At 38.9% G+C, this 288,358-nt stretch overlaps 4 protein-coding genes across 16 annotated transcripts in view; 2 read left to right on the forward strand and 2 right to left on the reverse strand.

The window, feature by feature from the left end:
• Positions 1–6,753: 6,753 nt before the first annotated feature.
• LOC100563705 (fibrinogen-like protein 1-like protein) lies at positions 6,754–16,663 on the reverse strand. Its single transcript, XM_016994048.2, has 4 exons — positions 12,519–16,663; positions 11,560–11,646; positions 9,367–9,541; positions 6,754–7,851 (listed from the first exon to the last, which is right to left on the reverse strand). Exons 2-4 carry the CDS (start codon positions 11,569–11,571, stop codon positions 7,184–7,186), a joined length of 855 nt encoding a protein of 284 aa, XP_016849537.1. The 5' UTR covers positions 11,572–11,646; positions 12,519–16,663; the 3' UTR covers positions 6,754–7,183.
• Positions 16,664–45,279: 28,616 nt separating this feature from the next.
• ptpn4 (protein tyrosine phosphatase non-receptor type 4) lies at positions 45,280–181,925 on the forward strand. 2 transcript variants are annotated; one of them, XM_062967361.1, is made up of 27 exons: positions 45,280–45,794; positions 83,594–83,748; positions 104,449–104,556; positions 114,293–114,335; positions 114,432–114,510; positions 118,745–118,789; positions 120,600–120,652; positions 122,589–122,709; positions 123,185–123,272; positions 124,683–124,771; positions 133,883–133,946; positions 139,843–140,015; positions 140,504–140,572; positions 145,199–145,333; positions 148,949–149,107; positions 152,412–152,577; positions 153,400–153,483; positions 153,569–153,625; positions 154,754–154,910; positions 159,760–159,926; positions 160,486–160,576; positions 160,668–160,729; positions 161,244–161,390; positions 163,880–164,008; positions 166,317–166,465; positions 170,720–170,855; positions 173,230–181,925. In XM_062967361.1, the coding sequence occupies exons 2-27, from the start codon at positions 83,611–83,613 to the stop codon at positions 173,311–173,313; spliced, it is 2,793 nt and encodes a 930-aa protein (XP_062823431.1). In that variant the 5' UTR covers positions 45,280–45,794; positions 83,594–83,610; the 3' UTR covers positions 173,314–181,925. The 2 variants fall into 2 exon arrangements, with proteins under 2 accessions (XP_062823431.1, XP_016849536.2); XM_016994047.2 differs by lacking the exon at positions 45,280–45,794 and having other exon boundaries at positions 83,608–83,748; positions 114,295–114,335.
• Positions 181,926–188,632: 6,707 nt separating this feature from the next.
• Positions 188,633–265,649, forward strand: epb41l5 (erythrocyte membrane protein band 4.1 like 5). Of its 3 annotated transcripts, XM_016994036.2 has the most exons (26): positions 188,633–188,767; positions 197,307–197,491; positions 203,659–203,763; positions 223,959–224,001; positions 225,387–225,465; positions 226,325–226,369; positions 226,981–227,033; positions 228,776–228,896; positions 229,286–229,373; positions 230,590–230,678; positions 231,348–231,417; positions 232,327–232,496; positions 233,269–233,375; positions 234,008–234,035; positions 235,516–235,558; positions 236,021–236,136; positions 245,093–245,265; positions 245,962–246,062; positions 252,160–252,288; positions 253,434–253,495; positions 254,603–254,716; positions 256,216–256,309; positions 258,547–258,624; positions 259,634–259,675; positions 260,743–260,876; positions 262,403–265,649. In XM_016994036.2, the coding sequence occupies exons 2-26, from the start codon at positions 197,312–197,314 to the stop codon at positions 262,458–262,460; spliced, it is 2,322 nt and encodes a 773-aa protein (XP_016849525.2). In that variant the 5' UTR covers positions 188,633–188,767; positions 197,307–197,311; the 3' UTR covers positions 262,461–265,649. The 3 variants fall into 3 exon arrangements, 2 of the variants coding, with proteins under 2 accessions (XP_016849525.2, XP_008108133.1); XR_010001852.1 differs by lacking the exons at positions 188,633–188,767; positions 245,093–245,265; positions 245,962–246,062; ... (6 more) ...; positions 260,743–260,876; positions 262,403–265,649 and adding exons at positions 237,065–237,147; positions 242,065–242,202; XM_008109926.3 differs by lacking the exons at positions 188,633–188,767; positions 245,093–245,265; positions 245,962–246,062; ... (6 more) ...; positions 260,743–260,876; positions 262,403–265,649 and adding an exon at positions 242,065–242,711.
• Positions 265,650–266,257: 608 nt separating this feature from the next.
• LOC100563510 (rho GTPase-activating protein gacHH) overlaps positions 266,258–288,358 on the reverse strand; it is a 29,116-nt gene continuing 7,015 nt past the window's right edge. Inside the window, exons 1-12 of one of the 10 annotated variants that reach the window (XM_062967369.1) lie at positions 288,192–288,328; positions 287,771–287,839; positions 284,105–284,168; positions 283,876–283,968; positions 276,218–276,438; positions 274,265–274,344; positions 273,522–273,600; positions 272,727–272,773; positions 270,468–270,588; positions 270,077–270,160; positions 269,886–269,944; positions 268,930–269,148 (exon numbers count right to left, since the gene is read on the reverse strand). In XM_062967369.1, the coding sequence (XP_062823439.1) occupies positions 269,068–269,148; positions 269,886–269,944; positions 270,077–270,160; positions 270,468–270,588; positions 272,727–272,773; positions 273,522–273,600; positions 274,265–274,344; positions 276,218–276,380 (714 nt within the window). In that variant the 5' untranslated portion in view covers positions 276,381–276,438; positions 283,876–283,968; positions 284,105–284,168; positions 287,771–287,839; positions 288,192–288,328 and the 3' untranslated portion in view covers positions 268,930–269,067. Of the gene's footprint in view, positions 269,149–269,885; positions 269,945–269,973; positions 270,161–270,467; positions 270,589–272,726; positions 272,774–273,521; positions 273,601–274,264; positions 274,345–276,217; positions 276,609–283,875; positions 283,969–284,104; positions 284,169–284,491; positions 284,880–287,770; positions 287,840–288,024; positions 288,166–288,191; positions 288,329–288,358 lie in introns of those variants that run through there. The other 9 variants (XM_062967362.1, XM_062967364.1, XM_062967363.1 and 6 more) reach the window with 9 other exon arrangements.

The raw sequence follows: 288,358 nt of genomic DNA on the forward strand, positions 1-288,358 counted from the left end.
GTGCTGTGACCCGCCTCGAGTCACCAGGAAATAAATAAATAAATAAATATTATTATAGAAATAGTAGAGGGATGAGAGTGTGGGAGGTTATGGTAATGGAAGACATGTAGTGATAAGTATCAATTTAATGATTATTGTAAATAGTACCTTAAAGGACAAAGCTCTGAGGTTCTGCATACAAGCTCTCAAGTAATCAGGCAAATATATGTATAGTAAATGAAACTCTTTCTCTAATGCATTGTTATGGAAACAATATTAGTAAATTATTGTTGTAAAACAAGAATAAGAAGAGATGGGTAAGACTGCCATGAAAATTACTGTTGTAATATATGCAATGTGGCAAGAAGTCATTGTCTTTGTTCAGACAATTACTAATACCATAGATATAATCTGTGCATCCTCATTCAACAAATTTTCTTTCTAATATTCCATCAAAAGTTTGTTCAGAAATTACTTGGAAGCCCAAAATATAATATCTGGAATTGAAGTGATTAGCAACAGTTTTTGCACATTTCCATTTCTAATGTCAGATGTTTATCCATTTTGTTGTCCAATGTAGAATACAGTGTGACATTTTTGACATGGGGTGGTATATATCATTTCAGAGAATGAACAAGTGAACACACTTCTGATGACACAGGTAATGTTATGAGTGCTTGTAACGTTGCTGTTAAAAGTATATGTAGGGACAGCTGGCATCTGGGTTCATAGCAAGCTCATGTTAACGTATTTCACGTCATTTCAGCATCCTGTTGTTGGTAACTGTCTATTGACTGTGTGAGAACCAGTGTGATGTAGTTGTTTGAACATTGGATTTTGACTCGGGGAACCAGGGTTCATTTCCCCATTCAGTTATGGACACTCACTGGGTTACCATTAGTTGGAAATTGCTTGAAGGCACATAATAACAATTGTCTGTATGTAAAAGCTTGCCACTCAGAGCCCTGGGAAAGGCAATATTATTATCTGCTATTATAGTTGTTAAAGGTAAAGGTAAAGGTTTTCCCTTGACATTAAGTCGAGTCGAGTCCGACTCTGGGGGTTGGTGCTCATCTCCATTTCTAAGCCGAAGAGCCATCATTGTCCATAGACACCTCCAAGGTCATGTGGCTGGCATGACTGCATGGAGCACCGTTACCTTCCCGCCGGAGTGGTACCTATTGATCTACTCACATTTGCATGTTTTCGAACTGCTAGGTTAGCAGAAGCGGGGGCTAACAGCAAGAGCTCACCCCACTCCCTGGATTAGAACTGCCGACCTTTCGGTCAGCAAGCTCAGCAGCTCAGCGGTTTAACCCACTGTACCATCAGGGGATCTCATAGTTGTTACTATTATTATATTTATTTTTATCTTGCCTTTTTTCCTATTTGAGGACTCAAAGCAACAAATAAAAAGACATCATTAAAATGTACAAGATACAAAATTTAAAACAAGACTGAACAATCAAAAATCAATACCAGACTAAAACATGCATCATTAAACACAGACATGTATAGCAGCACCAGAACAATTCACAATATTATTTGGGTGAGCTTGGCCTTATATAGTTACTCATCAATGGCCTATTAGGGTAGAAATGTCCCCTTGTCTGTGGAAAGGAAGTAGGGACAATGCCCCTTGGTAGTTTCTCTGGAAAGGGAGTTACAGAGCATGGGGCAACCACAGAAAAAGCTCTCTCCCATGTTCCCCAAATTTGTTGACTGGACCTCATCACATTGGAGGTCCATGGGAAACAGCAGGGGAATGTGCTGGGCAGCGTGGCAAATTCGTGGGGCAGTGGAGGAAACTGTCATCTCATGCCCTGCATCACCTGCATCGCCACATTCCCTATCACATGGGGGAAAGCGTTGCCGCCTGACTTCCCCCCACACTGGCTCCATTGTAGACTATGAGAACATGAGTAGCTCCATGTGCTCTCAGGGCTCCATCCTAGGACTGAGCCAGGATGGAGCCCAAAAGGCAATGTGATGAGTTCATATGTTTTCCAGTGGTCTCAGCTGAGACAGTATGTGACAACGAGAGATGTTTTATCATTTTCTCTTTCTATTTCTGCTTTATCGTTTAACATAAAGGCAGTACCAGGCACTGCAGGGCGTATGCATGTTAGAGATCTGTTTGTTCTTAAGTTATTAAAGTCACAATAAGCCTCAAATTGCAGAAGCCCAGCACACCCAGGTAGACATATATTCTGTTTGATAGGACACGTCATGGTGGCAAACACTATAAATGAAGCTTATGAACTCCAGGTTGGAGAAATAAACAAACCCAGAAGAGGCATCAAGTGAATGATTTTGTTGCTGTATCACACTGCCATTTTAAAAAGGCACAGATGGCCATTGGATTTTACCCATTTATTCATTTCGTTTTGTGGATCACTTGTCTCTTCCATATTCCACAGACAGATAATATGTTATATCCATTAGATTTATCTATATGTTCATCCATCATTCAACAACTAATTGAGTGGGTCTACTCAAACTGACATTAACTAACGTTGCCAGCATTTTTTTTCCTGTAACTTGATGTCCAATACAAGCTAGGCTGTCACCCTCTCTGCTGACCTTCCAATTGATCAGACAAAATATCTTGTTTATTCAGGCATTCCTGTAGCAATTGACTGGCTTCTGAGGAAAGGGTTTTTAATGGCTTGCAACTACAGTAGAGTCTCACTTATCCAACATAAACGGGCCAGTAGAATGTTGGATAAGCGAATATGTTGGATAATAAGGAGAGATTAAGAAAAAGCCTATTAAAGATCAAATTTGGTTATGATTTTACAAATTAATCACCAAAACATCATGTTATACAACAAATTTGACAGAAAAAGTAGTTCAATAGGCAGTAATGCTATGTAGTAATTACTGTATTTATGAATTTAGCACCAAAATATCACGATGTATTGAAAACATTGACTACAAAAATGCGTTGGATAATCCAGAATGTTGGATAAGCGAATGTTGGATAAGTGAGACTCTACTGTATATGATTTTACTGATCTACTTTAAGATTGCTTTTAATTCAATTGTGTATTACTGTTATGATTTCTTTCACTGTATTTTCTTGTTATAGATTTTGTACCTTTTATTCACTAGGCCCTCAATATCCACTGGGATTTGATTCTGGGATACCCTGCACAGTCCTCCTCCACCCCCTGGTTACCAAGATTTTTGGATTCCGAAGTCCCATTATGTACAATGTTATAGTAAAATGGTTTTCCTCATATAGAAACCAAGGTTAAGACATATTTTAATAGTTTTCACATCACTGGAGAAATTATACTGTTTAGCCGTCATTGCACCACCTGACATCCGCCAGGAAGTAGCAGCCAACAATGAAAGGACCAAGGCAGTGACATCTCCGGCCCATCCCCTGTTCGGATATCAGCCAGCATGCCAATGCCTTAAATCAAGAAATAGTTTTCTAAGATCTACAGAGATTCTCAAAGGAACACCTCGGCAACCTAGAGTCCAAAAATGGCAGGCTAAAACCCAGAACCTCAATCAGTGGCTGACGCCGGATGAGAGACTCCCTCCTGAGCACACAGAAGACTGGTTGACTTGAAAGGCACTGAACAGACTGGCACCATGAGATGCAGAGCCAACCTTAAGAAATGGGGCTACAAAGTGGAATTCATGACATGTGAGTGTGGAGAACAGCAAACCACAGATCACCTACTACAATGCAGTCCAAGCCCTGCCACATGCACAGTGGAGGACCTTCTTGTAGCAACACCAGATGCACTCCAAGTGGCCAGCTACTGGTCAAAGGACATTTAGTATCATGTCAAGTTTAAAAAAAAACAACTTCATTTGTGTTTTCAAATACATTACAACTTGTACCCTCGGTTCGCTTCTGACACGATAAATAAATAGTAGTTTTCAAAGAGATACCTGCATAAAATTGAAAGGGCATATATATATATATGTAATGTATGAAGGAATCTAGCAGCATCTTGGAAACTAGCCATTTTATTTTCATATCAGCATGTATGTCTGAAAAAGTAAATTAATTTCCACAAAAGCTAATGCCAAAAGAAACCAATTAGTCTCAAAGGTGCTGCTTGCTTCCTATTTTTCCGTGTTATGCAAAATTTAGGTAAATTATTTTTAAGTAATGAACAACATTCTTGCTCCTTCCTATTTATTCCCTTTATGCCTACCATTATACACAAGCAGTGCAAATCAGGTTAAACAAGCAGTCCTCAAACTTCTCACAAAAGTGTGTGGACTCCTTTGTATTTTTCTTCATGAACCAAAACTGACACATTTCTTCAGAAACAGAATGGAAAGAGTATCAACAGGATATTTAACAAACCAATATAGAAGAAAGTTAAACTGGAAGATTAGCTCATCTTGGCAAAAGGCCTTAAAACTCTGGATTAGCATCTCTGTATTCAGCCATGTCTGGCATACTGAATCAAGTATATATTTGTCTAAAATATAGTCTATATTTTGACTAAATCCTTGTCTTTTATGATTTCCATATAGACATTACAGTCTTTCCTGTGCTTGGAAAAGCTGTAATTAATCTCATTTGACTCGGGGTTTTTTTTTTAAAAGCAATGATTAATGTTTTCAGCTCTCTTTAGAGATAAGGTAGACTTTAAACTTTAAACCTTTTTAAGATGAGGAACCATACTAAATCCACCATCCATCCTTAGTAAAACTCACACAAATATTATAACCAACCATTGCATCTCGAGTGGCCTCTTTTCAGAAGAAATGAAAAGTAATAAGGGCTATGCATCTGAAACTCCTCACTGTTCAGAATGAGGTGGTTATCATATTATTAAGTCATTTATTCAAGTTTGTTACCAAAAGAGTATGGAATTTTGGTGTTCCTTTTTAATTACCGAGAGCCACAGCCTAACAGCTTAATAATACCATTTGGGACTTATTTCCCAGTACCAGAACTTAAATTTACAAGTACTTTTAATCTGGTTTTCCTCACAGATCCTTCAGTTTATATGAATGTATATGATTTACAAATTATCTGATGTATAGTTGCAGGATACATTGTGTAAACAAGAAGCAGCTGCTACTTATGGGGTATGCCAAAGCCCAGACTAAGAAGATTGGGGCCCTGGGGTAGTTTTAAATACAAGTGTCCCTTTGCACACATGTGCAAATTGAATGAATGGGCCAGGTTAAGGATAGAAGTTTGGCTGTAGTATCAAGCAAAAAGAAGTCCTCCTTGGGACAAGAGGCAACACCTTTTAGCCTCAAAAGAGGAGCATTCCCCTGCCTTCATCCAAGGTGGCATGCCCAAAACCAGAGTTTCCGGAGTAGAGAAACACAACACACTCTTCATGCACCCTGCATTTCCTAATGGGAAATGGGACTAAGGTGAGGAGAGCAGGAGTAAAAAGTTCTGCCCCCACCCCCATCCCATGTCGCTTCAGGTTATACAGCCTTCAACAATCCTGTTTTGGGAGGGACATTCCTATTAGCCCACTGTGATCCTAAATTTTCATCTGTTTTTGAAATGTTGAAGGCTGTCAACACTGACCTCATATCCCAAGTTTGATCAGAAATAATTCCTGGATATTTGGAATATGTCCTGAACTTTGGGTTTAGTATAAACTGGATCAGCTCTAATCCAAATCCATCCACCATTCACCATCACCATCCCCTTTTTCCATTGTGCTACAGCTCAGGGAAAAGGGGACAAATCAGGCCGTATCACCCTCCATTCACCATGGTGGAGGACTAGGAGCTCCAGAAAGTTTCTGTACTTTGCCAGATGCCTTTACTGATATCATCAGAGACATCTCTCCTTTTCCCTAGACACACAGGCACCTTTGCTGATGTCAGAAAATCTCATAGAATCATAAAATCATAGAATCACAGAGTTGGAAGAGACCTCGTGGGCCATCCAGTCTAACTCCCTGCCAAGAAGCAGGAAAATCACATTCAAAGCACCCCAGGGATCTTCCCGGAGCTCTGTGGTGGTCTGGCAGTGGTAACAGGAGACCACCTAGGCGCCAATCCAACAAGCCCAAACCAGTTTGAGTGCTACTAGACAGTCTGGACTCCACCCTGCCACCAATGTGGATGGAGATGAGCCCTGTAACTGCCCCAGTTCCAGTCCATAGTGTCACTACTGGCCTCGAATTGTGACACATGAAGACACATTCAACAGCTGGTAAACTGCTTGGGATTTCTGGAAGTTATACGCCAAAACACCTAGGGACCCACAGGTTGAGAACCACTGTCCTAGCTCATGTGTCGTTGCTCATTAATTTTCCCCATCTTGACTACACTCTGATGCTCCTTAGCCATGTGTGTCTGTTTTTGTGAAATGTTGGGAAGTATGAGGTGGGGCAAAATTATCCAAACATTCTTCCATTCCCCTTCCCCCATGAAATTTTCCTTGAGTCTACAAATTTCTAAAAGTGTAGAGAAGGAAACACCGAGAATCAATTAATACATAGAATACTTATTTTTGCTATGTTCACATTTCCTTCGAAATTTTTGGCTGTCCATTTTCTTTGGCTGCCAAAGCTGTATTCCGGTTACTTGTGACGTTGTAACCTAGTGGACTTTCTCCCCACCAATGTAAAAGGGGCTGCATATCTATTTTTTCCCATAGATCCAAAAGCAACAACTCAGGACCTTAAGAACATTATTTACATCCCTGCTTCTGCAGTTGTAAAAACCTAATCCAGCCTGTGCGAAACACCTTCAAATTAACCAGTATATTGTTTTCCTTTATGTCTGTGATGTTTATATTTGGCAATGAAACAAAAGCCATTTATTTTAATTTTTTATTGCAGGTATTTGTAAATCATTTTTGGAAACTACAAGCACAGAGACAAAAACATTTCAATTTTGCATTAGCGTTCTGTTTTAAATAAACCACTGGTTTTTCACATCTTAAAAAGGGTGACTCTTCTCTTGAATAAAGCCCTGGAATACACAACAGCTTTGGTATGCAAGTTAAAATATTTTTAAATTGTTCAAAACTGTTTGGAAAATGAAAACAGATTAGTTCTCTTGACAACCCCCCCCCCCCCCCGCCAGTGAAATGTATTCATTTCAATGGGATTTGCTCAGGAGAAGTTTCTGTGAGAATGGGTACTTTAGCTTCAAACCTTGAGATTTGCAAGCAATATTATGGTGATTGGTGTTCAGAACAGAATTTAGGTGAGAGGAAGCTTTTAAAGCAGGGAGCAACAATTCATTAATATCTTGAAGGAATGTTGCAGTTTTTCCCATTTGGTTTAATCATGATGGATGCTAATTTGCAGTTGCTAGTCTCTGTGCACAGCCCTTCCCAGTAAATCTGGTTGCCATTGGTTAGCTGAGCTGAATAGCAGTTATCAAACCACCAGCCGCCACCATTGTCTAATGCACAGTTTGAAGTGGTCCTCCGGTCATTATCCCGATCTTGGGCAGAAAACTTCATGTTGTCATGGATTCCTGCTTCGCCCATAGAGGTCAGGGCATCTCCTGCATTCCCTGAATAGTTCCCTAGCCTCAAGGAATAATCAGTATCTTCCCCGTCCACTCTAAAACTATGGTAATCGGCATACTTGGTATTTCCATCACCGTCAATTATGACAAATCGCACGGTGAATGCATCACCTCTAGTTAAGAGGTAGATATATTCATTTCCAAGCCAGTGGTTTCCTAAAGGATCCCCAAAACCAATCCTATAATCATTCCAGTTGTGTGACCAAGTGGTCTTTTCTTTGAGAGCATTTTTGTGCAGAACTGTCCAGCCACCACCATCATACTCCATGTCGCAGTAGACCACCAGTAAAGGAGAGAATCGGGGACGGATAACATAGAGACCATTCTGCCTCCTACCATGGAGGAAAGCAGCCCTGCAGTCTCTTGCCAGGTACTCTGGGAAAAAAGAAGAAGAAAGAAATGAAACTCCTATATGCCTCAGATAAACTTCCCCAGCATTTAAATGTACAAGCAATTCAAGAAAGTCTGGACTTTGGTCATGTCTACACAATCCCTTTTCCTCCATTTGATTTCTCTCAACTCACTCTCAAACTACACAATTAGAGCATTATAATAAGTAACATGGTCTGTCCCATGGAATCAAAGGATTGAAGTTTGGGCATTCAGAATGTTTAGCAAGAGATCTCTAGACCTTTGACCAAACTACAAACTCCAGGATCCCATAGGATGCAATTATGGCCATTGAAGTGGCCTCATAGCACAATACTTGTGTCATGAGAAAAGACGTATCTTTTCATTTCTTCAGTCTGTATAGTCCTGCAGTTTTTGTTTCTGTTCTCTCAGTATTTGTACAAAGGCACCATAGTGTTTTGATGTTCTGCTGGTGTAGAAAGTGTGATTTTACCCTTTGATTCTTTATCAAGACAACTACAGATTTAGTCAATTTCCTAATCACAGAAAGCCAAACAACTGGATACCCAGCACACTTTTGAATTAATCTGTTTTCTTATTGGCAAAAGGTTGCCACTGAGGAAAAATGGGTTACAGAAAGTTCTCTGTAGAGTCTTCACCAAATGTACTTTGTTTGTGAGACATTAAAAAAAGGCAGGATTTCTCCCAAATATCTCAAATGAAAATTCATAGGGAAGAAACAATTTTTTTGATAACCTGGTCTCAATGGATTATTTTGAAGTATGGATGTTAACCTTTAAAACTCTGAATGGCATTAAGAGAACAGCATATCTCTCCCTACCGGTGATTGGTGGATCTCCAGAAGTTGTTTATATCACTTCCAAAAGTGTCTGAAAGGACACAAGTTTCCCACCACTGCCCTATATGATCTCTTCCATCCACTGAGTTGAACCAGAGTGACTCTGCTCATGATGCCATCGTCACAAGAGAAGACACCTACTTGAGCCAAGAGCAAGATCTTTTCATTTGTGATCCTATTGTTGTGGAAGTCATTCTAAAGTGATACTTGCAAAACACTTTAAAAAAAAACCCTCCTTACTTTAGAAACCTTTGATCACAGTTACCTTCCTTGTTTTTATAAATAATAAAAATTAAAAAAATGATTAGTCTTTATACCATATCACAATATCAAACCAAACAACAAGGCTTGCTAGGACTTGATTACACTGAATGTAGTAAGTTAAAATAAGTCACATAACAATACAGGAAATAAATATGATAAAACTGAATGTATACATCATATTTCCTTATTTTATAATTATTGTTCAGTGGCTTAAAGTTCTATAACAAAAATGGTATGTGGGTGAAGTTGTTCATTAAATCAACTAACTGACAAGTTCACTACACATTCCATGGTGACTAGAACATCATTATCAGCGTCATCACAGAGTGGGGTTACCCTAACTATGTTTCCCCCTCCCCGATCACATTTTTTGCGTAGCTTTTATATCTTAGTTTAATTTTTTTTGTCTTGATTACCTTCATAAATCACAGGCTTTTGGACATTGAGCAGGGTGGCGCCATCCCTGTTTGCAATCATATGCTTGTTGGCAATTTTTGCGTACACCTCATCCTTTGTTGAAATTGTTACGGCAATATCTCCATGAACAAAGAAACACAGGCAAAGAGCTAGGTGGCATAGCAATCCTGGAACCTAGCAGACAAGGAGGGAAATATCACTATAGCATGTCAAATCAAGATGATTTTATGTTCCCAGGAAAACTTGGATGGATGATTGCTTTTATATATCATGACTCTACCAGTGCAGAAATACAAATGACTTACAATCATCATCATAATCAACAACAACAATTTGTTTCTCTAATCCATCAATATTCCCACATACATAAAGCAAATAATTGTAACAGAGAAGTAAATTCTGAAAGATAATTTAGGCCCCATCTACACTGCCATATACAGTGTTCCCTCACTTATCGCGGGGGTTAGGTTCCAGGACCACCCGCAATAAGTGAAAATCCACGAAGTAGGGAAGCTATATTTATTTTAATATTTATACATTATTTTAGTAGTTATACACTATTTAAGTCTTTATCAACCAATCATGTGTTGATAAATCGCCTCCTTCTCCTCCCGTTGCCGCTTGGGCTCCTTTTCTCTCCTTTCAGCTTCTCCTTTCTCCCTTCCTTAGGCTGTAAATTGTAATTTTTTATGATTTATAATAGTCTTTTAGAGTTTATTGAAAATCCGCAAAACAGTGAATTTGCAAAAAATGAGCTGCGAAATAGTGAGGGAACACTGTAATCTGATTACTGAACCCACATTAGCTGTTTTGAACTGGATTATATGAGTCTCCACTGCCAAATAATCCAATTCAAAGCAGATAATCTGGATTCAGAAACTGGGTTATACAGCAATATAGATGCGGCCTTAGAGCCACACTTTATTCCTAAAGGAAGGAGGCTTTGTATTTTTTTAAAGGTTTTATACACCCTATATGTAGAAACACATGTTCCTTCTGTGTTTTAAAAATAGCATTCTTGGGTATTTTTTAAAATATAAAACACCCTTTAATTTAATGATGGTTGCAATAGATGAATGAAGTTGGAGTGCGGCTACGTGATTTGCCTTTAGTTTCTGTTGAAATCTAACTCAGATCAGTGTGACTCTCATCATAATTATTCATTCCATTTCACTAGGATTCAAATTTATCTAAGGGCTCTTTCACACAGCAAAATAAAATTGTAGTATGGTGATCCCATTTACCCTGTCCTGGCTGCATCCTGAATCTCTCTGCCTGAGAATTCTAAGCGGCTGCCCCTAGCATGTAAATCCCAGGATGCCATAGGATGGAAACATGGTAGTTACAGGAAAATCTAACTGTTATAAATATCTCATGTGAAAAGTCCCTAAATTACGAAACAAACTCATAAATCTTACATATGTCTATTCAGAATTAAATCTCATTGCACTACATTCTAAAAGGCTTACTCCTTCATAATTGGGTATACGATGGCAAACAAAATTTGGACCTGATTGAGTTATTTCAGCAGAACTGATCACCCCTGCAGTAGAGAGCAGAAGTGAATCCACTGTAATGTTATAATATTACATATTATTAGCAATAATTCCATTGGAAAGCATTCTGTTTTAATCATTTATGCCTCCCAATCCTCTCAGGTCCCTTCTACACAGTCATATAACCCAGAATATCAAGGCAGATAATCTATGCCCCTGGTGGCACACTGCGTTAAAGCGCTGAGCTGCTGAACTTGTGGACCAAAAGGTCCCAGGTTCAAATCCCGGGAGAGGAATGAGCGCCTGCTGTTAGCCCCAGCTCCTGCCAACCTAGCAGTTCAAGAACATGCAAATGTGAGTAGATCAATAGGTACTGCTCCGGCGGGAAGGTAACGGCGCTCCATGCAGTCATGCCGACCACATGACCTTGGAGGTGTCTTCGGACAACGCCGGCTCTTCGGCCTAGAAATGGAGATGAGCACCAACCCCCAGAATCGGTCACGACTGGACTTAACGTCAGGGGAAAACCTTTACCTTTACTATCTGTTTTGAACGGGATTATCTGAGTCCACACTGCCATATATTTCAGTTCACTGTGGATTTTATACAGCTGTGTGGAAGAGGACTAAGTCAGTCCAATAGACAGAGGACGAGCTCCCTACCTCAAATATCAAAGCTAAAGTCATTGCCACTTACCTTGTTTGCCATTGTTGCAGATGAAGTAAATCAGACCTAGGCTGCAGGCAGCCTAATGCTGAGAAGATATCAGCAACTGCAGCCTACCTAATGGAAAAATTAATAAGTGGAGTCAATCAAAATGCCACACTGTTTATATGGATACAATCAATATCTTCAGTGTCTTACAGTGAGAAGTTTCCCTTGTCTTTCTCTCCCTTTTGCTTAAATTTGGGCGATGAAACTTTGATTTTAGGTATTCAGTTTTAGAATTCAGCTACATAATTCGCTACTCCAACGATACATATTTCCTACCGAGCATGAAGCTTTTCTGATGGGTGCCAAGGGCCTAATATTATACTCAGAAAAGAAAACAACCAATCAGATATTCTTTTAGGGCTCTTCCACACAGCCCTATATCCCAGAATATCAAGGCAGAAAATCCCACAATATTTGCTTTGAATTGGGTTATCTGAGTCCACACTCAGATAATGTGAGTTGTGTTTTGTTTTTGTTTTTTGCCTTGATATTCTGGAATATAAGGCTGTGTGGAAGGGCCCTTAGAGAATGATTTGGAGACTGGATTTGTCAGATGTCTCTGTGTTAATAAAATGCTCTTTAGAACTTTTGAAGAAAATCATAGTAATAGTAATAAAGAAATAAATCAATGGAGGAGGGGTGCAGTTAGAACTTACCTTGCTTGGTAGTGCTACTGGACAGAAGATTGAATGATCTGAGGAAGGCTCTTTCAGGAAAAAGCCAATGGAATTTATTTTGCTTATATGCTAATATTTTAAACTGGGATGGGCTCACAAAGCAAATAATTTAATTATGGATGTTTGCCTAAAGTGGTATCAGATGCTTGCTTATGCAGGAACAGCTTGCAAATGGACAACTGTAGGGAATATAATTTGAAATAGTTCCTGGTGCTTTGGGGTGTGCCCTATAATCTCTAAGTATCATAAAGTGTAATGAATTACCTGTGTTTGCTTGGTGATGTTATTCTTCTGTCAACATAGCCAATGAGGCCTAGGACACATTCTTCAGGAAAACTGTTCACCTATGACTTTCATTTGGTTAAACTCCTAAAATCCTGTAGAGAGGGCATACCACATCAGCAGCATTAGTGATCCCACGTGGCCAAATATGATTGCCTTCCAAGTGTAGGGTCTTGGCGATGGGTCTGTATGTAACTGTAGATGCATATTCTGGATCTTCATGATCTTTCATAGATAGGACATTGATTTCCTGATGGAAGGCAGTCCCAACAAAGATTGGCCTGTCACACCTTCCTCTTGACACATTTCTCCCTTTTGCCCTCCATTCGTGCCTTTTTGAATTCCACAGCACTGTTGGTAACAGCTGATCTCCAGTTAGAGTGCTGGAGGGTCAAGGCTTCCCAGTTCTCGGTGTTTCTGCCACAGTTTTTAAGATTAGCTTTAAGTCCATCTTTAAATCTCTTTTCCTGTCCACCAACATTCCATTTTCAATTCTTGCGTTGAGAGTAAAGTAACTATTTTGGGAGACAGTGTTTGGGCATTTGGACAACATGGTCAGTTGAGCAAAGTTGGTGGCAAAAGATCATCCCTTCAATGCTGGAGGTCTTGGCTTCTTCCAGAATGCTGACATTTGGTCCACCTCTCTTCCCAAGAGATTTGAAGGATTTTTCAGAGGCAACGCTGATGGAATCATTCCAGAAGTTGAGTGTAACTTCTGTAGACAGTCCATGGCACATAACAGAGTTAGGAGGACAATATCTTTATAAACAAACATCTTGGTATCCCTACGAATGTCCTGATGCTCAAACACTCTCTGCTTCATTCAAAAAATGCTGCACTTGCAGAGCTCTGACGGAGTTGTATTTCAGTGTCCATGTTGACTTTTATGGAAAGGTGGCTGCCAAGGTGGTGGAAAGGGTCATTTTCTAACGCAATACCATTAAGCTGAATTTCTGGCATTGTGGAGGGATTAGGTGGTGCCTGCTGGCAGAGCAGTTTAGTTTTCTCAACTTTCAATGAGAGGCCAAGCTTTTTGTATGCTTCTGCAAATGTATTTAAAGTTGCTTGTAGGTCTTATTCTGAGTGAGCACAGACTACATTATCATCAGCATATTGGAGTCCTATAACAGATGTTGTTGTAACCTTGGTTTTTGCTTTCAGCCTACTGAAGGTGAATAGTTTGCCATCTGTCCAATAGGTGATTTCCACACCAGTGGGAAGCTTCCCATCAACAAGATGGAGATCATAGTGATGAAAATGGAAAATAAGGTTGGGGCAATAACACATCCCTATTTGACACCTGATTCCACCTTCAATGGGTTACTTTGGGAGCCATTGCTGTCCCAGACTGTTGTCATCAAGTCATTAGTGCTTGCCATGGATTGTGAGAAGCACATGGCGGTGGTCTCTGGCACGTGTAATTACATAGTCTAAGAGGTGTCAATGCTTTGACCTGGGGTGCTTCCATGATGTTTTAAACTTGTTTTTTTCTGGTGGAAGAGTATGTTAGTGATGACAAGGTTGTGTTTTTCATATTTGGTAAGAAGTAAAATGCCATTTGAGTTGCTGTTTCCAACCCCATCTTTTCCTATAATTCCTAGCCACAGGTCTAAATCTCATCCAATTCTTGCATTAACATCATTCAGGAGGAAATATGCACTAACAGGATCTAAGAATGCATTCTCGCTGGTTTTATTGGAAAAGGGGCAAATCAGTTCCACAGCAGTTGCACAACTCATGGAGCTGATTCAGGTTCGCACAGGCCAAGGCTGCTTCATAGAGCCTTGAACCACATTAACACAAGTTGTGGAATCCACCAGAGCTTTCCCAAAAATCTAGACTAAAGTGAAACATTGGGCCCATGTAAGCAACTGTGGCTGTCTACACCGCCTTTCTGCTTTCCTCGCTTTCAGGCAGCCCAGGGATAGGGGATAGCACTAACCTGTTGATCTGGCATTTGTAGCTTTCCCCGGGCATAAAAAATGACTTCGGACACCACTTGGTGACTAGAGTGATATCTGGACCAACAAAGCAATAACAAGAGCAATAACAATGTGATTTCTCCTTTCCCCGCTCCCTTCTCTCATGACACTTGCTGCTCTGAGTAGCATCACTCCAGACACTGAGCAGTATCCAATGCCATTTTTATGACCAGTGGTCACCGCAAATGCAGATCAACAGAGCAACTCAAGGTTTGCTGTCAATCAGTGCCAAAACAGTTCTGGCATCACTTGGCCATGCAGCTGCCATTCAACTGCTGGGTCGATTCAGGGCTGCAAAGTGTGGCCACCATCCAGCTTCCAAGCTACCTTGGATGTTTGCAGTGTAGCCTCTAGTGAAACCGATCCGAGTACCCCATTCTGGATCAGCATTGTTGTTTCTGGCCAATGACGATGCACCCTGCACCTTAAATATTACCTACAAAAATTACTGATAATGCAAGGAAGTTTTGGTAATATTCATAAGCCTGGGATTATTTCCCTGACCCCTGTCCACAACTCCCCAATATTGTAGCTGTTTTTAAAGTGTTTTGGGGTGTTTATTTTTTTAAAAAAATACAATAATATAATTGGCTGTCACATAGTTCTTTTACAAATTCAGTATTTCTATCAATTGAGTTATTAACTCAGAATTCTAGTAAGGATTCTAATGTTCCAGTGCTTTTGAACAGATTTTTTGTGTTGCTTGTCACCAAATTAAAGTGTTTTGAAAGTTTTTTAGAAGTCTTTAACCCCTTTCTTGCTATTTACTCTTTACTCCCCCCCCCAAAAAAAAACCCAAAAAAAACACGAAAGCAAATTGTGTGGAAAAAATGTCCATGGTGGAGCAAACCTGAGGTCATTTTTGGATTTAGAATACCAAATTCCTATAAAACCAGCACAATTCTTTTAAAGTGTCTGTCTATGACCCTCAATTTTGCAGGCTTGTGTTATCTTGACCACACTGCCTACTAGAGGCAGATTCATAATAATTCATCCTTACTGGTATCAATTATATCTACTTTGAATTAAGGCAATGGTTCTCAACATGTGGGTCCACAGATGTTTTAGCCTTCAACTCCTAGAAATACTAACAGCTGGTAAACTGGCTGGGATTTCTGGGAGTTGTAGGCCAAAACACCTTGGGAACCACAGGTTAAGAACCCTTGAATTAAGGCATAAGAAATACAGTGATAGTCTGGCTTTGCCTTAAATTACAGAATCGTTTTTTCTAGAATGATGTACAATCAGTGCTTATAAATCTATTAGTTTTGGGGATAGGTTCAATTTTTCCCCCAGAAACACACAGACCATCTGCATAAAAGCAGAGTGCCAGATCTCACTCAGTGGCTTTGGCCAAGTTATAAATTCTTGTCCACTAACTAAATACAACTGTTTTCCCAGTTAAATAAAAAATGTTCATGGTTTCCATGTGAGAGCAGCAGAAATAGTAATCTTACAGTATAATCTCAGAGATTCTGCAGGTGTTTCAGAATGCATTGCAAAAAGATGGAGAATGAGTGTGTAGGAAAGAGGAACAGTAAGTGGGCAAAATTAGTCTTAAAGTGGAAAAGATGTATATTCATTTATTTAATGTGTGATTTTTCTATTAGCATCTAGCCAGAGGTATCACATATGCAAGCAAAGAATGATCCTGCATCTTAGATATTTGGCATTTCATGGTGTTTAGGCAGTCAGTATCCTTTTGCTTCTGCTGGTTTTTGTGACAGAACCACATTTCACCTTGATTATATTTGAAGCTATCAGAGGGTAGTTTGCCTAGTCTTCTGTACTAACGCTGATTCCTGTTGACCTACATTCAATGTGTTCCTTCTGATATCATCTGTTCCCCTATTGTCTCATACCCTTGATTCTGAATTGGAATCGGCTACACTGTTTACACAGCCATCCCACTTTCCCTGGGGATGTGCCTATCTAGATTGGCTTGTTGTCATTGTTGCAGCAGCCATGGAGCTGAAAAGCCATGACAGGATGCCATTGCTGACGGGAGGGATAAATGGGGGAGAAGGAGTAATCCCTCTTCCCTCCCAATAACAACAACATGATAAGGGTGGCCATTTACTGGGTTTGTTCCTGCCAGACAGTCAGGACACTATCCTGCTACCACAGCAGGAGAGAGGCAGGCAGTGAAGCTTTTCCTGTGTACATCTACAGTGGCAGGAAGCCCAAGGGCCAGAATACTATACCCTGCCCCTTGGGCTTCCTGACCATGTAGATGGACCCTTGGATTCATTACAGTGAGCAGGTGCTCCTAAATTGCAATTTTATTGACAGTTGAACCGACCTCACCTTCACTATATGACTTTCCCTCATACATATCACCAGAGTTTCTCTTGCAGAAAATACTGAGGCTAAGTAGAGGCTCTGCAGTTTCAAATGTTCTGTCATGTGGTGAGATCTTGCCATCTTTTTCATGTAGATGACCTACCAAATCCTTGCTCTTCTTTCTTCAAACTCAGCTCCATCTTCAATTGCTGGTCTCAACTAAGATTGAACTAGAGCAGGGGTCCCCAAACTAAGGCCCGGGGGCCGGATGCGGCCCTCCAAGGTCATTTACCTGGCCTCCGCCCTCAGTTTTATAATATAATATTTTTGTATTAGTTTTAATGTTATAATATATTATATATACATATAATATTGATAATAATATTATACAATATAATACAAATAATAATACCATATAATAATATTAATTATAGGCTATATATTACATAACATATAATAGTATGATGGTATAGTTCAATATAGAATTATATAATGCTAATATTGTGCTATGCTAATAATATAATATATTATATGTACATATACCTGCTCTGAGTCCCCTTCGGGGTGAGAAGGGTGGGATATAAATGTAGTAAATAAATGCAGTAAATAAATAATTAATTTTAGACTTAGGCTCGCCCAAAGTCTGAAATGACTTGAAGTCACACAACAACAACAATCCTAATTAACTTGACTATTTCGTTGGCCAGTAGCAGGCCCACACTTTCCATTGAAATCCTGATAGGTTTATGTTGGTTAAAATTGTTTTCATTTTAAAATATTGTATTGTTCTTTTGTCGTTGTTGTTGTTTCACTACAAATAAGACATGTGCAGTATGCATAGGAATTTGTATTTTTTTTTTCAAATGATAATTCGGCCCCTCAACAGTCTGAAGGATTGTGGACCGGCCCTCTACTTCAAAAGTTTGAGGACCCCTGAACTAGAGGATCAGTTTTTGAAATAGTGATATCTTATATAGATTCCCATTGATTCAGTGGGTATACTAGAGTTGGAACTAGCCATTGAATTTGGTATGGTATTGTTGTTTGACAACTCTCACAAGCTTTATAGCCAGACAACCTTTCTGCATGCATTGGGTACTCAGATCATCTGGTGGTTTCCTTTCCTTTCATGTTCTCTACATGTCATCAAAAAGTTCTCATTCAGCCATCCAGTTCTAGTTGAATAAAAATATCCATTATCCTTCACAAATAACTATGTAGTTAGGAATGACTGGGACAGTGGTTCTCAAACTGGGGTCCCCAGGTGTTTTTGACCTTCAACTTCCAGAAACCCTAACAACTGGTAAACTGGCTGGGATTTCAGGGAGTTGTAGGCCAAAACACCTGGGGACCACTGGACTCAGATCATTATACAAAGTGTTACAAAATGTTAATTTGGCAATTCCCTGTTACTATGCACTGCTGGATTATAACCAGTTTTACAGCATGTGGATATCTCAATTATTCTCTGCAAGTTTATATAACTATATACTTAATTTTGCTATTTTTCAGTATGAGGATATACAGTTGAAAATAAATAATTTCTTGCCAAAGCATTACATTCTTATCAGGACAGATGTGGGGCTGTGGAAGGAGAACACACACACACACACACACAGGAGCAACCTATGCCAGTTGGACTTAAGCTCCTTCAGCACTGCAGTGGTGGCAGGGCTGGTTTAACCTATGAGGCTGGTTAAGCTGCTGCCTCGGGCGCACGCCACTAGGGGGCGCTGTCAGGCCCGGTCCAACATGGAGGCCAGTACCATGGACGCTTGGAGCGCAGGGTCCCCTGGGGACCATCAGCTCAGTTCAAACCTTCCGGCAGGCATAGTTCTCTCTCTTCCCTTCTCTCTCTCCCCTCCCTGCTTCTCTCTCTATGAGAGGTGGCAGAGAGAGAGAGGGGGGGGAGGAAGAGAAGAGAAGAGACATGCCTGCCTGCGCTTGGCCTTCTCCTCGCCCTGCCTTGGAGCCGCCCGTTTGGTTTTGCTTCTTCAGCCAGGCTTAAAGGGGAACACCAGAACCAGGCAAGCCTTCCTAAACGGAATCCTTAGAGCCAGAGGATATCCCTTTAAGAGATATCTCCAGGAGGAGAGCTCCAGGAAAGGATTATGGCACCAGCTCAATTGCAACAGATTCAGTGCCATGTTGTAGTTTTACAAAGTCCCTAGCCTTCCCTGCAGAAGAGAGCCAGTACCATGCCAAACTACAACTCCCAATTTTCTATCAGATTGTTTTGGATTTCAACTCCCACAATTCCTAACACCAGACATGGGCAAAGTTTGCCCTTGCCTGGTATAGAAGCATTCTATTCTTCTCCACACATGCCAACAGTTTGTGTAAAGTGAGAAAATCCTGGGCATTTTTTCCTTTAATGCCAAAAGTCCATAGGTTGTTCAGCAACAGCCTACTGGCTGGGTTGCTATGAGTTTTCCAGGCTCTATGGCCATGTTCCAGAAGCATTCTCTCCTGACGTTTCACCCATATCTGTGGCAGACATCCTCAGAGGTTTGGACGTCTGTGGGAAACTAGGCAAGTGGGGTTTATATATCTGTGGAAGGTCCAGGGTGGGAGAAAGAACTCTTGTCTGTGGGAGACAAGTGTGAATGTTGCAATTGGTCACCTTGATTAGCATTGAATAGCCTTGCAGCTTCAAAGCCTGGCTGCTTCCTGCCTGGGTGAATCCTTTGTTGGGAGGTGTTAGCTGGTCTTGATTGTTTCCTATCTGGAATTCCCATTTTCTGGGTGTTGTTCTTTATTTACTGTCCTGATTTTAGCTTTTTTAAAATACTGGTAGCCAGATTTTGTTTATTTTCATGGTTTCCTCTTCTCTGTTGAAATTGTCCATGTGCTTCTTGTGGATTTCAATGGCTTCTCTGTGGAATCTGACATGGTGGCTTTTACAGTGGTCCAGCATTTCTGTTTTCTCAAACACTGGCTGTTAGGAATTGTGGGAGTTGAAGTCCAAAACATCTGGAGGGCCAAAGTTTGCCCATGCCTGAATTAGATCCATCTCAAAAAAGGGTATATTTGCCAAGCCCTTTGGGTACGACCTTGGAATTATCTGGCTATAGTGCAAAATGTTCTCAAGTGTTGGGTGTTTGAAGCTGCACAAGATGGCTTTAAGGCAATTTCTGCCCCCTCAGCCAAAACATATACAGCCAACTTCAGTAAGCTGGAAATAATGTCTTAATCATGTATCCAGCTCAATAGCAGATTGTGATGGGGAAGTTCTGTAAAGTGCAGTATAAAGCAGGCATGGGCAAAATTTAGTCCTCCAGATATTTAATAATAATAATAATTGTTATTCTTCTGTTTTATTTCTAACCTGCCCTCTCTCCCCAAAAGGACTCAGCGCAGCTTCCAAATGCAAAGGCAAATATTCAATGCCATATACAATAATAAAAACACAACACAATAAACTAGCAAATAAATTATAGCTAAAAGTGCATATATAATTGATTCTATAGGGAGGATAAATTATTGGATTTCAACTCCAACAGCTTAGCTTTCTCTGCCAATAATGGTACCATACCAAAATACAGCTCCCAAGATTCTGTAGCAGTGAGCCATCTTGGATATTGCAAGGGATGATTTATTATTATTATTATTATTATTATTATTATTATTATTATTATTATTAGGCCTTGCTCCCGGGAAGGTTCCTCCACTGTGGCTCCCTACTTATAATAATAATAATAATAATAACTTTATTTTTATACCCCGCCTCTATCTCCCCGAAGGGGACTCAGGGCGGCTTACATGGGGCCAAGCCCGAATAAAAACAGTAGCAGTATAAAACACAGCAATAGACAACAACTTGCACAATAAAAAAAAATAAAAATAAAAATAAAACATTAGCCAATAAAAAACAAGAACTAATAAAAACATGGATTAAAACTGAGAGATTGTAAAAGTAGACTGGGTAAAGTGCACCATATAAATATTGTAAACACAAGGTGACTGATAAAGTGCTGCAAATTCTGGAAGTGCAAATTGGGATGGGAATAGACCCTGTGTCTATATCGAGTTGACAAAGGTAAAAGGTGCAATCTACCTTTCCACATATTCTCCACATTGTGTGTATGTATATTATGTGTATACACACACACACACACACACACACACACACACACACACACACATATATATATATATATATATATATATATATATATATATATATTCTATTCACCTCTACCTTCTACCTTTTATTTTTCAGTGATTGGTTTCGGGAGGGGGGGCACCAAAATACTGCTTGCTTACACTTGAAAATTGCCTAGGGCCGGCTCTGAGTGGTGGCTAAGTTCGGTGGGAGTAGCAGTCTAACAGCAGCTAGAGAGCCAAATGTTGTCTCCCCTTCCATACAACAAAAATGCATCAACATCTTTCTAGAAGTTGCAATACAGTTCTCCAGTTTAACAAGACTGTATTCATAACTGAAAGAGCTACTTATGAGCCACTATGAGCAGAATTTACTATGGAAAAACAGCATGTAAATGAACTAGCCTAAGGTTAACCTTGCTTTGCTGCACCCCTTCTATTTTATCATCTGCAAGCTTGACCAGCACACCTGGTTAAGAAATACACAGATAACAAAAAACACAAGGACTAGGCAAAGACCTCTTCTTGGCAGGACCATATGTGATAACATTCTGCCTTTGAGTACATATAAAACTCCTTAAGACATCACAATGCCGTTGTTGTTTACACCTGCACCACTCGCCTTAGATGACTTCTTCTCATTTATCACATCCACGAGCACATTCCAGCTCACATTTGTCTTGGTCTGTGTTGTTGCAGCGAGGTGAAATCTTGTTGGCATAACCACAGACTCTGGACGACTGGGCCATTGTGTTTTCATAGGCACGAGTGTACTTTCCCAGGGAACTTCTGCCAGTTGGCACCCTCCACGATGACACGAAAGAAGAAAGCAGACAAAGGACAACAGCTGCAGCTAAACCAACATCAGCAACAGTTTGGTTGGGCTGCGGAGGAATATCCGCTCTGGAAACAATTCTTCGTGACCCTGACACAAAACCAGGCTGTGTCAGAAGCATTTCTCCATAACCAATAATACGTTTTCAAAGATGACACGAGTTGAGAGATAGATACCATATACAAAGAGTACCAGTTTTCTTTAAAATTCAAAGTTAACTCCTAATAAAACTTAAACATGATTTTAAATTGATGGGATTTAGATGCAAGTACAGACAGTCACCAAGTTACAAACAAGATGGGTTCTGTAGATTTGTTCTCAAGTTGAATTCATTTGTAAGTCAGAACAGGTACGTTTTTAAGTCTAACTCCAGCCTATATATACACACACCCTTTGGATAGCATAGGGAAGGGTTAACACCCATGTGGAGTTTGTTTTGCTCTCAGAAGATTTCACCTCACTTTCTGTTGCTGTGATCATTGGATTTTGAAAAAACAAGGATTGGTGATAAAGCTTAATTGGATAACACCCTTTCCCCATGATAACTCTTCCAGGAGTAAATTTCCCTTTGGGGGGTAGATTTCTCTCACTTCCCGTTGTCTCATCCTCATTCTTAATTATGAGTTCTTTGTAAGTCAGATATTTGTAACTCAGGGACTGCCTTTAATGGCACCAAGGAGCAGCACATCATGAGAATCTCATATCTTTAACATATCTAACTAGTCACGAGGGTTCTGTCATATTCCAGTAGTCTATGACATTTTAAAAGCTGGGCATCCTGAAATTTATTTTTTCTCAGATAATTGCATCCCATCTGTGTTAAACAAAGTGCATCTAAGGACGTGAAAGCTCCAATTTTTATAAAAAAAGAAAAAAACTTTGTGTGAGGAAAATATATTATTTTCTCATTGTTCTCCAAAGCCTTATTTTTTTTCTAATAAATTAGAAAAATAATAACACTACGCACAGTCTAACATTCTAGTTTGGCATATTCTTAGTTCATGGGGAATTAGCCAACAACTGCTTGACACTACAGACAACTAATGGAAACCAAATGAATGCTTTGGTTTTACTAATACAGTATTTGTTGTTTCTTCTATTTTTATTGTCTCTTCCCTGTTCCTAGTAAACTAACAAAATCAGAGGTCCCATATAATAAAAAATATTACATTTCAAGACAAATGAACTACATTTGTAATAAAAAATATAAACATTTAAAAGTAAAATCAATTTGTAATTACAGGCTACTGTTAGTCTACATTGGAACTTGATTCCATGGATACTCAAGTCCCATTACTTATACAATGGTGCCCCTTATATAACATGACAAAATATTTATTTTTGGGATTTTTTAAAAAGTATTTCCAATCTATGGATGATTGCATTCATGGATATAGAATCCATAGATATGAAGGGTCAATTTGGCCAAAAAGATTTCACAAATAACTAAAATTTGAATAATACATTTTATTATTCTAAAGTAGCAACGTGACTTCCAATATCACTTTTTACATTTTTCCAAAGTATTCCTGAGTTTTTTCAGAAAAAGAAAAAAGTATTAAGATTAACACATTTTCAGAAATTTTACATTTCTGGGCTTACTCGACATATGCAGCCTGTGCAGAGTTATATGTTTCACTACCACTGTATGTGTCTGCAAAGTCTACCTATTGCTTCTATGTATATACCAGGCAGGGGAAAACTTGGGCCCTCCAGGTGTTTTGGACTTCAATTCCCACAATTCCTAACAGCTTACTGGCTTTTAGGAATTGTGAGAATTGAAATCCAAAACACCTGGAGGGCCCAAGTTTGCCCATGCCTGGTATATACATTAAATATAAATGCTTCTAGTGCTGATCAAAAGGCTTCTTAACTCACATGCATCCTTGTACCTTGTATCAGTGATTTTTATAACTCAATTATGTATGTTATTATTTCAATCGAAATTTTACATTAACATCATTCACAAGTTTCTACTATACTTCCTTTGAATCTTGTATTGGCCACCAGGAGATGCTGCAGAGCCTTCTGTATTAAACTGACAGCTTCATTGCTAAACTTAACTTGTTTGGAGAGTTGTTGCTATGATGGCTCATCAATGGAGAGAAAGAACAACACACGTAACCATGTGTCATCTGAACTGCCAATGCAATTAATCTTTTTAAAAGATGGACCAAAGACAGGAAATGATTTGTTATGAGCTTCAGCAACTCTGGCTAAAGATGCAATAATTCTGCAATTGCAAGCTCCCAATTGTAATACATAAATTAGTAATCTATTGTAATGGTCCTCACCATGCATTGGATGCAATAAAGAACAAGTTGAGTATCCCTTATCTGGAATTCTGACATTCAAAATCCAAAACTCTGCACATGAGTGGCTTGCTAACAAAAGCCTTGCTTTCTGAATGGTTCAGAGTGTGCAGACTTTATTTCATCCACAAAAAATGATCAGGCCATGTTTATAAGGTGTATAGGAAACATGTAAATTTTGTGTTTAGACTCGAATCTCATCTCCAGGATATTTCATTATGTACATATATGCAAACACAGTAGAGTCTCACTTATCCAACATAAACAGGCTGGCAAAACGTTGGATAAGCAAAAATGTTGGATAATAAGGAGGGTTTAAGGAAAAGCCTATTAAAGGTCAAATTACAAATTGCAGTTCAATACATGATAACGTTTTTCAGTAATTACCGTATTTACGAAATTAGCACCAAAACATTGCAATTTATTGAAAACATTGCCTACAAAAACATTGACTACTAAAAGGCAGATTGCATTGGATAATACAGAACATTGGATAAGCAAATGTTGGATAAGTGAGACTCTACTGTACAGGTATTCTAAAATCTGAAATCCCAAAAACACTTCTGGTCTCAACCATTTCTGATAAGGGATATTCAAACCGTACAAAAAGTAAGAAACAGTTGTGGATGACAGAGAGCACTGCCACATCTGTGAATAATGCTTCACTGCCTCATACAGCGAACATTGTGCCTGTCAGTTTCCCCTAAAGGGAAAGAGTCAAGCGACTGTATATTTCCTGCCAAAGAGCCCTAAATTTGATTGGTCAGCAGGTACATGATTTGCTCGTAATGATTTGTTCAATGCCATTTGCCATTCCCATCCCGCAAGTGGCATTCTATAGCTCTTTAAACACACCAGGGGATTTACAGTCAGTATTGACTGTGGTTGGTTCTAAGAGATCAGTCTGCTATTCCACTGCAAACCCCTGAGGCCCTTGATTCCCTTTTACCCAGAATAGGAACGGTTCACTGATTTCCAACCATCAGAATGAAACAGATTTCCCTTTGACTCATGATGACCTCTTGAAACTAAATGGTGTGTAATCAAGGTGTTGAGTCAGGAACATGTCTTTGCTAGTAGAAAGGTGGTATTTTTGTCTTCCTAGCAATCTAAGTGTGAGTCTGTCCGTTTAGCAGAGGGGCTGAAAAAGATACAGGGGAAAAACTTATTTTGGGGCACATTTACACTGATCATTTTATACAGTTTCAAACTGGTATTAAAGGAAGTGTGTTCTCTGTGCAGATTATTATAGGAAATCCTGGAACCAGCTTGAGGCCCAGATGGTGATTACACAAAGGGTTTATTTCATGAATTTTTGTGGGTGTTTGTTATCTGGCCACCGCAGTTTGAAGCTAGCTTCTTTTTTTCTTTTCTTTTTAAAATTTATTTTTTATTGTAATTATTATTATTTGAGAAAAAGTTACAGTTATATAAACATATTCTATACATTTCTCCCTCTTTTATTTACATTCACCCCTGTGCTCCCCTTCTCCAGAGCCATCTCTTCTTCTGTAGTCCCACCAAAAGTTCAATTCTTCATTTGGAGGTAAATTCCCATCTACTTTTTCCAATAATTTTTCTAGAAATTTTCTCCAAATACTGTACCTTTGAAGTCATCCCCCCCCCCCATAATCCCTTCTTTACTTTTAAATTTCATGTTAGCTTGTCATTCAGTGCCATTCTCCAAACTTCTTTATACCATTCATTAATTTGTATTTTCATTTCTCCTTTCCAATATTTTGCAATTAGTAATCTAGCTGATGTGAATAGCATGTCTATTAAATGTTTTCCCCTCTTATCTTTCGTGTTCAAAGCTAGCTTCAACCTGCATTAAATGGTCAGTGTATATGGGGCCTTCTGTCATGGTTTGCAAAGGCACTATGCTGTGTGTGTTAACTAGAAAATGAAGTGCATGAAGCTGATTAGCTGAGCCTGCAAAGACCTGGGGATTGATTTGATACTGTTTCTGTTCTGCTGCTGCAGAACCAGTTTGGACAAGTTGTCAGTGCTGACTAAGTACTGCTGGTGAATAGAGCTGTGTACTCAGAGAGGCCTTGCTATTTTGAGGCCTGTTTGCTGCTGAGAAAAGAGGGAGAAGAACCAGGACTGTGTTCTTCTCTGAAGGGATCAGAGGGACCATTGTAAATACTACTGTTTTTGATCTCTTGGAATCAGTAAAGTTTCTGTATTTTTGTTCTGCAAATCTGAGTGGCATGTTATTGTTCTGCGGGTGGCTCTGGATCGCAGACACAAGTAAGAGCTTCCATTTATCATCATCAATCCGTAACATCTTCCACTATGTTATGTTTATAATCTGCAATGATATCAAAGTCAAACTAGTCTCCTAGTAGCATGTGGCAACTTCCTACCCTGATGTGCAGCCTTCAACAATGAGTAAGACGGAAACCCAGGACTCGGGAATATTATCTTCTCAGCACCAAAAAATATTTGGTCACCATGTAATTTTTGGAAAATATGTGTTCCTTTGGTTCCATTTTTGTCACAAGTTGAGCAAAAGAAGTCAAAACATGTTTTAAACTTGGGAAATGTCACTGTAATTTTGGTTTTTTTTATTGGAGTTGTTGTCGACCGCGTTTTAGGGGATCGGGGCCCTTGAGGAGAGACCCGATCCGGTCCTGAGAGAACGGACCTTGGCGGAGCCAATAGGAAAATATGAGCCGCAATACAACCTGAAGCCGAAATGAAGAAGGTCCGCCAAAGTTGAAGGAAAATCCGCCAAGGAGTCTTTATTGAGCAATTCAGCTGAAGAGGACTCTAGTAGCGATCATTCGGTCTACTAGTAGTACCATACAATCAAAATAAAGCCATATTTATACAAAATTTCAGTCTGACAGCCCTTTGAATTTCCCGCCCTGCTTCCCCGCCTATCTGATCGTTGATAGGCTAGAAGGTTGAACGAGGCGGGCTTTCGTTTCCCGCCTCGCTTCGTTGGCCCAATAGGAAGCTGCCTTACGTCTCTACTAGGTCCAATCAGGAGAGAGAAGGCGGGAATTAGTGAAACAATGAGGTGACGGGGACAGGAACCAGAGGATTAAGTCCTGCTAGATTGATTTCTAAAGGGTGCTTATTTTATTAATGGCAGCAATCAAGGATGTCCGGGTTCCTGTCACGTATACAGATTTTAGATATGCCTTGGGGTGTCAGAGATGGAAGCAAAGATGGGTGGTGATGAGCCATATTGACAGGCTCTGCAGGGCGCCTTCCTGAGGTGTCCTGGATTTTCCTTTGGGTGAGCTATGACAATGTTTCATAAAAGTGGAGTTTTAGCAGCATGATTTTACAATTCATGAAGTTGTTATCTCTTGCCTCAGAGTGCAGAGTTTTAGTAAACCACAGTAAACTCCAGTAAAAAGTCTCAATCACCTTCTACTATAAATATATGGAATATAGAACATAAAGTCTTGATTTTTGAACTATCTTTTACAAAGTCCTGGGGGGGGGGGGTCACCTCGATCACAGAGTCCCTTTCAACCAAAGCCACAGATATTAGGTTCCAGGGGCAGGGAACATGTGGCACTTCATCCCACATGATGAAGTTGTAGTTCAACATTTAACAGTTACACTTGAGTCATAGGCGACTCTATAATGTTGCTGTATATGTTTCCTCCCCATGAAAGTACTATGTGTTTGCTGCATATGAACAGAGATGTTATAAAGTATATCACTAAGTTATGCTTTGTTTACTTAAAGGAAATTCATACAAATTATTCAGGTGGGATTCACAGCTAAATGCCTTCTGTTAGGCTGCAATCCTATCAGCTGTTTCCAATGGTATTGAACTCGGAGAAACATTGCTGAGTAGATCCAAATAGGATTGTGCTATTAAACCAATATCTACGTTTTTCAGTTAATTTTTGTTAAAATAGAGTATTCAAGGTAAAGAAATTAATCTAGGGATAGCAGTCAATAGTTCAAACAGGCATTAGAAGGGATTTCAAAACTACTTAGGAAAGGAGAGAACATTCACATGATTATTCTCTGAAGTTTGTGGGCTATGGGTTAAAGGGCATAGTGTCATGGAAAATTGTAATGCCACATACAGTCTGTTTTATTGTCCTTTAAAATTATGTATCTTTTGTTTTAAGTTGTCTTGATTTTTCCTTTTAAAAAGATAATGAATTTGTAAAGAAATAATTTTTCAAGATTCCTTAAAATTGGCCTGAAGCTACCATGCTATGACTTTGAATTTATGACAATGATTTCTAAGGTGTTACAGGAATTTCTTATGCAAGGGCATTAAAACATAGCAAACACAACAATGGCTTATTTTTATGCATGTATGTATGTGCCTTCTGTTGTCTTCTGGCAACCCTCTGCACTCATGATGGTCTTGCCCGTTCCTTCCTATGAAACATACAATAGCCAACAACACATGGTATGCTTTGGTGGTCTCTCATCCAATTTATAACCAGGGCTGGCCTTGCTTAGCTTAGGATCTGCTGCCTTTAGGGCATAACTATACAAAAATATTTATGTTATCTTAATTAGGCATATGAAATTTGCTCCTCTGAACAGTCTTTGAAGTGTCAAAACATGGCTCTTCAAGGACATTCTCTGCAAATGTTTTTTTTTAACTTTACACTGATTTCAAGGTGTAGTTGTAAATAAACAAATGCCAGCACATAGAAATCTTACTTTTTTGGAACTATTTTACCAAAATAGGAATGCAGTTTTACAATATGCTTGCAAACACCATACTAGAGAAATTTTCTGTAGAAAATTGGAGATCTTTCAAATCCTCCTTTCCTTTTTCAAAGCACAAAACACCTCTTGAAAACCTCCAGAAAGATTGTGCAACAGTAAAATATAATTCTTCATGTTGGTATGCATTGACCATGAATGTCATATGAGAGTTCACTGAATGTTCAACTCCCTCCAACTTAATTGTACATTGCTTGCTCATTGGTACAAGAAATGCAGGAGGGGCTGAATGAGTAAGTCTTCTAACTGAGAAATGTTACATTCCATTGTAGTTACAGATATGGGGAAATGGTCTTCTGGGTGAATTGATTCCACAGACATGGAACTAGGCGTTCATCTGAGCTATTCCCAATATTATAAAACGTTAGGGCCTATTTGCTCAAAGAATCTGGACTTTGCACAGAATAAGCACTTAACTTATATTCAGTGCATCTTATAAAGGGCAGTCTAATTGAAAAGCAGTGACTCTCTAAAGCAGGCATGGGCAAACTTCGGCCCTCCAGGTGCTTTGGACTTCAGTTCCCACAATTACTAACAGTCGGTAAGATGGCTGGGATATCTTGGAATTGTAGTCCAAAACACCTGGAGGGCTGAAGTTTGCCCATGCCTGTGCTAAAGTTTCAAAAGGCACCTGAGATGTTAATCATTGGAACTGAAGCTTGAATTCATATGCTTCATAATGCATATATCGTAAACCACATGTTAGGCCGCTGAGCTGTAATTCTCCTATAGCCCTTGACTAACAGGCATGTCTAGTTTTCTGCACTGCTGAGTTGCACAGGATTGCATTAAAGACTCAGGGGTTGCAGTAGACGATTTGACTGAGAGACTTCCTGGAACCGGATATACCAGAACACCTTCTTCCGAGATTTTCACTTATTGCTGGTGGTCTTGGAACCTAACCCCTGCGATAAGTGAGGGAACACTGTATATACTGTATAATGTATCCTGTCTACAGTATGCTCTTGAGATAGACACTTTTGAGTTTTAAGGGAATTAATGCAATTTGATACCACTTTAACTGACATGGCTCAATACTATGAAATCCTGAGAGTTGTAGTTTGATAAGAAACCAGTATTTATTTATTTTTTTGGCAGAGAACGTTAAGACCTTGTATTTTCCTTTAGCTGTGCTCTTTTAAGCAAATCTAATTCTTAAAATGTTTAATGCGCATTGGATATTAGCTTCAGCAGCTGAATTCAGACAGTTCAATCTACACTTTAGGATAGGGTAAAGGTAAAGGTTTCCCCTGACGTTAAGTCCAGTCATGTCTGACTCTGGGGGTTGGTGCTCATCTCCATTTCTAAGCTGAAGAGCCGACGTTGTCCGTAGACACCTCCAAGGTCATGTGGCCGGCATGACTGCATGGAGCGCCGTTATCTTCCTGCCGAAGCGGAACCTATTCATCTACTCACATTGGCATGTTTTCAAACTGCTAAGTTAGCAGAAGCTGGAGCAACAGCGGGCGCTCTCCGCTCCCGGGATTTGAACCTGGGACCTTTTGGTCTGCAAGTTCAGCAGCTCAGTGCTTTAACACACTTCACCACCGGGGCTCCTTAGGATAGTGGTTCCCAACTTTTTTTGACCAGGGCCCACTTTGACCAGGGACCATTCTCCAACATTAGTACCAAAAGGATTATAAATGAGTTTTTGATCAACCTTAGATTACGTTTGGTTATTTAGGGTGCTCATTCAGAAAATCGCAGTGGATATACCACATCAGGTCTAGTTTCTGATACAGAACACAAGCCACCCAGTAGTTGCCATCTGCTCACCCACTAACAAACCGTATTTAATAATCTAGAGCTGATGTGGTCTATCCAATGCAATGGTCAGCTCTGTGGAAAGGAGCGGAAATAAATCAAATAAAATAAAGAGGCAGGAGGTTTGCAGACCAGTTTTCCATTCTCGAGGCCCACTGCTGGGCCGCAGCCCACAGGTTGAGAACCACTGCTTTAGGACAAGAGGACCAGCAGCATATTATCACCTGGATAAATAAATATCTAGCACTCTATGCTTAAAGCATCGAAATATGCTACCATCCTTTTGTTCTAAATGGATGCACACCACTTATTTTTCTGTATGTTTCTACATCCCATAATAAAACAATTATAGTCATATGCCATAATTATGCCAGCACCATTTTTTCTTAGAGGTACGGGTCATATTTTGTGACTCTTTCACTGTGTTTTTTTTTGTTTTTGTTTTTCAAGCATAAAGACAATGTCTCAAGTATTATCATATTACTGTTGTTGCTGTGGGTGTTTGAGTCATTTCAAACTTATGGCAATCCTATGTTGAATGTATCACCAGATTACCTTGGACAGATTTGTTCAGAGTTTTGCCTTTGCCTTCCTCTGTAGCCGAGGGAGTGTGATTTGCACAAGGTCATCCAGTCAGTTTCCATTTGAAACCATGATCTCCAGAGTCATAGAACCTCATCCAATGGAGGGGGGAAAGGAAAAGCAGAGGGAACCGTTTTAACCTATTTCCTCCCATTTTTCCCTGTCTTCAGGGATGGCCAGCCATCCCATGTGCTTACCCATTTGCTTTTCCCAATTGAGCCCATCTTTATCAGGAGTTGATTGATATCCAACTCGTGATAGAAGTCTTTGGGATCTGTTTCCATAAGCTTGGGAAACGGAGTGCCATGGAGTCCCACCGATAGTGCCCTTACGTCGTTTGATGGCCTCCGGAGGACTCCTGTGTGGCTCTGTTTCCCAAGTACATGAAAACAGAGCCCAAAGACCATCTGATAAGGTCCACAGTCCAATACTCAAATCACTACACCACATTAGGTAAAGGTTTCCGCTGATGTTAAGTCCAGTCGTGACTGACTCTGGGGGTTGGTGCTCATGTCCATTTCTAAGCCGAAGAGCCGGTGTTGTCCATAGACACCTCCAAGGTCATGTGGCCGGCATGACTGCATGGAGCGCCGTTACCTTCCCGCCGGAGCGTTACCTATTGATCTACTCACATTTGCATGTTTTCGAACTGCTAGGTTGGCAGGAGCTGGGGCTAACAGCGGGCGCTCATTCCTCTCCCGGGATTTGAACCTGGGACCTTTTGGTCCGCAAGTTCAGCAGCTCAGCGCTTTAACACACGGTGCCATCAGGGGCTCACATTGGCTGTTGCTTATTGTCATAAGGGGTTATAAACTAGTCACCAATGCTTTCTCCACGACTACATCATGATAAGCGTTTGGATTACTGTTAACATATTCCGCATGGGAATCTCTTTGAAAAGTGCTTGGAAATTTCACCTCGTCCAAAGGGGAGCAACCAGATTGTTAATTTGGGCGCAGTGCAGAGAACATGCAACATCCTTGTTGCATCTGCTCCACTGGTTGACACTACTTGCATGCTCTGAAATTCCTTCTCTGGATGAACTAGATTGTCAGGCTCCTTGCTAACTTTCCAAAGGTAGGTGAAGAAAAAGGTTTTGTTTCAACAGGCTTTTATGGACGGATTGCTCATGGGAAAGAACCTTTCAACAATGCACAGTATTGTCTACATTTGTCCAGGTTTTTTTCACTTTCAATGGGTAGAAATTTAAATTGTGTTTAATAATATAATTATATTTTAACTTGCATGATGTGAGCCTATAACAGTATCTGTTCTAACTTTTTAAAAATCCCATCGGATCCCGGAAGTTAAAAGGCTCGGGCCTGATTATACATGAATGGGAGACCACCAAGGAATACCGGGGAAAACAATGGAAAACCACCTCTGCCTTAGAAAGCCTTGTGAAATTCATGGGGTTACCATAACTCATCAGTTCAGAAACACAAGTTGTTTTACATCTCAGGGCTGGGGAAAAGGTGGGAAATACATAAATAAATATTCTATATAAAATAGACATTAAGCCATGCAAGCATACTCTGAAACACTCCAGTCTTTATTTTCATGGTGAACATGCCAATATGAACTAACATAACTGCATGCAATCGTGCAAATTAAGACACATTCTTGATAATGAACATTTCAAAGCCTTGATATTAAAAATTCAAAGATTTTTATACATAAGACTGTAAAACAATATATGACAGTTTTATGAACAGTTGGGAACCTGCCCTGTTAATATAGGGAGACATACTTCTAAAAATGCTGTGCAATAATTGGCTCACATTCAGCGCTTTCCTGCTGCTCTCTTCTCTCTGGTTTTTCACATATAACTTGCTAGTGTTTCATGGTCTGTGAATAACATCTAGTGGAGACTGTGTAAATCACAGAAATGAACTGCTAGCACTGATAGCATATCTAGGACACTTGCACAACCCAGAAAGAACTATACAAAATGCTGCCTTAAACCAAACATTCACATGTTGAGTTTTGTTAGCAAAAATTCCCCAAACATGATGATGATTTTGAGGTAACTGGAAATATAAGGCATCTGTAGATTTCGAGCAGAGGTCTAGCTCAAATACAGATCTGTATACGACAAATGTCTGTAGGTAAATAATTCCTTAAAGGATATACCTTCAGCATCTTGTTATTTTCTCTTTTCTTGGGCTAATCAACAAGCATTCCCATCGTGGCTTGGAACCAGTTTCCCCCTATTTCTCCATCTCCAGTAGCAGGGCAACTAACATCCAAAAAGGACACATTTTCTTTCATGCTCTCTGCAGTTTCCTATTGATGCCAATGATGCCTCAGTGAGCCCTGCATGAAAAATACAATGAACGACAGATCACAGGATTTGGCTTGACTTGCATCTGGCAGCAGACCAGTACTGCATCCATTTCCAACAAAACTACTAATAGGACTTAAGCTGTGAGACTGTGCAACTGAATTTTTAAAAATTGTATGTCTTAATTGTAATAGAGGAAAGTAATTGTTTGCATTGGATCATACCTGAGGAGCATTGCCCTGCAATATTTCTCTCAGATATTACTGAAATAAATGATATTGAGGAAACAAAATTATCTCTTACAAGGATGACTTAATTTTGTTTTATGCCATTCTGAAATAGGATTTAACTTTTTATATGTGATGACCGTCACCCCGGCTTTCAAATTGATTTGAAAGCGCAGCGGAGAGTTCCGCAGATCGCTCACAAAAGGAACGGGACGGGACCGCAGCAGACTATTATTAAAAGATCTTTTTTTCTTCACTTTCCCCTTCCCTGAACTATGTAACAAATCCCCCAATAAAAGTAGCATTCATTTTAACAGTAACACTCTCTATCTGGTTATTTTGTATCTTTCTCTGACTCCTTCCTTTGCATGCAATTTCTCTCTCTCTCCCGTCCCTTTAACTCCGGCTGAGGTTTCTCCGCCATAGATTAATATGGCGGACGATACAAATCGGCTCATATCTCTATCAAAATTACCCCTAGAACGCTCCTCTTTTAGTCCTAACCCTTTCTAAGGCTCCTGACTCGAAGACAACCAGCGGAACCGGAATCGGTCCAGTTTTCGGCACCTCAACAGCTGACTGTCAAACGGGACCGACTGCTCTCCTTTCAAGCCGGGCTGCCCTCCTCCAGCCTTATCCCGGACTTTCCTCTCCCCGCGGCTCGCGGAATGGTTTTAAGAGATCCCTAGCCCCTTTCTGTGAACTGGGGATGGGGGGATCGCTCTCCCGCTGGGGAGACATAAATCTCCAAGTACCCTCACCCTCTCTGCCGCTGCCAGGGGGTGCCCGGACGGATGCCCTCCACGTTTCATTCATACCTTCATAATTTTATGAAGGAGAAGAACACTCCTCCCCAGACCTATCCCTGGACTTATGAAATCTTATACTTCCAAAGACTACAACCCACATGTGCCCCTTCCCCATGCCATCTCTATGAATTCCTTATGAACTCTTTTTTCCTCATGTATCCGTGAATTTTCATATTCTATGTACCTGGACACCCTCATGACTCACTGTTGTATGAATTTCTAATCGTTGGGCTAACTTCATGAATTGTGAAATCATGCTGCTAGAACTCCACTCCTATGACTTTCCATATTGGGTTCCCCAGATGTTGTAAACCTCGTTCTTATCAAATGTTTTCAATTGTTTATATCATCCATGATTCCCCTTTATGCAATGTAACCCCCCTCTATGGATTTCCCCCTTACTTCCTTGAAATCTGTCTATCTGCCTATATGTATTTGTACTCTTTGGGATCCCCGGAAATTATGTGTTTTTCCTAGCTGGGTTTACGCTCCAACTTTATTTTATTTTTCATTTTATCTCATATAATTGTCAAATCCTGAAATCAAATGGGAAATATTTTGACCCCAACATGAACCCTAGCCCCTATGACCCAGACCTCCCTTCCCAAAAACAAAAGGATAATCTGCTACAGCTTAACCCAATCTAATACAGATTGCATGGACAATATAAGGCTGAGTCACCAAATTCGGAGTATAGTCCTAAAGGTGATTCAGCCCCCAGGGCAAACATTGTCATATCTCAGGAAATTCCAGGACGCCCCACGTTGAGCGCCCTGTGGAGCCTGTCCATTTTGGCTCATCAACACCCTTCTTTACTTCCCCCTGACACCCCAAGGCATATCTAAAATCTGTGAACGTGACAGGACCCCGGACATCCTTGATGGGTGCCATTAATTCCTTTAGAAATCGGCCGGGCCAGGATTAATCTGATATTTCCTGTCCGGTCACTTCATTGTTTCAATAGCTCCCGCCTCCTCCTCTCTGATTGGCCCGAGTGGGAACAAAAAGCGGCTCCCCATTGGGCCAGCAAAGCAAGGCGGGAAACGAAAGCCCGCCTCGTTCAACCTCCCAGCCTATCCGCGATCAGATGGGCGGGGGAGCGGGGCGGGAAATTCAAAGGGCTGTCAGACCGAAACATTGTATAAATATGGCTTTATTTGAAACATATGTTACGCTAGTAGACTGAATGATCGGTACTAGTGTCCTTTTCAGCTGAATCGCTCAATAAAGACTCCTTGGCGGATTTTCCTTCATCTTTTGCGGACCTTCTTCATTTCGGCTTCAGGTCGTATCTCGGCTTATATTCTCCTTTTGACTTCGCCAAGGTCCGTTCCCTCAGGACCGGGTCGGGTCCCTCTTTAAGGGCCCGATCCCCTAAAACGCGGTCGACAACATATGTATACTAACAAAAGCCAAAATGTTAATAGTTTAGTAAAAGTAAAGGTTTTCCCCTGACATTAAGTCTAGTTGTGTCCAACTCTGGGGGTTGGTGCTCATCTCCATTTCTAAGCCGAAGAGCTGGCATTTTCCGTAGACACCTCCAAGGTCATGTAGTCGGCATGACTGCATGGAGCACTGTTATCTTCCCGCTGGAGCGATACCTATTGATCTACTCACAATTGCATGCTTTCGAACTGCTAGGCTGGCAGAAGCTGGGGCTAACAGCAGGAGCTCATTTTGCTTTCCAGATTCAAACCGCCGACCATTCGGTCAGCAAGTTCAGCAGCTCAGCGGTTTAATCCGCTGCACCATCGGGAGCACCAACATTTCAGTCTTGAGGGGGGATTCATGACGTTTACCTAAGAATAGGAGAATGAAAAGTTCTGCAAAAACCAAAACATCAGCATAGATTGGTTTCTTCATAATGTCATTGTTTTGTGCTTTCGAATGGATTCTGACACACAGCAACCTTTTCATAAGGTTTTCTTGGCCACATCTAATCATAAGAGGGTTGCCATTGTTTTCCTCTGAAACCATTATATCGCACCAGCTGTTTTCTTCCAAACAGCTATGTTGTATATTGTTATCATTGTTAGGAAAGATGCAGATCTGATTGAGGTAGCTAAAATAAAATGAAAAGATGTCAACACCTTCAAAAGGTACACAAACTAGCATATTAGTGTTTAATACGAGGTGCTAAAACATCAGGTGTGAGGCAGAAAGGATGACTCATGCAAGAGGCTATAAACTGTGATCATCAACAGAGCATAGTCAGAGATGATTTCCTGCCAGAAGACTGCATTGTTTGCCATTAGAATTTGGCCTTCCGTGACATAATAATGTTATTTTTAAACATGCGCTACATACTACATGCTAACCATAAAAGAGGGAAAGCAAAAATTGATATTGTTGTAATGTACGTTGAGTCTCTCTTATCTAGAAATCCAAATATTCCCAAAACAGAAAAAAATGCTGCCAGCTACACATTTTAACCTTTGTGAAAAGCCTCTGAAATAGAAGACATCCTAGAAACTTGTATGCTCTCCTTCCTTCTGGCTAATGATTCCACATGGGGATCAGTTATTTATGAGGGTGAGCATGGGGGGACCACATTTGCCACCACCTGTGCTTCACAAAAAAGACTCGTGGGGGAATGGAATGGATTTCACCCTCCCTTCCTGGCTGCCTGGAGCATCTCAGACACCTGCCTTTTGCAGGGCTTTAGATAAGAGGAGTCCTCCTGGGCTTCCCCTTGGTCTCTTTCCCCCACTGGGTTTCTGGCAGTGGTGGAGTAAGAGTTTCTTAAGGTTCAGTGGGCACTGAACTTGCCACCAATACCCTTTCCCCTAAATTCCTCATTCACTATATATATGCAAATACAGATAGTCCAAAATCGAATACAATCCAAAATTCAAAACACCTCTGATCCCAAGCATTTTAGAAAAGGGGGGAGGCTGTATTAGACCAAATAACCAGGAAGAAACAGGCACAGGTTTCTAAGATCCCCAGCCCTCCGCATGAGGCAAGAAATTATGTCATATAACAAGACGGATCATGCATACACCATAACTTCATCACTGTCACCTTTTGTCTCTTCCCAAGTCTGCTTTTTGCAACACCTTGCTTCATGATGAAATCTTGAAGGCTGACAGATAGCTAGCTGGTTCAATGCAGTTATGCTCATCCAGATAATAATGGTGGTAGTGATGCCCTGCTCTGCCTTACAACCATCCATTAAAGCTACCAGTTTTCATAAAAACATCACATTTAAAAGTACACATTGCAAAAATCTAATAAAAATATAATACAATAGAGCCAGTAGCCATAAATAAAATAAAGCTTCTGATAAAATATTTGCATACATAAAATAGAAACAATTTTTAATTGGGGTCTGAATGACAAGACTGGAGTTTTCATTTAAGAACAATTTTATTAGCTTTTGTTTTGTGTTTATGAACACTGAGACTCTCTGACACATGTGATAGTTCCACAGATAATGCTCCTTTTCTTTACCACATGCAGAGCTACATTAGCTGTTCTTAAATCCTCCAAATGGCAGTACTATTGAAAGCAGTCATGAGACATTTAGGACCCTGTACATTTTGTACACCCTCGATGGCACAGTGGGTTAAACCGCTGAGCTGCTGAACTTGTTGATCGAAAGGTCGGAAGTTCGAATCCGTGGAGTGGGTGACCTCCTGCTGTTAGCCCCAGCTTCTGACAACCTAGCAGTTCGGTAACATGCAAATGTGAGTAGATCAATAGCTACAGCGGGAAGGTAACGGTGCTCCATGCAATCATGCCAGCCACATGACCTTGGAGCTGTCTACGGACAACGCTGGCTCTTCAGCTTACAAATGGAGATAAGCACCAATTCTCAGAGTTGGACATGGCTAGACTTAATGTCAGGGGGAAACCTTTATCTTCTGAATGATGGATGTTGACTCTGGAAACCAGGTTCGATTCATGGAAACCCACTGGGTAACCTTGAGCAAGTCATACTCTCAGCCTCAGAAAACACTGTGGTAGCTTCAGCTTAGGGTAGGTTGGAAATGACTTGAAGGTACACAACAACAACAACAACAACAATTAGTACTAGTACCTTCTGTTGGGTCTAGTGGTTCATTGGCAACTACTGCAGATTTCAAAACAATCCCACTCTCTTGAATATGATCCATCAACACTTGAGCAGTAGCATTTGCAGTGGCCAAAATACCTTATGTGAAAGCCCCACTTACAGCTTATTTCATCAGATCACCTGGAAAATCATCAGAGCATGGATGCTGTGGTCAGATTATTTTGGTTCAGAAATAATCACAGCTTAGTTGACTGTAAAGATTTCTCAGCACTGAAGCCAACTGGCTAGCCACAGATAGCTTTAAATTGAGGAGTACTGTGTACTCCCACATTGCATACCTGCTCTATCAAAAGGAAAGCCGTCTCTCCCAAACAGACTGTGTTCCTAATTCCCAGAAATCAACACAGACTGTCTTCTCCCTATTTAACTTGAATTTATTGGCTTTCATCTAGTCCTACACTCTCTCAAAACAGTAGCCCAGCCCTTGAACACCGTCAACTCTGATGGGATGGAGGCACAGAGATGGAGGTACTGGCAAATCACTCCTGATAATTCCTTGCCTAAGGTAAACAACCTATGGAATTAATAGAGTTGCCATATACTGTTTAAAGGTACGTATCATTGGAGACAAAAAATAGCATTGCATAACATCACAGCATGACTCCAAAGTCTTCCAATGCTACTCTCTTGTATATATTTGGGGAGGAAAGTAAAGAATTACTGTTCTCGATACCAAATCATAAGTCATTCCAGAAAATACCAATATCAGCAGTGCTATATTAGTGTGAGAGTTATAGAAATAAATATGGAATATATACAGTAGACTCTCAGACTGGAGCTACACTGCCATATAATGAAGTTTCAGAATACAATTTACCTGCATTAAACTGCATTATATGGCACTATAAACTTATATAAATCAAGTTCAGTGCAGGTAAACTGAATTCTGAAACTGCATTATTTGGCAGTGTAGATCCAGCCTCAGTTAATAGGCCTAACAAATATTATATCCCATATTATACAATACCATGAAATCTGTATTGAAATAATATTAATATTGAAATACAGTAATTAAAAGCACATAAAACAAACTTAACTTAATGTAACACAGTTTTACTGTATTATAAAAACAGCTTTGTGAATGCAAGTTTAATTAAATGTTTTTGGTTGCTTGAGAGTCCCAGTTACTTGAATTCTGGTTAACTGAGAGTCTACTGTAGTTGAACATTATTATTAACATTAAATAAAATTCATTTTCCACATATTTGTCCTCTAAGAACCCTTTCTTCTTCTGTGATAAATAACGGAGTCAAAAATATAGTTGACCAAATATGTTCATACAAGTTCAGTTGGTGCTTGTGGCAATTTCCATCAGGAAGAGCACAGCCGGGCAGAAATAAGTTCTCAATTTTAAGCCAGCTTGGAAAGTTGAGCTACAGTCTTTTTTAAAGACATCATACTGTCAAGTCCCATTATACTGCAGTAAAATGCAGTGCGATGTTTTAGAGTTTAGTGCTGTGTTTAAAACCTATAATTAAATTTGCTACATTTGCACCACATTGTTGCTATAGTGCTTAAACCATTCTGGCATAGTATTTTACAACAGTCCTGCAAGATAGATTACTGTCAGAAGAAAACAGGGGACTGAACCTGGTTTTGCATATCCAGATCCATCAACAGTCAAGCGGCTACAACCACAGGGGTCTCATAGATTTTTATTATTAACTACTGCCAGATGGTTTATAGAATTTGCCTTGTATGAACACATGAAGTTGAATATGTTGAATTATAAAAAGGAAACACACACAACTCAGATACAATATCGCAGCAGTGGTGAGAGCTAATTTATAATTTCCCCAATTTCATTCAACTTCATGTTTCTCTTTTTGACTTAAAGGATGTTCTAAAGAAAATGTCAATAATGTTTCAGCTTCAGAAGAACAAGACATCTATGAAAAGAGGCTCCAAGAGTCTTCTTGGGGGGAAAGCTCCACATTCTATACCTTGGTGTTTTATTTATCTTCCAAATTTATAAAACACTAACTTGGGTACCCGGAATTGCCCGGATTATTTGAAAAAGTGAGTTTTTTAAATTGTACAAAATGCATAAGGTTGTGGATTAACTACAACTGATACCACGCCAGGTTAACCCCGAGAAACTCCATCAGTACTTAAAGTTTGTTATGTTGGGTAAGTTTGCTCTGGATGCCGCATGGGTGGGGTTCAGTGTGCTCCTACTATGGTGAGTCAGTCCTCTCAAACCCCTCCAGTAGGTTGAGTTAGTCATAGTGGTTCTGTGTGCTAAGTTTGGACCAGGTCCATCATCGGTGGAGGTCACAGTTTTTCTGGTTGTGGGTGAACTACAACTCCCAGAAAGGAAGGTCAGTTTCCACTAAACCCCTCCAGTAATCAAATTTTGGCATATCAGGTATATGTGCCAAGTTTGGTCCAGATCCATCAGTGTTTGGGCTGACAGTGCTCTCTGGATGTAGGTGAACTACAACTCCCCCAAATCAAGGTGAATTTCTCCCGAAGACCTCCAGTATTTTTTGCTGGCTATGAGGGCTAAGATTAAGGTACATTTGGTTATAAATTGGCCGTCCCCAATTTATCTGTACTGAATATTTATAATTGGCTGATCAATAAAATCATTTACAATTTATGATTGGTCATGGGGGCTCTGTGTGCCAAGTTTGGTCCAATTCCATCTTTGGTGGAGTTCAGTGCTCTTAGATTACAGGTGAACTATACAGGTGTACTGATAACCCCTATAAATTATGGTGAATTCTCCCCAAATCTCTCTAGTATGTTTAGTTGATGATCAATTCCTCTGTTTGCTGTGTGCCATAGGAAAAATAGGAAAGTGTTAAGGGAGAGGCAGTGGGCAGGGTCATGCAAATTCCACAGCAATTGAAAGAGAAAGAAACACTAGGATGTCTGTGGTGGAGGAAACACATTAAATCTTGGAGGAAATTGTCTCAGAATGAAAGCCTTAACTTGGGTGGTGGGCAGTCTGGTGTTTGTGAAGGACATTGGCAGGGCTCTTGGACATGTTCACGGCGCTCGCTATAACCTGTAATATCATTGGAGGGAGGGCCATTGGTGTCTCCTGAGTAGTGGGAGCTATAGCTATTTGTGGAAGTGGGAGCTTATCTGTGTAAGTGGGCACCCCAGCCACACAGTTACATACATATTTTTACTTTTAATACAGTAGAGTCTCACTTATCCAACATCCGCTTATCCAACATTCTGGATTATCCAACACAGTTTGCCTTCTGCCCCGATCCACAGCTGTTTCTCTAGGCAGCAAGGACTGAACTTTTATGGATTTAATTTCTGACAATGTTGCTACTCTAAGTTCATTTTATGCAATTATATCTTTATTTGTAGTCGATTTGTTAGTAGTCAATGTTTTTGTAGTCAATGTTTTCAATATATTGCAATGTTTTGGTGCTAAATTCATAAATACAGTAATTATTACATAATGTTACCATGTTTTGGACTGCTTTTTCTGTCGATTTGTTGTAAAACATGATGTCTTTGGTGATTAATTTGTAAAATCATAACATAATTTGATATTTAATAGGCTTTTCCTTAATCCCTCCTTATTATCCAACATTTTCGCTTATCCAACGTTCTGCTGGCCCGTTTATGTTGGATAAGTGAGAGTCTACTGCAGGGGTCCCCAAACTTTTAAAGCAGAGGGCCAGTCCACAGTCCCTCAGAGTGTTGAGGGGCCAGACTATAGTTTGAAAAAAGATACGAACAAATTCCTACACACACTGCACGTTTAATTTGTAGTGCAAAAAAACCCCCCACAAAAGAACAATACAATATTTAAAAATAAGAACAATTTTAACCAACATAAACCTACCAGGATTTTAATGGGAAGTGTGGGCCTGCTTCTGGCCATTGAGATAGTCAAGTTAATTTGGATTTTTGTTGTTGTGTGACTTCAAGTCATTTCAGACTTTGGGCGAGACTAAGTCTAAAACTAAGGGCGGGGGCAAGATAAATGACCTTGGAGGGCCACATCCGGCCCATGGGCCTTAGTTTAGGGACTCTTGGTCTACTGTATGTGTATAGATAACCACTGCCCATGAAGTACAGTCCTATCAAAAATAATGAAAACATTAAGCTCAAAACAAACCTTGCTCTGTTTCCAACAACAGAAAATACTACTAGATGGAGGAAACGTGATTGTGATTCATCTATTGAGAAGTTCACAGCTGCTACCGCTTGGTGGTTTACAATATTTCATGGTCATATTGCTCATGAATTCCAGCTTGAGTACAAAAGCAGGAAAAACGTAAAATGTAAAAGCAGGGTATAGTATACCCTTAGTCAACATTTTTTTGAGTCAGCGTTAGCTATGCAATTAATTTATTACTGAAATTAGGGAACTAAGCATTCATAATAGCAGAGCGGTGTAGTGCTCTTGGCCAGAAGGTGGTTTCACTGATTTCAGTGGGCATTATTTCAAAGCAAGCTTTCAAAACCGTATCCTAGACACAATATGGTAGTTTCTGATGTGGGGGAGTCTCAGTTATGTCCAATACAAGGCCAGTTTGCCCTGCCACCCAGCATCTGCCTTGGAGATGACACTATAATTGTGTGGGTGCTCAATGTTGTCTGAATTGTAAAGGTAGGAGTCCTTTGGAAGGATGGCACTCTTGTAAGAATGAGGCAACTAGTTGCTGTGGGATGATGAATAATTAACTAATGACTCTCAAATGTAAGAGCATGAGAAGAAAACTTGTCAGAGAAATTGCCACCTCTCGTTCATTATGCTTATATTGGAGGTGAGGAATCTTTATCCTCATGATCTATGGTCTGGTCTATGGACTCCACTGCTCTTCAAAGCTTACATTGCTCTTCAAAACTCATTATGCCTCAGTCAGGTGAGTCAGTTGCCTCCCCAAGACACCTGACTGAACATTTGAAAACAGACTCCCCCCCAAAGAAAAAATTGCCCATACACCTTTCATTTTGTGCAATATAAAGGGCAAGCAAATTCTGTTGAGTCTGGAACCACTGTAATACAACTGGAGCATCCGGAAGGACCTTTTCTTTCTTCCCTACTCTTGCATGTATATGCATATACAAAATACTTATTTTTATGTGTACATAAAAAGTACAGTCACTTTACACATGGATTTGATATCCATAGTTTCACTTATGTCCACACATCAAAAAACATCCCCCTCCAAATGTCTTCCAGTACTATTCTATGGTATGCTTCCACCCCAAATATAGCCAAAATATAGTGTTTTCTATCATCCATGATTTTAGGTATCAACATAGGGCCTGATAACATATTCCCCGTCGTCACAGGGATATGTAGGATGTGTGTATGCAGAGACACCACACCCAAAATTGATAAATAATACAGTGCAATTATGTGTGTGCATTATGTTTACTTAGCAATACATCCCACATTATTAGACAGGCTGCACAATGCAACCTTATACATATCTTGTTAAGATATACCTCAATTTACACTCAGGCAATTGTTTAGAGGAGTACAACCTTAAATGTGCATGAAGTAAGAAAGCTAAACAACCTAATTTTATACCTATGTGTTCAAAGGTAAAGCTCCTGTATAGATCTAATTACCAGAACAAAAATAACTGGCTGGTAAATCAACATTTGTGTAGTTAAGAATGGGGATGAGACAACAAGTAAGAGAAATCTCCCCTTCAGTGGATAATCTGTGGATAAATAAAGAACAACACACAGAAGACAGAGGAATTCCAGACAAGAAACAATCAGGGCCAGCTAAAAGCTCCCAGCAAAGGATCCTCCCCAAGCAGGAATCAGCCAGGCCTTGGAGCTGCAAGGTTTTTCAATGCTAATCAAGGTGGCAAATTGGAATATTCACACCTGCCTCCATGTAGGAGCCTCCAGGGGCCTAGGGGATAAAAGCCTTGTGACTTGAAGGTTGGGTTGCTGACCTGAAGGCTGCCAGGTTTGAATCCCACCCGGGGAGAGCGCGAATGAGCTCCCTCTATCAGCTCCAGCTTCATGCGGGGACATGAGAGAAGCCTCCCACAAGGATGGTAAAACATAAAAAAACTATCCGGGCGTCCCCTGGGCAACGTCCTTGCAGACGGCCAATTCTCACTCCAGAAGCAACTCAGGTTGCTCCTGACACGAAAAAAAAAAACCTGCCTCCATCAGATAAGAGTTCTTTCTCCCACCCTGGACATTCCACAGATAAATAAACTCCCACTTGCCTAGTTTCCAACAGACTTCACAACCTCTGAGGATGCCTGCCATAGATATGGGCGAAACGTCAGGAGAGAATGCTTCTGGAGCATGGCCATATAGCCCGGAAAACTCACAGCAACCTAGGAACAGGATCCTCCCAAAAAGCTCCAAATCTTAAACGAGACAAAATTACGTTGCCAGCAGGTGGCACTCCCATGTAAACAACCTCCTTGCATTCTCTATCACTGCAACATGTTATGCAGGGCTGCTCCTGCCACTCCCCTTGTCATAATCGACACCTTGGGCAGCCAATTGCCACCCCTAAATGAAAAGTGGGCGGTCCCTTGGCCTCCTTACCCAATCCCCGGAGGCGATGAGCTAGAAACCAGGCAGCGAAAGAGAGGGGGGAGCGAGGGAGAGGGATGCGCGTTGCCTACGGAGTATGTAGGCCTCGTTAGTTCTCGCGAGAATTTCCGCCTCCCGTCAGCCGCTTTCTCAGTGGGTGACTGCGCGGCGGCCATGTTGGTTGCTATGCTGCGGCGGCTGCCTGTCTGAGGGGAGGCGGGCGGGAGGGAGGGAGGGGAGGGAGACGGAGGAGGGGCTTCATCCCCTTCCTGAAGCGCAGGCAAGCAGAGCCTGGCTGTAGAGCTGCCGCCTCAACCTGCCCCCCTCCTTTCCCCGGCTGCAGGGGAAAGGGGCCCAGAGAGCGTCGGGAGGCCGAGGAGACCCCGCTGTGGCACCGAGGAGGAGCCAGGAGGCGTGCGAGGGGTCCTTGGCTCTTCCCCCGGAGACCGGCCCGTTTCCCCTCCCCTCCCTTCAACCCCCTTTGGGCGGGGAGGGGGCAGAAGCCGTGGCTTCTGCAGGAAGACATGTGGGGGGCTTTGAGGCGAGAGTGGGGCGCCCAGGGGTCGCTCCCTGCTTCCTGATTTCTTCCTCCTCCTCCTGGTGCTGGAACTGCGGATTTGAATTTTGAACCTATCCTGGTTTTTATTTTTGGAGAGGTAGGGGAGCAGAAGATCCCCAAGCCACCTCCAATCTTTTACCTTTCGGTTCTTCCTTCCCTCCGTTTGGACGTCTGTTGCTCCATTTTTCTGGTTCTGTGGAAGGACGTGGCTGTTATATGAAGGTATCTAGAGATTCCTCTTCGTTTTCCTCTTTTAAGTTGCCAGGTTGAAATGGGATTCTCTCTCTCTCTCCCCCCCCCCCCCCCCCATATCTGCTTTGAACTGGGATATATGGCAGTGTGGACTCAGCTAACCCAGTTCAAAGCAGATATTGTGGGATTTTCTGCCGTGATATTCTGGGTTATATGGCTGTGTGGAAGGGCCCTAAATTGCCAGGTTGAAATGGGAATTTCTCTCCCCCCCCCCCCGTTCAATTCCACCTTTCCCCTAATTTTTGTATGCATTTATTTAAAACATTTATATTCCACCCTGTAGCGTGTTTGATGTCTCTTAAGGTAAGGAAGAATCCCAATGGTTAATGTGTCCCCTGCGTTGTTAGGAGCTAAGATGCAGGAGCCATGGGCCCGTCCACACATATAATCCAGAATATCCAGGCAGAAAATCCCACAAATCAGATCCTGGGATATAGGGCCTGTCTAAAAGGGCCCCTAGGCCCCTTCCACACAGCTGTATAAAATCCCACATTATCTGCTTTGAACTGGGTTATATGGCAGTGTGGACTCAGATAATCCAGTTGAAAGCAGATATTGTGGGATTTTCTACCGTCATATTCTGGGTTATATGGCTGTGTGGAAGGGCCCTAAATTGCTATGTTTAAATGGGATTCTCTTCCCCTCCCTTCAGTTCCACCTTTCTCCTGATGTAGCATGTATGATGTCTCTTAAGGCGAGGAAGAATCCCAATGGTTTATGTGCCTCCTGCATTGTTACGAGATAGGCTGCAGGGGCATGGAAGCCTTAGAGAGGATGGGTGGAAGATTTGGAAGGAGGCCAAATCGTAATTACCCATAATATTGATTTTTGAGGAGCAAATGTGATGAAGAACAGAAACAGGGTGCTGTTTAAGAATAGCAGTGAGATTATATGAGAGACCAAAAAGAGATGGTGGAGTTAATGTTATTTTGGATCAAATGTGTTGAAATATAGAAATGAGATGCAATTGAACAAGAATAGTGTGGAATTCATGAGAATGTCTAAGGGGCCTTCCACACAGTCATATAACCCTGAATTTCAAGACAGATGATCCACAATATCTGCTTTGAATTGGGTTATCTGAGTCCACACTGCCATATAACTCAATTCAAAGTAGATAATGTGGGATTTTATATAGCTGTGTGGAATGGGCCTAGGGTCCCTTCCAGAGAGGCTCAATATCCTAGGATGTGATCCCAGTTTTCTGCTTTATGAGTCCGCACTGCCAGATAATCTGGGATAAACAGAAAACCTGGGATCAGATCCTGGGATATAGGGGCTGGCTGGAGCCCCTTCAACAGCTGAATAAAATCCCACATTATCTACTTTGAACTGGGTCATATGGCAGTGTGGACTCAGATAACCCAGTTAAAGCAGATATTGTGGGATTTTCTGACTTGACATTCTGGATTATATGGCTTTGAGGAAGGGCCCTGGAAAGGCCCATAGATGTAGGGATTGCTATAATCTTTTAGTGTGGGATTCATGCAAATGTCTAGGTTTCCTCTAGAAAGAAATGGTCAAGTTAATGTTATTTTGGATCAAATTCAATATTGGTTTGCTGAATACTGGATTCACAAAGTCTAGAAGAGGTCCTGGAGGGGAAAGATAGAAAATTGATTTCCTTATTTATTTCAAATGTTGGATTTCTAGATGCTGCAGATTAATAATGATTCAATATTTCAATGGCTGAGAGTGGTTTGTTCTTGCAAGTGTACTGTGTGGGGTTTGCACCCTATTATGTTATCCGGAGAAGCAACAGGATTACGTTATTCTTAGTGGGAGTGGAAAAATGACAAAATTAGATTTCTTGAAGGCATGTCAGGGTCCGGAGCTGGGTTTTGAGGGTTACAGCTACATTCATTTAAAAGCAGGCTCTGAGATTAAAGTGCCTTTCTTCTTCATGTAAACAGGTACATGATACAAATATATTTCATATAATATTTGAAAAGATTAAAAGACAAAGCAAAAGTTATTTCAAGGTGTGTTCTGTGTAATGTGGTCTGATAGGTAAAAGGGAAGGTAAAGTTATGCCGCATCATATTTCTATGCATCTTTTTTTGCATTATATATGCATCTTCTCAATGTGGCAATGCAATTCTAGGATTAGTGTCTGTCACCTTCTGAATCAGCCACTATCATTACCTCACTAGATGGTATTCATTAGATATATTAGATATGGCAGGTTGCTACAAAAAACTACTGCATTTTTTTCACTTTTGTGGTTCTAAACAATTTTAAGAGTAGAACGCAAACTTGTTTTGTTGAGAGTGGAGATATGGTGCCACACCTCACAAGCTGCATGTAAAAGTCTGCTTCCACAAGTAGAATAAAAACCCCAATTTCACACCAGAAGCAAGAGATCACAATAGCACTAAAGAACGTATTTATTTACTTATTTACTATATTTATATCCCACTTTTTCTCATCCCGAAGGGGACTCAAAGCATCTAGAAATGATATCATATGTTATAGTGTCTTGATTTGTCTTTAATATCCCCAGTTAGAATGTCTGAAATGACACAGAATTTTGTTTTACTTTTGAAGTCTAGAGCAGTAGGCTGGTTACTGCTAGATGTATACAGTAGAGTCTCACTTATCGAACATAAACGGGCCGACAGAATGTTGGATAAGCGAATATGTTGGATAATAAGGAGGCATTAAGGAAAAGCCTATTAAAAATCAAATTAGGTTATGATTTTACAAATGAAGCACCAAAACATCATGTTATACAACAAATTTGACAGAAAAAGTAGTTCAATACGCAGTAATGCTATGTAGTAATTACTGTATTTATGAATTTAGCACCAAAATATCACGATATATTGAAAACATTGACTACAAAAATGCGTTGGATAATCCAGAACATTGGATAAGCAAGTGTTGGATAAGTGAGACTCTACTGTACTTGTGTTTCCCTTCAAGTTGCCTGCTGGCTTAAAGTGACTCATCTACTTACAGACCGGGATGAGCTTAATTGTAGGCTAAAAAAGCAGTATAGAAATCAATTTCTATGATCAAGTGTATAATAAGTGATCTAGGCTCGTTATCAATCAAATAGGTATTTCTGATGTGTTTTGCTTTCATCTACAGAGGGAAGAACGCATATCCAGAGATAAACATTTAAATGTTTCATGTGTTGGTAGATACAGTGAAATAATATTCACAAGGAAGTAAATTGTAGAATTTTATAAAATGTGTAAAGTTAGAATAATCAAGGTTTTAAGAATCTTGGAGCAGCAAAACATTCAACTCAAGCTTTTTCTAGACTGTGAATGCTATTTTTCAGAACAGTTTTTGTATTCACTTTCTGTTCATATGATTTTCTCTTGTCTAAGATGCTATAGTGTTTTCTCTGTGTGTTTTGTCATTGGTTTCAAAATGCTTTGTAGCAAGACTGTGTGTTTGTATATTTTGAGACATTTGTAAACACATAAGTGTTTTGGATAGTGCTTGTTATAACATTAATTTCTGTTTGTGAGACAAGATACAGTGTACTAGCTGGCCTGGTGCACAAAGATAAAATAACATTTACATAATATTTTTGTTTTGCTGTTAAGTCTTGTGGGCCAGGCCAGCAAAGGAGCATTTAAAGTGTATTGTGTTAATTCTCAAATATGCACAATAGTGTACGACACCAAAAGCACAATACAACTTTAAATATACGTATTTTGATGTTTATTCCATATTTAAGATAAGGAATATGCTACGTGTTTACAAGGAATAATCACTTGAACTCAAAAGAGACTACTGAATTCTCAGGTAGTGTAATAGTTCAGCATCTCCCTAATCCCATCAGTCTGCTTTGCACAATCTGTTTTGAGGTTTCTCCAGAAAATGTGTGGCAGCAGATTGTGCTCCTGCTCTTGGAACTCTATTTCTCTTGTTGGAAGGAGTGGAACTCAGTGCCAACATGCTCTTCCTGCTGTTCATCTGTTTAGGGTAAAGTGGGGAGAAGAGAGCAGCAAGCACTAATAGCCATAGCCTCCATGGACAACAGAGGAAGTAATTCCATTGATGTAACCTTTGGAATTCATTGCACCTATTACACAGTGCACGAAGGGAAAAAAAATCAATTTGAGGAATGCTAATGACTTAAAGTTAAATGGTCTCATTTAGGAAATAGTGAGTTGGTATTGTTCACGAACCCCTGGTATCTATTTGAAATCAGTTGATTCTCTTCCACTGCTATGGGGGGGGGGGGGATTAAGTTGGTGTTGACCCATTTATAATATCCTGAAAAATAAAAAACTACGAGATTCCTTTTGCTCTCTATCGCCATGATTTTTAAGGCTTTTATACAGTCTTTTCTAAAATCTTTTAAAAATACTTTAGCATTAACAAATATGCTATTTTATTTCTGTAGATTGTTTCCCATTCTAGCTCTCATATCTTGTCATTCCTGAAGGAGTATCATTTTGTTAGAATACATAAGTATCCATTTATTTATTTATGTATTTATTTAATAAGATGCTGGTTTGAGGGGTGATGTCATTTTAAAATACAACTGTTACTGTCATTAGCATACCAACTTCATATAGATATATTACTTCATATAGATATATTAGGCTAGTGGTTCTCAACCTGGTGTCCCCAGATGTTTTTGGCCTTCAACTCCCAAAAATCCTAACAGCTGGTAAACTGGCTGGGATTTCTGGGAGTTGTAGGCCAAAAACATCTGGGGACTCCAGGTTGGAAACCACTGTATTCGGCTGTCATATTTATAATGCAAATTGCCTACAAGCTTTATCAGAGTTTTATTAAAAAGCTCCTGTTTGATCATTTGTTGTATTGTTTTCAGACCCTTTTAAACTGGGAGCTGAGAATCTTGGTAGCCTTTGTTTAATGGAAACTGAGATTAGGTCATAGGTGAACACTGTGTAGCAAAGGTTTATGGACCAGTTTATGGTAGTGAGTGCATGTGAAGTTAGGATGTCCAGCCTATGTCTATTTGCCCAGTTATCTTGTGCTACCTTCTCACATAACTTAAAATATAGGTAAATGCCAAATGTTTTATCATGTGGAGCAGTGGTTTCCAACCTTTTTTTGACCAGGGATCACTTTGACCAGGGACCACTCTCCAACATTAGTATCAAAAGGGTTACGAATCAGTTTTTGGTCAACTTTAGATTTGGTTTGGTTATTTGGGGTGCAGATTCAGAAAATTGCATTGTATAGACCACATCAGCTCTAGTTCATGATACAGAACATATACCATCCACTAGTTGCCATCTGCTCTTCCACAGAAAATCATATTTAACAATCTAGAGCTGATGTGGTCTATCTGATGTAATTTTCTGAATCAGCACCCCAACAGGCCTAAAAACAGAGACACCAAGGCACCCCCGCTTCCAGGTGCCAGATGGAATGTCTTTGCCCAGGGTGAGGGAGGAGGAGGAGAAGCAGCAGTCAGGAGGCTTGTAGTCATGCCTTTTGTGGCTAGTTAGCCTCTCCCCTCCCAACATCCCTGTTGCCTTGGCACTATAAGAGGGTTTTGTGAGACCAGTCGCTCCTGTTGCAATGGTGTAGTAATGGTGAGGCCGCAGACTATATATTAGTTCTTGGGGGGACCACAGGTTGGGAAACCACTGATGTATTGTGCTTTCTGGTTCAGTGGTACAGCAATAGAATAATGTTCAATTATCAGGACAGAGGCCACAAGGGGGTGCTAGAGAGAGAAGGATAATCCATATGGGGGGGGGGGGGGGTTGAAGGAGCTAACCCATTTCCTCCTGTTATTCCCTCCACCCATGTTGTCATCATTGAAACAACCATTGTTTATTATATGGGGAAGAGGGGGGGATAACCAGCGAAAATGGGGAAAATGGTTTTCCTCCTTCAACCCTCCTGCCCATAAAATGAACTGTCTAGGCCCCATTTGGAATCCGTCCAGATAATGGAACAGTACCAGAAATAGGATTATTAATTGGGTTGTGGAAATGTAAGTAAACTGGTGCTGGGCATACAAGATTTTACTCTTACGTAAACACCAAATGCCTGGTAAGGTTATGATTACTTTATATTTTCTAGGTTGTATCCAACAGTGTTGTTACACCAGCAAAACACTGCTTTGAATTCCTTCTTCTTGTAATACCATTCTAGAAGTCCCCTGAAATTTACTGGGGTGTGTAGGGTTGACCATGTGAGAGAATGGGATGGGCATGGCACTCCAGAAAAAGTAGGAGATAATCACAGATAAGTACAGAATTGTATTTAACCCTATCTATTTTAGCTGGGCCCCTGGTGGCACAGTGTGTTAAAGCGCTGAGCTGCTGAACTTGCAGACCAAAAGGTCCCAGGTTCAAACCCCGGGAGCGGAATGAGCGCCCGCTGTTAGCCCCAACTCCTGCCAACCTAGCAGTTCGAAAACATGCAAATGTGAGTAGATCAATAGGTACCGCTCCGGTGGGAAAGTAACGGCGCTCTATGCAGTCATGCCGGCCACATGACCTTGGAGGTGTCTATGGACAACGCCGGCTCTTCGGCTTAGAAATGGACATGAGCACCAACCCCCAGAGTCGGTCACGACTGGACTTAACGTCAGGGGAAACCTTTACCTTTACTATTTTAGCTGGAACAGTACGATTTTGTACATGTAGGGACAGTGCACTCAGTGTCACTTACAGTAGGGTCTCACTTATCCAACATAAACGGGCCGGCAGAACATTGGATAAGCGAAAATGTTGAATAATGAGAGATTAAGGAAAAGCCTATTAAATGTCACATTTTACAAATTAAGCACCAAAATATCATGTTTTACAACAGAAAAAGCAGTTCAGTACATGTTAAAGTTATGTAATAATTACTGTATTTACGAATTTAGCACCAAAACTTTGCAATGTATTGAAAATCTGACTGCAAAAACATTAACTACTAAATGTCAAACTGCATTGGATAGTACAGAACATTGGATAAGCGAAGGTTGGATAAGCGAGACTCTACTGTATCTTCATCCAACAATATATGTCCTCTAAGAATGTTCTAGGTCCTCCAGGTGATTCCATGGTATGCTTCTGCCAGAAGTTACTATAGTGTCTCACTGGAGAATCTGCACAATTCTCAAAGAGATATAACTGTTGGCAAAAGTCATTCATTTCAGTAGGGTTTGCTATTCTCTATAGTTTTTTTTTGTTTCAGCAGGATTCATACTGTATTTTAAAAGAGTAAATTCTAAACCTGTAAGATGTGATTCACAAAATAGAAGAAACGTTTTTTTAAAAAGTGTGACTCCACTACCTGCACAAACAGAAGCAGCAGAGCACTAGTAAGCATATGCCCTGGGCCTCTGCATATTCATTTCAGTTTGCCCCTCCTGATTAAACAAGAAAATGTTATTGTAACAGATACATATCATGTAACAGTGAATGGTTTCCAGCTAAAACAGGATGATGCTGGCTGCAAACATGTTTTATTTAAAAGTACAGTATTGGTAAAAAAAAATAGCATAAGCAGGCTATTGTATGATTTGTTAGCTGCATGCAAGTTGGATTTTGAGCTGCATGTTTTGTAATGACCAATTCTCCTTGAGCATATTGGAATATAATTTTTCTGGGTATGCATTTGTAGAACCTTGACAGTAGCTAGCCAAACTGAAACCATTCTGGCATAGTTAATAGGTTCATTTGTGAAAGAAAGGTGTGATCCTTTTGTAATACTTTTCTATCTATATTTCAGAACAAAAGACTGATAATAATTTAGAATACATTTCAGTCACATGCAACTAATGCCTTTAGGCCACAACATCAGTTTCTAGCATAGCTGCAAGGCTGTTTTTCTGCTGTCCTTGCTATTGGTAATTCCCATTCTAAGCACTTTCATTTTGACAAGGAATTGGGCTGTAAAATGTTCTTACTACTAAAAGCCAGTGTTTGCCATTGGTTGAGAATTAGGGTTGTTGTATGTCTTTCGGGCTGTGTGGCCATGTTCCAGAGGCATTCTCTCCTGACGTTTCGCCCACATCTATGGCAGGCATCCTCAGAGGTTGTGAGGTACCTCACAACCTCTGAGATGCCTGCCATAGATGTGGGCGAAACGTCAGGAGAGAATGCTTCTGGAACATGGCCACACAGCCCGAAAGACATACAACAACCCTGTGATCCCGGCCATGAAAGCCTTCGACAACAGGTTGAGAATTAGTCAGTGTTCCTTTCTGGGTTGTAAAGTGTTCTTTGTAACTTAACATTGAATAACAATTAAATAGATCTAGTTAAGGACATAACCTAGCATATTTTTCTGCTGAAGTTATTTTTTATTTTTTATTGTTTTGTGATAAAACATTTCCATGGAAAGTATACTTTGCATCAAGCAGTAGCAAATGTTCATATGGCATTGCCAAATTTTTTCACATTCGTCTTTTTCCTGACCTCCTTTGGTACTGATAATAAGCTTTCAGATTTTCTATGACACCTATTGTCCACAGCTATATGCATTGTTGAACAAATAAATCTTTCTTTGGAGGCTAACAACTGTTCTTTCTTCCTACACCACGTGCATTCTGGTGCCATCACTATTTACACATCAATTGAGAGCCATCAATTAGTTTCAGTTTGTATTAACCAGGCTGTTGTGAAATTGTAAAGTACAGATGGAGTATCACTTCAGACCAAAAGTGTTTTGGATTTTGAAATACTTACATATACATAATGAAAATATCTTACAAATGAAACCTAAGCGTAGACACAACGTTCATTTATATGTTATATATACCTTGTAAACATAGACTGAAGACAATTTTATATACAGTATATTAAATAATTTTGTGTTTATTTACTCTGAACAAAAGCAAAGGTGACACTATCTCAGCCACCCATGTTGGCAATTTTGGGCATGGGATGTTCAACCTCTATATAACAACCTCATCATATTTACATTTGGAAGTGTCCTACAATGCTTCCACTCCAGCTGGAGGACGGATGGGCCCATCGCCTATCTCACGGCATAAGGGAAGTGCCTGTGGAGGCCCTTCCTCCAACTTGAAGGAAAGTGTAATATGAAGTTTCCCTATAAACATTTCTGTGCCACCGGGGCCACTTCCGGGGAGGCCCTCCTCTCACTTCCGCCTTCCTCACCAGATACGTCTGGTGGGGACGAGAGAGAGGGCCTTCTCGGCTGTGGCCCCTCGGCTCTGGAACTCCCTCCCTAGGGAGATTAGGTTGGCACCCTCTCTACCATCCTTTAAGAAACAATTGAAAATCTGGATGTTTGGGTTGGCCTTTGGAGAGACAGCTATTGGATGACCAGCCTCATCATAATTGTATTCTGAATGTTATTAGGTTCCTTTCATCGGGGTATTTTAATCTAATCGGATTTGCATTGGTAGTTGTTTGATATTATTACTGTTGTATAAACCTTTGTTTTAACTTCTGTTTTATCATCATCTTGTGTTTTAAACTGTGTAGATTGTTTAATGTATTTGCGCTGTTACTTTTGTAACGTTGTGAGCCACCCCGAGTCCCCACGGGGAGATGGTGGCGGGGTATAAATAAAGTATTATTATTATTATTATTATTATTATTATTATTGCTGTGAAGGATCAGCGCATGGGGTAACGGATTCACCCCAGCTGCCCTCATTTCAGTGGTGAAGCCATGCAAAATGGTCCTTAATGATACAAGTGGCCAGAGTGAAACTGGAGAGAAAAACATCTCAAGGAATAGCACAGAAATGGAAATTGTGTTGCTCACAATATATTGTTGAGCTGTAATTTTCAGCATTCTTAAACACTGGTTATGGAGTTGCAATCCAATGGCTTTTTGTGGGTGGTACATTATCCCTGCTCATATGACAGAGATACAGAAAGGTAAGGTAAGGCACTCCATACATAAAATGTCCATTTGGCATAGTGTAGCTGCTGCCTGTTTCTTGGACTAGATCTGATGAGACTGTCATAGCTGCAATCTGCATGAGGGAAATGATTCATAGACCACTTACAATAATGGAGTCTTATTGATTTCAGTGTGAGTTCTTTAAATGTAAATATTATGCTGTGTATGCCAAGGAAAACAGGGTGCCTTGCTAGCTTCAAGCAGATAAGGAGTAGGATGTAAGGTTATTGATTTAACATTTTAAAATATCTGATGTAATAATTAAACTAGTGATGTTTTGCAAATATAAATATGTTTGGATCGTATTCAGGGAATAGGAATGTTCTCTTGGTTTTGATCATAAGAATATAGGAAGAGCTCCAGAAATCCATGTAGTTCAACCTTCTGTTTTCCACAGTGTCTAGCCATATGTGATCAGGAAATCTAATACGATTCATGCCTCCCAGTGACTGGAAATTGAGTATGATATTGTTTAAGAAACCAAGAGAGTGATTTAACTTTTATGACCACTAACTGTATGTATACCAGTCCACAATGGAAGGTATGTAAACTATGACAAGCAACATAACTTTGTGCCAGAGACTCTATCATTGGGTGTATTCAGATACAGCCATAGACTAGGGTACAAGAAAAACCCTGGTTTACCATGTATAAGCTAGTGTGAAGCTCACACTTTCAGTCAACTCATGTGAATGTGACAATATCTGGTACTGTTACTTGTTTCTTTCCCAGCAAGCAGAAGAAGTAATCCAGAATTCATTCATGATTTCCTTCTGTGAGTTATTGGGGGTGGAAAAACCAGAGCACCAGCATTACTCATAGCTGTGCTGGCAAGGGCTGGTGAGAGTTGCAGTTCAATTTTTGTAAACGTTCATAATTACATATAGACAATACTGACCTAAATTTTTCCCAGATGCTGTAGTCTTTCTTATACAGTAGACTCTCACTTATCCAACACTCGCTTATCCAACGCATTTTTGTAGTCAATGTTTTCAATACATCGTGATATTTTGGTACTAAATTCGTAAATACAGTAATTACTACATAGCATAACTGCGTATTGAACTACTTTTTCTGTCAAATTTGTTGTATAACATGATGTTTTGGTGCTTAATTTGTAAAATCATAACCTAATTTGATGTTTCATAGGATTTTCCTTAATCTCTTCTTATTATCCAACATATTCACTTATCCAACATTCTGCCAGCCCGTTGGATAAGTGAGACTCTACTGTATTTTGCCCCACGATGCATTGCACACATTTAACTTTTAGCATCATTTACTATTTTGTTGTCCACTCCCCCAATAGAAAGGAATTATTTTTGACCTTAACCATTTAGCTTTCTAAATATATTTGTGTCCAACAGGACAAATATGTTGCCATTCTCTGCAGACAGCTTCTTACAAATCAAATAGGCATGGTCCCAATCTAAATTCTTTTCAGGATTATTTCTTTCCATTTAAAGAACAGTTAATGTACTGTCATCTGACACTGTTGTTTAACATAACAAGAGCTGCCCTCTGATCCCTAACTGGCAGGACTTATTCTAGAGCAGTGGTTCTCAATCTGGGGTTCACAGATGTTTTTGGCCTATAACTCCCAGAAATCCCAGCCAGTTTACCAGCTGTTTGGATTCCTGGAAGTTGAAGGCCAAAAACATCTGAGGACCTCAGGTTGAGAACCACTGTTCTAGGGCTTTGGTGAACCACATCTCCTTGGTTGTGGTTCTCCAAAGCTCTGGAAAAGTGGTTCTCAACCTGTGGGTCCCCAGATGTTTAACAGTTGTTAGGATTTCTGGCCTTCAACTCCTAAAATCCTAACAGCTGGAAAACTGACTGAGAGTTGTAGGCCAAAATACCTGGGGAACCACAGGTTGAGAACCACGGCTCTAGAATAAGCTCTGCTATATAGTGATCAAAATTAGTTGTAGGGGTTTCTCTTAGATAAATTGAAATTAGTAGAAATGTGGTAAATATAATGGTTTTAATATGTCTTTGATATAGTTGAAAATGAAGAAGTGTCTCTTCCTAAATTATACCTGCATGGACCCTGTCTCCCTTATTTCCAGTTTTTGCTGGAAGATGGCACTATTAATCCTGTTAAAAATGAATCCAAATTGTGAAAAAGTCATGGTATGATTTCAATAAACAAATTAAAAGGACCACTTCAGAAAAAATACATTCTTTATTTTGTTTGATTGTGGTCAGTAGTTGACCAGCATCCTTATGGGATTTGCAAAGTGCATCCCAGAGACCACATAATCCCTTCCCTTCCCAGTCCATTTTGTTCTTATCACCTTTAATGATTAATTCTATGCCATATTTCAGAAGCATCTACAATCCTCCAGCTGCATTGATTCCTTAAGTATGTTTATTGCTTATACCACAATCTAATTATATCAACTCAGTTGATAGAGAATTTTTAAAGAGAAAGTCTTTGTTTCTCTAATTCCTGCCTTTTAGTAGATGCCAATGTAAGCTGACTTTTGTCTTTAGAACAAAAAGTCTTGAATGCAGGCTATGTTTGTGTGGAATTTTTGTTATTGGATTCTCCTGCTAGAGGAAAGAGGGTTGGGTTTTTTTGGTTTACTTTTCCATTCATACTTCTTAATGCTCCTTGGAAAAACTACTGTGAAGGTTGTGGAACTGTCTGGTGGTGTTAATGGAAGTTGTAGGGCAAATTTTTGAAAAAAAAAACCCACCCAGCCCCCCCCCTCCCCCCACACATACTCACTGAAGTATAGGCTCTCCTGCAAATACAGTAAGACTATTATGATAGGGACAGATATGGGTCAAATTCCCTTGCTGCATGAACATAGGAAGCTGCCTTATAGAGATCATTGATCGAGATTGTTCAGTCCTACCTCTGCTGATTAGTAATAGTTCTCCATTTGCAGATCTGTCTACCTTAACTGGAAGGGACAGAGATTAAACCAGGGAGCAAAGTATGTGTCCTACTGATAGTTTTTAATCTTTCCAGTTTTGACAATTGCACCAAATCTAAGTTACACGCTTTTACACTTCAGTTGAATTCTGATTTTTATACTTAACACTAACTTTTCTGACTTTTAGTCTTCATACTATCTGACTATATCTGACTATACCTTCCCAAGCCTTTAGATAAATAAATCTATGTAACATTTCTGAAGGTAGCCAAAGTGGTATAGTGGTTTGAGTGTTGGACTATGACTCTGCAGACAAGGATTCAAATTCCTCTTCTGCCATTAAAATTCACCGAGTGATTTTAAGCAAGTCTCATTGCCTTAGCCTCAGAAGGAGGCAAGGTAAACCTTGACTGAACAAATCTTGCCAATAGAGCCCTGTGATAAGTTCACCTTAACATCATTGTAAATTAGAAATGGCTTGAAGGCACATAACAGCAACATTTCTGAAGCTGACATTGGTGACAATTTCATAGTTGGTTCTAGATGCTTTTTTATTGTGTCAGAAGCGAATTGACAATATACTGCAAGTCACTTCTGGTGTGAGAGACTCGGCCGTCTACAAAGACGTTGCCCAGGGGACACCTGGATGTGTTATCACCCTATGGGAGGCTTATCTCATGTCCCTGCATGGGAAGCTGGGGCTGACAGACAGGAGCTCATCCCCATCATCCCACAATTTTTAGCTGTTAGGAATTGTGGGAGTTGCAGTCCAAAACACCTGGAGGGCCCAAGTTTACCCATGCCTGGTTTAACCCATTGCGCCATCGCGGATCCTTGTTCTACATGCTGTAATGTAGTGATTAGTTGTAATGTCTCAAGTTCTGTAGTCCACTAAAAGGTGCCCAGTTTCTTTCAAAAATCTACAGCCAGCAAGCAGTAATGTTTGTTTTCATTTTGTAATATCAAGAATAACAAGTAAATAGGATGAAGGATAACTTTGTATCTTATGCTCTTTCTCAGTTACTTTTTTTGGAACTGAAGAGTGTGGTGGAATTGTGTCTATATAATACAATGTTTTAAGTCCCAGAAATGATGTTGGACCTCAAAGACAACAAACTTTGATTCTTACCCCCTCCTCAGCTACAGTAATATGGCACAATAAAAGGAATTTTGAAAAGTAGTTAGCAGTATGACACAAGGAGTGCTTCTGCGGTGAAGTTAATTCTTTGGTAGTGTTTTAAGTGTGCTGTTGTATACTAAAACACACACAGAGATAATTGGCTGTATTTTTTTGGAAGAAGCTACTCTCAAGTTCCCTGCTTAAAATAAAGAAGATTTTAGAAAATCCCAATTCAGTTATTATTTCCTGTACATTACTAACTTGTTCAGGTGTTTTCTGCACTTTGAACTGGGCTGATAAATGTGTCAAGAGCTAGCATAGCTGGGTCAAAAACCATATGATTAAATCTTCTGGTTCCTGTGTTTACTTTGAAAATGTGAACATTTTCTACATAGTCATGAAAAACAGCCTCCTGTATAGTGCAATACAGTAATATAACCTGGAGTTAGTACAGCACTTATGCTAGATTTTCGCTGATGATATATATGGGTATAGCCAGACCACACATTGTAGACATATTCCTTTAAATGCTGCAGTATTTCTATGATGTTTCTATGCCATGTAAACAAGTTCAATTGAGAGTTTTCATATTCTGAGTAATTAACTTTATAGCTGAACAGCCACTGTGGTGTTCAGGTGTGTATACAAGAAGTCCCCAAGTTATGAACAGGATAGGTTGGTTCTTGAGTTGAACTTGTTTGTAAATTTGAACAAGTATATTTTAAAAGTGTAACTGCAGCCAAAATATATACTGTATTTTAACTTTGAATAGCATAGGTAAGGGTTAACACCCCTGTGCTGTTTGTTTTGCTGTCTGTGCCCCATACAGAAGATTGCAACTCACTTTCTGTCCCTGTGATCATTGGATTTTGAAAAAAAAAATGGCTTCTTGTGAAAACAAGGCTTGGTGAGTAAACTTCAGTTGAGACATCTTTCCCCCATGATAATAACTCTTTCAGGAGTGAATTTCCCTTCATAGGGGTAGATTTCTCTCACTTCCTGTTGTCTCGCCCTCATTTTTAACCATGAGTTGTTTGTAAGTCGGACGTTTGTAACTTGGGGACTGCCTGTATATTGTTTCTCTACAAATTTGCATAACAGCGTATACTGTGGTTATAGCCTACTATTTTTGGCAGAGATTAATGTTCTTTTGTAAGGCTTATTATGAAGGGCATCTTCATGGTAGGGAATGTATTTTTGTAAGTAAATACGATTGAATGGTTTAAAGATTACTTGATTCACTTTGATTTCTACAATTGCTTGACAAATTGATTTCAGGTTTTATGAATATGTTTTGGAGGAATACAAAATGTTGACTTTAAGTTAACTGCTTTATCACCAAGTTAATTTTGATAGCAATCAAGACTGCTTCACAATAGTTTCCAGTATTGAACCTTCTGTTTTTTGTTTTGTTTTTTTCTTCCAAATAATTTTTATTAAAGAGAGTGAGGGGGGGGGGGGGGAGAAAGGAAAAAGAAGAATTTGGGGATAGTAGATGTGTTATTGGTTAGTTGCCTCTTTACAAAAATTGAATATGTCTCGGGGAAAACAAAGAGCATGAGGGTTGTTGGGGTATAGGGAATTCTTTTATAAAGTTATCACTGTTACAACTAAGTCTTCTATTGAGTGTAGAGTAGAATATGACTAATTTTATTTTACAAGAAAACAACTAGTGCAAATGCATTGGCTAGACTGTTATCTTGCATATACCTTCATAGAATCATAGAATAGTAGAGTTGGAAGAGACCTCATGGGCCATCCAGTCCAACCCCCTGCCAAGAAGCAGGAAATCTCATTCAAAGCACACCCGACAGATGGCCAGGTACTACTGATTTCTTCCAAGTTCAATTAAGAGTGCTGATTTTGACAAGCAAGGTCAGGATAATCCTAAAAGAAGTTGTAGTGATGTTTATGATGCTTTATAGGTTGTATTATAAAATTATAAAATGAATGCAGGAAAATTTATAGGTTAATATTTTGAGATAAATTAGAGAAGGTATGAAAACAGGAAAGGAGAATGGGTGGAATATTGTAATGTGCTGGGTGCGGAACTGGCTGAAGTGAGAGAATGAGACAGGACAGTCTAAGAAACAGCAATTGAAGGAATTCGAGTTTGGACTTTGGATGTTGTTTTGGGTATGAATGAGTTTAAGGAGCAGAAAATAGTATAGGTAGGCATTAGCTGTGCATAAAAACATAAAGAACAGTCAACTGAAATTGCAAGCTTGTCAACATGATATAAGACAATGTTTGTCATATACTGTTTAATAAATCTGTGTGTTCAGTCATGCCTGTTTCGAAGCTGTCAAATGCTTTGACAATGTAGCTTGTTTGATGCAGTTAAGTGTTTCAGATTCTGAGAAGACTGCTGGTAGAAAAGGAAATCTCAAACTGGGGAAATCTGCAAGGCAGGATAAAATAGTGTGGGGATGAGTGAGTTACCAGTTTCAAGGGAATATTGTTCCTAAAATTGATATGCTACAAAGCTGATTATAAACACTCAGTACTAGGTGTAGGATGCCAAAAGTAGGTAAAGAATAAATGTGCTTTTAAAAGTATTGTATTATCTTGCATGTGTAGAATGAGTACAGGTGAAGATGATATGACAACTGCCTCTTTCGATATGATCTTAACAGAATTTGAGATTCTCAACAGAGTGCTGTTGTGTAACAGATCTTTCCAAGAAACTAGTTAGAGCATACAAAAGACAGTGTTTCCTCAGGAGCAGAACTTTTGTTGTACAATTCCCTCCCAAACAAAGTCAGATTGGTAATTTCTCTCTTGAGCTTCCAAAATGTAGCAAGGCTTTGCTCTTCTACATGGCTGTTGGTTCTTGAAACAGTAGTAGGAGTTCTTTTAAAATGTCCTTAAAGAATTCCTGTTTTAAATACTATTTTTTCAAAATATTTTATTCTATTTTTAAATATATTTTTTGTCGTGAATCCCCTTAGGAGTCCTACTTCGTTGAGATGCATTACATAAATGTTTTGAATTATAATGCTGAAGACTCATTATGGTATTGGCTGGTTATTAACAATAGTGCTCCCAGGAGTGGGATTTTAAAAAAATGGATTTCTGTTCAGACATGATAATTCACAACTGTGGCCTTCATTTTCATTACTGATGCACGGTTGTTTTATCTTTGTGTACTCTAAATAGAAGAGTTTTAGTGTGAAATAGCATTAAGTTGCAAATATGTTTGCTTACTGAACAAATAGCAATAGTTACTGCTTGAACACATAGAGATTTTCAGCCAATCTCTTGTGGCTCATAAACATATGTTGTGCTGTTACTAGTTTGCATAGTAAATGTTTCTGTTTATGCTGTAGTGTACTAGTGGTAGTTGTGGGAAGAAGATAGACAACATAAAGGTGAGACAGACAATAAGTCTTTTATAAGTAAGTTGAAAGCAATACAGGTAGCTGCAGATTGAGTCTCTGTAGTATAAAGATAAGAAGCACATAACTCACTTCCTAAGTGTTTTTATTGACCATTCCATAAGTGGTTTGGAGAATTTGCTATCAGTTTTTTTTCTCTATAACCATTTTGAAGAGCTGTCCATGGCATTGCAAGTACATACTTAACAATTTTCTATAATAAACATATTGCCTGAGCCTGAAGAGATAATAAACTTGGAGTATTATAATTAGTTTATAAGTTACAAAGTGTCTAGGTATTTTCCTTAAGTTGCAGCCCTAGACACAGTGAAATGTTGTGAGACTATAAATCCTAGTACTCTCCCAATGACCAATGATAAGGGGAGCTGGGAGGTGCAGACCAAGACATTTGGAGGGGCACATGATTCCTACCCCTGTATTAGAGAGTAAGTCTTAATAGGTACATTGAAAATTTCAACTTCAACCAAGTAAACATGAAGAGTTGACTGGGAATACTGCAGGTGAATCTAGTTATGGTGGATTGTGCCCTCCTAAAAATGCAAAGTTAGTTTATTCTGTAATGACAGGAAGAGTAATTCACACCCAGCTTTGGAGGTGTGAAAGTTAAATTATTTAGTATATAGGCATATTGTGTCATGGTAGATTAGATTAAAGTGCATACATGTAAGATGAAGCAGGACTTTATAAATAATCTATCACATAAGGGGGCAGTGGCAATAGCTGCAACTGAAAAAAAATATATCTTGCCTGGTTGGGTTGGCACACTCCAATGAACTCAGTCATGATGGATTACTCCTTCTTGCCACCCTAGAATGAACCTTCATGGCAAATCTCATTTTCATTCTTTGCTTTTTGGTGTAGCCTTCTGTTTCTCTGCATTGATTACAATATGTAACAAAATTTGAAAAAAAAATCTATTCCTGCTTTGAAAGTTTTATTTCCTGTTTAATTGTGCGTTAGGTAAAGGTAAAGGTTTTCCCCTGACATTAAGTCCATGTCTGACTCTGGGGGTTGGTGCTCATCTCCATTTCTAAGCCGAAGAGCCGGTGTTGTCCGTAGACACCTCCAAGGTCATTTGGTCGGCATGACTGTATGGAGTGCCGTTACCTTCCCACCGGAGCGGTACCTATTGATCTATTCACATTGGCATGTTTTCGAACTGCTAGGTTGGCAGAAGCTGGAGCTAACAGCGGCTGCTCACACCGCTCCTGGGGTTTGAACCTGGGACCTTTCAGTCTGCAAGTTCAGCAGCTCAGTGCTTTAACACACTTCGCTTTGAAATTAGTTGTTACACTCCAGAGACTTTATTTTTGTGACTGCCACAAACTACAAGTTTGTTAAATTGGTTGAGATTCTATGAGATATTCATTCATTAAAAAACTATAATAGTCATAATAATAATAATAATTTAAAATTCATTTTTATTGGGAATTTGCAAGCAACATTTGTTTCAATTACATCTATTATCAAGTATTATTTTTTTCTTAATACAATAAAAGTAGTTGAACAATACATCTTAAAGAAAGTGAGAATGTGAGAAGGTTGGAGAGAAAAGATGGAAAAAAACCCGAAACAACATATACCCATATAGATAGTAGTTTTCTAACACTTCCAGATCCCCTCAAGTGACTCCTTTTGTTTTTCTTTCAGCTTATCCATTATCGTTGTATAAATATTATACTTAAAATTTTGCCTTGGGGTTCTCTTTAATTCAGCTTTGTATATATAGTAATTTTTTTCTTTTTGTAAGTAGTCTATCAATACTTTCCAGTCGGTTCTGTTAACTGGTGCTCTATTCTGAGCCAATTTTTGTGTTAGTAGGTCCATTTTTATTATATCTAGCACTTTTGTAATTGATTTTTCGATAGTGGGTATCTCTTTAGTTTCCCATATCTGAGCTAGAATTATTCTTGCTGCTATGGTGAGATATAATATAATCCTATCTTTGTTTCGCTGGGTCGCTGATTCCCAGCAGAAGGCATTCAGGTTTGAATTCTAGTTGTTTTTGAAAGATTTTCCCCATTTTTTGATTTCCTTCATACCAGAATTTCTTCACTTTTTTGCATTCCCATGCTCTTTCCACATTTCCAGCACCTTCCATCTGTCTTTCCTTTGTTATATTTAGCAAGTTTTTTCGGAGTCAGGCACCACATATAGAAGATTTTGTACCAGTTCTCTCTGATCTTGGTTGAGTATGCGTACCTGAGCTTATACTCCAGAGAATTTATTTTTGTGACTGACACAAACTGGTTTGTTAAATTGGTTGAGATTCTATGAGATATTCATTCATTGAAAAATATAATAATAATAATAATAATAATAATAATAATAATAATAATAGTTATTTGTATTCCTCCCTATCTCCCCGAGGGGACTCAGGACAGATTCCAGCACAAAGGCAAACATTCAATGCTTAGAGGCAACGAAACATAGATAAAGGTAAAGGCTTCCCCTTCCAGCTCTGGGGGTGGTGCTCATCTCCATTTTTAAGGCAAAAAGCCTGTGTCATCCATAGACATCTCCTAAGCCATGTGACCAGCATGACTGCATACCACTGAGGCGGTACTTATTGATCTACTCACATTTGCATGCTTTCAAACTGCTTGGTTGGCAGAAGCTGGGGCTAACAGCAATAGCTTACCCCATCCTGCATATTTAAAATCCTTCTCTTGCCCCCCCCCCCCCTTCATGAAGCCAAACACACCAGGAATAAAAAGCACACACAATCAACTAACCCAAAGTTCCTCAAAGCGGACAAGAGCATAACAGACAGCAATCTCCAAAAGTGAACAAGAGCACTAGGCATGGAGGCTGCTCCCTTGAAGCATCAAAGCCCTGTACTCTTGCGCTAGTACTTCCTCTGGCGCTAGCTCTTAACTCAAGATGCTGCTCTTACGTTGAAGCAAAATCCAGGCCAAGCAACATATCTTAATTCAAAATGCTCTTAAGTTGGGATACTCTTAAGTAGAGATTCCACCATATATCAAATGTTATGGGAGGAGGTACCTGCTTAAAAACAGACTTTGCTTGTCCTGTTCTCTTGCTGTTAGGCTACAGCTCTAAATCTCTCCTTGAATTATATCCAATTTTCTAATGAATATTTTTTTGAGGGGGGGAGAAAGAGGGAATCCCCTCTGTTCTTTATTTTTCAGTGTACTAATATAATTAATTTCATTATTGATATTTGAATAAAACAATAGTGTGATAGGAGTACATGGGAAGTAGCCATTTTAAACTAGACATTTAAAAATTATATGTTGCTGTAAAAGCTAACAAATACTGACTTTTACTCCTGAAGTTCCTTAGATACATGTATGGGGAGCCAAAGAAAGTCAAACAAGTTTTCTATTAATTCTACAAGGCAAGCTCTGCAGTTTGCAGAAAAAGAAAGACAAAAAGAATGTCACTATGATCAGCTGTCATCTACATTTTTCTCTTTTCACTGTACTTGTGCTGGAACGTTCTAATGAAACTTGCATCATAGTGTGAAGACGATAAATGTTCTAGATGTAGATGAAGAGGAAATGTAGTAAAGCACAGCCAGTGTGGCACAAGCTTGCACTCTTGACCTCTCCATGTGCTATTCCATATATAATTAAATGCATGAACAGCAGGTGTTGGAGAGATGTGCAACTTGGCACAATCCTCCACTATATAGGTACAGTAGAGTCTCGCTTATCCATCATAAAATGGCGGGCAGAATGACAGATAAGTGAAACTGACGGATAACAGGGTGCATGCTCGCTCGCCCTCCCTCCTTCCCTCGCTCACTTACCAGGCTGGGTCCCAACAGCGGTCCCAGCAGTGCCAGGGCCCGGCCTGGCAAAGCGAGCGAGTGAGGGAGGGCTTTTGCCACCCTCCTTCACTTGCCTGCCCACAATTCTTCAGCTCTTTTGCCATGCCGGGTCCCGGCCTGGTGAAGGGACGAGGGAGGGAGGGCCTTTGCCGCCCTCCTTCACTTGTTCGCTCGCCATCTCTCGCTCACTCACCCAGCTGGGTTCTGGCAGCACCAGGACCCCGCAGGGTGAGTGAGAGAGAGAATGAGCGAGCGGGGTAGGACATTTGCCTCAGATAAGCTGAACTCGGATAAGCGGGACTCTACTGTACTTCGACTTTCCACACTAGTCTTTTGTCATTTGGTTCTATAATGATCAGAATGGATGTACATTATTTAGCTAATTCACATTATATTTGAAAATTCTTGCAAGGAAAGTCTAATCATAACTGTTCCATTGCTATCTGAATACTTAATGATTAGTGGAGTTAGACTAAAGTAAGAAAGATGGGCTAGAGTAAAATGCTAGCAAATTACTTTCAGAGCACCAGGAAATACTTTGCTAACTAGAATTCAGAATCTTCTATATTGTGTGTAGCTATATTATAAAATCAGAATTCTTATTACTTGATTGATTGCTGATTACACAAGTGCTTATTCCTGGCACCTGTTTCTCTTTCCTAGACAGCCACCATAATGTTGACTGGCTCAATCCCAAGAGAGAAGGATTTCTGGTATCGCTGGAAATCACACCAGTAGCTTGCAACTGTCTTAACTATGTCTTTGCCGCTTCTGTTACATTACACATTTCTGCAGCTGTAAGAGCAGGGAAGACTTAAGTTTATTTCTGGATCAATTGGATTGATGTGCTTTAGAGCTAAGTAAAACCATTAGGCATTTTAAATGTATCTCTCATATTGTCCTTGCAGTTGAAGGTTGAAGGCTTACCCTTACTATTCATGAAAGTAATGATGTTCTCAAAATCATAGTGTATGCATGCTCATTTGGAGGTATGGCAAAAACTAAAGGAATTTGGCATGTCACCCATAGTGCTTCCTATGCGATCAAGTAACACAGTTACTTAACTTGCACTGTATGGTATAATCTCCTACCCAATATGGAAAGCTCATCCTGTACTACAAAATGCACATTTCAACTTACAGGCAGAACTAAGTGTGACAGAGGTGACTGTAGCAATTGTGCTTATGAATTGATACTGTTTCTGTGAGCAACTTGATTATCATTGCAGAAGAGTACTGTTGCTTTTTCTTATTTTTTATTTTGTTTATTTTTAAAGCCAGCTACACTAAAGAATGGGGAATTGAGAGTTATGATGTGACATTTTGGGAGTATAGAGTACCTTTCATGAAAACATGATGCAATCTATCAGAATCTATGCATTCTGTTCAAAATGATATTATAGTACATGTGTAATTACTTGAATTGATCATATTGATGCTGTAATAATTTTGGTTAATAAGAATGTTTGTCATTGTAAAAGAGGGTAGCGTAGAAGACCCAATTAATAATGAATAGATGTACGAAATAATAAAAGATAACTGCCACCGATTAGTGGAAATGCAGCCACCACTGTGTGGAGAGACACCTTTAGATTATAAAAGTGCTCAACCACCCATTAGCTCAGAGGAAGCATTTTACTTTATCAGTGTTAAAATGGTAGCGCAATTGTGCTGAGGGAGTCTATAGACGACAGAGGCTTTGATGTAAAAAGAACAATATCAAGTTTATTCAGGCACGGGCTTGGTGGTTACAAAAGATGTTTCACTTAGAGGTATTCTTATTAACAGCTACAATACTAGAATGAGATGAATCAAACTCTCTAAAGTATCACTTCTTTTACTTAAAGTAGTTAAAACTTCTTCCTCTGCTCCTTTTAAACTGTTACTTCAATGGATCTCTGTGAGTCCAGCTGGGATTGGTTCCCAAAGTCTGAAACTTGGACTATTCAGTGACTTCAAACCACCGTCACCCCTGTGATATACTATCACAGATTCTCTGTGCCTTTCCAGGACACAGACTACATTAAATAAGTCACCAAATTTATTTGAAACCGACTCAAAATGAACAATGGAGTCTCCATGATCCCATCAACCTGGAATCAATCTTCCCTGTGCCTCATCAGAGCACAGACTGAGGCTTCACTTTTAAAAACCTCTTCACTTCTCCTCCCCTCGGCAGATGGCTCCGCCCACATCTCCATGGCAACTGCCTCAGAGGAGAGCCACTAAATGGCTGCCGCCGTCTCACACCTACCCAACCAAACCACAAGCACACAGTTAAACGCAACAAACATGAATACAAAACTCATACGTCATTACAGTCATGTTTGTCATGTATGTTGTCTGTGAAGAAGTTGAGAGATTAAGATCTTCTGGGGAGGCCCTTCTCTCGGTCCCGCCACTGTCACAGGGGTGATTGGCAGGGATTAGAGACAGGCCTTTTCAGTGATTGCCCCGGCTATGGAATTCCCTCCCTGGTGAGAGTAGATCAGCCCCCTCCCTCCCTTAGAAAGATGGTAAAGGCCTGGTTGTGAGACCAAGCCTTTGGGGCTGTGCAGTAACGGCAGCAATAGGAAATTTCACCCTGCTGACCGGATACAGTTTGGCTGTCTTGCGATGATTTTAAATAATGGTTTTAATGTGAAGATAACTGATGTGAACTAATGTGAAGATAACTGATTTTAGTGTTTATGTATATTTATGGTTTATATTATGCTCCGGTATTAAATGTTTGCCTTATATATGTTGTACTCCGCCCTGAGTCCCCTTTGGTGTGAGAAGGGCGGAATATGAATGTTTTAAATAATAAATAAGTTGCATGACTTTGGAGAACTGATGCCCAAAATATCAAATTAAAAAATTATATATCTTTAAACATGCATCCATACAGCAACAGAACAAAAATTGTGTGTCTTCGTGAGTTTAAGTTATTATGAATGATATTGTGAATGAAAGCTGTTACAGTTATGTTCTGAGAAGACATTTGCTCATATTTAAGGAAACAAATCTGATCTTTGGGTATATCAGAATAGTACAAAAAATGGCCGCAGGCATGGGATTAATTGCATAGTGATTTGGCACACATTATTGTTTTAACATTTCTGTTCAGTAAATTAGAGGTACAAATGTGCTTTCCGTTTTGTTTTTTTGTGCTTGCATGTGGCAACAGGAGACTGCCATAGTAAATTTGCATTAACTTCTGATCCTTAAGTTGTATTTTACTGAGGACATGGGGAGCTATTAATACGAATGAACTATTCAGAGAGAGAAATAGCCCATGAGTTGCACCATACATGTTATTTTAGAAATGTCACTACAAATTCTATACACGTTACATGCAATCAAAATAGTTTTCCATCACTGTTAGAAGACTCAGTTGAATAATCAAGGAGGTGAATCTTCTTTCTACTGTACCTTCCTGAAATCTCTTCTGGGTGGTTGAGGGAACCTTTGATGCAACTTTGAAGGGGCATATGAGCTGCATGTAGAGGAAAAGGTGTCTTTTTCCTCTACATGCAAGTGGAAGTTGGCATTCACAATATTTGCTGTAACCCATAAAGTTAAACCTTTATTTTCACGCAAAGGTGTATCAAAATTGTGTACTGTTCAGTAGAATTCAACATGGTTTCTAAATACATTAATATTTGGCATTTTATTAGTACTTCATCAGTTAGGATTAGGTAGATGGGGAAAAATTCTGCAGATGCTTGAGGTGTTACATGATACAAATAGGCTATGTGGAAGCTCCATGTTTCTATTTTAGAGATTGTTAATTTAAAGTATATATCAGAAACTTTCCACTGTTTCAAAAATGTTGTGTTGACTTCGTGTGTGTGTGCTCCTGTTTGAGGAAGCCAAGTCCAAGACTATGAATTACATCCGTCCGTGTCACTACTCTGACAGGACATCAATGCTGGGAGGGAACCACATAGACATAGACATAGACATAAGTATAATCCACATGATCATATAATAAAAAAAATTTCAAAAGGTGATGGGTAAGATTATTAAGGTGTTATCTTTGAATGTGAATGGCTTGTCATCAAATCTAAAAAAGTACAGATTAATTTAACTAGCCAAAGCAGAAGGGGCTAGCATAATTTGTTTGCAAGAATCGCACAAAGATAAACGGGATCAATGCCCATTACTGAACTCTAATACTTGGCAAACAGTTATTGAGGCCAGAGGTACCAAAAGAGCTAGGGGAACAGCAATTCTTATGAATAATAATATTAATTTTGAGATATTAGATCAACTCATAGATACAGATGGAAGATATGTAATGTTGAAATTTAAAATGGACAATAAAAATTACCATAGGTAATATATACTCCCCCAATAAAGGTCAACAACATTTTTTGAGGAAAATCCTGAAAAAACTTCAGAATGTCTATGAGGGAGAAACTATTCTAACGGGATTTCAATTTAGACATAAGCCAACGGAACTCATATAAATTAGGAAACTGGGGACTAAAAGACGCATTTGAGATAGCCAACAGAAAAGATAATCCTACATATTACTCCAATAGGTATAAAAAATATACACGGTTAGATTATATAATGATTAGAGAATCTAATGAGATGGAAATAAATATATACACACAAGGAATTTGGCTCTCAGATCATGCCCCAATAATAATGGAATTAGATATTAATATAGAATAAAGATATAAGATATGGAAATATAATAATATAATTAAAGGGGAAAAGGAAGATAGAAAATATATGATCAAGCAGATTGGGTATTATTTTCAAGAAAATAAGGGTTCATCAGATAGCATAATATGGGATGCAGCAAAAGCTGTGATCAGAGGACATTGCATCCTCAAAGAAAGTTTAATTAAAAAGAAATGGTATGCAGATAGACAAAACAAAATGCAGAAGATAAAAAACCTCCAAGGACACCAACAGATTAAGTTTAAGGCTCAAACACAGAACCAGATTGAAATGCTGAGAAAGGAATGAGATAAATTGGATTTTTTTACAATTTGGAAAATACAAAATTTAGTTAAAATGAAATTCATAGACCTAATATTAATTCTATGAAGAGATTGGCAAAATATTTGAAAAATAGAAAGGAAAAACAGAAGATTAAGGCTATAAAGACTCAGGAAAACAAAATTATTCATAACTCTGCTAAAATAAGGCATTTGCCTCATTTTATCAAAAATTATATAAGGAAGATAATAAAGGTCATCTGGAGGAAAATTTAGATATAAGGTTAGGAGAGGAGGAAAAACAAAGATTAAATTCGGAAATCACAGAACAGGAAATAAAGGAAGAGGTTAAGAAATTGAAAAACTCTAAATCCCCAGGACTGGACAGTTTCCCAGCCCAAATTTATAAGGAATTTATAGAAATATTTGACCCAGAAATGCAAAGATTATTCAACAATATAATGAGAGGAGAAAAAGCCCTTAATACTTGGAGGAAAGCGGAAATAAGAGTTATATTGAAACCACAGAGAGACCCAAAAGATACAGGCTCATATAGATCAATTAGTTTATTAAACCAAGACTATAAAATATAGCTGTGCCCGGCCATGCGTTGCTGTGGCGAAGTATGATGGTATGGGAAATAAAGTATTGAGGAATTGTTGGTAGTTAAGGTAAAGGGTAAAGGTTTTCCCCTGACATGAAGTCTTGTCATATCTGACTCTGGGGGTTGGTGCTTATCTCCATTTCTAAGCTGAAGAGCTGGCATTGTCCATAGACACCTCTAAAGTCATGTGGCATGACTGCATGGAGTACCATTACCTTCCCGCCGGAGCAGTACCTATTGATATACTCAGAGTTGCATGTTTTCAAACTTCAGGGTTGGCAGAAGCTGGGGCTAACAGTGGGGCTCTCTTCACTCCCCCAATTCAAACCTGCGACCTTTTGGTCCAGAAGTTCAGCAGCTAAGTGCTTTAACACGCTTTGCCATCGGGGGATATTATTTGCTAAAGCTTGTAAATATACAATATTTCTGATTGTTCTTTTTTTTGTCTGTTGGAGGCAAGTATGAATGCTGCAATTAGGCGAAATGATTAGCATGTAATGGCCTTGCAGCTTTAAAGCCTGGCTGCTTCCTCCCTGGGAGGTGTATTCTTAATTTCCCTGCTTTCAGAGTGTTGCTCTTTATTTAGTGTTCTGGTTTTAGAGATTATATTGTTCTGTATTATTATTCCACAGTAATTATTTCATATTACAGTAGAATCTCACTTATCCAACATTCGCTTATCCAATGTTCTGGATTATTCAACACAGTCTGCCTTTTAGTAGTCAATGTTTTTGTAGTCAGTGTTTTAAATTCATTGTGATGTTTTGGTGCTAAATTTGTAAATACAGTAATTAGTACATAGCATTACTGCACATTAAACTACTTTTTCTGTCAAATTTGTTGTATAACTTGATGTTTGGTTCTTAATTTGTATAATCATTACCTAATTTGATGTTTAATTGGCTTTTCCTTAATCCCTTCTTATTATCCAACATATTCACTTATCCAACGTTCTGCCGGCCTGTTTATGTTGGATAAGTGAGACTATTGTATATTTATAATCTTATATTATCTGCTTAGAACTGGATTATATGAGGCCCCTTCTACACAGCTGTATAAAATGCACACTAAAGTAGATTATATGGCAGTGTAGAGTCAAGATAATCCAGTTCAAAACAGATAATATAATATTCTAAATGGGTTATATAGCTGTGTGGAAGGACCTTGAGTCTACACTGCCATATAATCCAATGGCAATTAGATAGATCTGTAGAAGAGGCCTAAGTAAGGCCTAAGTCTGCCCGTCCCCTGGGCTGAGTTGGTTGCTAGGAGACCAAGTGGGTGGAGCTTAGCCTTCTAACTGGCAGCAATTGGATAAAAACAATTATTCCTCTCTTTCTAATTAGGACTTTATTTTTATTTTATTTTTGTTGTTGGAACCTAGGGGCAAGGATGGTGGATTGTGCTGCCAAATTTCTAGGTTCTGGGGCTTGTACTTTTGTTGTTTAGTGGCGGGGACGGGGACGGGGGACACCATTAGTTTTTTATACATATAGATTTGCAAAAATTTTAGCAAATAGATTGGAAAAAGTATTACCTAAAGTGATAAAAGAGGATCGATATGGATTTGTGAAAGGGAGGCAAATTGGACATCCAATTAGAAACATAATGGAGCACAGACAAGGAAAGAAATTAGCATTTTTAAAATTGGATATATATAAAGCATTTGACACAATAAACCATGAATTTTTATGGGAGACAATGATCAAATTTGGAATAGGAAATCCATTTATAAATGTAATCAGAGAATTATATAGGGAAAGTGAGGCTGTGGAGTCAGGCAAGGCTGCCTCCATTGCCACACCTATTTATAATGGGTATTGAGATCTTGGGAGACAGAATAAGGAACAGTGTAAAGATAGAAGGCTTTAAATTGGATGGCAGGGAAATCAAGCTGAATATTTATGCTGATGACATTATGATAATTTTATCTCATCCTTTAATAGGAATAAGAGAATTAAAAATTATACTAATGGATTTTGAAAAAAAATACAGGATTCGGAGTAAATATAAAGAAATCAGAAATTACGTATTTTGATGTAAATAAAAACGAGAAATAGATAATATAACAGAAATAGGTATGGATAAGAAGAAAATAAAATATTTGAGAGTGACTGTACATAAGAATATGGGAAAGATGGTGGAGATTAATTATAAACAGACATGGAAAAAATGTCTAACAATATGAAAAATTGGAAAAACAAAAATCTGAGCACATTAGGGAAAATAAAAGCAACTAAAATGTTCCTGATACCTAAATTATTATATTTATTCCAAATTCTTCCATTGGAAATTAAACAAGGACAATTTAATATTTGGAACAAGACTATCAAGAAATGGATTTTAGGAGAAAAGAAATCTAGACTACCAAATAAAATATACTTCACACACCAGGAAGAACTGGGGTGGGGAATCCCAAATTTAGAACTATGAAGCGTTCCAGATAAAACCATTATTTGAAAATATGAGAGAGAAAAGAGATACAGTAGAGTCTCACTTATCCAACATAAACGGGCTGGCAGAACGTTGGATAAGCAAATATGTTGGATAATAAGGAAGGATCAAGGAAAAGTCTATTAAACATCAAATTAGGTTATGATTTTATAAATTAAGCACCAAAACATCATGCTATACAACAAATTTGACAGAAAGTAGTTCAGTACAAAAAAATGCTATGTAGTAATTATTGTATTTACGAATTTAGCACCAAAATATCACAATGTATTGAAAACATCGACTACAAAAATGCGTTGGATAATCCAGAACGTTGGATAAGTGAGTGTTGGATAAGTGGGATTCTACTGTAAATGGTTTAAGATAGAGGAAGGAGTTAATAAGAGAGAGGCAAGTTTTGGAATGTTTTACAAGGAACTTGGAAGCAAGCATTAAAAGAACAAGAGGCCCCAGAAAATTGTCATTTGTCACGACCCAGGCTGCAGAGCACCAATAACCATACACCGAGGCCAGATTCTATCTAATATCTTTATTGAAGGAATATATAAAGTTAATGAAAGCAAGTGTATGAAATAGTCCAGAAATAGACCTTTCAGGAAAGGTCAAAATTAGTCCAAAGAAACAATGTCCAATATGAAATATTAAGGTCCAAAGTTGTAATCCAATAACCGAAACACTCACTTTGCCAGGCAAAGTGAGGGGAGATGACAAGGTCCTTTAGTCCATGGAACTTGAGCGAGGCTAGGGAGTAACTTGAAACAGGGCTTGATACAAGGCAACAAGGACGAGGAGCAAGAACAAGATCCGTGGAATACTTGGCAAAATCCGGAAAACAAGGCAAGGCAGGGTCCTGGAAAACAAGGCTGAGTCCTAGGAAGCAAGGCAAGGTCCGCGGAGGTAAACAAGGCTGGAACGGGAACGTAGGCTTGGAAACAGGGACGAAGGCTTAGAAGCGGAGTAGCGCTGTCCACACACAACCTACTCCAGTTGCTGACGAATTGACTCCGCAAGATCCCTTTGTGGGCAAAGCACCTAAATAGGATCTAGTTTTCCCACCAAAGAGCAGTTCCCTGGAGAACCAGAAACGAAAGCTATTCTCTGAGTCCAGATGCATGACTCCTTAAAGTTTCCCATGGAAAGCAGGCTTAATCAGCTGAATGCTTAGCAGCTATCCTAGCACTCCTGCGGGACGCCTGTTGAACTCCCCTCTGTTGTTTACAAAAAGCATGGCGAGAAAACGTAGGAGATTGTGGCTCGGGGCTTGTTTGACAGACTTCTGGAAGACAAATCTCTTGCAGGTGCAAGGTTTCCAAATCTGGCTGGGAAAGTTCCAATTCTGGCTGGAACGGTGAAAAACCCAAGTTTTCCTCTTCATCTGGCACCACAGTGCCAGGAATGGGACTACATTGCCCATGGGTCATCACACTATCCCCCCCCCTCAAGCCCCCTCTGAAAAATGGGCTCTCTCCCCGAAGAGCGGGACCGCGGCTTAGCAGGGTAGTTCTGATGGAAGCGGCGGGCTAAATCGGGGGCATGGACTGCGGAAGCGTCTACCCAAGAGCGTTCTTCGGGGCCAAAACCCGCCCAGTCAATGAGATATTGCAGGCGGCGGCGGTGAAAGCGAGAATCCAAAATGTCTTGAACCTCGAATTCTTCCTCCCCATCCACTAAAACAGGAGTGGGGGCCGGCCGGTCTGCATCAGGGCGCACACCATCCGCCGGAAGGAGCAGGGAGCGATGAAACACTGGATGAATGCGCATAGAGCGCGGCAGTTGGAGTTTGAAAGTCACGGGGTTAAGTTGCGCCACCACTGGATAGGGGCCAATGAAACGGGCATCTAACTTCCGGCAAGGGCGATGGGAGGGCAAAAAGCGAGTGGACAGAAGAACCCGATCTCCTACCTTGATTTCGGGGCCCGACTGGCGATGTTTGTCCGCGTGGCGTTTATAGTCCTCCTTGGCTTGGTCTAATTGCTGGAGCAAAAGTTGTTGCACCGCTGTGAGTTCTTGCAGCCAGTCCTCTGCTGCGGGAACCTCTGAGGTTTCAATAACAGGAGGGAAGAAACGTGGATGGAAGCCGTAGTTTGCAAAGAACGGGGTTTCTTTAGTTGAAGCCTGGACACCATTGTTATAGGCAAACTCTGACAGCGGTAACAGGGAAGCCCAATTGTCCTGTTGATAGTTTACATAGCAGCGAAGATATTGTTCCAGAGTGGCATTGGTGCGCTCTGTCTGCCCATCCGTTTGTGGATGGTGAGCCGAAGATAAACGAGAGTCTATGCCCAATAGTTTTTGTAGTGCTCTCCAGAAACGAGAGGTGAATTGGGACCCACGGTCTGTGACCAAACTCTTGGGCAACCCATGCAATCTGAAAACGTGCTGAAGGAATAAATCTGCAGTCTCTTTGGCCGTGGGAAGGCCATCGCAGGGAATGAAATGGGCTAACTTGGTGAAAAGGTCCACCACCACTAGGATCGTGGTGAATCCGCAGGAAGGTGGTAGATCAGTGATAAAATCCGCAGAGATTATTTCCCATGGGCGAGATGGAGTAGGAAGGGGATGCAGAAGCCCTGAGGGCTTCTCCCATCTTGTCTTGGAGCGCTGACATATTGGGCAGGTATTGACATATTTTTCCACATCCTTGCGGATCTTAGGCCACCAGAAATCTCTTAGGATCAAATGCATGGTTTTAAATAGTCCGAAATGCCCTGCTGGCTTGCAGTCATGACACAGACGAAGTGCCTTTTCTCTGCCCGGTCCTGGGGGAATGTAGACATGATTTCTATAGCAAAGTAACCCATCCTTAAGCGAGAAGGGAAAATGTAGTCCTTGGCGAAGTTGATCCTGAGCCCAGGCATCCGTTTGTTGACTGGCCCTGATTTCCTGAGCACAAAGGGGCCCTGGAGTTGAGGGAGTAGATTCAATTGGGGTGGATTTAGTGTTTCCCACTGTGAGCGTGGCAAAGTTCTCGGGCTGCAGCAATTGGGACTCAAAGGTCTCCTTGCGCCCTGCAGCATATTCCGGTTTTCGTGACAAAGCATCTGCCTGTTTGGTCTGGGCTGGGGTTACATAATGGATTTGGAAGTCAAAACGCTCAAAGAATAAAGCCCAGCGTTGTTGTCTCTGATTTAGTTTGCGAGCAGTTCTTAGATGTTCTAGATTCCGATGATCAGTGTGGACCTCAATGGGAAATTTGGCCCCTTCTAACCAATGTCTCCAAGTTTCAAAGGCTGCCTTTATGGCCAAAAGTTCCTTTTCCCAAATAGTGTAGTTTCTCTCTGGGGCAGTCAGTTGACGAGAGTAAAAGGCACAAGGGTGAAGATGTTCTCCCACTGGTTGCAAGAGTACCGCTCCAATTGCCACATCGGAGGCGTCCGCCTGTACGACAAAAGGGGTTTCAGGATCTGGGTGCTGAAGGATTGGCTGTGACGTGAATAATTTCTTTAGTTGTTGGAATCCTTTCTCAGCTTGCTCTGTCCAGCGGAAAGGCTGTTTCCCTCGGATGCAGCTGGTGATTGGATCAGACCAGCGGGCAAAGTCTGGAATGAACTTGCGGTAGTAGTTCGCGAACCCCAAGAAGCGTTGCACCTCCTTCTTGTTGGTTGGCGCCCGCCATTCCAATACTGCTGTTACCTTGGCCGGGTCCATGGTGAGCCCTAGTGGCGAGACACGATAACCCAGGAAATCTACCTCTTGTAGATCAAAAGCGCATTTTTCCAGCTTGGCATAAAGTCCATGATCCCGCAATCGTTGTAACACCATTCTGACGTGGTTCTCATGTTCTGATTGCGATCTAGAAAACACCAAAAAATCGTCCAGGTAGATGATCAAGAACCGGTCTAGATAATCCTGAAAGATATCGTTGACAAAATGTTGAAACGTTGCGGGAGCTCCACATAAACCGAAATTCATGACCAGGGTTTCGAATAAACCGAATTTAGTCTGGAAGGCAGTCTTCCACTCGTCCCCTTCCCTGATGCGAACTAGATTATAAGCTCCTCGAAGATCCAGCTTGGTGTAAACCTTAGCCCCTCGAAGCCGGTCTAAGAGGTCCGAGATCAAAGGCAGGGGATACCGGTTTCGCTTAGTGATATTGTTCAATGCTCTATAGTCCACCACCAAGCGTAGGTCCCCTGACTTCTTTTTCACGAACATCACTGGGGAAGCGGCTGGGGATTGAGAGGGTCTAATAAACCCCTTGCGGAGGTTTGTCTCTAAGAACTCCCTGAGAGCTTCTTGCTCTGGTTCAGTCAGGGAGTAGAGGTGTCCTCGCGGGATCGGGGCCCCCTCCACCAAGTCAATGGCACAGTCATAAGGTCTATGTGGGGGTAGTCTCTCGGCTTCTTTTTCATTGAATACATCCCAATATTCTGAGTACTTCTTGGGCAAGGTGATAATGGGTTCAGCGTCTGTGGCATGGCAGACCTTGGCTACTAGGCAATGGTTTTGGCAATATTTTGAAGCAAACTGCAGTTCTCTGTTGGACCAGGAGATGCTTGGGTCGTGGAGTGTCAGCCATGGAATTCCCAAAATCACAGGAAAGTGGGGAACCTCGGTAACAAAGAAGGAAATCTCTTCCATGTGTTCCCTTATCCACATTCTGGTGGGTTCCGACCACTGGCTTACTGGACCTGTCTTGAGGGGGCGGCCATCGATGGCTTGCACCACACGGGCGTTCTTGAAGTCATGATATTGTAATCCCAGAGAGTCGGCATACTCTCTATCAATGAAATTGTTTGTGGCTCCTGAGTCTATCATGGCATGGACCATGACGGGTCCTTTTTTCACTGACCACAAGGTGACCACTAGGAGAAATAGGACCCCGGTTGGCGGCTCTTGAGTGGGGTTTTTGACCGGGCTGGCGAGCCTCTCTACGCCCGGTCGCCGGCTTCCCCCGCCGGCTGCGTGCCAGCCGCCTCAGATGTCTTCGTCTCCGTGGAGGACGCCGCCGCCAGACGAGCGGCGGGCTTCCCTTTGGCTGGACACTCTCTGGCAAAGTGGCCCCCGTTTCCGCAGTACCAACAGAGATTTAGGCGTTGGCGGCGGGCCTTCTCGGCGGCATCTAGTCTGGGTCGCACGTTGCCCAACTGCATTGGCACCTCCTCGCTTCCTCGGGGGTATGGGGCTGGTGGCGGGGGTCTCCACACAGGACGCGGCTGGACGCCGGTGGGAGCGGGAGGTTTCGCTCCAGCCCTACCGCTCTGGCCTCGAATCCATTGCTTTCTGTTGGCAAGCATGACTTCAGCTCGTAAACATTGCTCAATGAGTGCTTCAAGAGAGTGTGGAGGATCCACCTTGGAGATTTCCTCCAGCATCTCGATGTTGAGACCCTCCCGAAATTGTCCTCTGAGGGCTACATCGTTCCAGCCGGTGTTATGGGCCAGCACTCGGAACTCGGCTATGTACTGGGACAAGGGTCTGTCTCCTTGGGAGAGGCGCCGGAGTTTGTGGCCGGCTGCCTCCAAATTGTCCTCGATCCCCCAAGTCGCCTTAAGGTGGTCCAAGAAGTGTTGCGCTGATCTTAGATGTGGGGAGACTTGGTCGAACAGTGCCGTCGCCCAGTTGGCCGCTGGCCCGTCTAGGAGACTGTAAATCCACGCCACCTTGATGTCTTCTTGGGGAAACTCGGCAGCACGGGCCTCTAGATAAGCCTGGCATTGGCGACGGAAAACATGAACCTTAGAAGCTTCTCCGGAGAACTTGGTTGGCAACGCCATGGCCGGGAGACGGATTCCGCGCTCCTTCAAACCTCTAATTTCCCCATCCTGCGCATTGAGCTTGTCACGGATGCGGTCCACTTCGTCCTTGTCGATGGTGTAGCTGAGTGGCTGGCCACCCGGCACGGTTCCGGTAGACATTCTGGCCTAGGTTAATTGGTGCTTAGGGTGGCGGAGTCAAACTGTCACGACCCAGGCTGCAGAGCACCAATAACCATACACCGAGGCCAGATTCTATCTAATATCTTTATTGAAGGAATATATAAAGTTAATGAAAGCAAGTGTATGAAATAGTCCAGAAATAGACCTTTCAGGAAAGGTCAAAATTAGTCCAAAGAAACAATGTCCAATATGAAATATTAAGGTCCAAAGTTGTAATCCAATAACCGAAACACTCACTTTGCCAGGCAAAGTGAGGGGAGATGACAAGGTCCTTTAGTCCATGGAACTTGAGCGAGGCTAGGGAGTAACTTGAAACAGGGCTTGATACAAGGCAACAAGGACGAGGAGCAAGAACAAGATCCGTGGAATACTTGGCAAAATCCGGAAAACAAGGCAAGGCAGGGTCCTGGAAAACAAGGCTGAGTCCTAGGAAGCAAGGCAAGGTCCGCGGAGGTAAACGGCTGGAACGGGAACGTAGGCTTGGAAACAGGGACGAAGGCTTAGAAGCGGAGTAGCGCTGTCCACACACAACCTACTCCAGTTGCTGACGAATTGACTCCGCAAGATCCCTTTGTGGGCAAAGCACCTAAATAGGATCTAGTTTTCCCACCAAAGAGCAGTTCCCTGGAGAACCAGAAACGAAAGCTATTCTCTGAGTCCAGATGCATGACTCCTTAAAGTTTCCCATGGAAAGCAGGCTTAATCAGCTGAATGCTTAGCAGCTATCCTAGCACTCCTGCGGGACGCCTGTTGAACTCCCCTCTGTTGTTTACAAAAAGCATGGCGAGAAAACGTAGGAGATTGTGGCTCGGGGCTTGTTTGACAGACTTCTGGAAGACAAATCTCTTGCAGGTGCAAGGTTTCCAAATCTGGCTGGGAAAGTTCCAATTCTGGCTGGAACGGTGAAAAACCCAAGTTTTCCTCTTCATCTGGCACCACAGTGCCAGGAATGGGACTACATTGCCCATGGGTCATCACATCATTAAAATTTGGAAAAAAATGGAAACCTAAATGGATGCCAGGAATATCAAAATGGACCCCAATCGAAAGCTTTTATGAGAAGGAGTTTGATTCTGGCTGGTGGAGAGAAATGAAGGCCAAAGGATACTATAGGATTAAAGATTTATATGATATGAATGGCCATGTCATCCCCATAAACAGAATAATAGAGAAGATGGGAGGTAAAAATTGGATTAAGATATTAGGACTATATAATAAACTGAAACAAGGAAAATATGGAGAAATGTATAGGTAAGGAGAGTATGATGTAAGACATAATTAAGAAAGCACAGATCTCAGAGAAAGGCTGGTGGGAGTAATATACAAAGGGATGATCAAAGATGAGGAATATATCATAAGAACATTACAAGACCAATGGCAAAAAGAGGGGGTACTTACAAGACAAATAATAGAGAACTTAAAAAGAGAGGCCACAAAAATTAAAATCGAGAAGTACAAAGAAATGGAAAGAAAATTCATATGGAAATGGTACCGTACCCCAGCACAATTAGTAAATATGATCAGGGATAAAAGTTCAACATGTTGGCACTGTGGATTAGGCATGGGATGGTACGCTCACATGTGGTGGGAATGTCCAACGGTAAAAACATTTTGGGGAAAAATAACAGGGAAAATAGAGGAATTATTCACTTCAAGTAAACATGGAAATGATGTTGATGGGGATATTAGGGAACAATAAGATCAGTGTAAAATATCAAGATCTATTCAAAGCTATGATTCTTGCAGGGAAGGCAGTAATAGCTTGGGGTTGGAGAGACGAAAAAAAGTGGAATATGATGAATTGGAATAATTATTTGTTTGACCAGTTCCAATCAGAAATTATTGCAAATGTAACCTCTAAGGATAAGAAGGAAGATAAAATGAGGAAAACTAAAGAGAAATGGACAATATATTCCAATTGGATAAAAAAGGCGAAGCCAACGTAACTATTGTACAGAAATGGGAAAAGTTGTGCTCCTGGATGGAGTTAAAATTCTAATGGAATTGTGGTATGGGGGAGGGGAGGGAAAAAAAGAATGAATAGAATGATGATATATTAGATATGTGAGTAAACAATATAGAGGAGAAGAGGGTGGAGAGATGTGATAATAGATAAATGATGTGTAGGTATGAACATTTGAATTAAATGTGCAATATACTCACAACATGAAATATAAGATAATATCAATAAAAATATATATTTTTTAAAAAACTAAGGTTCTGTCAAGAAAAAACAATGTAAAACTGATAAACATCTCTCAGTTCCAGTTCATGAAAGTTAGGGTGACATTACTATTATAGAAGTCCAGTTCTGTATGACAGAAGCTGTGTGAGGTTACCAAAACAGAAACTACTAGGAAAAACCCGAGCCCTTCAAGTCACATCCAACTTCCTCTGGTTGAATCTGACCAGCCTGCTGTCCCAGATAATCTCCGTTTCTTTCATAATCTCTTTCTCATATTTTTAACATTTTTACCCATTTTGAAATGTTGAAATGCTTTTCACAAGGCATTCTTATAAAGTAAAACATTTGAGCTAAAATATAGTTGCATTATTGGTGACATTAAAATATTGTAGTAGTGGTATTAAATATAATGGTATTTATCTTTTTGCTTTTGATCCCATTCACCATTGCAATGTAAAGCAACTCTGAAATTTATTTTTGCCCTTTAGGGAAAAATAACTGTTCAGTATAGTACGTAATATATTATAAAGTAAAATGATACAATATAACACAACCTGTTGTAAATGTTTTGCACCACAAAGGTACAGTAGTCTATAAATCTATTATATAGATGGGTGATAAGCATTGTATAAATTGAATATATGTAATTTCTTAACATCAAAATTATGTTTTTGTTTTTCCCATTAAGACGCTGTGTGGACAGTAATGACCGCACGTTTCCGATTGCCTGCTGGCAGAACCTACAATGTTCGAGCATCTGAGCTGGCACGAGACAGACAGCATACAGAAGTGGTCTGCAATATTCTTTTTCTGGATAATACTGTGCAAGCTTTCAGAGTTAACGTAAGTGCACTTGTTGAAGAAACATGCTCTATCTTAAGTATTTCTTCAGTATTCAGTTCTAGATTTTAGAAGTTATTCTTTTTGATATTACATATTGAATGCCAGTTAACTGATAAAATATTTCGGCCATTTCGGCCATTCAGTTATTTTCAAATCCCATGGTCATTAAACAAAGTGAAAGAGGTCAGTTATTTATTTATTTGTTGTGTCAGAAGTGAACCAAGGGTACAAGTTGTATTTGCAAACACAAAGTTTTAAAAACTTGGCATGATACTAAATGTCCTTTGACCAGTAGCTGGTCACTTGGAGTGCCTCTGGCGTTGCTGTAAGAAGGTCCTCCATTGTGCATGTGGCAGGGCTCAGACTGCACTGTAATAGGTAGTCTGTGGTTTGCTCTTCTCCAAACTCACATGTTGTGGATTCTACTTTGTAGCCCCATTTCTTAAGGTTGGCTCTGCATCTCGTGGTGCCAGAGCACAGTCTGTTCATTGCCTTCTAAGTCACCCAGTCTTCTGTGTGCTCAAGAGGGAATCTCTCATCCAGCCTCAGCCACTTATTGAGATTCTGGGTTTTAGCCTGCTACTTTTGGACTCTCACTTGCTGAAGTATTCCTGCAAGAATCTCTTTAGATCTTAGAAAACTGTTTCTTGATTTAAGTCGTTGGCGTGCTGGATGATGCCCAAACAGGGGGTGGACCGGAGATGTCAATGACTTGCCCTTTCATTGCTGGCTGCTACTTCCCGGCCAATGTCAGATGATGCATTTCCGGCTAAACAGTATAATTTCTCCAGTGGTGTGGGGCATAGACATTCTGTGATAATGCAACATGTCTCCTTAAGAGCCATATTCACTGTTTTAATGTGGTGAGATGTATTCCACACTGGGCACGTGTATTCAGCAGCAGAGCAACAAAGCGCAAGGGGAGATGTTTTCGCTGTGTCTGGTTGTGATCCTCAGGTTGTGCCAGTCAGCTTTCATACAATTTTATTTCTAGCACTCACTTTTTGCTTTATAGTCAAACAGTGCTTCTTGTAAGTCAGGGCACGGTCCAGGGTAACTCCCAAGTATTTTGGTGTGCTAAAATGCTCCAGTGGGATTCCTTCCCAGGTAATTTTCAGAATTCGAGATGCTTGTCTGTTCTTAAGGTAAAAAGCACAGTGTGTGTTTTAGATGGATTAGGGATCAGCTGGTTTTCCCTGTAACAGGCAGTTATAAACACCTGATGGTAAAGGTGATTTCCTTTCATGGAATCTCATGATCAAACATTACAATTTTTGTTTCGATTTCTTTTTTAACAGAATTACAGCATGAGTCAGCATAATATGCTTGGTGCTTATAGGGCATTAATGTGGTTTAATGCAGTGGCCAGGTGTCAGTTTTGTGCCAGAGATTTGCTAGGTAGCTTATTAATTCTTGCCTCTGCTTTACTTCTGCTTTCAGTATGGGAATAATAACTTGCAGAGGACTCATAGAATCATAGGACTGGTATAATGTGGATAAATCCAGATTATATTTGCTAAGTGTGTATATGAAGAGGATTTCCACTGCTGCTTATGTCAGAAGGTTAGAGGCACTGGCAGGCAAATCGCAGCCCTCTTCCCCTCTCTAGCCACCATAATGGTGGGCAGTCAAGAGAGGATCACGGTGGGATGGAAGAGGAAGTGCCCCCATCTTTGAATACTGCACCTTATTCTAAGACATGTCTGTTGTGAAGAGAAAAGTGTTTTAATTGTTCTTACTTACCTGTGGGAAATAATGATTTAAAGAAGCATATTGGTAGCAAAGAACTATTAGGTCCGGGCTGTGGCGCAGGCTGGAGAGCAAGCCAGCTGAAACTAGCTGCAATGAATCACTCTGACCAGGAGGTCATGAGTTCAAGGCCCGCTCGGAGCCTGTGTTTGTCTTGTCTTTGTTCTATGTTAAAAGACATTGAATGTTTGCCTAAATGTGTAATGTGATCCGCCCTGAGTCCCCTTCGGGGTGAGAAGGGTGGAATATAAATGCTGTAAATAAATAAATAAATAAATAAATAAATAAGAGCTATATAAAGAACATTATTATTTAGTGCCGGTTTTCTAGGTTTACCAAGGACTCCATAATGAGGATTTGAAATGTGGCATTCAAATATCAGGAAGAAGGGAACAAAGAGATATCTCTAGACCAGCGGTTCCCAAACCTTTTTGTTCACGGAACCCTTCAGAAGACTTTTTTCTCTGTGGAACCCTAACTCTGTCCCACAAGGCCCTCCCTTCTTTCATCTACTCCTGTTGCCTAGGTGTTTTGTATATTGTAGGTGTGGAAATAAAGAAATTCAAATATCATTTTATAAGAAGAGGTTTCTTGAATTTCAGTGAGATCGTCATCCTCTGATATAGATTTTTAAAAAAGATTTTAAAGAGTTTTTTTGTGGAACCACTATGATGCTTTTGTGGAACCCTAGCATTCCACAGAACACAGTTTGGGAACTGCTGCTGTAGAGAATAAATCTTTTCTGGTGCTTTCTAGCAGTGAATACAGTACAGGCATACCTCTCTAATATAGCTACTGTCATAAAGCCATGCAGTCATGCAGGCCACATGACCTTGGAGGTGTCTAGGGTCAACGCCGTCTCTTCGGCTTAGAAATGGAGATGAGCACCAACCCCCAGAGTTGGTCACGACTGGACTTAACGTCAGGGGAAAACCTTTACCTTTACCTATAAAGCCGTTGTTACATTAAAGCACGTCACAATCTCCCCCCCCCCCACACCACCACCACCACTTGCCAGTGAATATAAAAGCTTAAAAATGTATTTGCAATTGTTATTGAGTGCATAATAGCCTTAAAAGATTCAAAAGTAAAACTAATAATTAAAAAAGATTGCCAGAATGTAATACTGAGGCACAAAATGCACAAATGCTGATAGCAGACTGGGTGCAGCTAACAGAATGGTGCTATTCTTACCGGTAATAGACAAATGCCATATTAGCAAAGTGCTCTAAAGCAAAGAACCTTAAAGCAAGATATGCCTGTATTTGGATTGCTTTCCCACTTCAATAAACATGAAAGCTTTGACAAATTAAACCTAGGCTAATTAATTTTATTTTCAGTATCTTGTTTGCCTTGTGGCAATATCATGACTTCTGATCTTGCTTGTTTAAAAACTGTTAGCAGTTGGTGGCCAATAGTTTCGACAAGCAAGATCAGATGTCTAATTCTGGATTCCTGAAATATGCTTCCTGGCCTAGTCATTCCCAATTTCATGTCCTTCTTCCTATACTTTCCCCCACTATTTATCCACTAGGCTGCATTATGTTTTTATCTCACCATCATTTTTCCCATTGCTGCTACTTAAAAATACCTTACATATAAGGGATATGTTTCTAATGTGTATGTGAAATGTATATAATCATAGAATAATAGAGTTGGAAGAGACCACATGGGCCATGTAGTCCAACCCCCTGCCATGCTGGAAAAGCATAATCAAAGTATTCCTGACAGATGGCCATCCAGCCTCTGTTTAAAAGTTTTCAAGGAAGGAGCCTCCACCACACTCCAAGGCAGAGAGTTCCAATGTTGAACAGCTCATACAGTCAGGAAGTTCTTCCCAATGTTCAGGTGGAATCTCCTTTTCTGTAATTGGAACCCATTGCTCCTAATCCTAATTTCAAGGGCAGCAGAAAACAAGTCTGCTCGCTCTTCCTTATGATACCCTTTCACATATTTATACATGGCTATCATGTCTTCTCTCAATATTCTCTTCTGCTGGCTAAACATACCCAGTTCTTTAAGATGCTCATAGGACATGGTCTCCAGACCTTTCATCATTTTAGTCGCCCTCTGGACATTTTCCATCTTGCCAATATCTCATTTGAACATTGTTGCCCAGAATTGGACATAGTATTCCAGGTGAGAATACAAAGGAACCATGACTTCCCTCAATCTTAGACACTATACTCCTTTTGATGCAGGCCAAAATCCCATTGGCTTTTTTAGCTGCCATATTGCACTGTTTGCTCATGTTCAGCTTATTGTCTATGAAGACTCCCAAGATCTTTTTCACATGGACTGTTCTCAAACTAGGCATCACCTTTTTTTGCCTAAGTGGTAGTATCTTAAATTTGTCCTTGTTGAAATTCATTTAGTTAGTTTTGGCCTATCTCTTTAATCTGTTAAGGTCATTTTGAATTCTGATCCTGTCCTCTGGAATATTAACTGTCCCTCCTAATTTGGTGTCATCTGCAAACTTGATAAGCACACCATCTAAACCTTCATCCAAGTCATTAATAAAGATGTTGAACAGTACTAGGCCCAGGACTGAACCCTGTGGCACTCCACTAGTCACTTCTTTCCAGGATAAAGATGAACCATTAGTGAACACCCTTAGGGTTCGGTCACTTAACCAATTACCGAATAGTAGTATTGCCTAGCCCGCATTTGACTAATTTTCTTGCAAGGCCATGGGAGACTTTGTCGAAGGCCTTACTGAAATCAAGATAGGCTACATCTGCAGCATTCCCTGTATCTACCAAACTTGTAACTCTGGCGCAAAAAGAGATAAGATTAGTTTGGCATGACTTGTTTTTGAGAAATCCATGTTGACTTTTAGTAATCACAGCATTCCTTTCTAAGTGATTGCAGGCTTCCTCCATAATGATCTGCTCCAGAATCTTTCTTGATATTGATGTCAGGCTGACTGAATGGTAAATGTTTGGGTCCTTTTTTTTCTCTTCTTGAAGATAGAGATAACATTTGCCCTCTTCCGGTCTGCTGGGACTTCTCCTGTTCTCCAAGAATTCTCAAAGATTATTGCCAGTGGTTCTGAAATGACTTCTGCTAGTTCCTTCAATACTCTTGGATGTAGTTCATCTGATCCTGGAGACTTGAATTCATTTAGAGTAGCCTGGTATTCCTGGACTACTTTTTTTTACTTATTTTGGGTTGCATTTCCCCTATTAACCTATCCACTCTGTATTGTTCAGATTGAACACCAATCTCCTTTTGGGAGAAGACTGAGGCAAAGAAGGTTTTGAGCAGCTCTGCTATTTCTCTATCCCCTGTTAGCATTTCACCACTTTCTCCATGTAGAGGACCTACCGTTTCCTTTTTCTTCCTTTTTCTACTGACATAACCAACAAACCCCTTTTTATTGGTTTTAATCTCTCTGTTCATTTTGTGCCTTAGTCTTGAACCTTTTCCGTATGTGTATTGGTTATTCGTTTGAATTCCTCTTTGGTGAATTCCTCCCTTTTCCATTTCTTGTGCATGTCGCTTTTAAATATTAGCTCAGTTAAAAGTCCTTTGGATATCCATTCTAGTGCTTTTGCAACTCTCCAATTTTTTCTCCTTGCTGGCTCTGTTTGCAATTGTGTCTTCAGTATCTCACTTTTAAGAAACTCCCATTCATCATTAACTCCCTTCTCTTTTAGTATTCCTGTCCATGGAACCACACTCAGTATTTCCTTAAGTTTCCTGAAGTCAGCTCTCCTAAAGTCTAGAATGCATGCTTGACTTCTTCCAGTTTCATCCTTCCTTTGTATCACAAACTCTAGGAACACATGGTCACGCTCAACTAAGGATCCCACCACTTCCACTCTATTGACCAGATTCCCGATGTTGGTTAGGATCAGATCCAGAATAGCTGATCCCCTTGTTGCCTCTTCTACCTTCTGGACAATATAATTGTCTACAAGGCAAGTGAGGAATTTGTTGGACTTTGTACACTTGCCAAATTTTGTTTTCCAAAAAATATCAGAATAGTTGATATCCCCCATTAGTACTACAGTAAAGTTCCGGTTATTCAACATAAACAGGCAGGCCGAATGTCGAATAACAGGATAACAGGAATTGACGGATAATAGGGAGGCCCTATTATCCCTCCCAGCATGCCGGTTTAGGGAAGTGCCCCATGCACGCTGCAACACGCAGGGGGTGCCTTCCAAGGGGCGAGTGTTCGCCGGAGGGACGGGGCTCGTCCCTATGGCGAGCACTCGCCTTAGGGAAGCGCCCCGCGTGTGCTGCAGCCTAGCAACGTATAGGGGGCACCTCCCAAGGGGAGTGTTCACCGGAGGGCCTGGCACCTCGGATAATACGGATGATCGGATAACTGGAAGTCGGTTAACCGGAACTCTACTGTATAGCTCTTCTTTGTTCTTCTTGACACTACAGAGCCAGTTATTCACCTCTGTTATTTTTCTCCCTCTTCTTGGGCTGGGTCGTACAACAGGGAGGAGTGTGATGACTCATGGGCCTTGTAGTCCTGCTTATGACACTGTAATGCCTGATGATGAAGAAAACTTGGGTTTTTTACCTTCCCAGTCTGAACTGGAATCTTCCCAGCCAGATCTTTCCCAGGCAGATCTGGGAACCTTGCACCTGCAAGAGAGTTGTGACCCAGAAGTATGTCAAACAAATCCGGAGCCCACTTCTCCTGTGTTCTCCCGCCATGAGTTTTGTAAACAACAGAGAAGTTTGGAAGCTGCTTCGCGCAGGAGTGCGAGGATAGCAGCCAAGAATTCAGCCAATTAAGTCTGCTTTTTCGTGAGAATCCTTAAGGAGTCAAACATCTGGTCTCAAAGATTAGCTTTCGTTTCTGGTTCCCAGAGAACTGCTTCGGCGGGAAAGTTAGACTCTATATAGGTGATTTACCCGCGAAGTAACTTCGCGGAGTCAATTCGTCAACCTCCGGAGCGAGTTGTGTCTGGACAGCGCGCTCCGTTTCAAGCCTCGCTCCTGCTCAAGCCTTGCCCTGCTTTCCAGCCTTCGCTCCTGTTTCTGCCTTTGTTTACCTACGGACCTTGCTTGTTTCCCAGGACTAAACATTGCCTTGTATCACGGATTTTACCAAGTTTTTCCACGGACCTTGTTCTTGTTCCTTGTTACCTTGTTCCACGTTTTAAGCCTTGTTTCAAGTATCAAGTTATTTCCTAGCCTTGCTCAAGTTTATGGACTAAAGGACCTTGTCATCTCCCCTCACTTTGCCTGGCAAAGTGAGTGTTTCGGTTATTGGATTACAACTTTGAACCTTAATATTTCATATTAGACATCGCTTTTTTGGACTAATTTAGACCTTTCCTGAAAGGTCTGCTTTTGGACTATTTCATATACTTGCTTTTATTAACTTTATATATTCCTTCAATAAAGATATTAGATAGATTCTGGCCTCTGTGTTTGGTTATTGGTGCCTTTGCAGCCTGGGTCCTGACAGTTTGACTCCGCCACCCATAAGCACCAATTAACCAAGGCCAGAATGTCGACCGGAGCCGCGCCGGCTGGGCAGCCGCTCAGCTACACCATCAGCAAAGATGAAGTGGATCGCATCCGTGACAGACTCAACGCGCAGGATGGAGAAATAAAAGGATTGAGGGAGCGCGGAGTCCGCCTCCCGGCCATGGCGTTGCCAACTAAGTTTTCTGGAGAAGCTTCCAAGGTCCAAGTTTTCCGCCGCCAGTGCCAGGCTTACCTAGAGGCCCGTGCCGCCGAGTTTCCCCAAGAAGACATCAAGGTGGCGTGGGTTTACAGCCTTCTAGACGGACCAGCGGCCAGCTGGGCGACGGCCCTATTCGATCAAGCCTCTTCCCACCTAAGAACAGCGCAACGCTTCTTGGATCACCTTAAGGAGACCTGGGGAATCGAGGACAATTTGGAGGCAGCCGGCCATAAACTCCGGCGCCTCTTTCAAGGAGACAGACCCATGTCTCAGTACATAGCTGAGTTCCGAGTGCTGGCCCACAGCACCGGCTGGAACGATGTAGCCCTCAGGGGACAATTTCGGGAGGGTCTCAACATTGAAATGCTGGAAGAAATCTCCAAGGTGGACCCTCCCCAGTCCCTCGAAGCACTCATTGACCAATGTTTACGGGCTGAAGTCTTGATTGCCAACAGGAAACAATGGGTACGTGGTCAGAGCGGTAGAGCTGGGGCAAAACCCCCCGCTCCCGCCAGCGTCCAGCCGCGTCCAGTGTGGAGACCCCCACCACCAACCCCATACCCCAGAGGGAGCGAGGAGGTGCCGATGCAGTTGGGCAACGTGCGACCCAGGTTAGATGCCGCCGAGAAGGCCCGTCGCCAACGCTTAAATCTCTGCTGGTATTGCGGAAATGGGGGCCACTTCGCCAGAGAGTGTCCAGCCAAAGGGAAGCCCGCCGCCCGTCTTGCGGCGGCGTCCTCCACGGAGACGAAGGCGTCTGAGGCGGCTGGCACACAGCCGGCGGGGGAAGCCAACGACCGGGCGTAGAGAGGCTCGCCAACCCGGTCAGGAAACCCATTCAAGAGCCGCCAACCGGAGTCCTGTTCCTTCTAGTGGTCACCTTATGGTCAGCAAAAAGGGGACCCGTCATGATCCACGCCATGATAGACTCCGGAGCCACCAACAACTTCATTGACAGAGAGTATGCCGACTCTCTGGGATTACAATATCATGACTTCAAGAATGCCCGTGTGGTGCAAGCCATAGACGGCCGCCCCCTCAAGACGGGGCCCGTAAGCCAGTGGTCAGAACCCACCAGGATGTGGATAAGGGAACATATGGAAGAGATTTCTTTCTTTGTTACCGAGGTTCCCCATTTCCCTGTGATTTTGGGAATCCCGTGGCTGACTCTCCACGACCCAAGCATCTCCTGGTCCAACAGAGAACTACAGTTTGCTTCAAAGTACTGCCAAAACCATTGCCTCGTAGCCAAGGTCTGCCATGCCACAGAGACCGAGCCCATCATCACCCTGCCCAAGAAGTACTCCGAGTATTGGGATGTATTCAATGAAAAAGAAGCCGAGAAATTACCCCCACATAGACCTTATGACTGTGCCATTGACTTGGTGGAGGGGGCCCCGATCCCGCGAGGGCACCTATACTCCCTGACTGAACCGGAGCAAGAAGCTCTCAGGGAATTCATAGAGACAAACCTTCGCAAGGGATTCATCAGACCCTCTCAATCCCCAGCCGCCTCCCCAGTGATGTTTGTGAAGAAGAAGTCAGGGGAATTACGCTTGGTGGTGGACTATAGAGCATTGAACAATATCACCAAGCGGAACAGTTATCCCCTGCCCTTAATCTCGGATCTACTGGACCGACTTCGAGGAGCCAAGGTCTACACCAAGCTGGATCTTCGAGGGGCTTATAATCTAGTTCGCATCAGAGAAGGGGACGAGTGGAAGACTGCCTTTCAGACTAAATTCGGATTATTCGAGTCCCGAGTTATGAATTATGGATTATGCGGAGCCCCCGCAACGTTCCAGCATTTTGTCAATGATATTTTTCAGGACTATCTAGATCGGTTCTTGATAATCTACCTGGACGATTTTTTGGTGTTTTCTAGATCACAATCAGAACATGAGAACCACGTCAAAATGGTGTTACAACGTTTGCGAGATCATGGACTTTATGCCAAGTTGGAAAAATGCGCTTTCGATCTACAAGAGGTAGATTTCCTTGGTTACCGTATCTCGCCTCTAGGGCTCTCCATGGATCCAGCCAAGGTTTCAGCAGTATTGGAATGGCGGGCGCCAACTAACAAGAAAGAGGTGCAGCGTTTCTTGGGGTTCGAGAACTATTACTGCAAGTTCATTCCAGATTTTGCCCGCTGGTCTGACCCAATCACTAGCTGCATCCGTGGAAAACAGCCCTTCCGCTGGACTGATCAAGCAGAGAAAGGGTTCCAGCAACTAAAGAAATTATTCACGTCCCAGCCAATTCTACAGCACCCAGATCCTGGAACCCCTTTTGTTGTGCAAGCGGACGCCTCGGATGTGGCAATTGGGGCTGTACTCTTACAACCGGTGGGAGACCACCTTCATCCCTGTGCCTTTTACTCCCGTCAACTAACCACACCAGAGAGAAATTACACCATTTGGGAAAAGGAACTACTGGCCATAAAGGCAGCCTTTGAAACTTGGAGACATTGGCTAGAAGGGGCCAAATTTCCCATTGAAGTCCACACTGATCATCGAAATCTAGAACATCTAAGAACTGCCCGCAAACTAAATCAGAGGCAGCAACGTTGGGCTTTATTCTTTGAACGTTTCAACTTCCAGATCCATTATGTGACCCCAGCCCAAACCAAGCAAGCAGACGCCCTGTCACGTAAACCGGAATACGCTGCAGGACGCAAGGAGACCTTTGAATCCCAACTACTACAACCCGAGAACTTTGCCACGCTCACAGTGGGGAACACCAAATCCACTCCCATTGGTTCAACTTCCTCTACTCCAGGACCCATCTGTGCTCAAGAAATCAGGGCTAGTCAGCAAGCAGATGCCTGGGCGCAGGACCAACTTCGTCAAGGTCTGCATTTTCCCTTTTCGCTTAAAGATGGACTGCTTTGCTATAGAAATCATGTTTATATCCCACCCGGACCGGGCAGGGAAAAAGCGCTTCGTCTGTGTCATGACTGCAAACCAGCAGGGCATTTCGGACTATTTAAAACCATGCATCTGATCCTAAGGGATTTTTGGTGGCCCAAGATCCGCAAAGATGTGGAAAAATATGTCAACACCTGCCCAGTATGCCAGCGCTCCAAGATAAGAAGGGAGAAACCCTCAGGGCTTCTACATCCCCTTCCTACCCCATCTCGCCCATGGGAAATAATTTCTGCGGATTTCATCACTGACCTACCACCTTCCTGTGGATTCACCACGATCCTAGTGGTGTGGTGGACCTTTTCACCAAGTTAGCCCATTTCATACCCTGTGAAGGTCTCCCCACGGCCAAAGAGACTGCAGATCTATTCCTTCAACATGTTTTCAGACTACATGGATTGCCCAAGAGTTTAGTCACAGACCGTGGATCTCAATTCACCTCTCGTTTTTGGAAGGCACTACAAAAACTATTGGGCATAGACTCTCGCTTATCTTCAGCTCATCATCCTCAAACAGATGGGCAAACGGAGCGCACCAATGCCACCTTGGAGCAGTATCTTCGCTGTTATGTAAACTACCAACAGGACAATTGGGCTTCTCTGTTACCACTGTCAGAGTTTGCTTATAACAATGGAGTTCAAGCTTCTACAAAAGAAACGCCGTTCTTTGCAAACTACGGCTTCCACCCACGTTTCTTTCCCCCTGTCATTGAAACTTCAGAAGTTCCCGCAGCAGAGGATTGGCTGCAGGAACTCACAGCGGTACAACAACTTTTGCTCCAGCAACTGGACCAAGCCAAGGAGGACTATAAACGCCACGCTGACAAACATCGCCAGCCGGGCCCCGAAATCAAGGTAGGAGATCGGGTTTTCCTGTCCACTCGCTTTCTGCCCTCCCACCGCCCTTGCCGGAAGTTAGATGCCCGTTTCATTGGCCCCTATCCAGTGGTGGCGCAATTAAACCCCGTGACTTTCAAACTCCAACTTCCGCGTTCAATGCGCATCCACCCAGTGTTTCACCGTTCCCTGCTCCTTCCGGCGGATGGTGTGCGTCCTGATACAGACCAACCGGCTCCCCCTCCTGTTTTGATGAATGGGGAGGAGGAGTTCGAGGTTGAGGACATTTTAGATTCTCGCTTTCACCGCCGCCGCCTGCAATATCTCATTGACTGGGTGGGTTTTGGCCCTGAGGAGCGCTCTTGGGAAGACGCCTCCACAGTTCACGCTCCTGATCTAACCCGTCGCTTTCATCAGACCTATCCCACCAAACCGCGGCCTCGCGCTTCGGGGAGAGAGTCCCAGTTTGGGAGGGGCCCTGAGGAGGGGGATAGTGTGATGACTCATGGGCCTTGTAGTCCTGCTTATGACACTGTAATGCCTGATGATGAAGAAAACTTGGGTTTTTTACCTTCCCAGTCTGAACTGGAATCTTCCCAGCCAGATCTTTCCCAGGCAGATCTGGGAACCTTGCACCTGCAAGAGAGTTGTGACCCAGAAGTATGTCAAACAAATCCGGAGCCCACTTCTCCTGTGTTCTCCCGCCATGAGTTTTGTAAACAACAGAGAAGTTTGGAAGCTGCTTCGCGCAGGAGTGCGAGGATAGCAGCCAAGAATTCAGCCAATTAAGTCTGCTTTTTCGTGAGAATCCTTAAGGAGTCAAACATCTGGTCTCAAAGATTAGCTTTCGTTTCTGGTTCCCAGAGAACTGCTTCGGCGGGAAAGTTAGACTCTATATAGGTGATTTACCCGCGAAGTAACTTCGCGGAGTCAATTCGTCAACCTCCGGAGCGAGTTGTGTCTGGACAGCGCGCTCCGTTTCAAGCCTCGCTCCTGCTCAAGCCTTGCCCTGCTTTCCAGCCTTCGCTCCTGTTTCTGCCTTTGTTTACCTACGGACCTTGCTTGTTTCCCAGGACTAAACATTGCCTTGTATCACGGATTTTACCAAGTTTTTCCACGGACCTTGTTCTTGTTCCTTGTTACCTTGTTCCACGTTTTAAGCCTTGTTTCAAGTATCAAGTTATTTCCTAGCCTTGCTCAAGTTTATGGACTAAAGGACCTTGTCATCTCCCCTCACTTTGCCTGGCAAAGTGAGTGTTTCGGTTATTGGATTACAACTTTGAACCTTAATATTTCATATTAGACATCGCTTTTTTGGACTAATTTAGACCTTTCCTGAAAGGTCTGCTTTTGGACTATTTCATATACTTGCTTTTATTAACTTTATATATTCCTTCAATAAAGATATTAGATAGATTCTGGCCTCTGTGTTTGGTTATTGGTGCCTTTGCAGCCTGGGTCCTGACAGTTTGACTCCGCCACCCATAAGCACCAATTAACCAAGGCCAGAATGTCGACCGGAGCCGCGCCGGCTGGGCAGCCGCTCAGCTACACCATCAGCAAAGATGAAGTGGATCGCATCCGTGACAGACTCAACGCGCAGGATGGAGAAATAAAAGGATTGAGGGAGCGCGGAGTCCGCCTCCCGGCCATGGCGTTGCCAACTAAGTTTTCTGGAGAAGCTTCCAAGGTCCAAGTTTTCCGCCGCCAGTGCCAGGCTTACCTAGAGGCCCGTGCCGCCGAGTTTCCCCAAGAAGACATCAAGGTGGCGTGGGTTTACAGCCTTCTAGACGGACCAGCGGCCAGCTGGGCGACGGCCCTATTCGATCAAGCCTCTTCCCACCTAAGAACAGCGCAACGCTTCTTGGATCACCTTAAGGAGACCTGGGGAATCGAGGACAATTTGGAGGCAGCCGGCCATAAACTCCGGCGCCTCTTTCAAGGAGACAGACCCATGTCTCAGTACATAGCTGAGTTCCGAGTGCTGGCCCACAGCACCGGCTGGAACGATGTAGCCCTCAGGGGACAATTTCGGGAGGGTCTCAACATTGAAATGCTGGAAGAAATCTCCAAGGTGGACCCTCCCCAGTCCCTCGAAGCACTCATTGACCAATGTTTACGGGCTGAAGTCTTGATTGCCAACAGGAAACAATGGGTACGTGGTCAGAGCGGTAGAGCTGGGGCAAAACCCCCCGCTCCCGCCAGCGTCCAGCCGCGTCCAGTGTGGAGACCCCCACCACCAACCCCATACCCCAGAGGGAGCGAGGAGGTGCCGATGCAGTTGGGCAACGTGCGACCCAGGTTAGATGCCGCCGAGAAGGCCCGTCGCCAACGCTTAAATCTCTGCTGGTATTGCGGAAATGGGGGCCACTTCGCCAGAGAGTGTCCAGCCAAAGGGAAGCCCGCCGCCCGTCTTGCGGCGGCGTCCTCCACGGAGACGAAGGCGTCTGAGGCGGCTGGCACACAGCCGGCGGGGGAAGCCAACGACCGGGCGTAGAGAGGCTCGCCAACCCGGTCAGGAAACCCATTCAAGAGCCGCCAACCGGAGTCCTGTTCCTTCTAGTGGTCACCTTATGGTCAGCAAAAAGGGGACCCGTCATGATCCACGCCATGATAGACTCCGGAGCCACCAACAACTTCATTGACAGAGAGTATGCCGACTCTCTGGGATTACAATATCATGACTTCAAGAATGCCCGTGTGGTGCAAGCCATAGACGGCCGCCCCCTCAAGACGGGGCCCGTAAGCCAGTGGTCAGAACCCACCAGGATGTGGATAAGGGAACATATGGAAGAGATTTCTTTCTTTGTTACCGAGGTTCCCCATTTCCCTGTGATTTTGGGAATCCCGTGGCTGACTCTCCACGACCCAAGCATCTCCTGGTCCAACAGAGAACTACAGTTTGCTTCAAAGTACTGCCAAAACCATTGCCTCGTAGCCAAGGTCTGCCATGCCACAGAGACCGAGCCCATCATCACCCTGCCCAAGAAGTACTCCGAGTATTGGGATGTATTCAATGAAAAAGAAGCCGAGAAATTACCCCCACATAGACCTTATGACTGTGCCATTGACTTGGTGGAGGGGGCCCCGATCCCGCGAGGGCACCTATACTCCCTGACTGAACCGGAGCAAGAAGCTCTCAGGGAATTCATAGAGACAAACCTTCGCAAGGGATTCATCAGACCCTCTCAATCCCCAGCCGCCTCCCCAGTGATGTTTGTGAAGAAGAAGTCAGGGGAATTACGCTTGGTGGTGGACTATAGAGCATTGAACAATATCACCAAGCGGAACAGTTATCCCCTGCCCTTAATCTCGGATCTACTGGACCGACTTCGAGGAGCCAAGGTCTACACCAAGCTGGATCTTCGAGGGGCTTATAATCTAGTTCGCATCAGAGAAGGGGACGAGTGGAAGACTGCCTTTCAGACTAAATTCGGATTATTCGAGTCCCGAGTTATGAATTATGGATTATGCGGAGCCCCCGCAACGTTCCAGCATTTTGTCAATGATATTTTTCAGGACTATCTAGATCGGTTCTTGATAATCTACCTGGACGATTTTTTGGTGTTTTCTAGATCACAATCAGAACATGAGAACCACGTCAAAATGGTGTTACAACGTTTGCGAGATCATGGACTTTATGCCAAGTTGGAAAAATGCGCTTTCGATCTACAAGAGGTAGATTTCCTTGGTTACCGTATCTCGCCTCTAGGGCTCTCCATGGATCCAGCCAAGGTTTCAGCAGTATTGGAATGGCGGGCGCCAACTAACAAGAAAGAGGTGCAGCGTTTCTTGGGGTTCGAGAACTATTACCGCAAGTTCATTCCAGATTTTGCCCGCTGGTCTGACCCAATCACTAGCTGCATCCGTGGAAAACAGCCCTTCCGCTGGACTGATCAAGCAGAGAAAGGGTTCCAGCAACTAAAGAAATTATTCACGTCCCAGCCAATTCTACAGCACCCAGATCCTGGAACCCCTTTTGTTGTGCAAGCGGACGCCTCGGATGTGGCAATTGGGGCTGTACTCTTACAACCGGTGGGAGACCACCTTCATCCCTGTGCCTTTTACTCCCGTCAACTAACCACACCAGAGAGAAATTACACCATTTGGGAAAAGGAACTACTGGCCATAAAGGCAGCCTTTGAAACTTGGAGACATTGGCTAGAAGGGGCCAAATTTCCCATTGAAGTCCACACTGATCATCGAAATCTAGAACATCTAAGAACTGCCCGCAAACTAAATCAGAGGCAGCAACGTTGGGCTTTATTCTTTGAACGTTTCAACTTCCAGATCCATTATGTGACCCCAGCCCAAACCAAGCAAGCAGACGCCCTGTCACGTAAACCGGAATACGCTGCAGGACGCAAGGAGACCTTTGAATCCCAACTACTACAACCCGAGAACTTTGCCACGCTCACAGTGGGGAACACCAAATCCACTCCCATTGGTTCAACTTCCTCTACTCCAGGACCCATCTGTGCTCAAGAAATCAGGGCTAGTCAGCAAGCAGATGCCTGGGCGCAGGACCAACTTCGTCAAGGTCTGCATTTTCCCTTTTCGCTTAAAGATGGACTGCTTTGCTATAGAAATCATGTTTATATCCCACCCGGACCGGGCAGGGAAAAAGCGCTTCGTCTGTGTCATGACTGCAAACCAGCAGGGCATTTCGGACTATTTAAAACCATGCATCTGATCCTAAGGGATTTTTGGTGGCCCAAGATCCGCAAAGATGTGGAAAAATATGTCAACACCTGCCCAGTATGCCAGCGCTCCAAGATAAGAAGGGAGAAACCCTCAGGGCTTCTACATCCCCTTCCTACCCCATCTCGCCCATGGGAAATAATTTCTGCGGATTTCATCACTGACCTACCACCTTCCTGTGGATTCACCACGATCCTAGTGGTGGTGGACCTTTTCACCAAGTTAGCCCATTTCATACCCTGTGAAGGTCTCCCCACGGCCAAAGAGACTGCAGATCTATTCCTTCAACATGTTTTCAGACTACATGGATTGCCCAAGAGTTTAGTCACAGACCGTGGATCTCAATTCACCTCTCGTTTTTGGAAGGCACTACAAAAACTATTGGGCATAGACTCTCGCTTATCTTCAGCTCATCATCCTCAAACAGATGGGCAAACGGAGCGCACCAATGCCACCTTGGAGCAGTATCTTCGCTGTTATGTAAACTACCAACAGGACAATTGGGCTTCTCTGTTACCACTGTCAGAGTTTGCTTATAACAATGGAGTTCAAGCTTCTACAAAAGAAACGCCGTTCTTTGCAAACTACGGCTTCCACCCACGTTTCTTTCCCCCTGTCATTGAAACTTCAGAAGTTCCCGCAGCAGAGGATTGGCTGCAGGAACTCACAGCGGTACAACAACTTTTGCTCCAGCAACTGGACCAAGCCAAGGAGGACTATAAACGCCACGCTGACAAACATCGCCAGCCGGGCCCCGAAATCAAGGTAGGAGATCGGGTTTTCCTGTCCACTCGCTTTCTGCCCTCCCACCGCCCTTGCCGGAAGTTAGATGCCCGTTTCATTGGCCCCTATCCAGTGGTGGCGCAATTAAACCCCGTGACTTTCAAACTCCAACTTCCGCGTTCAATGCGCATCCACCCAGTGTTTCACCGTTCCCTGCTCCTTCCGGCGGATGGTGTGCGTCCTGATACAGACCAACCGGCTCCCCCTCCTGTTTTGATGAATGGGGAGGAGGAGTTCGAGGTTGAGGACATTTTAGATTCTCGCTTTCACCGCCGCCGCCTGCAATATCTCATTGACTGGGTGGGTTTTGGCCCTGAGGAGCGCTCTTGGGAAGACGCCTCCACAGTTCACGCTCCTGATCTAACCCGTCGCTTTCATCAGACCTATCCCACCAAACCGCGGCCTCGCGCTTCGGGGAGAGAGTCCCAGTTTGGGAGGGGCCCTGAGGAGGGGGATAGTGTGATGACTCATGGGCCTTGTAGTCCTGCTTATGACACTGTAATGCCTGATGATGAAGAAAACTTGGGTTTTTTACCTTCCCAGTCTGAACTGGAATCTTCCCAGCCAGATCTTTCCCAGGCAGATCTGGGAACCTTGCACCTGCAAGAGAGTTGTGACCCAGAAGTATGTCAAACAAATCCGGAGCCCACTTCTCCTGTGTTCTCCCGCCATGAGTTTTGTAAACAACAGAGAAGTTTGGAAGCTGCTTCGCGCAGGAGTGCGAGGATAGCAGCCAAGAATTCAGCCAATTAAGTCTGCTTTTTCGTGAGAATCCTTAAGGAGTCAGACATCTGGTCTCAAAGATTAGCTTTCGTTTCTGGTTCCCAGAGAACTGCTTCGGCGGGAAAGTTAGACTCTATATAGGTGATTTACCCGCGAAGTAACTTCGCGGAGTCAATTCGTCAACCTCCGGAGCGAGTTGTGTCTGGACAGCGCGCTCCGTTTCAAGCCTCGCTCCTGCTCAAGCCTTGCCCTGCTTTCCAGCCTTCGCTCCTGTTTCTGCCTTTGTTTACCTACGGACCTTGCTTGTTTCCCAGGACTAAACATTGCCTTGTATCACGGATTTTACCAAGTTTTTCCACGGACCTTGTTCTTGTTCCTTGTTACCTTGTTCCACGTTTTAAGCCTTGTTTCAAGTATCAAGTTATTTCCTAGCCTTGCTCAAGTTTATGGACTAAAGGACCTTGTCATCTCCCCTCACTTTGCCTGGCAAAGTGAGTGTTTCGGTTATTGGATTACAACTTTGAACCTTAATATTTCATATTAGACATCGCTTTTTTGGACTAATTTAGACCTTTCCTGAAAGGTCTGCTTTTGGACTATTTCATATACTTGCTTTTATTAACTTTATATATTCCTTCAATAAAGATATTAGATAGATTCTGGCCTCTGTGTTTGGTTATTGGTGCCTTTGCAGCCTGGGTCCTGACAAGGAGAGATTAAAAGACTACCTGTATTGCATGTCTTCACTGTGTCAGGAGCTTATAACAAAATGAAATAATTACTTTGCTTCAAATTTTGACCAGGAAATTCAAATTAACTTTGCTTCTCTGACTACATGCAAAGAAGGAATTATTCTATGAGAAGATTCATATACATTTAAAAGTTTGCATAGATCTTGTGCAATCATGTGCCCAAATAGCAGGTGTGGCTTCCTTTTGGCAGATACGAAGTGTTCCTGCAATATACATATGTGTGAGTTCTCTACTGGAAGTGGTAGTTTAAAATATCTATTGAATCCTTACATGTCTCCATTTGAAAGTTACATATTGTGCCTCATCTCAGACTTTTGCTTAGAGCCCACTAGCTACCAGGATAAGCTTTTAAGAAAAATGACAGGTGGGGAGAGCTGGGGGGAGTGTATGAGTAATTGCCCTTGCATGACCACTTCCATTGGATACAAGCTTGAGTGTCTCAAATGTGTACAATATTCCAGAGACTTGGCAGAAATCATTATTTTAAAAGCAACATTTCAAGTAAATAACAGAGCCAAAAATACAAGTCATGCAGTCTTATTGTACACCTGGTATATTATGTGAAATTCTTTTTCAGCTAGTTGCTTCATTATTATTGTATATACAGAGGGGATGTTCTTCATAAATAGCTCGTCCAGCAGGCCAAAGCATACAAGATGTCATGAAAGAAATCTGGAATGCATGAAGGAAACAAAATAATGGTTGAGAAGCCAACCTGTGCCACATAAAAGGAAGTTACAGACCACATCTCAAGGGCAGGGACAGACTTGCTGAGTATTCTTAAGACTACAAGTTTTCATTGTAATATAGTAGAAGCAGAGAAACCATTTGAATGTGCAGTATATAGTAACATTCAGTTATATCTTGTAAGTGCATAAAAGGTTAAAGGAAGCATGTTAGAAGGTTGCATACTTTTTGTCTGTTTTTAACTAATGGTTCACAATAAAACTGAAAGAGAATTCTCTTGGGAATCTGTTTCTCTAAACTCAGGGTCATTAAGAGACTCAATATGATGCTTCCCTTTAGCACTGCAGTCCTTCCGACTCCCAAATTTTCTTAGAAAATGTATTATACTTTTGGTTACTCTTGACCAGTGGTCCCCAAACTTTTTAAACAGGGGGCCAGTTCATGGTCCCTCAGACCGTTTGAGGGCTGAACTATAGTTTTTTTTAAAAAAGTATGAACAAATTGACCTTGAAGGAACTGGGGGTGGTGACGGCCGACAGGGAGCTCTGGCGTCGACTGGTCCATGAGGTCACGAAGAGTCTGAGACGACTAAACGACTGAGCAGCAGCAGGATGAACAAATTCCCATATGCACTGCACATATCGTATTTTGAAGTAAAAAAACAAAATGGGAACAAATAAAGCCTCAATGTTAATAATAATAATAATAATAATAATAATAATAATAATTAAAAAAAAAAGAGGGTTGGAAGAGACCCCTTGGATCATTTAGTCCAACCCCCTTCTACCTTTGTGCATCAAAAGCACAAGCAAAGCACCATTGACAGATGGCCTCCCAGTCTCAATGTTGTTAATAATACTAATAATACTAATACTACTAATACTACTAATAATAATATATCACACAGTCCTAATTGCTTGGGAAGTGTTCAACTTGTGATTTTGTGATATGAAATCCAGCATATATATCTCATTTGCTGTGTTATACTGTGTCCTTCTGTCGATGATGATGATGAAGAGGAGGAGGAGGAGGGTTGGAGGAGACCCCTTGGATCATTTAGTCCAATCCCCTTCTGCCTTTGTGCACCAAAAGCACTAGAAAAGCACCCCTTAATAATTGATAATTAATTAAAATACCATTATAAACAAGCAAAGCTTGGAAAGGCGCGCGCTAGGCGAGGAGGAGGTGGGAAAGGTACGCACCTTTCCCTCCTCCCTTGCTCCACAAGCACCTTCCTCGGTGGAGGAGGAGGGAGCCGCCACCGTGGGGGCCGGATAAATGGCTTCCATGGGCCGCATGTAGCCCCCGGGCCTTAGTTTGGGGACCCCTGCTCTTGACTGTCTTAGGCCTTGATCCCTTTCTCCATTGAATTTTGGACCACATTACAAACAGAAATAGAGAAGGTAGTTTTGTTCAGAAACAAAGATTTGAAAATTGTACCCTAGTTTAAATATCCAAATCTATTGTATATTACATCATTTTATGTGATTGATTTTAGATTTCAAAATGGATTTTTCTAAACTTGAGTTCCAAAATGCAAGCAATGTTTTTCAGGTCCAAAATGAATACCTGCAGCATTTGAAAGAACAAGTTAATTTAATAGAGCTTTCCACTCCAAAGGATTTAAATTTAGTATAAATAGAATATTTCTAGTAATATTTAAAGTGGGAACACATTAAGACTAAAAGAGCTGACCGTTAGATATGAAGTAAATAATCGTTCATTTTTAATATGTGAATGTTTTCTCAGAAGTTTCAGGTTTCTACCCCAAGTATCAACATTACTTTGAGCTTAGTGAAAATGACAAGAAACAGTGTCCTAATTTAATGGTGACTGAAATTTTGCTCTCATTTGCAAATATTTTTGTCCTTTTTTTTTTTTTACAGAAACATGATCAGGGTCAAGTTCTATTAGATGTAGTTTTCAGGCATCTTGATCTGACTGAGAGAGACTATTTTGGTTTACAATTGGCTGATGATTCTACTGATAACCCGGTAAGTTATAGGAATATTCTAAGCAAATTCTTCATCTTTGCTGTGTTTTTTTTTTAAAAAGTTTGAGGCCAGATTTTGCTGAACAGGTAACCCATTTGATCTGTATTCCTAGGTTTGTTCATTCTGGTTTGCTTTTCATTTAATTATATCAATGCTAGAAGGCAAAACAAATGTATTGTAAAACTGTTATAAGGTTGGCCTACTGAGACTTCTTATACTTTGTGTTCTTTTTTTGTCTCTTTTTTATGAGTCCTTAGGCACATAAGAATTGGAAGTACATGTACATCAGTATTCTTGGTGATGGGTGCTATATAATAATTGAAGTGCTTATTCAAATTATCATTTATGCCGAGCTTGTCTTTGGAGTTATGGAATCCTGTGTATTTGCTAGCATTCACTAGTGATGCAATCCTAAACATGTTTACAACCTCACTGTAATTTTAAACCCTAGAATTTTAAAGGCCTAACTTTATATTGTCATTTATGAATTGTCGATGAATATGACTGGAATTTTGTTGTGTATATGTTTTTCTGTACGGTTTTATCAGATGTGCTGTGTTTAATTGTTTTTATGTTTTCATGAAAGACAGGATGTAAAGGGATTAATACTTAGTCAACAGTATTTCTCATTAACTTCAATGGAGTTTATGCAAGGAAAGGACATAATCAGTGGGACATATCATTTTTTCTGAACTGTGCAGCTTTCTTGGTGTCTTTTGAAAAGTGAATAATAGAATGAAAGGGAGAGAGATGTGTCATTAGCAAAACAGCGAAATCTAGCACCAAATCCTGGCTGACTGTTCCCAGTGGCTTTGTGTGGGTCTAGATACCGTACTTTCTCCACTTGCCCTTCTGGAGGAATTAGAACATAATCCCCTTTAAGAGATGCTTTTTTCAGTACCCATCACTCAATTCGACAGTCCTCATTTGGTAATTCTTTTATACCGTGCTCAACAAGCATCCAGCAAATAAGTGATTGTTCTTGGTTTGGTTCCAATGAATGAGATAATAATTTAACATTTTCCTACCTATTTTAACTTCTTCTATATATGTTGTATATATTTAGTTTTCCTGTTGCCATGCTGAAAGTGTTCGGCAGACTCTTAGTAAACAAGAGGCATTTCACAGATCATTGAACTATGCATATATTACAGATTGCAAAATGGAGTAGAAATAAAACAGTTTCTAAGTCTATTCAAGCCTCTTCCTCTCTTCTCCATTCCCATGGCCTTTCATTTTATATAAGAATGGAGTAAACTAAGAATGTTGAGGAAGTTGAAGAAACAAGAAAACAGAAGATCCCTTAGTGTTAATTTAGCCTGCTGTTCCTAGTGGGTGAATCTGAGGGGCTTCAGAATAAGCAAAGTAATGTGGCAGGTATTAGTTTGAGACTGTAAAACTTAGCACAAACTTCGGTAGATGTTTGCTTCATGAACAGTCATATCATCCAAAATCCTGGAACTTGATACACAAATCATATAATTCCTATGTTTTTTTTGTAACACTGAGCATCAAATCTATGAGGTTGCTTTGTTCTGGTCTTCTTTGTGACATTTTACAATCTTTTTGGCTTTTTAGTGTTTGAAGTCATGCTTCTACAGCTATGCTTCTCAGTACTTACAACAGAGATAACTTTTTATTTCTCTAGATCTTTGTATATTCTGGAAGTAATAAAATGTCTTTCTTCTACAAAGTCCCTTTTCATGAGTTCTCTGATAGGGAAACAGGAATAGGATGGAAGGATCAATAGCAACTTGAGACAATTTCTGAGATAAATATTTGGACTCCCTTTGAATTTCAAAATAAGCTTGTGCTTCTGATGATACCATGATCCTTAGTTTAATTAAAAGGGAACCAAGATCAGTGTCACTACATATCATTATCCAAAATGAAAAGATCTTATTTTAAATTGTCAGCATAAACCTGTAATTGAAACAGGTTGGGGCTGTTTGAGTTTTATTTTCACAGTGATTGTATTTGTGTATATATCTGGCAAAATTGATGTGTCAGTAAAATGTTTTAGGCACTTGTCCATCTCATGTACCCTGGCAGTGTAAAATACATGGGAGGGGGGGGGGGGTAAGGGGGCAGGAGTGGCCTAAATATCATCACCATCACCACCATCATCATTTTTTACTCACCTCTTCCCCAGAATCAGGACAGGGAACAATAAGATATTAAAATACAATAAAATACAGCATATTAACATACAATATCTACTACACATACCACATGAACTGGTCAAACCATCAGTTTAAAAGAACATATACAGCCAATACTTATTTAAAAAGAAGTACATAATTTAAAATTCGGCCAGAAGATATTGGTCTTTAGTCTTCTATATATATAAAAATGTTCTGATAGTTTTCCCCTTAACTTAAACAACAAAAGTACACAATCAAAACACACCAAATTTGGCCACAAAAGACATGGTCATCCGCACTGTGTTTTTACATTAAAAAAACAAGAAAAATAAAGTCCTAATTAGAGGGCAAGGAATAACTGTTTCTTTCCCATTGTTGCCAGTTAGAAGGCTAAGCTCCACCCACTTTGTCTCCTAGCAACCCACTCAGCCATTTAATGGCACCCAGGGCCTCTGCAATCAGGCCTCTTCCACACTGCCTATAAAATACAGATTATCTGATTTGAAATGGATTATATGGCAGTGTAGACTCAAGGCCCTTCCACACAGCTATATTACCCATTTATAATCTTATATTATCTGTTTTGAACTGGATTATCTTGAGTCCACACTGCCATATAATCCACTTCAGTGTGCATTTTATACAACTGTGTCGAAGGAGCCTCATATAATCCAGTTCTAAGCAGATAATATAAGATTATAAATATACAGTAGAGTCTCACTTATCCAACATAAACACCCCAGCAGAACGTTGGATAAGCAAATATGTTGGATAATAAGAAGGGATTAAGGAAAAGTCTATTGAACGTCAAATTATGTTATGATTTTACAAATTAAGCACCAAAACATCATGTTATACAACAAATTTGACAGAAAAAGTAGTTCAATGCGCGGTAATGCTATGTAGTAATTACTGTATTTACGAGTTTAGCACCAAAATATCACAATGTATTGAAAACATTGTCTACAAAAACATTGACTACTAAAAGGCCCACTACGTTGGATAGTCAAGAATGTTGGATAAGTGAGACTCTACTGTAATATGAAATAATTACTGTGGTATAATAATACAGAACAATATGATCTCTAAAACCAGGACAGTAAATAAAGAGCAACACTCTGAAAGCAGGGAAATTGGGAATTCCAGTAAGGAAACAATCAGGGCCAGCTAACACTTCCCAACAAAGGATTCTCCCAGGCAGGAAGCAAACAGACTTTGAAGCTACAAGGCCATTAAATGCTAATCAAGGTGCCTAATTGCAGCATTTATACCTGCCACACTGAGACTATTAATTACTATTCAAACTGGCCAACCAAGGATTCCGCGAGGTAGAAAGCGGCCAGGCTTGCAAGCAGCAAGGCTATTCAGTGCTATTCAACCTGGCCAAACAAGATTTCCCCTAGATAGAACGCCCCCCCCCCAAAAAAAACAAAACAAAACTCTGAAGCCATGAGGCTACTCCGTCCCATACAACCAGGCCTAGAAAGGATGCCCTATGTAGAAAGCGGTCAGGCTTTTAAGCTGCAAGACTATTCAGTGCAGTTCAAGATGGCCAAACAATAATTCTACTAAGGAAGTAGCCAGGCTTCAAACTGCAAGGCTATTCACTGCTATTCCACTTGGCCAACAAATGATTCCCATAAGCCACAGCAACGCGTGGCTGGGCAAAGCTAGTGATATTTTAAATTCAGTGATGGGTAGATTACAATGCATACTATATGTTGTAGGGTCTATTTCAGAGGAAGGAAATGGCAAAACCATCTCCTTGCCTATGAAAACTGATGAAATCCCAAGTTGTCATTGGTTGATAAGTAACTTGCCATAAGGGAGGAGTGTTCATCATTGATGTTGAACTGAATGCCCTGGATGAGTAGTCAGCCTATCAGAAAGTCAAATACCATGTTTCAGATTTTACTTGGTAATTGGTGCTTTTTATAAGGGACAGAAACAAAACTAAGACTATGAGTACCTTCTGTAAACATCTATTTTTACCCTATAACTACCTTTTAATTAATTTGCTAAGAGAGACAGTATATCATATGATCAATACAGTCATAGTAACTATACCTGTATTGGTTTTGTTTATTTCACCTCGTATTGTTGACTAGTGCATGAAATGAGAAGCAGTGATATTTACGGATATTATTTTATGAATTGCTGTTTTGATCTGAATCTAAAAGCATACATTCAAGCCTGGTTCTATTTCAAATATTCTACAGACTCTATGATCATTTGATTATTACTTAAAGTTCAGTATTGGAGAAATTCTATTTCTCATTTGTCAGCCAGGTCAAAGTGAGTCTTAGTCTTCACTTTTCCTGCAGTGTTTATTTCTGTAGCTTATTTCATAACAGCCACTATTTGTAGTAATCAACTAAGCATTTACTAAGTTAATGTATACTTCTGAAATAGTGGTTGTAATGGGCAACAATGGTTATTTCTGCAAAAATTTAGTAAATATTTTAATCTTATTTAATTACTTGAAAAGCACTTAGTGATGACCTGTATAATATGGCATATGGACAAAATATCATGCAATACTACAGAGACAGACACATGTTAGATACATGTTTAAAGATCAAAACTGATGAAGACCTCTTAAAACAAGTAATGTCCACCTTGCAATAATTTAATCTTAATAGAATTGTTGTACCAGAAAAATTAGTTAGTATATCAGTTGTATACAAACGTTAAATTTGAATTGTTTCCCTGGTAGCTCTCTAAATCAGCTAAAGTTAGGAGAATATATCTTGTGAAATGTTGAATGTTTTAAAAAAACATTGCATTGTTTGCAACAGTGACAAAATTAATATAAAATTATAAACATCTTATTTCTCTTAGAAGAAAAAAAAATGCAGTTTTGTTTCCGTTGTTTATTTTGTTTGTAAAAATGTCAAACTGGGTCTCAGTGGAGCTCAAATTACACATTGCACTTAAATGAAAAGGTAAAGATCAATATGTGTGCATCTAGTAAACTGCAGGTCTTGGATGTAGGCCATCATATTCTGACAGTATTGCTGACACTGTACTTGATGCTTTAAAGTGAATGAACAGCTGTGTAATGTTCATGTTAGGTTGATGTTGGGTCAAGTGAATAAGGGTTAAGCCAGAAGACTAGGGCAGGGGAAGGTAGCAGAAGCAGACCTGATTTGCCATATTTGGTAGTTTTTCTCATTTCTGGAACCTTGCTGAATTTACCTACAAATGCTGACAGTTCTTGTTTAAACTTGGTCTTGTTTACATTTTTTTTTGCAGTATTCTATAATGCCACATTTTAGAACTGCCCGAGAAATTAAAAGGGAGCTGAATTTCAAACTGGATGGTTGGCCCAATGGACTGAGAAAATATTCACTAGAACAATTATAGAAGCCAGGTTAAGATACCAGCCTGCAGGGAAAGTCACATTTTGTAGGCCAAGGGGGTTTTGGGTTATTTGAAGATATTTCTCAAGATGGTGGGCAGCTCTTATACATTCACCTTATTTACAGGTAAAAACTGCAGTTTTTTAATTTATTAAACCATTTCTATTCTACCCTTTACCATAGGATTTCAAAATATTTTGCACCTCTTTTAGTGTTCAAAAGCTCTTCATGTTGACCTGCTTTACAAAATTAAATAGTGAACATCCATCTGTTCTTGCATCCATAATCTCTTCTAACCTAAATATCATTTTACTCTGTGCAATAATTTGATTCATTTTAAAGTATCCCCTGTTGCTGATTAAACAGATTATTTTCACTATGATGCACATATTTTAAAACGTTCTGCTTTATATTTTAAGAAACCAATTTTAATGTATAAACTACAGACTTAAGTTTGGTTCACACATCCATTCTTCTAATCCTGTAATTTCACAAATAAAAAGGAAAACCATTGATAACTTGTAGAACATCATCAAATACCTCAGATCACATCATTAAATAGCATGTTAGAATAACATACTTTTTATTATTACTGAGTTGTTGCTAAAGGGTAGGTTGTTCTTTGTAGATTTTGTTTGGTTTTGCTTTATTGGGATTTTTTTACGCACATATTTATATTGAGTGTACCAGCTTAGATGACAGATCCTTTGTTATGATAAAGCTTCTACCCGCCAGTCTGTAAAGTCTAAGGCCTGGAAATCAGTGGCCTAGAAAGTAATCCTTGAATGTTCCACATATGGTCAGTGATATATCCCTTGGCTCACAGTTTGAGACAGAGACAGAATTGGACAAGTGTTATTTCCTGAAGAAATTACATCTATTTTAAACAGGATGTGTGTGGCCTTTTGATTGTCTAATCATCATTGTGCACATCTGATGTCCAGCAACAGAGCCCAATGTTTCTTTCCTCCTGCTATCATTGCTCATCATCTGTGTCCCTATACCCTCACTTATTAACATCAAAAATGTTTGCAAAACCTACATGTTTAGTAGTAGAGTGCTTTAGATGCAGCAAAATCCAAAACCAAATAAAATTGATTTGGAAAGATTCAGAGCACAGTCTAACTGCAGAAAGCTCCTTCAAAAACAGTCTATATTTGAACCTTACCAAGCATGTTAAGAGTTTTTATAGCATTTTTGGAATTAGAGATGGGATAGCATTCAATGCTGATTGGAAAATGATGGGTATTCAAGTGCTTTTTGTCACTGTGTGTTCCACATCCAATGACTATCCCTATTTCATTGTACGTCCTGGTACCACTGGAATTTTTCAAGTAATTTATCATAAATTGATATGTACCCAGATTCTGCACTAGTCCTTCTAAAAATAAATCTTATCTTGGATATCTCTTTGGCATGTATATTGTTTTAATACAAATTACTCAAAAATGAGGTTTACATAATATAAAAGCTGCTGGGGGGGGTTCAATGCTTCTTTTCTGTATCTTGCTTTTATAACAATTGTCTGCAAAAATCTAGGAGGATAATAATTGTTTTGAAAGACCCCCAAATTGGCTAAAGCTTCTTTTACTTGTTTACCTACAGTGGAGCATATGTGATCCCATCAGGAGAAATTTCTGGCTTTCATCCAATTCTGCCAATTAATATAAATTTGGCAAAGATGTGTAAAAATATGTATAATAAAAAATACAGGTAGATACTGCAGATACCCTGCATGTATTAGGCACAATCTGACAGGGAGAAAATTATAGCTGTTAATTTCTAATTCTATTCATTGGGAGGTACAATGATTGAGTCATATGGATGAAGACTTGTACATAGACTTAAGTCAAATTAAATGTCTTCTAAATTACTCTAAATTAAATCAACTGACAAATGATACAAACAGAATCATATGTTTTTGGAATGAATGTTGACTTTTTATATTACATATAACAATTGACATAACTGCAGCCAGATTGTTAACTGGGGTTAGCTACAGGAGTTGCACAGCTCCCTCCTTGCAACAGCTCAAGCGTATCTCACTGCACAAACCTGGCTGGGCTCTGAGATCGTCAGATGCTCTTCTCTCAGTCGCACCACCATCACAAGAGAAGGTCTTCTCCGTGGGCGCCCCAAAGATCTGGAACTCTTTTTCCAGGAAGACCAGAATGGCCCCCTCGTTGTCCTTCCAGTGGCAGACTAAAACCAATTTATTCTGGCATGGTTTTAAAACACAAGTTTTTAAGAGGTGCTGCATGATATTAGCTAATTGTTTTTAACCACTTTTATGTATTTATTTTAATATTTTAACTGAATTGTTTTAATACTTATGACATGTGTAATTTTGTTTTAATGTGTTATATGTTTTTAATTGTATAGTTTTAAAGTTATGAGTGACTTTGGGTCTCAGTCCTGATGAAAAAAGCCGAGTACAAGTAATAATAACATCAACAGCACAGTACAGATTGAATATCAAAAACGTTTCAGAAAATGTTGCTCAGTTTTTCTTTGTTACATTATGTGTATCTCTAATGGAAGCTGTTCCGGAATAAAAGTGTATTTGACTTACTGTCCAATCAAAGTTTGTCCTGAAAAACAGATCTTTTGATATGGGGAAAATAAACTGTACCTGGAGTATAAAGTACTTGTTTGATTAATATGACTCCACATTCAAAGTAGTGTGCTTAGTTTCAGTAGCTAGAATGGTCTTATCTTATAGACTTCTCCATTGTGCTCCCTCTAGTGTTAAGTTTAACTGCTGTTTTATATGGCAGTGCTTCTTGGGCTCTCTGATATGAGGAACTGGTAATATGTTTTCCTCAGTGGACCAGAAACTGATACCGTATTTGTGCCAATTGACCCCAGTTCTTTCTTTTGTTCCTGGGAATTCGCTGCAAACTAGTAACCAATGGTTCGGGGATTGGCCCTAGTTCAAGGACAACCACTGTGGGGAGCACTAATGTAACAGACTGATTTCAAGCAGAAATCAGGGAAGATCTGTGTATACCAGTCAAATTTCATTTATTTTGCACATTCTTGGAAACAAGATAGAAATAATTACAAAACCAAATGTGAAATGATGCTCATGATAGTTCTTCAGCAGGTGGTTTTATCTTTTTGTCTTTTTATGGAGTTTGAAAAAGTACAATTGGAAAATAACCAAGAAATATAGGCATTAAAATAGTATTGGCTTTCTCGGGGTGCCATTAAATTTTTTTTATAAGAATAAGTACTAGACTTATATACTCAAGTATAAGCCGAGTTTTTTGGCTCCTTTTTAGAGCTGAAAAAGCCCCCCTTGGCTTATAATCGAATGAGAGTTATATTCAGGTTGGCTTCTACTCGAGTATATAATCAGTGTTGGATAGTTTTAACTTAAATTACAGTTTTATGTAAATATTCGAAAACATTTAACTTACTGATGCCTCAATTAATGTAATTTTATTGGTATCTATTTTTATTTTTTATTTTTGTAATTTACCAGTATCTGCTACACCCTCGTCTTATACTCGACTCAATAAGTTTTCCCAGTTTTTTGTGGTAGGTGCTGCAGCTTATATTCAGATTGGCTTATACTCGAGCATATACGGTAATAACAATTCCAGTAACAGTATTGTTAGGTTGATAAGGATTTTCTAATTGCCACATTACAGTTTGAGCTCAGTGGCAGGGAAACTAAACTAGTTAAGTAATCTATAGTTAGTTTGGAGTTGTCTCAAGTTATGTTTATCCTGTATAGTCAGTTGCTATATGAGCTATATACAACAGCAGGTAGTGAGTTTTTACAAAGCAGTCACTTAGCACTCTGTATGACATCTATGGATGCATTTACACTGCAGAATTAATGCAGTTTGACACTACTTTAACTTCTATGGATCAATGCTGTGGAATGATCAGAATTGTAGTTTTGTTAAAGCTTTTTGCCTTCTTTGCCAAAGAGTGCTGGTGGCTCACGAAACTACAACTTGCATGATCCACAGCATTATGGCAGTTGAAGTGATGTCAAATTGCATGAATTGTGCAGTGTAGATGTGCTTCCAGAGCAAAGACAAATGATTATCTTGGTCTAGCTGTCAAAGAAGAATGTGTTATATATGTAGTACGTGATTTGGTCCTATAAATCCTGCAAAACACGTATGTATGCTCATCTTGTCTTGAGAAGTACTGCAATAATCATGTTTGCTGTTTTGGAGAATACACATAATGATTTTTTCCCTTTCTTTCCAGAGGTGGCTGGATCCAAACAAGCCTATCAGGAAACAATTGAAGAGTAAGAAAAATATTTTTATTTACAATGAATAGAAATACCTACATATTTTTATTTTTCTTATATACTGTACTAATGAAGTGTTTTGGTTGATTTTAGGAGGATCGCCTCACAGTTTGAACTTCAGAGTCAAATTTTTTGTAAGCGATCCTAATAAACTTCAAGAAGAATACACACGGTATCAGTTTCTCTCTTATTTTAATATGTCAGCTTGATGTTTTTATTATGTTGTTATATAGTATAGATATACCTTAATTAGCAAGTGTGGTGTGTTTCTGGGCTTTACTTTTTTTGCAGAAAATTCAGTTTTAGAACCAGAAATTACTTGAAAAGAATAGAGATAGTATGTACACCATGTAAAAAAGAGCAATTTATTCAAAACTTGAAAAAATATGTACGTAAAAGGTAAAAGCCTAACATTCTGAACCTTCTAGAGAACATATGAAAGGCTTAAATATACATCCGGGGACAAGTTTTTTAATTTCACTTACTGATACTGCTGGTTTCCTTATAATTTTCATTTTGATTATGAGCTTTATATATTTATGTTTTTTAATTCTTCTTTTAACTGGATATAGCTGGTAAGGCAAGCTTACCTCTGTCTCTTTTGGACTGTTTTATAGTCATGGTTTTATATTCATGGTTTCAGCTGAATATAACCTGGTCTTTACTTATCTATCATCCAACTGTTGATGCTACCTTGATTACGGAGGACTAGTTGCTTGAAGACCAGTTCAGATGTTTTCTCAGCCATAGATCAGGAGTGCAACAGTTACTTTCTTGTACTATATTGTCAGAGAAAAGAAACCCACTGCCAACCTATTTTATTCTATGCTGTAAGCCATTTTTGCTTAGCCCTGGTTTGATAGCAGTAAACAAGGCAGCAGGAGGGAAACAAGTTTAACCGGGGAGTATAATGGAATTATACAGCTGGATTTCAGTACTTCTGCCCAAGCATCTCACGGTTCTTCTACACTGTGGAATTAATTTAGTTTAACACCACTTTAGCCACCATGGCTCAGTGCTATGGAATCATGGGACTTGTGGTTCACAAGGTCTATAGCCTTCTTTACCAAAGAGTGATGGCATCTCACCATACTGCAAATCCCAGGATTCCACATCATTGAGGCATGGCAGTTAAAGTGGTGTCAAACTGCATTAATTCAACAGTATAGATAATCACTCCGATAGAAAAGGAAGTTCTTTTCTATCGTTCTTTGCAATCAAATGTACAAGTCTGTGTGTAATAAACATGCAAGCCTCTGACTTGCCTTCAAAATGCAAGTTAATTAATCTAGTGTAAATTAACATGCCAAAAGATCTGCTTCCCTTCTTATACCCAAATGCCTTGCTAACTAAAATTTTATTCTTTGCTTAGAGTTATGTTTTAAATCTTAGTAAAGATGTGTAGATGAAAGGTTGTTCTTAGTAAATATTTTCTTTTCTTTCCTTTTTGGAAAAAGAGTATTGGTGTTTGTAAATCTGTTTTGCTAAAACTGCTTTAACTTCAATTGATTTCCCAGTGCAAGAGTTGTTTGCAACGTATGTTGCAAGCGGAATGTAGACAAGATCTAATTAATCTTCCTGTGTAGTTGAACACCCGCAGTGTTGCATTCATATCATCTTTTTCTATGCCCCAGAAAAATCTCTCTCAGTCAGAAATATCTTTCTGATCCATAAATACAAGTAGAAGGGTTTATATTCAGGACAGTTCTTAAATAAATCTGTGCAAATAGCACAATACTATACTTATCATTATTATTTTTGGAAGTTATAAATCATTTATAAGAAATAAGAGTTATAATTATTGAGGTATATGATTTGGCTTTTTCTTAAGTGTGTAGTATAGGATTTAAACTACACATCAATGCTGATAAGTTTGATCAAGTAGGTGCAGTGGTTCTGGTATTCTAAGTCCAAGTTCCACAAAATATGTTGTATACATGTAAAATAATTCAGGATAATGCTGATGTTGGGCAACTGATTAATATAGTGGCTTGATCTTTCTATATATTTTGATATCATACTACTTACATAGTGCCTGTTAAGCGGAAATATGTGGACTGGGCCTCACTCCATTCATAGGGAAGGTGCTCTTGCACTCTTTTGATAAGGAACGATTTGACCTTTTTATCATTATGTAACAAAGCTGGGAATACAAAGGCCAATCGCTTGCAAGTCACCTCTCTTGGCAAAGAATGGTAAACTGTCATTTCAAACTTCCCTTTGTATAGTAAAGATAACATTCCTTGTCTCGAGAACAATTTAAATCCCATTCATTCATAATTTTACAGTTCTCACCTTCCATTACATCCCCCTCCAAATAGCTATGCATGCAAAATAATAATGTTTCATTGATCATAAGGTGGGTTCTTTTTCAACAATATCAACAATATTAGTAACATTAGTTTTAATCTGTCAATGTGAATATAGCTTTCCTATGATGAAAAACTACCAGCTTTTTCAGGAATGATAATCAAAATCTGATTCCCAAACTACAATTTCTTTAAATTAAAATTTCAGATTTTGCCCCTAACCTGCCCAGTGCCGTATACATATTTTTCCTGCTCTTTATTTTATCAACAGTTACAGCCAACTGTCTTTCGTAGGATGCATCCTTCAGTAGAGCTGGCATTCCTCTAATTCTTAGGTGAAAATTTCAAACCATTTGAAAATCTTAGGTGAACTTCTGTATGACTGTTTCAGTAAATATTTGGCAAGAGTTTTTAGAAATGCCTTTTAAATTCAAATGTACTTACCTGACAGTGTTACCATGAATTTTGAAGAGGATATTTTATCACATTATTCTTTACATTAGTATATCTCAGTTGTCAATGCTAATTTTGCATGCAGAAATATTAATGATAATTATAAACCTTTGGCCGTAGGATATCCCAATCAGTGTTCATTTGAGAAATGCATACTATTAGTGTGAGGTGGTAGAAAATGACTTATAAACATACTTCTGAATAGCATCCTCAAATGAGGATTTAAAAATTAAGAGTTTTTAATATGGGTTACTGAAAGTTCCAAAGTAGATTTTCCAGATTCCTATCTCAAAGTATTTTTGTCAAAAAGTAATACCTAGGTGAGTACCCAGCAGGACCCATCAAGAATACTGATATAGGCAGTCCCCAGGTTATAAACAAAATAAGTTCTGTAGGTTTGTTCTTCAGTTGAATTTGTATGTAAGATGGAACACATTTTTAAGTGTAACTTCATCTAAACAAACATATATATCACCCCCATTCTTAACTATGAATTGTTTGTAATTCGGATGTCTGTAATTCAGGGACTATCAGTACTGTATTCCTTTATAACCAGAGACTTTTAACTCACTATACTCTTTCCTAAAAGAATTAGTAAACAAGATGACATTAACTTGGTATATTAAGTTAGAGATTTTGGTTTGGATTTACAGAACTACATGTACAACAAGGCTACAGTAATTACTAAAAATTGATGTAAGAAATATATTAGATTAAATAGTCATAACTAGTATATAAATATAAAAGCCAAAAGTGCACCATTTACTAGTAAAATAGAAGAAAAACAGCTTTGCTTGTGGATAATTATAGTTAAGCATGTCACCCACTCATCTTTAATTTAGAGTTTAATTAGAGACTTAATTTGTCTTAGAGTAGAAGCAAATATAGTATGTGTAAAAACACTGCAAAGTGGTACAAAGATTTCACTCCATGAGGTTAAGGCATTTCATATTTCATTGGGGACTTCAGATCGCTTCAGGGAGCCAGTTAAGGATCTAAACATTCTTGAGTTTGTTTGGAAATTTAACACCTCTTAGTTCCTTCATGCATACAGTACCTAAGATACCTGAGAACATGAAAGCTCTAGATTTAATTAACCTACCACTGAAAAGCTTATCTGATTGGAGCCAAATCTGTATAGGTTATTACTACTGAGATTAATATCATTGGGAAAAGGCCACTCGGTATATTTGTAACTTTCTAAAACATAATAAAAAATGCAGTGATGAACTCAAAACAGATGTTACTATAGGCACAGCCAAGGGTTTGCAATTGAAAAATAGATTTTCTTAGAGAATTCATGATTCCTCCAGTCACATCAGTCTATATTTCAAAATATGCAGAAACCATTGACATTCCCCTTGATTTAGTGTATTAATTTGCTGCAAGTAAAACCAGTAGCCATACGCATAGATATTGCATTACCTACATTAATAGCAAAGACAACCTGTATGTTTAAAAAAAGTAACAAAATATTGATTGCTTATGTTACAAGAACTTCAGACTCAGTTTAATTGCTGTGTCTTGCCTATCTGAAATAATGATACATGATGAAATACAACTACTATTAAGTCAAAAGGTTATCTTTTTGTTAATAAAATTATAATGGTAATTTTGTGAACCCATTCTTTCTCTTTCTTTAAGGTACCAATATTTTTTGCAAATTAAACAAGACATTCTAACTGGAAGGTAAGAATTGTTTCCTGTGTAGATAATTGTACAGATATTAAATGATTCAGAATCTTATGTGAACAGCGAGGTGGAAAGCTCTAGTTTGACATTGTGATAGCAAAATGTATGTGAAAGCTGACTTCGTAAACTGGAAAACTTAAAAGTTTGCTATTGTTACATTTGCAGACCTGGAGTCTCACATTCAATACTTGAGGTTCTTTGTGCAATCCTGATTGTAGATCAGGAAACTTGTCTCCTCACCAAAGAGGTCTGATCAATCAGCCTGTATGTGAATATATTTGAATTTAGTATGTGGATATATTTCAGTTCTTTCATCTTCTTCTCCATTAGGAGAAAGCCAACTTGATTTTGAACACCCATCAATTTTGACAAGAGGTCATTGAAATCAAAATAAAATGTGGCCATCATGAGCCTATACCTCATTCTGTGCAATGTAAATCCTCCCTGTTAACATGTCTATAAAACAAACCAGGAAGGATTTGTTTAATGTGTCATCCAAAGTGTGGGGTACCAGCTTTTCCCAAAAGGACAAGCTGAATGAATGACATGGTAAAACAAATCCTTCTTCACATATTCTATTTTTTGTTTATTAGTTAATGTATTTATATACAGTCCCGTACCTTACAATCCAAGGACAACATAAACTAGTTTATGCCAGTTTTGCCAGTTTGAAGAGAATTAAACACTGTGAATTTAAACAAGCTAAAAACATATTAAACATTTTGACTGGTTAAAACAAGGCTAGTAAAATGAGTCCTTTTCTAAGCCATGAAGCATATGCAGATGTGGATAACATCATTTGGGTGCCAGAAGCTTTTGTAAAGAATCATACTTTTACATGGCACTGGAGTGACACCAGGGTAGGATCCAGTCTTGGGTCATTACAGCTGTGAAGGCCCACTACCATTTATTCCAAGTGGTGAGATATAGAGGAGACCCCCCCACTGAAGAGCTCTGTCTTCAGGCAAGCGTATGTTTTCAAGTCATGTTATCTGGAAGGAGCAATACAGTCATGAACAATATACATGAATTAGCATGTACAGTAGAATCTCACTTATCCAACATAAATGGGCCGGCAGAATGTTGGATAAACAAAAATGTTGGATAATAAGGAGAGATTAAGGGAAAGCCTATTAAACGTCAAATTACATTATGATTTTACAAATTAAGCACCAAAACATCATGTTTTACAACAAATCAACAGAAAAAGCAGTTCAATACATGGTAATGTTATGTAGTAATTACTGTATTTATGAATTTAGCACCAAAACATCGCAATGTATTGAAAACATTGGCTACTAACAAATTGACTACAAATAAAGCTACAATTTCATAAAATGAATTTATAGTAACAACACTGTCAGAAGTTAAATCCATAAAATGTTTAGTCCTTACTACCTAGAGAAACAGCTGTGGGTCTGGGCGGGAGGCAGACTGTGTTGAATAATCCAGAATGTTGGATAAGTGAAGGTTGGATAAGTGAGATTCTACTGTAGTTTGTTAAAGAAAGACCAGGATATTCTGTAAGTCTTTGTTTTATTGTTCTGTGCAAATACTGTTGGTTGATGTCAAAATATGTGTATTTAAACATTCAGAAAGCAATTAAAAGTTGTGGTTGTTGTTTTGTTACGACAGGCCTATATGTAAAAATGCAAACATTTCTAAAGGTTAACACTTTTACATATTTGGCTGCCTTAAAATGACAATTCAGTGTTTTTAATTGTTCATTCAGAATTCTAAGAAATTTGAAAACTATGTGTTGTTAAACATTACTGTGCAAATAATATGTGTATTTTTGTGTTCATAGGTTGTCCTGCCCTTATAATACTGCTGCACTCTTGGCTTCTTATGCTGCTCAGTGTAAGTAAATTATTTTATTAGTTCAGTTCTTTTAAAAAAATATTTTTAGTGTCTGTTATCATTTTTGCCTGCTCCTATGGTTTTCCCAATTTTGTGTTATTTAGTCAACTATATTATGTTATGTAGAACAGATAAGTTTATAAAAAGCGTTTAAATCACTTAATCTTGCATTTTTGTATGTTTCTCTTTGCTTACACAAGGCCCCTCAAAAAAGCAGGTGTTTCAGAAACTTTCCAGGCTGTCAGCATACTTTCTATCTTTTTAGAAATACGTAGTAGCTAGGAAAGAAGGAGGAAATTCCCCCCTCCATTTTTGTATATTCTCTCTGGGTTAGATACAGGTGACGCCCAATGGAGGATTGTTCTGCACTTGCCCTTGTGGCTTGTTTCCAGGGCACCCACCCTGCCACTAATGGGTACCTTTGTCAGACACTAGACATATGACTAGCCCCATCTCCCAAAAAGCAGAAACAGGCAGCTTGTGGCAAAACATTGGGTTCTGAAGTACTTCAGATATCATATTTCCAGATAAGGGAGAATCAACCTGCATTGTGCAGAGGAGCATGAAGGGATTTGAAATGTCTAAGCTAGGATAATAGCAGTTGAGAACTCTGATAATACCCAAGTTACCTTTTTTTAAAACTGCAACAGGGAGCTCTGGCGTGGCCTGGTCTATGAGGTCACAAAGAGTTGAAAGCGACTGAACGAATAAACAGCAAAAACCCACCTACCCCTTCTCTACCAATGTAAATGTCTTTACAATGTCTCACTTTTACAAAACATTTTTGCTTTCCTTCTTTTTTTTCTCCCCCTGATTTTGTTTTTCCTTGGTCAAGGAAGCAGTCACAATTTTAGAGACTTTTTGGGGTCCCTTAGCCTACTTTCCTTTCATTGATTCTGAGGCAAAATCCTGTACTTTATCGTTAACTATGCCAATTGGAATTGAAATAATCATATATTTCCCCATCCAAATACTAACCAGGACTGACTTTCTTAACTTCAAAGATGAAATTTGGTGTTCTTAGGGTATGTAGGCTATACTTAGCATGGTATTCAACACAACTTATTTGCTGTGAAGAATATGTTTCCTCTCATTTAAAGAGTTGTCAGTATCAAGCAAATAGGATATTTAATTAGAGATAAATCACTTGCATTTCAGTCTAAAAATTAATTTAAAAATTGATGCAGAAGCACTATTTTCACTGCTCAAGATTTCTATGACATGTTCTGTAGAGCAAATGGCTTTGTAAATCCGACTGCAGATTATCCCTTTGCTGCACTTCAGAGAAAGCTCCATTTATACACATGGTGTATTTGCATGTAAATAACTGCTATGGATTGCAGACCTGCAAAAACATCTGACACTGTTTTGTTTATGTGACTTTGAAACCTTAATGTGAGAGAACACCCAAGGTCCAAAATAAGACAATATAGTTGAAGTCACTAAAATATAGAAATTGATGTTATAATTCTATAAAAACCTTTTGTAGTGACTGAAATCAGTAGGGAGGTGATTTCAACTAACTTAAAATGACTCTTGCATTAAGTACTCTTGTACTCTTTGATGGTACTGTATTCATCAATAGACTTCCATCAGCAAGACTTCAGAATCCAAAAGAACAGGGAGTTGATCTCTGCTCCACTCTTGTGTATACCTCTAAAAGTGTTTGTTAAAGACTGAGAAACCCTTTCAAGATCATTTTTCTGGCCTTTCAAAGGGATGGAAAGGAAAGGAGAAGGAGAAGTAAATTCCTAAAATCTGCCTGTGGGATGATGAATTTAGATTTGCATTTCTAGAAACAGTTCAAACCGTTATTAGGTAATTCTGTACAGTTGTAAAAATATTTGAGGGAATAAATGTTTTGATACTTTGATTCTTATACTTGCAAAGGGTTGAAATGTGGCTGTTAAATACTGTAGCTTCTTTTAACTTTTAGCTGAACTGGGAGACTACAACTTTTCAGAGAACTTCCCAGGCTACCTCTCAGACTACACTTTCATCCCTGGCCAACCTCAAGACTTTGAAAAAGAAGTGTCCAAACTACATCAGCAGCATATGTAAGTATTGCATTAGAAAGAACTGCATGGCTAATTCCATGTTACTAGGTGTACACAAATCAAAAGTTGCTAGCCAAACAACTTACTGCAAATATGGCTTACGAAGAAATAACCCACTTAGAGTTTATAGATATTTGACTCAGGGGGCCGGTGGGTGGAAAAACACTAACTTTGGTTAGGTATTAATTCACTCACATATAACTCTTGCTGTTAATGAAATATATGAAAGTACAGTGCAGTTTAGTAATCACATTGGTGTTTAAAATATTGAAATTACTTGCAGTGGACCTTGAGTTTTCAGATCTACCTAGAACAAGTCTTTTTAATGAAAAGGTTTATTGGATAACTGAGATAAAACTTTAATCAATTGTTCCAATTTCCCAATTCCATGAATTTGTGTGGAAAGCATAAAGATATAGACTATCTTCTATGTATTTTGAATGATTTTATGTTCTGCCCATTTTTATCTTTTTAGAGGTTTGTCTCCAGCTGAATCAGAATTTAGTTATCTCAGCACAGCTCGAACCTTAGAACTCTACGGAGTTGAATTGCACTATGCACGGGTAAGCATGAATGGATCATTCCTAGCTTGCAAAATATTTGTAGTGTTGTCTTAATAGTGGCCTTCTATGAACTTTGTATTATCCAGGAATTTTTCATGTCTTAGCTAAATGACTGAATTTTAGTTAGCAATTCATTAAAAAATATGCTGCACTGTACTAATGAGTGAAATGAAAACAAAATTTCAAGCTACCTGTTTCCCATAAATAATGTCACTGAAAAACAGTGTTCAGTCTTTTTTTTATAGAATGACATAATGAGACCTATAAAGCTGAAAGCTTCTTTTAAAGGTATTAAAAAGGTTTTAAAATCCAGTTCAGTTTAGTCGAATATACCTATAAATCAAATAGAATGGACTCATTGAATCAGTCACTGAATTGAACATTGCCTATGCAAATCCAGTTATTTTAATATGTCTTTTCTTTTTTCCCCTTTTTTTCATGTCAGGAGCGACTTGAGAAACTGCAAGTCACTTCTGGTATGAGAGAATTGGCCGTTTGCAAGGACGTTGCCCAGGAGACACCCAATTGTTTGATGTTTTACCATCCTTGTGGAACGCTTCTCCCAAAGGGAGTTCACCTGCTCTCCCCGGATTCGAACCGCCGACCTGTTGGTCAGCAGTCCTGCTGGCATCCATTGCTCCACCAGGGGCTCCATATGTCTATTCTAATTTAAATGCATAACTGGATTTAAGCCTTAATAGACTGATGTCCTCTAATCACTTCCTATGAGTGACTTGCTGTGACTTAGTTTTTATATAGATATTTTGTAGAATTTCATTTCAGTCAAGTTTATGAAATATCAAACTATATTGGTATTTGAGATAAATGCACCACACAGCTGGAATAAAAAGATGAGGTTTTTGCATACTCAGTAGATCTGTGCACTATAAAAGGCAGACTTGATATTCTCTGTTCTTTATACATGTTGAGTATCCCTTGAATGAATATTTTATTCTTTCACATTTTATTTTTTGTTGATAAATACTTTTATGTAAACAAGGCTTCAGTTTTTAAGTAGCTGGGGGAAAGGTGTGTAATAGGTGTACTGTTTTAAATATTGATATGTTTTTATCTTTGTAAAGTGCTTTATTTGGATTGTGTAATGCATTTGTAATGTTTTGTGTTATAGATTATTTTAACAATTTTACTTTAACCTATGGTATAAACAGTGTTGGGTCCTGTAATAGGAGAAAAGTGGGATACGAATCAGCCAATCAATTAATAAATGTATGTAAACTGTTGTATATTTTGGTGCATGGTGGGATGTGTTGCAATCATCAGATTTTCCAGTGGGGTTGTAATTCAGTAAAGGTTTAAGAACTACTAGTCTAGGGAGATAACTTTGCAAGTTCAACATTCATAGGAAATCAGAGGATGCAGAAACATTTATCTTTTCCCCTCTTTTTGCAGGATCAAAGTAACAATGAAATTATGATTGGAGTAATGTCTGGAGGCATATTAATTTATAAGAATAGGGTACGAATTAACACCTTCCCATGGTAAGGATATTTATAAGAAAATGGTTTGCATGCTGTATACTTATTTAGTACTGAATTGCATAATAAAAAAGTAAAAAATCAGCTTTAATCAGATACTTTAAAAGTATATTTTTCCATTATTGGAAATGGCATATACAATTTGCTATACACACAAACGATTGTCTATGTACAAAGAAAATGTGTCCAAATGACATATATTGTTACAGTTCCCCGTACAAAGCTCAATTTGGCCGTACCCGACAAAATGAAAAGGAGCAACAGCTCTAACACAAAAGTTATTCAAGTCTGGTATTGGTTCCAAAATAATGATGGAGCACCGCTCTCAAAAAAGTCTTCAAAAGTAAAGTCCAAATAAAGTCCCAAGTCTACAGGGGTCCCGGGTATTTTTGACCCTGTTTCAGGGAAAAACCCCTTCTTCAGGAGTTGTTAAACCCAGCAACAATGAATTTCTATCTAAAACAAAACATAGAGTAACAAGTATTTTACCAGCAGTATTAACAGAAGTAAAGGTAACCCATATAACAGTATTATACTTACATAGTGCTAAATGTTTTCACTGAGTGACTCTGCTTGTGGTGATTTCAACTGCGACAATTACTGAGAATTTTTGAGAGCGGTGCTCCACCATTATTTTCTTCAATCCAGTATACAGCAACACGACCAACCATCTGTTTGGAAGATATTTTCATTGACTGTATCCCTGAAGCCTATATGTATTGGAACCAATACCAGACTTGAATAACTTTTGTGTTAGAGCTGTTGCTCCTTTTCATTTTGTCGGGTACGGCCAAATTGAGCTTTGTATGGGGAACTGTAACAATATATTTCATTTGGACACATTTTCTTTGTACATAGACAATCGTTTGTGTGTATAGATACTTTACAAGTATTCTGGGACTTTGTATAGTAGTAGTATATACAATTTGCTGTCAAACTGAACAAATATACAACATGGCTCCAATAGTATTATTATTCAGAATTTTCAAAGCTTAATTTTTTATGAAATTAGATTAATGCTGTCCCCTCTGTATATTTATTTATTAAATGTATATGTCAGCTAGGTGTGTGATTATAATGTTGTTGGAATAACAATGAATAGATATAGATATAGATAGATTCAAATAATGATGTGCAGAAATCTGCAAATGCAGCAGATCTTTCCCTGCACCATTTCCTGTGGCAGCCCTCAAAACTACTTCTGAATATTGTTGGCTTTTTCTGAGCCATAGCTGGGTATGAAGGTCATTCAGAAAGCGAAATCAGCAGCCCTCCTTCAAAAAAGACCAGACTTTATGGATCTATCCATTGAATTGATAAAAGTTCCAACAAAGTAAACACTATGTATTTTAGATAAAACTTCAAAATGGGACCAAGTTTGGAAGCAAGACTAGTCTGTGGCTTCATTGGTTAGGAAATCAGCTAGGTCTTGGGAACACTGGCCAAGATTCTGTGTATTTTAGCATCATTTAAATATACTCAAGTGTAATTGCACTGGATCCCACAGTTGTGCAACTGATTGTATAACAGGCATTATAGTTTTGAGATCTTCCATTGTGCAATTGTCAATTAGCTTCCCACCCACCAGGTTGGAAATGAGAGAGAGGATTCTGTGTGCACTGGTGGAATAATTGACTGCAATAGAACAACACCAGGGAAAGTGCAACTGCTTATGCCGTGATTTTATGCTAGAGCGGTGCCGCAACAGGATTCCCAGCATTGCAAGTGTTGTTCCCATCACATGGTTCCAAAGGGCCATGTGAAAATATACTGTATACATAGAACAATTTCAGCCTTGTTGTCTTGGTGGCAATGCAAATCCCTATCTATCCAGATATTCAAAATGGAGGGAGATTGCTTCAGCAAAGCTTCATGCAGTGTAAGTATCTGCCACAGTAAGAATAAACTCATTGAATCAATTGCTGAATTCCCTATCTATTTGCATTTAGGGTTGTGCTAATCATTCAAAGATGGATTGATTACTTATTTTCCAAAATAAAAAACCCTCCAAAATTATCCATATACAGTAGATGGCTGAGAATGTGGCACCTTTACTTTCTTATAGTTTTGTGAATACACACATGGCTTTATGTACAAAAGTATAAAAATGTTATAAATAAAATTATTTTCAGACTACGTGTGTAAGGTGTATATGAAACATCAATGCATTTCGTGTTTAGGCCTGAGTCCCATCGCCAAGATATCTCATTATGTATAAGCATGTATTACAAAATACCAGAACAATTCAGATATTTGGAATATTCCTGGTCCCAAGCATTTCAGATAAGGGATGCTCAACCGATATACTATAGAGATGATGTTATAATAAATGATTAAACACACCAGAAAGAAATTAATACATTGAAATAAACACCTGAAGTGTCAGAAAGATCCTTTCTACATTATTTGAAAGCCAAGGCACAACTGAATTTCTCTCTCTGGAAGCTTCCCCTTTACATCTTAGAGCAGGGGTCCCCAAACTAAGGCCCGGGGGCCAGATGTGGCCCTCCAAGGTCATTTGCCTGGCCCCTGTCCTAAATTTTAGACTTAGGGTTGACCTAAGTCTTCCTGGTCTTTGGAGGTCTCTTTGGTTACTTATGGTCTTATGAGATCGTCTAGATCAGGGGTCCCCAAACAAAGGCCCGGGGGCCAGATGCGGCCCTCCAAGGTCATTTGCCTGGCCCCTGCCCTCAGTTTTATAATATAATATTTTTATATCAGCTTTAATAATATAATATTGTACATACATATAATATTGATAGAACTATTATAATGTAATACAATGTAATACTAATAATAATACCATATAATAATATTAATTATATATTATATATTACATGTAATATTACTAATAATATTACAATATAGTGGTATAATTCAATATAGTAATATATAATGCTAATATTGTTCTATGTTAATAATATAATATATTGTATATAGATATAAATTGTAAGCCGCTCTGAGTCCCCTTCAGGGTGAGAAGGACAGGATATAAATGTAGTAAATAAATAATAAATAAATAAATAAATAAATTTTTGACTTAGGCTCACCCAAAATCTGAAATGACTTGAAGGCACACAACAACAATAATTCTAATTAACTTGACTATCTTGTTGGCCAGAAGCAAGTCCACACTTCCCATTGAAATCCTGATCGGTTTGAGTTGGTTAAAATTGTATTTATTTTTAAATATTGTATTTTTCTTTCATTGTTGTTGTTGTTTTTGCACTCCAAATAGGACATATGCAGTGTGCATAGGAATTTGTTCATTTTTTTCTTCTTCAAATGATCATTCGGCCCCTCCACAGTCTGAAGGATTGTGGACCGGCCCTCTGCTTTAAAAGTTTGAGGACCCCAGTCTTAGAGGATGAGCAGCCATGAGTAGGAGTATTAGGATTACAAAAAAAGTTAGGCACATATGGAGATATAGATGATACTTCTGAATGAACTTGTTGTCATGGACTTTATATGCACAACTCTCTTCAGATCTTAACTATATATGTTAGAATGATGTAGGTTGGTTGAGGAAATGATGACACTTTGCCAGTTCTGGATCTTAATTGGGTTCAGAGTGTTGGAGATAGATTTAGATTGTAAGTTATGTGTTTGTTTAGTCTAGGTTGACATTATGTGTTTTAGGGTTAGAAAAAGAAATTTTATTTAGTACTTTTCAAGTGTTCTTTGGTTGTAGGAGATAGAAGTATAATTCTGAGATATCTGAAGAAGAGTAGGCAATCTAAACTATGGTTATAAGTAGCATTCTCCCAGAATTTTGATTCAAATAATGAATGCTGCAAGATGGTTTAGATAGAGAATGTTTATTTGTGATTTGGAAGTAAAGAATGGTGTGTAGGACTGTATAAGGAAATGAAAGGAAAAACAAAAGTTTCCATCTTGGATTCTTCCAGCTACATGGTTACTTTGATATTCCTGTTTTAGTATCCTGTATTAAATATTTGCAATTATTACTGCTGTTGAAGTGATACTGCGTTCACACTACTTTTCTTTTTATATACATCAGTGTCAGATTTCCAGTTTTATTTGTAGGCCATAATTACTTTTATTATGCTTTATAAACAGCTTTTATATAGAATAATTCAGTTTGGAAGAGCTTGTTCCTTGTAACATTCAGGCATTTTAATTGGTGTTGCAAATAATACTAAATGTTTTTTCATGTTGCTATTATGCACAGAACAGTGTGGTAATACAGTTTCTCCTTGGGAGGTTGTAAAATTATTTTAGATTAGATTGGTTTGGCCTACTTTTTAATCTAATGTTTATGGAGAGTGAATCAAGGATTCCATTTTATTACATGTATGATGTGGTTTAATCCATTTCTCTGGCTACACATAAAGACTGAAACAACTCCTGTTATGACCAGGCATTTAACTCCTTGCTGATTGTTAAATATCTGCACTCCTGTTAAAAGTCCTAGCAAACTTTGTTGAATTAAGCTTTATTGTCTGCAAGCTTGCTTATGTTGATATAGGAAACTAGCTATGTTTACAGATCAGGCTTGGCATCTTTCCTGCCAAGTAACCCTGAATTGATTGCTCCTTTAGAATTCTTGGTAGAGAGCAAAAGAGAAGACTTAATCTCTTACGCTCCTCAGACAAGTTTAGAGGTCCGCTTCCGTATTGCCATTAACATTGTGAAAAACAATACAGTTGAGGCCCCCCCTCCCATATCCAGGAATTCTGCACCCATGAATTCAACCAACCACAGCTTGGAAATATTAATTGTTTTTATTATAATAATAATGAATAATAACGTTATTCTTATATCCCGCCCCATCTCACCAAAGGGACTCACATGGGGACCAAGCCCAGAATACAATATAAAATACAACAGCAAAATGCATTTAGAACATATAAACATATAAAATCAAAAGGCATATAAAATACAATTAAAAACATACTCACAGCTGACGAATAGCCAGGCACAGTGATTCCGAACAACAAAACTTGATGTTGCCACAGACAGTGACTATGCGTCCTGCAGCCATTTCTGGTACTTGTTTGAATTATTCACAATTTTATGTAAGGGATGAAATTTTACTATGTCATTATATATAATGGGACATATAGTGGATACTGAGGGCAATTCAGCAGCAGGGGCAAATTGGCTGATTTACAGACCTTACAGGGGATCTGTAGATTGTACTCCTCAGAAATAAGTACTTCATGACATTTACATGTTTATTTACCTGAAGCATGGACACACTGAGACTGTGGTGGTGCCTATAGCTTCATCACTTTTAGTATAAGCTGTACTAGTAGGAATCTCATCCTTGCTTATTAGCCTAGGAGCACAATAAATACATAAAAAGAAATGTGACAGAGTGACAACCGCCACTAATCATCCTGTTGCCTGGAGACAATTGCATATGAAAAGCACCAGTTGCAGTGCATCATCATCACAATTTCAGAGCTTTCATCACTTAGCTCATTCCTTGTTTCGTATTCTAGTGATAGTGGCAAGGATAGAGGATAACAATCCTCACTGCTGAGCTACTGTCAGTTTAATGTAGTCTTTCTTAGGCTTGTGTCACCCAGATGTGTTGACTCACAGCGGTTATTTTTTTTTTGTCAGGAACATAGCCATTGCTTGTAGTGATCCAATTGGAAAAGTCTGTTCTAATAAGTAGCAGTTTCACATATGGAACTGAGAATTTTGCTTCTGACATCCGCTCCATACTTAGTCATAGTCAGTGTGTTTCCAGTATAACTAATTATAGATATTTGGTCATTCACAGAACTAAAATATTATGTTTTATTACACAAATTTCTAAAAAGAACAAAAACATTGTGGTCTGACATCTGACTAAACTTATATAGTCTGGGTGTCATAGGTGTGAATAAAGATGTGGGAGATACTTGTTTCAACCCTGTGTTCATTGATACTACGGCTTTTGCTCTCCAGAGTTTTCAGAGAGATGGGGCCTCAAGCTATGAATTAGTGTGTAAGCAGCACATGATTGACACTATGTCATAGAAGCTAGCATAGCCAGCAAGTTACCTTCTTGGTTGGCATAGTGCATCCCCAACTAGTTATGTTGCTAGCCAGAATTTGTATTGTGTTATTCGGGGATTCTCATTCTGACAATATTCTGCTCCTGTGGAGTGCCAGAGAAAGCAGACTATTCATACATCTGAAACCATTCTTTGACACTTTTGGAGTTGATCAGGTACCTATCTTATAGCCTTCTCTTCTAATTTTTACCAAGAAAGCATAACAAATGGGTGGGTGTACTTTTCATTAAAAAAAGAGGGGGGAAATAATTTCCTCATTGGTATTTGTTAATGTGCAACCATGTGAGTGTCTATTAGCTGTTAGCAGTTTACTAACTCACATTCAAGCCATGGTTGTGAATTTAGACATCTCTTTCCTTTAAACATTTTTTTAAAGTAGTTGCAGTTATAAAATTAATCTAAATGGAGTATAATTTTGCTTTTTTTGGTTACTACTATTGGTAAATTCTCCTGATTAGATCATCTCTTTCTACCCCCCCCCCCCCCTCTTTTTGGCCTTGGTTAAATGTGGCTCTTTGTTTAAGACACAAGTGAGCTCTTGCAAGAAAGTCTTTGCCATTATTCAAAATATTTCTTGTGTTCAAGGTAGACTTTATACTGGTCATTAGAATATCTGTAGCTGTAGACTGTGATGCCTGCCTCTTTGAGCCACATATGGGATGTGCATGCATCACACAGAATAAAATTGAAACATGGAACTACACTATAGTTTCACACTTTTCCAATACAGAAGTGTGTGATATGCAGTAGTTGTGCTAGAAGCATCTTCAGTGTGACTCAGATTCAGTCACATGTTAATTTTTAAAGATGCGGCACCAACGGGATGCTCATGGCTCTTCTATATTTTATGTTTTGTTCCTCATCTTGGGTCAACGTCTCCTTGCTCACTTATGTAGCTGCTGAGTTGGAGGAATGGACGTGAGCTTGAATAATTGTTGCTGAAGGAAAGATTGCTAGGAGCTAGCTTTCTTCCCTCCAAGGGCTGATGAATATATGTGCTTCCAGTAATTCCTTTAAATAGTTTAAACAAACGTCTACATCAGGGGTCCCCAAACTAAGGCCCGGGGGCCACATGCGGCCCATCAAAGCCATTTATCCGGCCCCCATGGTGCGCCTTCCAAAGCTCTGCTTGTTTATAATGGTATTTTAATTATTATTTAATTAATAATTAATTATTAAAGGTTGCTTTGGCAGTGCTTTTGGTGCACAAAGGCAAAAGGGGGTTGGACAAAATGGCCCAAGGGTTCTTTTCCAATCCTTATTATTATTTTTATTATATTATTATTATTATTATTATTATTGACACAAAGACACAGTATAACACAGCAAACTCTCTCTCTCTCTCTCTCTCTCTCTCTCTCTCTCTCTCTCTCTATATATATATATATATATATATATATATATATATATATGCATGCATGCATGCATGCATGCATGCATGCATGCATGCTGGATTCCGTATCACAACATCACAAGTTGAACACTTTCCCAGTGTTTAGGACTGTGCGATGTGGATGATGATGATGATGATGATTATTATTATTATTAACATTGAGGCTAGGTGACCATCTGTCAGGGGTGCTTTGCTTGTGCTTTTGGTGGACAAAGGTAGAAGGGGGTTGGACTCAATGGCCCAAGGGGTCTCTTCCAACCCTTATTATTATTATTATTATCATTGAGGCTGTATTTGTTCCCATTTGTTTTTTGTTTTTTTTTACTTCACAATAAAAGATGTGCAGTCTGCATTGGAATTTGTTTATAGGGTTGTTTTTTTTCAACTATAGTCCGGCCCTCCGATGGTCTGAGAGACCATGAACTGGCCCCCTGTTTAAAAAGTTTGGGAACCCCTGGTCTATATAATCAAGTGGAGTAGATTGTTGGATTTAACAGCCTCTGAATCTGTAGAATGAAAATGCAATCAAATAGCATGCATATTAAGGGTTAATTGAAAACACATAATTGAGAACAAACTGGATATGTAAGAAAAAATATAATTGATAATGGTGGGCAAGACGTCTTTCTTTTTTCTTTTTCAAATATTTCTTTCAAATATCAGTGTTAAAAGAGCTCAAGGCAGCATGTGGTGATCTTATTAGGACTTACAGAAACATGCCACTGTTACAACAGTTTCATTAGCTACATGGGCACAGTTTAGGCATTTTATGTCATTTAAAGCCCTATGTGTTTTGATCTGCTGTTTCAGAAATACTGTACCATAACTCACTATAGGAGCGTGCCTAAGTTTTGAGATCACTGGTGGATTATTTTCTCCCCATCTTTCTACACTCGATTCACTCACCCCCTTACCTGATTCCCTCTATTATTCAATACATAGGGGGAAAGGGTGGGATATAAAATAACTAAATAAATATCAGAACATGGAAAGTTGTAGGAAAAAAAGGAAGACCACAGTACTTGTGGATTGATTCAAGAAAGGAAGTCACAGCCCTGAGTTTGCAAGACCTGAGCAGCGCCTTTGATGAAACGATATCTTGGGTTTTGCTTATTCATAAGATCACCATAAATCGAAGCTGACTTTACAGCACATAAAAATGAACATTTTTAATATAAAAGTTTATTTTATAGGGTTTTTAACTATTATAGTTGATTTTAGCCACATTATGTTGCAATTTATTTTGTGGACCATCCATCATCCTATAATGGAAGAAATATAATTAGAGAATACTAAAATTACTAAGTGATATATGTATTGTGAAGCCACAAATTTATTATTGTTCTGTCTTCTAAAAATTCACTCAAGTAGAAAGTACTTCATTTTTGAAGAGGTTGCTGATTTCTTCCCTTATCCCCTCCAGTTGTCCCATCATATTGCCACATCTCAGTGATCCTTCAAAACACAGTAGAGTTGTTTGAGTGAATGCAAAAGCATGTAGTAAGGATGAGAGCTGGAAAAGCTCCTGCACAAGGATGAAATCCATATGACCAGGAATTAAATTCTGCTGGAATTAGCTTTAATTAACCTGCAGTTAGAATAACGTTTTTGTGCACATAAAATTGGACACTAAAACATATTTATACACAGATTAAACATTACAGCATTCTGATTTTTTGTTCTGTTTAGGTTGAAGATTATCAAAATTTCTTTTAAGTGCAAGCAGTTTTTTATTCAGCTTAGAAAAGAATTGGTGAGTACTGACCTTAACCTTTGTTTCCTGATGTCCCAAAGTATTTTTTCCTGCAAGATTATTGCCTTGCTTCTTATAGTTTAAGAGCTTTACACCTGCTTAAAAACATTTTATTTCACTAATGTTTCCATTCTTTACTTATATGAGGACAGGTGCTGTATTTTAATTTCAATAACCTCTGTGTTATGAAATTGTCCTTCTCGTGAAATATTTTTAGTTTAGAGATGAAGTTTGACTGAAATAGTTGCTTGCTTCTCCAGGGACAAAGAAAGGAGGGGAGGGAGAGTGGGTGAAAAGCTAACACTTGACTGAGTTAAAAACAGGAAAAATGTTATTAATTGTGGCTTCTGAATAAAGGCAATCCTCAAGTTACAGACAAGATAGGTTCTGTAGGTTTGTTATTAAGTTGCATTTGTATGTAAGTCGAATCAGGTACATTTTTAAAGTGTAACTCCAGCCATATATGTGTGTGGATAGATAGATAGATAGATAGATAGATAGATAGATAGATAGATAGATAGATAGATAGATAGACAGACAGACAGACAGACAGACAGACAGACAGACAGACAGACAGTTTTGGGTAGCATAAGGAAAGGTTAACACCCCTGTGATGTTTCTTTAAGGATGTTCACAACCTTCACATTTAAGATGGAATATGGTATGGTCCATCTTATTCGGCCCAAGGATGTGGACAAGATCTTGGGAGGAATGAGATCAAACACTTGCTTTCTGCATCCTTGCCTATCCTGGCAAGGGGGACCACTGGCAAAGTGGGTGAAGGTGCTGGTTAATGCCTCCCTGACCTCCAGGGCATAATCTGAATGGGTTGTGCTGGGCCCCAGGGTATAATGCCAATCAGTTTCAGGGAGGCAGTAGTAAGACCCTTATTTAAAATACAGGTATTGAATCCTTCTCATCTGAGTAACTATCGGCCAGTTACAAACCTCCCCTTCCTGGGCAAGGTTCTAGAGAAGGTGGTGGCCTCACAACTCCAAATCTTCTTGGATGAAACCGATTACCTGGATCCATCTCAATCTGGTTTCAGGCCTGGCCATGGGACAAGACAGCATTGATCGCCTTAGTGGATGATCTACGAAGAGAACTAGACAGAGGGAGTGTGTCCCTGCTAGTTCTCCTGGACCTCTCAGCAGCTCTCGATACCATTAATCATGGTATCCTTCTGGGTTGTCCCTCTGGAATGGGACTGGGTGGCACTGTTTTGCAGTGGCTTTGGTCCTTCCTGGAGGGTCAGACCCAGATGGTGGAGCTGGGGGACTCCTGTTCGACTCCCTGGCTGCTGGCCTGCAGTGTCCCTCAGAGTTCAGTTCTGTCCCCCATGCTGTTTAACATTTACATGAAACTGCTGGAAGAGATCATCTGGAGTTTTGGAGTTCAGTGTCAAATTTACGTCAATGATACCCAACTCTATTACTCCTTTCCATCTAAAGCCAAGGATGCTGTCCTGCCCCTTAACCGATGCCTGTCATCAGTGATGGACTGAAGGGTTAATAAGTTGAAGGTAAATCCAGACAAAACAGAGGTAGTCCTGGTCAGTCATAAGGTGGATCAGGGTGTAGAATTACAACCTGTGCTGGATGAGGTCACACTCCCCCTGAATATGCAGGTTCGCAGTCTGGGGGTACTTCTAGATTCATTGTTGACCCTGGAACTTCGTGGTGGCCGCCTTTGCACAAATAAAACTTGTGCACCAGCTGCACCCATACCTTGAAACTCCAGATCTAGCCATGGTAGTCCATGCCTTGGTTACATCCCATCTGGACTACTGCAATGCTTTCTATGTGGGGCTGCCTTTAAAGGTAGTTCAGAAGCTGTAGTTGGTTCAGAGATTGGCAGACAGGTTACTTACTAACTGGACTGCTGTACAGGGAGCAGACAACTCCCATGTTATGGCAGTTCCACTGGCTGCCAGTCTGCTTCCGGGCTAAATACAAAATGCTGGTCAAACTTATCTATATATATAAAAGAGTGATGGCATCACAGCAATTCACAAAACAACAAAAGTACAGGCCCCCCAACCTCAAAATTTGACAACACAACCCATCATCCACGCCTCACGGTTGATACAACAAAAAGAAAAGAAAAATAAAGTCCTAATTAGAGGGAGAGCAATAATTGTTTTTATCCAATTGCTGCCAGTTTAGAGGGCTAATCTCTGCCCACTTGGTTGCCTAGCAACCAGCCAAGGGACAGCCAGGTTTCAGTTAGGGGACAGGCAGATTTAGGCCTCACTGAGTCTTCTTCCACAGATTATCTAATTTGCACTGGATTATATGGCAGTGTAGACTCAAGGCCCTTCCACACAGCTATATAACCCATTTATAATCTTATATTATCTGCTTTGCACTGGATTATCTTGACTCCACACTACCATATAATCCACTTCAGTGTGCACTTTATACAGCTGTGAAGAAGGGGCCTCAGATAATCCAGTTCTGAGCAGATAATATAAGATTAGAAATATACAGTAGAGTCTCACTTATCCAACGTAAACAGGCCGGCAGGATAAGTGAATATGTTGGATAATAAGAAGGGATTCAGGAAAAGCCAATTAAACATCAAATTAGGTAATCGTTATACAAATTAAGCACCAAAACATCATATTATACAACAAATTTGACAGAAAAAGTACTTCCATGCGCAGTAATGCTATGTAGTATTTACAGTAGAGTCTCACTTATCCAACACTCGCTTATCCAACGTTCTGGATTATCCAAAGCATTTTTGTAGTCATTGTTTCAATATATCGTGATATTTTGGTGCTAAATTCATAAATCCAGTAATTTTTACATAGAATTACTGTGTATTGAACGACTTTTTCTTCCAAATTTGTTGTCTAACATGATGTTTTGGTCCTTAATTTGTGAAATCATAACTTAATTTGATGTTTAATAGGCTTATCCTTAATCCCTCCTTATTATCCAACATATTCGCTTATCCAACATTCTGCCGGCCCGTTTATGTTGGATAAGTGAGACTCTACTGTACTGTATTTACAAATTTACCGCTAAAATATCACAATGAATTTAAAACACTGACTACAAAAACATTGATTATGAAAAGGCAGACTGCGTTGGATAATCCAGAACATTGTATAAGCGAATGTTGGATAAATGAGATTCTTCTTTAATATGAAATAATTACTGGGATAGAATAATGCAGAACAATATAATCTCTAAAACCAAGACAGTAAATAAACAGGGGAATTCCACACAGGAAACAATCAGGGCCAGCTAACACCTCCCAACAAAGTATTCCCATCCTCAAAGTCTGGCAAATCCTCTGTTTTCTCAGGGCCACAGACAGTAGAAGCACATAAAATATTGCAAACAACACCACTCTGAAAACAAGGGAATTCCAGACAGGAAACAATCAGGGCCAGCTAACACCTCCCAACAAAAAATTCACTCAGGGAGGAAACAGCCAGGCTTTAAAGCTACAAGGCCATTACATCCTAATCATTTTTCCTAATTGCAGCATTCATACTTGCCTCCAACAAACAAAAAAAACCAATCAGAAATATTGTATATTCACAGCCTTTAGGAAATAATATCCCCTGATGGCACAGCGTGTTAAAGCGCTGAGCTACTGAACTTCTGGACTGAAAGGCCGCAGGTTTGAATTGGGGGAGCGGAGAGAGCCCCCACTGTTAGCTCCAGCTTCTGCCAACCCAGAAGTTCGAAAACATGCAAATGTGAGTGCATCAATAGGTACTGTTCCGGCGGGAAGGTAACGCCGCTCCATGTAGTCATCCCACATGACCTTGGAGGAGTCTACGGACAACGCCGGCTCTTCGGCTTAGAAATGGAGATGAGCACCAACCTCCAGAGTCAGACACGACTGGACTTAATGTCTGGGGAAAACCTTTACCCTTGACCTTAACTACCACCAATTCCTCAATACTTTATTTCCCATACCACCAGACTTCGCCACAGCAACGCGTGGCCGGGCACAGCTAGTTACCTATAAAGCCCTAAACAATTCAGGTCCAGGCTATTTGAAAAATCAAATCTCTTTGCATAAACCAGCCCAAGCACTTGGGTCTGTGGAGGAGGTCCTGCTCTCGGTCCCACGCCCGTCTCAAGCACGATTGGTGTGAACGAGAGAGGGGGCCTTCTCCATGGCTGCTCCTTGCCTCTGGAACTCCCTCACTAAAGAACTAAAAATGGCCCCCTTTCTCCTCGCCTTTAAAAAGCACTTAAAGACCCATTCGTGTAATCTAGTTTATGGAGAGGAGGATTAGCATATCTGATACACACTCCTGCCCTGACAATGGATGTTTACCTCAGCTTGCTGATGTTATATTATGCTTTTAATGTATTGTGTATTAAATGGTATGATTCTTTGCGTCTGTTATATTTATTTAGTTTAACCCATGGTTTCGGTTGTTTATAAGTCATATTGAGTTTATTTTATGTTTTGCCTTAATTGTTTATTTGTTTTGGGGCACTGAATGTTTGCCATTTTTTATATTTTTTGTAAACCGCCCTGAGTCCCTTCGGGGAGAGAGGGAGGGTTGTAAATAAATTATTATTATTATTATTATTATTATTATTATTATTATTATTATTATTATTATTACGGTCTGCTTATCTTGCTCAATATCACCAATCAAATTACACCCAGTATGCAGTCCCCCAAGATGGGTTGGTCATCAGTGACCTCTGTAGTATGATACAAGTGTGTTATAGCACCTCTGTGCTGTGATACAAGGGCTTTGCTCACTTTTGGTCTCTGTTTGGTGTCAAACATCCATGTCAATTGTAACATAACACTCTCTCTCTCTCTCTCTCTCTCTCTCTCTCTCTCTCTCTCTCTATATATATATATATATATATATATATATATATATATAATATAAATTTGGAATAATTTGCTATTATTAGGAAAGCAAAAGCCCTCCTTCCTAGCTTCCTATCTAGTACGACAGCTTTCAAGACCCTATAAAGTAGCAAACTGCATGGAAATTTGTCTAGATCCATGTCTGTCTTGCACCCCTAAGCAAGGTCCCCATGCCTAGGTATTTAATTGTTTGAAAGTAGTGTATAGATACCTAAATGCCCTGCATTTCTCCTCCTCAAGAACAACGTGGAAACACTTTAAGGGGTTTTTTTTTGCGTCAGAAGGCAGCAAGGGTTGAGTGTTACAACACTTTTATCTTGCATGAAGTACACACTTGTGGATCCTGTTGAACAGCAAATAAAGAGTATTGGAAAACTATTTGACACTCACAGGCTTGATTGGTCTTTTAGAAAATAAAATATGTATTTGTATTGATAGGTCAAAAATGTGTTGGTAGGTCAAAGATCACACAATATTTACTGACCTGTACTAATTATTTGCACTTGCCTGATTGCAGGTATGCAGTTTGTCATCCCTTTAAGGATATGATTTTCTTTCTTATAAATGCTTCCAGAACATGATTTTGTCATATAAACAGTACCAAAAACAATGCATACAGTCATCAAAGTTTTTTATTATTGTTTTTACTTCTGGAAGCATCCAATCATCCAGTCTAAATCAAGTCTTATTGACATGAATGGAGGAACTGCTAATCTGATTTTAATGGTGCATAAAATGACAGCACATAAAAAGCATGCAAAACTTAGCTGCCATCCATAGAAGTATTGCTGTCGGTCTTCTGTAAAGGAAAGATTGGAATGTGTTTTAATAGAGCATATACTCAATTCATGCAGGAAGGTCATGGACAAAAATAAATAGATTACTTATTATTGTCCTGTAGAAATTCATAAATGGTTTTCCTTTAGTCTTCATAGAAAATCCTTTGTACTTGTTGCAAAAAAGTGTTTAATAAGAACTATGATCTACCATGAGAAATATAAATTATACTAACTTCCTCAAACGTTTCTCCCAGCATGAATCTAGAGAAACCTTGCTTGGATTCAACATGGTGAATTATCGAGCCTGTAAGAATTTATGGAAAGCTTGCGTAGAACATCATACCTTTTTCCGGTTAGACCGACCACTGCCACCCCAGAAGAACTTCTTTGCACATTATTTTACTTTGGGTTCAAAGTTCCGGTACTGGTAAGATCTCCCTATTACATCTCTTATTGCTAGAAAGATACTTGGCCTTTTATTTGTCAAACCTTTTAAAAAGTAGAATAGAAGTAGGTGGAAGGTGTTGGGAACTTTATGGAAATTACCTTCTCTAATATTGTGTACAAGCTGTCAGAACTATCTTTTTAATTTAAAAAGAAAAGAATCCTGAACGGCCTATTAATATGACCTGTAGGAGCTAACCTGAACCATATTTTGATACAAGGCAGATCATTTCTTTCTTTCTTCCTCTTTTCAGTGCAGACAAGATTTGCTTGTAAGTTAATATAATAATCTTTTTAAACAACTACAGCCTATAGACCGAAACTCATTCACTACTGGAACAAAAATAATTGTAAATTTCACTTCTAAACCTTGATGTTTCAGTTTTTTAAAAAAAATCCTAGGCCAATACAAAGAAATATTCTTCCTCATTCCATTTTCGTTATGACCTCAGTGTTATATTTGATTTTCAGTGGGAGAACAGAGGTCCAGTCTGTACAGTATGGAAAAGAAAAGGCAAATAAGGATAGAGTATTTGCCAGGTAAGACATTTTGTCATCCCTTTAAGGATATGATTTTCTTTCTTATAAATGCTTCCAGAACATGATTTTGTCATATAAACAGTACCAAAAACAATGCATACAGTCATCAAAGTTTGTGTAATGAGTACTCTAGCTTATTATAATAGCTTTTCTTCTTTGTTTACAGTAAATAGAGGTAATTTTGCACATATCTGTCATACATGTAGAGAAGGAAGCAGGAACATGTTTGCTGCCATAACCCCCAATGCACAATTAAAAATCTGAAATACATGATTCAGTGTTCATTTTTTGTAATAATACCATCTATGGTGTTTGAAAAATCTCTGTTCATCATGTTGACTGGGATGGGTGGGAAGGAAAGAAAAAAGATTTGAAGGATTTGTAGTCCAACAGTCTTGAAAGTGGTAGCCTGAAGAAGTCAACTACAAAATGATCACTTTCCAAGAAGCCAAAAACAGAATGTACTACTAGGTGACAAGTAAACATGCCATCAGTAAAAAATCATTGTTCCTATAAAACTATATGATTTAATTAGTAAATTTATTTAACAATATCACAGCAAGTTAAATGCGATCTTACCTTTAGCAACAAGCTAATATTCCAATTTCTAATTTATTTATTTATTTATTTATTTATTTATTTATTTATTTACATTACTTTTACCCCGCCTTTCTCTCCTAGGAGACTCAAAGCAGCTTACAGTAAATAGGCAAAAATTCAATGCCTAAAAACAATGTAAAAACAACAGTTCATATAAAACAGATACCATTACAAAATAAAAACACATTATATAAAAATTTTAAGAATGTCCAAGATTAAAATCCATTCATCCAGAATCCTCAAGTCTTTGTACAGATCATGTAAAGTCCATGTTCTCATTCATTAAAAGCTTGTGTATACAACCATGTCTTTAAGGCTTTCCTGAAGCCTAGGAGAGTTGGTATCTGCCGTATGTTGCTGGGGAGGGTGTTCCACAGCTGAGGAGCCACCACCGAGAAGGCCCTGTCCCTCGTTCCCACCAGCCTTACCTGCGAGGCTGGTGGGACCGAGAGCAGGGCCTCCCCCGATGATCTAAGAGTTCTAGAAGGCTCATAGGGGGAGATACGTTCGGACAGGTAAGATGGGCCAGAACCATTTAGGGCTTTGTAGGTCAAAACCAGCACTTTGAATTGGGCTCGGTAGCATATCGGCAGCCAGTGGAGCTGACTCAACATGGGAGTAGTACGCTCCCTGTAAGCCACTCCTGTTATTAGTCTGGCTGCCGCCCGTTGTACTAGTTGGAGCTTCCGGGCCGTCTTCAAAGGCAGCCCCACGTAGATCAACAACAATGAATAAATGTTTAAACTTAACATTCCAAGCCATAGCCTGTATATGTTCAGCTGAGTTGTCTCTCTGGAAAAACAGAGAAATAAAGATTTTGTTTTTGTTTTAGGGAGTACCTCTTTTTCTATCATCCTTGGTTATGTTCCTTCTGAAGAACAAACTGTCAGTCCAGTTGCATTGACCCAGAAACTAGCATGATTTCCAAATTAATAGCAGCACGGTGTGGATAACTTTTTGGTCTTTGGCCTAAATAGTGAAGCATCCTTGTAGGGCAATCAGAAGGGAGAACATTTAAGTCCTCAGGGCATAACCCAGAAAAGAGTTTTATTAAAAGGCAATGATACACAAAATCAGAGTTAGGTCACTAAAGGCTATGCCACAGCGGAAGGAGAAAAAGAAGAGCGGCAGTGAGTGATAGTATCCGGAGAGGGAGAGATTGGAGGAAGAGCAGGAGAAAGCAAGGCAGAGGGTATGTGTGTAAGCAAGAGTATTTGCTCTTGGGTCTGTTAATATGCATGGAGGAAAGAAGGGGAAACAGCTCAGATGCAAGGTAAATCCAAGAGACGGAGGGCAAGATTTCCCTAGCCATAGTAGACATGTCCCTTAGCAGGATCGCAGAATGATCAAGCACCAGTCCAGAAGCTGTTAAGAATGACTTGTGTGGAATGCAGAGAAATGGTCCCAACATAGAAATGATTATGTTCCTACTGAAATGGGTTTCCAAAGGACTACTAAAGACCTATTTCTAGAACCTGGGGAGAACAAGAGCCATTGAATGTTTGTTTTTTGATTGTATATATAAGCTCACAAAAGATCAAGGATCATTCGTTGCATTTGAATGTAGCTGAAATTGGTTTCTGCTCAAAGGTTCCTTTGCCCAAGATGCTGAAGCATTAAGATATATTTTTCCTTTTTGGTTGAGGATAGTTGATCAGGCCTGACATCTTTGATCGCCAGGCCTTGACAGCATAGCAGTTATAAATGCATAAAATGTCATCTTAAAGACATAATGAAGGCATGGAGCCAAAATGGAGGGGATGTGGCAACAGGGCTCCTTTCACGCAATTATTGGTGTTCCTCCAAAACACTAAAGCCTATCTTTCCATTCATCATCAGACTCTTGTATGTGCAGTGGAATGCTGAACATGTTTACTTAGAAAAAGTCAGTCTCAAGGAGTTAGATGGGATTTGCTTTTTAAAAAGTATTTAGCCTTGCAAGTTCGATGATTTACGGTTAAGAGTAATGTTCTCAAACTCGAAGAATAGTGTTTCTTTCATTCTGCTAGTTTGTTCATTCTCAAGGGAGCATCTTTTCTATCAAGCTATAATCTGAAAAAGCAAAATGTCCATCAGATGTAGGTTGGTAGTAAAATTTCATGATTTGGGTCAAATATTTCGTGTATGAAGTCTTTCTATTATTCTGTGAGTCAGAGTATAACTTCTTTTGGTTAAAACTAATTTATAATTTACTATACTTCTTCCTACAATTTGTTAATCTAGAATAATTTTTCTCCCTGAAAATTTCTTGAACAGAAATTTCGCTGAAACTTTGAAGCCAATTACATCAGGCAGAGCTTTGTGTTGCCCATTTTTTGTAATTTTTATGCATAATCTAATCAATTTGAGTGATAATAGCATTTAAATCTTTATAACATGAAGCTAGGCAAAATAATATCAAAGAAATCAAACATTTTTATTAGTAATTTTCACATGGAAACTTATTTAAAGAGGAAACTCTCGAGTTGTATACTGGAAGAAATATTGCTGCAGTTTGGTAACAGTTTCTTTGAAATTTCCACAAAGAACAGGAAGTTTCGGTAACAAGTGTGATGTGGGTGGGACTGTGAGGTTACAACTGTTCATAATCAAATGCTCAAAATATAGTTTGACAGTTAAATACTTCTACTTTGCTTTGTTAACTGCTGAGAACAATATTTACAAATACAGTTTTCTTGTTGCCAATTAAGGTGAGTGCTTCTAAGAGTTGCATTATTTCTAACAGAAAATACAAGTCATTAAATATACAAAAAAGTGGCATAGGCATAGTTAAGCCATACTAGCTTTGATGTATCTGTTTATATGATCAATCATATAGACAACTTTTTTTAAAATAAAAGGACAGATCTTTGTCTGCTTGTTGATGTTACCTTCCTAATTTCATAGAATTTAAGAATTAAGGCTTGGAATAAGGTTACAAATAAAAATCAGTAGCCAAATTTCAGTATCACCTTTTAAACCAGTTCTCATGATTTTTATATGTGTACTTAGTAGATTTGTGAGTTAGTTTAGTAACTGTAATCTTTTAAATCATTCAGATGAATCAGTGAATTGTAATTGTAATCTTGAAATCATTCAGATAAGTCAATTAAAAGTCTTCCATTTTTACATTTCCCTTTATATGTGCTTCTATTTTTAATGCCATAGCAATGTCTCTAGTTATAAGTAAATTTCTCTGGAGAGTCCTTGGGTATATTAATTCCAATATATGCATCTGCTCATAATAATAATGGATTATGTGTTATAGCTGTTCAGCAAGGGAAGGAGTATATGTAATCCTTTCTTCTGCTTGCCTGTTTTGAACTGCAGTGCCTTTGAAGAAGCAGTTTTCCGCCTCATGCAAAGTTGCAGGCATATATTCAATCTGAATCAGCTTTTAGTGATACAGAATCTTAGTAGAAATGGCTGGTATACATCATCTGGGGGCCTTGCCATAATATAGGCTGTGGTTGGGTTGCTGTTTTTTGTGAATCTAATGTTGTGCATAAATTGCATTTAGATTTGCTTTCTTGTGAATAAGAGATAATTCAGATGCTCTGAAAAACCATTTCACTTAAGTTGGAACATCCCTTATCTGGAATTCCAAAATACATCAGAATTATCGATACGTTTGGTTGAAATGGTAACACTTTTGCTTTCCAATGCTTCTATGTACACAAAGTTTATTTCATGTACAGCATTGTTATATTGAGTATAAAATTACTCTCAGGTAATGAGTGCAAGGTGTACCTGAAATATAAGTGAATGCTGTGTTTAGACTTGGGTTCCGTCTCCATGTCATTATGTTCACATATGATAATACATATTCCAGAATCCACGAAAATCCAATACACTACTGGTCCCAAGCATTTTGGGTAAGGGATAATCAGCCTGTACTTCTAGATAATATGTGTTGTGCATTATTTTTCTATGTGTGTTAAAGATAGCTAATCCCATTTTCTTTCAATGTTAATTCCCACTTGCTGTTTCTGTGAGCTTCCAGATGCATCTCACTGTTAGTTATATTTAAATATTCATTTGTTTTAGATCCCCAAGTAAACCTCTGGCTCGCAAGTTAATAAGTGGAATGGATTGGGAGGTTGTCAGCAGAAATTCGTTGTCTGATGATCGGTTAGAAACTCAGAGCTTGCCATCACGTTCTCCACCTGGAACCCCTAATCAGTAAGTAAAACTGAATAATTGCTCTTTAGTGCCTTAGTTAGGGTAAGCCAATTTCTGATCCTCTGTTTTGGAGAAAAAGCAATTCGAAGAGCACTGATTCAGAACAGGTTCTTCACTGGATCAGAAACCTAAGCTAGTTTCTTCCTTCCCACCACTAACGTGTTGGGGTTTGTGAATGGGAGAAGCCCAGTAGTTCCTTTTTCTTTTGTACAGTAGAATTTCATTTATCCAATATAAATGGGCCGGCAGAACATCAGATAAGCAAATACGTTGGATAATAAGGAAGGATTAAGGAAAAGCCTATTAAACGTCAAATTATGTTATGATTTTACAAATTAAGCACCTAAACATATTTTACAACAAATCAACAGAAAAAGCAGTTCACTATATGGTAATGTTATGTAGTAATTACTGTGTTTATGAATTTAGCACCAAAACATCGCAATGTATTGAAAACATTGACTACTAAAAAATTGATAAGATAGAATTTCATAAAATGAACTTACAGTAACAACATTGTCGGAAGTTAAATCCGTAAAAACTTCAGTCCACGCTGCCTAGAGAAACAGCTGTGGATCCAGGCGGGAGGCAGACTGTGTTGGATAATCCAGAATGTTGGATAAGCGAATGTTGGATAAGTGAGACTCTACTGTAGTTTGCTTTCTTTGCTGAATTTTAAGCATACCTTTTTAAAAAATCACTTATGATTGTGCGGTGAAGTTTTGGAGAAGACAGCTGAAATAAATTGTATTGGTGATAGGTGCAATACGATTTCTAAATAGCAATAATTCAGATTTATCATAGCAGCGTTTTAGCTATATTTTCCAAAATACTCATTTATGAACATCTAGTCCAGGAGTGGAATGTGTGGTCCATAAATATCATGTTTCCTCAAAATATTAAAAATTGATAGGATTTTCATCTGAAAATTGTCCAAAGATCTAGGAGGTGAAGAGAAATTGGTTTCATATTGTACAGAAAAAGCAGCTAATGATGTGTGTTTCTTGTGACAGTATGAATTATTGTTTCTGAACAAGTCATAGAATTACTCTAATGGAATTATTTATTAGTTCAGTTATTGGAATTTTTGAGGAAATTCTCAGGTGGGCTGAAGAAGCAATGCACAATCCCTCACTCGATGTTTTTTGGTTGTTGGAATCCGCCCTGAGTACCCTTGGGGAGATAGGGTGGAATACAAATAAAGTTATCATCATCATCATCATCATCATCATCATCATCATCATCATGAAGTAAATTACAGTAATGCTAAATCTCAATAATTAATAAAAGAATCAAACAAAACTATGATGTGGTTTGAGGAGTAACTAAAGAAATTGTCAGTAGTTTTTCTGAAAATGACACTAAACTTGACAGCAGATTTTAAAAGCAAGAATGAACTGTCTCTGGGAGAATGGAGTTTAAACAGTTGGGTGCCTGATTTGTTGCAGACAAAATACAGAGATTCCTGATAGATCAATTTGCCTCTGATGAGGGATTCAAAATAAAAAGTGTTTTTTTCTGTAGATGGAAGTTTAAGTGCTGAGAATTATGATGCTTTGGCAGTAGCAAGGCTGAAGGTTTATATACATTTCTGTCATTGCCAATAGTAGAAGAGTTCTAACCAAGATCAAGTTGGAGAGGGCTCAGGTAGCCATAATCATCCGCATTGGCCTTGCAGACCATGGTTTCATTGCTGGTGAGCATGTTAGTGGGCAACCCATGTTGTCTTCCACAGATGGGAGACGTGTTGTATCCGTGTCTGGTTTTCCATCCAAACCCAGATTAGTTGGAGTTACCTGCCTGGTGATTTAGTGAAGCAGTTAAATACTGCAAGGATATTCAGACTGCTGTTGAATATTTTGACTAAGTCACTATCTGAATGGCTGAAAGAAGACTCATTGCAATTTCTCTTTCAAAGTGATATTTTAGTAGCAGGGCTAGAGGGGTTTCCATGTTGGTGTTGTCCATCAATCCAAATTTCTGTAAATTTGGAAAACTGCAATTGATTATAGATCCACTGTTCATCCCTATCTCAAAATCACCACAGAATGATTTTAAGGCCACTATATTTTGTTCTTGACTAAAATATGACTTCTGAATTGGATTTCATGGTTATGTTGTAGCCTGCTTTAGAGGTGAGAGACTCATTGCTTTTGTGTTTCAAATCTCACTACAAATGCCTATTGTCCGCATTACAAACTACTTTTCTTCCTTTTTAAGCTAAATCACAATAAAGGAGGGGGTATCTCTTCTCTGACTCAGTGGGCCTTTTTACAGCCAACTTCCCTTTTTTTGTGGTGAGCTAAGTAAAAAAAAGGATCATATTCTCTGGGGGGAAAACTTTATTGTCTCTTGCTACTTTTGAGAAATTGTAATACCCAGCCTGAAAGTCCTATATATTTGCTTACTATTTTGTAATATTTTGATGATTTATAAAGAATTATGCTGTCCTCTTGATTTTCCTTTATTTTTCTATCTCTTTTCATTGAAAAATCACAAATCGGCTCTGATGTCAGTTTTTCTCACAAGTTCAAAATCAGTCGAGATAGATACAATGGTTTGGTGATTTAACCAGTCTTGCCCCATTGTACATTATCTGCAATTATTATTGACTCATGTAACATGCTAAAAAATATTTTCATGTCTGCCACAATCTTTATCACTATGAAAAAAACTATGTGTACTGCAATTTTATTGCTTTTTTGTAAATCTCATTTAATAATATGTTAGGCCCTTACTCATGGACCTGCACATCCTAGCAGAAAAAGAAGTAATACTTATTCCCACTTCCTGTGATATTTTGCTTTCCCCTCATCACCAGATGTCCACTTCTTCTTGCTTATGTGCAAGGAACTTTGGCATTTGTGGTTCCTGGTATAAGAATGGCTTTTCTATCTATCAGTGTTATTTGGCCCTAATTTAACTGCACAAGTACACTATGTATTCTAGAGAAGGGCCTTCGGTACTGTTCTAGTCATGTTTCTAATTGGCTCCAGCAAACCTTACAAGATTTGAACAACAGATGCAAGGAAAGGAAATTTCTATAAATATCCCCATGCATGATCTGTTGTTTATTGCGATTATTATTTTCCTCATTATGTGTGTTGTGCCCTAAGCCAGGGCACTTTGGACTTATGAGCCTTAGTAGAATTTTCCTTTCCTCCCCATGTGGGGGCTCTGTCAGTTTGTATCTTAGTTCACAGAAATTTTCCATTAGGGGCAAATGATGATTATCTCTTTCTGCTTTTATTGTGTTGTTTGTGAAATACTTTCTAACACAGCATTGCTCTACCTATCATATGTCAAATGCTATTACATTAACTCGGGGGCAATACAGCTATCAGAAACTGCTATGTTCTTGGATGTATTTCAAATATAGTGATTTCCTTCTGTGTTTAAAGTATTATTTGATTTCAAAATGTTTTTGAAATTATGGCAAATTCCTGATTATTATTTTTTGGCTAGTACATATTGGAGTTCTCTTAACTGGTGTTGAGATAAAAATTATAAGAATGTACTAGAGCTTTTACATTTTTAAACATTAGAGTGAAAATTGTATATCTTCACTAGCATAATATCCTTCCATTACTGAACTTCTATTGATTCCCTTCTTAGCCGCAACTCTACTTTTACTCAAGAAGGAAACCGTTTACGGCCATCTTCCGTTGGACATCTAGTGGACCATGTTGTCCATACTTCACCAAGTGAAGTTTTTGCAAATCATCGATCTCCTTCTTCCACACAGGCCAACAGTATCATACTAGAATCATCACCGTAAGTTTTGGTTTTTGTGGCTTTTATTTTATAGGTGTTTCAAGGTTTCTCCTTGCAATAATGTAATTTTCCCTGGAGTAATCAAGAGTCTGAATCCCCTTGGTTGGTCACAGCTAGAATTAGACCCATCAAATTATTTCTCAGGTAGTAAGTTGATAACTAGATTTGGTAGGTCTAGTTTTCATTGTGAGTAACAATAGCATTGTAGCTATTGGATAATTCAAGGGAAGGCTTTGGGGCTAACATGGATTTATGTAGTTGAGGGTCCTTCCACCGAGAAGGGGGAGTGCCAGTGCCACCTGGGAGGCTAGCTGCTCCTGACTACCATTGCTATTTTCCCACCCAGGTATTCACCATTCTAATCAAGAAAAGAGTATGGTTGCATTTTTATAACAGTTACACTATAATATTAACTCTTATTTTTAAAATAAGCCATCCTTTTCCTGAGTGGCAAAAGGCAACAGCCCAGAAGAACCTAAAAAAAATTAAAACCTTTTAAAAGAACTTAAAACCTAAATACCTCAGAGAACCTAAGCACTAAATCCCCTCTGCCTTGACATTCCTTTTCTTTCCTGGGACTGTGGTAGAAAGTGAAATCAGTGCTTCTTTTAGGTTTTAGTGATAAAAGGCTCTCGCTTTTTGTCACTTGAGTCAAAAGAACACGTTTTTGATAAAAGATAAGATACAGTACTTACATTGACCTGTGGAAAAGTCAGCTCAGGTGCTTTGTCAATTTTTTAATTAAACTTTCTTGACTTACTTCCAAGTGTATACAGTAATATGTATGTTATATTTAGTGACTATTGTGTATGTGAAAACTGCCATAGTATGAGGTTCACTTTTAGAAAGAGCAAAGTATAAATTAATGATTTATTAGGTAATCAGAAGTTGTGCATTTCAGAACTCCTGTGTGCCATATATTCATTGAGTGGTCTTAAACAGCTCTTTCATAACCCATAGCAGTATGAGATTAACTTTTATGAATCACCACCTTATTTGAAAAATGTGGATAATATTAATCTGCATTGCAAGGCCAAGGTTTTTATAATATTTCTGAAACACTGTAGAAAGCAAGATGTATTTGGGAAATACGTGTTCAGTTGGTTCTTTTTTCAAGAAATGGTTGCTGATAGTGATCTTGGAGGATAACGGGTTGGAGCCTAGTTTGAAAATCACAAAAAAACAGTCTCTGGCATCTCTAACTAAAATACCTTACTATTGTTTTTATTTATTTATTTGTATGTTTGTTTATGTGCAGCATTTCTGAATGGGACCCAAGGTAGCTCACTTTAAAAATCAGTTAAAAACCTAACAAACATTTAAAAAATAATTTAAAATCATCACATTGACAGAAATTTAAAAAGGAAATTAAGTACACACACTGCTTACACATTAAAAGTGTCTTAAATAAAAAGGTTTTGTGTGCCAGTGAAAATGAGAGCTTGGGGGCGGGGGGGAGCCTAGATTGTATAGATGGTGAGAAAAGCCACTGAGAAGGCTCTCTCTAATTCCCTCACCAAGTGACTCTGTGATGATGGTGGGACCAAGAGAAAGCCGCCTTCTTGCCATGACCAGTGGCACTGAAAGCTTCTGAGAGATCTGGTGGAATCACCAGGGACATACTCATACAGTTTCCTGTGTAGATCATTCTGATTGGGGCAATTATTTGGGCTTCCAAGAATATTACATTCCATGGCCAGGGTGCCACAACAGAGAATGCTTATACAGTATATTGTCCCTACACAGAAAGGTCTCCAGTCAATCTCCATAATAGAGAGGAATGTTCTTTCACTGGTGAAGTCCTAAGCCATTTGGGGATTTATGTAAATGCCATCATGAGTATTTATTTATTATTTATTTACAGTATTTATATTTCCGCCCTTCTCACCCCGAAGGGGACTCAGGGCGGATTACAATGAACATATATATGGCAAACATTCAATGCCATCAGACAAACAACATACAGTATAGATACACACAGGGGCAATTTGAACATTTCCAGCTTCATGAGGGTATGCTCAATTCCGGCAACAGGGGGAGCTGTTGCTTCATCATCCACAAGTGACACCGAGTGCTGTACTTCCTCATTCCTTTCCATGTGCTGCTGGCAGTTTTATGGTGTTGTAAATTAGTTAAATTAACCTCCCACATAAAGCATACCTAAATTTCCTAGTTGACAGATGCAACTGTCTTTTGGGCTGCTTAGGTAAACAGCAAGCCGGGCTATTTAATGTTTGGGGGCTTAACCTGACCCAGGCTTCGAACTCATGACCTCTTGGTCAGTAGTGATTTATTGCAGCCGGTTATTAGCCAGCTGCGCCACAGTCCGGCCCCTTGAATTCAGACTAGAAGCAAATTGGCGGCAAGTACAATTCTTTTAATCCAGTGTCTTAAAGTTTCTGATTGGTGTGTCCATCAGAAATCTAGCGGCAAACTCTATATTATCTTTAAGGACAGACCCATGTGGAGAGCAATTCCAAATAAGAAGTTATTACTGTATGAATTATTGTGGTCAGATTAGTACGTGTTCAACAAAGGACATAATTGGAGGGCCTCATATTTTGAGCCACTGAATCCACCTGGCCCTACAGCAACAAAAGTGGATTCAGGAATACTCCCAAGCTGTGCATCTACTCTTTCAGAAAGAATTATTCCATCGAGACAGTTTGCTTTTCCAGGTTCCAGACTTAGGACTCACCAATCCACAAAGTCTCTAACTTGTCAGGATTCATCCAGCCCTTTAGAACATCAGGCACTAAGCCAGCAATTTCAAATTCCTGGCAGACTCCAGCAACAATGAAAAGTAGAACTGACTATCATCAGCATACTGATGGCACCCAACCCTGAAGCCCCCAGTGACATCTTTCAGTAGCTTCATATCGATACTGGAATGGAGAATAGAATGTTACCTTGTTGTAGCCAAACAACTTAATATCCTAGAAGGCCTACAGTGACATTAATAGAATCTTCAAATCTTAGTGTTGGAAGAGGTACCATTCCACCCTCTGCCATGCAGGAATACATAACTATAGCACTCTTGAAAGATGTCTCTCCAACTTAACATTGACAATGACAACAATGACAATAATAATAATAATAATAATAATAATAATAATAATAATAATAATAATAATACTTTATTTGCATTCCGCCCTATCTCCCCGAGGGGACTTCAACGCTGTTTGATTTATAATCACCGACAGTAGTTTTCTAATCTTAACTTTCTGTAATTATTTTGTGATCTCATTAGTATGTACCTCAAATGTTTTCAAGATCTCCATTTGTTTTCTCATTTTGTATGTAGATCTCAAGAGACCTCTGTAGATGGGAAACCACCTGCACTGCCACCTAAACAATCTAAAAAGAACAGTTGGAACCAAATTCATTATTCACATTCACAATTAGAATTGGATAACCATATAAATGAAACATATGATGATGACTCTTCCTCATCTCCTGAAAAATCTACAGTAAGATGTTATGTTAACCCTGTTTGTCTGAACTGAATCAAGACTCTCTTGTAAAGGAAGGTGGAATACAGTGTCTTTGCTTTCTTCATCTTCTGTCCAGGCTTCAATGTACTTCACAAACAATGTATACTTGCAGGTTTTTAGTGTTCTACAGAAATCCTCTCTATAACCTGTAGGAGTTTTATTGATGAAAAAGATTAATCAAAAAGGTTCTTCATATTATATTTAAAGTCATGTTATATTTCGTTTTAAAGATATTGGTATAAAAAGAAGATGCTTGTTACTTTATTTGGTTTTGCATGTGATCGTGCTTACAAAATTTATTATGATATATGAGAAATATGTTTAGTGTATCCCTTATTTTATAAACAATGTATCTAGCAGTTTATTGACAGCTTAATGTTACTCTTATGTTACCACTTTAACCACGTAGTTGTTGTTGCATTTATTAATTAGAAATAATAGTTGCATGCAACACAGTTTTCTAAAAGACTGGCATATTTCTGAACATCAATGTTATTTCCATAGTACACAATTGTTTGTACATACCAGGGATCCTTTATGTGAGATTTACAACTTTCAGTATGTTTTGGCAAGTTGTTCGTTATAGTGCCTTTGGGAGGCATGTAGCAGTTATTCCTCTAGTACTTTTGCTATTTGATAGTTCAGTGCTGAAACAGACATGCTGATTGTTACTGTGGTGCATTAATAACTCTATCATAATTGTATCTGTAATTATAGACTATACTTTGAAATGTAAAATGTATTTCTAAAGACATTCAGGAAAGAGAGAAAATAACAATACATTATTTTCATGTTTAGCCCAATGGTGGAATTCCGCATGACAATCTCGTTCTAATCAGAATGAGACCCGATGAAAATGGAAGATTTGGTTTCAATGTAAAGGTAATAAGAAAACCTCTTCCCTCATATCTTTGGATAAAGAATATAAATACTTCAAATTTATTCATTATTTACCTTTTTTTTAAAGGGTGGGTATGACCAGAAGATGCCAGTCATAGTATCCAGGGTGGCTCCAGGAACACCTGTAAGTTAACAAAATTTACTGTGGTGTGTGATTTGATATATGTATTCAAGTTGCCTTCATTCTCCTGTGTTCACCAAGGGCTGTGTATAGCTGTGCTATCTTTAAGATATGCTGTTATCATATATATGCAGCTGGAATATACATTTTTTCAGTGCATTGATGCGTAAGAATGTATATTTAATGTTAGTAGATAGTACGATAATTCTTATTGTTCCGTTTTTTAGTTTTACAAAGTAAAATATTGTGCTAAAATAATTGTGTGTGTGTGTAAGTATGAGCATCTATGCTTGCAGAAATGTGTATATTGCCATCTTGGTTTTATCCTGAAAATATGAAATGTTCTTGCGCAGACATTATAATTCATTATGCAGCAACAAATTAAAATACAATAGAGTCTCACTTATCCAAGCCTCGCTTATCCAAGCTTCTGGATTATCCAAGCCATTTTTGTAGTCAATGTTTTCAATATATCATGATATTTTGGTGCTAAATTCCTAAATACAGTAATTACAACATAACATTACTGCGCATTGAACTACTTTTTCTATCAAATTTGTTGTATAACATGATGTTTTGGTGCTTAATTTTAAAATCATAACCTAATTTGATGTTTAATAGTCTTTTCCTTAATCCTTCCTTATTATCCAAGATATTTGCTTATCCAAGCTTCTGCCGGCCCGTTTAGCTTGGATAAGTGAGACTCTACTGTAAGAACTTTAAATTTAAAGAGTCCAGTAACAAAGCATTTCTCTGTTGACCGAATTTGGGGTAAGTCTTTAGTTTTTCAAACATACAGACACTATTGATGAAATCTTCAAAGCAATTTTTGTCTATTGTTGTATTTTGCCCTCGTTATTTAAGCTCTTTTTGTATTATATTTGTGTTTAATGCAATAAAATTGGTGCTATCTGAATAAAAGATAACATTTTATTAGGGGAAAATTGTGAATGATTTTGATATTTAAAATGCATCCGAAATTGCATATTGATAACCCAAAGCTGGTTGTGTCTGAACCAGCTTTATATCTTTATACTGAATTGTTTAGAGGGTACAGCCTTCTCTGTAATTACTGTTATGTGCTGTCCTGTTACCTTGGGCACTACATAAAACATTTGTTTCCTTTTTCAGGCAGATATTTGTGTTCCTCGTTTGAATGAAGGAGACCAGGTTGTACTGATCAATGGCAGAGATATATCAGAACATACCCATGATCAGGTTGTCATGTTTATTAAAGCTAGCTGTGAACGGCACTCCGGTGAACTTGTACTCCTAGTTCGGCCCAATGGTGAGTAATCTTATCTGTGTAAACCATCTCTTCTTCCCTCAACCTCAAATGTTACAGTATGTTTCCGTCTGAATCACTCTTCTTTTCTCATTATCCTAGACATAGGGTGTTTTACATAATTGCAGTTTAAAATACAGTCAGTCTGCAAGTTACAAACATCCATTTTCAAGCAACTCATAGTTAAGAACGGGGGTGGGACAACAGAAAGTGAGAGAAATTACTCTGGGAAGGTAATTCCAGTCCTGGAAGAGTTATCGTTGGGAAAAGGAGTCTCCACTGAAGTTTTCTCACCAATCCTTGTTTCCCAATAAGACATATTTTCAAAATCCAATTTTCACAGGGACAGAAAGTGAGGTGAAATCTTCTGAACAGGGGCACAGACAGCAAAACAAACACTACTGGGGTGTTAACCCTTCCTTATGTTCCACTATCCAAAGCTAATATATATAAATTTGCATATATGTATAATATATGTGTATTTTTTTTGTCCAAGCTAGACGGTAACATTTATCTTGTTTGTTTTAAAAACCCCACACAACACTCTAGTAATATTGTAGCAAAATTGGTTTGTTTTTAGTGTACCACAAAATTGTTTAGTTAACTCCTGCTCTGGAAATAGTTACTTTTGTAATGTTCTTGATTTTTGCTGAGATGGGTGTCTGAAACACAGTCTGGAACTTTGTCTGCACACAATAGCTAACTAATATTATTTAGCTTGTTACAGTAGTGATCTTCCATAGTGATCTTTTGTTGGATTCGGTTTTACAAATGCTCAGAGCAACCCAAGGAATTCAGTGAGATTGACACATCTGCTGGGCAGACATAGCAATACAGAAGAATAGTAACCTAATTAGCAATTAATTATCTAAAAGAACTTTCTCCAGACAAGTAAGAGAGCATATGGCGGATTGCTTAGAAGTGCTCAAGATCACTGCTCCTCATGAGGAAGCTACTAATTATTGGCAAGTGTGAGCAGCATGGAGTTGGCAGGAGAAACATCAAAACACTTAGAATGAGTGAGGCCTTTGAAGGGGTGCAGAACAAAATTGGGAGGGCTGTTTATGGTCTGGTTTCCTCCATCTTGGTGTAATCTCACAGATTATTTCCTAGTCAGGCACTTTCCCGGTCAGTGTTCATTAGTGTAGTATTCACTGTCTCATATACTCTCCTTTCTTATTGTGTTGCCTATTTTTGCAGTAAAAAGAACATTTCTCAAATTTCTTGAACTCATTTCCAGAATCATTCACCACAGGGGGCTTAGTCTTAATTCCAGATCATTATTGAAGAAGTTAAGTGGAATCAGTCCCAATATTTCCCCACTGTTTATTTCCCTCCACTGTGTATTTTCTGTTGCTTTATTCAGCTTGGTTGTTCAATCAATTATCAGTTCGCAAAAGTAATTTTCTTCTTATGCAGTGATTTACAGTTTTATCACAGAGACATTGGGTCAGTGAATTCATTAAAAAATCTGAAAAAGTCTGTAACAATCCTTTTACAAAATTATTTAATATAATTTCTGTCACATCAAACAATTATAAAAGCTTATTAACACAAGACTTTCTTTTTCAGAAGTACATATTCTTGTCACCAGAATTTGTTCTTCTACATTACTAATAATTCTTCTGTTAATATATTATTCATCTAGTTTATCTGAGACAGAGTAGATTAATCTAGCCATATCTTCCAGTGCTCTGGTATGGATGCCGGCTTCTTTTCTTACTTGAATTCCATAAAAGCTCTTGTGCCTCTCATACTCAGAGACTTGCTTCTGTTTTATTTTTTCAGTTACCACTGTAGGTTGCCACCTTTTGTTTGACATTGTTCTCTAGGTGTTCCCTCCCCCCATGATGTCAGTGTGTCCACACTGAAGGCCAGTATTCATAGAATCATAGTTGAAAAAGAATACCTTCTCTTCCAAATTTCCCAAGTCTTACATATTTGATACTTTTGTTTTCATGTGTTTTAAGGTAGAGACAGTATAGTTCAGTGAACTTAATTGAACTTGCTTCATTGTACTTACATACATACAGAGCAAATATCTATTTTTCTCTTTCTTGTTGGTGCATCAGTTTATGTTTCTCATTAGAATAGGTGTACTGTATATGTTACCTTTTACCTGACAAGTTGGTATGTAACAGTTGCATTGTTTTGACATGTTGTTAGTAAACTGAGATATTTAATTTTGGTTCACTGTCCAAGAATAACATCAGAAACCATCCAGCAGGAAGGTATAACATGAAATAAAAGGACAAAAATTGACTGCTGAAATTGTTTTACCTCATTCAAAAGGCAAGAGATGTTATCCAGATGTTTAGAAATATGTGTGTTTTAACTTCACCACTTCTATTGTATTGCAGTCATAGAAAATAAATTGGGTAGGTGTTCTGATTTAACTTCCCAAACTGTGTTGATTGCAGTATTAATTTCCACCCCCATACTTATTGCAGTTTCATTTTAGTTCCAAGCATTGGTAATAAAACGTGTTTGTGTTCCACAAACACTGTCTGGCACTTATGTGTATAACACATGTTGTTTCCAGGCAGGAAGTGTACGTGGGGTAATGGTTAAGAGATACCAGCACGCATTCTAGTAAAAATTAGGCCTCTTGTGTCCTTGATTAACCTGCTCAGTTCCAAGTAATAAAACTGCACGAAGGGGAGAGAGATAGGTTTTTTTTTGCTTTGCTCTTTTATAAATTGAATTTAGGTTGATATGTAGAATCCAACTGTGATTGTCTACCAGCAGAATAGATGCTGCTGGAGAAAAAGATTCCCCAAATACAGAGATATTCAATCTTTAGTCCTCCAGATGTTTTGATCTATTATAAAAGATTGGCAGACATTGTTCGGCTGATTTTGGAAGCAAGGTGAAGTGAAGGGTCAGGAGAAGAAAAAGAAGCATAACACTGAATAGCAATCAACTTTTGCCATCAGCAGGCCATACTACCTTAAAAACAAATGAGTTTTTATACAGTATACAATTCCAGTTTAGGATTTCAGATACTTCATACTATCCCTCCCCCTGCACCCTCCTTCAGATGGTTTTCTGCTTCTGTCAGTTCTGGATTATTTTGTGAAGTGTCACCTCCTTAGGATTTACCCAAACTTTTTTTTCTATTTCTGTATATTTGGGGATTTCTCTGGAGATGCTGATACTACCTTTTGTTTGTAGGTAGCATCATTTTGCCTTCTTAATGCCCAGCAGTCAAAACTCATATCTCTGCTATTGTATGTAATGATTTGTTCACTATATGTAATTTTATCAACATTTTTGTGACTGATGTATTGATTTTGGAAAGTTTCTCAGTGTTCTGGTTGTTCTTAATGAAAATACTTTTGTCATGATGCACTATCACATCAGTGAGAAGGAAAATCAAAAAATTGTTTTGCAGAAATGCTTCCAACATGGTCTTTCGGATGTTTGGAGAGCACTTCCACCATGTTTGGAGGCCGCCTGGACCTTCCAGGGATTTAAAAATCCCAAGTCTTTTCACAACAATGTTTTTGGCTCAAAATGGATTTGTAAGGGGTTTTCATCACATGAGGAGGGGGGTACTGACTAAAGGAGAGACATTATTTGAAAGTGAAGAGGAAGTAGCTCCATCTCATGTCCTCCTTTGGGCCTGAAATGGTTTAGGAAAGCCCCAAAACATGGTAAAATCACACCCAATATTCCCTAGAGAACATTTGGGGGGGAAATGCTGATTCTTTTTTCTTTTTTTTAACCAGAGCAAATGCTGCCCTCATAGATCTCCTGGAGGCTAATACAGTTCCTTTGCCTTCTGCAATTGCCAAACTCTACTTCATGTGTTGTTTAAGGGGTATGATTCTACATAGTTGGAGAAATAACTGATATACCCATATTTACTCGAGTCTAATGCGCCATCAAATCTAGCACATACCTCAATGTTCAGAACCCCAAAACCAAAAAAAAATTGCTGTCGAATGTAACACTCTGCGGCAAAAAAAGTGTAATTTGTAATTTGGCCAAAAAATATGCATTACTGTGCTTAGAATTCCTTCATTATAAACAATTGTGTTAGAACACCAGTGCTTCCAGCAACAGAAAATAAAACTTTAGGGTGCATCTATGCTGTAGAATGAATCTACTTGAATTGCCTTGGTTCAATGCTATGGGCTGTATGTTGACAAGGTCTTGAGCCTTCTCTGCCAAAGAATGTTGAGGCCTCACCAGACTACTAATCCCAGGATTGTATAGCATTGAGCTGTGGCCATTTAATTAGAGATGACGTCCCTCAAAGAGGAGCTCCGGGAACTGAAGTAGTTCCCCCTTTTGCTTTGGCTCAACACTAAGATTACTGTATTACACAAATCTAACATGCACCCTAATTTTGGCAAGATCATTTAAATAAAAAAAGATGAGCATTAGATTTGAGTAAATATGGTATATGAAACTGACCTTAGTTCTGTATATTTTAATTGGCTCACTGGATTATTAGTCTTACTAAATACATTTTACAATATCCTCTTAAAGATAATATTAATTTAGTGATGCAAATATCCGTGCTTTGAACTATTTGGAAGCCTGTAGTCCTGCAAAGGTACCATCAGCACTGATCTCCTATTTATGCAGAATTATGCCCATTAAATTCTAGTTGAAAATCCCTTAGATACTTTCAGCCTTAATCTTGCCTGCAATAATTGCAGTGTTGATCTATTATGCTATTCTATAATCATCTGTGTTTAAAAGAAAATATAAAGGCTTTTGTTTACAAAGAACATAATATATATTTTTGGTATAATATGGATGAATTTTCACTACAGCAGCTCATTACGATTGTGCAGTTTCCCCCCTTTTTACTAATCGTACTACTTCTTGTTTATTGTAGCTGTTTATGATGTGGTGGAAGAGAAGCTGGAGAGTGAGCCAGACTTTCAGTATATCCCTGAAAAGTTGCCACATGATGGAGTCCACCAAGATGACAATGCTCTGAGGGAATCAATGTTTCAGCTGGCGCAGGGGCTTATTACTGGGACTGTCCTGGCTCAGTTCGATGTAAGTGAGGAATTTCCTGAAGACCATGTCCATCTCTGTATGCTTTTTAGATGAGAATTCTATACATAGAGTTGTAAAATAGTCTGTGACAAGATCAGTTATTTTATTTGGAGCAGGAAAGTAGTTTGCATTTTCCTCACTCTCTGTGTGCTCTTGTTAGATCACTTTAAAACCAGTGCTTTTTATCAAATATTTTTAAAATATTCATCTTAAATTATCAACAGTAAACCTGCTCTTAGATGTCTTGTGCCTAGATATTACAGGTGTCTTAATTGACTGAGTAACCGAGCCTCAGTATCGGTACCTTCAGCCAATAATGGGAACACCAACAGTAAAGTAGAACATGTCCAGGCTTCTTACCTGGAGTAGAGTCATGCATGAAGATACTGCTGAATGTATGTTTAGAACTGATGCCCCATATGATATCACACATTAATGAGCTGCCCTCACCCAGTTAATATGCTGCTGCTGTTCTGCTTGTATAGGGCACTTTCAGATTATTTCTCATCTTTTGCTTGTTACTATGTGACATGTTCCCCCCCCCCCCCCCCCGTTTTAGCAACTTTATAGGAAGAAGCCTGGGATGACAATGTCTTGTGCCAAATTACCTCAAAATCTTTCCAAAAATAGATACAGAGACATTTCGCCTTGTAAGTATTTTATGTCTTTAAGTTAATACAATTCATTCAATGTTCCCATTTTAAAAATTAACAGGTGTTTTAATCATTTTTTTATTTTTAGATGATGCTACACGGGTCATTTTAAAGAGTAATGATGATTACATCAATGCAAATTATATAAATGTGAGTTGGTGATTACCGTTTTCTTTCATGTTAATTTTGTGTTGTGTAGTTGGGGATAAAATAGCATGGCCTTATAGATTTAAAAGGAAACATAAATGTATTCAGTGTCCTGTAGTTTATTAGCAAGTTGCTCTAGATATAATACAGAGTGAAAAAGTTTGCAAATGCAGCTTTATACATTTGTCTTGGACAGAGAAAGGAGCAGTGACAATCTATTCGCCAGTAAAAATGTTTGGGTGCTTCTCTGTTAAAAATAGTGAGAGGGTCAAATTACTTACAAGTGACTCCAAACACAGAAGATTTAAAATTACAAGTTATAAAGATTACTTTTTTCTGGAGTTATAAGAAGAAATTATCTTGACGTTTTACTGTAACCTTGGGCAGTTAGTTGTTCATTTTTCAAAGTTAACAGTAGACTATCAAAGAATCACAGTTAAAGGTAAACTACCTATTCTTCCCCAAAATTACCGTATATTATGAAATTGCTAAATACATCCTATTTATTTATTTTTAGATGGAAATCCCTTCTTCCAGTATAATAAATAAATACATTGCTTGCCAAGGTCCTTTACCCAATACGTGTCCCGATTTTTGGCAGATGACTTGGGAGCAAGGTTCATCCATGGTGGTTATGTTAACCACACAAGTGGAACGAGGCAGAGTAAGTTAATGTACAGTTTTAACTATTAAAACAAATAGCAAATCCAATGCAAATGGTTTCATTATACCAGTCTGTTTGTATTCCTGTATTCTGAAAATGTTTATTAAAATGAATATGTTTATACACAGCTTTTCTACTAAGACAAGTTAGAAACTTGGGAACACTGAAAATAACAAACAAAAAAGTTACAAATTGTAGTTCTTTCATGTTGGTGGTCTCTTCAGCATCTGATGCCGTAAATTCCCATGCATCCATACACCTGTCATTTCTCAGGTCACGCAATCTTAAATAAAATAATTGATAATAATGGAAGGCAGTGCTGATCTGTGTTTTCTCGGTCCAAATGATTTTTCTTTTGGAATTTAGTAGCACAAGCAACCCTATAACACCTGCCCCTGAGCATTTTCATCGGTTTTCTCCAAATGCATCCTTTTAAGCCTACCCACACACTGTTTTAGAAGGCCTTCCGTCCTCTGAAACATATTTTTGTTAGGAGCATACTGCAAATGGATTCAAAGACACACAAAAGGTCCATTGAGCAACAGTGAGGTGCTTGACAGATATCGGTTCCTGCTCCTCTTTCTCCACATATCCTCCATCTCAAGGCTGTTGCCGCCAGTTCCATGGCAAACATGCCCTGCCCCTTGGTATCTCTCAGCCTCCTTCGGGGGGAGAGAGTACCGCCCGTGGGTTAGCTCCTCTGGCTGCAAGCGCGCGGTAAATACAGATTTAATGAATCACACTTACGACCCACAAATAATTTTTTGCAAAGCCCTACTAGATATATCATAATTCAAAATCAATGTAAAATCTAATCTTCGGAAAACAAAAGCAGATTCATATATCAATGCAACACTGAAAACCCTAAATAAGTTTTATCAGTTTTTAAAATCTGGTTTGATTACTTCTGCCAAAGTAATGTACCTTTAGTCCTTTCTCTGCTAAAACAGTCTAAAACACAGAGGAGGCCTGGGTTGTTCTCATACATAAAGTCTACTTTTTATGTAGAAATACTTTGTGATTAAATATATTAATGTATTTGATTTTTTAAAATATTTATGTGTTTATGTATTCATTTATTTTATATTCCATTATGTGATCAAAAGCAGATAATAATGTCACTTCAGAGAACATACCGATATTTCTTCCAAAAGGATCTGAGGATTTAGAGTGGTGGTTCTCAACCTATGGACCCCCAGATGTTTTATCCTTTAACTCCCAAAAATCCTAACAGTTGGTAAACTGACTGGGATTTCTGGGAGTTGTTAGCCAAAACACCTGGGGACTCTACAGATTGAGAACCACTGATTTAGAGGAAAGATTCAGTTGTGCAGTGTTTATATCATACTCTGCAAAAGATGCGATCTGAATAATAAACATGAAGAAAAAAGGAAGAAAAGGTAGGAAAAATACATATAACTAAAACACAGTAGGGCTCTGCCCTCTCATCCTGACTGTAACAAAAAATAAAAAGAGGTGATTTTACTATTACAGATCCTGCTAAATAATGCTACTGAAATTACTAGTTAACTATAACCACAGATCATTGCATCATTAGACTTATGCTCAAATGATTGCAGTCTTTCAAATAATCTTCAGTTGGTTTATAATTTGGGGGTGGGGGGGAACGGACAGATATTTTTGTAACCCAAATACAAAAGTCACCCGAGGGAATTGTGGCTTTCTTTGTTCTATATCGGGGTCCTCAAACTTTTTTAAACTGAGGGCTGGTTTACGGTTTTTCAGACTGTTGGAAGGCCGGACTATAGATTGAAAAAACAAGAACAAATACGCTGCACATATCTTATTTGTAGTGCAAAAGAAATGGAAAGAAAAATACAAGATTTAAAATGAAGAACAATTTTAACCAACATAAACTTACCAGTATTTCAATGTGAAGTGTGTGCCTGTTTTTAGCTGATGAAATATTTAGGTTAACTGGGACAGTTGTTGTTGTGTGTCTTCAAGTAATTTCAGACTGAAAGTGACCCTGAGTCTAAAGTTTAAGGCAGAAGCTGAGTAAACGACCTTGGAAAACCACATTAGTTTTGGGGGCCCTGTTCTAGAAAGTTTTGTACATGATGCAAACAAACCTTTGCTATGTAATTTTGATTGTGTTTATTGAGCTGTCACTCTGAAGCCGACTGAAAGAGCAATCCACTAGACAGGCGTAATCCCTTGTGTAAGGAGGCAGTGGTTAGGACAGTTTAGAAATCTAATAATTCCTGCCTTGATCAGATTGGCTTGAGGTGTTAACTCACATGTGGGGAAATTTTCCTTCACCTTTCCTAGAATGACTGTTGCCAATGAATTTCAACCTTTCAATTAGTCATTTAGCTCCTCTTTAATATGGTTGTGCAATAAGTGATTTGTCTTGGTTTATAAAATGAATTCATGCTTTTTGCAGGAGTTTGAAGTCATTCTCAAGAAAATTAAAACAATAAATCAGTATGAAAACAGATAATTTTTTAAAATCCTATTGAATTTAGGTAAAATGCCATCAGTACTGGCCAGAGCCCAGTGGAAGCTCCTCATATGGAAATTTCCAGATCACTTGCCACTCAGAAGAAGGAAATCCAGCTTATGTCTTCAGAGAGATGACGTTGTGTAACCTGGAGGTGAGCTTATTTTGAAACTTGAACATTAAAAATGTTTTTCAGCAAAATTCTATTGCAGCAGTATTCATTTGCTATGCTTCCCAATAGAAATTGTCCATTGCATCATTATATCGTATTTTTATTCCAAAAAAAATGTTCAAAGTTTAGTCATCTTTCTAGGGTGAAAAAAAAACCTTTCTAGGGATGCTTGAAAACATCATCCAATATTGGATGATGAGGCCTGATGAATTAATCAGTGCTTCTTCAATGTTGTATGTTATTGTTTTATTTTAATTCCTGTTGTTAGCACCCTTTTATTCCATTTTGGAAGAAAAGCAAGATATCGAATAAATAAATACTGTGAATACTAGTTTATAAGTCTAGAAAGCACAGTCAAAAAAGTGACCCAAAAAATCTGGGTGGACTTATCCACAGGCCAATGTAAGTACTATTTGTTAGTACTCGTCTCTGGAGTTGTGTGTCCAGCGCTCAAATCATCACACTATTCTGGTTCCTGCAAATCCTGTACCTTAACTCTTTATTTAAATAATTATTTCTCTAAGTAGAATCTGTCCTAGCAGAACCTAAAAGATGCACTGGTCCCTTCTACTCTCTCCACTGTGGCACCACTTTGGCCTTTTGAATGTCTGGGTGGGAAAATGGCAATGATGCCTTTTTGATGCTTCCCCTCAAATGAGTGCCAAAATAATATTGCTGGTCAGTGCTTATTTTAAGCTCTCCTGGGACAAAGTAAGCTAAAAGGATGGGCTCCTTTTTCTTTCAAATAATATTGTGCCTCAACTTTTATAAAAAAAGAAACTATCCCCTTCTTTGAGTAAAATCGTGAAATACCTGGGTGGGAAAAAATGGCAGAGATCGAGGCTAGGGGCACCTGATTCCCTTGAGATATGGAGCCCCCGGTGGCACAGTGGGTTAAACCCTTGTGCCGGCAGGACTGATGACTTGAAGGTTGGGTTGCTGACCTGAAGGTTGCCGGTTCGAATCCAATCCGGGGAGAGCGCGGATGAGCTCCCTCTATCAGCTCCAGCTCAATGAGAGAAGCCTCCCACAAGGATGGTAAAAACATCAAACATCCGAGCATCCCCTGGGCAACATCCTTGCCAATTCTCTCCCACTAGAAGTGACTTGTTTCTCAAGTTGCTCCTGACATGAAAGCAAAACCCCTGAGATGGTGCTAGTACTTTCTTTGGTCCGTAAAATGACACTTGACTTACTCACAGGCCATATTAAAATCCACACACTCAACATATGTGAGGGTGAGTTTTGCAAGTGTATATATGGTACTTTATTATATTCCACCACTTTCCCAACGCTGGTACTCGAAGTAGATTATATATGTATAATCAAACCAGTAGCAGTTTTTGGAATGAAGGTGAATATAAGAAAAATGCAAGTTCTCTGCTGTTTTTATGCAGCAGTTGATTCTTAGCTAACTTGTTTGTGTCAACATATAAATGGAATACACTAAAATTGTGTATCAGTGCTCTTCATAGAGAGAAAAAAGCCTTTTACCTGATACAATAAAATTCTAAATCTTACCATATACAAATAACACACACACACATACTGATTTATCTCTTACGTCTTTAGAATATACTTTTCTCAGGCTGTCTTAAATTTAGCCCTACTTTATGCATATCTATCTATCTATTTATTTATTTATTTATTATTTGCTTCATTTGTATACTGCTTTTCTCTCCCCAACGAGAATTTAAAGCAGTTTCCAACATCATTATGGCAAAATTAAATGCCTTTAATACAGAGACCTAACACAATAATAGTAAAATACAATAATAAATTAAATATAAAAACAATGACATCATTTAACATTAAAACACAGAATTAAAAACATATCAATATAGCATTAAAATCACACAATCCAGCAATCATGGTCCAGGCCGTTCCAACTGTCATAGGTTGGAATCCTTGATCATTCATTGTATTGCTTACTGCACAAAAGCTTGGTCCCATAACCAGGTTTTTACTTTTTTCTAAAGGCCAGGAGGGAGGGGGCTGATCTAATTTCGTTGGGAGGGAGTTCCATAGCCGAGGAGCCCATGGAATTGATCTTATAGCCCGAGGAGCATATAGCCCATGGAATTGATCTTATAAATTCATAGTGCATGCATCCATTTAATTCCCTGTTGCACTCCTCTTTGATAATTTAAAGCATCTTAACACTGATTTTGTGAAAAGTAAACAGATATTTCAAGGAAAAAACTGATTTGGGTTTCATTTTGAGATTTAAACAGGTTATACCAATATATTGAAATATTCAGTTGTATATAATCACATTTTGTTTCACTAGCAAAATGAAGACCGTCAGCTCACTCAAATCCAGTATATCGCATGGCCTGATCATGGGGTCCCTGATGATTCCAGTGATTTCCTGGATTTTGTATGTCTTGTCCGGAAAAAAAGAGCTGGCAGAGAAGAACCAGTCATTGTTCACTGCAGGTATTTGGTTCACACGTAGAACTTGCTATTGCTTCTTTCTTGTGTTTTTTTTAATTGTTACTTCACTTTAAAACACTTCAGTTTCAAATCCAGTTCTATTAAAATAAATAGTTAATTGTTATTTTCTTTTGGCTTTCCTTATATGTGAACAGATTTGCCTACTTGCTTCAAAACATGTTTTTCATGCCTCACAAAAATATGACTGTGTGATTACATTTAATAAGATAGGAATTAGAAGGGAATCTTTTTAACAATTTATAATAACCATAATGTGAAATACGTTGCTCAAAACCTGCATTTCTTCTAAAAGAAGTGTCTGGCAGTAAGATATGTAGTAAAAAAGAATTGCATTCATGCCTTTTGCATTTCAAAAGCATATGCTGTTCTATAATTTTGTTCCTAAATAATAGTGAAAAAAACTGTACTTTTTACAATAGGCTTCAATGTACAATTCTGAGAACAAAAGCAGTTAATGACAGTCATATTTAGTTTAGCAAATTCATGGTACTGAAATTTCTGCTGGAAGCCATATATTCTGCTCTTGGCTCTGTTCTTCTTTTCTTCTATCTGTGTGAATCAGTGCTGATCCTTAGTTGTTTCCTAAGTAAAAGATGTATCTTGGACATAGTGTTCAGAATCCACAGGTTGCTAGTACTGGGAGGCATAAACATCTGTGATAAGGAAACCTTGTGCGGATGGCTCAGGACTTCATGACTGCTGTCAACAGCAACTATGTAATTTTTGCAGGAAGTTACTGATCCAAGATAGGTCACAAGCCGCATATCAGAATTAGATTTCTCCATTGTACAGAAAGTTGTTCTGAAGGTGTGGGCCTTTAAATTATCCTCTTGTCATGGTCAGATCATTTCCTGTCGCAATACAGACTAACAATGTCCTCCAATGCAACAGTAGGAAAGTTATTAAGATAGTATACCCCAGAGGATTTCTAAAGATAATTTTTCTGTATTATAGGGTAGAGTTTTCCATTAATTTGCGGAATGGAGATTTGTCCAGTTCACATAATCACTACCAGCTCATTTATCTTACTTAACGGGGCCCTATGGTATATTCCAGAGCTTAAAACAGTGAAGTAGAGTGGGAGAAGACTTCTGGGCAGGGGGAGTAAATCTCCCAGGTGAACACTGCTAGATGTCTACAGTTGAGTTTGCTTAGAGAAGGCCTGCACAACCTGCAGCCCTCCAGGTGTTTGGGCCTCCAAATCCCAAAAGCCCTAGCCAGCTGTTCCAATGACTAGGAATTCTGGGAACTGAGGTTCAAAACACCTGGAGAGCCACAGGTTATACAGGCCTGGCTTAGAGGTAGTGTAAGCAATGAAAATAAACAAAATTTTCTACCTCTGCTCCCTCTTTATATCACAAAATGGGGCTTTTCCAGACATTTCAAGGCTTGTTATCTCACTACACACACATACATATATAGCATTCCTTTTCAGCTGTTAATCTTTCATATCCCTACTCCTGGAAGTAGTTGTGGAAATAATGGCTTTTGGTGGGTTGAATGCAATTTATGGGGGGAAAAACCCTGTGATTTCACTTTTTGTCTTAGTTACAGGTTATTGGTGTTTAGAACCTCTTCCCACAAGACCTTTGACTTTTTTTTCACCCTGGAATAGCCAGAGCTAGGGATAGGATGTTGTTTGTTTGTTTAGCATTATCACTGAACAGGGCACTTTACAAGTAAAAGAACAACAAAACTTTCCCCTGCCCTCAGACTTACAATCTAATTAAGACATGACACCAAAGGACAAGGGGATTGCAGGATTTTTTTCCTGGGGGGGGGGGGGGTTACGTCCAGCAGATACTGCAGAAGGGTCTTTCATCTGCTTCTGGGTTTAGGCATGCTAGAGCTATATCTGCCTCTTCTCCTCTCTCTTCTAGGCCAGGGCAATGGCAGTTGGGATGGAGGCAATTGCGGTGCTTTTGGGCATTAGCATGGCAAAGCTGTGCCTACTTCTTAAATATTAAATCGTAGTATTATAGACATTTTTGCTTATTCCCTTATCTCTTGATCTTTCTTCTACAGACTAGGGGAGCAAGAGGTCTTGCTGGTATTAAATTTAAGTAGTCGTTCATCCTTAAATTTTTGTCACTTAGATTTTTTTGGACATTTTGCTATGTTATGCTTTTTGCTTTTGTGTTGGTCTGTCTAAGGTGAAGAAACAGGCCAGCCTTCAGGCAGGTGAATAAACTTGGATGGCCCTTTGTTATTCCCTTTGTTATTAATGACAAGTGATATTCGAGGTTCCTGTTGATGCCACCTTCTGGACAAAAGTAGAAATTAACTTGTTACCCAAATTGTGACAGTTCTGTATAGGATTAAAACAAAACAGCAAAAATTATGTAAACGAATTCTCAAATGCATAGAGACATTTTAAATTAACATAGAGACACTTGAGCTTACGTAGTAGTCACCTAAAATATGCTGACTTCAGCTTGTTATTCTTAATTGAGATCATTCCTGGTAGACCCAGTCTTTATGTGGTTTGATTCAGATGTTAATTTTTATAATTAAAAATATTTAAATCAATATTTATAAAGCTTTTAATATTTTCAAATGTGTAGTATATATTAAACACTTCAAAATAGGCAGTAATGGCAATATTGAGATGCAGAGCCGAGCCCCTTAGTTAAATGTCTTATGATCATGATCCAAGAAAAAGATTACATCTTGAGTCTAGTTCATGTCCATTCTGGAATAAGCACATATATAGTTGTCTTAAGATTCTCCTAAAGAAAATCAGGGACAAATTTAAAAAAAAATTGGGTTTGATTAACCCATATGCTGCTCCAACTTGGTTTTTGGGTGTTTCTGATTTTCAAGCAAATAGGTGTGTGTGTGGGGGGGGGGGGGGGGGACACACACCAGTTGAGCTGCTTTTGCATCATGAGCATAATTCATGGAGTAGGTGAAGCAGTTTTCACGGAATGAAGGATTAATGTACACATTTGACTGGCCACTTGTCGTCCTTGCATATGCACACTAAGTTTATTAGCGAGACTTTGATATATCATGTCTGTATGTGTGTGCTTTCAGCAATTTTGGTGTGCAAGCAATCCTGCAGAATGGCAAAATAAACTCAGTGTCTTCTTTGTTAAATTCCTTATAAGGTTCAGCAGTTGCATTAAATCACATTATTCTTAGTTATTAATGTTGGGTATTTCTGCCTCATCACACTTGAGCATGAGTCCACTTTAAATCCTGTTTCTGCCTCCTGCAGAATTCTGAGGTTTGTAGTTGGGTGAAGCCCAGGACCTGTCTGGCTGAGTTGTTTAAAGCCCCCTCTCTAAAGTGGATTTAAAAGGGGTTTAAAGTGGATCCAAGCTCTAGTTTGATGAGTTCCTTTGCTAATGACTTTTGGTTTGTAAAAACAATTCTTATAGTTGAAGTGTAGCCAACTGAACTTATCTGGAACTTGTTTAGAAACAGAATAGTGATTGTCATCTGTGACTTTACTTTTTCCTGCTAAGTGCAAGCAGCTACTTTAAAAAAAAAACTGAAGCAAACCCACTCTAAGTCTTTATTCTTTCTTAGACAATAACTTCTTGCAATCATTCCATATAAAGATAAACTGTAGAGAAAAATGCAGGGAAACTTTCCAGATTTGCAGTAAAAGGGGTGTATCTCCTTGATTTGTCAGCATCGCTTTACTAAATCCATTTTTTTTGTAATTCTAAATAGAAATATAAGATTGGAGTACTTTGGATGGTTTAAAATTATAATAAATAAGAAAATAGTAACAGTTGTATTGTGAATATATGACAACAATGTTATAAACTTGCCTTACTTGACCCAGCAGATTCAGAAGATGTGGTCATATATAAACATAAATCTCCCTTAAAGTAATCTTTTTATGGATATGCCAGGAATAAAGTATACTACATCACACATGCACCTTCCAAATTTAAATTGACATTTAAGCCATAATATGCTTAAATTTCAAAAATTTCTAAAATCCTATTGAAAAACAGAAAATACTGTCCATAGGATCTTGGTGAAATACATTAAAAAAAGAGGGAGGAAAAGAAAAGAGAAAGAAAAACATAACAGTGTCTTTGAGACTGTTTTGTATATTTAGTGTAAGTTTTCATGGATATAAACTAACACAACCACTTCTTTGGAAACTACTACATTAGTTAAATACGGATCGACTCATTCAGTAAAATGTGTTCCTAGACAGTACTTCTGTTTAAAAATGCTAGAAGTGATTATGTTTTAATTTTTAAAAATTTGCAGTGCTGGGATTGGACGAACAGGTGTTCTTATCACCATGGAAACAGCTATGTGTCTTATTGAATGTAACCAGCCTGTTTACCCATTGGACATTGTGAGAACCATGAGAGATCAAAGGGCCATGATGATCCAAACTCCTGTAAGTAGCATTTGTTTCTAGCAACACAAATTCCTGGTCTGCTTGAAAAAGTGGTATTATTAAGTGTGTGCTGGCACTGCATTTTGTGCAACTATTGGATGTAAATTTACATGCAGTACTTCAGTTTTGTATTACATGTAGCCAGAATAACACTGGGTTCATGAATTAGAATTCAAACCTCCATTCCACTTCCTCTTCCCTCTTTATCATTCTTGCCACAGCTGCATTGGATCGCATGGATCTGATTTGTTTCGTCCCCCTCCGCCCTTCCTTTCCCTTTTTTCTCTCTCATTCCTTTCCCTTCTCTATCTTGTCTATGATCTTCTCCACTTCTGTTCCTGGATTGTGTTTGTGTCCTCTTCCCCTTCTCCATTCATGGATGATAATCACCGATCAGTAATATTCAGGGTTGTTGATGCCTATTTTCTGTGCTCCAAATTTCCTTCATCTTCATAACGCACTTTCATGAGTGGGATAGATGAAACTTATGAATGGAAATCAGTTTCGGTATGCATATATCCTTCTCTGGATCCACATTATAGAGCAAGGAATTAACAGTATGTCAAAGGATTCAGAATTTGGGAGATGATATGAATGAAGAGGTGTAATTTTTATAGCTATGAAAGGCACTTCACACAGGGAGACTGCTATGCTATTTTAGTCATGTAATTTGTACACCTGACATTGGAATCAGTTGTTTTCCCCTTTACACTTCCATATTTTTTCCACAAGATGGCAGTGTTCTGTTTTTATTCCCCCCTTGTAATAACAAATTTTGAATTGCATTTCTAAATCCATTCCACTGTCTCTGTGTTAAATACACACTTACTTGTGGATGCATTCATATTAGTGTAGACTTGCTTTCTCATACTGTAATAAAAAGAGTGAGATATTCTGATTAAAGCCAATGTTCTTGAATAATGAGGCACACTTTAAAGCCATGAATAGTTTTAGTATTGTGACCTTTTAGCATTATATCTAAAGTAGTGGTCAAAAAAAGCTCAGGCACCTCAGCTAATAAAGCTATAATGTGTTGAGCAATGCTAGTGCAAACAAAACCACAGCACTGAATGTGATGCATGTGCAACAGTGAAAATAGGTTGTTGCAAGTCATCAAAGTTTGCAGTATGACACCTTTGGATGCAGTCCTTAATTTTCCTTGTATGTTTAGTCTGTTCTTCAACCTGACAACAGTTTCCAAATGTTAGTATTAGATTAATACAGATAATCAAAGTAACTTCCACCATGTTTACCAATCTATATTTTCATCCATTTGTAGCTTTTCATATAAAAAAGTGAAATTCGTGGCTATAACACTAATCAGTAAAAAGTACGACTTAATTTGTGCTTGATTAATTTCAGTGGAATATATTGCAGCTGGAGGTTAAAAAGTGCGATTTATTAAAGCGAAGAATCCACTTGGGGATAGGCATTTAGATTACTACCTAGAGTGCCATACAGAGAGATCTGCTTTCGGGCTAAATAAAAAGCACTGTTTATTACCTACAAAGCCCTAAATGGTTCAGGCCCATACTATTTGAAAGACCACATCTCCGTATACAAACCAACATGCATGCTACTGTCTGCTGGGGAGGACCACCTCTCGGTCCCATCCCCGTCTCAAATGCAGCTGGTGTGAACGAGAGGAAGGAGCTTCTCCATGATCACTCCCCACCTCTGAAATTAAAAATTGCTTCCTCTCTCTTCTCCTTCAAAAAGCTATTGAAAACACATCTATGCAATTTAGCTTAAGGAGAGGAGGAGGATTAAGTACATCTACATGTACCGCTCCGTCGGGAAGGTAACGGCGCTCCATGCAGTCATGCCGGCCACATGACCTTGGAGGTGTGTATGGCCAACGCCGGCTCTTCGGCTTAGAAATGGAGATGAGCACCAACCCCCAGAGTCAGACATGACTGGACTTAACGTCAGGGGAAACCTTTACCTTTACCTAAATGCACCCTTGCCTATCTGCTGATACCTGATAATTCGCTATTCACCATCTCCCAATTATTTTAGCTGAATTTTAGAGACTTTTAATGAAATTTTAAGGATTGAATATGCTCATAATTATGTGACTTGTACTATGTATTGTCTTGCTTATTTAAGATTTTTATAATTTATTGAGTTGTTTTTACTTGTTTTATATATTGTTGTCGTTATTGAATATTTGCTGTTGTTTATTTTGCTGCAAGCTGCCCAGAATCACTTTGGAGAGATAGAGCAGACTATTTTTAACATTTTCAAAATGTTTTTAAAGTATTTTCAGCACAACATCTTTGAAGTTTGCCAAGACGTGTTCGTAGCTCACTGTTAAAATCTTTAAAAAATCCCTTTTCTCCCAAGACATAAATTATTGCACTTTCTTTTCCAGAGTCAATACAGATTCGTTTGCGAGGCTATTTTGAAAGTGTACGAAGAAGAACTTGTTAGACCTTTAAAGACATCACTGCATTAATAGAAGGCAAACAATATTTTTCAGAAGAATCCATGTAAGACTGCACTTGTTGTGCCATAACATTGCTTGCAAGAAATGATGTCTGAAAACAATGAAGAACTGAAATGGACTTGGAAAAACTTCAGCACTGTTGCACTTTATGTTAAAACTGAAAACTCTGGTCTCTAAAACACTATGATTTTTTCCCGTTTCTTGAAAGACTTCCTTTATGCTTTGCTTCGAACAAACCACAGACTGAATGAACTCCATGCATTCTGGATAGCTTTCCAGAGTTTGTTGTAGTGCCATATAGTCCCTTTGGTTTGAACTGCTACAAAAGAAAAGCTTGGAACACTCTTGCTCTTTATTTGACACCGCTCTCTTTTTTAAAGCAGCAACAATACACATAAAGCCATTTCTTCTAGTGCTAAAATTTATTTGTCATTAAGATTCTTGTTGTCTTTTGTTTTGGTAAAATGTTAGCAATATTATTACTACTAAATACACTGCCTATGGAAGCAGCACATTTTGCCCTATGCTCTTCTAAAAATCTAACCTGATTTGTTGTGAAAAGCTGCAGTTTGTTCTAACCCAGCAGTTGCTGCATAAAGGCCCATTTAACCAGCAGCTTGGTTTAGATTGGAGTAGAAAGAATACTTATTTAGAACTGGTAGCTGTCTCTCAGCATGTCATAACAATTATGTATTTGGAAACATCTGATGATATCACCCAATGGGAGAATGCATGAATTTTGTCTTAACCCCCAAAGTGCCTAGAGACCTACAGTGTATGTCTTAATGGCAAGGCACCAATATTGCCCAAAAAGGGAAGTGTGATCTTGATTGGTTTTACTTTTTCAGATTCACATTTTAAAGCATTGTCTCTTGGTGCTTAGAATACGGTACTGTTGTGGGGCAGGGTCATAGAAATACCATTCTTTTTCTACAAGTATCTGCATGCTCCTATGTGTAGCAAAAACATCCTGGCCTATTAAACATGTAATCATTGTTTACTCCTCTGAAATGAAGTGGAAAATCTAGCACATTCCTTTCCAATTGTAAAATGTTAGCACAAAACAACAAACCAGTATCAAATTCTAGAGTTTTTTCCTTACTTTCAACTGTAAAATTAGAAAAAAGCTTTGTTGTTTGAGTAGGACTTGACTTCCTAGTAACATCAGTCTCCCACTTTTAAAGATGAAAATTCAAAGTGAACCTTCCCTGATGTAATTCATACTTATACCGGATTGTGTTTTTAAAAGAGTGGGGGGAAAGGGAAGGGCGGAATGAAATGCCATCATTTTGTCTCCTAAATATGCAACCTTTCTGTACCTTGATTAGGGTTTTCTGTTGTTTTGCGTAATGAAACTGGTTGTTTATTTATCTCCTTTTAAATTTGGTAGCCTCTAGATGGAGGTAGTTGATTAATACAATGTCTCAGCTCACTCAAGGGTAATGTGTAATCTTTTTTGTGGTTTTGGAAATATACAAATTTAATTCTAGGATAGGAAAAGCCAATTTGTTTATGGGGATGTTCTTCCTGTACATCAAGTGTATGTTTCAGACCTTTATGAAAATTTAATCTGCCTTGTATTTGAATGCTTTAATTAGGGACCCCATTTAAAAACAAAAAAGCAGTCATGGAATGAAATATTTTTAAGATGCCTTTTTAAAAATAAAGATCATAAAGAGAGAAAGAAAGATACAGTGAGGATGGCTGTAGACTTCTAAGCAGAGCCCTGTGCAGAATCCCATACTGGTGTTTAGAGGCTCCTGCTAGTAATAAGAGGAGAAGGTTAACTAACTATTTGGCCTCTTATCCTGCAAATGCTTGCAGCCTCCAAAGTCAGCTTGATGCTGCAGGAGGAATCCTTGAGCAGATTTTAGAGGACATGCAGGATTTCAGGGAGAAGAAAGACTCTCCAGAACTTTGATTTGGACAATGTGAAGTCTACATCCAACCCATGGCCTTGAAAATGTATTCCCAGTTCATTTTACTTCTGTAGGGCAAAGATACACCAACCTCATTTCCTTTCAAGAAAAAGAGAAAGTTTTAAAGGCTTTAGTTTTTTTTAAAAAAAGAATCTTGACTGTGTTACTTATTTTAAAAGCAAATTTAGTAGTCTGTTTCTGGACTTGGGATTATTATCATTAACTATATCTTCCTTTTTGGGTCACTATGAAAATGAATACCAGCTATGAATGATTTACTTTATCCAGGTTGTAGTTCAAATAGTATTATCTATATGGGTTTCTTACTATCCAGTCTGTAAAAAACACAATCTTTTTCTCTACTTACAAAAATTGAAGCCATTCCTAAAATGCACTTCTATTTGCCATCTGTGAAAATAAGAGATGATTCTTGGTGACTGCTTAGAATTGTGCTGTGCTGTCACCTAAATTATCTTTAGATACCAGTGGAAGGAAGGAATGTTCACCAATTTGGGGAAAGTCTGCAGTGGTGGTTCTTATGAAACAATATTACAGCAAGCCCAAAGAGGAATACAGTAGAGTCTCACTTGGATAAGCGAATATGTTGGATAATAAGAAGGGATTAAGGAAAAGCCTATTACACATCAAATTAGGATATGATTTTACAAATTAAGCACCAAAACATCATGTTTAACAACAAATTTGACAGAAAAAGTAGTTCAATATGCAGTAATGCTGTGTAGTAATTACTGTATTTACGAATTTAGCACCAAAATATCACAATGTATTGAAAACATTGACTACAAAAACATTGACTACTAAAAGGCATGCTGCTTTGGATAATCCAGAATGTTGGATAAGCGAATGTTGGATAAGTGAGACTCTACTGTAATAGTAAAAGTAAATGCTTCTGTAGTAATAATCTTACTTTGAAAAGGATTGGCACCTGGTAAGTTTTTATGCTTTTGATTTGGTTAGTATTTATGTTGTTTTGTGTCATGACATTTGTTTTCAGGACTATCTTACATACTTGTGGCATGTTAAATTTACATATGAAATTGTTTGCATTCACTCTAGCAAAAAAAAGTACAATTCTACTGTTGCCAAACATATACGTGAAAACAGCATTGCCCTTTTTATAAACTAGATGGAAGAGAAAAACTAGAAGGTGTGTGTGTGTGTGTGTATATATATATATATATACACACACACATATACACACCCTTGGTATTTTTACATGTGCTGATATTTTACCTATATTGATATTCTTATGAGAGTTTGCCAAAGCAATCTGAAGCTGTGAGTAACCTTTATCCCACAGTGTATACTTTTGTTGGGGTGTAGTTTTGATTTTTCGTACATTGATCTAACATAAGAGATAGAAACATTAGCTGCCTTAAAGTCTCAATCTCCCCGATATAAACTGATTCAGGTTTACAGTCAGTGTCAATGAAGAAATATTTGAAGAGATTACTTTGGCAGCTCATTGGCTAATCAACAAGCTACAGAAATGTCCCTCAAATGTGCATATATGATAAAGGAAGAATGATAATAAAGCATTGTTATGCCATAAAAGAGAAATGTCCATAAAATTCATCTTCCCATTGTGGTATAAATAGCCTTTTACTAATATTTTTATATGGCCTAAAAGTTAATATTGCTAATTACTTTGCATTGGGTTATGAAGATATGTATCAAGCTAAAAAGAAAAAGAAAACATATTTTTTGTATGTGCTTCATTCTGTACAAAACATGAATGTATGCTTCAGGCATAATTACATAAAAGTGATGAGTGCTTTGGATGTTGGATTTCATGGATAATTATTTTCTTACTATTTCCTAAAAAAAGATGGGGAAAGAGAAATTGTAACACTTCCTGTTTTTTTAATTCAAGTTGTTTTCATTGTAAATAAGAGCAATGGGGTAATAGTTTTGTGCCAATGTATGTTAAAAATGTATGTTTTTTTATCTTGAAGACTATGATTATTTAAGGTACTTTTGAAGGTTGTCTACTGCAGAAATCTAGGTTTCTTTCAAGACTTGTTAAAGTTGCTTCTTTGCCTTTTTAGTTGTGTGGCTTTTTGAGTGATGGGAATATATTTTAAAGTAAGTTAAATATGAAGTACTCACTGTCAGTCATTCTCTGATAAAGACAGTTAATCATCCCACTTAGAGATGTGAGGAAATTACGGGGGAGGGGGGCATTATTATTGGATTATAAGTTCCAATAGCCCTAACTAGCATAGCTATTGTGGAAAAATGCTGGAATTTGCAGTCCAACGTGATCTGGAGGGTTACATGATCCTCAGTATTAACATGAAGCATGGTCCCAAATAATGGCGGTGGTTTATCCATTTACGGTAGTGCAGTAGTTTTTGTACAACATTACTACTAGCATTAGAACAAAGTTGGTTTTTATGTAATTATTGGTATTTCCATTTCCAAAATGTGCATTCTTGAGCAATCTTAGTGTAGAATGAGGCAAACCATAAGCTTGTTAAGCTAAAGCCTTAGACATTTTCTCTGAAATACTAAACTCACATTTAAACCCAGTAGTACAAACTTTTCACAAATGTCATTCATGTTGCAACTTTGGTTGGTAGCTTTCTTCCGAATTTTATGAATAAGTTCTTGTAAAACATTGTAGAGTTAGTGCAGACCGCAGTGTATTAGTATCCTGTGGATACCAGTATAGAAATGATACTCTCCTCTTATAACAGAAGGTACAAAATGCAAGTGAAGAGAGATGGGGAGAGGTTTTTTGGTATAAGCGTTCAGGCCAGGACCTTGCCACCAACCAATGTGCAGATGAGAACAGCATCATCTGTGGAAGAGAGAAAAATAACAAAAGTGCTTTAGCTGCAGCTTTTGGGGAGGCCAAGAAGTGGAAAGGTAATGCATAGAGTCTCAGCAGCTTTCGTGTATCATGGAGCAGAGCTCCTCTAGTGTTTTGGAAGCTGATCTGTTTGATCGGGTGCAGAATTACAAGTATGTGGCCAGCTGTTGGCAACCGATGGTTCCTCAAGCCTTTGAAAGTCTTGTGGGATTTGTAACTCATGTGTTATATTAACCCCTTGTGTATTTTGTGTAAGTGCCTTTCCTTACTCTTTAAATCAACACTTGGAAAGGAGTCAAGACATCTGGTACTATACCATTCCCCCCGCCACATAATTTCACTAATAGCAAGATTCACAAATGGCTGGGGGACTGCACATGTTGTGCAAAAGAAACTTCTGCATGTTATGCAAACATTTGTATTTCAGCATTATAACCAGGATCTAGTTGTCTGCATGTGTATCTCACCAATGCAAATAGAGGGCAAATTGAAAGTACAGTAGAGTCTCACTTATCCAACGTTCTGGATTATCCAACACATTTTTGTAGTCAATGTTTTCAAAACATTGTGATATTTTGGTACTAAATTTGTAAATACAGTAATTACTACATAGCATTACTGCATATTGAACTACTTTTTCTGTCAAATTTGTTGTATAATATGATGTTTTGGTGCTTAATTTGTAAAATCATAACCTAATTTGATGTTTAATAGGCTTTTCCTTAATCCCTCCTTATTATCCAAGATATTCGCTTATCCAAGCTTCTGCCGGCCCGTTTATGTTGGATAAGTGAAACTCTACTGTAATAACATGAAGAAAGCCATAAGGAAGAGCTCCCATTGAAATTAGTGAGACTTTGGGTTCTGATGACATGGAAATTAATGGAAAGACACCAACAAGCCTCTGAGCATGCATAACTGGAAATGAATTTCTTTTAGTCAGCTGGATGGACTTTGGAATAAATCAGGCTCCTGCCTTAAGCACAAATACTGCAACTTGGATATTTAGGTACTCCTATGCAAGTGAAAAGTGTGTGTTTGCAAAAGGTTATGCCTCATCATTTCTCTTGATTTTCCTCGTTTCACATCCTCCCCTTCATCCCATGCCAGTCTAGAGAATCTGTGCTCCTCAGAAGTGGGTTTCTGGAGCTGCAGCGAAGAGGAGGTGATAAGAAAGCTTAAATGTTAGCTATAGGCTTAAGTGGCTTGTCATTTGTGATCTACAGATCATTTATTGAATTTTAAATCTGTATTGGTTGCGCACTTGCTTTGGGGTACTTTTGATAGGTTGCTTTGTTTGTATTTGTGTTCCCTTTCTAGCCGTAATATCCAGTTGCCATTTAAAACAAACTGAGCCTTTACTTCCATTGTTAGGCAATAGTACCATTTCAGTTTGTGCCATTGCCACCTATCACAGAGAAATATACTAAATTAATACTATATTAAGTCCACTATGTAACAAAGCAGCATTTTAAAAAATTGCATGGACAACTGTGTTAAACTGAATTCTGGAAATGCTGTAAAGGAGAACTAATATATATGCTTTAATTCAGTTATTGCAGCCAAGCTAGGAATGCAAACCAAAGCTGAACAGGATGCTTTTCAATCTTCTGAATGGTTTAGTAAATGAAAACTAGATGTTCATCTTTGTGAAGGGCAGCTTGCCTTGTTGGAGGCTTAACTTTAAAGTCCATACACTAAATGTTTGTTCTCATCAGCTACAATCTGGATAAATAAATCTTATGAGATAGTTAGGAAATACATTCTGTGGGAAAATGGTAAAATTATATTGTCTTAAACCAAATGTTATTGGCATATGGTTTATTTGTAGAGGGATATTTGAAGACCACTATGTTAATATTTTAGAAATGATTTATTTGGAAACAAAGATGGCAATACTCGGGAAGTGGGGAGAGCTTGACTGACTATTTACTGGTAGAAATACTTGATATTTAACATAATTTTAAATATATTTCATCTTGAATTTCAAAATAGCACTTTATCAAATGCTTTACTACTGACATGATTTTTTGGGAGAAAACATGTTTGCTATCAGACTGAGGAGATGTTTAACTGACTACTATATGGAGCGGATTGGGTTTTTTCTGAGCATGAATGCTTCTGGATGTTTTTTCCATCTGTCTTATGACACATTTCATTAATTACAAAATCTTAGGTCTGCCACATTATATATGAAAAATTAATCTCTATGTATCAACCTGTAGTGCTAGTGCAGATCTGATAAACTAAGCATTTCTCTCCCGATTTTAGAATTGTAATCATCATAAGCAATGGCCCTAAAAAGAACCCTCACAACATAGCAGCTTAAACATTTCTTATGATTTCTCAGTGTTATACTCAACTATACACAGTTTACTCTGCTGAGATCCAATTGGGTCTTCAGATAGCTTTCCATGTACACCTCAGTTTTGACAGTCTATCCTTAATATTTTAGATTGGCTTCCAAAAAACCTTGGGGAGCCACACATGGTCACTATAATGCAAAGAGAAAGCGGATAGTCTCTGAGTGGACATGGAAATACATGTGTGTATTCAATGAGTCCTTTGGATTCTGGCTTGCATGTATTCCTGCTTAACATTTTTTAAATATTTGCTTAAAAGTCTGGAAATTGGTCTGGATTTTTGTACTTGTTTTGTTAAACTATATGTAATGAGTAGGCAGTGCAAAAAATTAAAGGGAAAAGGCTGTAATTCTTATAGGCAGAAGCTATAATATGGTCAGAGGGGTGAAAACAGTTCATCCCACAGTTGCTTTGTTTTTCTGTTAAGAAGAGAGGGGGGGGGGGGATTTCCCAGTGTAGTTACCGCCACGCATTAGGAACTGGGCTTCAAATTTAACATTTGTTCATAAGGATATGAAATCAATGATCTGCTTCTCCTAGCAAATTCTAAAAAGACATTTTTATGTTTGTGTGTGGGGTTTTTTGTTTTGTTCTCCGGCAGAGGTGCTATAGTCTAACGTGTAAATAATACAAAGGGTGTAAAATCCAATCTTGTGTCTGGATCATCTTCACAGTCCTATGAGTGACCATATTTATTTATTTGTGTTGCTAGTGGTAATGACTTTGCCTTTCTTCTGTGACTTTGCATTGTCCAGTTCAGCTGGCTGTTGCACTGCTTAGTGAGTTGGCTTTCAGCGCCTCTACCGCCCAGTGTAATTGTGCATTGTCCACCCATCATCACACAGGTTTGTTTGCATATAAATGGATGTCTCTGAACTTGTGTTTACATTTTTAAAAAATAAAAATCACAAAGGTTGTTCAGCTAAGAGCAGCTCTACACTAAGCAGCAGGAAATTTGCTCCATTGAAAATTACATGCACTTGAATTTGATCAACACTGGACAATGTAAAAAAAAAAAAAATCAGCGTTTTTCACTGCAGCTACTGTATGCTTTAAAAGGGCCTTATGGCCTAAATCCAATTATTAGTTCCAGCTAGACCTGGGGCTCAAGGTCCACTGAAGTGAAGTGAAGTGAACCCATAGATAAATCCCTGCGATTTAATGGGCCTGCTCTACGTTTGGTTAACAATTGGATTTAGGCCTATGTATCTTACCTGCGTTGGAGTAAAAGAGAGTTCTTGCCATTAATAAGGTACACTAATGTTATGCATACTATACCAGCAGCTCCCCTGAGGGAAAAAATAAATACTTAACATTTAACAAATCTTGTTTTTAGTCTTAAGAGCAATTTCATTCTATTATGTGAAATATATGCTGTTATACATATTTTGTGGATATATTTAATTTTGATTGACAAATAGTTGTCTAGGTAAAAACTTGAAAAATATAGTTTACTTGTGGATCTTAATTGTTTAATTGCAAAATAAAGATGTGCTTTAGTAATTTAAAGTCTGGACATTTTTTATTTAAAATGAGATTTACAGCATGTTGGATGAGTTGTTATCTGTGTTTACCACATGTTTATTATTAGAAATGTATGGACACAGGCACCGTGTTCTGATTGAATTTGCAAATAAAGGCCTTTTATCTACTAAAAATCTCCTACCATTCGGATTCAGGATGAACACAGAGATGTAACATTTCTGAAAATTTTGAAGCTGTGGAAAGCAACATAAATTATCAGAAAAATTGAAAAATGAAATATTTGCAGGCTTTACAGAGTGCAAGTTACTTTGTTATTTTGAGAACAGAAAATGAATTGTATATAACTTTATCATAAAACTACCAAGTTCATTATATTAAAATTATAGCTTTTTTTTCATCACAAACATCATTGTCAACCTATTTTCTTTTCTTAATTAGAAACGTATTTATTTTAGTGTTAATTACTGCAAGTCAATCAAACTAATTGTGTAAATTATAAACCTTATGACACTCCGCTTTTGTAATGATCAAATTTCTCTGGAGGCTTCTAAACAGGGACTGGATGGCCATCTGTCGGGGGTGCTTTGATTGTATTATAAATTATAGCTTATTCTAAATAGAATTACAAATTATTTTTGTTTCAAATTAAGCTACAAGGTCCTGAAGGTAAGGAACACTATAAACAATTAAGAATTTTGATTTTGCCACTAAAAGCAAAAGAAAGAAACCGATACAAGGTTGTCTCCACTAGTTTTATGTAGTGTCAAGCTTCAGAAGCTAACCAAAATCACGAAAGAGACTGTCTAGTGTTCATCCAGATAATGTTTTTCATAACAACCTATTCAACTCTCTTATGGAAATAATAAAAATGGCTCTCCTTCAAAAAAAATTGCTATGACCTAACACTATTGATAATATGTCTTACCTAAGTCTTCTTGCAAAATTTAATGCTATGACAGTAGGGCAATAAACTTATGGGCATCATGCCATAAGCATTTTATCCATCAAAACACACAAAAAATGCAATTTTTCAAATGTTTCCAAAGGAAAAAATTGGGGCGTTCTACATTTTTCTGGGTTTTTTTAAATATAGGTATTATAAGGGAGAAAATATTCTCTCAACCCACTGGAATAATAGAGTAGGAAGGGTTTCAAACCACTGAGGGCATGTTTACATTTGGCAGAAATACATGCTAAAGTGGGTTTTTAAACCCTGTTTGGCTCTCCCCCCAAAGCCCGAGCTTTTCTAGGTGGGGGCCTAACTACCAGGAGGACACCCAGACACCCCAACTCCCCCCCCCCCCCCCCGGCGCAAAAAAAGTCTTAAAATTTAAAAAACTTAACAGGGCCACCATTACACTGCTCGGCAGTTCTGGCACAGAAATTATGTGCCAGGAGACTGGGCAGGGGAGGAGCGATTTTGCAGAGCAGTGTAATGGAGGACTGGTACGTTTTTAAAAAGATTTTTAAGGCTGTTTTCAGGAGTGCTGGGGAGGTGGTCGATGTTCTCACTTCTCCGGGCTCATGGAGCCAGAAGAAGCAAGATGGGAAATGGAGACTGACCTCCCAAGTAATCCCAGGACTACCTAGGAGTCAGTCCCCACAGGCTCAATACCCCATTATGTCCGGGCCTTTCAGAAAGGCCCTGGTCTAGTGGGGTATCAATGGGATTTACCTGCTTTGTCCAGAATTAATTCGCTTTTACCTGAAGCATTTTTGGAGCCTGTCTGGATGGGCCCTGAGTTCAACCTTGGCTCCTTTTAAAACATCCCCAATAAGGTAACTTCCCAGCCTCTATTTGAATATATCCAAAGAATGAGATCCCGCCACCTCCTGGCAATTGGTTCTATTGCTGAACCACCCTTACTTTTAGGTGGTTCTTTCCAGCAATTCAGTCAAAATCTACTCTTTTGTAACTTCAAACCATTAGACCTGATCCTATCCTCCGGGCAGACCTGCCACCTCATTGCAGGCTCTACAGTGTCCTTCCTGAATTATAGTTTTTCTTCTTTAAAAAGTCGCAAACATTTCAATCTTTCCTCATAGAGTGTTTATCTTTAAATATTGTTTTGCTTGTGAACTGTTTTGAGCATTTATTAGAAAAGCAAAGCAATGTTTAAAATATAGTCAGTCAGCCGTCAACATCCAGTTTCTGCATCCATGAATTCAACAGTGGGTGTGCTTGCGTATGCATGTCTATACATACACATGCATTAAGGGAAGTAATAGTACCACTCTATTCTGCCTTTGTCGGCTCTCACATAGAATACTGTGTCCAGTTCTGGGCACCACAATTCAAGAAGGATATTGACAAACTTGAAGGTCTCCAGAGAAGGGCAGCCAAAATGATCAAAGGTTTGAAAGCCAAGCCCTATGAGGAGAGGCTGAGGGAGATGGGGATATTTAGCTTGGAGAAGGCTGTGAGTGGACATGATAGTCATATCTGAAAGGCTTGTTTTCTGCTGTTTTAAAGACCAGGGAATGGAGCTATGTATTCAAGTTGTAGAAAAAGGATTCCACCTAAACATTTGGAAGAACTTCCTGACCAATAGAGTTGTTAAATAGTGGAATATGCTGCTTTGGAGTGTGGTGGTGCTTAAAAACCTTTGGAGATTTTAAAGCAAAGACGGTGTGATTTTCTGTTGGGAGTTCTTTCATTTTGTGTTCTTCCATGGCAGGGGGTTGGACTGGATGGCCCTTGTGGTCTCTTCCAAATGTTCAGGGGGGAAATTCTCCAAAAGCTAACCTTGATTTTGCCATACACTATGCTGATACATAGGCATACTCTACGGAGTCCCCAGTGGCGCAGTGTGTTACACTGCTGAGATGTTGAACTTGTTGACCGAAAGGTCGGTGGTTCAAATCCAGGGAGCAGGGTGAGCTCCCACTGTTAGCCCCAACTTCTGACAACCTAGCAGTTTGAAAACATGCAAATGTGAGCAGATCAATAGGTACCGCTCTGGCGGGAAGGTAACGGTGCTCCATGCAGTCATGCCGGCCACATGGCCTTGGAGGTGTCTACGGACAATGCCGGCTCTTCGGCTTAGAAATGGAGATGAGCACCAACCCCCAGATTCGGACACAACCAGACTTAATCAAGGGAAAACCTTTACCTTTACCTTAGGTGTACCCTGTTGTAGCCTCCTGCCATTTCACAGATTGTCAGCTCTTTCTGGCACTTGTTTGATTTGATTACTATTTTATATAAGGGACACCAGTTTAATATGCCACTGTATACAATGGGACAAGCATCCTCAGATTTTAGTATCAATGGTGTCCTAGAAACAAACCTGAGAGGGATACTGAGAGTTCAGTGTATACCACACAGGTAAAGTGACCTTCAGTGTTATCCAGCATAATTTTATTTATACTACTTATCCTGAGGTAATTGGCTATGCGCCAAAATATAGGAGAATCCAAAAACGACATGGCAGTGATACTTTTATTAAGCCAGTAAGACATTCTAGTATCAACAGCTCTTTCCAGTATTGCAGACTCAAGACCCAACAACTTCCTTGATTGAGTCTATCCATCTGGAATGCCGTCTTCCTCTTTTCCTACTGCCTTCTACCTGACCAAGCATTAGAGTGAGTCATGTCTTTTCATGATACATCCAAAGTATAACAGTCACTTTAGTCATCTTGATTTCTAGAGAGTTCAAGCTTGGTTTGCTCTAAGACCCAGTTATTTCTCTTTTTAGCAGTCGACCCTATTCATACAACTGCTCTCCAACACCATAGTAATTAGTTGTCTAGTGACTCATGTCTTAACATAATATGGCCAAAGTACAACAGTTTTAGTTTAATCATCTTGACTTCTAGAGAAAGTTTAGGCTAAGTTTGCCCTAATACCTATATAGTGGTCTCTTTAGAAGGCCATCATATCCGCAAAACACTTCTCCAGCATCACATTTTATGAGTTCACGTTCTTCCTATCAGTTTTCTTCAATGTTCAGCTTTAATAAACCCAACACAGAAATGGGAAATACAATGGTATGGATAATCCTGACTTTAGCATTCAATGATAGAATGGCCCTCTGTATCCGCAAGGATTTGGTTCTGGAACACTGCACAGAAATGAAAAAATGGATGAAAATTATTAAGTGGCAGCAAAATGAATGCACACTTTAGTGTGTCCATGTTCATGTCAACATTGTTTAATATGATGGGGTGCAATGAACATAATAAAGGGAAAGGTTTTCCCCTGACATTAAGTCTAGTCGTGTCCGACTCTGCGGTTGGTGCTTATCTCCATTTCTAAGCCAAAGAGCCGGTGTTGTCTGTAGACACCTACAAGGTCATGTGGCTGGCATGACTTCATGGAGTGCTGTTACCTTCCCGCCAGAGTGGTACCTATTGATCTACTCACATCTGCATGTTTTCGAACTGCTAGGTTGGCAGAAGCTGGGGCAAACAGCGGGAGCTCACCTCGCTCCCCAGATTTGAACTGCTGTGCCACCAGAGGCCTCATACACACACACACACACACACATATATGTGGCTGGAGTTGCACTTTTAAAATATACCTATCCCGACTTAGATACAAATTCAACTTAATAACAAACCCCAGAACCCATCTTGTTCGTAACTTTGGGAGACTACCTATGTATGCCATATAGCTTGAGAATTCATAATTATCTGGAATTCTGAAATCCAAAATATAGTAGAGTCTCACTTATCCAACCTTCACTTATCCAACTTTCTGTATTATCCACCGCAGTTTGCCTTCCAGTAGTCAATGTTTTTGTAGTCAAATGTTTTCAATACATTGCAATGTTTTGGTGCTAAATTCGTAAATACAGTAATTACTACATAACGTTCCCATGTATTGAATTGCTTTTTCTGTTGATTTGTTGTAAAAACATGATGTTTCTGGTGCTCAATTTGTAAAATCATAACGTAATTTGACTTTTAATAGGCTTTTCCTTTATCCCTTCTTATTATCCAACATTTTTGCTTATCCAACGTTTTGCTGGCCCGTTTATGTTGGATAAGTAATACTGTACTCCCCAAATTATCCCCATGGGTTGTTGAGAGTGACAGCTTGAAGTCCAGTTGAGTCCAAAACACCTGGAGAGCCAAAGTTTGCATATGCCTGCTGTAGAATGAACACAGTTTGACCCCACTTGAACTACCATGGCTGGATGCTATGGACTCTTGGGAGTGGTAGTTTTGCAAGGATATTGGCCTCCTCTGCCAAAAGGGGCTGGTGACTCAGCAAACTACCCTTCCTGGGCTTCAAGAGCATGGAGCTGTGGCAATTCAAGTGGTGCCAAACTGCATTGAGTCTGAGGTGGAGATACAGTTGTGTGTGTTTAGACTCATCTATGGCAGGCATCCCCAGAGGTTGTGAGGTCTGTTGGAAACTGTCATGGTTTGCAAAGGCATTGTGCTGTATACGTTAACTGGGAAATGAAGTGCATGAAGCCGATTGGCTAAGCCTGCAAAGACCTGGGGATTGATTTGACACTGTTTCTGTTCTGCTGCTGCAGAACCAGTGTGGACAAGTTTTCAGTGCTGATTGAGTACTGCTGGTGAAGAGAACAGTGTACTCAGAGAGGCCTTGCTATTTTGAGACCTGTTTGCTGCTGAAAAAAGAGGGAGAAGAACCAGGACTGCATTCTTCTCTGAAGCAGATTTGTGGACTGAGAAAAGACTGTTTATGACAGTGGACTTCTGTAAGTGATCAGAGGAACCATTGTAAATATTGTACAGTAGAGTCTCACTTATCCAAGCTAAACGGGCCGGCAGAATGTTGGATAAGCGAATATGTTGGATAATAAGGAGGCATTAAGGAAAAGCCTATTAAACATCAAATTAGGTTATGATTTTACAAATTAAGCACCAACACATCATGTTATACAACAAATTTGACAGAAAAAGTAGTTCAATATGCAATAATGTTATGTTGTAATTACTGTATTTACGAATTTAGCACCAAAATATCATATGTTGAAAACACTGACTACAGAAATGGCTTGGATAATCCAGAGGCTTGGATAAGTGAGACTCTACTGTACTACTGTTTTTGATCTCTTGGAATCAGTAAAGTTCTTGTATTTTTTTTGTTTTGCAAACCTGAGTAGCATGTTATTCTGCGGGTGACTCTGGATCGCGGGCACACGTAAAAGCTTCCATTTATCATCACCAATCCGTAACAGAAACTGGGCAAGTGGGGTTTATATATCTGTGGATGTTCAGGGTGGGAGAAAGAACTCTTGTCTGTTTCAGGCCAATGTGAAGGTTGCAAATTGGCCTACTTGATTAGCATTGAATCGATTCCTACGGGCTGTTTGGAAGTGTGGGAGTTGAAGTCCAAAACACCTGGAGGGCCCAAGTTTGCCCATGCCTGCATTAGTGGGTAGTTGTCAGTTAAACCCTTGGGAACTCGTTTTTAATTCCAGCCCAGGCCCTTGGGGCGAGGGACACTCCTCTGGCACTGGCAGCCTTCCCCGGCGGGTCTCTTTAAGGCGGCAATCCTATTACCTGGGAGGAAATCCCACGGCGGGATTATGAAGGCTCCGGGCGGGGGGGAGGAGGAGCACCTGCTCCCTCATGAGGAGCGACCACGAGTTGCGCCTCGGAAGCACCACCGACCGACAGGCCTGGGCCTGGCCTAGTCTTCAGCGGGAAAGGGCTTGTGGCTTCTTCCCCTCGCGGGAACGAGAAGGGCAACCAGGCTTTGTGTGCTTTCCTGGCTGGAGCGCCGCCTGCCCGCCGAGTTTTCCTCATTCTCTGAAGGAAAAAGAAGAGGAGGAGCTCCTCCTTGTCCTCCTCCTTCTCCTCCTCCGCGGCCATTTGCCTCCGCCCCTCGTCGCCAAACGGGACTTATTCGCGGAGGAGCAGCGACGGAGAAGGAAGGTGAGGTGTTGGCTTCTCTTTTTAGGGGGTTTCAGGGGGAGGAGAGGCCTTTTTTTGAGGGGGGGGGGAGGTGTGTGGAAAACCCTTCGAAGGCGCGGGAGGGCTCTTCTTTTTCCTCAGTCGCTTCTCCCCCTTATCGCGGCATGCTGTCCCGCCTTTCCTTTTCCTGCCTCTCGCTTCAGGCTCCCTTCCCAGCTCAGAGCGCCACACATTTGCTATATATACACTGTGAGTTGTTGTTGAGAGTTTTCCGGGCTGTATGGCCATGTCCCAGAAGCATTCTCTCCTGACGTTTCGCCCATATCTATGGCAGGCATCCTCAGAGGTTGTGAGATCTGTTTGGAAACGAGGCAAGGAGGGTTTATATATCTGTGGATAAGTAAAGAACAACACTCAGAAGACAGGCGAATTCCAGACAAGAAACAATCAGGGCTAGCTAACACCTCCCAACAAAGGATTCCCCCAGGCAGGAATCAGCCAGGCCTTGGAGCTGGAAACTAGCTTTATATATCTATATCTGTGGAAGGTCCAAGGTGAAAGAAAGAACTCTTATCTGTTAAAGGGTCTGGAGAACAAGCCCTATGAGGAGCGGCTTAAAAGAGCTGGGCATGTTTAGCCTGCAGAAGAGAAGGCTGAGAGGAGACATGATAGCCATGTACAAATACGTGAAGGGAAGTCATAGGGAGGAGGGAGCAAGCTTGTTTTCTGCTGCCCTGGAGACTAGGACACAGAACAATGGCTTCAAACTACAGGAAAGGAGATTCCACCTGAACATCAGGAAGAACTTCCTCACTGTGAGAGCTGTTCGGCAGTGGAACTCTCTTCCCCGGAGTGTGGTGGAGACTCCTTCTTTGGAGGCTTTTAAGCAGAGGCTGGATGGCCATCTGTCGGGGGTGCTTTGAATGCGATTTCCTGCTTCTTAGCGGGGGGGGGGGGGGGGGGGTTGGACTGGATGGCCCATGAGGTCTCTTCCAACTCTACTATTCTATGATTCTATGAAGGTAAGTGTGAATATTGCCACTGATTAGCATTGAAAAGCCTTGCAGCTTTTCAGTGCTAATTGATTGCAGGAATCAAGCCAGGCTTTGAAGCTGGAAGGCTTTTCAATGCTAATCAAGATGATTATTTTGTGTGTGTGTGTGTGTGTGTATCAGGAGCAACCTGAGTTGCTTCTGGAGTGAGAGAATTGGCCGTCTGCAAGGACATTGCCCAGGGGACGCCCGGATGTTTTGATGTTTTACCATCCTTGTGGGAGGCTTCTCTCATGTCCCCGCATGGAGCTGGAGCTGATAGAGGGAGCTCATCCACGCTCTCCCCGGGTGGGATTCGAACCTGGCAGCTTTCAGGTCAGCAACCCAACCTTCAAGTCACAAGGCTTTTATCCCCTAGGCTATCGGAGGCTCCATAGGTGATTCATTGCAACATTCACACTGGCCTCCAACAGACAAGAGTTCTTCCCAATCCCTGGTCTTTCCATAGATATATAAACCTCCCTTAGCTACTTTCCAGTATACCTCACAACCTCTGAGGATGCCTGCCATAGATGTGAGCGAAACGTCAGGAGAGAATGCTTCTGGAATATGGCCATAAAGCCCGGAAAACTCACAACAACCCTGTAGTTCCGCCCATAAAAACCTTCGACAACACAAATACTGTGAGTTCTTTAAAACCTCCCCCATAAAAGGTAGGCACAGACAAGGAGGACACCTGCTCCTTATGGAGGGCTGTTCCTTTTTGTTCATTTTGTTTGTAATTCCTCCATATTAAAAATATTGACACATAGATAAAGCTATCACATCTTTCACAGTTGATCAAAGCTATCATGTCTTTCACAGTTGATCAATCTGAATCAAGTTGATCAATCATGAATTTCCGTTCATGATACCATCAGGGGGTGCCTTTCCAAGGTTTCTTGCTACCTCAAAGCAAACCCAGTTGTAATTTTTGGGGAAACAATTGGGTTTTGGGGTTGCTGTGAGTTTTCTGGGCTGTACGGCCATGTCCCAGAAGCATTCTCTCCTGACGTTTCGCCCACATCTATGGCAGGCATCCTCAGAGGTTGTGAGGTCTGTTGGAAACTGGGCAAGGGAGGTTTATATATCTGTGGAAAGTCCAGGATGGGAGAAAGAAGTCTTGTCTGTTGGAGGCAAGTGTGAATGTTGCAGTTGATCACCTTGATTAGCACTGAATAGCCATACAGCTTCAAAGCTTGGATGCTTCTTGTCTGGGAGGATCCTTTGTTGGGAGGTGTTAGCTGTCCCTGATCGTTTCTTGTCTGAAATTCCCCTGTTTTCAGAGTGTTGTTCTTTATTTACCTTCCTGATTTTAGAGATTTTTTTAAATAGCCAGTTTCCTCCTTTCTGTTGAAATTGTCCACATGCTTGTGGATCAAGGAACATGAAAGGCAATGCAGACTACTGCAACCAGAGAAGTCAGCCATAGCAGAGCACTTGATTAACCAACCTGGACACAGCATATTATCTGAGAACACAGAAATGCTGGACCATTCTAATAGCCACATGTCAGACTACACAGAGAGGCCACTGAAATCTACAAGCATGTGGACTATTTCAACAGAAAGGAAAGCAAGACTATTCAGTGCTAATCAAGGTGATCAGTTACAACATTCACACTTGCCTCACGCAGACAAGAGTTCTTTCTCCCAACCTGGACATTCCACAGATATATAAACCCCACTTGCCTAGTTTCCAACAAACCTCACAACCTCTGAGGATGCCTGCCATAGATGTGAGAGAACTTCAGGAAAGAATGCTTCTGGAACATGGCCGTACAGCCTGGAAAACGCAGAGCCACCCAGTGATTCCATCCATGACAACATACTCTTAGCTATTTATTCAACAGCTGTGGGTCCATGGACCATAATAAAAGTTTATTCCAGAATGCTTCTGGAACATGGCCATACAGCCTGGAAAACTCACAGCAACCCAGTGATCCGGCAATGTTTATAAATACGGAATATTGTTTTGAATTTGCCAGTAGCAGGTAATAATTTGGGGTCATTCTAGTTGTCTCCCCTCAGGCCAGATATCACTTTCTACGCCTATATACAGACTTTGCGCCCTCCTATTGATATGCTCCTACAAATGCATACCCAGACAAAGATATCACACCCTTCATACTTTCTTTGTTTTGCAAGCCTCCCCTCAATATATACAGAGACAAGGATATTACATCCTTAACAGCGTAAGATTCTGTTTTCAATCCTCCCATGTGTTCAACTTTAATAATGTACAAGGTTGGGATCATTTTTTTTTGCAACTCCCACTTTGTATGTACCCATAACCGTTTATAATATACAGTAGAGTCTCACTTATCCAACATTCTGGATTATCCAACACATTTTTGTAGTCAATGTTTTCAATACATCATGATATTTTGGTGCTAAATTCGTAAATACAGTAATTACTATTTAGCATTACTGAATATTGAACTACTTTTTCTGTCAAATTTGTTGTATAACACAATGTTTTGGTGCTTAATTTGTAAAATCATAACCTAATTTGATGTTTAATAGGCTTTTCCTTAATCCCTCCTTATTATCCAACATATTCATTTATCCAACGTTCTGCTGGCCCATTTATGTTGGATAAGTGAGACTCTACTGTAGATTGTTTTAACTTTCCCCCTGCCTGGTGTACACTGTTAACATGTTATATGGCTGCAATTTCGTTTGTATTCCCCCCATGTATATATTCTTTTTAGAACTTGCAATTCATTATTGTTGTTGTTACTGTATTTACTCAATTCTAATGCACACTTTTCTGCCCCATATATACATCTCTAAAAAGGTGAACTCTCTCTCTCTCTCTCTATCTCTCTCTCTATATATATATATCTTTTTTATAATGAAAGAAATATGGCATTATTATTACAATATTTGCAACTTTACCCCCAAAATGTATACACCTTTAACAGTTTATAATTCTGAAAATGTATACTGTACACCGTTATAATTTATTATTATTTCGCAAACGCTCCACACACCCTTAATGGCTTATAATTTTGGTAATTTCTTTTGCACCCTTACTCACCCCAGTATGTATACACCTGCAATAGGATTACAGATTCCTATAGAGAAGAAATGCCTTGGAATGACAAGAGAAAGGTTTAAGTGAACTTTGCAACAGCAGTACAAGACAGGCAATACGTTGCTGCACAGGGATGACATTCTGAATGCCTTACATCAAATTGGAAATTAAGATGAAATTTATGACTGACTGGATTATAGCATTTATTCCTTAATATAAACGGATTAAGTTATGCTTTCAATAGCATAGCTACTAGGAGGTACTGTATATATAATTTTGCATCTATGCCTTATGTTATCACAGGTATCCCTCTCCCTCCAATGATGATAAAACAGGTTGCATATTGGCAGCAAAGTGGGAGAGTATGTCTCCTAATTGTGACAGGATTTGGTATGGGTTAAAGTAAGAGTGAAACTGAAAAGGGTGTTTTCAACAAATACTGTATTTGCTTCCTGGTTACTTTTTCATTCATCTGTAACATATACTCATATATTCTTCCTTCATTTAGTCACTTTCAGTGTTCTACCTGTATTAGTTGCCTGTTTTTGAGAATGTGCTTCTACTGAGTGTACTATCAACTTAGCAGAAACTGGAGGATTAAATGCTATTTGGCACCTCTGTCTCCAGCATATTCAGAGCACCCATGTACAGTTACTTTATATTCCAAATGTCTGAGGGCAGTATTACTAATTACTAAAATCTTCTTGATTATTTCTAAATACAGGGCTGTAAGAGCTGCTTTGGGGCTTTGTAACTTGATCCTGGCTGGAATTGTGTAAACATTAGATATGATTAGTAAATTACAATGAGAATGGCTTCCCCTTCCTTTTTCAGAACGCTAACATCCTGTGCACAGCATGTAATCTCACTTTGCGGTGCCTTTTTCAAGAGATTATTTAAAGTTTGGGTTTAAATAATCCATAAAGGATGGTTTGGGGTCCCCTCCACTTTGGAACACCTTCTCTTAGCAAGTAAGCAAAGCTTGGAGCATCTCTTTGCAGTTTCTAGTCAGGATAAAAGGATTAGTTTTTATGTTGTATTCGTGACTGTCATCAAAACATGAATCCACCCAGTTTTTGAAAATAAATTTAAAGGTACTTCCTTTTGGAATCTGCTAGCAGAGTAGTCCCTTCCTCTTATGTGTTCTGGATTTCTTGCTGAACCCAAAAAACACTTTAACTATAACTGAATTACAAAGGTTCAAAGAGTTATTGTGACATGACTAAATTCCAAACATTAACTATAACCAAATTACAAATGTTGAATGTTTGGAGTTTTGCCATGTCACAACAACCCTGCTTTCATACAAAGCTTTTTCTGAAACTGAAAAATTCCCTCTGTTTTTCAGGCAGTTATGTGAGCACCAGTTGGATATTTGTATGTGTGCCCCCCCTTTATACACACACACGTACATACATATATACATACACAATTAGTAAAACAAAGATTCTCCCAGTGGTAATACATATTGCTATTATGAGAGCCTCTTACTTTAGTTGGAAAACATGAAACATCTTGTGTGAAAAGAAAATGTTAAGCTTGAACAATTTGTGTAATTGTAGTGCAAGCTGTTGTCTGTTTATAGCTGTTAGAATTATATTCAGAAACAATAATATACTGTATGTTAACCAGTTCACATATTTGCAGGATCACAAGTCAAAACAAAATCAATTTGTTGGTCACCTCAAATTCATCTATAGTTCAATAAATAGTGGCTTTAAAATATCACCAGTAAGATCACAGGAGCCTTGAGATCAATTGCTATGCAGTTGTGAATATTTTGCAAAAATTTGAGGAGATGGGGGATGACTTCAGCAATAGCAGTGCATTCAACAGTAGGCTACAGACATACTTCCAGTTTTTTGTCTCTTCTCGACAGTAGAATTAACAACAAATACTACAGTCATTGTTTATATTTAAAATGAACACTGCATATTTGGCTACTATGATGAGTATACCCATATAAATAGCATGCATTCAAATACACACCTAATTTCATCTTTATCTATATATCTATAAACCATCTACAGAGACACTTCGTTACCTGTTTCTCAAATTCTAATGAAATATGTATGCATGTGGCTTGAAGTTGCCTGTTAACATATGGCGACTCCGTTTTTTTAGGCAAGGAGTACTCAGCAATAGTTTTACCAGTCCCTTCCACTGAAATATAGTTTATCGCACCTGTTGTTCATTGGCCATCTTCCAACCAATACTAACTAGGGCTAACTCTGCTTGGCTTTTATGATCAGACGAGATTTGACGCCTTTAGGGTACTTAGGCCATATGAACGGAAGAATTTTTCATGCCAAAACTGCAGAAATATATACTTACTGAATGGTAAAAAGATGTTCTTTGCTTATGCACATGATACTCTGTCTTTAGTATCTGTATTTGCAGAATGTGGCATGGAAAGACTCAACAAACATGCGGTGATAAAAGAGAGCCAGGCACCTCAACATTTGTCAGTCAGTACTGTCAATCTTAGTTATATTACAGTCATGTATGAGCGCCCGCTGTTAGCCCCAGCTCCTGCCAACCTAGCAGTTCGAAAACATGCAATAGATCTGGCAGGAAGGTAACAGCGCTCCATGAAGTCATGCCGGCCACATGACCTTGGAGGTGTCTATGGACAACGCCAGCTCTTCGGCTTAGAAATGGAGATGAGCACCAATCCCCAGAGTCGGTTACGACTGGACTTAACATCAGGGGAAAACCTTTACCTTTTATGGATGTAGAAAAATGAACCTAGTGAGTTAAGATAAACTACCCAGGTTTTCCTGTATGGGACAACATAACGCAGTGGCAGAATAAGAAACATACACACATAAACACCAGCTTCAATTTCTAGTTTCTTTAGGTGACTAACTTGAATAAAAGACTTGGAAAAGTACTCTCCTTGAAACTTCCAAAGTGTTAAGATTAACTGAATTACTTAACTGATTCCAGGCTCTGTCTTTTTCAAGCTAAATTTCCTTATTGGTTACTTTTGATAAATGGATTGCTTAAATAGCAAATATCCTTGAATTAACAGAGTAATATTCAGAATGGGGAAGATATTATTGGATTATTTTGATACCACTAAAGGCTTATGCCATAAGTAATATGTCTAGTGTAGCTTGAAATTTAAATCTTCCAGTTGTGCCAGTATGACCTTTTAAGAATTCCAACCTTTCAGACAGGCAAGTCCAGACAGACAGAAGGTGGGAGGCATATGTGCCAGTTTATCCTTTTTGGCTCAGAGTTGAGGATGAAACCTCTGTTTGAGACTCAGGTTATTTGGATTTATCTATTTCATCAGTCATGCAAAATGCAGACTTGTGAAGGCTAATTTCAAAGTTGCTAGGCTGTTTGTGTCTTGTAAGATGTGGGTCTTAAAATATTTTATTATCCAATGTTGACACCCAGGTTCTTGTTTGAAACACTTCAGTAACTACACAGTATACAACCCATAAGACATGTTTTCATTCTGCAAGATGACTCTCATTGTCTTGTGTAATATGACAGTTGCATTGGGAAGCTTTCTAGAATTATACTATTGCTGAAGGCAACACTTAAATTTGTCTTGTATAGTGCTATGAAGTTATGTCATATGCTATGATCTACTTACCAGTTTTATCCAATTCTATAGAACACTTGGTATAAATCTCTATTTCCACCTTTATATTTACTACCACTACTTGTAAAAGGTCTGCGGTCATCACCTGCTGGATACTGAAGTTGTCTTTTTTTAGAAAAATCCACTTGTCAGTTCTTGGACTGGATTGTCTCCAGATAATTAATGAAGACAGTATTTCTGTAGCCTGCAATGCTAATGGCAGGAGATGTAACTACGTGAGATTATGAATACCCTGTTTCCCCTAAAATAAGACATCCCCAGGAAATAAGACCTAGTAGAGGTTTTGCTGAATTGCTAAATATAAGGCCTCCCCCAAAAGTAAGACCTAGCAAAGTTTTTGTTTGGAAGCATGCCCGCCGAACAGAACACCAGAGCATGCAGGATCGGTAAATGTACGTACCATAAAGTGTTGTACATGGAAATATTGGTAGTAACAAGAAATTCTTGACAGGATTCACAGTTTGTCTGGTTATGCTGATTTATGGTGACAACTACTGTACAGTATATAATAAATGTTCAGTTTTTTTGTTCAACAATAAATGTGAATTATTCTTCATGGAAAAATAAGACATCCCCTGAAAATAAGACGCAGAGCATCTTTGGGAGCAAAAATTAATATAAGACTGTCTTATTTTTGGGGAAACACAGTATGTACTTGGAAGGCGGTTTTCTGTAGCATCGAGACATTACATTAGCATTCCTTAAAGTTTCTATATGTATGCATTTATTTTGTATGCCTTTTCTTTCAAAGTGGGACCCACAATGTTTTACAGCTAGTCTGTCTGAATTTATTTTCTAATTACTCATTTGAAAGTCATAAGTCTTTTTTCCTCCTGAAACATTCACAGTTTCTTTCTCTTTGCCCTTCTAGTAATAATGCTGAGCTTTTTTCGGCGAACACTTGGGCGCCGGTCTATGCGCAAGCATGCCGAGAAAGAACGACTAAGGGAAGCCCAGCGAGCTGCAACTCACATCCCTGCAGCTGGAGATGAGAAGTCCATCATTACCTGCAGAGTCTCTTTGCTGGATGGGACAGATGTCAGTGTAGACTTACCGGTATGATAAAATTCAGTATCTTTTTTGGCACTGCTGGCACATTTGAGAATGTGTATCTTTTGTATTTCCTCAGATATGTGTGAACGTCAGTCATTGAAAAAATTAGAAAGAGGTGCTAATATGTGAAAAGGCATGAACCCAGTTGTCAAATACGTCAGTTGAATAAGTAAAATGTTTTGTTTAAATTTTGACCCAAATCTCTGTTCAAAATGGAGATAATTTGAATGTTGGTCTCAGAGCTGTTGGTAATAACTCTAGGAAGCAGGGAATTTAAAGTCTCATTTCTATTTTAAGTGACACGTTTCAAAAGTATAAGGCTTGTTTATTGAACCTCTTTTGCCTGTGACAGCTCTTAGATCTGTGACACCTTAGAGATTATCAGGTTTCTGACGTGAGCTTTGTTAGACAAGAGTTTAGACTAATCATAGTGAATGTATTAGTATTTTAGATGCCAAAGGACTTTCAATTGTTTTTGATTGACATGTAATGTAGCAGCCCTTTAGATGTCTTGGATAATAGCTTTTTCATTGTCTGGTGATTACATGTACATTTTGAGTGTAATATAATATGAACATTAATGCTTAGAGCCTGGAAAACTGTAGTTTACACTGAGATATTTCATTATAAGACACATTTAGGATTAATCTTTAATTTTTGCATGGCTGGATTTCAGAATTACAGTTTAGGACAGAGTATGGATATCAATGTTCAGAGAGCACAATGTCTTAGTTTTTTAGGCCTAGAAGCAAAAGATTGAGCATTAATTTTATATGTAAATGGTCATCATATCAACAGATTAAAAAAAAGATACCTGAGCATTATATACCTAACTATAATGAAGTTTGACAGTAACGTTGTGAAGAAAGAGTGTACATCTTGTGCATTGGATGAAACACTAAAGATAATTTCTTTTACTAGTGTGAGCAGACTAAGAAGGTTGCTTTTTGTTTTTTGAATTTTTCTCCCTTTTTGTCCAGAAGCCTTATGAGCCGCCAGCAGAGATGGTTGAAATGCCTCTAAGTGGTTTATAGCTCATTATATGATTATCCTTCTGTCAAAAAATTATGTCTGTGTTTCCCCTTTGAATTATATTGTCATTAAATTATCACAATTTTGAAGTATCATAACGAAGATGATTCCTTCCTTAGAACAAGGGGGCTACTGTTTTGGCCCAGGGACTGAATTCCAATTTCGGAAAGTTCTCAAGCCAGCAAGTATTTCACCATTAGGTAAAGCTAAAGCCACAGAGTGGATCTCAAACAAAGGAGTGGGACTATAAATCTTTCCAATCTGGACATTTTCCCAGAAAGCATGCAACACGCAGTTTAGTTCTGCACATATCTCTTCGTGAATAAACCTGGTGGAATAGCATCCTGGGCAGCATACCTTAGTTTAGTCCTGTGTTGCGGTAATTTTTTGGCTTGCAAATCAGAGCTCCTCTCTCATACAAACCTTTCCAAAGGTACACACCAAAATAACTTTCCAGTGAGAACCTTTTCAGGATTTATTAACATTCCTAAATACACTAGCCATAACCTGGCACCACATTCAGATAGACTTTAAGAATTTTAAACAAAGGAATTTGTGTCTGAGTTGCAGAAATGAATAGGACATATATTCCTTCCCAACAAAAATCTGTTCTTGAATATACCAAGCTTTTTTTATGTCAACAGGGAAAGTTTAGGAAATGTGTGACAATGTTTGGCGGTAAAATCTTTGCTGATCCAACTACTATAGGTCACACAGAGTTTCTGGCTGATTCATATCTACCTTTCATTTAACCCGCTTAGTTTACTGGTTATCCAATCCAGAGATTTTGTTGCTTTAGGCAGGGAATTTATAACTGTGTAGTGGTGATTATTTGCTGATATAACAAAGAATAGAACATAATAGAATAGAATATATTATGTAATTCCTCTTTAGTATCACTGCTCTCAAACAGGTATAATGTTCCCTAACTCCTTCTTTAATTTAAGTTCATAGCTGTTCAAACCACTGATGATATTCCATAATCATGGAAGTTGGCCAAGTTATTTGATTATACTCATTTTACTAAGGGTAATAAAGACATTTAAAAATTGATCACTCATATTTAGGAAAAAATGCTCAATGCTTTCACCAGGTTATTACAATAACACAATGAATAGTCATCAGTTTTTAAAAAATTTATATGCATTTCTTAAAATATCCTGCTAAATTCATTTCACTTGAGATGAATGACCACATCTCTCCTGTCTCGAAGACAAAGGAGACCTGTACTGCAGAAACAGTTTGTGATTATTGCTCTCTTTCTCTGGCATTTGAGGTGAAAATGCTACCCTTTTCTTAATATCGTAATTCCAATCATGTTTGTTCCTCTGGTTTCAAACATATTTCATTTTGATGTACTTGATGTGCCTTTTTGCTCTGTAACCTCTCTGGGATGTTGGGCATGGGAAAAAGGGAGGGTAACAGTTGTGCGGTCCCATGGTGAAAAATGCTAGTAACTGAGAATGAATGCTTGGGGGCATTCATTATTTCCCATGGCATGGTAACATTAGTTCACATTTTTCCTGTGCCCAAGGAGGGCACTTTTCCAAGAATGATGTGCTCTGTGTGTGGGCACACTTGGGATTTTAGTATTCAATAGCCATTGCTATTTCTTTAAAGTGAATACTCTTGTGTTAAGAATTTGATGTTTTGGGATGTCAGGGGTTTTTCCACAATGAGAGCCCTCAAAAGTCTGTTTTTGATTTTTGGCCAACACTAGATTTTTGTTTTTGTTTTCGGACAAGAGAGCAAATTGCCTAGGTAAAGATCAAATTTCAGGCAAGATTAGTCACTGACCCTTTTATGGTTCTTCCATAAGGGCCATAAGAGTAAAGGCCAGAATGATGTTAGTATTTCTCATCCTGAAGGAATTGATAGAGAAGCTTACTGTAGTTGCTAAACATTGAGTGGAAAAAAACTCGCTGGTTATGATATGTGTGAATTACAAAATCATGGAATTTTGTGTCATAAAGCTTTTCTGTGTTTCTACAAAGTGTACAACATTAAAATATTTGGGGGAACATCAGTTACAACTTGATATCCCAGCTGTCAGTTTCTGTGCTGCATTATGAACCTGATGTCTGTACCACTGGTTGATTGCCAGTGGTATTTCAATGACTGTCTCAAATTTCAATGAAGTCTCAAATTTGTGGCAAGATATTATTATTATTATTATTATTATTATTATTATTATTATTATTATTATTATTAACTTTATATCACTCCACCATCTCCCAAAGGGACTTGGGGCGGCTTACAAAACAGCACAAATTAGTGCTATAACACATAAAATATGAGTCAGATATATCAACATTGGTAAACAACACAATATTAAAACATAAACAACACTTACAAAAGTAAAACCCAACTCAGATTAAATAAGAAAGGTATGAGAAGGAGTTTAATTACTGTGTGCATTCTCATGTATAATACAGTTAGAAAAATTGACTATGGTCGAGACTTAGAAACATTAATGTTCTTAATTCAACACTTCCAGGTTTCCTCTTTCATACCTATTTGACTTTTGTGTGTACAAAGTTGCTGAGAGTTTGTGTTAATACACTAGGAACCTGTTTGTTATTAATGGTTCTGCTTAACAGTTCTAATGGACATTCATGGTTAAAAGTGAAATCTAATATTCTGTGATACTGATTGGCTGCATTTAAAAATAAACTTCACAAGGCCCTCAGGCACTTCCTGGACTACAGACTGCTTTTCATTCTAATGAGTTCTGAAATGAGTAAAGAAAGCACCTTTTAATGACCCAAAGCATCTCAGTAGCTTTGGTTTTAGCACTAAAGACCTGTGTGGATTTCAAGAGGAGTAAACAATAAAGAAAGCCCTCTGCCTAACACAAGAGTGTCAGGGTGCGGAGCTTTATGAGAAAACATTGTGATTCACCCAACCTTCACAATCTAGTTCAGAAGTGATAACTTCTGTGATTTGGCACTAGGTGAAGAAGGAAGCTAGCATTTCAGAAAGCGGGGGAGGGGTGTTAATATTTGTATCTCTCTTTGTTCTCTGCGGATTGGTGTGAAAAGATGCTTCTCTGTCCATATCCTCCAATACTGTTTACTTTAGATTATTAGGGATGATGTTTCTTTCAAGTTGAAAGCATTCTGGGTATGATTAAATAGGATTGAGAAAAAAGTTTTCCACAATAAATTCATCTCCTCCAGACTGAATTAATTCAAAAGGGTCAAGCACATTAAAGGTTTTTCCTATCATGCAGTGCAGTCTTTTTGGATAAAAAGAAACAAGGAAATTTATGGCACCTTTAAGACCATGCCATTTATGTATAAGCCCAAGTGAGCTGTCATACATGAAAGCTTGTGCAAGACCAAATAAATTAATCTCAAAGGTACTAGAAGAGTGAAGACACATCTGTCTTTATGAAGGGTTTTTGAAATTAATCTTAAGGATGCAAACTTCACGTTGTGCATCTCTTGACCCAAATCCCTCTATCTAGGATACTATGTTAAGTGTTAGAACCTCAGTCCCATCTCTTTATCTGTTTCTGTTCACCATGCCTCATAGAGATCAAAATGAATGTCAAATCCTTATTATGATGAGTATTTTGGAGTGTTTTTGATTTACAAATTAATTTGTTTCTGCTTACTTTTTCAGAGTATACAAAATCACAACTTCTTGCTTTGTTGTCAAACTCATAGGCATAGCGTAGGGGTCCCCGAACTATGGCCAGCAGGCTATATGCTGCCCATCAAAGCCATTTATCCAGCCTCCGCAGCGGCGGCTCCCACCTTCTCTACCAAGGAAGGCGTGTGTGGCGCAAAGGAGAAAGAGGGAAAGATGTGCATCTTTCCCTCCTCTCTCACCCCACGTACAACTTTCCCGCTGCTGCCACCAAGGAAGGCGTGTGTGGTACGAAGGAGGAGGGAAAAGTGCACACCTTTCCCTCCTCCCTAGCCCCATACACACCTTTCCCACCACCGCCGAGGAAGGCGCACACAGGGTGAGGGAGGAGGGAAAGGCGTGTGCCTTTCCCGCCTCACTCACACCTCACGCGCCTTTCCAGCCTCCACTCTCACCCATTGTGTGCCTTCCAAAGCATTGCTTGTTTAGAACGGTATTTTAATTATTATTTAATTAATAATTACTGATTAAGGGGTGCTTTGCTAGTGCTTTTGGTGCACAAAGGCAGAAGGGGACTGGACTAAATAGCCAAAGGAGTCTTTTCCAACCCTCTTTATTATTTTTATTGTTGTTGTTATTATTATTATTATTATTAACATTGAGGCTATATTTGTTCCCATTTTGTTTTTTGTTTTTACTTCAAAATAAGATATGTGCAGTGTGCATAGGAATTTGTTCATAGTTTTTTTTTTAAACTATAGTCCGTCCCTCCAACGGTCTGAGGGATCATGAACTGCCCCCCTGTTTAAAAGGTTTGGGGACTCCTGGCATAGCGTCTGCCTTTGATGATATTGCTATTGGTATAAGATTGCATTGTCTCCCTTTTGCTATCAATTTAAGAGGCTGAAGGCAGGTATATTCTGGTGCTAATATTTCCTTACCATTGCCTGGTCTTATTTTATCCCTTTATATTTTAAAAACTGCATTAAAAAGATATCAGGGTGACATATTGTACGAGCATTACAAATAATAGATACCATAGATAATGACTAGAAACTGTACATAATAAGATCAAGATAAGACTGAGCAGATACAAAAACAATAAAACCAGCAGTATAAAATTTCAAGGGTTGCTGTGAATGAAAACTAAAAGCAGAATTTTAAATGCTTGGGCATTTTTACACCTTTTGCTGCCCTTTCTGTTAGTGCTATTTTCCAGTATAGTAGTAAATAAATATTACTCTGTCCTTACCTAAAATTTGGGAGTAAATTTGTATTGAGTGTGGCATTTTGCGGGTCTGAAGGCCACCAAGTTTAAGCCAAGTTTGCTGAAGTCCTAAAACACATAAATATACCTTGCTCTGTTCCTATGTACAGCTTTAGTAAACAAAGTTGGGATCTGGAAAACAGATCTCTCTGAGATGGGGATCTGTATTTCTATGTGGTTAACATTTCTCAACAGAGTGCACATAGAAGTGGCCTCAAAAATAAAGTTAATCATCAACTAATCTTCTTCCTAACACACATTCATCTTCTAATTTCAGAAAAAGGCCAAAGGACAGCATCTGTTTGAACAGATCATGTACCATCTGGACCTCATTGAAAATGACTACTTTGGACTGAGATTTATGGATTCAGCACAAGTGGCAGTGAGTAACAGGTTTTATTTCCTTATAGTACAAAAAGTAGATTAAATCCTCAATGCCAAATGGAAGATTTATTCAAAACAACTTTTAGAAAATACTGTGAAACTATTATGAATTTTTCAGTAGCTGTTTCATTTTATTGAAGATGAATGTGTTTTTTCTGTGACCCCTGACACCCCACCCCTTTGTGTAGGGATTTCAAAGAAAAAAACTATTATGAATGTATTTAATTAATTTTCATCCTAGTAGTTCAAACATATTTGCCATTTTCCACTTAATTATATATAAAATTATGTTTTCTAACCTCATTTATCTTCAGGATTCCAAATGGTCAGTTTAAAGCATGTTGCTTGGCTAATAATATTTAGATTTGATGTTCTTGAATGCTTTTTCATGTTTTTGTGCTGTAAAACTTTTGAGTTACCAGTAATTACTTTCACGATACAATAAATGTCTGCATCGTTTAAAAGACACTAAATATATACAGCTACTAGCTTTGCCCGGCCACGCGTTGCTGTGGCTTATGGGAATCATTTGTTGGCCAGTTGGAATAGCAGTGAATAGCCTTGCAGCCTCAAAGCCTGGCCATTTTCTGGAGTAGCTGGAGTAGCACCCTCAATCAAAGAAGCCTGGCTACTTCCTTTGTAGTTCAATCATTGTTTGGCCAGCATGAATAGCACTGAATAGTCTTGCAGCTTAAAAGCCTGGCTGCTTTCTACATAGGGCATCCTTGCTAGGCCAGGTTGAATGGGACGGAGGAGCCTCATGGCTTCAAAGCCTGGAGATTTTTCACCTAGGGGAAATGTTTGTTGGCCATGTTGAAAAGCACTGAATAGCCTTGCTGCTTGCCAGCCTGGCCGCTTTCTACCTTGCGGAATCCTTGGTTGGCCAGTTTGAATAGCAATTAATAGTCTTGGTGTGGCAGGTATGAATGCTGCAATTAGGCACCTTGATTAGCATTTAATGGCTTTGCAGCTTCAAAGCCCGGATGCTTCCTGCCTAGGGGAATCCTTTGTTGGGAAGTGTTAGCTGGCCCTGATTGTTTCCTTTCTGATATTCTCAATTTCCCTGCTTTCAGAGTGTTGCTCTTTATTTACTGTCCTGGTTTTAGAGATTATATTGTTCTGTATTATTATAACACAGTAATTATTTAATTATATAAGGCCCCTTCTACACAGCTGTATAAAATCCACACTGAAGTGGATTTTTTGGCAGTGTGGACTCAAGATAATCCAGTTCAAAGCAGATAATATAAGATTATAAATGTGTAATATAGCTCTGTGAAAGGAGCTTGAGTCTACACTGCCATATAATCCAGTTGAAATGAAATAATCTGTATTTTATAGGCAGTGTGGATCAGGCCTAAGTGCACTCTGCCTGTGCCCTGGGTGCCATTTTGGCTGAGGGAGTTGCTAGGATACGAAGGGGGAGGGGCCTAAAGGCAGCGGGGGGGGGGGGGCTAAAGGCAGCAGAGCCTACCTTTCTAACTGGCAGTTAGGGAGAGAAAGGCTCTTCCTCATCCTCTGTAATTTGGACTATTTTTGTAGGGGTTTTTTGATTGAAAGACATATTTTGGATGATTATGTATTTTGTGGCCAAATTTGGTGTGATTTGGTTCAGTGGTTTTGTTGTTTACTCCATAATAAAACGAACATTACATTTTTATATATATAGACTAGCTGTGCCCGGCCCCGCGTTGCTGTGGCATTGTCTGGTGGTGTTGGTGAGAACTTGTTGAGGTAGTGGTGGTATTGAATGTCTGTTGTATGGTTGTCTTTATGTTTAGTATGCATTTGGTTGTTTGTGTACTGTGAAAGTGGTGAGGATAGAGGGGGGTCTATGTCCCTGTGTAGTATTGTATAGTATTTATACGTTGTCCATGTGTTGTGAATGCTTGGATTGTGTCCTGCTGCATAGTAGAAAGGGTTGGACTGGATGGCCCTTAGGGGTCTGTCCAAACTCTTGGATTTAATGCTTCTATTATTATTATTATTATTATTATTATTATTATTATTATTATTATTATCTTCTTCTTCATCATTATTATGTAGAGGCTGGATGGCCATCTGTCAGGAGTGCTTGGATTGTGTCCTCCTGCATGGTAGAAGGAAGTTGATCTGGATGATCCTTAGGGGTCACTGCAAACCTTAGGATTGTATGATGTTGATATTATTATTATTAGTATCAGTATTGAGAGGCTGGGTGGCCATCTTTTGGGAGTGCTTGGATTGTGTTCTGCATGGCAGAATTGGGTTGGACTGGATGGCCTTTAGAGGTGTCTCCTAACTGTCTGATGTTATGATTCGATGTGTATTATTATTGTGCAGATATTGGATGGCCATTTGTCAGGAGTGGTTGGATTGTGTCCTCCTGCATGATATAAGGAAGTTGAACTGGATGATCCTTAGGGGTATCTGCTAACCTTAGGATTGTATGATATTCTTATTCTTATTCTTATTGAGAGGCTGGCTTGCCATCTGTTGGGAGTGCTTGGATTGTATCGTCCAATGGCAGAGTTGGGTTGGACTGGATGGCCTTTAGGGGTCTCTCCTAACTGTCTGATTCTATGATTCGATTTGTATTATTACTGTGCAGATCTTGGATGGCCATCTGTCAGGAGTGCTTGGTTTGTGTCGTCCTGCATGGTAGAAGGAAATTGAACTGGATGATCTTTAGGGGTGTCTCCTAACCTTATGATTGTATGATATTATTATTATTATTATTATTATTATTATTATTATTATTATTATTATTATTGTGACACAGCAAACAAGATAGACATGCTGGATTTCATATCACAAGTATCTAGGACTGTGTGATGTATTTTCGGATGATGCGGCAGATCCCAGCAGGGTGGCCTTTTGCAGTTGGCAGATCGTAATTTTGTCAATGTCTATTGTTTCCAAATGCCGGCTGAGATCTTTTGGCACGGCACCCAGTGTGCCGATCACCACCGGGACCACCTGCACTGGTTTCTGCCAGAGTCTTTGAAGTTCAATCTTGAGGTCCTGATAGCAGCTGAGTTTTCCTGTTGTTTTTCGTCAATGTGATTATTATTATTATTATTATTATTATTATTGACACAACGACATTGTATGACACAGCAAACAAGATAGATATGCTGGATTTCATATCACAAAATCACAAGTCGAACACTTCCCAAGTGTCTAGGACTGTGTGATGTATTTTCGGATGATGCGTGCAGATCCCAGTAAGGTGGCCTTTTGCAGTTGGCAGATCGTAATTTTGTCAATGTCTATTGTCTCCAAATGCCGGCTGAGATCTTTTGGCACGGCACCCAGTGTGCCCATCACCACTGGGACCACCTGCACTGGTTTCTGCCAGAGTCTTTGAAGTTCAATCTTGAGGTCCTGATAGCGGCTGAGTTTTTCCTGTTGTTTTTCTTCAATGCGACTGTCACCTGGGATGACAACATCAATGATCCAAACCTTGTTCTTTTCCACAACTGTGATGTCTGGTGTGTTGTGTTCCAGAACTTTGTCAGTCTGGATTCGGAAGTCCCACAGTATCTTTGCGTGTTCATTTTCCACAACCTTTGCAGGTTTGTGATCCCACCAGTTCTTAACTGCAGGGAGGTGATACTTGAGGCATAGGTTCCAATGAATCATTTGGGCCACATAGTTGTGCCTCTGTTTGTAGTCTGTCTGTGCAATTTTCTTACAGCAGCTGAGGATATGATCTATGGTTTCATCGGTTTCCTTGCACAGTCTGCACTTTGGGTCATCAGCTGATTTTTCGATCTTGGCCTTGATTGCATTTGTTCTGATGGCTTGCTCCTGGGCTGCAAGGATCAGGCCTTCTGTCTCCTTCTTCAGGGTCCCATTCGTGAGCCAGAGCCAGGTCTTCTCTTTATCAGCTTTTCCTTCAATTTTGTCAAGGAACTTTCCATGCAGTGTTTTGTTGTGCCAGCTGTCAGCTCTAGTTTGTAGTGCGGTTTTCTTGTACTGGTTTTTTGTCTGCTGTGCTTTGAGGAGTTTCTGATTTTTGACTTCAATCAAAGCAGGTTCTTCACTTTGTTTTACATATTCTGCCAGGGCATGTTCTTCTTCTTTGACTGCTTGTTTTACTTGCAAGAGTCCTCTGCCCCCTGATCTTCTAGGCAGATACAGCCGGTCAACATCACTGCGAGGGTGCAGTGAATGATGAATGGTCATGAGTTTTCTTGTTTTTCTGTCCAAATTGTCCAGTTCCATCTGTGTCCAGTTTATTATTATTATTATTATTATTATTATTATTATTATTATTATTATTATTATTATTGAGAGGCTGGGTGGCCATCTGTTGGGTGTGCTTGGATTGTGTCCTCCATGGCAGAATTGGGTTGGACTGGATTACCACAGTAATTATTTCATATTGCAGTAGAATCTCACTTATCCAGTGTTCTGGATTATTCAACGCAGTCTGCCTTTTAGTAGTCAATGTTTTTGTAGTCAATGTTTTAAATTCATTGTGATATTTTGGTGCTAAATTTGTAAATACAGTAATTACAACATAGCATTACTAAGCATTGAACTACTTTTTGTGTCAAATTTGTTGTATAACATGATGTTTGATGCTTAATTTGTATAATCATTACCTAATTTGATGTTTAATCGGCTTTTCCTGAATCCCTTCTTATTATCCAACATATTCACTTATCCAATGTTCTGCCGGCCTGTTTATGTTGGATAAGTGAGACTCTACTGTATATTTATAATCTTATATTATCTGCTTAGAACTGGATTATATGAGGCCCCTTCTACACAGCTGTATAAAATGCACACTGAAGTGAATTATCTGGCAGTGTGGACTCAAGATAATCCAGTTCAAAGCAGATAATATAAGATTATAAATGGGTAATATAGCTGTGTGGAAGGGCCTTGAGTCTACACTGCCATATAATCCAGTTAAAATCAGATAATCTGTATCTTATAGGCAGTGGGGAAGAGGCCTGAGGCCTAACTGTGGCTGTCCCCTGGGCTGAGTAGGTTGCTAGGAGAGCAAGTGGGCAGAGTGTAGCCTTGTAACTGGCAGCAATTGGATAAAAAAAAATTCTTCCTTTCCCTCTAATTAGGACTTTATTTTTCTTTTGTTTTTGTTGTATGAACGTAGAGGCATGGATGAGGGGTTGTGTTGCCAAGTTTAGTGTTTCTGGGATGTGTAATTTTGTTGTTTTGTCCTAGGCCGAAATTTTTTTATCCTTATATATATATAGAAGATAGAAGATTGTACTGTTTCTTATATTGGGAAATTAGGATTCTTTGTTTTCATAGCCTTTATTGAAATTTACAACAATACTTTTGCCAATGGCTGTTTCATGCCCACAGCTCTTACAGAAGTATGATTTAAAAAATGTATATTCCTATGTATTTGTGACTTGTTTGTATAATCTCAAGGCAGCTAAGCTAAGCAGCTAACAGAGTCTCCCCATGCAGCTTACAGGATTGTTTTGCTGTTATTTCTGAAGGCCATTTAACTTCAAGTGCCCTGCACATAAATGAGTTGGGCTTTTCAGGTCTGAAAATGGCTGTTTAGAACCAAATTATGTATTCTGTGAAGATTGGAAATGGTTATAGTGGGGTTGATTTCTAAGTAGACACTTCTACTCTGTCTTTAGCCCTTTCCACTGTCCCCCACATTCTTCCCAAATTAGATTTCCCCACTGTAACCATCAAGGTTCTTGATCTGTTCTTGAAATAGTAAGAATTGAAGCCTTAAGTAATATAGTTTTTGCTTCAATTCAGCCATACTTACTGATTTTCTTAGAATGCATTACTTCGTCTAACACAATAGCTTTAGCAGTGTCTTTATTCTGATGAAAAAATAATGTTTCTTGAGAATATATGATACCAATATTAAAGAGTTTATCTATGCAATGTTTGGAAACATATTTAGGGATAGCCATATTGGTCTTTAAAAACTTGCATGAAGTATTTGGTTCACCAGTAAAGACATGGCTGTTTTGTGAATTTTGTTCTGGGTAATGTTTGGAGTAAAATTTACTGGTTTTGTTCACTGGATTGTGGCTCTGCATTTCGAGTCTTTTTCACAATTAAGGGGGCCTTTGTATTCTGTATAGTTTTCTTTTTTCCTTCTCCCAAGTGAATATGAATTATTTAAAACTGACCCCTAAAAGTAGCATTTTCAGTTGCAGAGCTGCTCATTAATTTGATGCAATGATTTTTTTTACCAAAGTCTTGCTAGCCAACATTCTTGAGATAGCCAAGGGGGTGTTGGGAATGATATTGGGGTGTCCCTTATAAACTGTTGTGGAGATTTCAATATCATTGAAAGTTTCCATTTTGGCTTAAGGGTTGGTGGTCACTATGGCAACCAGAAGTGATTTCTGGTCCCACATATTCAAGTGGACCCTCTGTGATCATTTCATTTTCTTATGGATGAGAAAATGGTAAGAGGGCTGGGAAAAAACTTAGCATAGTTCCGTATTCCTGTCTAGATTTGCAAATGGGATCTTTTATCTTACTGTACTTGCTGAACTGCACAGTTGCAATGGGCCTGATGGAATGGTATGCCTCAGGATACTGATAAATCTGAACTGGGTCTTTTTTCTATGGCTCTTGGGAAATTTCCTGTCACTTCAGATAATCTCTGGAATGAGGAAATGACCCGTACAGTTGACATAACCACTTCTAAATGGCTAGTAGAACAAACTTGGCTCCCAGCTAGCTTCTAAGGAGCTAATAGGCATGAAATAACAGAGAAGGCACAGTAGTGGTAAAGGAAAATGCTTGTTAATGCCTATTGAACATGACTGCAGATCATTTTAGAACTCACTCTGTGGCAGGAATGGCAACATGAATTCTTTACTTTCTTGTCACCATGATGTACTTATAGTTGTCCAGGGAATCTTCTCATAATAGTGAGGTGCATAGGAAGAAGACAATAACTTAGTGGTTTGCTGTGGCTCATTTACCTATCACTTCAAGAACAAAACTATTGCTATTCTAGTTTTAATCCTACATTTAGAGCAGATACACTATCTGCTTGTCTAGTTTTGTAGGATATTTTTAAATTTGTGCAGGCTCAAAAGGATGTTCATAATGTCCCCAGAAAACTGAGGATAGACATTTGTGTTCTTGATTCCTTCTGTACTTGGTTTTTATGCCATGGTTGCCCTGGCTGAATGGGTGATAGCAGTGTGTTCCTTGTGGGAAAATATGAGTGAATTGCAAGACCTTTGCTTTTAACAGATAACTCTCTCTTTGTCCCACTGTACTGAATAGTTTGGCCATTCTTTAAACATGTGATGACTTGTCAGCTTTGGTATCAAGATGACAGATTGCCCTAAATACTCATTCATAAGTCTAGAAACTAGTTTTTAAAAATCCTTATCTATGGATTAATGTGGTACTGTACCTCAATTATTAGCGTGGTTAAAGGCAAGGGCTTACCTTCCCAGGAAAACCTAAAAGAAGTATGATTAGGCTTGTGCATTTTGGCTGAACCCCGAGCCGTTTCTGCTATCCAGATTTTGCAGGACCCACAGATCCGTTTTTGCGCACTTCCCGAAAACAGGCAGGCGTCTGAATGGACATTTTCTGAAAATTTGACTAGATCTGACCCATTGGCGGCAATGGGAGGGCTTCACAGGCTCCCCTTCCTGTCATTTTCAGGGCTATGGGAATGAAAATGGTCAGACTTAAAGAACACATCTATCACTGCTGGCTCACCAAGTTTCATAATGTTTGGGTCATCCCCTGACTTTTAGGAATTTATTTTCTTTCTAGAAATTAAATTCTCCTTTTAAAAAATCCCCAAAAAAATCCCTACAAAGCACACTCAGTCACAGTCAGTCTCACCCTCCTCACAGCATTCTGCCAAAAGAACTGCCCGAGGATTGGGGAAGGAGGATGGGAAAGAGGATTGAGGCAGTTGCCAAGTGTCCCACCTTCCTCCCAGCATAAGGATGGGACGAGTAGCCTGTCCTTTATGCTTGGAGGACAACCTGAGGATGACCTGTGCCCAGCCTCCCTCCCTCCTGGCCCAGCCCTCCTGGCGGGGCCCATAAGGCGACCCCAAGGCAAAAAAGTTTGCTCATACCTGGTTGCTGTGAGTTTTTCAGGCTGTATTGCCATGTTCCAGTAGCATTCTCTCCTGACTTTCGCCTGCATCTATTGCAGACATCATCAAAGTTTGTGAGGCCTATTAGAAATAAGGTAATGGGGGTTTATATATCTGTGGAATGTCCAGGGTAGGAGAAAGAACTCTTGTCTGTTTGAGGCAAATGTGATTAGCATTGAAAGGCCTTGCAGCTTCAAAGCCTGGCTGTTGCTGTCTGGGGGGATCTTTTGTTTAGGAGGTGTTAACTGACCTTGATTGATGGCAGTCAGGAGTTCCCCTGTTTCTGAGTGTTCCTTATTTATTGTCTTTGATTCTAGTGTTTTTTGATACTGGTAACCAAATGTTCTTCATTTTCATAGTTTCCTCCATTCTGTTGAAATTGTCCACATGCTTTTGGATTTCAATGACTTCTCTGTGTAGTCTGACAAGATGGTTGTCCGAATGGTCCAGCATTTCCGTGTTCTCAAATAATATTCTGTGTCCAGGTTGGTTCATCAAGTGCTCTGGTTGAATTTGTCTGCAATGCCTTACATGTTCTTTGATTCGTATTTGGACAATGCTGCATTTGGTGGTCGCTGTGTAGACTTGTCCACAGCTTCACAGTATATGGTAGACTCCTGCAGTGGTGAGAGGATCCCTCTTTTCCTTTGATGAATGTATCTGATACCTGAAGAGCTGCCTTCATCTTCTCACAATTAAAGCTGTTTGTTTTGCTGAAGGCATCAGAGGATTTTCTTTTCAGTGTCTAACTGATTTGATTTTTGATCTAGCCTCTGCAACTTTCTCATGAACACACTTTACTCCTCTGCTAGTAGTAAAGGCCTTTCTTTACAAAGGCTTTGTGACAGCTACATTCTGTTTAATTTTGATCTGACTGTTATTTATATTGAGGCTATTAGGCTGTCATCCTGCCGTTCTTAAGGAATAGTGTGTTGTTTGACTATACCGTATTTTCATTTTAATGGTTTCCTGATTCTTCACAGTGGATTTTGTTAATGTGGCTCTTCTTTTTCTTTTTGAATTATTTGTTGTTAATTGCCTTGGACTATTTAAGAAGACAGCAATCTTTTAAATAGGACTAATAATGATGCATTCTCAGTCAACGGTTTACAGTATTTTGAGAAAGAAGGGGTAGGTTTCACACCTAGTATCTTTTTCAGTTGATGGGAGATGTATGACAGTCTTGCGACTAACTTTGTAGTGTTCATACAATAACTTTATTTTTATATCCCATCTCCACCTCACCGAAGGGACTCGGGGCTGTTTACATGGGGAACAAATCCAACCCAACAGGGATTAAAACCAATGATAGATTAAAACATAACTCAATAAAATCAAACAAATACAAAATGCAATAACATAAAAACAGCATCATCAGCAACCAATAATCTGTACCGTAATGAGTACTGAAATTCAGGGGCAAGGAACTTGTGCAATATACTTCCAGAATACGGCTGATGGACAAAATGAAGGACAATAATAAATTAGAACTGAAAGAGCAATGTCATTTTAATGCTAAACCTATAGGACGAAGGACAGGGATAAAGTGCAGGGACTGATGGTACTGTAGTTCTAGTTGAGGCCGAATTTCCTGTTAACTGTTTAATCGGAAGCACAAGCATTTACTGTGTTTTATGAAGTCTTCAAAGCTGTTTACAATATGTATGTGCCTTCAGGTAGCCTGCTGATATATGGCAACCCCATGAATTTCATAGAGTTTTCTTAGACAAGGAATACTTAGAAGTAGTTTTTCCAGTTCTCTCTGAAATATAGCCTGCATTACCTGATATGCATTGGCGGTCTCCCAAGTAGTAAGCAGAGTTGGCCCTGCTTAGTTTCTAAGTTCAGACAGGATCTGTTGCCTAGCAGTTACAATATATAAAACATATTTTAAAAGCACTGAAGTATTTCTCTGCTTTAGTATTATACATAACATTTTTTAGTTTTTGCCTTTGTGAAAATTGTATTGCCTGTACTATAGAACAGCTGGAGAATGTGGGCCTTCTCATGGGTAAAGAAAAAATAATGGAGGTGTTAAGATGACAGGCTGCACTCCCTTCCTTGGTTCTCACAGGCGAATAAAGTGGAAAGGAGGAAAGGAAAAGAGATGCACGTTTGTTGGAATTTGTCTTTAGGCGTTGTCCAATGTACTTTCAGCCATAAAATGCTAAAATCCTATTAATAGGTAAAATATTTTCAAAGCTAATGTTGAAAGAAAGGAAGTTCATGAATTGACAATCTGTATTCTGAGGGGCTCAAGTACCCAAGTATTTCAGTGGATAATATAGTTTCATAAATAGTCCACAGATGTTATTAACTTGTAGTTTTAAAAAGTACACTTTTCTATATTGGACACGCATGAGTTTTATCTTGGGTGGCATTAAAACAATAGGGTCATTTAATTTTGTTTGAAGTAGTTATACAGACTGTCCAGGAGTAGCCATTGCATTGTTCTTCTATCAGGCCACTATATATCCACTCTCATTTCAGAAGAGGGACTTTTCTTCCTTTAGCTTAGCATTTCTCAACCTGGGGGTTGCAATGGGGGTTTCAAAGGGGTCAACAAAGACCATCAGAAAACACATATTTCTGATGGTCTTATGAACCCAAATCCCTTCAGTATTTTCTGTTGGTCATGGGGATTCTGTGTGAGAAGTTTGGCCGAATTCTGTCATTGGTGGGGTTCAAGGGGCTCTCTGATTGTAGGTGAACTATAAATCCCAGCAACTACAACTCCCAAATGTCAAGATTTATTTTTCCCAAACTCCATCAGTGTTCAAATTTGGGCATATTGAACATTCATGCCAAGTTTGGTCCAGATCCATTATTTTTTGCAATCCACGGTGCTCTCTAGATGTAGGTAAACTACAACTCCAAAACTCAAGGGCAATGCCCATCAATCTCTTCCAGTATTTTCTATTGGTCATGGGAGTTCTGTGTGCCAAGTTTGGTTCAATTCCATTGTTGGTGGAGTTCAGAATGTAGTTCAGCAACTACAACTCCCAAATTACAAAATCCATCCCTCCCAATCCCACCAGTATTCAAATTAGGGCATATCGGGTATTTGTGCTAAATTTTTTCCAATGAATGAAAATACATCCTGCATATCAGATATTTACATTATGATTGATGACAATAACAAAATTACAGTTATGAAGTAGCAACGAAAATAATTTCATAGTTGGGGGTCACCACAACATGAGGAACTATAGGGTCGCAGTATTAGGAAGCTTGAGAACCACTGCTTTAGCTGGCACGCAAACTATGAGTTGCTGGAGAAGGAATGAATCAATGTACCCCTCATCTGTCAGACTGCAGTTAAATCGTTAAGCTTATCAGGATGGCCATCTTGTCACTGAAAGATGTTAAAATACTTCTAAACATTTACTTAGCACTTTTGTGTTTGTGCATGCCTTCAAGTCATACTTAACTTATGGCAGCCTGAATTTCATAGGAGTTTTCTTAGGCCAGAGATATTCAATGGTGATTTTGCCAGTTTCTTCCTCTGAAATATAGCTTACAGCTCGTAGTATTCATTAGCAGTTGTCCATCAAAGTACTAACCAGGACTGATCCTGCTTAGTTTCTGAGATCATATGGGATCTGGCGTCTTTAGAATATTTAGTCTCTGTTTACTTTTCACTTTGCAATATCTATGTTCATTTGAATTCCAAAATTTGAAATTGCAGCATGCTTCTATAATTTCACTAGTTTATTTTTTAGTGTTTCCACCTCTGCTATAATGTGGCTAATTCATGATATAAGATAAAGATGGCATAACAATGTTTCAGGGTAATGATCACCTAAATGGGAACAGCATAGCCAAAGATGTAAACATCTAGAATCTGTGGTTTGTTAATCTTCTGTGTCCTTTACTAGACCAAATAGTCCACAGTAAGATTATCCTGAGCCTAACAAGCTGTGCAAATACAGGAGCCTTGGAATTTCCTCCCTGCAGTATATCATACTGGTTTCCGATTTGCAATGCTGTGCTTGTGCTTGCACATTTGGATTGGGGTTACAGGCTTAAGGGCTTTAGGATTCACTGTCACTTAACACCCAATGGCAAGGAGAGCAACAGATTGCTTGGGATTTTCTTTCAAATGTTGACCCGCAGCTGAAGCATCATTTTGATCCCTTACTGTAATGTATTCTCATTTTAGTAGTGGCTGGCTTTGTTCATAGTTCTACCTTATCCTGATCCTGGATTCACCAAGCTTCAGTGGTGTTATCCCAGCAATTACTAAATGTTTTATTCATTATCCTGAGTTTTTTGGAGCATGGTATGCCAGTGAAACTGCAAGATGAGGTCAGATCTGAGTATCCTCCAGGCTTTGTGCTGTAAATGTAGTTCCCCCCCCCTCCCTTTAGCCATTCAAGCTGAACCTCTGCAGAAGGTGTTGGTGTTAGGAACTGAGCTGAACTGATACTGGTGCCTGTCTCTGGTTTCTTAACTGCATTCCTTTGCAGTGTGGAGGAGGAGAAGGAAAACAGATTGGAGATGAAGTAAATATATACTCTGCCTTGCAGTTTGGGAGTGTCTTTCCTCACCCTGTATGCAGCTTCATAGTTTCTGCAGTTCTCAGAGCTTTTTTTCTTAGAAAAGGAAGTTTAGGTTGGATGGGTAAAGTGCTGATGGATAGCTATCCAGAGAAGGCGTATTTAGACCATAATTTCCTATAGATGATTTACCACTTTCTTTGTATATTTCCTTCCAAAGCAAGATCCGCCTGACCGATCACATAATTCCAAGAACTTGTTTTTCCACTTGCTTGCTTTTTGTAACATTCTCTAGTTCCAAAGCTTGGTACATTTGAGGTGTTTTAGGCACATATCTGGGTTTTTTAGTTGGTTGTTATATGTTGGGATAGCTCTTGTAATAAGGAGCTCAAATAACACAACCCCCACAAAACGCTAACAGTCAAAACCCAACCAAACCAAAATCCTTTAAAGCACATGAATGCAAAATCATAACATGAGGGCCACTTGATATCTAACCAGACAAAGAGAAAAGTCACTGTCTATATTGAGATCCACCCAGTCCAACAGAATTACAACAGAAACAACAGAATTTCTACATGGAACACTTTGAAAAACAAGCCCTAGAAACAGCACCAAAAACGCCAACTATATGGTTCAGATATGTTGATGACACCTTCACCATTTGGAGCCATGGAGGAGAAGAACTCAGCAAGTTCCTGGACCACCTCAACAGCATCCACCCAAACATCCAATTCACCATGGAAAAAGAAAAGGAAGGACAACTGCCATTTCTAGATGTTCTAGTCATCCGCAAACCCAGTCAACAATTGGGCCACATAATTTACAGAAAACCTACACACACGGAGAGATACCTTCATAAAAACTCCAACCATCACCCAAGTCAAAAAAGAAGCACAATCAAAGCCCTGACAGACTGTGCACAAAGAATTTGCGAACCTCACTTCCTTCAAGGTGAACTGAACCACCTAAACTGGGCTCTCCAGGCCAATGGATACTCCACTACAGAAATCAGAAGAGCTGTAAGGCCGAGAACAAGCCATGAGACTAAAGACAAAGATCCACCCAGAGGAAAAGTGTTTTTACCATACATCAAGGGAACCACTGACTGCATAGGCAAACTGATGAAGAAACACAACCTACAAACTATCTACAGATCCACTAAGAAAATCCAACAAATGCTACATTCAGCGAAGGACAAGAGGGATCCTCTCACCTCTGCAGGAGTCTACCGTATACCATGCAGCTGTGGACAAGTCTACATAGGGACCACCAAACGCAGCGCCCAAACAAGAGTCAAAGAACATGAAACGCACTGCAGACTAATTCAACCAGAGAAATCAGCCATAGCAGAGCACTTGATGAACCAACCTGGACACAAGATATTATTTGAGAACACAGAAATACTGGACCACTCTAACAACTATCATGTCAGACTACACAGAGAAGCCACTGAAATCCACAAATGTGGGCAATTTCAACAGAAAGGAGGGAACCATGAAAATGAGCAAAATCTGACTACCAGTATTAAAAAAAACTCCAAAATCAGAACAGTAAATAAGGAACAACACTGAAAACAGAAGAATTCCAGACATGAATCAATCAGGGGCAGCTAATGACTTTGAACAAAAGATTCCCCCATGCCAAGATATGAAGCTTGGAAGACCATTTAATACTAATCAAGAAGATTAACTACAACATTCACACTGGCCTCCAACAGACAAGAGTTCTTTCCTCCACCCTGGACCTTCCACAGATATATAAACCTTCCTTGCTTATATATACCTCACACCTCTGAGGATGCCTGCCCTAAATGTGGGCGAAACGTCAAGAGAGAATACTTCTGGAACATGGCCATACAGCCCGAAAAATACACAACAACCCTGTGATTCCGGCCATGAAAGCCTTTGACAACACAGAAACAACAAATTGTAGGCCTTTAGCATTGTGCCATGGACCTTTGAGGGCTTACATGATGTATTTTGTTATTTTGGTTGACCGATAAAGGATTTTGGATTTTATTGCATTAGACATCCAATTGTATCTAAAACATAAAAAAGAAAATCAAGGTATGAACATCAAATATTATACAGACATTTAAGAAGAGATCAGTATATTATAAATAGTGTTGAATAGTTGACAAAATAAACTCGAAGCACCAAATATTAGATGAGATACAAATCATAAAGAATAAGGGTACAAAGACCGCTGAATATATAAAATTAATAACAAAATATAATACAGAACTTCTAGATTATATCCTGTTTATATCTTCTGAAATTAAAAAAATCTTTTCCACTGCCAAAATGCATAATCATGACTATGGGCATAGTCAAACTGTAATATGATTATTGTTACAGTGTTTGTATATTTGATGTTCATGCCTTCTATTTATTCATGTTATGTATACAATTAGTTGTGTAGTGATCTTCATGGAATATATTTTATAAGAATTTATTTTGGTTCAGATCTTTTAAAAAGAATAGTAAGAATATCTACATGCTGTATAAGAAAGTGTAAGCAAGGAGCATGAAAGTATTTGTATTAATATTGAAGACTATTAGCAGCAACATTTCACATTGTTGAGCTGCCATGGAACAATATAGCTTAATTCCAAATATGTTTAGTTTTTCATCTCTTCTTTTCTCTGAGACTTGCAGTAGCCACTCATCTATTTATAGGTTTGTATGTTTATATTGTTTTAAAATGTTGTTAGCAGCTTTGGGTCCTGTTTAGGGAGAAAAGCGAGATATAAATAAAGATGTATTATTATAGTACAGTGTTCCCTCACTTATCACAGGGGTTACGTTCCAGGACCACCCGCGATAAGTGAAAATCTGTGAAGTAGGGATGTTATATTTGTGTTGTTTACAATCTCACTGGCAAGTAACGTCTCTGTCTCCTCCTTGCCTTTCAATTACGCACATGCGCACTTGAGGTGAAAACAAAGCTGCTTCAGCCTCCTTTTCGCATCCCTTTGCCTTCTCCTTCCTTCCTTCTCCTTAGGAAGGAGGTAGAAAGAGGGATTTATATTATTTTATGATTTATACTATTATTTTAGTGTTTATTAAAAAACCGCAAAACAGCAAATCCACAAAAAGCGAACTGCGAAGTAGTGAGGTACACTGTAGTACTTAACTTTTTAGCATGTTGGAGACTCAAAGCAAGTATATTTACGAAGTACTGGAAGTAGACAGCTCCTGCCTCAATCAGAATTGCAATGGATTTTGTGGTCCTGGGCTGCTTGAATATTTCCAAAGTGATTACTGTGTTAATTTGTTTTTGTTTTTGAAGAGAGCTTGATGAAAAGAGACAAAAAGCTCAATACAATCAGTCTCCACATTGGCGGATTTGACTTTTGCAGATTATTTATGGATTTGATTAAAATGTCTATGAATCCCTAGGTCCTCTAGCTCACTGTTTCTCAAACTCTGCTCCTCTAGGTGTTTTGAACTTTAGTTCCCAGAAATCCCAGGTAGCTTACCAGCTGTTAGGATTTTTTGGGAAAAGAAAGATTGAGTGGAAAGGGAGTAGTAATGAGTTAGGAAATTCCTATTAAGATAACGTTTTGGACAGATGCTTTGCAAAACCATGCAGAACTCTCAGATTGTGGAAAGCTAGAAAATGTGCCTTGTTGCAAAATCCAAATCATTCAGTCTGTTAAGCATAAAAATTATAATGCTGTGCTTAAGTAACTTCATCTTCCAACACCCAAGAACAAACTGGAGGGGCACATAGGGAAGTGAGATGTTCTATCAATGTGTACTTTGTTTTTCTGTTCATATAGGGTAGAATCAAATGGCTAGAAATTAAAGCTAAATAGACTTTAAATGAAACACAATTCTGAATCATAGAGGTTGATCTGTTGATTGGTTGTAATAAGAGTGCTCCAATTTGTATTTTATGATAACTAGACACACATCATGATCATGAAACTATTGGGATAAATCTAAGGCCATGATGATTGTGTAGAGAGAGATATTTTAGAATCATAGAATTAAAGAGTTAGAAGAGACCACAAGGGCCATCCAGCCCAACCTCCTACCAGGCAGGAAGACACCATGAAAGCACCTCATCAGATGTGTTTAGATAGCCTTATTGCTATTGGTAACAATGTATGGCTTAGATGGCTTTATTGTTCTGGATTAAATTTTTCTAATTCTTCACAGGCCTGAATCAACAAGATTTCTTTGCATGTCCTGTGTTTAGAATGCTTTACTTCCTGATATAGCAATACATTTAAAAGTCGCATAGGATTAAACCATCATACCAGCTGCTGAGTGTAATGAAATTCTGTAATAGATGCTGTTAAAACTTTACCATCTCTGCTCTGTTTTTTTTTCATTGGTTTCACTTTCCTCCTTAGTAATTCTTAATGGTACAAAGTAGAACAAGAAAATGCTCACCCTTTCAATATGTACCCTATTGTGCTACAGAAATGCCAGTCCTCTGAGTTTTAATTAGTGATTGATTGCAATCGCCAATAGAAAAATTATATATTGAACTATCAGACTGTGGTGGGAATACCATATTTGAGTGTATCTCATAGGAATATAAGCTAACATATAGAAGAGATCCCCGCCATCTTTTTTCTAGATACAGTACTAGGAATTTTGAGTTGCAAAGTATTTTATACATGATTCTGCCATTTGTAATGAACTGATATAGTTTAGGAAAAGTTCATATGGTCTCCTTCAGGTTTAGATTTCCATTCTCTCCGAAAGCATAATAATAAAATCATGTCATGTGGGTATGTCTTCTGGAGATATAATTAAAATATAGTCTGTATATGTGATGAATCTATAATATTGTATCACTAGGTGTGCAAAAGATATTTGTATTTTCTTAATCTCAGTAGGAATGAGAACCATAACAAGAAATGACATTTCACAAAATGTCATATTTTTTTTCCTTTTTGAAAGCAAAAAGAATGAGCTCTTTGGGAATTACTCATTTTTAGTAGTTTTTTGTACAGATGTGTCACATTTTATACCCTTTCTTCTCAAGCACACATTATTTAAAAAATAGTACTGTGGAATGCATTGTCTCCTTCAAGTGTTGACACAAGTATCAGCATGAATTGCTAATGCAAGCTGCTCTGAAAAAGAAACTGGGATAAAACAAGCAGCACGAGATAAAGACTTGGAAATTACAGTAAAATGAAAACATCAGGATCTAATAGCTAAATCCATGGGGGAAAAAGAGGGGATCAGGCCAAACAATACTAGTAATTCTTCAGATCTGTAAAGCATTTTCCCTAGATTTATTTATTATTCTACATTAATCTTAGAGCAGGACTCAAGGTGGAAGACATGACAAGCATTAAATAAAATATAGTGAAAATTCAATCCATTATTATATTGGAACAACAATTAAAAGCAATTAAGGAAAGTAACATTCCAGAATTCTGAAATTCAAAATACTTAAAAATTTTCCACATGAGTAGCTGAGATAGTTGACAAATTTTGTTTCATACACAAAATTATAACTAATATTGTATAAAATTACTTTCACGCTGTGTGTATAGGATTGTATATGAAACATAAATGAATTTTGTGTTTAGACTTGGGTCTCAAGACATCTTGTTATGTAAATGGAAACCTTCCAATATCCAAAAAATCTTCTCCCAAGTATTTCAGATAAGGATTCCTCGACCTGTATCATATTAAAACAAGCACAGGATTTAAACAATTTAAAAATGTAACAAGTAATATTATAACATTTGTAACATTTCCTAGTAGCAATTTATAATATTTCCCAGTAAAAGACCTTTCTGCAGTCACGTGTTAAGGGACAAAAGGCATGTCTGGATAAAAGAGCTTTCGCATGCTGGCAGATGGAGAGTGGCTTTCTCAGCTACTGAGAAAGCCACTCTCATGTTTTTACCAGTAGGACTGAGAGAAAGCTTTCCCACAAAAGCCTCTATACTATGACAAGCTCATATGTGGAGATGCAGTCTTTTAGATAGTTTGGACTTGCGCTAGATAAGGTTTTGTAGGTCATAACCACCTCTTGAAATTGTGCCTGGAAAGAGATTGGTGTCCAGTGAAATTCTCAAAGTAGAGTTTCATTTGAACAGTGCAACTCTGGTCAGCAGTCTGTCCACAGCATCTTGAATGTGTTGAAGTTTCCTAACACTTTTCAAAGTAGTTCCATTTTGAGTGTGTTGTAGTAATCCAAATGGGATGGTACCAAGGTATGTGTCACCATGGCCGAGTCAGTAATCTCTAGGAATGTCTGCAGTTGATCCATAGTTTTGATTGCTCAAATGCATTCTTGGTCATCATTGAAACCTGGGCAATCCAGTCTCAAAACCTGTACCAAAAACTAGGTTTACATTAACAGTATAATCCTACCCCATATATGGTAGGTTAGATTCCAATTCTCTATTCTGCCTTTTGATTGGCCACTTCTCTTTGGAGAAAGCTTCAATTTGATCACCAGCTTGTTACTGATGCCAGACACAGGTGTGGCAACAAAACAGTTTCCTTGGCATTAGATGAAAAGTACCAAGAGAGTTGGATGTCATCGGAATTTAACACCTCTAGGAAAAACCCCTCAGTGTCTTCATACATATATGATGTAACATGGAAACACTATGAAACTCTGAATTATCCCTACAAGCCAATTGCCTCTCTAGGACCACTTTAAAATAGTGTTCCCAGTTTCTTATATGCAGTCCAGTTGGATGCTAGGGTTAATGGTACTGAAGGCGACTAAGAAATCCAATGCCGCAATAGTCATTTATCAAAAGCTTTCTCTGGGTCCTTCCACACAGCCATATAACCCAGAATATCAAGACAGAAAATCTCACTATATCTGCTTTGAACTGCCATATATTCCAGTTCAATGTTTGTTTAATTAACACATTTATATTCCGCCCTTCTCACCCCGAAGGGGATTCAGAGCAGAGCACAACATATATACAACAAACATTCATTGCTGGAACATAAAATAAACTATAAATATACATAAACACTAAAATCAGTTATCTTCACATTAAAAACTATCACAAGTCAGCCGTACTGGATTTGGTCAGCAGGGTGAAATTTCCTAAAGCTGCCATTATTGCATTGTCCTACAGGCTTGGTCCCACAGCCAGGTTTTTACCATCTTTCTAAAAGACAGGAAGGGACAAGGCCGATCTAATCACACCAGGGAGGGAGTTCCATAGCCAAGGGGCAATCGCTGAGAAGGTCCTCCCTCTCGTCCCTGCCAATCGTGCCTGTGACGGTGGCAGGACCGAGAGCAGGGTCTCCCTGGAAGATCTTAATCCACACGGATGTGGATTTTATTCATCTGTGTGGAAAGGGCCTCTGTCCCAAAGCTACAATGAATGGAACTAGATAACCCATCTATTCCAGGCATAAATACTGGTCTAAGTTGTTACATTCATTTAACCTGTTATTCTACAGTATCCTCTAATTGTTATTTTTTCCAAAACATTTTCCTATGTATGCTGAGACAAATAAAATAAAATTGTTCTTATGAATTTGAATAGGACATGTTTTTGCTACTTTTAGTTTTCTACCGCAAAGACAACAATTCTCTTATTTTATACAGTCTTAGAATCATAATCATAGAATCTTCATTTTCAGTCTGTTCTTTCTCTTTCAGCACTGGTTGGACAACACAAAAAGTATTAAAAAACAAGTTAAAAGTAAGTGAGTCTTTAAAAATAAAAACATACTTTTTAGCTAAGTATAGGGTATTTAGCGCTTGTGAAGAACCTGTTTTATTCAAAGTTTACTCTGACAGAATGAACTAGTATCAACAAGAATGTTGCAACACCAGAAACTTGGCATTGAACTTGGCATTTGACTCATATTACATTAATTCATTATTAAACAGGTCCTCACTTTTGATATAGGTGTGGCATATAGGTTTTTTCATTGAGTGTACTGTACTTTTTCTTCTATGTTTTAATATTTTTTATATGATTGAACATTTGTACTATATTGTTTTAACTGTGTTTTATTTTAACATACACCATAAGGTGCTTTAATACAGTTTGACACTACTTTAATGGCCATTTCTCAGATCTATTGTACCACGGGAGTTGTAGTTTGGAGGGGTTTTCGGCCTTCTCTGCCAAAGAGTGCTGGTGCCCCCCCACCAAACTACAATTCCTAGGATTCCATAGCATTGAGCCATGCAAATTAGCGTTGCAAAACTGAATTAACTCTACTGTGTAGATACACTCTTAGTCTTCTAAAAGGAGAAATAAGCAAAACATTTAATCAAGAAGTGTTGAAGTTATGGGACATAAGTTTGTTTAAGTCACAGTCATTAAAATATTCTACAGCACCTTGCAAGTTTCTGTATTCTTTCTCTGCCCTAATAAATTTACTGAATAAAGGATAGCTTGAAATGTATTTTAGAAATCCATGCTTCACAGGCCAGCTGCATTGTTTTTTCTGTTTCCGTTTCTGTTCTTGCTTTTTTTTAAAAAAAGAAGCTAAAATACATAATGGGCCAGAAACTTCGATAGTCTGGTTGAGCAAGTGTATTGTTAATACATAACATCATGAACTTCCTGATACAGGATTTCTCTCATTAGAAGGGAATGAGGCTTGGAATCTAATGCTGTGCTTGTTGTCTTAGAAGTCAGCTTTGAGTTTGAAGGCAAAGTATATGTGTAGACACAGAGACATTATATTTCTAGGAGTTGTTTCTCCAAATTTTATGAATAGCTGGGCAGTGACTCTTGTGTATTTTACTAAATGCTCAAGGAAATGTAGGGATTCCTCTGTTTATGGAGTAGAGACTTGTAATATTAGGATTACTCTAGATTTCTCTGTTCTTGGCAAGGCAGATCAAATTAATGTGATGAGACTGAGTTGACTTCTTATATGTGAATACTTTTATCTGTACTAGCATTCCTACCTCTTGCTGGCTGGCTTTATGTATAAAGTAGTCATTGTCACACTGTGAAATCAATGCATGTTACCATTACAACCAGTTTTTAAATGTTTTAGCTGTAATAGCAAGGACTTTTCAAAATTCTATCCTTGTCACTAATAATAATATATTACCTTTTTGCAGTTGGCCCCCCTTACTGTCTGCATCTTCGTGTAAAATTTTACTCCTCTGAGCCAAACAACCTGCGAGAAGAACTCACAAGGTACATTGTATGTAATGATAAAAACAGAATATAAGGAAATGCTTTGTGTTTGCCAAACCTGTTCTATGTATTGTATGCTTTTTCTGAATGCAGTCCACCTTCCATAGCAGCAGATTCTGCATCCATGAATTCATCCTTCCACCATTTTAAATAAGGGATATCATTTTACTACATCATTGTCTATTAAGGGAATCAAACACCAGTGGATACCAGGAACCTACGGTATTGAATTTTGTAGATACTTTTCTATTAAAAAATAAAATAATGTTGGAATTACAGTTCTCTTAGATGATTCCCACAAATGCTCCTGAAAGTCTTGGATGAGTTGGGATTATACCGCAAAGTGTTAGGAGCAAACTTTTCATTAGCTAAAAGCATATTTAACAGTACAGTTAACGAAGCGGTCCTGGCACTTTAAAGATATTGTAGCTCTTGGCATTAGGTCCCTTCTTTCTGCAGGAAGTTATTTATATAAGTAGTCCTTCTTGGTCTTTGTACTAGATATGGCCTAATAGCAGGTTTTTCCAGATCAGTTATTGAAATACATCATTGAAGAAATATTAGCAATTTGATAAACATTATCAGTTTTTTTCATAGTCCACTCCATGACCCACTACTGCATCCACAGAAATCAGATCAAACTGTAACTACAAAATGGGCATTCCTTAATGTTGTATTCTTATGATGAAGCATCATACTATTTGCTGTCCTCTTTGCAGTGGAGAAGCCACAATGCATTAGGTAACTTTTAAATATTTCCAAGAATTAGGCTGTTGATATTTGTAACATTCCAGCTCTTTTCCTATTCTAAAACTGCTCACCTGAACTGATTCATTTATTCTTGCTTCTCCTGAAACAGATATCTATTTGTTCTTCAGTTAAGACAGGACATTCTGAGTGGCAAGTAAGTAGTGTTGACAACAAATAAGTAAGACTTTTTGCCCCATTAGATATATGTAGCTCATTTACATTACAAACAGACATAGAACTTGGATATCTCCAGTTAGTTACTATTCACCAATATCTGTAACAAAGATTATATTATAATAACCATTGGCAGTTGCAAATACTTGTGTGCAGGTATATTCAGAATTAGCATGTAATAGTCTGCATTATAATGAATATAATATAATATTGTTCAGATTTCTGCTGGGACTTTTGCAGATGGGAGAGAAGTGTTGTGATTAGGGATGAGTTGCAGTTTGGTACATGACCAGTATAGTACTAGTTATATAGTTGATTTATCTCATATTGCAAATGGACTAATAATGACCTGCTTATTGTTGAACCTATTCTAGGCAGTCTCAGCAACCTTTTTTTCTTTTAAATAATAGCTTTGTGAAAACTGAAATGTTGTGGAAGATATAGTGTTGAAGAGGATGTTGTTTTGAACATATATATAACCTCCTTTGTAGGTTCAATAATAATTACTGCCATTAGCTTAAAACCTAGACTCATAATTATTCCCAAATCTTCTTTAGTGATTTCTCTGACACAATTTTTTCTTTGTTGAAGACTGGAGTGTCCCTTTGAAACAGCAGTGCAGCTGGCAGCTTACATGTTACAGGGTGAGTTGCTTGGACTTTGGTATTACTTTGAGGCATAAGACATGCAAATAGTAAGTCACATGTAAATACTTGGTCATAACAACTTCTAGTAATAAAAAAAATATTCAGGAGTAGAGGTCTTCTGTAACTGAAACATCCACTTCATGTTCAACATAGCAAAATAATTGAAAAGTTGATAATGTTCTCTTGTGTGAAGTTTATACGATGGACACTGAAACAGTCAGTTCAGACTTCAGTGTTGCTGACAACTGGGTGATTTGATTTCAGTTAACTCTAGCATAAACTAGCCTTGAGGGAAAGCAACTAGCATTGTGGAAATAAATTATAGATTTAGAAATTGTTGTAATGTTGCATAGAAAGGCTCATGAAAGTGCTAGTTAAAACTTTTGTAATGAGCAGAGAGGTTTTCAAGGCAAAGTGAAGCTATTAAAACTTTTAGTTGGTATATAATTCAATAAATTTTTCACATTATCCAGTAAGTTACTTTCCTTCCATTTGCTTTCACTTTTATTCTTTTATGATGCTAAAGAATCTTTGAATTTTGGAAATAAACCTGCTTTGAATGCTGAATATTATTTTTAAGGTACTCAATCACAAGACTAAGACTTTTCCCCTGCCCAGTAACAGTATATATGACAGAACTAGGAAATACACTCCTGCTTAAAATCTTTGTAATGTATGTATGAAGGATCTTTCATCAAAATCTGCCCTTCCTCCTATCAATGTAGCAGTGTTACAGTTTGTTATCTCATAGCACAGTGTGCAGTTTCAGGGATTGTGCACAACACATGGATATTGTTGATGTTTTACAAAGGAATATGTGAGTGGATTTGATTTGCTGTGTAATGCTATATTTTGGGAATGATTGGAGTTGAAAACAACAATTAGGCTTGGTGACAAGGACTTTCCCTCCCCTTTGCTTCTATGTTTTTCTTTCTTCCTTGATTTGGGATCTCATATTATCAAAATAAAGATGAGGACATTGCATAATTTTGCCAGTCAGTTTTGACTCCATGAATGTGTCACTCAGGGAAAACTAAACGAGAGAGAGAGGGGGGGGGAATAGAGAGCAATGCATATGCATAATAGAAGGGAATTGTTTTTACTTATAGTGTTGCCTAGCCAAGGGTGGGAAGGTATTTCTCAACAGGGCTGAAATGTTTCCCAGATGAGAAGGTTCAGTATCGTTATCGTGTTTGTTTCTCCATCAAGGACAGCCTTATTTTTAACCACTTGCCTGCCTGTCAAAGACAACAAGCTGCATTCAGGCTACTGAGGTAGTATCTAGAGGGAAAGAGAGAAAGACAAAGAACTCTCTCTCCCTCTTTTACACTCAGGCAGAAGAAACAACTCTAACCTTTTTCTTATTCATAAGAACAATTGGCAAAAGAGTTTCAGAGTGCTCTGCCTGTATTTATTCAAACCCAAATTTCCGTATTTTGGTGCATAAACATTTTGCATGGGATGTGTTCTTAAAATGGCTGCCCCTACTAGGAGATACTTGGTACAAATACCACCTAACAGATAATACAAATATTTTCAGCACTATTGGGGCTTTGTGTGTGGTTACATATGAGTTTTAATGTTAACTTCTTTGACAGTTCTGAAAAATTTCAGAAACAATAAAATAAAAAGATGTGATTATCTAGAGCACTCAGTGGATGAAATAATGCATGACTTGGATGCAAACAATTGCAGTTTTTAATAAGAAAATTTGCTTGAAATATTCATGTCTTTTATAGCTGAACTTGGAGACTATGACCCTGCTGAGCATATCCCTGACATAGTATCAGAATTCAGGTTTGTGCCGAGTCAAACTGAAGAGATGGAACTGGCTATTTTTGAGAAGTGGAAAGAATACAGGTAACAACTCCCAAATGGTTACTTTCCATTCTTGGTTTCTATCCAGTTGCCTTGTGGACTACCACTGTATGCATCACTCCCTCTTAATGAGGAAAAATCGTATTCAGTTCATATCTACACTTTCCTTAATGTTACCATATTTGGTTTAGATAAGTTAGAATTCAGTACAAAACCTATTTTCTCAAACCCTCTGTTTTATAATAAAACATGCATAACTGGCCTTTGGTGATAATCAAAACTGTACAGACCAGTACTCTTTAAGTTTCATTTCTTTATTCTATAAACACTTGCAGTTCTCCATTTGTGTGATCCTTCTGTAATCTCTTCTTCATATTCAGGCATGTTTTTTTTAATATTCTGTGATTTTTGTGTAACATAAATTATTTCAGGGGGCAAACACCAGCACAGGCAGAAACAAATTATTTGAACAAAGCAAAATGGCTGGAAATGTATGGAGTAGACATGCATATAGTCAAGGTAAGTTTATGATTACAAGCTTTGAGAAATGATACTTTTAGTAATGAATTAAAAATGTTAAAATGTGGGAAAATGAGTGAGCTGCTTAATTAATCATACAGTCTACATTATATTTATTTATTATTTGTTTATAGTATTTATATTCCGCCCTTACCCCGAAGGGGACTCAGGGCGAATCACAGAACACATATACGCCAAACATTCAATGCCGATTATAACAATGACAAGACAGACAACAGATAGAGGTATATATAGACGGTAGAAGGTAGATGGGATCTCCTACTCATACAACCTACTCTACTTATCTAATCAGCTTACTAAAGGCATCTTGATTATAGTAGCCAAAACCTGCTGGGCATCTACCATAAAGAGTTATGGCCAATGCTGCTGCTTATAATGACTGAATGCTGTGCCTGTAACATACTTTTACACCAATTGTTCTGGAGAAGAAGAATCATGTTATTTAAACTTATATTGAGAATAAAATAAAGTTTTGAGATGGAATGTAGAAGTTGATATTTAATATTGTATATAGTATGCACAGAGAATCTGATGAAACCAGTAGGAGTCTTCTTCCAACTAATGTAGTTAGGATGAGTTGGAAAATGAACATGATACTGCTTTTACTTCTCTAGAATAAAATAAGCAAAGTGTTTTATAATGTCATATTTTTGTTTCTAAAACTGTTTCTAAAATTTGTCAGCATAGCTTACATAAGACTTAAGAGTGGTCAAATGTGTGCTAATAAAAACAGTCAAAACTGTAACAAATTGAAATACAGAGATGGAACATTGGGTAATAAATGGAACCATTATGGTGCCGTACTTTGAGTATTGGACTACTACTCTGGAGGCCAGGGTTTCAGTCCCCACTTGGCCATGGAAACCCACTGGATGATCTTGGGCAAGGCACATTCTCTGACCCTCAGAGAAAAAGACCCCCCCCCCCCCCCGAATAAATCTTGCCAACAACCCCTGATGATAAGATTGTCTCCATCAGCCAGAAAGGCACATAATGACAAGCAAATCATCTCAAGGATACGGGGGTTGACTATAATAGGATGCATAGTTCCTGGAATATTTATTAATTGGGGTATCCGACTTTCATAATTTATTGATATTGGAGCTGTATTTTAGTGTAGTTGGATTAAAGTATTTTGTAGTAACATGAAGTCATATTTGTAGGAATATTCTAACCTAACTTCCATCACTGTTAGGCAAGAGATGGTAATGATTATAGCCTCGGACTAACACCAACAGGCGTTCTCGTGTTTGAAGGAGAAACCAAGATTGGATTGTTCTTCTGGTAAGCTAGATAGCTTATAGTTATTTTCAAGTGTAGGCAAGAATCTCTAACCCTTGTAAGAACTTCTAAAATACGTTGTATTACCATTCTCTGTATTGTGGTCCAAAAGGGCTCTTGGTCTTTTGTAGTGGTGAGGAACCTCTGTATGTAGATGTTGGACTCCAACTTAGTCGTAGCCAATATGACCACTGATCAGGAATGATGGGAATTTAGTACAGCACTGTCTAGAAGATCATACATTTACTATACTTGGTCTATAGTAAATGGGTGGGCTAATTCTTAACGGTGACCATAATAACTATTTGATTTGGGTGTTTGAGAAATATATATAGAAAGTAATTCTATTTGCCTGAGTTTTTGTGCATGTATACTACATTATGATATAGTTATATTATATGGGGATGATGATAAAATACTAGGTGATTTTTTTGAGTAATTAATACTCAAAGGGGACTCAGGGTGGCTTACATGGGGCCAATTACTCATTTAGACTAGTTTTTCCATCATAAAAGTGTGTTTTGGGAGGAGGGAGAGCAAGACTAGGCTAACTGTGGTACCTCTTATTCATAGTTCTTCTTGAATTATGAATTAAGGTTTGATTGCAGCAAAGTATAATAAGTATTTATAAGTATTTATTCCTGCTTTTGTCCTTTTTGCTCCTTTTTACAGGCCAAAAATCACAAGGCTGGACTTTAAAAAGAATAAGTTAACACTAGTGGTTGTTGAAGATGATGAACAGGTAGAGGAAAAGTCTTTAACTCATTTGTTTTCTTTTGAAAAGAAATATCTGTTGCAAAAGTACATTGTATTCTGGCATATTTAATTAACTTATACATGCTGAATCCTAGCAAAAACCAATTAAAGGTGGGTTTTAATATAGGTATCCATGTCCATCCCACATGAATATTCTGCACACACAGTTATCTACACAGAAAGTTAATTTTGGCTAATATACTCTAGAAAATAGTTTCTGCCAACCTTATCTCAAAATAACTGCAATGTTTTTGTAGTTCCCCTCCAGTTATGGAGCAAGGTACACACTATGAGCGATTAACATTTTCAACCAAGAGGATATTAGCTATTAGATGCAGATTAAAATCTGAGTTAAATATTATAAGATTAATTATGAATATACAAGATTACCAAAGGTCACTATATTACTGAAGATTAAGAAATATAACTTTGATACAAAATGGGGAAATTTATTATTTTAGCCTTAGTAAGGTTGGACTGGTAGTTCTAGAAGAGCAGGATATTATCTGAGAGAGCTGAGAAAGTTTGATTTGTCAAATATGAAAATGGGAGAATTGGGTTTTTTGAAAGAAATATTGAAGTCTTGCATTCTATAGGGAAAATAACCCAGTGAGGTGATAGTATATTGCAAGGTTATAGTAAAGAGATGGATACATTGTCTACTGTTCATGTTATATCTCTCAAATTCTGTCTCAGAATATAAAATTCCTTAAAAGAGTATTGTCCTTAGATTTGTAATTTTCCCTACAGTGTTTTGTAACAATCCTTGGTGTTGGCACAGAGTCATGAATAATCTTTCATTTCCATTTTTTTTCTGCTGCTACATTCTTTCTGAAGTCCTTGCTTGTATCTCTTTTCTTTCACAATGCTGCTATGTTGTTCATCTCACTTTCAGGGAAAGGAGCAGGAACATACTTTTGTCTTCAGGCTAGATCACCCAAAGGCCTGCAAACACTTGTGGAAGTGTGCAATTGAGCATCATGCCTTCTTCCGTCTCCGTGGACCTGTCCAAAAAGGTTCCAGTCGATCAGGCTTCATTCGGCTGGGGTCACGGTTCAGATACAGGTCAGCAATCTCTTCAGTTCAGAGCCTCCTTCCCTGCGTTTCTGAGATAATGCATTGGACAGGAACCTGGCCTCTCATTCACATCTTTAAAGGAAAGAGATTTGAAGGGATTGTAGGCATTGCACTTTTACATGGCTGCCACAAATGTTTTTTCAAATGTTGTAAACCAAATAAGAACAAACTCCTAGATATCATAGCTATAGCAGAAAGGGATAACAATGTAGATTGCCCACTGACTGCAAGTGGAAAGTTTTCCATTATTTGGTATTGTCTACTGTAACTTTACCCAAAACACGTAGATATCTCCTTTTAGTTTGGCTTCTCTTTCAACCAACAGCAATTACAATTGAGGCTGTGTCTTCTCCTTACCTGATCTCAAATTCTTGTGAAGCAGTGAATTTACCTGTCATTTTAGATTATAGATTTAGCTATCATTTGGATTTTGGAATAAATTATGTAGCTGCAGGTGCCCTAAAGTTTTGTTCTAGAAGTTGGGAGTTTTTTTGTAGGATAGAATATGTACAACTCTGATTGAGAATGTTCCTTTTTGTTTTGCCCTGTTTCCATTTCTATCATTCTATCTTTCTTGACCCTGTCTGATCTACATATTATGGAGTCAGATAGTAAGCATGTACTTAGATTTTATAAAGAGTCCCCCTTGAAAGACTATTTAGACTGAGAAGCTAAGACCATTGTTTGTAGTCAGTTATAACAATTTAATCATCATAAATGCTTTCTCTTGTTCTGTTATTTTATCTTTCAATTAATCTAGTGGGAAAACAGAGTACCAGACAACAAAAACCAACAAAGCCAGAAGATCAGCATCCTTTGAAAGAAGACCTAGCAAACGATACTCAAGGAGGACATTACAAATGAGAGGTGAGCTGATCATAGAAAGTGCTACTGTATTTCATCTGTTGGCTTATGCTAACCCAGTGGAGCATTAGTTTTTATCTGAATACCTGATCCTCACACCATATTAGAAACTTGTTTCAAAAAACTAAATGATCTTTCAAAAATAGTTTTATTGCTTGGCATTATATAAGAAATGAGGTATAACATTTGTGATAAACTTGCTCCAATTGAGTCTGTGGAACACTTGTCCTGATATTTAGAATCCTATCCAACGCTACTAACTATAATACTATTAACAGGGTGATGATATGGATCCTTTCCTGTCTTACTAACACCATTGTGACGTATTCATTACCTAAACTGACCCCAAAACCCTAATCCCTAGGAATCCTGGCACTCGCCCTGCCCTTGTTTCTCCAATTATTCTCTTGCTAGGTTGGGTTACTGGGTCTTAGGGTGACCCCTTAAATGTGGACATATGGGTGTAGTTTGTATGGGCTCTTTAGTTTTGAAATGTGTGGCTTGACTCCAATTTGAGCCAGAGGCAATTTTAAAATCACAACAAGAATAGAATTATTATTCCAAAAAGCAGACTTTGATCTTTCAATTTTATGACACTCAGTAATATGTTATTTTTGTTTTGTGCTTTATTACAGCAAACACAGCTAAGTCTGAAGATGCTAGGTAAGAAGGCACAATACATCTTTTAAAATAAATATTACTTCTCTGAATATTTTGTTGTAAAGTCATCCATAAGCTTACCTGATCATCAGCGTAGGACTATCTGGAAAATATCTCTTGATTAGGATAGCAATACTTAACTTTTCATGCTTGCAGATCTTTTGAGAGCTGCCCAGTCATGTGAATTTTTCATGCAACTATTTCAGAAGACTAAAAATATACATAAGGTTTAAGATGGGGGGAGGGGAGTACAGCTTTTAAGATTCCCTGATATTTTGAACCTAAATGTCATAAAACTGTCATTCCATTGCTAGCAGAAGCAAACTTAAATCTTGTAGCACAGCTGAGGTCAAATTGCAGCCCTTATTGCAGGAAGGCACCTTTAAGTAGTTAGAAGAGATTGAAGGAAACAAAATTACTTAAATTGTCCCATGACTTGCAGACTATAAGACACATTTTCTTTTTCTTTTGTAACTGGACTGTTTCACAAAATACCCCTAACATGCTTGTTTTTTTGGTGGGAGGAGCTCTCTTGTCAGTACTCATGTAATGTATTTGAATTACCTTATAAAGCTTATTCTGTGGTGACGGTATGCACGTTCTAGCAGATTCAGGCTTCAGAAAATAATTTTCTAATTCATTTCAATCAAGCTTCTTTTTTGAAGAAGACTTTTGGAATGCATCTGCAATCATTTTGAGCGGTTCTAATTGCAAGTGTAAATGATTTTCATTATTCAACATTATTATAAGCATCCCCCTTTCACAGTATATTTTTCTAAAATTTTACAGTACTGTTTTTACAGTTAGGGAAGAAGCAGACACCCTGATTTGGGACAGAGTGGGGAATCTTAACTGCCTTTCTTTCTCCGGTCATTGTGGTGTTAGAGTAACATGACATGTTCACACTTGAATTTGCCTTTGTGTGCTAATTAACATTGCTAATTAAATTTTTCACAGAAAATCATGGGTCATCCATGAATTGTGTGCTTTTTTGTATTTTGATTTTTAACATCTGCTTTTTTGGTTGCAAAGTGTGATTCCTAAACTTTAAAAAAAACCAACCAAAGGGAGTTAGTTCCAGGAGATCCAAAGCCCTTCAAGAGATAGCTTGACGAAATTGGATGCATTTGAAAAGTTTGTAGAGGTCACAAAATTCAGGGCTTAGCAAGAGACACATTTTAATAATTTCATCTTATGGTTGACATCTCAGCTTTAGTTTACAGCACTTCTACTGTTTCTGTGAGATTTTTTTTCTGAATTGTTTCATAAGATTTGCTTTGTAATTGCTATAAAATCTTTAGTAATATTTTTGCCGCGTCAAATTCTTCACTAAAGAAAAATCTGTGCAAGAGACGTGATTGATGTATTCACAGCAGGTTTTTAAAAGGTTCCCTTACTGTACTGCTTGAAGCTGGTTAGGTTTTGAAACTTACTGGTAACTGTTCAGTCTTTGGGAAATCAAACTGTTATATTTTTCTTTCAGCCTTCCAAATAATGTTTTCAGCCAAAATAATGGATCACAGCCGGTAAGTCTGCTGAATCTACTTAATTAAACTGTGATCAAAACACAGTGGCTCTGGCCTCAGAATTAATATAGGACAACACAGAAGCAAGTGGAGACCCTTTCATTATTTTGGCTTCTAGAGTTTTTAAGTTAAAAGGGAAAAATACCATACAAGCCTGCCTAGTCTTTCTCCCTCCAGGTTTCTTGAGCGAACAGACTCCTTTCTAAACCCTTTGGCTGATGCCTTCCTGTGCTCCCAATTTAGATGCTATTGGTATAGAAAATCTGAGATCCAAAGGGAATAAATACCAGATGCCTTTTTGTTCTGAGATTAACTGGACTGACTGGTGGGAGTCAGTCATGTCAGAGAAGAAATTCTCTTGATTTAACCAGGAGAAAATAGAGAAGGATTAGAGGATTTCTTGTAATACATCAATTTATGTCATCTAAAACATTTTCTTCCTTTATATTTTGTCTTTTAAAGACCTGGAGTGCAGTGACAGTCCTACCTTCTATAATGCCAGTTCCCTCTGGCCCAGTTTTAGTTGAAATAGAAAATCTTCCCAGGAGTCCTGGAACTAGCCAGCAAGAAAAGAAAAGGTATGATTTCAGGTCCCGCTTTGCTCTGCCCTGGAACAAATGAATCTCTTCTTGCAAGACTGCTATTTCAAACTGCCCTGAGTCCCTCTTGGGAGAGAGGATGGTCTAGAAATAAAGTTTTATTATCATTATTATTATTAGTATTATTATTATTTCAAGTACAATTGATCTTAGACATACTGTTCATATTTGCTTCTCCTGAAGATAAATTTTATTTCTACGAATCAGTGCATGATTCTGATCTTAATCTAGGTAGTTTTATTAGTTCCTCATTTAGAGTCACAACATTACTTTGATATTATGGATTTAAATTTTGTATTCTTACAATAGTATAGATTGAATGGGCTTTTCCATTCTTCAGCCAGGTTTGTGCTCACAGCACTAAGAACAGTTATTAATATGGGGAAAATGTCTACTGCATGGATTTCTTCAGTGGTCAGGAATGGTTGCAGATAAGAGCTTGCTTAAATTAATACTTTTTTGTGATGATCCAAGCTCTAGCTACCTATTACGATAAGACCATATAACTTAATACCAGTAATACCATCTTTTCCCAAAGCCCTGACTTTTTACTGACTTTTTACTTCAAAGAGAGTCTTTTAGTGACCTTAGAGGAATTCTGGTTCTCTTAGATGTTTTGAAGCACAGCAGCAGCATGCTGCAAAAGACTTAACACTCTTAATTCAAATTGCTCATTCTCAAGACCCATGTGTGTCTGATAAAAATGTGAACTTTTGCTTTTATACTACTAGTACTGATATTGTAAATATAGAGCGTAATACAGTTGTTAAATGAATATGTTGCATGTAAATATAGCTATATTTGTTGACTTTAAAATGCTCTCAACCTTGGCTCTGTGTTTTATATTTCTTTCTTAATTGCAATCAAAAAGCTGCTTTCTTTTCTTTTTTGCCCTCAATTTATGTAGCTTCTGAAATTGGAGGTTTTTTTTGCAAACATCTTGGTTGATCAATGAGTTTCTTCCTCCCCCCATTGGTGGTTGCTTATAAGGTGGCGGTATTTATTTATTTCCTTCTCTTTTGCCTGATCAGTATGATTGCTTGTTTTGTGTAAGCTCGGTATCACTGCTGTGCACATGCTTATAGGTAACATCCTCACGTATATCTATTCGACTCCAGCTCCAAACAACTCTAATGGCGCTTTTACAGCATTATCACAATTAGTGCTGATAACAGCTCCCAAGAAGATATATAGTGCATAGCTATGACAGTACTGTGAATTTCAAAACTCTGGCAACTTTAATTTTCTCCTTATTGCTGCTAAGACAATAGGTCTTTTATTCAGTGCACTTGCAAAGACGGATGTATATTATCTTTTCTAAAATTGGTTTTATATGTATCACTTCCCTACATGAGTATAATGTGGAGTTTTACAGTGCATGATGTCACATGTAGCTAGTGAATTTGTCTGTTTCATTTAGTGTAACTATTTTAAGGAGCCACTGCTAATCCTGGCTTCTCAATATGCCAGCATTTTGAAATGTTAGTATATCAGGCTGTGTTGTCTTCAGACGATTGTCTTTCATATAGGAAAGAGTGTCTTTACAAACTTCAGAGAATGTTTCAGATTATGGATGCTAATGGTTCCATCACATACAGACATGCACTGACACACATACATCTGTGTGTGTCCATGTTCTAGGTATTCCAGTTGTGAGTTGCAGTCATCTCTTTGAGACATGATTTTCCAAAGAAAGAGTTGTAACTGCAAAAAAGATGCACACTAAATAAAGCTTTTTTAGAACAGGCCTGTACAACCTGTGACCCTCAAGGTGTTTTAGACTTCAGCTCCCAGAATTTGGACAAGGTGGCTAGGGCTTCTGTGAGATAGAGTCCTCAACACCAGAAGTGCCACAGATTGTGCAGGCCTATTTTGAAGACACAGAGGGGCTGTATTTTCGGAAGCTTTAGTCTAAGTTTAGCTCTAGAGGAAGGCCAGTGCATAAGGTAATATGTATGCGAATTGACTCTAGATTACCTTGATGAAGAGGAATGGAGATTTCCTTACCCTGAGTGACAAATTGATCTCTTAAAGCAGGGGTCCCCAAACTAAGGCCCGGGGCCCGGATGCAGCCCTCCAAGGTCATTTACCTGGCCCCCACCCTCATTTATAATATAACATTTTTATATCAGTTTTAATAATATATTATATATACATATGATATTGATAATATTATTATGTTATACAATGTAATACTAATAATAATACCATATAATAATATTAATTACATGTTATATATTACATATAATATTACAGTATAGTGGTATAGTTCAATATAGTAATATATAATGTTAATATTGTGTTATGCTAATAATATAATATATTGTATGTACATACAGCTGCTCTGAGTTCCCTTCGGGGTGAGAAGGGTGGGATATAAATGTAGTAAATAAATGTAGTAAATGAATAAATAAATAATTTTAGACTTAGGCTCGCCCACTTGACTTGAAGGCACACAACAACAACAACAATCCTAATTAACTTGACTATCTCATTGGCCTGATAGGTTTATGTTGGTTAAGATTGTTTTCATTTTAAAATATTTTATTGTTCTTTCATTGTTGTTGTTTTGCACTACAAATAAGACATGTGCAGTGTGCATAGGGATTTGTTCGTATTTCTTTTTCAAATGATAATTTGGCCCCTCAACAGTCTGAAGGATTGTGGACCGGCCCCCTGCTTAAAAAGTTTGAGGACCCCTGTCTTAAAGAATATCAGACATTTTTCCGTTTTAGGGGTAACCATGCAATTTGTGCACTTTCACAGGTTGCCATTCTCAGAGTTAGGGAGTAAGAAATAATTGTTTGGAGCTGTACAGTCAATCAAGTGTGCTGCATTCAGTGTGAAGTCTGGAATGAGATTTAGCTGGATGCATTGATGGAATGTATGTCTACCTGGAGGAGAGCGGCTTGAATGTCTTGGTGCTGCCTGTGGGCCATTCCTTAATCAACCTCTTATCCCCTTTAATTGGTCTGTTCCCATAGCTCGGCTTTGGTCTTGTTCCTGTCATTCTTTTATCAGCCTTCTTTAGAAAACGTTATTTGTGTGCAAAATTGTAATACCAATAGTTCATGATGTTTTTTAATTGGGTTAAAAGATCAGTACATTTTTGGAGTTGCTTCTTTGCATGTATGGAAATTTGAATTTGTGTTTTTTGTGTTTCTTTAGAATTGATGTTTCTCTCAGTTTTGAGCTGCAGAGCTATCAGTGCCATTCAAAACTTTGGAACAACAATGCTATCAATTCCACGAAAGCACAGTATAAAGCAGCACCATTCAAATATTTTTCTGTGCATTCTTCATTTAGGTTAAGCATTTATAGTAGACAAAAACACTGAAAAGAAGAGGAAATGAAATTGTGAGATTAGCTTTTCCGTTAGTGTAGCTAGATTGTAAAGGTTAATTCTTTTTTTCAAGACACACTATTGAGACCTGAATAGTGAATTTAAAAAATGGACAGACTCTGTCTTCTGAAGTTTGCTGCTGACCATAATCTGCTGTTCTCAGTATGATTGAACAAACCAGTTGCAAGCCTCATGAGGAAAAAAAACCAATAGATATCAAATGGGTAGCTGGCATAAATAGTATATGGATTGTTTTCTACAAGTGAAAAGATGAGGAGATAAACATAGTATTTGATACATTGTAATACACTCTTTTTTCATTCCTGGAAAGAGGTTGTAATCATATTACTATGCTAATGGAAAAAATAAAAGATCTTTCTTACACCTTTACAACTAACAACTTTCATTTGGTACAAGATTTCACATATTGCAGCCCATTATATCAGAGGCTTAAGAGTGTTGTCTCAATTGGTAGATTATTATACATACAGATTTACATACATACAGGTGAGATTGTAATTGGTAGATATTAGAAGTGGGAGTAAAATGCAAAAAGTTACATCATGACCTTGTCAATTATTTATGTGGTAAAACAAAAGTATTTGCATGAATAAGCTCTTTAATACGATTTCTTGTAATAAAAGAGCTCAGTCCATATTCAAGCCACAGGAGGTATAGAACTGAATCTCTTAAGGAGTTCTTGTTCACAGAGTTTGCATTGGTATCTGTCTTGAAATTCTTAGGCAAGATCACCTGCAAATTATAGATGAGTTTCCAAGGAAGGCTGCTCTAAACTCTTTAAACAGTGAGGAAATATCGCCATACTATATTCTCATTTCTGTAGTCAAGATTTTAGTGACTACTTCTTCATAGTTTGGACTGTTTCTCCTATATAGAATTCAGTAGCATAGGACAAGTGAGCTTGGGGCGGTTAGGCTTCCCGTGCTCTTGGGATAGCTTTATTAGGTACTATATTGCCAGAGTAGATACAAGAATATGTTAAGCATCCGAATCTACTATAGAATTTGTGTCTGTAGCCCACAATGACCTATCAACAAAGTAAAATGCGGTGCAGTCTACAAAGCCTTATACTTCATCAAATCTGATAGTCTTTAAGATATCACAAGGTCTTTGTAACTTTCACAGATCTTTTATTGAGATTATCCTGGACTCGAGACAGTTTTTTTCTGTGTATTCCATTGAAATGCTTAGTGGTGTTAGGCTTAATATTCTTTCACAGAGTCGTTTGCCACCAGCTGTTGTAAACAACTTTTTAAAAAATTCATGTTTTAGTTGAATGTTGGAATTTAAATTGCAAAGAACCAAATCCATGATGTAAGAAAAACTTAATTAAGGTTATTTCTGAAGAAGGCTACTCTAAGCTCTAACAAATTTGGTTTGGTATCCTGCATGCTTTTTAGAATTTAGTAATGTTCATATGCATATTGTATTTAAGATGCTGCCTACTTGTATACTATGATGCAATTTTAAACTTCTGAGCTTTACATTAATACAACATGAATACAGGGACATACTTGTTTTAAAAATGATAGACAACATTCCCCAAAACCTCTTTTTATCTTTCTGAGATTATTTAATTGGGACAGTTAGGGCAGTTGCCTCTCTAGTTCTCATTAAGGAATTATTACAATGCAACTGCATACAAGCTGAAATACAAGTTTCTAATTAACAGTGCAAGTTTTGGCACTGCTATATTGTTTTCAGTTGTCTAGATTTGCCTAAACATTCAGCACCTCCCCTCCACCCACCCCTCCCAAAATGGCAAATTTTTATGGTTCCTAGCCTTCCAAATTTTGACTAAAGCTGCCATCAGCTCAGTTAATAAGTCTAGTTTCAGAGATCTTGGTTGTTGAATCCCAAAACACCTGGGCCGAACATTCAACTGTTTAGTAAGACTAGAGTCTGTTCATTGTACCAGGATAACATTTATCACTATATTGAGCAGGCAGCATCATGTTTGCATGTAATATTTCATCTTTTACTTGAATGCCTCTATTGTCCCTGTTAGGAGCTACTCCATCTTCCTTTTTTACCATAGCTATAAAGCTGTGTTTTCTGATAGCTCCATGTTGTGTTGTTCATTCTTGTCTTCCTGCAACATGTAACAGGGTCATTTAAATCCTTAAATGCTGTTTTATTTATGAGGTTATTTGTTGAAAGAAGATGCTATGTCTTCAGCCTGTAAGTTTATTGATTGTATTGCTTATATACAAGAGATAACCATTAACACCCTGTGAAAGCTGTAAGGGTGGAGCAAGGTAAATAGCAGGCTAGGTTATAAATCAATTCATTATTTCATTTGCTGACAATAAAACACCATCTGGAAAAGCAGAGTATTCAAATTAAATCTTGCATTGCTCATTCTGAAACCAGCAGGGAAGGATTTAACTTGACACTTATTTCATAAAATGTGCTTGCTGCTCAACAAATACGCTCTTGCTAATTTTCTCCTTTCCTCAGTTTCCTCATCCTCTTTCCATGCTCTGCCCCTCATTCATAACTAGATACTAACTATGCCCCATCCCATTCCCAAACCAATCCAGGCCCCATGATGCTGCTGACTGCTGCCAACATGGTGGAAGTGCATGGAACGCGTGGTCCCCGCCCTCGGTCCACTCAGTGGATAGACACTACAGTGACTTTGTCCGTGAGCACAATGTGAAGAATGCAGGAATGTACAAACAGGCTTTTGGTTCTGGTGTCCAAGCCAACGTGACTGACTTGTAGGACTTTCGATTTTGGTTGTCATTGTTCTCCTTGGCATTCTGGAACTATGAAGAACATGGGAAAGGCATGATCATTAAGAAATAACACAAGTGCTTGAAGTACTTGAGTATGAATGAACATCTTGCAGATATTTCTCTTCAAACTCGAATCTCTTAACACTATTGAAGAGATTATATTTTTAAAGATATTCTTCAGTCTTTGGGAGGCAGGGAAGATTGATAGGAGTCTTTGGTTTTAACATGCTGTATATTCAGTCTATGGATGCTATGTTTGTTCTCCAAGTGTTAAGTAAGACCGAATCCTAACAGTGGTTTAATTGTTATCATTTAAAGAAAAAAAAACCCAGAGATAACTGCTATTGGATGGAATGTATTCACTTTTAATAATGTGCCTTATTGGAACAAAATTATACTTTTTAAAATAAAAATAAAATACATTCCAGTGATAACATGGAGCAACAATACTTAAGGCATCGGAAGTAATCTTTTTGAGGTTTTTGCATGAATTGGTCTCACTTATATACAGTTGAAATTTGCCTGTGTTTATGTTTATGTTTTCATTTCAGGCTATATGGTCTATCAACATGTGACCACTTATTTTTTTCAAAGATGCTAATTTAGGATTGCATGTATTGCTAAACATCTGTGCCCTTTCAAATCTTGAGCAAAGGATAAGAGGTGGAAGAATATTGCAATTATTCACTGAAGGCTAGAGACATCTGAGTAACTGCTGCAGTTTATATTTTCAAAAATGGCAAATCAGCTGTTGTGATCTTTTATCTCAGAATCTCTTGGTATAACTCAGCAGTGTGGAATCTGTCATCCTCCAGATGTTGAATTTCCAATCTCATTAAGGTCAGCCACTGGTCAACATCTAAGGAATGTAGGAGTTGTAATCCCAATAACATTTGGAGAATCAAATGTTTCTTACCCTTTGTGTAGCTCAAACCTTGCATACCTCACAGAACAGCCCAGTTCTAATCAACTTCTATATTCCACATTATGGCTACAGCTACAACACACCAGAGAAGCTTCTCTCTGCTTCCCGTGTCATCTCCATCCACTCTGATGAAGCGTTTTGGAAAATGGAAAGGCTAAAACAATAGGAATTGTGGATTTTGGATTTTTTTTTTCTTATGGAACAGTAGAACCACATCAGCTTTTTTTCTGAACGGCACACTGTCCACTCAAATGTGTGGTGCTACTTGATCATTTCTAGAGGAATTTGGACCTTGTTGTCGATAGGAAGAATGCATTCCTTTTTCATCTTTTGACCCACTGAATATTATCTTTTTTATTATTCTACATCTATTACATTCTCATGCAGATGCTAGAGGAAATCAACAGTGCAGTGTATTTTTGTTTATCTGTCCCCACAACTTTTCTCTCAAGTCCATTAATAATTTGCAAAAAAAGTAAAAAGGGTTAGATGAGAGCACATTTTTCCTGAATACAGCAAGGGCAATTGTTTCAGTTACATGTTTAGCAAAGATTATTTGTACAAACAGAGAGGAGATAGAACTTGTGCTGATGTGTGTATATCAGCTTGGGAGGAGCATTTTCCATGTTTCTGAAAAATGAGACCTTTCTCCAGTCACACAAGGAAAAACTTTTATTTCGGATCAGCTGTTCTTTGAAATGAAAACATTTTCCCTTATCTGAAAAGAAGGATTTGGACATGCAGAAGATAGCAAGCTAGAAAAGGTATTATTGTAGCCCATATCAAGTCAATGGACTGAAGCTTCTCCATACCTGTTCTACAACATGCAATCATTTCATTTTGTTGCTGAATTGCTGATTCTCAATAAACTAGAATTTGTGGTGCATCACTCCCTCAGAACACTCATGCAATCATGCACACATTTAAGCAGTGATTTTTTTTTAAAAAAAGTTGGTCTTTTTTGTACATACTCTTCCTCCCAAGTCTTACAATCACCTGCAGCCATTCCTTTGGCATATCTGTATGTGTAGAGCTTGTTAGAGGTAGGGGCAATGATCAAACACTAGCATTAAAAGGGGACTGGGATGCATTTACACTACACAAAAGAGTGCTCTTTTACCAGCTCAAGGGATTTGTAGTTTGATCAAAGGCACTATATGAGCTCTTTGGCTGAGAATCCTAAAGTCCCTCCTTAAACTTCTAACCCTAGGATTTCATTAGATGCTGCCATGGCAGTTAGAATGCAGTCGTAGCACTATAACTTTGTGATGAGAATAAGACCCTGAGCATGGCATTCATATTTGTCTAATTAGCCAGATATGGAGAAAATAAGATGTGCTTCCTCCATTCTAGATAGCAGAATAACAAAATAGTTCCCTGTCCTCAAGATTATAATCCAGTTAAGACATGACACAAGGGGGACATGGGAATGGCAGTGTGAGAGGGGATGAAGTTCAGCAGACACTGCATCATCTTCTCCCTTTGAGGCCTCAGCAGTTGGGATGAAGGAAGGCGTTTCATCTCCTGGGCCTAGGCATGATGGAGCTGTGTCTGCCTATTCTCTCCCTTGTGGCCACAGTAAGGATCTTCTCTTTTCTGATTTTTTTTTTGTAAGTTACCCAAGTAAACACTGATCAGCGCGCCTTATTTCATTGCACAAAAAGAGAATAAAGACTGCCCTTTTCTGTTTGAAGGGAGGTAAATTATATGTTTTAGATTTAGAGCTGCTTTAAGATGAAGTCAAAAATCAAAATGGAAACTATAGGTTCTCCCACACTGACTTCTTTGTAATGCTGACCAAGACGCAGTCCACACATGAATGGCTAGGTAGGGGTTCTCTACTTTTTCCCAGTCTTACTTTGGATTTATATGTGAACCCTTCTTTCCTTTTCTCTCCCTGCATAGTGTGCCACCAGTTGTTGACTTACTGGATAAGAAGGAATTACTGGAAACATGCATTGACAAGACTGCTGGTTTATCTCCTGTGGGAGGATCAGCTGAAGCTCTGGAAGAAACAGATCTTTCTTTCTCCCCACTTGGCACCAGGGAGCACCCCTCTGAGAAGGCAGCTCCTGTTGGTAAGGGAACATGCTGTAGAAGGGTCATTATTGTAACATTGTTAACCATTAGGGCTTCTGTAATGCTCTGCAGAATGTACAGGCTGTCTTAAGCCCTTCGGTGAAACATTCCTGACATGAGGACTGATGTTCTGGTTCAGAAACCCATTTATCCATTAAATTACAGGCATTCTATTGCAAGGCTTATTTATTGGCAGTGAGACAAAGTCAGTTCCTAAGACACGGTGTAACAGTTTGAAATCTCTCCCCTTCAGCTCTTTTTAGTTTTCATATTTGTTCATGCTAAGGATGGTCAATTACATTTTAGTGTATCATAAGCAGAGCTGAGGCTGGATCCTAACCAACAGTTTAAGGAGGGGAAGTTTTGCTGAGTTTAGGAAATGTTTTCTGCGATTCAACATGAGATGTGCTTAAGACTGCTTTAACAAATGAAAGCATTGTACAGACTGATCAAAGAAGCAAATAATTTTCCAGACCAATTCTAATAAACAGTAGCAGACTCTTACTTCAGTACAATTTTATGCTAGAGCAGGTATACAGTAATATGTAACGGACTGCATGGAGAAGGTAAGGGAAAAGATTATTTACAAGGTATTCAATCCTATTTTTACTTAAGGATAGCAATGACAAAAATGGCAAAGGTTGTCCGAGATGTATTCCAGTCTTAAATTGATCTGTATCTTTTCTCTTTTTTAGTAATAGTTGAAGATCCATCAATGAAATTGAAGCAGCCTGAGGCACAGCTCAGTCCAGTGTTAGTTTCCCAGTCAAACATAAATATCAATGTCAACAAACAGGTACTATTCCTATGTTCATTCTTTTCAGGTATATTTGGGGGGAAATTAGCTTTGATAGCATGTACAACTTCCCAGCTATTCTACCATAAAGATACAATATAGCTGCCAAGCACTGTAAAGCTGTGTGGGGCTATCTTTGAAGAATGTTTGGAAAGTTGAGTCGATCCAAAGAGCTGTAGCCAAATCGTTAAAGGGGGCTAGTTAAATGAGAGCTATCACTCCTTCATTATAGTAGCTCAACTGGCTGCCATTGCATTTTAGCTGGTTGTGATTTTTACTTGTATCTGTTTTACCTTCACTCTCACTTTTGGGGAAACTTCATTATATCATGATATAAATGAAGTTTCCCCAAAAGTGAGAGCGAGAGTTTTTAATTTCACTCTCACTTTTGCAGAAATCTTCACTCTCCCTTTGGGGGGAAAAGCATTATATAAATGAAGTCTTTGGTAGGTAGACAGATAGATAAATAAAAAAATAAAAAGCTGACTTGCTGCATTTGTTAATCTGGTACTGGTTTTGAAGTAAATTCCTCTACATTATTAAGTTGACATACCAGTTTGACTTATTATCTCATATGTTTGTTCTTCTGCTCGACTGTGGCTGAGACCTAGTGCAAGTGAGGAATTTTAGTATACATGAAATATTCAGTGTTTATACTACTTTAAGCTTTGTGACCCTTGTCATTTAAATGTACCACATACCATCTACAATGACCAAATAGATTTCACACAAAAGGTGCAAAAGAAGTGTGTAGTTGCACTTGGCTTCCATATGAAAAAAAGGTCCTTTGTGCTTTCTGAAGGAGAAGGAGAAGGAGAAGGAGGGCATACTGAGTTGTTGGTAAATATCTTCAATTCAGCTCTGGCAATATCAAGATTTATGCAGAGGAGGTTTGCCATTGCCGCCTTATGCATACAGCCTACAGTATCTGATATTCACTAGTGATCTCTCTTCTAAGTACTAGTGAGACCTGATCCTTCTTAGCTTCTTGGTCACTCCTCCATTGTTCTAATAATCATCTTCACTTAAGAATCTATCTCCCTATTGCTTGCCATGGTCCTTGTGGAGACTTGGCAGAGGGAGAAAAGGCTGTGGATGTCATTCCAAGCCAACTCAAATGTGGTTTTGTATTGCTTTCCAGTTATATGTATAACTTAAGTATCTATTATTATAATTATTATTATGTTTAATGTGTTGTTGAAGGCTTTCATGGCCGGGATCACAGGGTTGTTGTATGTCTTTCGGGCTGTGTGGCCATGTTCCAGAAGTATTCTCTCCTGACGTTTCGCCCACATCTATGGCAGGCATCCTCAGAGGTTGTGAGGTATGGATGTGGGCGAAACGTCAGGAGAGAATACTTCTGGAACATGGCCGCACAGCCCGAAAGACATACAACAACCCATTATTATGTTTCTTTATAGCTTGCTTTTTCTCTCCACAAGGAGACTTATCTGAAGTACTCAAAAATCCAATATTCTCAACATGGATGATTAAGATAGTAACACTTTGCTAGTGTATGTTGAGCCACCAGAAAGCAAAGGTGCCATATGCAAAAATATTAAAAGTATTGTATAAAATTACCTTTGGGCTATGTGTATATGGTGTACTGTATATGAAAAATAAATGTTTAGACTTGATATCATCTCCATGATAACTTATTTTGTACATATATGGAAATATAAATGTTTCAAAATCTAAATCACTTCTTGCCCCAGGTATTTTGGATAAGTGCTATTCGACCAGTATTAGATTTCAATTGTTGGAAACTACAGTAGCAGCCAATTTTCAGATGAAAAACGTATAGGTAAAATACACGAAACCTATAGATAATGTGCCCCTCCCCCCTCCAATAGTTGGAGTACTTGTTTGCCTTAGCATGCTTTTATCTAGTGAGCAATAACTACTTAGTCTATAGTAGCTATTTCTCACTAGGTAAAGACAAACTAAGTCTGTAGGAGTTATTGTTCACTAGGTTAAAACATGCCAGTCTTTTCTGTTGCTTCTGTTTTCTGGGTGATTCTGAAGCACCTTTTCATCAGGAAAAGGTTCCTGTGTGCTCAATATCCTCTTTAACGGCTTTTGTCTCTGCACACCTCATGGCTGGTGCATTATAAAGATTACACAGAGTATAAGAAGATTAGCCTCGAGTTCTGTTCTGCTGGCTGCTCTTCCTCTTAATAAACAGAACCAAACAGACACTGTCTTGTTCACTGTTTCTGCCCAATTGACTGTTTTTCTGGTTTAGAAGCAGAAAAAACAAGGTTTTGCTGATTAAGAAAATGATAGTCTGAGAGATAATGACTAAACTAAGACAAACTAAGTCTGGGTAGGCTCCTGTAAGCTTAGTTTAACAAATACATGTTACACAACGAGAAAAGTGTATATCTTCATCAATTTTAAGCTTTTACTAAAAGATATTTTCTTTATGATTAAAAAATGTTCAGGGGTTTTGGTGCATAATCATTTTATGAATTTTACTTACTTATTGTATTGCAGAAGGATAGCTTGGCTTGCAATATAAGGCATGTTTACCCCTGTTAGAGTTAAAATTATTTTAAGGCGGCCAAGTTGTGTGTTACATTTTCTTCAATGGATACAACAGTTTGACTGAATCTTTTAAAGATGGCTTGGCTTTACGAAATTTTAATTCTGCCTATAAACTTTTGGAGCAAATCATCGCCCCGAGGAATTTTGCATGGATTCCTGCCCATCCAAAAGCTTGCACAGTGCAAAATGGTGCTATACCATTTTAGGAATAACTCTTAGAATTGGATCAATTTAATTTTAGTTTGATACTACAAAAACGCCTTTTCCAGAAAATTATATGTGCTTTATTTAAGTATGTACTCTCCCTTTTTCAGTAGGCTACGAGTGACTTACAGGATTTTGAAGCATATTGTTATCTTCCAGTATGTAAACTCTCCACCACACCATAAGTCCCAAAAGATCTATTTTGGGAAATCAAAAGACTAAGTACCATTTGTTAAATTTTCAGAAAAATGAACTGTGTTTGGGACACAAAGCAAATTTGCAATTTGAGCTGATTTTGTAGATCATTTATTTCATTTATTTATTTCATTCTTTCCTGTATGTGAGCAAATTGATGGGGAGAATGGAATGGGGTAAGCTTAAATTACCAATCTCCTATTTTGTTACTTTTGCAGTTAGGGTAGTGGATTGTGGTTTGGGAGATCTAAGTTTGACTTTCTGCTTAACTAGGGAATCTAAATGGGATGTTTTGAGTCAGTCAAGAGAAGATCTTGAGGAAGGATTAGTAGAAAGAGTATGCAATGCCATGGGCTCATGGTTTTCATTTTTGGTTAACTATTGGTCTTTTAATTCTTTATGTTATTATTTCTGACATAACATGGTAGCATTAATACAATTTAGGATAAATTTTCAGCAACTTGGGGAAAATGTAGAATAGTTTGGCAATGGCATGTTTAGAACAAAAAAGTAGCAACCTCCTCGTTCACTTACCAGAGTTTTATCCTTCTGCATTGGTTTACATGTCATTTCCCAAATAATATTATGAAATCATCAAATAGGTCTCACCAAGAGAGATTGAAAATGTTTTAAAACTCCAAAATTTGTACCCTCAGAGTTTGCTTTGCCAGCATTTTCTTTCATGAGAGAATTGCAGTGAAATCTTTTGGTACAATGTATTCTTCCTGTTATCTGTCGATTTAATGTTTGAAACTGTAGCATGAATGGCCTTATTCTTCCAAGATAGTTGCTGTTGTTTCTGGCAGCTTGCTGCCTGAGTGTGCTGGACTGGAAGCATCTGAGGTTGGCACTGCCAAGCCTTTGACAAACAGGCTGGCACTGGAGGGAGCAATTAATTTTTAAATACACAGGCCTTCCAGATTCTTCTGGAATGCAGGGGACAATACAAACTAAATCTCATTATTAAGGGGGTTTTAAATTTTCATTTTGTAAGACAGTTGCATGTTCTAAATAATGTTTCATACAAAGCAGTAGATGCAGAAAGTAGCTTAAATGTATGATTAAACTCTGCAAGCACACCCACTCTGTTGGAAAAGCACAACAACAGCAACAACAAGAACCTCTTAAACTATAGCTCCTTGGGACCAAGACAGTTTGAGGTCTTTGGCCTTGAGAAGCATTTGTGGTTGAGTTCACTTGCAAGGGCATTCAGTAGGAAAGGTTTTATTCTGTTGAAATCCCAACTCCTGGGTAGTTTAATATAATAAAAGATAGATGAAATAATCTGAATTTGTTTCAGCAAACCTTTTGTCTGCAAAACGTTATAATTGTGTTTATAGTGAGAGACCAGAGAGGAGATCTCAAATCTCAGCAGAGTAGAGAAAAAGAGATGCTAAGGAGAGAACAGGCATTGAGAAGTTATTACTTAATAGGAAAAATGTTAATGGACAGGTAAGACCAAATCATTTGCTAGAAGTATTTACAAAGGAAGAGCACCCCCTGCAATTCAGGTATTTCCCAGATGACTGTAATTCATGCTTCATCTTCTTCTAGGAGAAGGTGAGGTACAAGCATCAGCAGGGGTATTATGTCTAGTCAAATCTGTTTTTAATGCCCAAACAACAAAATTGTTAGCTGTGTCTGTGAAACAGCATGGGGTTGATAATTTCTTTGGAGTGTGGTTCTTCTTATTGAATATATTCTCTTGTCTTTGAGAGCGTTCCCTTTTTTCTTTTCGGGAAATTATGGCAGAACTACCTGGAACAGCAGAATAACTTGTTCTGCCGCTGTCTGGGATTATAACAAACAGCAGGGAATTATCAGGAAAGGAGAAAAAGTAATTACCCAGTAAAACCACAGTTTCCCATCACCCAAGATAAGTATTAGATGTACTGTGAGATGCATTCACACACTGCTGGATTAACTGAACTACAGATTGGCAAACATCCAGAATGAAATCCCTCATAAGAAACTTCGAAATAGCTGCCCTAGAGGCCGAACCAGACAAGCTAGTCTTCCTTACATATGCAGGAGAGAGTGGGAAGATTATTTTTTAAAACTTAGAGTACGCAGGGGAAGGGAGTGAAGCATACCCCACATACAGTTTCCCCACTTTCTACTGCCCATTCTTGTTTTGAAACTAGAAGTGAGCTGGGTGCAGGCAAAATCTTAAAACAGCAGATTCAGCAAGGAGTAAGCTTGTATGGTTGTATGGAGAAGTAATAGTTAAAACCTCCTGTGTCTTCATAATATGGACTCACTAGTTCAACAGTGAATGTGTCTGGTTTGTTCTGATTTCTTAATCAGAACTGTTTAAACTTCTAAGTGTTTACAACTTGAGTCTAAGTAGGTTGTTTAAAGGAACATTCCTTTCTTTGTGAGCCTACGAAAGCTCTATGGTTGTATGGAGAAGTCCTTTCTTCTGTCCCATCATCTTCTCCACTTGTTTGGTAGATACAAGGACCTTTTTGATAGTTGAGGCCAGACTTTGAAACTGTCTCCCAGAACACACCAAGCCGACCCCATTCTTGTTCCTTTTAAAACATTTAAATGCTATCAGGATTTTAGAAACAGAGTGGAATGGGCTTTTAAAAATGTGCCGTTTTATGGTTTCCATGTAGTTTTCAAATACATTTTAATGTTTTTCACATTATATTATTCTTTGAATAATTTATACTTGTACTTTTACTGAATTTTTTTTCAAATTTTATAATTTATTTATTTACATTCAAAAGGAATCCCAGTTGCTTGCATTGCTTCCATTATAACAAAGCAGGGAATAAAACCTGGAAAGAAAGAAACATAACTACATTAGTCACAAGTTTCTGTAAAAGCTGACCTAATGTCCAAATATAAGACACCTGTAAATTTCATTTAGATACCATTCTTTCAACCTTTGCAAGCATTGTTAGATCCTTTATTAGAAGAAATGTGGGATAGAAGTGAATAAAATCATAATTGCATCACCACCACACATCTGTGATTACACATACTGTTCTCCAATATATTATTAGATGTTGCAGATTGATTTGAAAATGGCATTTTTTTTACATTTTCTGGTTTTAATTCCTTTTCATGTGTCCTCTCTGGCATGCTCATGGACTAACTGATGCACCCAGGTTCTAATTAATAGGACTTTGTGTCTTGTTAGGAGGAAGTGGTAAAGCTGACGGAGAAATGTCTCAACAATGCCATTGAGAGCCCAGCGAATGCCTCAGTACGTCTGCCTCCAGACATCAAGAGCAACATTCTGAAAGCCCAGGCTGAGGCAGGGCACAAGGTAAAGTTCAGGGGTCTCACCTTTGTAAACAGTAAAAACAGAAATTCAAAATGCATTTTCGCCAGCATATTCTTTGACTGCCTTAGACTTTGCTAGCATTTCTTGTTCTTGGTCTACAAGGGAAATTGTGGCTCTTGTTTTTTGAAAGCTGTGATAGCCCTAAGGGGGAAATTATGGCAGCTCTTTGGAAGAGCAGTGCAAGATGGCACAACCAATATGCACAACCCATGTTCTTGATTCCATTGGCTCTTTAAAACAACAAAATACTGGACAAAGTCAAACCTACTTGACTTTTATATCTCGAATGACTATAAACAACTACTATGAAATGTTCTGGTGTTTCTGTAATATTTGAAAACAACCAAGTGTTCAGAGTGTCTATTTTTTGAGACTAAGATTGCTACAAGAAACGATGATGTGATGTTTTGCTATCTCAGCTTCTATTACTGTACTCCCTTCAAGGTCATTTCCAGTCCTTCTTTCCCACCCCATTCCCAAGCCAGTCTTTCCCACTTTTCTTCATTCAAATAAACACAGCACTGAACAAATTTAATTGTTCAGTAAATTTGGAAATGGTTATTGGTTGTATCAGACTGTTTTTAATTCAGCTATTTTTGCCTTTTTAAAAATATATGTATCCATTCTTTTATTGTGCAGTTAAATATTCTGTTTATTACACTCAAGTATTTCAACCTATCATAGTACAATGGAAAGACAGTTTACAAATGTAAAATGAAAAGATATTGGGGTATAAAACTTACCTTGTAAAATTAGAACGTTTTGTTCCAAGTCTTCAATACCTAAAACAACGTCATACAACTTTCTTCACAAAACTAGAATGTGACATGTCTTTGACATTCTTCAAACTGCACTTTGACATGCAAGTTTTATATTTCTTTTTACCCTGTTTTTCCCTCTAATTCAAGCAGGTCATAATTTAAAAGAATAGTACACTTAAAACATACAAAAAGTAAATACTTCAATAAAATTAATCTAAAGATAATACTAAAACAATTTGAATGAAATAAAATGCAATTTGAAAAGATGAAGGATCTTTGAAATGGTTCAGTTAAAACAATGCGGCTCTGTTATAAAGTTCTGTAATGTTAAGATTTCTGAAGCATCACTTGCCTATATCCTCTCAGGTCATAAGGGAGGAAAGCATATCTGGCACCAAGAACACCAATATCCAAGATGCTGCTACCAGGTAGGGGCACCGAGACTCTATGCAATCAATGTAGTGTGACTAGGTTCCTTTGCTTATTTTGTGAATCAGGAAACCATATCAAAAAGCTTCTTTGCAAAATTTAAATTATCTTGTATTATCAGGAGTATGTTTATGATTTGATTTTGCCCTATTTGTTCACACCATGAGAGGTGTTTTCGTCCTTAAAAATAAGAAAGGTTTTATGTGCATATAATTGAACTAGTCACTTTAGGGGAGGTGAGTATCACCTCTGGGTCTGCAGTACAACTGGGTTTGAACAGATTACTTGCCCAATCATGCGAGAAGCAGGGGAGTGGAGTTCCCGTGGATTAGTGTCACATCTTGGCCATCCTCCTCAGAGGAAATGGTTTCATTGCACTTATGTGTGATGTAAAGAACTGGTGCTATTGACTACTGCCTGCCTATAGGCTAAGGATCTGTAAAGGTTTTTTATTTGTAAGATTGATACAGAGATGGGATTCTTCAATTGAATTATTATACACAGCTTGTGTCCCGAATTCAAAGAATTTAGCACATGAGACTGTATAAATGGGTTGGAATGCACAAGTGCTATATATGTCAGCATATATGTGGCCTTTTTATCCCTCCCTGCCTAGCAATAGTGGCCAAGAAGTTAGGCTGTTTTTATTAACTACAAGCAACAGATGCCCTGCATCTCAGCCTGTGAGATTTCACATCATTTCTTATTTGATTCTTCTAACTGTGGAAACCAGAGATTGATCAAGAAACCATTAACATGCAAAGTCATGTGCTCCACAACGTCCCAGACTTCAGGAGATGGAGGTACACATGGTGACTCACCCAATCCTGACTCTTCACAAAATAGGCTAAGAGAATATATGTGTGACTGAACCAAAGACACCCTATCAGCGCCATGCCTAGAGCAAATCTGAACCTGGATATCAGACCCTAATATTCACAGCTACAGAATTAGGATTTTGTCATTTAACCACCTGCTCACACTGTAAACAGTCCTAGGCTTATGGCTAAAATTGCTGAAAGGTTATTTGTGTTGACATGATTAGTATTTTCTAGAAATTGTGAGGAAAATTATTCAAAGTCAAACTTTTGAATCTACTTGTTTAGGAGCATTCTTCTGTCAGGAAAACTTCAGAACAGCCCACTGCGACCCCAGAGCCCAGTGTTTCCAGAGCCAAGAGAAGGACTGAAAGTGATCGCAGTCTCAAATGCCTTCATGTCGTAAGTTCTCTGGAAGAGGATATTTTTGAGCAAAGAAACAGCATGGGAATTGCATAGGGATTAAATGGCATAGGAAAGAGACAAGTATCTGAGCCCCTTAACTCACTTAATCCTAGTAATTTGCAGCCAAGTCAGTTATTCTGCTGGTCAGACAGAAATCCAAGAACAATTCATATTGTTTATTAATAACTTAAAGAAGCAGTACTAGGTGAAAAGAGCCCAGCATCTCAGCTCAAGTGTTTGGGCTTCATTTTGGGCAACTTTGTGGAATGAACACCACTGGCATCCATTTAATTTTTATCAAAGTTTTGTCATCCTATTAAGACCATGAAATGGATAAGCATGAAACAATCTCCAAAAACTATGTGCTTGGCATCATTATTGCTTACTTTTAGATGACCAGTGAATATGGTTTTGTTTCAGGTGAATTTTTCTATTGTTCTTGATGCATTTGATTGTAATACTAAATTATCTAAATTGGAGGAAGATGCTTATAATCTCAATTTGAGTTATGAGGCAGCAAAACATCTCAGCTATATTGAAGTTTCTTTAGAAAGACACTGTTACTTCAACTGTAGGCTGGCACCTCACTTAGGTAAAGATAATATTTGAAGATAAAGGATTACACTGGTGTGGGGAAGTGCATTGATTAGAAGTGTGTTGTTCTAGCTGCACCACTACTAACTTTCAAAGAAACATGAAGATTCTTTGTATCATTACCAATTGAGTTCTGTTGTAAATTCATTACCTGCTTTTACTGACTTTTGATGTGAATTACAAACCAATTCTGCTTTGTCTCCTCATTTGTTTTTGTTGTTTGTGTTCCTATAACAGTGCTTGCTTAATCTAATAATTTGCTTTTTGCTGAGTTTGCAAAATGCAGAGAGCATCCTCCCCTGAAAAATATTTTTTTCCAGCCATTAATCAACCCCTCCCCAAATGATACAGAACTAAGATCACAAATCATCTCCCCTTAAGGAATGAAAAGTTTAAACGAGACATTTAGATATACAATTATTAGCTAAGAGATGGATAGGAAACCAAGGAGATTATCTGCCTTCTCCTTCCATCTGTTGAATGCCTCTGTGAGAGCTTTGTTACTGCATAAACTGGTTTCCCTACCCCAGAGTGCATGTCAGCCTGTGCCAGAGACTGGACAAAGCTTTTGGCATGTGTTTATCTCGCTATTGAAAGCACAGGGTGTCACTTGGGGCCATGCGTTCCTGTAAAAGAGTGAGTTGAACATTCAGAAATAGTGAGTTCTTTCTGACTGCAGCCTTATGCCTTTCTGTCACCTTAGGTTTAGGGGGATTGCCAGAGGCGATAGGTTTTGAAATGCTACAGTTTTCATATTAATGAAATATGGCTGTCTTTGTTCCCAAGCATTATTCTTCTCTTTGTCCCAAAGTGATCGTTTGCCATGTCTTCAAGCTAATAGGTTATGAAAAGTAACCCTGGTTATTTAGCACATTTTGATGGATGTGTTTTTGCTCCTCCAGGAGTGAATTAAGTGCAGATAATGCTGTCTCCATACCTGAAGATTCTCAGATACCTCATAATCCAACTCCTGCAGAGGAAGCTGCTGTTATAAAGGTAGGTCACTATGTGTGTAGTGGGGGTGATCCATGAATAGACAGTCCACAGCTAGAGGCTGCATGTGAAACTCTTGTTATTTGTAAACAAGTGCTGGAGATTTCCTTTTTCAGCTGCATTTCTTCTACATTATGTTTTCACTTCAGCTTCAGATGGTGACCATGTTTGGGTATTCTGTACATTTGGTGTAGGGAAACACTAGCATCAGATGTAGCCCTATGGTGTATTGGGGTCTGTTTGACAGCCTTCTCTTCACCCCTGTTGTGGCAGTTAGATGCAATTAGCAGAGAGGCCTTTTAGCTGAATAAGTTGATCCTTTTTCCCTGAGCCTAATTGCTATATGGGGGTGGGAGGCTTTTAATGCAGAAAGGAGTGTGGCAGAGCAGGAAGGAGAAAGTGGAGAGCAGGGGTCCTCAAACTTTTAAAGCAGAGGGCCGGTCCACAATCCTTCAGACTGTTGAGGGGCCGAATTATCATTTGGGAGGAAAAAACGAACAATTCCTATGCACACTGCACATATCTTATTTGTAGTGCAAAACAACAACAATAACAATGAAAGAACAATACAATATTAATGAAAATAATTTTAATCAACATAAACCTATCAGGATTTCAATAGGAAGTGTGGGCCTGCTTCTGGCCAATGAGATAGGTTAATTTAGGATTGTTGTTGTTGTGTGTCTTCAAGTCATTTCAGACTTTGGGCGAGCCTAAGTCCAAAATTATTTGTTTATTCATTTACTACATTTATTTACTACATTTATATCCCACCCTTCTCACCCCGAAGGGGACTCAGAGCAGCTGTATGTACATACAATATATTATATTATTAGCATAACACAATATTAGCATTACATATTACTATATTGAACTATACCACTATACTGTAATATTATATGTAATGTATAACATATAATTAATATTATTATATGGTATTATTAGTATTATATTGTATAACATAATATTATTATCAATATTACATGTATATACAATATATTATATTATTAAAACTGATATAAAAATATTATATTATAAAATTAAGGGCGGGGGCCAGGTAAATGACCTTGGAGGGCCGCATTCGGCCCCCGGGCCTTAGTTTGGGGACCCCTGGTGGAGAGCGTTGAGGAGCAAAAGAAAGGGTGCAGGAAAAAGAGGAAGATAAGAAGGGAGGAAAGATGGAAGTGAGAGGTGAGAGGATATTTTTAAAACACTGGGAGAAATAAAAATGAGGCTCATTATCAGTTCTGGTCATAATCATAATATGTGCTCCCCCTTTATTTTACAAATACAGGGTCATCAACATGAAAAGGAATTCCATTCTTACATTCTTACAAACCATACTTCAGCTTTAAGCCTCCTCACATCAGCTTCTAGTCTGTGTCAGAGCTAGGGCAAATTGGTGTCAATAATGGCATTTTAATAGTATTCTGAACAAGTTAGCCTTAAGACTTAGAGAGACCCAAAGCCCAATGCACACTAACACTGCATGTGTGATTTAACATTAGATGCAAGTTGAGGCATTCTTAAACACCCTCCTTAAATCATGAGATGAGAAATACACTAAAATGTATTATTTGTACAGGGAGTCTACTTAATCTACATGTAATTTTAGTTCCTCCTGTGCATATTTTTTAATTAATTTATATAAAGTAGTTTGCATTGTGGCTGAAACATTTATATAGCTAAAACTTGCACATAAAAAGTTACAACATAATTAAGCTATCCTATTAAAACACCATTTTTAAAGCATTTAAAAACATATTTATGAAGAACACATTTAGGTGCCTTGGATTTTAGATCTGATTCTGGGCATATTTGACCTGCTGATTCCAAAAATGGCACCAGTTTTCCCCTATCAGCTCTAATGTTTGATATACAGGTGCCATTTACCAGTCACCATCTGCTCACCCATAAAAAAGCATGATAATCATGTCAAAGTAACTAGAGCTGATGCAGTCTCTCCATTGCAATTTTCTGCATCAGTGCCACAAGTGACCCCAAGAACAGGCCTAAAAATGAAGACACCAATATTTTTTTTGGGGGGGGGGGGCTGTGTTATTGTTTCCCGAATCCTAAAATATATGAGACAGAAAGAAAGAAAACTGTATCAGAGGGAATATTCATGAAACTGAGTCCAGCAACAGCCAGCTTTTTCAAAAGCAAACGAAATAGTATCAGGCACTCCACAGCAATGTCTGCTGTCTGATTATAATTTAATTAACTATTATGTTTTGCAGAACTCTCCAGAGGATATTGAGATTTTGTTAACATCACAGACAGAGAATTTAATTGACTTTACAGAAGCCATGCCTCGGGTGAGAGTGAAAATTGAATAGAACTCTATGATTTCATTGTGCTGCTGAGAAGAAAACGTGATTGATTTATGTTGCCACACAAGGCAGTTTTGCATCCAGCCCAATATCCGTCAGAACTGATTTCTTTTGAATTTATTCTTATCCATGATTCTGCAGCTAGTAATTGCCATATTTGACGCCGTGTTTGTTAATGATGAAACATTTTAAACGAGCATTTTGACCATGCTGTTACAAAACAAAATAAAGGTGATTATTATATTTATTTATACCCTGCTTTATCTCCCCCAAAGGGGACTCAAAGCGGCTTATTGTCAAAACATTAGCACAGCATTTAAAATATACAAATATTAAAACAGAATTAAATATAAACAGTATTAAAAGATTCATAGTTAAAACCATTCAAACATATTTGATGCATATTCAAAGCTAAAACTTGTTAGCAAATGCTTGTGAATCTAGATGCAAATGTTATATGCTTAATATTAAATTACCCCATTCAAGATTCACTACTACAGGATGGGGGGATGGGAATTGTAGGCCAGCAGTGTCCAGATGTGGGCTCCCATCTGTTTGGCCCTCCAACAAGCCCCAGCCAGCTTGTTCAGTGGTTAGGAATTCTGGGAGTTGTAGGCCTAAGCAGCTGAAGGGCTGAAGTTTGAGGATGCCTGGTCTTGAAGATTATGTATGTCAAGTTCTTTAGTCAATGAGAAAGAAAGCTCGGAGTCTGCTCTTGGCTATCCTAGTCTTCTTTTCAAAAGAGTGCCTGAATTAATTTATCTTCCCATCTATCAGGATTATCAAAGAAGCAAGCCTAGTTTCATTAAGATCAGAAATGTGTGTAGAGCAGGGCTCCTTCAAAAAATCTGTGAATCTGTGGGAGTTGATAAGTGATGAGTTACCTGGGACTGTAATAGACAAAGTATCTAGAGAGAAATTGAGAGTCATGTGAGAGCAATGAAAACAATTGAAATACTTTCTGTGTTTCTGATCCTCTGTCTCCTTATTTTAGGTGTCTTCTCCACCCACAATTGTGCCCAGGTGGTTAGTGCCAGTAAGTTACTGAGTAATATCTAGTATCAATGACATTTTTTCTAACTTTATATTAGAAAGTCCCTTGAAAAATAAATAATGTCTGATGAACTATTAGTGGCAGTAATTGAAACATAAAAGGTAATCTCAACTGTGTTGTTAAGAGTCCGCCCCTTCCGCCTTTGAAAAAAGCAGTATACACGTTACTATGGTTTTGTACAATGACATTTCTAAAAAAAAAAATCCCAGTTCAGTTTCATAGTGAAAGTCTTTATCTTTTCCTCCTAAAGCGTAGATGAAGCCACAAAAAGTTGAAAGAGTCTCTGCCATCTTTGGCTAAGAGCATGTCTCCCCCTTCAGTTTGCCAACCAACCTACTTTCTAATGGTAGTTTACTCCAAAGCAGAACTTGGACAAGATACCTCTGGACTAGAACTCCCAGAATCTTCTAGCCAAGTATGACTTTTGGCCATATAACTGGAAGTTTCAGAGAAAGAGAAATAATCCAAATTCCAGTTCAGAGGTGAGCCAAGCCAGCTTTGGTATCTCTCCATTCCCGTCTGCTTCTGGCTGTTTTCCCTCCCTCTGAAAGAACAAGAATTTGAAATCTATTCAGTCTAATCAGGGCTTGTCAAGACAGGATTGCACAAAGGGATGTCTTCCTTGTAAAGTGGAGAATGGGAATCGCAGCAGCTGTGAGCTGGCAAAAGAAACAGAAGTAATTCTCGGTGACAGAAGTACAGCTGCCAGTGATATGGACGTCTCCTACCCAGCTCACATGATGAAAAAGACCCTTCCTGACAAATCCTATCTTGCTTTTTCTTGCTCCCCGCCCCCCTTGCCCTGAAATTCACTCCAGGCCAATTCCCTAGCCAGAGACAGAATGTAAATGGAGATTTTTTAAAAACCAACATAAACATAAGTTAGTGAAAAGGAGATGTGCAGGAAAGAATGTGACTATTCGCTGCCTTCCAGTCCCCCTGCATTTTTGTTATCTTGGCAAACATGCATTTTTTAAAACAGCACACTGTCCTTTTCATGGCTTAACTTGTATTACTGTACCAACTTTATTTTCTTTTTTGTTTTATAGAGTGGACTGGTTTCCAATGGACCTTTGGGGAGTGAGGTTGCTTTAGCTCTTAAGGCAGCAAGAGGAAGCAGTGAGGCACTCTCGGTGTTAGCTGGCTCTCCGCCACCATTGTTCTCCCCTGAAATCATGCCCAGGTAGGGATCTCTCCACTGCTGCAATTAGTTACTTAAATATTAATTTATTGGGTGTGTGCTGTTATTGCAGTTCTATTATACATTGTGAGTAGGTGTACTTGATTACTGTCAAAGACAGAACGCCACCAAATAGAGTACAACACAGTTTATTGAAGTTACAGAACTAAAAAATGCCCGTAGGAAGCAAAGGACTAGGCAAACACTTGTCTTCAGTGTGAAAAGTAACAGAAACAGCTCCGTTTGAATTAAAACGGTTCGAAAGGATAAACCGGATTAAACAGGAGTTTAATCCGGATTAAATCAAAAGTGCTTACTTCAGCCTGGCAATTTAAACAAACAAAAGTTGGTAAACAGAGGTCAAAATGAACACAATAAACTGGCAGCAGATTCCTCTCTGCTACTCAAAAGCTACAGATGAGTAACTCAGGCTGTTTACTCCTCCGTGCAACGAGCGAAATCCGGGTCCAGGCACATCAATCAGGGTAACGACGGTCAGCAGGGTCCCAATCCGGTCCAAGGTCGAAAGCCAAGTGCAGACGTCTAAAGTTCCACAAGTTCCACCGATAGCCACAGAAGGGATAGTCCGAGGTCGTAGTCAGTCAGTCAGTCCAGCGTCAATCCAGAGTAGGTAATTAATGTCCGTCAAAAAGACGACGGAGGTCCAAGCTATCAAGATTAAACACAAGTTGCACAGAAAAACCCCACACAATTCCTCCCGCCGTCTATGCCCAGTGTCCTTGGTAACTTACGTATCCAGCAACGAATCACACCTGTCTTCAGGAAGTTCCCCAACAAGAGCCCAAGCGTTCGTCCAGATTACCTTGCCCAACGCAATTAGCCATTGATCCTAAACCCCATTTTATCCCAGTTCATAACTCCTCATCGCTGTCAGCTGCTATCCTAATTCCAGGTGCCTCATCATCATCATCCTCATCAGAACTAAAACACCTTTGACTACGCCCCACAGCATCCCCAGCTGTGGATCCCGCTCCATCCCTCCAGCCCGTCCATGGGTCTGGTCCTGCAACCCGCCAATCGCCTCCCATGCTATCATTGCCGGTGACACCCAAATCCTCCCTCACACGAGTCCACTCCATGTCATCCTCCTCTGAGCTAACCATCTCTTCCTCCATTCCCTCGGTAAAACCCTCAAATGAGTCTTCATCTGTTGGTTCTGCAAATAAGTCCCGGAGCCGTTTCCTTTCACGCTCCTCAAAAGAGTCTGACTCTCGAGGAGTCTTACGACCCCGTCTCCTAGTACCGGAGCCAGAAGGCTCAACCATAACAATTACTATGCTAGTGGAGTCTAATGGCTCTTGATCCTTTTTGATCGTGGGAGGCAAATCTTAAACTGTAATCCTGACTTTAAATATTGTGTTTGTTCTTTGTGAATGAACAGCACAAACCTGACATTGAGGGACTATATCTGAAATTGTTTTGCATGCTATAAGGTTTCAGGAGCCAGGAGAAGAATCCCCCTTCCCATTACGCTACGCTTTATCTCCCACATGTTGTTTTCTTTTCAGTGTTGTTGCTGAGGATGCCACAACAGGGCCGAAGTGTTTGCTCACCACTGAACTCTGAGCTTTGGCAAAGTCTCATCTTCCTAGCATCACTTTCAAGCCCTTGGAAAGGACTTTTTTGGAATTACCCAATGCTGTGACCACGGTTAAAAAGAAATGCCTGGGTGTTTTACTGTGGATCTTTTCAACTGGAATTAGAGTTTAACTATAGGACAAGGAGCTCTGGGAAGCCTGAGCACCTCTTCGTAAAATACACTGGAACAAGTCTCAATGCGTAATGAAATCTTGTGAGGTTTCCATCCATTAGTAGTACATAGAACTCTTTGCTGATTTATAAATGTAAAAAGGAAGTGATCACTGTGATGAATCAGTCAGCTGAGTTTATTTGCATCCAGTAAATGGAAAGATTAAACCTTTTAAGGCCATCTGCTGGTCATTACTATAAGAACAAATATTACTAATTTTAAAAAATAGAGCAACCACTCTTTTCTATGGGGCCACCTTCTCTGATCTTCTTTTGTACTGACATGTGACCAGTCGTCTTGGCCTTAATCAGCTTTCTAGATTCTGTACTTTTTCTCAGAATGTAAGGACCAATTTTTATTCCACTAGCAGGTTATACTTTTCTAATCTGGACGTGGAAGCAATTATCTATCATATACTTTAAAGATACTACTGCCATTTGCATGTAGTAGATTGCCACATTTTCTCCCATTCTGTATAAAGTACTCTGTATGGTAAGCGATAGGTACATCTTCAATGAGGGAAAAACTGGAGCGAGAAGGACATATTCCTTTGTGGTCTTTCACAGGGTAATGTTTAAATTTGAGAAGAAATAATCTGCAGTTGTTAGGGTTCTTCTCTGAATATGTCAGTTTCCATTCTACAAAATGCATTACTCTTGTATTGCAGAAATTACATGTTCATGTAAGTAATATATTATGAGTTATTGTTCTATTTCTCTCTCTCTGTTCCAGGGAAGGTTGCAGTTAGATTTTGCCCATACTGATTGTTAAAGCAGCACATGCCTACAACCTTCCCTACCTTCTTTTAAATTAACCAATAACTTGGCATTTAGAGAAAAGATATCCCACTATGCATTAAAGAGCTGGTTATTTTCGACTGATAGCAGAATTGTTTTCTACCATAAACTCAGGAAGAATGCTGTAGATGAGCTAAGTGAGCCTCTGTTTATCTCACATGTAGTTTTTTTAATCTGATGTCTGCTTTGAACACTGAAAGAGAACAATTAAAACAGAAATGCACAAATAAGACACAGCCCTGTTGTCCCAGCTCCTGAACTAACCAGGCTCTCCTCCTATTATCAAAAGGGGGTATAAGATGCAAAAATGCAATCATTTTCATAGTTCCAAAATGAACTTTATAGTGGAAGCACATTTAGGTTTGTGAGACAGGGATGCTTTAAGATGAACAGCTTCTAATGTTATCAATTGGAAGATGTAGTGTACCTGTCCTACGGGGGGTTTTTTGTATTTTTTTCTGAACAGAAAAAAGATGGACAATAGAGAATTAAAACATGGAAGAATATCACTGGAAAAACTAGTATCTTGATCCTGTATAAACTTTATTGTTTGAAACAGAACATTTATAGGATAAGTGCTTCACCTGAAAGTGCCCTCAGTTAGAAGAAACCTTCTAGTTATACTGCCACTTATACAGAGGGTATGGCACAAATTGGTTGTGTGAACAGCTTGATCACTTCTGTCTTTCTCCACATTCTCCCCTTCCAGCGTAGCATACACTGGAGCACAGGATGTATATTGGGGGAGGGGGCAGCTGCAGGGTGTTTGCTTTACTGCTTTGTGTTCCCTAGAAAATTACAAGTCTAGCCAGTTTGTAGAATGTTACATATTAATTTACATAGGTGAGCTTTTAAAAAAGCTTACTGTGGCTGCAATTTTACATGAGTGACTGTTGCTAGGCTTCAGCAAATCATAAGGAGAAAAGAGAGGCATTTGGTTGTAAAATGTGTAAACCCCCAATTCTGTTTTGAAATTCTAACTGGGAAGTGCTCTTAGGTTACCAAATTCCTACCTACCCAGTTATAATGGTAAAACACATTTAAATCGATGGCCAAATTAGCTTATTCACTTGGCTGATAGAAAGGCACAGGAGAAGAAGCTTAACCTATATTCATGTTTTGTTTGATAGCTGCATGATAAAAACATGTGATTTTCTATCCAGTAATAAGTCTGGCCATGCTTAAGGTAGGAAAGAGGGTATGGAATACAGTCCTTATTACTCAGTTCAACAAAGCCCAGCCCAAACGTTCAGTTTGTGTGATGCAGCCCTCCAGATGTGTTGCTCCACATCGTACCTGGCTAGCAGGCTGTTAACTGTGGGGCACTTGCAAAGGGGCTGTGGAAGGCTGTTGGAAGAGATTTGCAGATTATTACCTAAAAGTTATTCTGGACTCTGAACAACAGCCTAACTGAGAAATGCAGGTAAAGTAACATTGACTTTAGTTAATGCAAGTATGGGAAATCTTTAGACCTCAAGTAATTGATGAATGACTCTTCCCACCCTAGCTCATTTCTGGCTAGCTAGGGCTGATGGGCATTAGAGTTTAACAGTATTTGTAAGGCCACAGTTTTTCAATCCAGGCCTAATACATTGCTCTAGTGTTTAAAGAAACTGATCAAATGGCTTGATGACTTCATACAATTATGAAATGGCCAGAGCAAGCTTTAGGAGTTTGTGGAAATACATACTGAAATGCTTAGTTCTATGTTGTGAATGTTCAGCATCAATATTTTATTCTGTACGAGCAAACATTTACCTGCTTCATGTAAAACCAATGGCATAGGGGAAAATACAGTATTCCACATGTATTGTTCTCAATGACACATTCAAAACAAGAAAGTGTTCTGATTAACAGTTCTTTTTCATTCTTGCTTGTTTCTCTTAAGTGGACAAACTTACTTTAGAGTACGTGAGAGTTTTTGCATTAGAATATTTTGTTAAAGAACCACACCACTAACTGCTGTATTTGTAACTTTTTTAACGATGTAGAGCTTGACAGTTGCTCTAAGTATAACTTATTTTTTTAAGTATTGTGTACATATACTGGGTGCACGGTTTCATGGCTGGAGATGTACAAACTGTGCTAGAATAACTGCACTGAACATCTGTACACAGGAACAATGACTGTGAGTTGTAGCCCACTTGAAATTGGTTGCAAGCCAATTATGTTGTAGTTTATTTCTAAATATAACAACTGTGCAAAATGGTTCTCTTGTGTTCTCTTTATAGAAAAAAAGATTGGCATAGCAGTCTGAAACTTATTCACAAGGCATACAAGCAAAATCTGTTTCTTCCAGGAGTTCCTGAGTGTCAGAAGCTCTTTGTCTTGCATAATACTTTGTTTTTTCTTCTGTCAGAATTAAACAAGGTGGGAGCACTGTGGTAACAGTCTTCATCTTAACACAAGATGCTTGTCTGAAAAATGATTTTCATGCTCAGTACTTTTTGCCCCTATGTCATTAAAACCAGTGGGTGTTAATCATGGAATATATATGTTGTACAAAGTAACGTGGCTTGCACAGTTGCTGCAGGTAAGAGGCATACTAAATTGACATAAACCATTAACCATCTTCAGTGTAAGAATTGAGGGCAGATATGGGCCTGTGTACCTCCCCACCTGTTTTGATGGGCAAAGTCTGAAGAGGCTATCCATGTTCAGGCAAACTGGTTTACTGTCTTTCTATTAAGAGAGGCAATGCAGGGCTAGATCGGGCATGTTTTGAAGCCTGAAGAGAGTTTTAATACCTAGTCAATACTGCAAGCCATTAAATAAGGGTATATTTTTATCCTTTTGAAAATAATAAGCCACCAATCTTCAACTTTAAATCTTTCATTAAACAAGTATTATTTGTAGTAGTAGAAAATAACATGTACACCAAAACATGTTTATTTTTAAAAAACATTTGATATGCATAGATTTGGCAAGTTATAAACAAAACATATAACTCATGAAAGTGTAATACAGCTAGAGAAGTCTCTGCTCTACTGATTAGAGTTCAGGATTTATGAAACTGATAAAGCATTAGAGAAAAAGCTCAGGAAAGGCATTTCCAGCTACTGCTCATTTATCAGCCTCATCCTCTGCCAAATGTTATTTTCCACCTCTAACAAAAACGCCAGCTCTTCACAGTGAACCCTTCAAACCTCATTGATGAAAGGACTATAGATTTACCATACTGGATAAAACATACTATATGGGTGAGCAGCACTGCAGCCACATACTTTAGCAACTGAAATGCCTTTTCCCCCCTGTCCATCCACATGAAAAGTATCCTTGTGGGTCTCTAATCTTATCTCTGCTGCAGCCATTCAGCTAAATATGCAATGAATATCACTGGTTGTTGATGACAAAATGAGAGCCATTTTGGCTTTCCTGTACAGAAGATTGGCTGACTGTAAAAATAAATGTCTTATAAGCCATTGACAAAGATGAGTAATACAATATGGTGGAGACACAATTGGACCTGTGCCCCCAATCCCAGAAAACGAGAAGGGTTGACTGTGTATGTTATATATGTCTGCACAATCAATATTTTCTCTGCATAGAACATACAATTTATGTTTTCATAGAGACTGAAAGATCTTTGATTGATTCATCTGCTTTTCAAAGTGTCTGAAGAAAATATATAACATTACATTTACCCTTGTTTGAGCCAAAATTGAGGAAAACCCCTTTGCATATTTACTACCATTAGATGGAGTAAAATCAGCCTGAATGCAAACAGAAGACTCAAATGTGTGCATGCATGAAGGATACACGTAAGGTATGGAAAGAGATTCCTGGTACTCCTAAATTTACATCAGTTGCATGGTAACAACTATTTGCTCTAGTCTGTATCAATTACATTGCTTTCCTTAATTGCAGCTATATACTGGATGCCTTCACTGAGTAAACCCTTCATGGATGAATTATCATCTTGTGGTGTCTTGAAAGATATGGGGAACACTGTATCTTCGTATAAATTTAGAGAACAGCCAGGAGGGTGCAGAATAGAAACTGGGCTGTTTTTGGTACATATGATTGCAGATTGGGGGGGGGGGGGGGGAAATGCTATGCAAAGCCAGACACACACACAAATTAAATAAGCTACTTTTAGGGCCTTGTATACTACAAGGGCTGTAAACACCAGAAAAGGAAAAAGACAAGTAAAGGTTTATGTTACAGTGTGGGATGGCAAAGGTAATGGGTTCACTTAAACTTGACATAATTTAGGGCCTCAGCATGACTTAATCTGGTCTTCCTTATCCCCCTACTATCTTGAAGGGGATAAGGAAGAATTCTACTCAGTAGGTGGTCAGTCTGGTTTTTTGCCTAATAAGAGATGTATACTTATCTTGGAATAGTCTCATCGAGTCTGTTTTTTTTAGGAGATTAAAATTACTTGGCAAAGGGAGACTTAAATTTTATGTATAGGGTGAAGTCTATCCTGATTTATATGTAGGGATGATGCAAATTCAAGCAGTGTGTCCTATTAGCCAAGAAGCTGGAACTTTTAAGCATAACATCTCCCACTTAAGTTATCATCTCATCCACAAAGTCAAAGTCTGTGGGCAAGCTGCTACCCTTTATTGCTACTAAATCTTTAAAACATAAGGATAATACTGATTCATCTTCACAAGTTCTTGTAAAATTGCCTTGCAAGGATAACTTACAAACGGCTTTGGACATTCTAAAAGCGCTATATACATACATACATACTGTATGTGTGTGTGTATATATAGAAATAGAAATTAAATACAGTAACATTCAGCATGTTCAATGGAACATTCTGCAGCATTGAAGTGCAGGCCAACGTCAATACAGATTCATTGAGACCAGCTGCATGGTGTCTTTCTAAAGTGAAGGACTCCAGGAAGAACATAATTGTAACTCACAAATACATTCCATTGATTAAGAAAGTGATACCAGGATTTCTTGACAAGATATGTAAACAGCTAAAGTGCAGATGGTATTTCCTGGTAGCTGACTTCACAGAGGCCTGGCATGCTCCTGTTCTCTCTTCCTGGTGCCTCTACACAAGACATTTGAAGTGCTTTACAGCTCCATTTGCCAGAATGAAATTGCTGAGGAACCAGACAAAGGTTTACCTCCCAGAAGCAGTACAGCAGAGGGCTCCCCAGGATCCACACTGCCAGGCTGTGAACAGCTGAAACTGTCGTCTTTTTCTGTCAGATCAGTGGTGGAAAATTCTTGTTCCATTGCAAGGTTGAGATATGTTGTTCTCTCTTTCCTGCACCAGATGTCTACTGCCTGCTTGTCAATCATCTCTTCACTGGAAGTGGTATGGAATAAACAGAATCTTGTCTGTTCCTGAGAATGGCGAAAAGTTTTCATTTCTATTTCATTGCCATCCTCATTGCTGAATGTCTTATAGCTAGGCTCTTGGTGGTTCTCGCAGAAACAGGCATGCTGCTTAGAGATAGCTAGCAGTTTTGAACAGCCCTTCTCCTTTGGGTGCAAATAGCTGGTTGGTGTCCTTGGAGCATCATCAGTTCCTGAGAAACCTAATCCAATGCCCAAAGTGCAGTGATACGATTTGCAAGAAGGATCCGTCAGGCTAGCCAGTTTTTTCCACATTTGAGAAGGAAAATGATATTTCCACAAAGTACTGCTCGGCCTGGTATTAAATACTCCTCCACCAAAGACCAGCATAGAATCTTTGAAGATTAAAGCAGAGTGCCCCACCATTTTGGGAGGTCCCTGGCTGGACACAAGTAAAGAAAAAGGAATAAGATGAAGACCTGCAAGGATTATGCTGATAAAAACAGGGTAGACTTGAAAATTCATTAACTATTCTTCCTACTCCCTCCAGTGGATTTCCTTTCACTTTGTGTATCCAAATGTCATTAAATTACCCACACAAAATCTGTATTGCTGTCTGTACCTCGTCTTTACGCAATGCTTCACTGTCAAACACAGTTCCTCAGTTCTCAACCAGCTTTCTGAAATTGCATAACTACTGTGGATTTGCCATTTTCACAAGTACAAAATACAAAGAAAAACACCTTAAAAGACATCCTGATGTGCCATTTATACCATCTTTGAAGGAGGACATATAAAATTGGTTCTGAGCCCACATGTTAAGGGTTTTTGACTTCCCTTTCTCACTCTCTCTTGAGTGTATCTGGCCCACATGCATGAGGAATGTTTTATGCTTGCATGTGGAGCCTTTGCATCCCAACAAATGCAGCTGCAGTAATGTGGTTTGTATTAAAGCACAGGCTATAATCCACTTGTTTGCCCCAGCTACAGTAAACCTACTGAATCAATGAAATTTATATACATGTAGTCATAACAAGTTCACATTGATACAGTGGGTCTACTCCAGCTTGAACAACTAGATTTCTGCCACAGACTGCACAATGAATTGGCTTGCATCTCCTTTCCCAGTGCAAATGTAGGTTAACATTGTCACATGATGCAGGCCGCCTGCTTACTGACCTTGCTAATATCAGGTTCAGCGTTATCTACTTCACTTGTCAAGTTCCTGTTCGCTGAAGCTGTGGATAAATAAATCTCATATATTTACCTCCATTTGATATTAGACCAGTTGGCAACCATGAAATCCCACTTCCAGAAGTCCTTTTGTTCAGTCAGTCCCATCAGCCCTCCAAACAAGTACATGCTACTACCATACACCACAGCCGAGTGACCATGCCGGGGGCCTGGATTGTTGCCATAAGATGCTGCTGGGAGAGGGGCCCACTGCTTTGTATCTGAGGGGAAAGGAGTATTACAGTGCAGAGATTAGTGTTACTATGAAGCATACCTATTGTGCTACTAAGAAATATATCACAAGGTTCACAAGTGTGTGAATTTTGAGGCTCTCTCACAGATAGTCTTGGAAAGTATGAAGTTTATAATTTTAGCAAAAATCTCAAACTCCATTGATATTCAGCAGCCATGACAAAAGGCAGCTGAAGTTAGTTGGAATACTCTACTCATTTTGGAAGTTTCAAAGGGTTCTGACCCATAGTTGTCACCCATTATTTTCATATGCCAATTGAAAACCTTTTAACTTACCGAAACATAAAGTCCAGAACTCTTGGGAAGTACCCTTAAGGTCAACATATCCACCATACATGTACATGCTGCCTCTGTAGACAACTGCACTATGACCCTTCCGATTAGCAGGGGCTGTTCCCTGGATAATAAAATAATAATAAACTTTATTTTTATATCCCTTCCCATCTCCCTGAAGGGACTCGGGGCGGCTCACAACAGGGACAAGCCCGAAACAACGACACAACATATTTGACAAAAACTTAAAACATTCCAACGGTACACAAAATAAAATAATGGACAATACATTAAAATCCAAGCAGATAAAATCAGAGTAATTTAAAGCAAACCAGCGGGGACAGGTTTCATAAAGTGCTGTATCATGGAAATGAGTAACAGTGATAAAGTGCCATACGCTTTTAAAACAGAAAGAAGTATTCTAATGACAGCTCTATTGGGCCTATTCATTCAAACGTGCTCTGAACCAACCGTGTTTTCAATTCCCGGCGGAAAATGGGCAGGGAGGGAGCTAACCTGATCTCCCTGGGGAGAGAGTTCCAGGGCTGGGGGGCCACTGCCGAGAAGGCCCTCTCCATCATCCCCACCAGCTGCATTTGAGACAAAGGCGGGAGCGAGAGGAGCGCCTCTCCGGATGATCTTAGGGTTAGCGTTGGTTCACAGGAGAGGAGGCCATCACGGAGATAGGCAGGCTCTGAACCATTTAAGGCTTTATAGGTAATAACCTGCACCTTGAATTGGGCCCGGAAACTTATCGGTAGCCAGTAAAGGAGAACCGTGATAAAAACAGTTAGAATTTGTGTCTATCCCACCTTTGCAAGCAAGAGCAGATGGTGACTGATATCCTGCATCTCCAGACTTAACTATGATGATGGAACTCCATTCTCATAGTCTCATCAGATGATGCTGTCCTCTACCAAAGCCTATATTTTCAACCACGGAGTGCAGATCTGGTCACGGGGAAATGACACCTGAAGTACTCCCCCAATTATGGGGCGCACTGAGAATACGCCTCTGGAGACATCCCACCAGGTCCCACTGCTTCTCCCAATGCAGTAACAATAAAGTTTTCCATTCCAACCTTGTGTTGTGAAGGCTCCTGCTTTCATGTTGTGAATGCTCCTGTTTTCAAGTAATCTCACTCTGTGAGTATAGTGCTTTCTGTCTAGTCAAGTATGGCCTCCACAACTCACTTCAAGCGGTGTGAGCAGTGTTTGGGTAAACGCCAACACGGAAGGGCATTCTGAGTGCCTTCTTTCCGTCCACTCCTGCATTCATTGCCAGACCTTTATGTCTCAATCAAGGAAGAATTTAGGGACCAGGCTTCACTCCTCCCTGTACTAACAGACACTCTCGCCCTCTTCCTCAGCTTTGGCTTCGACCTCGAAATCCAAAACTGAGTCGAAGCAGTCAGACATCAGTCCCTGCATCCACTTCAGGGAAATCTGTTCTTCCTTCAACACCTTCAATGAAGACTGCCATGAAACGTTCAGCAGAGGAAGCGACTGCTTCTCATTCAAAGAAGACGAAATCCAAGGAGCCCACTCCCAGGGAAACCCCTGACTCTGGGAAAGGTTTACAAAGCAGATGAGGCCAAAAAGAAAAAGACCAAGAAAACTGCCATGCCAAACTGCCAGTCCTAACCAGGGGCCTAAAGGGCAACACTTGAAGTAATTCCTCCCACCTTGTCTCTGGAAGGAAGGCCTGACACCAGTAAGTCATACTATGAGGGTGAAGTGGTTGATGCTCCCATGGAAGTGGTCGGGGCTCCCCCACCTATGCCACTGACCAACTATGAGGTTGAGCTGGAACAAGCCGGGCCCATCGGCAGACTGGCCTGTTTGGGCAGAAGCCCCCCTTGTGCTACCACATCATTGATACATGGACCAGGCATCCCTGACGGTCCCTCGGCACTGTGTAAAAGGTGCTCAAAAGTTGAGGTCTCTCCCTGACTGGGAGGGAGGGCAATAATGATAATAAGGAATTCAGTGTGGGGAGAAATTATGTGTGTGCATATTCTATATAAAGTACCATTCTTATTTCAAAATTCAAAGCGATATATACCTGAGGATGACATTCAAGGGATGAGCAAAAAGAATCCTTATTCATACAAGGAAGCCATTACGTGCAACACGTTGCTGCTGCATTTCTCTGGCTCAGCCCAGCCTGGAACTGTTTTCAGAACTTATTCCCAAGCAAGCTGTTTGATCAACAAAGCAACGTCATGTATGATTCATACATTTCTGTTTTCCAGTTCCTTACCTCACCCTCCACTGCTGTGAGCTGGCGCTCCATCCACTTGGTTCTATCTGAAAATTTAATAAAATATATAAGCTATAATACTAACCACAAGAGGGCACTGATACTCTACATGCAAGGCTGAGCTGACCTCTAAAGAAAGTGATATAGGGAAAGGTTGAAACTCCCATCCCATTCACAGCAACTAAGAACATTTTCAGTAGAGCGCGGAATAACAATCAAGGTTTAATTTCAAGTACTCTACGTCCCACTGTTAGCTACAGCTACAGTACAGCTACTAAAAGAATGCATACTTGGTAAGTCAACAACTCAGTATATTCTGTTGATACTTCTTCCATTTTTCGTAAGTATTTTTTAATGTTGGGTATTGGCCTTTCCTGAAAATTATATGCCTCCAGCAAGTTTAGGGTAATAACATGATGAACAAACAATATACAGCATGGAAGAGGAGATTCATCTCTGCTCTAACACTGGCTTTTCTCTCAAATTAATAGTTCAAACTGTATCTTCATTTTCTGAATATCTGAAAGATGCAAAAACTTGAAAAAAAAATGTGCTGCTGCCACTTCTATTTCTGCAGGACCTCCCAAACAGAAATAGTTTCACAGGCACATTTTTGGAGGCAAAACAAGTGCTCTTGGTTCAGGCTGTAAGATGAAGATTGCTCTTTAGGAAGGCTGGAAGATTCCCCTCTAGGAAGATTGCTTTTCCCCCCAGAGACAACTCATATAGACAAGAGTACAACTACATTTTCCGAAATGTGAAATGCTACTGGAAAATCCTACTCTTGTACTGTACCAGTGTCATACATCCAGAGAGGATTCTTCTTCTGTGTGAAAGCAGAGTCTACCATTCCACCAAAAATATAGAGAACATCCTGCAAACACAGTAGTGATGTTTCAGTAAATGATATCTGTACTTTATAGGCATGAGTACAATATGAATTCAAGTCACAATCTATAATGTATTGCAACACAACAGATAGAAGGTTTGCATGTCCAACCACATAAATAGGCTGAATGTAAGAACCACCCATAATACAAGCTTTATTATGTTGTTAATATAGAGCTGCAGAGTTGGGCAAGACAATGGCTGCTTCTTCAGTATTCTAGCATTGGGGACATGGGAATTTAGCAGATGCAAGAATCTGGAATGAACACTATACCTAGTGTGTCAGTTTAGAAGGGATTAGCAATCCCATGCTTCATTCTCTTCCATCCCAACAGTTTCCAGTTCAAATGATGAGAAATGCAGTTGAGGAAGAGAATAAAATTAAGGAAGACTGAACTAGAAATTATCACCTTAGGGCAGAAAGCTGAAGCCACGTTATTATGAAATAGCACCCAGGACACAAGACCAAAAGGAAGATGTAATTGTAATAAAAGAACAATCTATGAATGTAGGTCCAATTGCTAGTCCCCAACTAAAGTAGACTTACTGAATCAATGGAACTGATTCCATTGATTCAAATACGCTGCTGTACTCTATCAAGTGGAGTTAAACCATGCAGTTTTGTAGGACTGAATCAACCCCAAACTTGCCTGATATTCCACCATTGAATGCTCTTCCAGTTCTTCTGGGCTATCTTCTGAATTGTCCAATTTCTCCCATTCATTGCTCTCTAAAAAAAAGTATTGATTGTTAAGATGAAACAGATGAATGAAACCACTAAGTTCATCACCTTCCATACATAGAGTAGTTTTTCAACTTTTGTTAAGGTTCATACATTGGAGTGTTTTGTGTGTTCAGGTCTAGGAGTGATTCTTCACAATGGCCAGCCTAAAATGTTGCATGGTATTGGCCTTAACTCTAGTGCTAGTCTCAGACATAGAATATCTGAAAGAAGGGTACAAATTACAAGGCAAATGTAATGTCTGAGACTACCTTGGACTGACTCTTCCTAACAGTTACTGTCAAACATGAAAAAAAAAGTGCAACTGGAAGCTTGAATGACACTTTACAATTATGAAGGCATTACCACACGCACTAGGTTTCCTTTTTTTCTTTCCAAAGGACACATTGAAATTTACCCCATGAAATTTTTTTGGGAAAGAAATTTCCAGTAGCAGATGACAATGTTCAACCGGAGCGATTTAAGAAAATCAAGTCATGACATATTTTGGATCTTTTCAATGGTTTGAAAGTGTGCCCCTTGAGATGTTGGACTGCTACTCTCATCAGCCTTAACCATCATGGTCAGTGACACATGTTGGAAATTGCAACCTAACTAGGAACCCACTGCTTTGTGGGAGGTGAATTAACTTTTGATTGTAACTTCACAGCTACTCTGAGTTGAACAACAGTTTTGATGATGCCTAGTCTCGAGAAATAGCAGCCTTACATTCAATTTGGAGCAGCTGTTGGATAAGTAGGAGTAAAACCAAGACCGAATGTGGCAGCCATTGACTGGTCCTGACAACAACATCTGAACAATCACATTTGCAACCTGCTCTGTGCTGGTCAGACTATAAGCTATGCAGTGGTTCTCAACTTATGGGTCGCCAGGTGTTTTGGCCTATAAATCTCAGAAATCCCAGCCAATTTACCAGCTGTTAGGATTTCTGGGAGTTGAAGGACAAAACATCAGGGAACCCACAGGTTAAGAACCACTGAGCTACAGACAAGGATGATTTGGGAGCACCAGTTTTGGGCATCAGTCCTGTTTTTCCCACAGGCAATAATCTTACGATGTCCCAAGTTTATTATGCCAATGATCATAATAACATAAACATTTCTACAAGTCTTTTTATATTTTAACGGTTTTATCGACTGTTATGCTTTTTATTGTATTTTGTCATACTGTTCAGCATTTTCACTTTTATTTTGATTTAAGTAAAACACTCTAAAAGTACAACTTTAAAGCAATATATTATACATTATACAAATTGCTTTAGTGGGTTTAGATTATCAGTCCAAACAACTATCATAAATAAATTATATTAGTTGAAGTTAAACTATTTGCTGTTTTGGATTGAAAATGCTTTCATGGAGAAAAAAACACAATAGCTGGCATTCGATTAGCGAACTGTAACGTTGTAAACTAGACTTACAACTTCATAGCTATCTCATCTTCCCATTTATTATTATATACCCAGGCAGTGCAATGACCCGGAAGCCCACCTAAAAATCCAGCAAGACACACCAAGCGACAAAAGTTCTGTGGTGCTCATGAGCAGAGCACTGAAAGATGAGATGCTCAGCCCCTTCTCAGCAGACAGCAGCAGTCCATTGGACTCTGCAGAGATCCTTGTTTCTGCTTGTAGCACTGTGGCTCAATGGCAAAAGGCAGCTGGACATATCATTCTACCCCACACACCAGCACTGAAGAACTGTCCCTTGGTGGTAGCTAAATTTTCAGGTGGGTTTTGGAGATCAGAATAGGAGTTTAGATGGGATAACAACATATGTCTGCTGCAGAATCTCAGGCAATGTCTGAACAATACTTCTGGATTTTGATTAACTGGATGATGAAACAAGTGAACAGGGATACCTACCTATTTTGTACCTCCAGAAGTCATTCAGGGTTGTGTTTTTCCGGCCACCATAAATATAAACAAAGCCCCTGCAGATACAGGTGGCATGCTTGAATCGATCACATGGAGTAATGTTGTTCTGCAGTACTGGCTGCCATGAATACTGGACTGTTTTTCTTTTCATGCCTGGGTTAGCTGGAAAGCATGGTCCTGTAAATGTTTCCGCAGACTATCACTGCAACCTGAAGAGAAGAGGAGAAAGTCCGGAAACCTGGAATGATTGATGGAACACTTCCAGAGTGTTATTCAGCCTGGTGATCCCTGGACAGGTCTGTTGCTGAGCCACGGGCTGCCAAGCCCAGGAAAGAAGAAAGCATTTGGTAGCCAAATGCCACCAATATGGTACAGGTCCCTGGCACAAGGAGGAAAAAAAAGTTTATTTATTTATTTATTTACAGCATTTATATTCCGCCCTTCTCACCCCGAAGGGGACTCAGGGAGGATCACATTACACATATAGGCAAACATTAAATGCCTTTTAACATAGGACAAAGACAAACATAGGCTCCGAGCGGGCCTCGAACTCATGACCTCCTGGTCAGAGTGATTCATTGCAGTTAATTGCAGCTGGCATGCTCTCCCGCCTGCGCCACAGCCCGGGCCTGGTTCTTTACATCAGAAATTGAGAAGCACAGTGTTAGGAGACTTTTACAATCAAATGCTACTTGGTTCAAACAGGTTATCCATTGATTGTGATATTCATTGAAGCAATAATGTTGCAATACATCTGATTTGGTGTGATTTCTGCAACAAAATACAATTTTTCAGTACAAAAATATTAGTGAAATAGGATAAGCGTAAGAGGAGAGGGCTGGAATCTCCAGACTGTGGTTGTTGTTAACTGTCATCAGTAACTGTTTCATATTCTCATTTGTAATTATGACACTATTGCAACAAATCACATGTTAAGTGGAATGTCTGTGTGCCTTAAAGTAACCTGTTGATTACGGTCAATGTCATCCATTTCATAGTTTTCTCAGGTGAGGAATACTCCAAGTTAGCTTCATATTGCCTTGACCTATTTTGTTCATTCTTTCTATTGTTTTGTTTTACTAACAGAAACATGTTTCAAACTTAAAAATGGACATAAAAATGGACTATTTCTGTTAAATGTCAGAAAAAAATTATCTGTGGAAACAGATTGTTCTACTTTTGAAATAATAGCTTGTTTTCTTAATGGAGATGGATACCTGCATGTTGAAAGTTAAAGGAAACAGTTCCTGAAGAGAGAGGAAAACAAATCTGAAAACAACCCACACAGAATGAAAACAAGAGTGTATTTCACTTTGGTAGACATTTCAGGATAAATCAGTATCAAACACAAACTGCAAATATTATTAAAAGCCTACTGCTTTGGAAGAGAAATGTAGTTACTAGGCAGGAAACTGACTCCCTTGTCCTTCCCCTTCTGAAATACAGATTCACAGGTTTTTTTCCTTAGGAGTGGCATATATTTCAAAAGCATATAAGTGGATTACTGTTAAAAGGATTGGTGTGCAACATTGTAAACTGTCTCTATAACAGGTGACATATAGAAATATCAAAAGAACAACAAGCAGCAAAGACAGAAACTGAAGAAGAGGGAAATGATTTTTTATTGATGAAAGGGGGGGGGAAACAACCTCTAAAGGATTGCCAAAGTAAAGAAATAGAATAGAGGACAAAAATAAGAAAGTGATGAGAGAAAGGGAAAGCTGGCAGGAAAAATGGCAAGGAGGTAGTAAAGAAGACAGAAGGTTAAGACGAATTCCTAACATCCAAAGGTGAACTTATAATGGGAAGAAATAATGGAATGTGCAGGGAAGAGGCAGACAATTGAATAGAGATAGGGAAAACCCACATGTATTTAGCAATCAAGAGAGCCAACAGATGGAGAAATGCTGTAGTTAAGAAATAAGTAATTTGAATCAACTAGTGATATTATTTTTTTCATAAAAGGGAAGTCTTTCTGTTAGTATCCGGGATAGTACAATACATAAAACTGTCCTTGTAAAACCTGTTTTCCATCTCAGTAAATACACTGGCAAAGCAGTAGTAGCCAAGAATGATCTAATCACCTATCACATAAAGCCTGAGTAATTTCTGGCTCTTTTCTGTCATAATTAATCACCCCACACTAAATCCCTTGCTGTCCCTTAGGCACTGCTAGTTTGACCACATATATATATATATATATATATATATATATATATATATATCCAAATCTGTTAGTTATTATGAACTTTTGCCTTCAGTATTAGAATTCACACTTCCAATTATGTTTGCTGGATACTCCATCAGCAATACAATCAGGGTAATTACCATAAAGCATGCCATTTTCAAACTAGCTTAGCTGAAACCTTGCTTCAGCTGTCTTAATTTGGCAGATGCAAATAGCCACAGAGAGCCTTCTCTTTTCTGGAAGATATTTATACATTGAGATATTTAAAACATTTTATTAACTGTTCTGGACATAATCAAACACCACTCCCTATTTCCAGCTTGGAGGGGTCATCTGTTACTTACAAAAGAAAACACAATATGCAATCTGAAATCTTTAGATTTAGCTACACACAGTGCTTCATGTCTTTCTGGGACATTACCCTTAGGCATTATACCCACAGGAGGTTTAAGTTCATAACAATAATAATAATTTTTAAAAACTTTTTATATATATATATATTGCTCCATCTCCTCGAGAGGATTCAGAAGGACACCATACAACAAAATTAAACATAATAAACATTGCAAACATCATCGTAAAACAAAAACAAACAAGTATACTAAAAACAAAAATTAAAATCCAGTTCAATATGCTCCATCAACGAGTTCAAAGTGCCAATAACCAGAACTTCCAAATGGACATGGTCAACTATAAGGGGTAGGCGAGGACTAGATCAGAATATCATAGGGCCAGAAAGTGGATAAAGTGCAGAGCAGGGATTAATTATGCTCAAAAACCTGTAGGAACCACCAGGTTTTCAGTTCCTTGTGGAAAGAGGACAATGTAGGGGCTTGCCTGATCTCTCTGGCGAGGGTGTTCCAGAGCCAGGGGGGCCACTACCGAGAAGGTCCTCTCCCTTGTCTCCACCAACCGTGCTTGTGACTGTGATGGGAGTGAGAGGAGTGCCTCCCCGGCAGATCTTAGAGCCTGTGCCAGTTTGTAAGGGGAGATGCGATCACGGAGATATACGAAACGTGTAGGATTTTTTAGATTATCAACTGCACCTTGAATTGGGACCGGCAGCTTATCGGTAGCCAGTGGAATTGCTTTAGTGGGGGCATTGTGTGCTCCCTATAGCTAGCTCCAGTTATTTTTAGGGATTTTTTAGGTCATCAACTGCACCTTGAATTGGGACCGGCAGCTTATCGGTAGCCAGTGGAATTGCTTTAGTGGGGGCATTGTGTGCTCCCTATAGCTAGCTCCAGTTAGAAGCCTGGCTGCTGACCTTTGAACCAGCTGAAGTTTCCGGGCTGTCTTCAAGGGCAGCCCACATATAGAGCACTGCAGGAATCCAATCTGGATGTAACCAAGGTGTGGACCACTGTGGCCAAGTCAGACTTCTCAAGGTACGGTTGCAGCTGGCACACAAGTTTTAACTACAAAGGCCCTCCCAGCCACCGCCGGCATCTGAACATCAAGCGTCAGCACTGAGTCCAGAAGGACCCCCAAGCTGTGGACCTGCACCCTCAGGGGGAGAGCAACTCCATCAAGCACAGGTTGCCACCCAATACCCCAATTGACTCCCAAGCTGTGGACCTCCCATGAATGCTAAACTATCCAAACATTGTGTTGTCAAAGGCTTTCATGGCCGAAATAACTGGGTTGTTGTGAGTTTTTCAGGCTGTATGATCGTGTTCCAGAAACATGGCCATACAGCCTGAAAAGCTCACAACAACCTCCAAACATTAGTTATTCTAAGGGCAAGATAAGAAAGATCCAAAGCTCTTCAGTTGCTGGAATGGCCCTTACATTGTAGACAATCTTTATTATCCCAGGACTGGTATATTATATTACGCCTTAAAAATTACTTAGTGGTCACAAAAGCCAACTACTTTTTAATTCTTTTGTTTCTCTCAGAGGAAGCTATTTCTGGGATTTCCAGAACAAAACTCTTAAACTAATACATTTTCCAGGCACATAGCTATCTCACTGTACATGCTTTTGTAAAGTAACTTCCTGGAGTATTAACTAATAGACAAAGGAAAGTACCTAGCAACCACTCAAGTGGCACTCAAAGCTGGAAATGCTAACACAGATTTGAAGGAAAGTTAAGTAAATAAAATAACACCATCAGTCTACACACTTCTTGGCAGCACCATATGCTTCTGCCACCCTCCTCAAACACACCCAAGGCAAAACCATACTCATTGGCCAAACCCCCTTTTGCAACCCTCTATTCCAAAAATGTACCAGCTACTGATCTTCTGTCCTTTTGAAGCAACAGTTTTATCATGCTGCTGCTTATTGTGTTGTCATGTCCTCCACCATGTCCTGAGGACTGTCACCAAAAAAGTGTAATGTATTTTCAGGGCAGGGTGGCCAAGGCAGTCTCCCTCAAATCCCATGACACTGCCCATCCATTGCAGTGGATGAAAGGTTATGTCCTTGTTGACCTTATATTAAACCGGGGTTCTAAAATTCTGCTCCTCCAGCAGTGTCAGCCACTTTGGCCAATAATGAACCAATGTGGAACAATGGTTCTCAACGTGTGGGTCCTCAGAAGTTTTGGCCTGCAATTCCCAGAAATCCTAAGAGCTGGTAAACTAGCTGGAGTTTCTGGGAGTTGTAGGCCAAAACACCTGGGGACCCACACGTTGGGAACTACTGCTGTGGAAGAACATGTGGGTCAAGAATAAGGCTCTGCAGTCACCTACGTACCCACCGCCAAGACACTACACTTGGAAGGCCATCATACTTGGACAATGAAGAATCGCCTAAGTAAGTAATGTTCTCTTCTAATCGTCTGCAAACAATTCTGGGATTTGGTAAGAAGGACTCACATCTCAGTGGCAGAACACATGCTTGCCACAGAAATTTTTACAACCCCCACACTTATATATTTGTATTATATTTTAGAAGAATAATAATTTAATCAATAATTGTAAGTATTACCATTTCCCTAATTAACTCCCCTTCAATAGGGCCAAAGCAAAATGCCTAGATAATGTTTTGGGCCCAATTGGGCAGTTCCAGAGCAACAGATTTCCACATTTCCTTTTGATCTAGAACAAGCATTTATGGCCAAACTAGATATTTAGACTTACGTTGATATCCCAAAATTTATCAGATAAATTCAGTATCTATTAGCAGATTGTTTTTTTTTATTGCTTTAATTTAGAGCATTCATACTGTGCCCATCAGCCAAAAAAAAGGCTTCCCTTTTGTATGAAAAGGTGTATGGTAAAAAATATAGATAGTAAATATTTCCTTCAAATCATAAGAAAAATTATTAAAATAAGCCCAATTAATTCACAGCAAATCTCCTAGCAAACAAATGAATCAGATAACAAGTGGTCTGGAAATCCTTTGACAAGAATACAGTGAGAATCAAAATAGACAAGAGTGGACTAAATGCATAAATAGTTTGACCTGGTAGGTAAAGGTAAAGGTTTTTCCCTGACATTAAGTCTAGTCGTGTCTGACTCTGCGGGTTGGTGCTCATCTCCATTTCTAAGCCGAAGAGCCGGCTTTGTTTATAGATGTCTTCAAGATCATCTCTACCTTCCCGCCAGAGCAGTACTTATTGCTCTACTCACATTTGCATGTTCTCAAACAGCTTGGTTGGCAGAAGCTGGGGATAACAGCAGGAGCTCACCCCTTTCGGTCATCAAGTTCAGCAGCTCAGTGGTTTAACCTGCTGCGCCACCAGGGGCTTCCTGATATAAAGTAGCATTTTACACTTTTATGAAAAGTTGCCATTTGGTTTTTTTCTAGCCTTCATTACCCTTATATTCTTCTTACTCACTTTCAGCAAGCAGTGGTTTACTTTTTCAGAAGATAGTATTTTAGTATAAAAAGGAGTTTTGTGGAACCTTAAAACATTAACCAATTTATTCCACCTTAATCTTTCATGGATTACAACACACTTCTTCAGATGCAGCTATTAATTTGCAGTCAAGAGACCTTTCTTTGGTTTGCATTTATATGCATTTATTTACATATAGCTTTGGCAGTAATATTCTGGAGCCAGGAAGTGCCTGGATTTTCTGTCTGACAGGGAAACCCCACTCTTGGGTTTCCTTGTGAGGTCAAATACAGCCCTTTGTGTCACTAGGAGAGGAAGGGTTATTGTATGCTTTTATTGTATGCTTTCAAGTCATTTCTGACTTTTGGTAGCCTTAAGGGTTTTCTTGACTGAGGGTGTGTAGCTCATCCAAGGTCACCCAGTGAGTTTCCATGATTCAATGGGGAGTTGAACACTGTTGTCCAGGGTCATAGCCCAATTCTCAAACCACATCACACCACACACATAGTCTTATCCCTGTTGAAATATTTTAAATGGCCTGGTTATAGACAAGTGAACTTTCCAGGACAGAGTACATTTGCCCATTATGGAGCTTCCACAATTACTGAACAGAAAGTGAGGCATTGTCTGTCTATGCCAATACATGAAAGACGGAGCATACTTCTAGGCTTAACCTCATGTATTGGATCACTTGTGGAAGTAGAAAGTGCTTAATCTTTTGCAACAAATTACTAAGATATTTTACAATGAGGTACTTAAAGTAGTAAGGAAATCAGATCTCCTTCGCAACAGGAATGTCATGTTTCACCTAAAGTAACTGCCCAGTTTCCTGCTAGAGGACTGTGAAGTTTCTAAGCAATGTTTGGTGGAACAGCTCAGTGAAGGCTACCTCTTTTATTGTATGACTCTGGCAACTAGTCAGAAGGAGGCAACTGAATGCAATTTTCCTGCTTCTTGGCAGGGGGTTGTACTGGATGGCCCATAAGATCTCTTCCAACCCTATGATTCTATGAGGCCAAAAGAGAAAAAGAGGTCCAAGACAGGAGTGGATGTGTGAAAGAGAATACACAAGAAAAAGACTATACTAAAGCTCATGGGGAAGTACCACTGAGGTGTCTACTAACGGCACTCTGATATCCAGAGTCTGATCTAGATGTTGACCATCTTGACCAGTGGTTCCCAAACTTTGGTCCTCCAGGTGTTTTTGGACTTCAACTCCCAGAAATCCCAGTCAGCTTACCAGCTGTTAGGAATTGTGGGAGCTGAAGTCCAAAATCCCTGGAGGACCAAAGGTTGGGAACCACTGATGTAGAACAAGGCAGACAACTTGGCATCTTCTGACATTTAATACTGCAGTCCCACAGTTGTTGGTGGCTTCCATATCAATTGTGTGGCAAATCCACTCTGAGTTTTAACCGTAACTTTAATGGGACTATCCAAGGGTCTGAATTTATTTTGGCTACATAATTCAGTACCTTTAAAAGCTAGAGTGCCCTCACTACCTCACTGACATGGAGACTATGAAAAACTACGCCAATTCCAGCCAGCATGACCAAGAGTCAGGGAATATGGGATTTACTGTACAGGACATTTGGAGATCATTAGGTGCTATTCCTGCTATGGGCAGTAAACTATCCACAGAAATAATGGGAATCTAATCAAACTTCTCACCTTTTTTGATCTTCTTTCTTTCCAGCTCTTGAATATGGATGACAGTTTTTTATGTGCCACTCCCTGTGGAGCAGAAACCACAGGTGCAGTAATCTGTTGTCAAAACACAAAGGATAGTTTTTGTGTCACAAGTATGTAGGATTCCAAGAATATGACTCAGACAAGAAATGATCTATCCTCTAATAATAATAATAATAATAATAATAATAATAATAATTTTATTTCTTACCTGCCTCTCCTTGTGGTTCGAGGCAGGTCACAGCACAGACAAACCCACGAACATTGCAAACATTCTAAAAACACGCATATGAAAATGTAGTTATATAAAAGATACATATTAAAATGTATTTCTATAAAATACATATTAAATACACAGGGCAGAGATTAAAACACAGGACACTAGCTTAAAATTCATGCTTAAAAATACACATTACATGTTCCTGAATGTTAAGCTTAAACACCCATTTAGTCATTATTATCCCCAAATAGGTTTGGGCATATTGTTTCTCTAGTTAGTTAGATAAACAGAAAACATATTGTACATAGAACAGTTGTATTGGAAATGTTTCAGAGCTTGCAAGTCAGGCAGATATTAAAGCATGCAATCTCCTCTTACTGTATTTTATTTTTGTACTCCTGGCTGAAGTGGTTTCAGATGTCCTCTTCTGATTGGCAAGACATTACTGCCTCTTCCCAAACAGAGAGTAAATTTAAAACATGCCTGTTTAAAATACCAGAGGATTTCTTCCTGTGCTCCTCTCCTTTTCTTGAGCACGAAAAAAGAGTGGCTCGTTACAGGCAATCTACTGAATGGGTGTTCCACATTTCTTCACAATATAATCTTGGAGACACAGAAAACCCAGTAAAGGCCTTGTGACCAGAACTCCCAAGAGTTCAGCCCTGTAGCTTATGATCTTCTTTTTTTTATAATGAGGCTCAGCTGTGGAACATGAGAAGCAACAACTGAGAAGAGAGCTCATTTGCTGTTTAAGAAACACAACTGTAACCAGCTGCCACACATATGAGACTGGAGAGGAGGGGAAGATATTCCCAGTAGGAAGTCGTGACTTAAAGCAGGTCTTCTGAAACTTTTTCCAATCGTGATCCATTTTGGTTTGAGAAATTTTTACATAACCCCAGATATATAGATATATCAATTAGGCATACAAATCAAACATTGACTGATAATAAATCAGTATTTGCAAGGCTTGTTAAAGAGGCTAATTTTCTTTTTGTGGAGTACAGATAAAGCACTTACTGCAAACTTTGCACATTGTTTTTTGGGGGGGTTTTTTTAGCTTTTTATTGAATAAAACCATGTTTAACAGAAAACATGTTAACATTTGGATTATGATACATTTTTCATATTATTATTGAAGGCTTTCATGGACAGAATCACTGGGTTGCTGTGAGTTTTCCAGGCTGTATGGCCATGTTCCAGAAGCTTTCTCTCCTGACGTTTTGTCCACATATGTGGCTGGCATCCTCAGAGGTTTTGAGGTATGTTGGAAACTAGGCACGGGAGGTTTAAATATCTGTGTAAGAAACAATGAGGGGCAGCTAACACCTCCCAACAAAGGATTCCCCCAGGCAGGAAGCAGCCAAGCTTTGAAGCTGCAAAGCCATTCAATAGTAATCAAGGTAATTAATTACAACATCCAAGACTTCTTTCTCCCACCCTGGACCTTCCACAGATATATAAACCTCCCTTGCCTAGTTTCCAACAAACCTGTGAAAGGATGCCTGCCACAGATGTGGGCGAAACATCAGGAGAGAAAGCTTCTGGAACATGGTCATACAGCCCAAAAGACTCACAGCAACCCGTATTATATATTCATATAAATTTCATATTTATAAATCAAAACAAAACTACAGTAAGTAATAAGTTTCCACTTGAACATACCTGTCATGACCCAAACTCTGCACATTGTTAATGAGAGGTTTGTGTAAATGGGTGACACTCAGAAACTTTTTTACTGTTGTCAAATCTTTTGTGACAGCAACACTGAACTAAGGGGAACCCATTTGGGATCTCGGCCCACAGTTTGAGAAGCAGTGATGCAGAGCAAGGCTATATTTGGTGGACTTACAACTTTAAAAACAAGGCACCTCATATATAAGCTTCAGTCATAGGAAAGTATTCCCAGGTGCCCTGACTTACTTTTGCGAAATAAGCTTTTGAGAAGACTTGGGGTGAAAAAATACAAATAAAGGTGAGCTGGAAGAGATCAGGAAGAAAGGATGGCAGACACAAAAGATCATTGCATCTGACCACATGTTTGGGACTTCTCTCTTCCCCCATTCCCAATTTTTGTACCATCTGTGCCTGATAAAGAAATGGAGCTATTCAAAAGCTTGCCGTATGTGTGACTTTGTAATGGTCTTAAGGATAGATATGGCATAATTTTGTCTCTGCATGGCTCACTGCCTACTTGGCTACTTTCTGTTTTTATTCCCTACCTCATTAGAAAGAAAACTGAGTTCTCCGGCAGGAAAGGGACAGGAAAAATAATCACTGGGAGACAAGGAGAGAATCTCCTCTCTCTCTGTTCTCAATAAGCAGAGGGACTCTCAAGATTGCCCACACAGAAGCCAACACAAAGAAACAGAAACAACCATCCCTCCAGCACAACAGTTTTGAAAGAAGCAGACTCACTAGTCTGTCAAAGCAGGAAAAAGGAGGGGCAGAAATCTAGCAACACTTTTAAAACTCATTTTTATCAATTCTCTTCCTTGGATGCAATGAGAGTGCAGAAGAGAGTAGTGCCCACAGAAATGTATACACTTATTAACAAGTAATAGTAGCTTCAGTAACTATGTGTTGTTGAAGGCTTTCATGGCCAGAATCACTGGGTTGCTGTGGGCTTTCTGGGCTGTATGGCCACGTTCCAGAAGCTTTTGGTCATGATCTTTCACCCGCATCTATGGCAGGCATCCTCAGGGATTGTGAGGTCTGTTGGAAACTAGGCAAGTGAAGTTTATATATCTGTGGAAGGTCCAGGGTGGGAGAAAGAACTCTGTTGGAGGGCAGTGTGAAAGTTGCAATTAATCACCTTGATTAGAACTGAATGGCCTTGCAGCTTCCAGGCCTGGCTGATTCCTGCCCAGGGAAATCCTTTGTTGTATTAAAAAAAAACTCTAAAACCAGGAGCACCCAGTGGCGCAGCGGATTAAACCACTGAGCTGCTGAACTTGCTGACCAAAAGGTCAGTGGTTTGAATCCGGGGAGTGGGGTGAATCCGGGCTGAGCTCTCGCTGTTAGCCCCAATTTCTGCCTCAGAGGCATCTACAGACAACACCAGCTCTTCGACTTAGAAATGGAGATGAGCACCACCCCGCAGAGTCAGACACAATTAGACTTAATGTCAGGGGAAAACCTTTACCTTTACTTACCTTTACCTAAAATCTGGACCGTAAATAAAGAACAACACTCAGAAGACAGGGAATTCTGGAGGGGAAACAATCAGGGCCAGATAACACATCCCAACAAAGGATTCCCCCAGGCAGGAAGCATACAGGCGTTGAAGCTTCAAAACTTTTCAATGCTAAACAAGGTGATTAACTGTAACATTCACCCTTGCCTCAAACAGATAGAGTTCTTTCTCCCACCCTGGACCTTGCACAGATATATAAACCTCCCTTGTCCAGTTTCCAACAGACTTCACAACCTCTGAGGATGCTTGCCATAGATGTGGGCGAAACGTCAGGAGGGAATGCTTCTGGAACGTGGCCATACAGCCTGGAAAACTCACAGCAACCCAGCTTCAGTGACCATTTAAAGGCTATGTAAATACTACTGAGGAACAGCTATTAATCATAATGATTTCACGGGAGTTACAAATTCCATCGTCAGGGATCAGTTGTGTCAGGGGTTCAAAGTGTTCGCCTTGCTTACCACAGCACTTTGTCGGAGCAGAGCTGCCAATCTCACTTCAAGTTTCTCTTGTCATTTCGCCACAGGGCTCTGTTACAGATTGAAGGGGGGGGGGGGGGGAGAGAAAACAAAATGTAAGCCATTCGGGGGCATATTTTGGGGGAGGAGGCACACATAAAGACACGAGAGAGTAAGAGAGAAAGAGATGCCTCCCTGCCAAGGAAAAACAGGAAACACTGCCACATGCACCCACTTAAAGCCCAGACCTCTCTTACTCGAAGTTAGCGCATACCACCGCCCTTCTGAGAAGAGATGCGAGAAGCTCCCGCCACTAAAATCTTCTCTCTACAAAGGCAAAGCGTCCTTCCTTCTCCCAAGACGACCCTCCCATGCCATGTTCCTGAGGAGGAGGCTCCTCTACCTCCTCTCCGTTCCCCCTCACCTCCTTCTTTCCCTTTCCCGCCTCTTGTCACTGTGGAAACAACGCGGAGAAGCCAAAAAACCTTCCCCAGTTCTCGCCTCTTCGCCTGAGCTGGGGCTCGAGCGGTTCAGGAAGGCGCGTGCCCGCGGAGAGCGCGCATTCGCGCGCTCTCCGCGGGCACGCGCCTT

This window comes from Anolis carolinensis, chromosome 1, assembly GCF_035594765.1.
Source record: "Anolis carolinensis isolate JA03-04 chromosome 1, rAnoCar3.1.pri, whole genome shotgun sequence".
Lineage (NCBI taxonomy): Eukaryota > Metazoa > Chordata > Lepidosauria > Squamata > Dactyloidae > Anolis > Anolis carolinensis.

Coding starts and splice junctions, on each gene's coding strand:
- LOC100563705 (XM_016994048.2), bottom strand. Junction 7,852..9,366: donor AAAGCCTGTGATTTATGAAG/GTAATCAAGACA, acceptor CTTTTTTCCCAG/AGTACCTGGCAAGAGACTGC.
- ptpn4 (XM_062967361.1), top strand. CDS start 83,611: ATGACCGCACGTTTCCGATTGCCTGCTGGCAGAACCTACAATGTTCGA. Junction 114,336..114,431: donor TATCAGGAAACAATTGAAGA/GTAAGAAAAATA, acceptor GGTTGATTTTAG/GAGGATCGCCTCACAGTTTG. Junction 140,573..145,198: donor AAGGATAGAGTATTTGCCAG/GTAAGACATTTT, acceptor CATTTGTTTTAG/ATCCCCAAGTAAACCTCTGG.
- epb41l5 (XM_016994036.2), top strand. CDS start 197,312: ATGCTGAGCTTTTTTCGGCGAACACTTGGGCGCCGGTCTATGCGCAAG. Junction 231,418..232,326: donor TTGTTGAAGATGATGAACAG/GTAGAGGAAAAG, acceptor TCTCACTTTCAG/GGAAAGGAGCAGGAACATAC. Junction 258,625..259,633: donor TTACAGAAGCCATGCCTCGG/GTGAGAGTGAAA, acceptor TCCTTATTTTAG/GTGTCTTCTCCACCCACAAT.